Source organism: Poecile atricapillus, chromosome 8 (genome assembly GCF_030490865.1).
Source record: "Poecile atricapillus isolate bPoeAtr1 chromosome 8, bPoeAtr1.hap1, whole genome shotgun sequence".
NCBI classification, from domain to species: Eukaryota; Metazoa; Chordata; class Aves; order Passeriformes; family Paridae; genus Poecile; species Poecile atricapillus.
In genome coordinates, this window is record NC_081256.1 from 14,657,407 (window position 1) to 14,875,850 (window position 218,444).

A 218,444-nucleotide genomic window follows, 5' to 3' on the forward strand; every position below is an offset into this window, starting at 1 on the left:
GAATTTGAAGCAGGAAAGGACATTGCGCTAGCAGGTAAGCTGCTAGTGCAGAGACACTGAAAGAAAACATGGAGAGGAAGCAAAAGTTCAAGAAGTCACATTGCTTCAAACTCTAGCATCACTTTCAAAAAACATGGAAATTTCACATGCAAAAATTTATTGATGACCTCTTTTCAAATTAACCACCACAAGCACATGAAACTCCATGTGAACACAAGAAAATACCTTTTTATCACAGATGCCCAAAAACCAGAACAGGTTGCCCAGAAATGTGGAGTCTCTCTCCTTGGAGACATTCAAAACTTGGCTGGACAAGGCCCTGGGCAACCTGTTTTGTGTTATCCTCTTAATGTCTGCCTGGCACAGGGCAGCCAAGGACTGAGATGAACAATTTCAGCTTTTCCTGTTTGATTTATACTGCTCCTTTAATCAGATAAATAAAAAGGGAACATTCTGTTTTCTTGATTAAGAATCACATCAAAAAGTTGCCATCTTTCTCATGTTAAGCTATTGTTTAGTCAAATGCATTCAAACAGCCAATTCATTTCAGTGTTCCCAAACTGAAAAGGGATTAAGACCTGATGAAGTACTTTAAAGACAATGTACTGTCCCTCTGCCAGGTCTCCCAGGAGTGATATTGGAGATACCAGACCACTCACAGAGGAAATGTCCCTTCAGCACAGATCACAGCTGCAAAGGCCCTTAACAAGGGCAACACTTACAAATTCTTGATTCTTTAACACATAAAAAGGTAACACACACAAAAATGAATGAAATGCAGTTAAGTCCCAGCAGTTGTGTGCAAGTTAAACATGAGCTTCTGGGGAAGGTATTTCCAAGTTGGATCAAAGTTGTCAAGCAACTGCTGACACATAATGGTAATTCAGAGAATGCAACTTTTGCTCTTAATGATCCAGACACAACTGCCTCAAAAACTGCTAGAAATTAAACCTGTCCTTACAGTGCAGCCTGCTCTGAACTCTGCTTTGCTGACATATGGCCTCAGCATGCTTCCTGTCACTTTGAATTCTTCCAAGCACAGATGTGGGCTGTGCATTGAAGCAGGTTGTCTCTGTGTTCCCTGCTGCAGTCAGAACAGCTGCATTACAGCTGCATACAACATTTACTACAGGAGAAGAGGAAACAGCCAAATGCTTTTGAGAACGGCACTGGGTCCCTATCTTTTACAGGAAGAATGCCAGGCTACTTGTGGTAAACTTTGCAACCACAGAAAACCGAAAATTTGCTATCAATAATATATACAGCTTAGCCAAGAAATAAGGAAATAGGGAATTCAACAGTTGGCAAGCACTAAATTTTTTTCTTTTAGTATTTAGCAGAAGACCTAAGATGCTTAACTGGAATTCTTCGAGGAAAGTATGAATCACACTGCTTTAATAAAAAAATCAACTTGCAATTTCCTGCCTTCTTGGGGAAAAATCAAATATTCAGGTTTCTTCTTAATACACTGATATATATATACTTAGGGCATAATGGGAAAAAAAAAAAAAAAAGATAGAATAATAACATTGCAGAAATAATGGCTGTCACCCCCAATGATCCCTGTGTTGCAGCTGCTGACATGAGTGAAGCCAGTAAGTACAGCTCCATATCACAGTGACCCACCAGTTCATGTCCCAAAGTGATACAGCTCAGAGCATCTCTGTTCCTATCAGAGTTAGCCTAGGACCTACAAAGCCTTCCAAAAAATCAAGAGATGCTAGTGAATTTTATAAATGGCAAACAGAACTCAAAAGTCAAATATGTTATTATGCAGCACAGCAATGATGTCATTGCTGGCATGTATGTTGCATCAGCACTCATCAATATGGTTCCTTTTTTTCCACTGGAAAGTTGTACTGCAAATACAGCAGAAGATGCAAAAACCTTTTCACTTCTAGGTTTATGTCCCTGTTCATAGGATGTGTTTTGTTTCTAAAGAAAACAACCTCACATATGCGAAGCTTCAGAAGTTCGAGTGCTCAGCACACTTAGCAAAAATATTCTATGCCACTCAAATCTAGAAACTGAGAATCCTTTTCTCTTAAAAACTGTCCCCCATATGGCAGCAAAAATTCTGTCCCCTATTCTCTTCCCTGGCCTATAACTAGTAATGCATGAAGGTCTCTGAATTAATTCTTCACATAACCTAAAGAAAATCAAAGGAAAAGTGGGTCCTCCTTTTGGTATATTCAACTAAGAAGTTTAGGCCCACTGAAATCAACAGTTATTTCACTCAAAAACTAAGCTGTGAATACTCTAAGAAACACTGGAATTTCACAGAGGGGGCTTTATGTAATTCCACACATAGCTTTGATTAATTCTTCAATGATTTTTTAAATGTCCACAGAAACTGAATGAATAAAGGGTTCAAAAGGAGCATTCATTTTGTACAGACTTTTGGGAAACTATTCTGACATTTTTCTCAACAAATTGAAATACTGTTCATGACCTGAGGGCTTTTTTTAAGGATCACAAATAGAACATTTCCTATTTGAATGGTACTAGAATTCCTAATGACATAATGATGTTTTATACCTTCCCTCTTTCAATACTCATCTTTGAGACGTGTCTGAAAAGCAACAATGTAATCCTTACAAATGCAGAACACCTTTCCTCCATTTAAAAGGAAGGACGAATAGAAATTGATGCTTTACCTCTAGTTTTTGTCACCATTATTCCTTTTCAATTTCAGTCTCTCACATCTCTACTGTAAGTTACACTGTCACTGATAGAAGTTCTGGCAACAATATATTCAGCAATAAAAAATGTTTAAAAAATAATGAATTATTTTAAAATGTTAACACAAAATACATTTTTATTATATGCTTTCTAAACTAGAAAATCAATTACACCTTAGAATTTTAAAAATAAATTAAAATTTACTTTTAAAAAAAGCCTTATTACACTCTACTTACACTTGACTTTGTTCAGGTATTGTGTATTTGCAAATCACAAAGAAGATAATTTTCTAGGATTGTGAGCAGCTAAGAGAGGAGAACTTGTTAAATTGCATAGCCCAGTATAAGATCCTGGCTAATACTGAAAAAGCAATTTTTCACACTGAGAGGCAATTCTGCATTTTATGTGTACTAACATATTCAATTAAAACCTATTAAATATAAAATATCAAAAACCTGAAATACAGATTCCAGTACTCTCATATTAAGTTCAATCCAGACTAAACTTTGTATGGACAGATCTGTAAACATCCAGTGCAAACCAGCTCTCTGCAGTGCTGCCCAGTCAACTCCACTGTCAGGGCCCATCACAGCCCTGAGCACCTGAAAGCTTTGGCACTTGCAGCATTCAGCTTTGCGTATGTTTTCGCCTCTCTCAGGACAACTCTGTGTCTGGGAATCATTAATTACCTTCAGATTTGTCTGAAGTTGGAGCCCTGGCTCATTCTTTCATTCTCAGTTCCCCCTTGTCACCAAGGAGTGTTTGCCACTGCTCAGAGAGAACTCCAGCCTGCCCAGCACTTGGCCCAGCCAGGACAATTTGCAGAGCACGAGGAACAGCACCACTCCTTCACAGACATCAAAGCGACTTGTTTTCTAACAGGGAATGAGTCACGTCTAAGTTCAATTAAACATCTTTAGGGGAAAACTTATGATTAAACACAGAATCAACACCGTATCCAGGGACTGTTGATGGACACCACATATTTATTCAGGCTTCTGGGACTCTTTTAATGTTTAATTTTGCCTTGATCACCATTTTGTGTCTAGAACGTGAATTACTGACAAATTAGCTGGAATCTTCCCTCACTTTTCATATCCTTACAGGTTTCTGCACTTTCCTGAAGCAATGTCTTTCCTGTCAAACTCTGTAAACAAAGTAATATTTGCTGGCCATCGTGGCCTTGGATTCTGAGAAAAATTCTTTCCTGCACATGATTATGGACAATTATCCTGAGGAACTTCTGGAATCTCTTTCAAAATGCTCTAATTACTTTTTGTGACACTGTTTTGCTCAGATTTCCTAACTCACTTTGTCATACAACTCAGGAGTCAGTGCTGCTGCAAAAGGCCTTTCAAGAATTCTCCTGGCATGCCACCATATTACATGTTTCATTTATGGAGAAATAAGTAGACAAAGTTCATTTAAAAACATTTAGTACTTGAGCACTATGCACACAAATCTCACTGAACTCCATGAACAACATAAAATTATGTTCCTGCCAGGACAGCATCCTATAAAACAATTCATCAAAACAACCACCATGACTCGCAGAGTAAATGTGAGAGAGATCTGAGTAACTTTAAAAAAAATCTCTGCTGAATCTCCCCCTGGCAAGCTCAGACACCAGCACACACCTCCTCCGTGCAGGATGGAGCTTTGTAAGATTGCTGCTTGAAGGCTTTTCACATTAATATGTAGATTCCAAACAGCAAATTCAGCTGGGAATTTATAGCAGAAGCAAAGCTCTTTCCAGTTCATGGAAACATATTCCTCTTCTTACTGGAATAAATTCAGAAAGGGGAAAAAAACCCTATAAAACCCAAACCACAAGCCAGTCCTTTGCCAGGCTGCACAATCTTGCAGTTCTACAGTGCTTGGTGCTGGAGGCATCCTACACATCAGCAACCTTAAGGCACTCCTAACTCTACTGCTTCAAGCCACGTAGAAGACTGCTTAATCAGTCACCAGACACTTTTGTTTCAAGCAGAATTCTAACATGCAAGAGTTTCTTCAAGAAACACAGACACTGCCCTAGCTGTACAGTGAAATGAGGCACTTTCAGAACACATCGTTCCTTCCAGAACAGCTCCTCAGCTGACTGAGAATCCTGGCAGCCCCCACTCATCCTGGAGCCAGACACGGCTTCTCACGACATCTTGTGGCAGCAGGACCAGCTGACAGGACTTTTATCTTCAAAAAAGTAATTTAAGATGTGCAACAATGATATTGCAGAAGACCAAACACAAAACAAAAAGCACCAACTTATAATCAATTAATCTGAACAGAGTACCAACAATTTTCAAAACAGGAAAATTCCCCATAAAAATGAAGACACAAAGTATAAAATAATAGGAGCATTATTTTAAAGTAATGAAGTCAGAAAATTGAAACAATCTAATGAAATTTGATGCAAAATAGTGAAGTGTATATGAGCTTCAGATGTACAACTATAATAATACAAGTATATATTATTAACATTCAACATATTCTAACTAGAAGATTAGAATTTTCTTTGCACTTTGTTGCTTCCAGGAAGAGAGTGGTAGAGAAGGGAAAAGCTTCATTGTCCAGAAACACAAGGACAAGCTGACTCAGTTAGGCTAATTCATTCTGATATTTATCTTGCATGCAACTGGATAAACAGCAAAATAGCTTCTTACTTCCTTTTGTTTTCAAATTATGTTTTGAGAAAATATGTCTTTTAATTACACCTCAAAAAATAAAAATTATGGTTCAATACTATTCTACTGCAAACACATCAGTCCCAGAAGGATGAATAGATGGCCCACCTTGAAAAGGAAGTCAGAAATAGCTCTAATTAAATAAATTAAACCAAACAAAATTATTTAATATATAGTCTTGTTTTCACAAATATCCTCATCAAGGCACAGAAAAAGATGTTCTCAAGTCATTAACTGAGTTTTTTGATGGAATGTTTTGATGGAGTGTTTTCTGATGCACCTGAAATCCTGACTCATACAGCTTCTGGAACAGCGGCAATTTTTCTTGTCGGGGCAGAAATAATTAGCTTTGCCTAGACTAGGGCCAGGGACACCTCACCTGTGCTGCCCCTCGGGTGCTCCACACTCGAACTTCATCAACTTCATCCTCCTGCTGAAGGAAACATCACCACATCTGAACTCACCAGTTTGGCTCGGTATGTATGTATGTATGTATGTATGTATGTATGTATGTATCTATCTATCTATCTATCTATCTATCTATCTATCTATCTATCTATCTATCCATCTTTCTGTGAAGAACCCAAATAGACACTCAAATGGCCTCCAGGTGGAAAGGTGGAAGCTAAAGTAATCTTGGAGAATAATATTACCTCAGTGAAGTGAAGCACATCTTTGTCTCAGAAAACAGATTGGGAAGCAGAGTGGCAGGAAGGTCATCCTCAAAAATTGTGGAACCCTGACACAATAACTGATCTCTCCTGCTTTCTCAAGAAAAGGAGTTTCTCAAGATCAGCAAACTTTCTTGTCATGTAACTCTGTCCTCCACTGGCAGGGGTGCAATATACTTCATATCTTTGTGCAGTTACACAGTTTTAATGTACAAATACTATCATTTCATGGATTCAAAAACACAATGTTTTGAAGCCCAGGACACTTCTCCACCAACTTTTTGAAAAACACCACCTACAGCAGTAAGGCCTGAGACTTACCTGAAAGTACCAAACTTACCTGAAAGCTTCAGCTAGGAGCAGAAACCTGAGAGCGCAAAGAAAAATGCATACCCTAATTTGTCTTTATTTATATGCTCTGGCATAAGGTACAACCTGTGCTTTACAAACTCAAATAGACAAGAGCTTATGAGCAGGTTAGTCCCTGTGGACTGCATTACTTTGACTAAGATTGTCTTTCCTTTAGAGATGAAACCATGTACAAACCATGTCAATTTTAGTAGTTCTCAATTTTTTCCTTCAAATGAAGCCTAATGTGATAAGATGCGGAAGATGAGGTGCTGGATATTATCTTAAACAGTTTCAGGATTTTTTTATTTAATTGTCTGTGTAGAAAGGATCATTAACATCAACAGTAGTTGTGCCTGCACCAACCTGAGCAGGAACTTGTTTGCTGCACGGGGCAGTGAAGTAGCCTAACACACAGACCACCTTGGAATGAGCCTGCAGTGAGACACTGCTAACAGGATTATTCTTTCAGTCACTGAAAACAAATGTCTCTAATGCTTTTACACTCCATTTATTTACCCTGCAATACCAAGACTCAAATACTGTGAATACAAATCTTATTTGCAGCCATTGCTGCCTAAGAGTGGCATGTAAATCTGCACCAGTCAGAGAGACTGAAGTTGTCACTGCTTTAATTTCTAACAGCCTCCCTTCCATCAAGGCATATCTAAGTTTCCACTCATATTTTTTGCTGCTGGATTTTTTTTTTCTGAATACAATTCCATAAAAGTAGCTAATTACGATGAACAAGTGTGGATGCTAGCTTTGGAGCAAGCTGCAGGCCCCATGGCCTGCCAGGCCTGCCTGAGAAGCTAGCCTGGGAAATTCATAGGAGGATTTCAAAACAATCCTCAGAGACAGAAAACAACTGCCAGGTGCTGTTTGTCTGTTCTTGTGTTTTCCTCGCAGGAGAAAGTCAGGGGGGTGGTGAACCCCACTGACCAATGATGGTAATGTAGCACTTTATTAAACAATAAGAGTTTCTTTTCTGTACTTTCCACGAACTAGTCTATATAACATAGCTGAAGCAATAAACTAGAGATTCTCTCCTGTTCTGACTCCTTTGAGAGTCTTGTCATTCTTTCCTGCCGTTCCCAATTAGAACGACAAACAAGTACTTAGAAACGCTAACACAGAGCTTGAACTTTCATGGAAGTGTTTATAATTGTAATGAAGTAGCTTGTCCAAGAAGCATGCAAAATTCTGTCTTCTCAAGACAACCTAATCACAATGCACCAGCATGTCAGAAAGCTGAAGAAGTCTCCAGAGTACTTTCAAAGACTTGATTCAGCTCCTTTCACCAAGCACTAGGTTCAGCAGATCCAATTTCAATCGGGAAGGCAACAATCAAACTACATTCAACTTCCTTTATACGAACTTTTGAGATTCTAAGAGTTCACATGATGTATCTTGTTTTTAAATCCCACTGTGACTGGTACCTCTCAAAACAGAAAATCTCACTTTAAAACATACTCTTTACAGACCTATTCATATAAGCAGCAAAGAACAGTGATTGTTGTGACAATACTATTACCACCTTCATCTCACTTGAGAATGACTTTTTGAGAAGTACTGACAGTACTTACAATAAAAAAATCATTTTAAACCTCATTTTTATAAGGAAGGTCACCTTGAAGATCACTTCTTACACATTGAAGACTTTCACATTTGCTTCACTATCAATAAACAATTTCTGTCCTGTAATCCAAAGAAATTCACACCAGAATAAAGAGCATTAACCAAACACCTTTCAGAATCCAGGTAAGAACAGAACAAGACTGAAAATCCAGTCAAAGGGAAAGAATATTCATTCCTTTCATCTTAAAAGAGACCAAAACAAAGGACGTGACCAAGAGTCTGAATACAGCAACAAACCATTTTCATATTGCCGCTTTATTTAAAAGAAAGTGACTTTAGAGTTCTTGGTAACATTTTTTATACAAAATTGATACAATGAAAAATAACTTCAGCAGTGTTCTAGAGCAGATTACAGACTGTAAACTCATCATCAAATGTACTATATTGGAAAACGTAACTTTGTTCAAAGCTTATTTGCAGACCAGCAAGAAGTGATTCCAAAAGTCTAGTTTTACTCTACATGCCAAAAAACCTCAAACCCACACTTCCTAAGGAGTTGCTCAATCTCACTTGTCTTCCAATTTACAGAAACAGTTGTGATTAACTGTATGCAAGAAAACAATTCAAAATTTCCTACAATTTCCTACTTCAGTGAGTAAAAATCAACTTTTGCACACCTTTGAAAGTCTGTAAGGAGTCATGGACTACAAGGTATTTACACAAAACCTTAGAAATTGCCACTTGCATGGAACTCTGAAGTCTATGAAGAAATTCCAAAGCCCTGTAACAGTTCTTTTTAAATTATTTTGTTTCAGCAGGTCAATCTCATTGATCTTGGGATCACATTTTTTTAAACCAACGTCTGCAGTACATCAAAATTCCATCACATCAACAAGCAGTATGAACAGGATCCAGTGGGGAAGGAGAAAAACCAAAACACAACAAGCTACACAATCCTGAAATTCTTTTACTATTCTTATCACATGCTCGGTAGAAAGCAAGGCTCCTCCCAAAACTCTTCTGTTTCTATTTTTAAGTTGTCTGAAATCAAATTTCTCAAATACAAAACCTATTTTGGGAAGAAACTTTCTCATTATAAATTCAGTTCCTCAAACAGCTTTTGGGGATAACTTGGCTTCATGCAACTCTTACAGGCACAGGGAAGATACTGCCCTCAAATATTAAGGCTGTAGAGAGCTACCAGATGGGATAAAATACTAATACTCAAACTGTGAGATAATTGTACTGTAATTCTTGTATTTGCTCTTCTCTTGTCATGCAATTACAATTATCCTTCATAGAAGATAGCAGAGGTCTGCGTTGGGCTCTCTGCTCGGCTGCTTCTCACTTCATGATTCCTGAACTCAATCTGATTTGTTTCATTATGGCTGTTCATGTAAATGTTCTAGGAACAGCACCAGCAAAAAAGGATGCTAGCCCAGTAACCCCAGAAAATCTGCAACTTAAAAGTTTTCCCTAGAAATTGAAAAATTTCCCTGAACATTCCACTTTCTTTTCAGGCTCTTTGCCTTTTGCCTTTATCTGTGAAACATCCATGAATCATCCTTTATCACTGCTCACCACCCTGTGATACCAATGTAAACAAAACCCAGTAGAATAATCAAGTTTTGTCAGAGAAAAAAAAAGCACCATAACGTTACATTTTTGCTCATTTCAGTAAGTTATAGCAGCATTTTGAGACCAAAGCCTCAGCTTTCTAATGCTTAAAGCCTTGCTCCCAGGTTCTCTGCAATGCTTTGGATCCTGGTATTAAAACAGAAGAGGTATTGAACATAGGATGTGCTCACAGGAACGTGGATAGGAGTTTCTGTGGGTTGTGTGCAACAGACCTGCTTTGTGCCTGGGGACATTTACAATGCAGATTTGGCTCTCTTGTGAAGCTGAGGAGTCACTGGCACTGAACAGTTTTGCCATAGCCACCTCTTCCAGCATCATAGTCTTGCCGATACTCATCTCGGACCTAACGAAGGAGGGAGAAAGGGAAGCCCAGAAAAGACAAGGAAAAACAATTTCTCAAAAATTGTTACGCCATCAGAATACAGTCATACTGACATCACAACACTAAGTGGCCACATGGAGCTGACTGACCAACCAGAAGGTGAAGTGCATCATGCAGAAACCCAAACCAGCATAAACCAACCTCCTCTTTCCTTGTGTCTGGGGCCTCTCTAATCAACGCAGCACAAGCAAGGATGGCCAGCCTTGTGCTTTGGCAATACAAGCCACTGCCACCTGCTCCACTTGGGGTAAACCTCCTGCTGTCCTGTGTGCTCCTGACAGCCCCTTACATTTTCTGGGATTACTTAAAAGCATTATCTCCCCAAGCAGCCAAGAGCTGTTTCTGCAAGTACTTTTAGTGAAATTTATGGAAGAGTTATTTATTTCTAGTGGATTATACTGCCATTGGTCTTCCATTGTTACCTTCAACAATGACTCCTAAGCTGCTATTTTTGAAATTGTTCTGTGCTCATTCAAAACCAAGAAATTTGGCAAAGTCACCATTCCCTTAAAATCCCAGGCTGTATGACAACCTACCTGTCCCCCTGATCTTCCACGGCCATACTGCCTACCCTCCTTAAATCCTGCATCCCAGTCTGTCCTTATGATCCTGTCATCAAGTCTGGTCCCATTGATGTATCGCATTGCATTTTCAGCATCTCCTCTGGCATAATACCTTAGGAATAAGTTAATGAAAAAATGGACTTCTATTTTCACCACATGGGAAAAAGAACAATATCAAATGGGCTACAAAACCAAGTCTTTGCTTGAACCACCTTTATGAAGCTACACTTGCTAAGAAAACTGCCAGTAAAAGGGAGGAACATGCAGCAATTCAGCATTAAAAATACAGACATTGAATTAAGTTTGTCAATCATGCTGACATGTAACAGAACAAAGCTCTACTACTACCAAGTGGGAAGCCCCAGGTATGCTCCGTTCTTGTTGCAAACTTTCACCTTTCTGGTGAGTTTACTGAAACCAGTAACAGAATGATCCTCAGAAATGTGCACATAATGAAGTCACACGTTAGGCATGAAAGAAGCCAACAGAAACTTTACATGTGTATTTGTATGAAAGGAGAGACCTTTTTTTTCTCGGTATGGTGCACACGAATTTACTGCAGATGTCAAATACCTAAAAGATATCTGGGTTAAAGTATCAAAATGAAAGCAATCTGCTAGCCCTGGTCGACATGAAATGTATACTATAGAATCATGGTTGGAAAAGACCTGTAAGATCAAGTCCAACCGTGAGCCCAGCATTGCTCTCTCTCGCCACGGTCTCCCACAGACGCTTCAGCAAAGGATTACTTTTATCCTCGGAGAACCTCCCCATGACTCAGAGCCCGCAATACAGAGCAGTTCACCCACACCCTGACCGCTCCTGTCGCCTCGCACAAGGATACTCCACGAAGCAGAAGCCGCAGGCGGTTTTCTTCACTTTGTCCAGCCCCATGATGACCTTCTTGATGTCGCCGCTTTTGCCGAAGAGCTCGTGGATCTGCTCCTCCGTGGTGTAGAAGGAGAGGTTCCCCACGTACAGTGTGCAGCTCTTCCGCAGCAGCCGCTCCTGGTCGTACCGCGTCCCCTGGGCCGCAAGGACACAGCGTTACCTCACGGCCCGGCCCGGCCCGGCCCGGCCGGACTGCGCGGCGCCCGCCCCCGGCTCACCCGGAAATGCTGGTCCCGGTACTGGCTGAGTTCGGCGTAGGAATCGCTGCGCAGGATGCTTAGCGTCCCGCCGGAGCTCATGGCGGCGCTGCGCGGCCCGGCCGAGGCCGGCACGGCAATACAAGGCAAGGCACGGCAAAGCACGGCACGGCACAGGACGATCGGCCACTACCCGACCCAACCGCGCCTCAGCGCCTTCCCGCGCCCCGCGCACGCGCCCCGCGGCCGCCGGGCGCGCAGCCAATGGCGAGCCGGTACGCGGCTCTCGCGAGCGCGGCGGAAGTGGGGGGGGGTGTGTGCAGCACCTCTCGCGAGAGCCGCGGGGCACCCTGCGTGTGGGGGCGCTCTGGCGCGTGGTCTCGCGAGAGCGGCGGCCATGGCGCTGCTGCGGGCTCTGCGGCTGCTGCTCTCCAGCCCGCGGCTCGTGGAGCGGCTGTCGGAGTCGCGGCCCATCCGCGCCGCCGCCCGGCTCACCGCCACCGCCCTCACCCGCGGCCAGCGCGACCTGGCCCCGCGCCTGCTTCGCCTGCGCGACGCCTTCCTCGCCGAGCTCAAGGACGGCGCCCGCGCGCGGGGCTGGCCGTGGCCGCGCGGGCCGGGCCGCGGCGGCCGCCCCGGATCAGCGCCGTGATCGCAGCTTGGAGCGGGAGGCAGCTGCGGACAGCGCCTGGGAGGAGACGGGAACCGCCGCCGCTTCCCTGCGCCGAGCGCACGGAGCGCGTTGGAACCGGCGGGTGAAGGACCCCGGGCGGTGCCCGGGCTGATGGCGAGCTGCGGACTGGACGGTGCGTTTCATATCGCATGGCCTGGAGCGACTCCTCGGGAAAGCATGAACACGGGAAGCTGCTCCTCATCGGTTTCATGGATTTCCATTTCAGAGACAGTATACACGTTCCATGGGTCTCAGGAACAAGCAGACTCACTTTATAATCACCTACAATGCTGTGAAGGTTGTCACTATAAATGCTCAATAAGAAACTTGAAATAAAATCACAGTTCTCACGGAAGTACCTGTAACAATATCTGTGTATACAAGTGTAATACTCTATATTTGATACAGTTTTGTTACAAAAAGGGTTTTAAGTGTTGACGATGGACAGGATAATGGATATCTTACAGGAGGCAAAAGGGATTCAGTAGCTATCCTAAAAGCACACCTGAAGTCTGTTGTAGCAAGAAGGGTTTACAGGGAAAAAAACGACCAATAGAACCACCCTACATATAAATGGAAATACAGCTATATAATGGAAAAGGATGCATCCATCATGTGTAATGCATTGGGCAGGTTTGCTTAAGATGCTGTATCTGATGACATCTACAACGCAACAGCAATTAACCTTCCTTCAGAGCATGTTTCACTGTTTGGTCCAGCTGAGTAGAGGCTCAGTTAACGGGAGGGTCATTTCCATTCTTTGTATCATCATAGTTGAGAAGAACATTGCATTTTGATACAGCTTCCTGCATTGCTGGTAAAATTATACCTCCAGCAACAAAGGTGTGCATGGATGGAGAAACTGCGTCTACAGTGTAAATTCAAAAGTCTGGCTGGAAAGACAAAAGCAGTATATTGTTAATCTGAGCTGGTATTTGTAGTCCAGGTTCTCTTGCTGGCTCTCTGCAGGTTACCTGTGCAGTGGTAGAGAAGTCATCATCCCATGGGAGTGGTGCTCCGTTACATCCCCAAAGAATTTCAAAATGTACCCCACTCAGACTGCCAGAATTCATAAGTTTTATGAAAGTCAAGATTTAAGTTAAGCAAGCTGAAAATGGGAAACAGGATATGGAGTACCAGCTGTGGCACATGGTTGTGTCATCCCAGTGTAAGAGACCAAGAAGAAAAATAACTTGGAAAATACATTTGCTGTCATGATGCTTTCACAACTACTTACACTACTTTGTGAGTCATCAGTACGCACAGGCACGTTCTCTCTCTCCCTGCCTCCCCCCAGACACACACCTTTAATTTACAGACAGGCCAGCAGTGAGGAATGAAGGATGTGGGGATGAACATACAGAGAACACATGGCAAAATTCTTTACAAGAGAACAAGAGCTATGTTCCCTAAACATCCAGGCCATACATATTTTCCTATAGTTTGGAAAAGACAGGCAAATTCACACATTCATTTTTCCTAGTTTATGCCTTAGAGCCTGGCATCAATCTGTATTATCCTTGTCACTGTTGAAAACCTGGCTCTTAAGACCTTATGTAAGGTTCTGTGGGTGAAGAACTGCCAAAAGCATTACCACCTTTGTGAGCAGAAATAATTCAAGTGTCAGATTTGTTTCAGAGAGAGGCAACTCTCTACTCTCAACTGATCTACAACGCATGTGCAAGTCAGGATGTTTTGGATCCAGAAGTTCATGTAGGGAAAACCAAAAATTGTAGGTCATGCTGTGCTGTTGAGCATATACATCATTGTCAGCTGAAGCCCAGTTGTTGGTCTGGTTTGAAAAGAGACTGCTCTCCAGCAGAAAACCAGGATAAGAGCTGTCATTCCCACTGAGCTGATTTAATGGGGAGCAGTTAGTGCACTAGGAGGGGGCACAGGGGATGCTGCTCCTCCCTCGAGGCTGCCTTCCCTGCGCAGCAGCAGAACTGTAGAGGGCTTTGCTGAGCCCATTCAGAGATGCTTCTGGTCCAGTGGCACAAAGGATTGAATGCCTCCCAGTTACCTGCTTTGTCTGCACAGGTCCTCGATCCAGCTCCCACAGGACCTGCCGTGTGCTCTGCTGGGGTGACAGTCATGACAGAGCAGCAACAGCTACGAGACGAGTGGCAGGAGCGCACAAGGGAAGGAGTGCCCGAGCTGCAGCCGCAGAACACCGCACGCGCTTAATGCCATCACAGTGCTGCCCTCCCGAGCTGCCCGGGGCGGTACGTGAGTAGCACATTCACGAGGATGGAACTGTGGCAAGGAAGGCTAAAGAGGCAAAGCTTGGATTTTAGGATTTAGCACAAGTACTTAGGCTGAAGCATCCTCCATGTTCTAAATCAGAATTCTGCCAGATCAGTGCTGGGGATTTTTCAAGACAGACCCACCCAAGGCAGTGGTACAGTACTGTGACTGCCATCTGGTCTAATGAATTTTTAAGAACATAAAATAAAAGATTACTGAGTCAAATGAGCTTTTGTCTAACCCTGTAACCTCTCTTCAGCAGCTGAATTAATGCCTATTATCAGTAAATGCCCCACAGTCCCCAAACCCTGTCAGAGATTAAAAGAGCTTTCAAAAATAAATCTCAGGGAAACAGCTAAGCTTCAATCACAGTTTTGGTGGGCTCTGATTTCATCCTCTCTCATCAGGAGAATTACAAAAGTTCATATAAAACACCACAGGGCTGAGTAAGTCCAATTTTAAGCAGGTTCTATCCAGAACTGGCTACCCTAAGAGCATGAGGAATGGGAATAAAGAGATGCTGGAAAGCTCCCAGCACCACTGCTGGTGCTGAAAGGTGGGTGTATGAAAGAGGAACGTCTCACGCCACCATCAGACAGCACCCAAATGAGGTAAAAGACTAAAACTTTGTTCTCCTAAAATCTAAAGGGTCTGATGATCTCTGTTTAGCTCAAGGATGTAAAGTCCTAACTGACTCCTCCAATTTCCACTGGATAGGACAGGTATTTGTGGTGGGTCTTCCATTGATAAGTGAGGAAATATCAAAGTCTCGTTCTTGAATGAGACACCACATTTTGTAATTGTGGCTCTGACTGTACCAGGGATTACAATAAAGATGTGACAGTTGCTGCAGGTAGAATTGCTTGCTCGCTGCTCTACTGTCTGGCAAAGGGTTTCTTCTCCAGCCCCAGCCATGTCAATGATTTCCACATGCATATCTGTCTGCTTGATATTGAGCAGAGACCTTGGAGGCATGTAGGTGTGCGCAAAGAGCAGAGTGTAGTGCTGCGGATGGCTTGAGGACGCTGGAGAATGGATGAGCTGCTCCAAGTGAAACAAACAGGGAATGAGCCCTCCCTGGTGTAAACATCCAAAGAGAAGTGCCCCCAGAAGGTTGAACAGAACAATGAGGAGTTTCCATTTTACGGCTCTGTTTGGTGACGCGCTGAGCAGGACCAATGGCAGGATGAGAGGGATGAGAAACCGAGGCTCCTGGTGACTGAACAGAGAGAGAAATGCCAAAGGCACAAAATAAAACAGCAGCAATGTTGGACTGCCCTCGGAATACAACAACCCAGGAGGCCCATGGTAACACCATCTGACCAGCATTAACTGATGGACGTATTTCTTTAGCATTTTAAAGCCCGCACCAATGGCCAGAATATGTAAGATCCCAAAGAGCATTACTCCGTTGACTGTAAAATGTGTAACTCGCGGGTGAGTTCCATGCAGTGCAAGATTATGAGGATTAAGATTATAGCTGAGAAAATTGAAGGGGGTTACTACCATTTTGTCATGTAATTGAACTATTACATCAAATAGGCTGCTCTTGTTAGTGCTGTAGAGGTTGTCTAAGCTCACGGAGGTAAAATAGAAGGTGTCAGCGGTTATGAAAACAAAAGCGGTAAAACATGCACATAGGATAAACTTCAAAAAGTGATTTATGAGAGTTTTAATGCTCTTCTGAGAGTCAACAATTAAACCGGCCCAGTAAAGCAGGGGCATTAGAGCAAATGCCAGAAAGGTTGGCCTGTTGAAAAACCCAGCAGTTGTTATGACCCCTATGAGAGAGGTGCTTGTAGGCTCTGCTGAGCTGCCACTAGGCTTCTTTGAAGAAACCAGTACCATGAGAAGAGCAAAGAGAAGTCCTTCGAGTGTGTTGGTAAACGTTCTTGTATAAAACACCAGCGTGACATATGATCCAGCGAGAAGTACCAGCGCTTTCCACGGATCTGCTCCCCAGAAAGAGGCCAATCGATAAACACTATAGTCGAGTATGAAAGAAAAGATTGTAAAGAGCAGGCGAGGAGATACAAGGAGAGTGTAGCTGTTGATGCAACTTGAACATATGTCCAATTGCTGCAAAGACTTGATCAGCCAGTACGTAATTCCTGATGTCATTAATGGGAAAACAACTGTTCTGCAAGGAGAGCTGGAAAGGAACTCCCAAGGATAATAGACCTGTAGGTTTAAAATATCTCCTACAAAGGAAGAGAAAAATACATACATAGATAATATATTTTATTAAGTAATTCAGCATCAGGGATACTACTTAGTATAAGAGGTATCACACTACAGAGCAGCTCCTAAACTTTTGAAACTGGTGTCAACCTTGACATTTTTAGGAGCGTACCATTCATTTTTACAAAGCATCGAGAAGCCTGTCACAGTGATGTGGTTCGAGGCGCCACTCGCAGTGGACAGCACAGAGCAGGAACCCATCCACCCGACCAGCCCTGCTGCTCCTCTCGTGCCCAGCTTGCGGGACTCGCTGTGTGACAGAGCGGGATCCCTCGGGTACATCCGCCTGGCCGGCGATGCGGGACACGGCGGTCGTGGCCGCGCCGCTGCGCATCCCCTCGAGCCCGTGCGGGGCCACCCCGTCCCGGGCGCACGCCTTACCTGCCATGACCTCGGGTGCCTGGAAGAATTCGTCGGGGTGCAGGTACCCGCTCTGCGGCAGGAGGCACCAGCCCGCCCGCAGCGCCGCCAGCAGCGCCCACAGCGCCCGCGCCACCATGGCGGCCCCGGCCCCTCACGCCGCACCAGCAGGGGGCGCGCGGCGCGCGGACGAGGCGCCGCAGCGGGAGCCCGGCGCGCATGCGCAGCGCCCGCCCCGCGCCGGCTGAAACTGACGGGATCCCGGCATCAATGAGGCTGGAAATGGCTCCGGGATCACCGAGTCCAGCCGCGGCCCAACACCACCGTGTCAGCCACACCACGGCACGGAGCGCCACGTCCAGGCTTTCCTCAAATACTTCCAGGGACGGTGACTCCAGCACCTCCCGGGCAATCCCTTCCAGTGTCTAATCACCCTTTCTGTGAATTCCTCCTGCTGTCCATCCTGAACTCCCCTGGCACAGTTTGAGAGTATGAGTTCTATCAGTACGTTCTCTCGTCCTGTCACGGCCTGGGAGAAAAGCCCGACGCGCACCAGGTTTCAGCCTCCTGACAGGGAGTTGTAGAGCGGGAAAAGGTCACCCTGGAGTCTCCTCCAGGCCAAACACCCCCAGCCCCCTCAGCCGCTCCTCATGGGACTTGTGCTCCAGACCCTTCTGTGGGTACATCCCAGCACTTCAGTGTCCTTCCTGAGGGGCCCAGAAGTGGACACAGCACTCAAGGCGTGGCCTCACCAGTGCCAAGTGCAGGGGACAATCACTGCCCTGATCCTGCTGGCCACACTATTCCTGATACAGGCCAGACAGGCTGCTACTGGCCCTCCTGGCCACCTGGGTGCATGCCAGATCCTCTTCAGCTGCTGTTTCATAATTGACCAAAAGCACAAGGAGAAGAAACACAGGAGAGGCCACAGCTGGGCACAGCTTGGCAGTAGTCAAGGGTTTGAGGGCTGGGCACGGCGTCACTGCTCCCTGCACAGCCACACTCACCCCATTGAGCACAGCCGGTGGGATCACTCTGTGTCCTGCTCCAGCGATTGGCAGCAACAGAACAGTGGGCAGCAAAAGGGAAAAGCAAATAAATGTTCATGTCCCAGAAAAGCAGTAGTTTAGCTACCAGGCTGGTTACAGTGTGATTACTTCTCATGTTTATTTGTTATTTTCACTTATTTACATGATTACTATCTGGCTTTACCAGGTTTTTATTACACCAAATATCTGTTCATCCCAGGATCATGAGGTGGTCCCTACAGTCAGGAGGACAGTGCCTGCCAGCAGCACAGCAATATCTGTGGTTAGTGCAGCTATGGATAAAAATAAAACCTGAATGCTACAGCCAGTAGAAATGGCTATTCAGAAATAAGGACTTTGTTTCATCTACAGCAAATACAAGTTTCACGCACAAGGCACTCAGGATTGCCCCATATAGAAGGAGGACAGTCATGACGTTCTTGATGAAGGCTGCATCAAACTGAAGATCACAGGACATCTCTGGCCAGCCATGAGAACACTGGGTGTGGAAAGTCAATAAGTTCAGTGGATGCTCACATTTGGCTTTGTTCTTTTCTCAAAGGGTAGTCCCCCTTCCAGTCTCTCTGGGCTTCTTTTTCAGCCTTTGGAAATTTCCCCTACTTTCTTCTGCTGGAAGATAGACGACTTTGTCCATGGCAGAAGCTGGACTGGTCACTGTTCACAGCCTGTCCATTCTCTGTGCACTTACCTCTGTGGCAGCACAGCTCAGGAGAAACAGGGTAGGATGGGTAAAGCAGGGGTGTGGAGTCTGAACATAAGCAGCCAGGAGGCCACTAGAGAACTCACTAGACAAGAGTTTTGATATTGCCTTTCAAGAAATTCTTCTAAAGGTCAGAAACCCAGTATCCATCTAACAGTTCTTGGGAATTGTGGGTGGTTCAATATCAGCAACAATGGCAGAGATGCTCCAGTCTTAGACTGATCTTGTAAACCATGTTGATACTGTATTGCTGGTTTCTGCCCCAAATTCCACCCCATCCACACAGACAGGGGCAGCTTCCAGCCCTACCCTACTCCCTGATGAGCATGTGTTGTTGGCACTTGCCCTGCAAAGAGGCAGGAAGAGGCATTCACATGGTAGCACAGCATGTTATCCAGACAGCAGCTTTTTTGAAGAGAAGGTGGCAGGGCAGAGGTGGCCTGGAAGTTCCTACTTGGACTGTGCTAGTCCAAGCCTTGTATCTGACATAAAACAAGCAGGGGAAGGACAATAGCCATGAGTGAGTACTGTGTTATCTTTTTACCTGCCCCAGAGCACTGGGGTGTTCGCATCCCTTCAAGGGAGTCAATATATTCACTGCCCAGCCATTCTGTGTATGTTCTCCTCTCTTCTACTGGCACAATCTGAACAGCAGAATCCTTAAAAATCAAGTCTTTTCCCTGAAAAGTTGAAGAATCAAACATTTTGAATCCATTTCCATTGCTGCTATTTCCAAAGTAGACCTGAAAATAATGAAAAATTCTCAGCATTTTGCAAAATGAAGCACCACATTCCTGTCATACAACATGAAAGATGACAGGAACCATTTTGTAGATGAAAAATTTATACACAGTTGCAGAATCTCTCTTACGCGTTTGATTTTAGACGCTCCAGTAGATCAGATACAGAATTCTGCCACTGGCAATTACAAGAGCAGCATTTGTGATTTTGTGTTTTTAGTTACTATGCAGAAAAAGAGCTGTAGCTTTTAAAAAATTCTCCTGCCTCAATATTGTTATGCAATATAGGATTTGGCTGCCCAGGAGTTACAGACATGACTGAAGCCTAGCATGAAGATATTGCTCAGTCTTGATTTTGAACTAATTAACTTCAGGATGGAGAAGGAGGAACCTTGCTGTGGCAGCCAGGCACACTATGCCTGCATGGTTTACCATGTACAAGGCTGCAGCATAAACAAATCCAGCAGAGTTCTATTGCATTCCAAGGAAAATTCCAGAATGGAAAAGCGTTAGCATGTACTCTGTTTCTTGTACAACTCAAAGTAACACAGAAACAGGGGAAAGACATGGGAAAACACCTTAGGCTTCAAGGAAATTACTGCTGCAACCAGTGGCTGGGCAAAAAGTTGAAATCTCTTGTGCACCAGGGTGGTTTTACTGGGTGAGTTACATGGGTTGTACTTTACCTTCTCTGTCACACTCCCAACAGGGCTGTGCACTGTGCACATGCTGCCAGTGCCATGAGGCAGGACACAGCAGTATGGTCCTGTTGTCTTTATTCTTGGACTGTGTAAAACTACATATAACTTCCCCAAAAATAAATGGATTATTAGTACCTGGGCTCTGTCCAGTAGTCCATATAGAGCAAAAACATTGACATCTGGGTGAACCATAACAGCCTGAGCTGGCACCTGAGCCAGGTGACAATTGGCAAACTGGGTGACTTCAGCACGGGCACCATTTGGACACAGTAACTGGAAATCACTGGACTTCAACTTTTGGGCCCAACTAGCAGTGTTTCTACCTGAAAAAAAAAAAAAAGAAACTGGTCATTGTCAAGCAATGAATGCTTTAGAACAAGAAAAAAATAATTGAATTATGATAAAGAGACATGTAAAACTAAGTACCATCTGTGTTCTCAAACACTGTTGAGTGCTTCACAAAGGCCACATCCCCAGAATCCTCTACCAGGCACCTGAAGAAGTCAAAGATAAAAGTGCTTTCAATTCAAAGCATCTTTATGTGAACCATATTTTTTTAATAAATCATAGGTTTAGAATGCAGTTTTTTTACAATCATTCCTGCAAACAAATGTACTGGACTCAAAGTTAGTAAGAAAAAACAGAGAAATTTAGCATCTTGGGTGGAAAGAAAAGCAACAAAATACAAAAAAAAATTCTGAATTAAAATTTCAAAAGTAGACTAGAATAGAAAAATATTATTAAATTCATGTGAAAAACAACAAAAAAGACCAGTATTAGATGACTAAAGAAATAGAAGATCTATTATGTGGTATTCAGTGCAGCAATTTGCAGCCCTCTACATTGGAGATCTCTAGTTAATCTAATTTCTAATTTCTAAGGGTATTGTTCCAGAAATAAGTCCAGTTTCTTCTAATTTTCTGAAGCAGAAATAACCCAACATACTAAGGGACCCTAAAGCCACTTGCTCTCCTATGTAGCTTATTCTACAAGTGTTTTCAAGAAGCATTTCCTAAAACAAAATAATAAAACCAATGAAATAGATGGAAAGCTGTAACTGTGCCTAGATTATGCAGTAAAAAATACAAGGGAAAGTTATTACTGGTAACAATTACCGAAAATACATATATTCAATTGCACCTAGTTTAACAACAACAGTTCTAATCAAAGGTGCTAAGTCATGATGTGGCTGATACTGTCACACAGAGAACAAGGACTCAGTGGGGCTCTTTAGTGCATTTTCCCATCAGAAAAAGCTTTCCTGATAGATTTTTCACTACTCTGTGCAGTTTAATTTGCCCCAGGCAATGGGATATACACAAACTGAATGGCATCTCACACCTCTATCAAATTAGTCTGAAGTCAGCCAGTGTTGAAGAAATCTAGAAATCTGAATTTTAAGTCCATCTCAATCACATTCTTTCAGAAGGGTTCACCTAAGTGTCACAGATAGCCCTACCTCTACCTTGTCGAAGACTGCAATCCTCCATTTTTTCACCTAAATTCTACTCTTTTAAATACTTAAAACTTCTCACATTCACTCAATGAATTAAGCACCTTCCCTTTTTTTTTAAAAAAAAAGTGCTCTCCACATGTTTGACTGTATGGGCACTATTATCAAATGTACAATCTTAGAATTATGAGCAAGGCTCATGCAGACTGCAACAGCATTTGTTGCTCATTCATCTGGTGATTGGGAGCTGGCTCTATTAATCCATGAAGTACAGCAGAGGATCTGGAGTTTGGCTGCAAGGCATGTACCCAGCTGAGCAGCTGGACTCAACTAAATAGATTTGCAAAAAGCAGTTATCCAAACCTAACACTTCCTTATTTACCAGGCAGCTGCTGTTGAAGTCTCCTGCCCTGAAGGAAAAAGGCGGCTTTCTGCCAGCTCTTATGTGCACCATTACCTTCCAAGGTGAAGGTCAGGAAAAGGAAGTGCTCATTCCATATCTAAGAGTTTCACAGATTTTGGGTATGGCCTCATCTGTATATGTACACTGTTGCACAAAGTATTTGTTCCATTTTATATTATTTTCCCTGCTCTATTTTTAACATACTTCATTTTGAAGAGGATTTGGTAATTAAATATTGGCCATAGCTATTTGTGCTGTACAGAAATTGACCTTCAGCTACAGCCAGCAATGAATCAGTCGTGAAGACACACTCCAGGCTCTCTGTCACAAGCCTGTCACTCTCTGCAGGGACTTACAGCAACCAGATCTCAGCTACTGGGTGCCTGCTTCCCTGCTGGAGCTCCCTGTGGATGACCTGCCCATCCAGAGTGGCAGACTCCCTGTCCCACTAGATTAAAGCAAGACTGGAGGCCAACAACAATCTGCTTGGTCCTCACAAGGTGGGTACTCTGTGCACATAGGGGCTGGGTTGTTGGCCACCAAGCTGTCTGCAGGGAAGCTGGCAAAGGCTGTGACGTGAGCCAGAGTAATGCCTTACACCATACCTGCTCTGGTGAGGACATCTGGGGACACATTTCCCACCTCATTTATGGCACCTGCTGCAGCAACAATAACCTGTCTGCTGACTGGGAGGGAAACCAGGTGCTCCTTGCATTTTGGCAGGCTGACACAGTAAATCACAACCGTAGGTATCAGTTACCTGAAGGCTCCACTGTAGCTGTAATAACGTTCTTGGCTACTTGCACTGCATTTGTTGTTTCCACTCTCATCTCCAATACAGAGCTGACAGAGCTTTGCTGGGTAATTGTCCTGCTCAGCTGAGGGCACACAGCTGGCAGAGAAAAACTCGCTCACAGCTGAGGAAAGACATAACCAATATAAGGAATGAAAAGCTCTTCACAAAAAAAAAGGCAAATACAACATCATGAAGTTATAACCGATGCAGGTTTCAGTAGAACACTAGAAACACGAGTTACAGCTGCCTTACTGGAATTCACAAACTAGACCTTCTAAAATATTTTCAGAGCACTATTTAGCTGACTGCGTAATGAAACCAAAGAGCTTTCTGGGAGATAGATAAGAAGTAGACAAGCAAAATTAGAATCTGGAGTTCCATGTTCATAAATCCTTTTCATATTGTGCTATACTGTTTCATTATCTAATGCAGTTTGAAAGTAAATGCAATAAAATCCTGGACAGGTGGATAGGCATGAATCATCAGTGCTTAGGATAATGGGGTGTGCTGGGGGAGCAGTCAGAGAAGTGAAAGTTATCCTCTGACAGCTGTGGCAAGCTCTGAGCTTTTCTAGACATTTCTAGAGGAAATACAGTGGAAGGACAGTAGGATGCTCAGAGGGCTGAAGCACAGCTTGCACTTACCAGGCTGAGAGCTGGACTTGGTTAGCCTGGAGATAAGACAACTAACAGCGTACTGCTATCTTAATCTACCTAGTGGGTTTTTCAGGAACACAGAACCAGATCTGACAGACCCAGACAGTGGGATGCAGAGTGAAAGGATGAGAAGCAACAGACCAAAGAGAAGGAAAATTCTGATTAGATATAAGAAAAGAGATACTTTGTATCCAGGATGGTCAAGTAGTTGGACAGGGTCCAGAGAGGTTGTGTGTCATGTCTGTCCTAGGATTTACCCAAAACCTGCCTGGACACAGGCCTGAGCAATATGAACTACTAGACCTTTAAGCAGTCAGTTGGACTAGACAACCTCAAACTGTCCCTTCCAAACTAAATGAGCCAATTATTTTGTGATAAAGGAAAGGAATACTTTCATGTTAGATGTAACATTCTCAGACCCCTCCACTAGTCCACACTGTTAAAATTTCAAATCATTGTATTAAAAACACAATATGCCTTCACAAACAGATATGATTAATATAGAGCTATGAAATACCAAAATCACTTCCCTAATTAAAGTTTATCATTAGACTACTACTATCTTTTTGATATGTAATACTCTTGTCTTACCTTGAGGAATATTACAGTCTCTGTTCTTAATAATTCCCCTCTTAATTAGTATACCAATGGGAATATTCCATCCAGCATTTCTCCCCAATCCTGTGTGGCAGGACTTCTTCCCTCTCAGGTCACTGATGGTGAATGCATTGGACGGATTTCGTTTCACTAACACCACAGCATAGTATGCATTGCTGCTGTCATTAGCTTGTGAAATAAAAAACACAACACATTACAGCTTCCTTTATGCATTCCTACAGCTTAGTGATCATCTCTGCATCCATTACACTTGTGTGGTGGCAACTTCAATTGCACCAACAATCTGCTAGTCAGGCAGCATGGATGTACATGGAATTACTCTTCTACTGCCACACACTGCTGCATTCACCTCTGGTCTGTAAGCTGGTACTGCTACACACCTGAGCTGAATAATCTACAGACAAGATGATGAAAGTGTTCTTGTTCCCCACAGCTCTTATAAGTACATCCCTCTGAAAAACAATGTTTGAGGCATGAGTAACTCAGCAAATCTGCTTCAAAAAGTTATTTTTATGTGAAAACATCTAACCTGCATTAAAATTTCTGAGTTTTTCAGCAATTTAAACTCTGCTTTAGTGACACTGTAGACACAAGCCCTCTTTTAATCAGTGACTCTGAAGCAGCCACATTGACAGGAAGAATTTGATTCTAACTAGAATCTACTGTGCAATTTCTGTATTTTTGCTTCTCTTAAAAAACATTTTGACCCTGTGAATACTAATTTTTTCCACTGATTTTTTTTTTTTTTCCAGAATTCAAAAAACAAATGAGATACAAGACTCAAAATTGCCAAAGACTCAGCCTGGTCCTGCAGCAGGACAGATGAAAGTAGCTTCACTGTAGAAGCTCATCTCATGTCCTCCTCTATCCATGAAGGTAAAAATTCTTATTTCCTTTGAAAACAGCTTTCCCAGCTGGCCTGGGGACAAAGGACTGTGCTTTTAGTGCTGTTTTCAAACAACCTGGAAAAATGAAGTAAATATTTATGTTTCTGTATCTTCTTACCAGAGTAACTTTCTCCAGCAGCTGGTACAAGGCCGTATGTCTTCCCAGCTGTGTAAATATCAGCTCCACCTAGAACAACAGCATCACTTTCCCTTTTCTGAAAAATAAAATATAGGATTTCTGTGAAAAATCCCAGCACATACTTTCCCTGCTACAATGATGACACCTTTATGGTCATACCTGTGGCACCTTGAAGGGCAAGGCTTACAGCAAAAGAGCATCACACTGCTAAAGAAAACCTCTCAAACGTGCATAAAGCATCATCAGTGAAACAGGGACAGGAGATTGCATACACAGGTTTGAGTTAGATAGGAAATAGTGCCCTCATCACAGCCAAAGATGAGCAGGGTTCAGGCTCATCCAGACCATCTGAGCTACAGACCATCTCCTTGAAATCCAGTGTTCCTACTTGTCATCAAAGTGAGTGCACATACCTAACCCCACCTACCCAGCAGAGAGCAGCTTCTCTTCATTTGGTTTATGGCACAAGGATTGTAGCAGCCTACCTGGATCAGCTCCATGCACTCTTCCTTTGTCTTGGCTGAAATACACTGAATTGCTGGTTTCAAATTCTTTTTTCTAAAGGCAACAGCCATTTCACCACATTTCCAAATCTCCTCAGTGGATACAACGCACCAGTTGAGGCTTTCTGGCATTGCTGCACAAAATTGAAAAGCAAATGCTACATTCACTTTCGTTGCAATAGACAATGAGAATTCACACTGCCCATTGTCACATCTGTCCCATACATTTATTGAAAATGTTTGCTTCTGTGTTGCTCCCCATCCCTCCAGCTCAGATTCACACCTAACCAGGAACCAGGGCACTCCCTGATGAGCAATTATGTCCACACTGCAAAACTCTCCACAGCAAAGGAACAACAATTCCTACAATTACTGACCATTAAGCCCAGCTATAATATGTTAGTTGAATGCAGCAAAAAGCCACCCTGAAGACAAGCTTCCTCACATCTGGCAGTCACAGAGCAACGCCCAGAAGAGACAAATCAGGAAGGTGAGGGGCTTTGCCACAGTACAGATCAAATCTGGGAGCCCCAGTTGCCAGGATTTTGAAGCTTCTTAAGGCAAAGATTCTTGCAACATGTGTTTCTGACTTTCCCATAATGTGCATCAAGTAATTTCTACTTTCTTCTGATAGCAGAAAAGATCACAATGCTTCAATAAAGAGCAACTGAGGGTTTCCTACAGCTTATGGAGGAAATCCTTTGCTAGGAATCCATTCATCCAATTTTATAGACTACCTGGGGATTTGTGCAGCAACATATTATTATTTCCCCTTGTCAGCAGGCAAGAAATGAAGTACCAGGGAGCAGATTAATGACTCTCATACACCAAGAAAGGGTAGAAAGTGCCTGCATCTTACAACAAAGTTGGCCAATTTGCACAGGAAAATGTTTTGCAATACAGTATTGTTTCCAGGTCAAAAAGTGACCTCTGCCCATGCTCAAAGATCAGACTGACATTTTGCCATAACACTCCAAGAGTGAGAAGAAAATAAAGCAGAATCAAGATGATCTGTGTTATCAGCTATCTTTACTTACTGTTGGGGTTGCAGCTCAGAGCTTGAATGGCACGAAGATACTCATCACCGAGCCATGCCTGGTAATTCTGAGCTGTGATTGCAACAAGCTCTGTGGTGGCATCTCGGAACAGAAGATTTTGGGCACCGTAGACTGCAGAGTCAAACATCTGAAACTTGGCGCCCACCCCATTAAATCTTTGCTGTAATGTTAAAGAAGAAAGAAGCACCTGTCACACATTGCTCTATCTGGGATGTGTGACACCCCATACCCCTTCAAACCCCGCAGAGCCGAAGGTGCTCGGATATCCTGTTTTCAGTTTGACTAGACAGCTGGGAGAACCCTTCTAAAACATAAAGGAGCAATGAAGAAATGGCCTCCTACTTGTCCCTGGTTTAGGAGCTGGAAGAGAACTGTCCCGTCTGTGTCAGGCCGCACAACCACGGCCTGAGCGGGGACTCGGGCCAGGTGGCAGCTTCTCCACTCTGTGACATCGGCTCTTCTGCCATCACGGCACAGCAGCTGGAAGTCCTGGGAGCGGAGCCGCCGGGCCCAGGAAGAAAGGCTTCTCCCTGCAATCAGACAGGATGTGCTTAAGGAACAGACATCAGGTGGGGCTGATGCTTCTGGCTCCAAGCCTGCTCTATGCCTCACTTGCACATGGGGAGCAGAACACACATCTCCTGAGCATCTCTATTTCTGACTGCACAGCATATCCTGTACATCTTTGTGGTCCTTCAGTCCTGTAACATTTGTGAGTCTGGACTGTGCTGTACTGGGGTCTGCAGCAATATCAAGAGCATTCCTAGTATAGCATCACCTGCAGCATTTTTTGGTTTTTTTTTTCCCTGGGTCAGGAAGGTCCATTATATTAAAGCAATGTTATGCTCAAGGTAGTTTTCTCATAGTGCCAGATAGGGCAGGTTAACTCTCTCCTAGTCTCCACTGAATCCCTTGGCAGACTGGAGCAACGTAACAGCCCAGGTCTATATAAAAAGAGTTTTCTGCTGTTCAAGGTGTCCTCTTTCCAGGACTAGCTTAAGATTACACCTTTCACCTTATGCAGAGACTGTCAAGCATTTTAAAAAATCTGTATCTCCTGGCACACACCTCAGAGGTACATCTGTTTTCACTATTACAGCATTTTTTTGCTGATTCCTCAATTCAAAATACATCAAAGATTTGATATTATACTGTCATTACAAATACCGTATTTCAGACCTTGTAGCCCTTATTCAAGAAGCTTCAGAATTACTCACCATCTGTATATTCAGACACTGTGCTGTGCTTCACAAAAGCGACCTCTCCAGCATTTTCAGCCAAACACCTAATAAACATAAATCCAACCACAAAGATGCATCATAAAACCCCTGTGCTCTGGCCACTGCTGGCTGACAGCCCGAGGGCTCTGTGCTCCGTTCCATCAGCCACAGACACTGACCTATTTCCTTGTGCTGAGAGTTTTGCTCAAGGCAGAGACTAGCGGCTGTTAGAGCATGAAGTAAACTGTCATTGTCATTTGGTGAGTATGAACAACATGTTCAGTGCTGCCTGGGACGAACACTGTGACCTTCTTTGTCCAGCACAGCTCTGTGTCTAAGACAGTCACACAATCCTTTGGGGAATACGCAGGGAGGAGCAAGTGTTTCTCATAAGCAAATTCTGCCCTTGTTAATGCCATGACTTGGGGACTGGGAGCTGCAACACAGCACACAGATGGGAAGGAGGAAAATATATGTTCTAAATATCCATTTGGTTTTAATATTCAGGTATTAATACCTGAAATAGTGGGTTAAGAATTACTTTTGATCAGTCAGGTTAAAAGCATGGCTATCCTAACAAAACTATAAATTTTCTAACCAGATCAACTGGAAGCTCTGTAGCTTCAGTTTTCTGTCAGTGGTCAGTGAGGCCTGAACACGGTGACTATGAAGAGGGTACAGAAGTAAAAAAATTGACAGACATTATTTTTACCTGAAAGCCCCACTGTAGTCATAGTATTGCTCTTGCGAATTCCGTTCACATTTGTTCTGTCCTTCTGAGTCCCCTTTGCAGAGCTGACAGAGGGATTTGGGATAGTTCACACCATTTGCTCCAGGAATACAACTTGCATTGAAATACTCACTTACAGCTAAATGCAAAATTAGAATGAGGCATTTTTAGCAATGAATAAACAAGATCAATTTCATTTTAACACATCCACACAGTACATCTCTAAAAAGACCCATAAGGCACAAGCTATTTTCTTCTTAAAAGACAGTTTCCAAGTTTAAAAAAAATCACATCCCTGCATCTTCATCAGACCCACATTATGATCATACAAGGAGCATCAAAGTCAAAGAACAAAATAGCAGCTGAGTCACACATTTCTATGCAAACACAGAGGGTCCCAAGACCATTGGGAGAGCATTGCAGAAGAGATCTTTGCCCTGTAACTCTTGCCTTTTGGAAGGTCACATCCCATTGCTGCCAGGTGCCCAGTGTCAGTGAGGTAACCCACTGGCACATCCCAGCCCGCAGTCCTGTTGATGCCGGTGTGACAGGAGCGCACACCCTTCAGGCTGTTGATGGTGATGTTGGAGCTCTTCTTTACCACAGCCACAGCATAATAAGCAGTTCCAATCTCTGCAGCACAGGAAGAAAGAGGAGCAACCTAAGTAGCCCCAAAGCAGCACTACAGTGACATACACTGAATTTTGGACTCTTGTGCCTGCCCTACCGACAGGGCAGTCACTGTGTTCACATCCTTGCTGACTGTGAATCAGTGTATCCCATAATTTTTGCAATGTAAATTGTCTTAGTCCACAGGCAATCTGGTCTAACTTTGGAGGTCACTATCTTTGAAAGTGAGGTTCCTTTTAGGGAGAAGTTTTCTATGACACTAAATATATTTGGATTGAATTGAAACCAATATAATTTACTCCCCAGTTGATCTTAATTTTCAGAGCCAACTGATGTCTCTGATTTCATTCTCTTTGTTTTACAGTTTAATATAACTCAGTGTCAAGATCTGAGGGTTTAAAGTGATCATAAGGTCATTCAATCTGACTTTATTTAGATCAGAAATCATTAAATTTCTTCCACTTTTCTCTGATATAAGCTCATAACCTGACTAATGGAGGTAGTCAGCCTCTGGATCCTGAGGCCCATTTGGTTTTGAGAAGCCAAAGTACAGCTCCCTCCCCAGAGTCATGATGTGTTTAATGGGCTGGGGGGCTGCTGCAGATGATCCAAGATCCCATGGACTGACCCCAGCAGCCACTTCTGAGGATGCCTTTGGCCAGGTAACACTAAGGCCCAGCTACAAAACAAATTCAGCTCCATCTCACAAGAGAGTGATGGGACATCACTGCCAGCAAACTGCTTCCAGGGCTCTCCCTTCCCTTGCATCTTAGGGAGGGCATCATCCAGCTCTGAACTACACAAACATGTTGATACTGAGCCCTTACTCAGGGTCACAAGTCACCACTGAATTATTGTCTCTGCCTTGAAAGGAGCTCAAAGCTTAAGGTCACCCAGACAAGAAGCAGAATATAGTACTTCCTTTCTTCCAGCAGGTAAATCATTAGTAAAAACAAAATCTAATTATTCTAATGTATAGGACTGAGAGACAAACCTAGTGATTTATGCTTAGCAATTCAATAATCTGAAAAATATGGAATAGGGAACACAGAAAGCAGACAGGCAGTAAAAGAACAAATAAAAATAACCCAAAAAATGTATTACAGGAACAGCTGCTCTGACCCAAATGCTTCAGGACAGACTCAGCCACTGCTCTGTGTCTCCTGTTTCCCCAAAGAGTCTGTTACAGGCAGGAGCAACCAAGAGGGAACCTGACCACTACCCACTGTTTAGAGTCTTCAAGAAGACTCCAAATAAAATGCAAACAGTAAATATAAGCTTTTTCTTATGCATTTTAAGTAATCTAAAAGGTATTTAGTCAGAATATACCTTGATCATATACTTCCCCAACCACAGGTTTCAGACCATGCTCCCTTCCAGCCTGGAAAATCAAACGGCCATCCAGGGTCACTGCATCTGCCAAGTCATCCTGTGCAGACACAAGGGCAGAATACAGGTTAAAGCTTTAATTACCAGTAGTTATCAACAACCTGAGTACCCATGCATTTAGAAGAGGCCCTTAGTTAATATGCATTTGTGTTTTCTATTTTCCAGTTATTTTAAGGGCACACAAATTTCTGAACAACTCTTACCAAGAGAGATTTTAGACCTTCAAAACTGCCTTCCTTGTAAAAGTAATGTGGAAACCAGCCCTGCCCAATGACGGCTTCACTAATCTTAATAGTTCAAAGGAACCTTAGAAATTGATGCTGCAACTCTCTGCAGAATCTTAAAGCCCAGCAATCTGAAGTTTCACTCATGTCTGTAGCTAGTCCCCCAAAGCTTGAAGATTTAAATGAAGTAGATACATTTTTAAATGATACACAGACAGTTCAAATAATACTGTTTGGGGCTACAAAATCTGAATGCCAAAGTGCACTCCAAAGCACCCTGAAAACCTGCTGCCTTATAGCTCAGCACAATCCAGACATGCATTTTGTGAGCGGGGGAGCAGGTGGCAGTGGGTTCCTGAGAAGGAGGAAGGTATCTAAAAAGACTGTTCCAACTGGAGAATACAAATCTGAGGTATCCACTTTGTGGAAGGTGTCCAACACCACCACATATTTTCTGGTGACTATAACACCAAGCTTGCTGGGATCCTTCTACAGCAGCAGGATTGCTCTGGATAGCACAGGAGGGGGTTCCCCCAGCAGCAAGGCCAGGAGAACTGCTGTACACACCCCTGGCAGCAGAATCAGCTCCCACTGTGTACCGAACCTATGGGAGCCAGGAGAGGGCTTTTCATACAGAGATACCGCCGAGAAAAAAAAATCAGCACTGTGACATTTTGCGTTTCTAAGCTGATTCCAATTTCTTATCAGTTTGCTTAACCTCTGGTTTGGCCCTGGAGGGGGTCATTTAGTTTCTTCATCCCTTGGGAGCTTGCAAAGCACTGGTCAGGGCAGGGCTGGGACTGCCTAGCACACCACAGCAACTTCCCACAGGCTGAACCACATAAAAGAGCTTGAAGGTTTTTTAAGGGATCATGTGAGAGCACAGGTAATATGTCAATGTTGACATCTAAACCAGATTTGAAGCTGACATGTAGTTTGAAATATTTCACTTGTTTGGCTTGAAGGAGAAAAAAGATGGTTTTCATTAATTAGCTGAAACAACAGATGTCCTGAGAATTGCTTCTTATGAATGAGCTGAACAAATCCAAGGGAACCTGTAGTGGACTTGGGGCTGGGAGATATTTGCATCTTAAAGAACAGACACAATCTTTCTGCATAACAAGATGTGATATTCCACTGGTGAGGGCCGGAGCACAGGACAGTGTAGGAATCAAATACAACCTGTAGCTTAAGAGGAGACAGGGAGAGGAGAGGAGGTGGGAGTTAGAAGGCTCTAACCCTCAGAGAGAATAAAGTGAGCTTCTAGAATTGGTGAACGGAAAGTAGAGCAGATAAAATGGAAAGGGGTGGCCACAGAAACCATGAGGTACATTACACGGCCAGACTTTCATAGAAAACAGCACTTTTCTGACTGAAAAGCTGAACCTTTGAACTCTGTTCAGACTCAGCGCCTCTGATAAATAGCTGTTGTAAAAATAGCACAAGACAAAAAAGGTCTGTTGTTGTATTTAACATGAATTAGTTTTCAGGCTACAGATCTCTCCTTTAAATAACACACAATTGTTGCTGAGGTGACATATCAACAGTAGTGTGGACATTTTATTTTTTTTTCCCAGCAAGCATTTGCCAATAAATTTAGCAAAAGCATGGGACTCACCTACAGTTTTTTAGTATACATGTGATGGTAATACTCTCTTCATAATTTTCAGAGGAAGTTTATTTCTGTGTGCCACAACATTTGAGAATTTCCTACATAAGCATTTTAAAGGCCTGCTGAAAATCAGCTCTGGTCACATTAAATATTGTCATGTTCCCTAGTTAAATATTTAGGTCTTTCTTAATTTTTACACACCTTCAATCAAAAAGGTTTTTCCTTTATCCATGTGCTAACACATTCACAGGTCTAAGTCCAAGTTAAACAGTGTTACAAAACAGCATCTGCCTCTTCAGCCACTATGTCTTGCTCCCTTCTTGGCCTCAAAGATCAGAGTTCAGTGCAGATGCCAACTCAGAGGTTCTACACAGTCCTACACAGAGTAAGCCAGCTTGAATATTTAGTAGATTATTAGCACAAGGGGGAAGAAAACAAAGGAGATCTAAAGGTCAAAGTCTTCTCTGAAGCCTTACAGTGAAAATTCATTTGATCAGAAAGCAACTTATTCATGCTGTCTGCCTGCCTGCTATTTCCAATGGCTTGCAAATGCAATTCTGTGAGCTCTGTATTTCAGAAGCACACCCTCATCAGCCCTTTATATAATCTGCATTGCAGAGTCTAACAGGTCCCTCTGTGTAATGCAGCAATCAGCCAAGTGGTTTGGGGAAGATCTGACATTAGAATGTCCTGTCTAACCCCAAGGTAAGATCCACATCTGTATCGGTATCTGCTCTCAGCATTCTTCAATACAGTCTTGACACCCTTGCTCAAGAACAGTATTTATCAAAAGGCAATGAGGTAGTCTTAGGAGTCAGACAACCATTCTACTTCATTGACAAAAATTACAAGATATCAGTTTGTGAAATCTGTTTTTTTTTTCTCAACACACAATCATCTGTCTCATCTCCCTTCAAGCTATTCTTTCAGATCTCCTTTCCTTGCTCTGAACCTCTTGTCCTTGACAGGCTGCATCTCCAGAAAAACCTGGTTCTTGGGCAGATCTACAAAGAACATTATTTATTAACACAGCCAGCAGTCTTCCCTTCCCCCACACTCTGCCAGTGATGACAACCATGATTACCTGCCTCCACACTTCTTCCAACATCCACTTTTTAGCTCCTACCTCCTCCAAAAGAGGTAATTATTTTGCATACATCATTTTGTAAATTCCCATGTTCACAGTCTTTAAAACCTTCCCAGAAGCACGCTCTTTTTGGAAGCTGAGCAGACTCTGGGCAGCTGAATTAATACAGCTTAATACAGAGGTTTGCCCTTTTCTCACCCCACTTGCTGCTTTGCCTCTCTTGTACCCAGTACTGGGAGATTTGATTTGATTACAGTCAGCTCATCTGTTTATACAGCAATTTCCATAACATGAGCCTGAAATGGAAGTTTGATCCAGATTTTATTGAAATACTACTTAGAGGCTAAGCAGCACAACTTTAACTACGGTCTGCATCTTGTAGCTCCATCCCTTCTTAAATATCTGCTAAATAAATCTGACACAATTCCCGAATCAAAGATTACTATTTGGGTGGAAATGTTTAAGACCTTAGCTGTGTTCCTTATGACTGGCCATATGTGAGCAGCCAAACAGATGACACGGGGCCATTCTGCCGTTCAAGTTCATATGTATACTTCTGGGCCTTTTTTAAAAAAGATATGCCTTGATTTGTCAGAGCCACAAATGCCAGGAATCAGAGGGTCAGCTGCCTGGATGGCCACACACTCACCACAGAACTGTGCACCTTGCCAGGGGATTACTATTAGGCACATGGAGAAATTAAACTAATGACACTGGTGTGACTCCCAGCTCACCTTGATCATCTGGGTACAGTTAGCAGCTGATCCCCCTGCTGCACACTCCAGAGGGGGAAGGATGCCAGCCTCACTAAAGGCCTTGCTCATGCCATTACACTTGGAAAGTTCTTGCTCAGACACTGTGCACCACCGGATACGCTCCAGGGCGAGAGCTGCAAACACAATACCAAGAGAAAATATTGCAAAACACATCAGAGCTTTTGTAACAGAACTTACTGTTTAGAGAAAACTTTCATTCTGCTTCTCCCCCCAAACAGAAAAAAATCAGGGCTCACTTCACTGTGAGTCCTTAGAAAGGATGCCCACTTTCATTCCAATTCACATGAATACTGAAGTTTTTTTGGACTGACCACAAGATCACACTCAGATACTGAAATCCGATGGCATTTGTTTCTGACATAAGAAATACAGCCACCATGGAATATGTCAGGGAATCCAGACTCTTCTAAACACCTTGCAAAATACATCATCTTAATCAAATTAAAAGCATGCAAAATTATTATTTAAATTATATGCTACAAAACCAAAGAGACTGTCCAAAGACAAATCTTGTCTTGAGTATTGCTGGTTAGTATCTGGAGTCATGAACCAGCCCTTATTGGTCTGAATTAAAAAAGCAACCTTAGGTGCTCAAAAGCCTTGCCACTAGGCTTATTATGAAAACTAGAAAAGTAAACTTGGCTCTTCAAAACAGTCTTTCATAAGAGATCATAACCACAGTCAGGAAAAGGGGAGGGCAGTGCCATGAATGAAAAGACTCAAGTTGAGTAGTGGAGATTTCCATCAATTAGCAAAGAAAGGTGCCTTTCAGTGGCCCCAAACGTCACCCTCCTAAGTGCCAAAGCTGCAAACACTTGGTTGTTTTGTAGGGAGATGTCATCGTGCGCAGACAGTGCGGTGAAATGGAAACGCAAGCGTGGGTTACGCTGACAAACAGGCACGGTCATCTTCCTAAGCAGGGACAAAACATTCCACTGCTTGTCTACAATTTCCATTTTTAAGCTGGAGTGTGCTGTAAACCATTTATCATGTGGTTTTCTAAGACCTCTAACTGGCCCTCTACTTCCCCCCCAGTGCCATGCAGCTGAGATGCCACATGTGACTGTGCAAGTTAAAAATGACTCCGCCGGTGCCTGATAGTGCTCCGTGCACATCTTCTGACTTAGTGGCTGCAGACTAAACAAGCCTGTTGATGCCAAAAGATCCAATATTGAAACAGTGGGTTTGGCTTGCTGCTCCTCTGTGACACAGAGCCAACTCTACTGCTGTCAACAAATATTAAGTCAGACTTGGAAAGCTTACAGGAAGCTTTCATGGCAGCATATGCCAGTAGAGGGAGAAACAACTGCCCACCTCTGAGTTGCAGGAATTCTAAGAACCAAGAGGGTTGGGAGAAAGGCACAACAGGTTGTGGCAAAAATGCACCTCACAGAAACTTAATGTTTGTACTACTGCATCTGTCAGGCTGAAATTTTCACCATTAATTCCTTGGGACTGGAAGAAAAATCCCGTTTTTTATTTTGGGGTTTACCTTTTATAAACATAAGCAAATAGAAATTAAACTTGGGAGTCAGCATCTCAGTGTGTATATATGGCAAGTGCCATTTTTCAGCCTCAGCATTCTGATTTTAGATATAGACATACAGGGGGTAAAGCATGAACTGCATGAAAAAATCATTAGGTGTACACCTGAAACAAAGTTCATTTAGCTCTGTATTTTAGCCAAAATAGTGAAACAGCATGAATCTGTTGGTTTTTCCCTCACTCATCAAAACCAAGTCTTTATTGGTCCCTTTCCAAATTGCTGAATTTTGTTGTTAGAGCAAAGTCAGATCTGGGCATTATCCTGGCTCCTTCCTTACAAGGTAGCCCATCTGAAATGGGCCTGAGCACAGACAAGGACTGCAGTTAGCTTCTCTCCCTGCTGCCAGGGAAAAACAGCTTAAAACATCAGGTTAGCGTCTGAACCCAAGGTTACTCTCAATTTTGGCCCTTCTTTATATCAGTAGATAGATATATAAAGCTTGAAATGGCAGAAGCTGGCAACTTCCATTTGAAATATGGTCAGAGTCCTAACACCCTAAACTATCACTAACATCCCAATAACTCCTTAAAGTAATGGCACCACAGTGTGTAACATTAAATGGCTATTTATACAGCTACTACTACAGTATCAAGGACTTTCATCAGAAAAAAAATGGGGGAAAAAAAGAAAATAATTTACTAGGACCATTTATTTTCTGAAGCACTGAAGAGTGCTTCAGAAACAGCACCTACACCTCTGGTGAAATTAAAAGCACTCACCAATACAATTTGGGAGTGACAGGAGAAAGCAAACATGTTGCATAGAGTATGAGAAATGAAATACAGCAATTATATCTATTTTTACAAATTAAGTGTCATAAAACTGTTCACTGTTGTGAAAAACAGACACAACTGAACCAGAAATTGATTCAGTGCTGAGGAAATACAGCATTTGACACCAATGAGTTAAGATACATACCTGGTGTTCAATACAGCCTTTTCTACTGCTTTTCTATTACCTCATTCTGTTTATTTTCCTGGCAATATGAGCTCTGAAGTGGCTCTCATTTCCTTCTGCTCTCTCATATCACACAGAGTTCCCATGCCACAGCAAAAGTTTTTGGAGGACACTTACCAGCATGAAAGAAGAGAAGGCAGAAAACATTTCTGGAGCTCTTCATGGTGAAAATGTTGGAATCTGATTTTTTTTCGACCTTCAGAACTCCCAGAGATCAAGGTCCCTGCAAGAGTGCTCTCTCCAGCCTGGTCTTAGGTGAAAAACAGTTGCATTCAATTGCCGAGGAACGTTTTTCAGCAATCTACCCTGCTTACCTCGGCACACGCCACCTCATGACTACTGCAAAAGAAAGTGTGTCTCTCTTCACTCTGCCTCTACACTTGGAAAAAAACATCAGACCTGGAAATTGCAAAATATCTGAGGCACCAATGAGGTCGCTACTGCCTTGGCACCACCCACAGACTTCATTCAACAAACTGCTACACACGGGCACACAAGGGTGGGGCAGGGCTGTGGAACCACATCCTCACTCTCAGATCTATGTATTCCCCATATGGGGCTCAGGAAGCAGAAGGAGATTCAAGGTAAGCAGTTTATCTGGTAGAGTGGATAGTCACTTGATGCCACATTCTCAGCATTGTCACAAATTGCATAAAGCCATCATCAGAAGCCCAGGCTCTTCCAACAGTAAAGTCTGTACACTCTACAGGTGGTACAGCACATGCTAAGTGCACGTTTCCTGAAATTTAATAGCAATTGCTATAAAAGAGCTATATCATTCTGACTTATTTTAAGATTTAAAAGAAGGCCCAGGAAGGATTCTCTCCCAGAAAGAATCAAAACTGCTGACAGGAGCTCTGTTAAAAGCTGCTGTGAATTTTAGTGTAACTTTCACAGAGCAACCCTCATTTGTGCTGGGCTTTTATTCATTTCTTATTAGTCAATGAACTGCAGCTGCCTGTAACACTTTGTTTAGATAAAAGCCATTGAGTCCTGCTCAGAAACAGAAGGGCTGTGTTGTGTGAGTCCTCACACCCAGAGAGCATGAGCCACACAGCATTGTGCATCCCCCAAGAGCCTGTAGGGCCGGGAGTGCGGCAGGATGCCTCCAGCACTCATCAGCTGCCTCACTGCCGTTTGGCAGGATGATAGCTCTAACCCTGACTAGCACCTGTAAGGCAACAGCTGAGTCAATTAATTGCTATTTCAGGTTTAGAATTACAGAAAATAGGGAATGATCCCTCTGTATCTTCTTCCCCAAAAAAACTTTATGGCTGAACTCTGATTCTTGGCTCCCTAAACCATTAGAATTAATTGCCCCTTTGTTGTCTTAGGTGTTAAAGAATAACCTGGCATCGCTGGAGTATTTCCAAGTGTTTTCAAGGACCCACTGCTAAGATCCTTCCTGTGCCCCTCCTACTGGCTAGATTAACATCTGAAGCCCTCTCTCCCTCATGTTTGCAGAAGGGCTTACATTCATATACAGATGACAAGACTGACAGTCCTAGCACCAGTTGCTTCAGAAGGCAGAGGAGCAGCCTTTTGGTACAGATCTATTCCAAACACAACACCCTCTAAACAATCACACAAGCAGAGTTTGTGAGAATTTAGATAATTTTCCTATTTCATTCTTATCTCTATGAGTGTCTGTGCTTTAAGGAAATATTAAATTTCTTAACCTAGTTTTCAGCACAATTTAGCAAAAATGCCAACAAGGAAATAATATAACTTACAATAATAATAGAGGGTAACAAGTACTTTATAAAGCATGTGTCTGTATAGCAATTACAAATAGTTGGGTTCTTAGGCAAGAAGAAACCCACAATGCCTTCACTGGGCCAGCAAGAGTGGTAATGCATCAGTACGATGCCATTTGGATTTCCTAATTACTCTAGTTGTTAAATTAGAAGTCTTTAGCAAAGTACATGTATTGTAAAACGTAATTCTAAAATACAGAAAAGTGTACCCAAGAATCAAAGATATATCAGCACCTGATGCTGGAAAAATGAGACACAGAGAAACACTAAGTAATGTAAAACCCTGCCAATTACACAAAATAAGACAACAAGGAGCATCAGGGCTCTCAGAATCAACTTTTCTGCCAGTGCTCAAAGGTAACATGGGAAACAAACAAAATTAAAAATGCAAAGCAAATACTCCAGAGTCCTTTGGGTTTTCTTGATCTTGACTTGTTTTCACTCCTGCATGACAACTGTGCAAGGTAACTGCTGTGTGAGTGGAGTGTTTGGTGATACCTGGCTACTATACAACAAGTGCCTGGGGGCAAAGTTCAGTGACTCAGACACTCCAACATATGAAAGAGCAATTCCTCACAGACCTACTCAGCTGAACAGGGCTCTTTCTGACAAGTTAAAAAAAGAGGTAAAAAGAAGTGTATACAATACAGAGATCTCAGATGTGTTTGGAGATCTGATAGAAAATCATATCCTTCTATTTTTTTTAGAGTTGCTCTTTTAAGATGTTTCACAAGACACCTCAAACAGTCCCTTTCAAAGAGGGAGAAAACAGTATATTTCTAGCTGCCTTAAAAATTTATGACATTATTTATCAAAAGCTGCATCAATCCAGTACACCATGCACTTTCAAGGGCAGGAATTCTCAGAAAGGCAGCACACATGATTTCCCAGATCTTGAAAACCAGAAACTCTTTTGAGGCATGCACCAGCAACCTTAAATTCCTCTAAGTGGCATTAACATCCCATGTAACAACAGCAATAATTGTGTCACAAGTTTAAACCTGCTTTTAATGCAGCAACTTCAGTAGCCCCAATGTGGCCACCAGTGTTTCTCTAACACCTGATTTTCATTTACAGTCTCAGTCAATTATTTTAAAGTGCTACAACAGCTGTATTTATCATAATTAAAAACACACTTGACAAATATATTGTACAATAAAGTTTATTAGCTGTTCTCCTCTTTCTAACAAATGGAATGGATAATTGTGTTGATAATTCTTTACAAACCAAAGCTGATTTGGCTGTGTGACTGCCCCATGACTGCTGTAAGTACATCCCTCTCAAAAACAATCAGTTGCAAACAAGCAATGGCAGGTACCAAATAATACGGGAATTAGAGAATTTCGTTATTGAAGATTTTGGTACAACGTATTCATAACATTCAGCACAGAAGTTTGTGCATTGCAAATGGAAGATCTTGTGCCTGTGCAATCCAAGACGAACACATACAGAAAAAAAAATATATTGTTGACTCCGAATTCTCCCTTTGGTTAAGACATGCATATTACAAAGGGGACAGGGGAAGACAAACATCCAGAATTGCGTAGAAAAGAGGAGAACCTGCATGTGTTTTTTTCTTGTACTAATATTCCCTGGACTTCATGCCCAGCCATCACAGCCCATTTGATTTTTCCATGATTAAGGAAGGTAAATTCTAATTTGGTTTCTTATTTTTATTCAAAACAAAAAGCTAGGAGTAGGTGGTAAAAGAAAAATATATATTTTTTATATATATATTTATACGTGTGCGCAACTATGTAAAGAAAATAATTCCCATAGTTACAGAGTTTAGTTAAAGAAAGTTTAATATATATATATTTATTATAACAAAATAGGCAGTTATTGTGGGTAAAATATTCATTAAAATCTGACCCCTAAGAACACACACATTTTTAGGCTATGAATCATTCTCTCACTGCCCTAATGACCATCTCTGCAGCTGTTTTCTGAATTACTGCCAATGGAAATTTGGCATTCCTCTGAAAAATACAAGGTTTCCTAGCACCTAAACATATTTTTAGGCTCAAAAAGTGTGATGACCATTATCTATAAAGAATTTCTGTAACACACTATAAATAGTGTTTCATGAGGAAGATTAAAAACATTACACATCTTTGTCCCTAGCAATTTTATTGGCAAAAAATGAAAAAATAGATTATAAGAATATCCGTATGAAATTATGAAAATGAGTATCCCTTTAGGAGTAGTAATGGGACTTAATGAAAATGCTAACTCAAAATTGGAAAGTTTCTTTCTAACTGCCTGGAAAGAAAAAAAGATACCGTGACAATAGGACTGAACTCAGAAAATAAAACCTGAAATTGATTGCCCTGACCAAACCATGCTATTAAAGTTAAGCGTGCAAAGTTACTCATAATTTACAACTTCCTTGAATACAACTTTTCTTTCAATTGTTATGAAATTTTAAAAGAATGTCTATAAAGCTTTTTTTTTTGAAAAATCTTTGAATGTTACTTTCCCTTAAACATTAAGGAATTTTTACCAAGCAATTCCCTCCCACCCCCACCCTAAACTAATAGCTGGTCAGGCCATTCCACTGTTATGGTTGAAAAATGGCAAACCAACAACACACAATAATACAAATTATTTAAACTAAGAGAGACATCAAATGTAAAGCATTATGGGAACTGCAGAATGTGATGGTTAGGGTATGAACCACGCTGGAAAGAACTAGAGGCAGGCTCCACTGGAAGGGCTTAAGAGTCGTCAGATGTCGTAGGTGATGTCAGTTAGAAAATGAAAAATAAAAATCTGTTTTCATAATTTTTCCTTTGCTGGAACCCAGATGTAAGGACCAGACTGTTCCTCTATGATCTGTTTCACTTGGTTGTAGATTTCTTCCAGAGTGTCTCCCTGGACAATAGCTGCAAAACAAAATGTGGCAATCAGCAATCATCCCTCCTCATTCCGTGCAGAAACCAGGCTGCTCCACACAAAGCTGCTCCTTCTCCTCAGAGTGGCAGGAGGATTTGTGATTGCTGAAGGAACAGACACCTGTGTACACCCCTGGTTTCTGTGCTGCTACTGCAGGACACACAAAGCACTTCCTTGGGAGCAGGAAGTGGCTTCCACTGTCCTACCAAGTATTTACATACAACTGATGAGTTTTTTAACCTTTTCCTAGCCACATGTTCCAATTTGCCTGAGTCAATTCACATCCTCCAGTATTCTTTTTGGCCCAACTTTCATTTGTGTTTCCAGCACAAAGCAAGACAGGGCTGTGTCCTCACAGGCTGGTGAACTCCTCAGCTTGATCCTGAAGCTGCACAGCAAGGCTGGCTGACCTTGACAGGTTACCTAGCTCTACCTTTGCTTTTGGCTAAAAACTCATGGAGGTTTTGTCCAGACAACAGATTCAAGTTTTATAGACAAGAGGCTTCCTTATACAGTTAAAAGTGCAATTGATACTCATTCCTATCATGTTAGCTGAGGTATTTTTGCCAAGGCTAGAAATTAATTAGAAATGAGCCAATATGGATGTGTTCTGACATATCAGAATAAAGTATGGTCTGGTGAAAATGAAGATGAAGTTTGAGCTGTTCTTACCAACACTTCAGCCTGGAAGAGCAATCACTGAGACAGCAACTTCTTTTTAATTAGTGTCACAATCTCAGTGTCAATAATCCAAGAAGTAAAATTTAGCATGAAAGACAGTTTTGGGGGCAGGTCAGACTCACTCTTCTGTGCATTAATAGAGTACTGCTACTTCTGGGCTTGGCTTTTATGCAAATTAGTTCCCTTTTATTCCTACCATTCCATTCTTATCTCTTAAAACCCTTCTCCCCATCTGCAGCCCAAAGCTGCACTGTCTGTGGAAGGAGGCTGCTCCATTGTTATAGGCCAGGTATAATGTTCACAGCACAAAAGTGCATAAGAAAGAATTAGAAATGTCTTTGCAAGGCAAATAGGCCATGAGCTTCAGCATCTTCTCTCCAGCTAAGTTAAACCACACCTCTTCCAAACCTCAGTAACCTCAAAGCTGAAGAAGGATGTGCTTTTCATGTGCTTCAGTGTAAAGTTAAAGTCTGTGGAAGCAGAACCTGCTGATGAAGTTGGTTTCAGTTACCACACATGATGTGGTATTTTCCAACAGAGTAGAGAGCACTCACACTTTCTGTTTTACCACCTAACTCACATGGGTGGCAGCCTCCAAACTCTAACTGGGATCTGTAATGGCTTCAAGTATCTTAAACAGATTCAGAAAAGAATTTCTGGCTTGAATGAGATTATCAAGGAGAGAAGTCTGACCATTTTCCTTTGTCAACAAGTCTTATACTCTGGAAAAAAATCATGGACCTAAACACTTGAGTGCTCACAAAGTCTTTTACGTTTTTGAAACATCATAATTTATGTCCCTTAATTTCTTGGGAAAGTGTCCTATGTAATGCCCTGAGACAGCCTGCGGGAATACCAGCTCCTAACTAATAATTGATAATGATTAAAATAAACTCATTCATTTTCTGAACAACAAACTGGACACATTTGTAAGCCTTTTGGTAAGGGATTTATAATAGGAGGAATTTTCAAGATATGTTGACAGTCCCATGACTTCCTGGGTGCAGACAAGATAGAGAGCTATAGGAAGAGTAAGGTCCAGTCTTGGGATAAACTGAAAACTGTGCAGCACAAAATGCAGGGAACAAGGCAGCAGGAAGACTGGGCAGGGAATTTACTGGTTCCTCTATCTTCCTCCTCTGTGAAGGCACCATGCCATCCTGTGCCTCTGCCCAGCTGGAGCAGACGGCTGCATCCACAGCTCTACCCTCATAAATATGGGAGAAGAACTGGGCAAAAGTCATGTCATAGAAAACAAGTGAATGGGGCAGCAAACACAGAAACACTGCAAAAGGGAAAGGAGCAATTGTCTGTCAGGTTAGGAATAGGGTGGGTTCAATTCCAAGCTCCTGAAGGTCATGACTTCAACCTCCCCATGTTAGAAGCCACAACACAAAGAATGAGCACAGTTTGAGTGACTGCAGTCCATCCCTTGCTGTTACAGTGAGGCCCATGGCATGCACAAATTTGATTCCCTAAGTAAGGAATATGTATATGTGTATGTTCAATTTTCTGAGGTCTCATTTACCATCATGCTTGATCATTTGCCCAATAAAAAAAAAAAAAGGTAATTAACAATTTCCTACAAGCAGCTTTGCTGAGCAATTTCCAGTCTGCAAATAATGTAAATGTAGAAGACACCAACAAAGCAAACATCTGCATTTCAATACCAAGAAAAATGATAGAAAGTCTTAGAATTTTTAAAACCTAAATTAAGCTCACAGTAAATGTCTGTATATTTTTTATATTAAATTAATTGATCAAAATTAAATCAGTGTAGAGATACTAAGATGGCTCTATACCTCAAAGTAATCACAGATCATCTGAAAAACAAAGCTCACTATCTCAGTGGTTAGGCAAATACTATTTTTACAGCAAGCAATAAAATTTTAACTCCAGGAACTGAGCAGTGACAAGCAAAACACACCTGTGAAGTGTTCAGTAAATTCTTGCTCCAGTTTCATGGCTCTCTCAAATGTCTTCCTGGCTTGCTCTTCTGTTAAGCGTTTATTCATTTCCCTGAAAGTGAAAACATTATACATATTTTAAACCTCTATCAAATACTTGGAGTCTTTAAAGTTTTAAACTGTTGAGTATTAATCCTAATAAAAGAGTTAAGCCCTAAAGACAGCAAACAAAGACTAGCGGAAATGAGCTGTTCTGGCATTATGTTGGATTGAATTTAACACAATGACATTAATTTTCAAGCACTTTAATTTGGATTAGAAGCCCCATCTTAAAGTCCCTAAAAATTAAACTCAGGGAATTAAATATTATTTAAAATGCAAACATTACAATTGTCTGCATATAACCTGCGGTAGGCTTTTCAAATACAACAAGTCTCAAACAATTTAGCCTGAGGTACTTTACTTTTACTCACATGATATTTTCCACTGTTTTGGGTTTAATAAAAATGGAGATGGGGTACAGCTGGGCAATCTGCAACCTTTTGATCGCATTACCAGAAACATCAAGAATGCAATGTTTACCCTAAAAAGTGAGAGAGAAGGGAAAATGGCACTAAGCAAAGTTTAAGGCACAAGTAGCATAATATAATTTAGAAGAGAAAACAAGAGTATTTGCATCAATTACACTGTTACTTCACCACTTTGGCACAAACCCCCAATTTCCTCTGCTGGATCACACAGCATTTGAGATGTTCTTGACCCTTCTTCCTTCCTTCCTTTCTTCATCACAGGTTGCAGCCTGTGCAGCAATGCAGAACTGTGTAGTGGAACAGCTGGACTTCAACCATACCACCAACATTTTTTATTTTGCTTCGTTTTGGTACTAATTTGAGGGTGGTTTAGGAACGTGGCCATGTCAGATGCAGTTTACAGAGTAGCCAGATGACTTAACTGGCATACCTGAGGCTTTGCCCACCTCTCCTGGCAGGAAAATACGCCACCATATTCAGGTGGAACTCCACTCAAGCCCTCTCCCTCCCCCAGGTACCAGCCAGTAGAAAAACCATACTGGAGATGGTGAATGCAATTTATTTGTGTTACTTTATCGTTCATCTCTTGAGAAACAAATAGAACTTGACTGTTCTCTGAGCAGCTGGAAGACAGTGTGGTAAGGCTGTTTTCCTCCCCCTCTCTATTCTCGCAGTATAAAGAATTTTTCAGCTTCATCTCAAAGGCTCCTCATGTTCTCAGCTCCTTTCATCTCAGATATGCTCATTTCCACCTCACACATTTTTATTTCTTTCCTTTTTGAGCAGCATAGGATTCATTTTGCATACTGTCCTTCTAGAAGGGTACAGGGGAAGAGGAACAGAAAACCACTCTCAGGTGACTACTTTAAGAAAAGCTTTGTCTTTAGCAAGAGACCAATGTGAATTGCAGAAATCCGTGAGCCAAAAATCCGTGAGCCCATAAGTACCATATAACCAAAGGTTACTGATACCATACAACACCATTCCTGAACTGCTGGGACATCATTCCTGAAGGAATGTCTGAAATTACTGACATGCTTCTGCTTCCTCGCAGAAGAAGTAACTAGGATCATTTACATTTTATCTCTTTCCCAACAAAATCAGAATTTTATTTCAGGAATTTTTAAAGCTAAGTGCTTTTCCTGCATGAACAATATATATGTCTGATGATAGCTGATTTCCAGATCCAGTCCATGGGTCTGGATGCCAGCTGGTAACATTTAAAAAAGGCGTCTGTATGTCCGAGCAGAGAATTTTACATGTGTTGATCTGTCCGCATCTTTAAATGTGGCACATGCTACAAAAACTGAGAATTAAGAGCATTACTATTTTTCAAATGAAACATTATTTGCTGTGTTTGGCCCAACAACTTATGCCAGGAGCCAAAGGGTGGAGGGCTGGATACAGCCAGTTCTTGTGCTGGACCTTATGGGATATAACCATGACAGTTTATTCCAAATCAACAATGATGTGCATTAAGAGACTGTGGCCTTGAGACACAGGGATTTGCAAACTGCTGACAATTCCAAAGGAAAAAGGATATGAAAATTCTTTTTAAGTGAAGATTTGAAAGACAAGGAAAAAAACCACAAGTACATTGTGACATATTTTCATCCAGGGAAGCTATTTTGCTTTTTGCACGGTGCATTTAGAATAGTTATTTTATATATTTTAGTTCTATACTTGCACTGCTTCTGATTGAGAAGCCCTGCACAGCAGCCAGTGCCTTCTGTAACTGAACAACAACATCAGAAAGCATCTTTAGCTGTGTCCATTGTGGGTAAGGAAATGAGAGAGACAGGGATCAGCTGGAAGCATGGGCAAATGAACACAACTGAAGGCTATTTTAAGAATACTGTGTCTGGTTCTTTTGGGGTAACAGCAGTCACTTCTGTTCTGTCTTCTCCTAAACTGATTATAGAAAATGTGGAAATCATCTTCTGCATCCCAGCAATAAAACCCATTGAAAAGACTCATCTTTTCAGCAAAATGGAAAAGAATACAAGGTCACAAGAATCCAGATCAACCAGTTGGCAGCCCTGTCATGATTCTGAAGTAAAGTTCTGAAGGACAGTCCATTGTTTCCCAGAAAAATAATGTTAGCTGCAACTGAGAAAATGCTGCATCTACCCAAAGTCCCATGGTGCCTGTGCAAGAGATTTAACTGCATGGAGACATCTGGTAATACTTTGTTCTTCATGTCCATTTATGAAAGATTCATAGCAATTTTGTACCTTACTGATCCCAACAGATGGACAAAAGGACAGAGCCAATTTCAGGTCCAGGATGGAACTGAAGGATTGCATTTGTGCTACCAAGTAAAGCAACTGCTAATAGATTTATAATGTTTAAGCTGTACAATAATTTCATCATTTAACCACATATGATAGTTTCACAGCTTTGTTCAGCCTCCCATGCAAAGCACTGTTCATCTACTTGAACAATTCTGTAATTAATATTCTTTCCTTCCCTTTTCTCACTGTATCCAATGGGGCCAGATTCCATCCCTATGGTGGCAATGACATGAGAAGAAAACTTGACCCACAGAATCTCACCGTGTTTGCCCTGGTTTTGCTTCCAGTAAATTCAGTTGCCAGAAATAGCAATACTCACCCATTTGGTCAAAATGGTCTACAGAGTTTTCCAGAGGACTAAACTACAGCCCTGTGGCACATGGATTACTAGCCACACTTACCCTCTGCATGTCCAGACTGACAGTGCCCCCACTTGTGAGTTCCCACCTAGAAAACAGCTGGTCCTTCTCTCACAGAGATCAGATAACATTGGCTACTGTAAATGCACTGGATTTGTAAGCAGCAGAACAACACTCATGAACTCAACATGGAACATTTGCAAAAAATTTTCACCAAAAGATTTTCTTTAAGACAAACACCTTACTTTAGCTCAGAAATACACTTTCTTTTTCCCACCTTCTTTTTTCCTGACAGATCAACTCAACTTCAGTAAGACTTTAGAAATAATTAGAATTTGCAAGAAAGAGTTAATTCAAATTGCTTTGGGATAAAAACAGTAAGGTCAATCCTCAAAATGTATGGGTAGTTATGGAAAAAATACTTTTAAAATTGAATTCTTTACATTTACTGTCTTCCCTTTGTTAGCTAAAACCACGAGACACACAAAGAATAACATTTTTGCAAGTTTTCTTCTGCACAGGTCTATGTCAAAAGGATCATCATAATAATTAACTCCACCAGCACTACTCTTAATTAGTTCATGATCTGTGTATGTGAGCTAGGCTAATTAGCCTATAATTCCAATTATTCTATATTCTCTTTAAATGAGAGGGCACATTATGGTTGCTCTTTTCCCACAATTTAATCATGATGCTTTCATTATTCCAAAGCTTCATTATTTCCCTAAATGCATCTATGACAATATACTTTTTTTCCAGTTTTATACAAATTCCTTTAAAAGTCAGAATGCTCCTAATGGCTTCTTGCTGTTCTTCTCTTTTTCTCTGTCAGCACAGGCATATAATCAGCTCAGTAAATGAATGTAAGTGGCACTGATTTACCTTTTCTGCTACTTCTCGCACTGATTGGACACTTGTTCCATAAAGATGATTATTGTACTGGCCAGCTTCAATGAATTTGTGATCCTGAATATCCTTCTCCATTTGCTCTCGAGAAGTGACAAAATGGTAATCACGTCCATCCACCTCATAATCTCGTTTTGGTCTAGTAGTATCTTTAAATATAAACCAATAGTTTTTAAAGCAAAACAAAAACCAGTGACTTTTTCCCCTGCAATATCCAAAAAGTCTCCCATTTATATTGCAAAATTTTCACAAGGAGATTGATAATATTAAGATAGGTCTATAAAGTTTAAACAATATATGAACTTTTAACCCAACAGAGGATGGCTATAAAAAAAATTAAAAAAATATAATCTAACATTGCTAATAGTATTTGCTGAGACTTACGTGGAACACATGAGCCAAATTTGTCTGGAAATTCTGAAATCAGGTCATCATTTATTCTGTCTTTCATGGGTCCCAAAACAATCACAGGTCGAGTGTAACTGACTAATAAACATAAAGAAATAATGTCAGTTATATCTCATATGATTGTTAGCTTCTAAGAGTTCATCAGAATAAGCTTACATAGCAATGGTTTTAATACTTAAAATAATATGTACTGCTAAAGAGAATAAAAATATATTGAAGAACATCAATCAGTTAATACCGTAGTCATAGTAAGATGTTAGACCTTCACTCCCAAATCACCATTCTCAGTGATTGAAAAGGAGCCTTAAATTTTGAAGCCTTTGGGAAAAATAAACCTTTTCACAAACATCCTAAATTCTAATGGAAAAAGGAAATGGGAGAGGTTTGAAAATCTGTTCAATCCAGAGAGGCACCTAAGCAGCAGCAGCACAGTTCATAAAATTCTGTGTCTGTGTTGGGAGAAGTTCCTTTTCCTCTAAGACCACAATTAAGCACTCACATACAAAACAACTCAAATAGAAATAGTTTCTATTTGTTTTATATTTTATATTTTATATTGTTTATATTTATAATTGTTTTATATTATTTATATTTTATATTGTTTCTATTTGTAATAGTTTCTATTTGTAACTATTAACACCCTAACAAAATTAAGTGTAATACCTCTTAAAAGTAGTTTAATTATCTATAATAAAGGGGTTTTTGGTGAAAATTAAGTTTAAGCAGATCATTTTTCATCACACTGTAAGAACCATTAAGACAATAATGCCTAAGTATGTTGCCATGATCATATAACTTCAGCAGTACAAATTTTGATTTTAGGTTCAATCTGTCTGCATAAGTAAGTACCAATTAATTAAAGTCTGGCCTATTAAATATATTTTCATTTGATTCAGAGCTATTTCCTTTCCACCATATTACTATATTCATAAGAGGAATGTCTTGAATCCAATATCTATTAACTTATTAATTAAGTAACAAACATCTCTGCTGCTTGTGCCTTTGTGAGCCCCTTGGTGAGGGGGCAGACACAGACCAGCAGCTGTTCCTGAGGGTGACATAACTCCAGTTTCCCTAATCCATATCTCACAGCAAGAAATGATTAAGTGCACTGGTGAATTTAGCCAGTGCTAAATCCACCACAAGGCACAAATTACTTTACATCAAAGGGGACTACCAATTCCCAGTTACTAGTAGGGTCTATTAATATCTTAATATTTCAAATTATATTATATAAATAATGCAGTCTCTATTAGCCTTGTATAACAATTTTTACTACTTCTGGAAGATTCCTCATAAACTGGGGCCTTTATGCCATGATTATCAAGTCAGAGTGGAAAGTCTATACAGGTGAATGTGCCACAGTGCTATTAAAAACAACTAGGCCATGCCACTCACTGCAGAAACCGGACATGGAATCTTGGCACTCAAAATTCCTGTTAATGCATGATGTGTATGTACTTTGACTGACACCCTATTTGATAGGTAACAGATAAGTATTCCCAAAGGACATTCCTTTCATCAGAATAATTTATGAGTGAGCTATGTATCAAATAATGTAATTCAACTGTTAGCACCTGTGCTAGTGATCTGGAACACTAAAAATTCTGTGTCTATATTCACACAGTGAATCACAATCAAGGTGAAAAGACAAAACCATTCCACTGAAAATAAGTAAAAAGCAATTTTTTAAATGCAAGCATAAGAAAATATTTTCTCCTATTGATTGCCATTTTATTAAATTTTACTTTTTTCTAGAAAGAATCCCTTGGCAATTATTAAACAAATTAGCCATATCAGAAAACCATACAGAAATGGGAGACTGTTTAGAGACATTTCAGTTGAAGTTGGTAAATAGACAAATGATCTATTCACACATTTTTTGCTGTGAGAAATAGTGCTGTGAGAATGCTATAGCAATATGAAACAAAAGAAAACTGTAATTTATGAGGTTCTCACTGACGAAACTGTTAGGCATACTGTATTTTCTTTCTGCCATATAAGCCACACAAGAAATTATTGAAGTAGCACACCTTTGGATTCTGCACTAAATAATTTAGAGATTTTTATTTAATAATTTATGCCTTTATGATTTATTCATTTGAATAACAGTAAGTTACAAGTTAAAAAGGGTGAAGAAGTTTATCACGGTGCTTAGTACATAGGGGCATGGGAAGCATTCTAACAATTCAGATTATTTTATACTGAGCGAGATCTACAAACCTTCTTGTTGATTGACTGGTTCGTATGACAACACATATTCCTCCTGGCCACCTAAAATGTAAAGGCAAAGACATATCAATGTATTTTTTTCCTAAAGCAACGTATTTCAACTGAGTAATTCATGGACTATGATGTTACAGACACTGCTCAGCAATATGCATTACAATGATACTGATGAGGGACATCTTTTGAGAGCGATGAATTATAAAAATCACAAAGCTAAGCCAAACACTGAGCTTTAAAGCATAAGACACATATAGTAGAAATAAGTTCCTGGTGTATGCTGGCATGTCAAGCTGACATCAAGCACAAGAAGAATTTTCAAGCATTGCTGAAGTGCTGTTCCCCACGTGTCCTGGATGCAATGCATGCATGCTGTCATTCACTGCTAGAGCAACGCCACCCGCTTTGGGAACGTTCTCCGTACTCTGAAGCCAGCATTTACAATGCCATTTTATCCATATTTAGACATGGCTGGCAACCATGTATGTCAGGGTGTACAGATCTTCCAATAACTTGATTGTGAATTGGTATTTATATAAATATCTTCAGCCACTCTAATTCTACCAAAAAAGCTATAACTGTATATACTAAACAACTGTTATTTCATCAATTATTTTTTAAAGACAAAGTTGAAAGCAAAGAATGTTTCAGGTTGCTCTCAGCTCCAGGAAGCACATTAGCAGTGAATGAAACTAAAATAACTGAATCTTGAATTTTGACAGCTGTAGGCTTTTTAAATGTTAGTGAAAGCATTTGAAATATACCTCAGTTGCCATCTCTCTAAAAGATTACTTCTAGTCTAACATGATATCTAAGAGTAAAATTTCTTTCAATGAAATAACTAAAAATTAACTGTGACAGCAGAGAATTTATAATTCTGAAGACACAAGCTCAAATTACATGACATTGCTTTGAACTGAAGAAAATACAGTCCTCCAGTATTTCACTTGTCTAATTGTAGAACATTCTTTGATGTTCATAAGCCATACTTAAAACAGGCAAAGGAACATACCAAGGCTACACCATAGTTTATGTAGAAACAGAAGATGAATGCTTTTATAAATGCATATAGTGCTTCTATATATCTGTTCTCTATTTCAAAGCAAATGCCACTGATATTTTAAATCTAAACGTTACCATTTCATTAACAGAAATATTGTTCTTATTTCGCAATAGATTTGCATTCAAACTGTCCTGCAGCAATACACAAAGGAAGACTTTAATTTCCTAAATTGTTGCAAGTGAGGAATACCTTAAGACAGACACAAAACCATGCAAACTGTACATTTTAATATCTCAAAAAGTTACTCATGCAAATGGATTTTAGAAGGACAGTATATACTTTCAGAACCCTTTTTAGGCTAGAGAGAGGAACAGAGAATCACCAACTATCAACTCATCTATGGAAGACCCAGCTCATACAGAATTGGATACTGCTTTGGAGAAGTCACATTGCTATATGGTCAAAGAGTAGTTATGCAAACTACTAAAGAAATAAGAACAAGCAAAAAGCATCCCCTGGACTGAGGGCAAAAAGTATATATTGTCACTGCTTTTCAATTCTTTGGAGAAATTAGTATTAACAGAATGAACCTTTTGAACAACCGTACTCATCTGTAATCAAGATAACTTTCATATTAGACAGCGGTAAGAAGAAATTAAAAGAATATTTTAATAAAAAGTGCTCAGAATTACACATTGAGGTAAACAAATCCATGACATTCATAATAAAATCATGGCTTCTCAAGTATCAATAAAGTAAAAAACTAACTAGTTGTACCACTAACGAGCTTTAAATATAAGTAAAGCAAGCTCTCAGAAAAACCTTGGAAGTGAGGGAAGCAGCAAATTTATGAGGAAACAGACACTGTTAGATAGTTTTAATGGTGTGTCATTAAAAATGATTAAAATTTCTGTTTGTCAAAGGCAACTTCCATATGTGCTCAATACTGTGTCATTCTCAGGGAACACAGATGCCTCCCTCAATTGGTTTCTTTTCAATTACAGTCTGCAACACTACCAGTATTTTGTATACATGTATATACATTCTCTCCTTCAGTGTCATCATCTGGAAGAAAATATGTGGCTCATCACCTCTGAAAAGATCTGCAGCCAAATAAATGTATCTGTTAATGAACCACCTTCCTTATTATCCTGACATAAATTATGTATTTCTGCAGTGCCCATTCCACAGCAGGCAGCGAGGAGCTGAGCAGAAAACCACTGCATGACTTTGACTGCTCCTTCTTTTCATGTTTATCTTCAAATCCTCCATTTTCCTATTGTCCTGCTCTGGTCTATCATGGCTTCTAGATCTAGACTGCAACCTTACTGGGAAGCTGTTCACTGGAAATGAATAGTGGGATTCAAGTTCTTGCCCTGGTTTAAGACATGTCAAAGCAGAGTAGAGCAGCACCATGCAGCCTATTACCCACCCAGAGCGTGGAGTGCTACTGCAGCTGGGGTAATAGGAAACACTACTGAACTTATGCAGAGTGTGGTATTCAGAAGACACTATGTCTTCAGAGAGAGAGAACTAACATGCTGATTTATCAAAACTGACTCCAGCACTGAAAGTGTGTCGTATGCTTTGAAGACAGTTCATACTAAGCACCCACACTTGACAAAATAAATGAGCTGAAAGCAAGGGTAAATACATGTTTGCTTATCTGTAATTTCATTGAAGTATATACATATTAAATCTGAGTGTCAGTTGTGAAAAGCTTTAGATAGCTACAGCATTATTTAACAGATTACACAGTTTGGTTACACTTCCAGCATTAAGTATTATTCCAGCTCAGCTACATACAATTATATTTGTCAGCATTAAATTTACATTTAAATTTAACAGGTCTAGCTAGCTTGTGTAATTTAAAAATAAAAATAAAAATAGGAGTAGATTCAAATTAAGCTGAACTAAAAAAATCACAGACAACAATAAAAATATCCATAAAGGAGGTTTGCAGTGATTCTATGGAGTTTTTTAAAAACAAAGACATGGAACGATTTGCGGTACTCCACCAAATACACAAATACAGATTTCACCTGAAGCTGACTGGAAAGTTCTACTTAACATGTAAATACCCAGAAAAGACAGACAAACAAAACCAAAGAAAGAGCTACAAAACAAAGGTTCTGAATAAACAAAGAACTTAAAGACACTTACGGTAACTACTTTCACTATCGCTGGCATTAGAGGTTACATGCTCTGAAATTGCAACACAATGGGAAAAAATAAGGAACATACACCAATGGCATGAGTCAAACAGAAAGAAAACCGACAAAAAATAATCCAGATGAAAGACAATACTCATATCAAAGTGCTGAAATCAATACATACTGCATATAAAACTTTTAACGTACTTCTCATAGCTCTCAGGATCAAGCTTAATTTCATATGAAAGGAATTGATGTTAATAAAAAGAAAAACATTAAATAGCACATAAAATAAGATTACAAAAAGTACACTAATTCATAATTCACAAGTAACCCTGCAATTTTTCAGTTTTCACTTCAGGAGGAATTTTGTTGTATAAAAACCTTGGGATTATCCATTTCAACTTTTATGCAGGCAATTTATTGATTACATTTAGTCTCTTTCTCTCAGTAGAGAAAATACTGGATTATATTAGAGGAAATACAGTGTAGCATGTATCACAACTTGCATCAGGTGCTGTAAGGCAGTTTTAAAAAGTCTGTGCTGAAAAACAGACAAGAAACCAATTGTTTATAGAACAGAATCACCTAGAGATATTTCTGGACCATGTTACAAACTTTAAACTAGGTATGATCATAAGGCCATAAAAGGCAGCTTATGATCCTATGTTCTAAACCATAAGTCCATAAAGGTTGCTAAAGTCTTCTGGTCTAGACCAAGAATTCCTTTGAAAGTAGCCATTTCAGAAATGAAAAATCAATGTTACAGCTACTAGAATTTCCACTTCATGACTGAGGACAGGGACAGAAGTACACTGACCCTTACAAGTAATTTCACAAAAACTGTGCCTTACAGTTATGCCTTGGGAAGAAATGCTATGCTTAGTGACCCTTAGCCACATCCCTTTAGAGATTACTTTTCCTATTGCATAAGTGCCTAACAGTGTATGTATTTAATATCTGTGAAAGCAAGGTCTAGGCTTTTTTTATGTCATTTTAATACATTTTGTGGTGGGGTCTGTACACACAAATAGATCTGCTAAGAGTATGCAGCAACCTTTGAATCTTATTAGATTCAAATAGAAATACAATAAATGCGTCAAGTTACTCCTACCAGCCCTCCAGCTGGTCTAAAAGCATCCTAAGTGTTCAAGTCAGACAGAAAAACTCTCATGGCATTTGTTAAGGAAAAGTTTTGTTTGCTTTAAGTAGCTGTAAACATCAGTTGCCTAGAGAGAGGAGTGAAAACTGTTACTAGTTAAAGTAGCACAGCAATGCTTGTACTATTACTGTAAAAAGCCAAAATGTTATTTTTAAATAAATAAAAATACAAGGACAAGATATAAGTAACATTAAAAAATAATCACCAAATTAAAAACACAGTACTGTTGAGGACAAACAAGAAAGCACTGGTAAGCTTCTGAAAACAACAACAAAAAAAAAAATCTAATGTGACAGTCACATAAACTTTACATGTTCCTGAAAGCAAAAACTCCAAAAGATGACAAGCTAGGAAAAGCTTATGAACCAGTTTTAGTCAACCTCCTTATGCCAGTAGAGCACCAATCTCAAAGAGATCTGTCAAAAAAACCAAAAAAGTAGTAATTTTTTCAGATGGAGGTTAAAATAACTTGGGAGGATTTTGATCACTTACTCAGGCCTTTTGATCCCATGTCGTCAGGGACCTCCTGCAGAGTAGTCCCCAGAGGGCAAGCAATAAAAAGACAATCACAAAAAAAATAATTGTCAGTAATATATAAAACTGGCGCTACGACAGGAGACAGTTCCTAGAACATCACAGGGAAAAATAAGTCTATAGAATTTGACTTGACTGGCACATGAAGTGCAATCAGTAATGCAAATGGCAGAGAACACAGTCTGTTTTGAACCTGGTCTGAATTAGAAAATTTATGCAAGTACATTTTGAGAATATACTTTTTTTTAGTGCTGGCAAGAACAATGAAAATCAGAGTAAACTCTCTTCATTAGGAAAATCAAATTAGAATGAATGACTTTGAAAAACTAGTCTAAAGGGACTGATTTGAGAAACTGGTAAGCTCCATTATACTTTCATCAATACTGTGCCTTCTTCTCCAAGTCAGAAACAGGGAAGCATCACTGACAGCACTGGTAGGCCATTATCTCCTCCAGTTAGTCAACAGTATTGCCCATTTTATTCCAATCTGGGATACTCTTGTGTTAAGTTTTATTTTAACAACAAACAAAGGTTTGCACTGGTTTTGTAGACTGGTTTGCCACTTGCACCATGAGCTCCTCAGCCTGTTGCAGCTCATGAAACTGTCTCCATGGTAACACCCTAGTGCAGTCTAGCAGGCCCTTCTACTGTGCTTTGCTCTCCATCGAATGCCACATACTTACGGTCAATATCACTGGTTTCCTGCTCACTCTGGTCCTTGTTCTTGTAGAAGGGAAATTTTCGGGAAAAGAGGTTCTTTTTACGCTTGTCATTGAATGACTGCTGAAGAAGAGAAGGAGGGGCAAAACAAAGGATGTCTAATGTCTGTGTGAACAAAGGCCCAGACCAGCAGCTTTGTGGAAGCTGACTCCTACAACCACATTATGCAGTGCATATCTCAGTTAACACTCATCTTCTCAGCTCATTAGAAATAGAGACTGGGATCATGACTTTGCTCATATCCTCCATGTTTCACATGCTTGGTATTGAGAAAGCTGGTTCATCCTTTACAGCCTCACCGGTGTTTCACAAATTTAGGCTTGCTATGAGTGTTAAAAGAAAGTGGAAAACTAGGCTGCTGTAAGATGGCCAAACCATAATGACTCCAAGTCAATTAAATCACTGATAGTATCTCATTTAGGGGTTTTAAAAAAACAAAGTATTTAAAAAAACAAAAAGTGCTGAGGCTTTTGTAAACAGCTGATATTATAACACAACATCAGAAGTATTGGGTGGTGTTACCAACCAACTGAAAAAAATAGCTTCAAAACTTGTATCAGTGTTTTACTATTGCAATTCATTGCAAGTTCACGGAAAGGAATTGCTCTCTTCTGTGTAAGTCTGCATACTAATACCAAGATTAACTTTCAAAAGACACAAACCAATTTCATCGGTTTATTGTGGCAATTATGTTTTTCAAGAGTGCACTTATAATTACCACATGAAAAACCCTGTATATCAAGGATCATGTTCAGCAACTTTTGACATTAACTGCTTGTGTTGCTGAAGAATTTCTGCATCTCAGTTGCTACAAACATTTCTAGAGTTACATACACAGACATTTACATCCATGTGAGTATAAACTATTATTGCTCTCCTTGTCCAAGTGATGGAGTGCACCCGTGCACTTTCATTTCTATATAGGCATGTTCTTTGGTAATTAGCCCAGATTTTAGTAATATCTGCCATGTCTTCTGCTGAAGACATTGTGTTTCTACAGCACCTTTAATTTGATGTTCCAAATCAATAAAAAACCTTAAAGTATAAATAAAACAGTAGTGCTTTAATCATAATTGTGCCCAGTACTAGACCTAATACAGCTAACTTCAAGTTAGCATAAATTGCCTTCCATCTTTAAGCATGAGTGATTCATCTGACCAGTTTTGCAAAGACATAAAATTTGCCATATTTTTGTCATTTGGTTTGCAGAAAAAACTACAATAGAAAGGATGGCAAAATAGGAAAACACCCAACTGGGTCTTGAGGCCCTGTGCTGTAGGGGACTATTTATTTCTGAGCTAGGCAGAGCCTATGTGCAGCAGGAAGTAAGAAAAGCACCACAGAAACATCTTTTAAAAGGTATTGTAAAAAAAAATAAAAAATCCTTCATTCAAGGCTCTATTACAAACTGTTTCTAAAATTTGAAGCATATTAGCTTTCAAATAATTGTCTTTCCTCAGCCAAAGTGAGCTCATGTTTCTCTATTATATGCAATAAAGTTGCAAAAAGGCATATCCTTTCTTCCAGCATTAAGTATGGAATGAATTACAGTAATAAACTAGGGGTCAAACAGGACAAAGCTTTTTCAAATGATAGGCCACATTTTTTGGTACAATTGAAAACTAGCACTTGGCCTTCCTAAAGAGAATGTCTATAGTTATGTTCCTTTCCTACAGTGCAACACAAAAGCTGCTTCCTGCTGCAGGACTAACAATCCTTCTGGTCATCTGTTTTAATACAGATGTGCTTGGCAATAGCAGATACTTAAACATCCAGTGATATTTTCATTATCAAAACTTTTTAATAAATTACTTAAAATTACAGGGTGTTAAAGAGGCACATGGTACCATGGGAGCACAATCAGTGACATTGAGCTCTGGAAATAACAATACTGTGCTAAGAAGGAAATCCATAAAACCTTTAATTGCCTTGCATCTGTGTTCGACTGAACTGTTGTTCCACTGTAAAAATTGGTAAATTATCAACCTGACACATAGACAAAAGATGAAGTTTCAATCCAATCATATGCCTGCAGGAACCATACTTGGCACAGGCAAATTTTTATGTTATGGTCCTCCTGACCTTCTCTAACAAAAGTCAAGTCATTGCAAATGATTTCTGACAACCAGGAAGGGTAATGTAATCTAGAGAATAAGGACAACAAAGAAATATGTCCAAAGAAGATCCTTGCTAGTGTACTGAAAAATACTGTAACAAATTCAAAAAGTAATACTCATATCTATAATTATTATATTTTGGCAAGTCCGTCTATTTGGTAAAAGGAGACAAATGCAATAAAACTAAAATAGTTCAGTTTAGCTGAGGTAGTGAGAATGTGCAATTTGTACTGTTAAAATAAAATAAGTAGCTGATTTATTGTACTTCATAAAAGATAATCAAGATCTCCGTTATAGTTTTAAAAATATTTCATAATAATTATTTTAACTTTCTGTAAACTAAGTCTTCCTGAACTAATAAGAAACTTTATATACTGCATGTATAATGGTCAGAGTCAGTTCCATTGCCAAAAAAAAAGAGAAAATAAAAGTAATATTATATTGATTTTGCATAAAAGATTAGCCAAAAGATTACTTTTAAAAGATACCATGATTATAAAAAGCTAGAAGGATTTGCTTATTAGTTGAAAATGCATAGTAATTGCATTAAATTTTTCATAAGCCCACTGGCAATCATTCACAGGCATCATAAGCAGGAATATATTAAATCAGAAGCAGCACAGAAAATGAGATAAATGTGTATATGAAAGGAACAAACAAGAATAAAATGTAACCATTTTTGCTTCAGATTTTTTAGTTTTCCTTGCAATGAAAGGAACATGGATTTTAAAGTTAGCCATTACTAGGGTTATTCTTCAAGGTCTTAATGTAGAAATTTTCAAAAACCTGTATAAAATTGGTATTTCATCCTGTTTATAGAGTATTAGCACACAGACACAGGAAGGCACATGTCCCATGAGGATATGTATGGTGCAATCCACTTACTGGGAAAAGTATCATCGTGACAAATACAGGAGGAATACTTTAAGGAGAAACTCTGATGTTAAAACATTTACAGCTGAAGCAAAAGACTGTGAACAGTGTAAGTGTTTGCAAAATGAAATGTTACTAAAGAAAGAGAACTGCAGTTCTACATCAATGGCAAGCGTAGTTGCTTTTCCACTCAGTATTCCATGCATTTCTTTGGTGCTCTGTTAGTACACAGGGACTGTGCACCAACTCTGCTTTTGTAAAAATGCTACTTCAAACACATCAGTAATTAACTATTTGTAGTTTATTGATAGACACACTCTAAAACCATGCAATTATCTTTCAAAGAACATGGTAACATTTGAAAAATTACTTAATGTAATGAAAAGAATCTGAAGTATTTCAGCCTCTCTTTTATATGACTTCTAAAAAGCAAACTCAAATTACCATATCAGTTGATAACGTTTTGTTCCAATACCAAACTATGAATGCACCAAAACAGAAAAACACTGCAAATAATCCAGTGAATCTCCAGGGCATCAAAATTGTAAATCAGAAAGTAGTTAGAGATACTGATTTCCTTTTAAGCAAATATTTATAGGCAAAAAACATGACATTTCATTAATAACTGAAACCTTTGCCATGTAGCAGTGGGATGTATATATGAATTTGAGAGTCTTTATACTTTGCAGTCCTACACTATCAGGAAATAATACTGAAGATTTAATATTTTATGTATGTGATTTCTAAAGTTATGAAAACATTGTAACTGAAAAAAATTACTAAAAAGCATTTGTGGGATTTATAATAACAACTAACAAATGCTACAGAATTAGTGCAATTAGCATTATAATCACTATTTAAGAAATAGCTTCCTCAGGAGCTTAAAGCACATTTCAGATTTTTTAAAGTGGCAATATAGTATTACTTTAGAAGACTCTTATATCTAAAATGCATGTGCCTAATTCTTGAAATTACTACTCACATACTACTGGTAGAAATGGTGAGGTTGTGGAATTTTTTCTCAAATTTCAGAACAGGTAAAACATTGCAAAAAAGCCTTACCCTCAAAACAATAAAAGAATTTTGCTGCTGTGCCATTATGAAATTGCTATAATTTTGGCTACAAACATTCCTATTACTACTTAAGTAGCCTCATTGCTTTCTCACCACTCATTCCCATCACATGTTCTGAGACAGGAATCACATATGGTGCAGAGCTGTTAGAAATGGTACTGTTCAATACTAGGTTAGGATATACAGCTCCTACTACATTACAGTATTAAGAAGCATATATATCTCTATGCTAATTCTTTAAACAATTTACAGTGTTTTGGCAATTAAAGTCTGCTTTGGTGCTCAGAATTATTTCATTTCTATTTGACACAAACTAGTCTTTTCACTCAAATCCGAAAGTGATTCTCCACACACAAAACCATTGAAAAAATGTTACCATTCACAATGCCAGGTGTAATTAGCACTTCATTAACTCACCCCTTTATCTCCTCTTGTTTTGGAATTGAATTTCACTGTCTTCAAACGGGCTCGTTCTTTTTTCTCAACTCTACCAAAAAAAACACACAAAAATGTCAGAATCAGCAAAACCCCAGAACTTCAAGTTACCACTTGTTACAACAGAAGTATATTGGCGTCCATACATTTTATTGCTTATGACACATTCAGAAAATGGAAGCCTGCTAATAGAAAACTGTTATTTCTCAAGGGATGAGCTGTGAAGAATTTTGGGACTATTTTGTGGCTATACATGTCCACCAAATCCAGACAGCACAAAGAGGAAACACGACACAGTAAGTGAACAGCCTCAATCATCAGTCAATAGCAGATATTAAGATTCAGAGCACCTAAACTCTTATTTGAGTCTCCAGTATGCCAACAAAAACTTCATCTCCATTGGCTCTGGCTACCAAAGAATGATTTTCCAGTTTTCCAGGTTCTGGGTAGAAAAAATTCATGATAATGTCATGACTTGAATAAAATTAATTCATACTTTGCACCTTTTCATACATCAATGGTTATTAAACTGATATTAAACCCACATGTAATGTTATTAAACCACAACTTACTTACAGTGAGAACAGAGAAGGTGGATGTGGACCATCTTTATTAACCTCTCTGATCACACATCTCCTAAGGCTACATAGGGTTTTAATAAACTTCTCAATGAGTAAATGAGAATACCACTACAGATTACTTTGGCTGATGTGGTACAGAATTAACAACAAAGATATATATATATATATATATATATATATATAATATGAATTAATCAGATCAGATATTTAATAGCAGACATCTGTATGGCATACCTTCGTTTGCTTGGGATAACTCCAATTTCATCACTTTCTCCATCTGGAGTTACCTGCCGTGCTTGCCACCATTCATCATCAGAAGCATTAATGACATGGAGAATATCGCCAAATTTGAAGTTCAATCCTTGACTTGGAAGGCCACTATCTTTAGTCTTGTCATAATCAAAAAGAGCTCTACATTGAAAAGAAAAAATTAAACATAGAAAAAAAGCAAGAAAAAACCAGGAGAGTATGAATAGTACAGAATATGAAGCAAGCTGCCTGTGCTATTCATAAATGATTGCATCATTCTGACAGGTACTTACAAGAAGGCTGAATACACTTTCTCATACACACACAGAATATGTAGTACAGTGCCCCCACACATTTCTAAGCTTTAATGAATGAGAAAAAACTTCATCCAGAGCAAACCTCTAGTGCTTTACAAAAGCTCTACAGAAGACACCTCCTGCAATTCAATAAGTACTTTGCACAGAGCAAGTTACATACCAGCCTAGGATAAAAAGACAAGCAAGTATTTAAAGCATACAGCACTGTCAAAAGTTCTGTAAAGTACACTGTTTCATATCAAGTTATAAATTGAAATTATTTAGTAATTTAGTACAGTTTAGTACTGTTTTTAAAATAAAAGTCACTATTCTGCTCACAGGAAAAAAAAAAAAACAATGTAGAAATATGATCTGTTCACCACTTTGCTACTGTAGTACCTAAAAGCAGAGAACCTTATGCACATTCTTTTAGGAAATTCCTGACCATTTCAAGAGAACCTTGTCCTTTTTCCTAAGGTAAGCCTGTTGTCAAATAATAGGCACTCACAATACCTGAACAGCAGCTGCATGACTACAGTTTTATTAACAGTCCCTCTGGCAAGATTGGTTTATGCAACTGACTCCTGTTCCCTTTTTTGCTTAAGAAAGCACTGTAGTCTGGAAAGGCACATGGTCCACCACACTATGGAACTGATTTGGTTTACAAGTCATATATTTTCTGCTTTTTGGATCATTTTATACCTGGACAAGTTCCCTGAGGAAATGAAGATATCTGCAGAATGTTTCTGCCTGGCACAGCTGAAGGTTTAATGAGGATGTGGAAATGAAAGATGACAGGAGTCTCTCAGCAAAAGGCAAGAGATACTGCTGAGGTTCTGCCTTCTGAAGGACTCTTATATTTGAAAATAGTTCTTGAACCTCACCTATGTGAAATAAGTGCTTGTATGACACAGTCAAAAAAAAATCCTCAACATTATTTAATCTGCCAGCTCATGTGTTGTCAGTGCTTTACTTTCTGAACAATACCTGAATAAAACTTACTCAATACCAAACCAAAGTAGTACCAATAGATTGCAATATGATGATTTTAAAGGGTGTCCTTTTCCTTGTCCAAATTCAGCTTGTTTCTTCATTCCAAACACTGGTCTTGCATACCTTTTTCTGCTAGATTTTTAATACCACAGAAATTTTTAACCCACGTAAGTCAAAACCTGTTTGCGCCAAAATGTACTTCAGTTTTTCAGTGAATTTTGCCTTCCTGAAGCACTGAGTGAATTATATTTGTTCATAACCAATAACAAATTGTTTACAGGGAAAAAATTCATAATATTCTGTCAGACAAATTCACATTCAGCATCTATTGCAAAACCAGTTGTTTGAGACACCATGCCTTCCTTGGGCTATAAAACATTAAAAAAATTCCTAAAGGATTAAAGGTTTTAATAAGGACTTTTAGAATGTCTAAAAAAAGGCAGAAATTTTAAAATGGCTTCAAAATATTTGCTCTCCTGATACAAAGAGCTTTAAATTAAAGGTATTGCAGATTTAAGTTTATAACCAAAAATAGACTTTAAATTTTGAAATAGCTTGGAGGTTGAAATACCACTTTCCTTAGCAGTGCAACCTTCATAATAAGATCTTTTGGGTTAATTCCACAGCATGCTTAAGATACATTAATTATTTTTTTAAAAAATCAGAACCATTTTTTTCTTTTAAATAGCCAAAATATTGCAGGTAAGGAAACGATACAGATAGGAAGTAGTTATTCCTCCACATTTATTCTGCATGTTTGTTCAAGAAACACCCTGGACAAATATCATTTCATATCTCAAAATAATCCGCACATAATCCAGTATGTACTTTCAATGCAGATTCAAGCTGTATACATTTTCACTGAATTAATTACATGCATCGTGAAATTTATTTCCTGAGATTTCTTCTTAGCATTCACGCAATGATTTCTACCAGCTCCACTTTTAACTTCTATTTTTGAGTTTGCATATAAATTTATAAAAGCTGTGAGCTTGGCCTAACAGCATTAACATATATGTTGACTGCATGAGAAAAAAATGCTCAGGAATCAAATGGAAGGAGAAATGGATGAAGTCATTATTACCAATGTGTTTTTCCAACTAGATAAATGGTTACACAGAGCAGGTTTTGCACAATGAAAGACAGTTTTATCAAAGACATTTCTTCTGGTGAAGCTAATTAAAGAAAAATAATTTTATTGGGCAAAAAAGCTGATGAAGATAGTTTTATAAAAGATCATTTAGAGCATCACACAAGTGTCAAAACTGTGCAGCTAACATTTGTAGGAATACCAGAAACTGCTAATGACCTCAAAAGCAAACAGAATTAACAAAAATTTCTTTTTATTCAAAGTGATTAACATGGTTTTTCCTGTATGCCTGGCACGTCATCAACCAAGAACTCACTTCACACCTCAGATGATGCATTTATCTAAGCTGGAATATAAAAAATACTGCTTCTATTAACTCCCTGTTTGAAGACTTTTATTACAGATTAAAAAGGCCATGTTACAATTTACTTATTGTAAGTTATAAACACAACTTGAAAATAAATTTAGCAATCCTGATCAACTACTGCTTTGAATGCAGACCCACGATATTTATTGTGAAGTTTTATTTAAATTTAAACGGGAAGTCCTAAACATTATTTTCTAGAGAAAGGACCAAGTCCTCCCCTTTTATTTCACTTTGTATCATTCAAGAATTAAAGATCACTAAAAAGGTAACTCAGCTTCATCCACAAGTCTAGAGAAACTGAAACTAGGTTGCATATTTAAATGAGTGTTTATGCTTCAAAGCAAAAGCGTAATGGCTGTGTAACAGTGCTAAACTCTCCAGAATATCTTTTTACCTGCCACACTTGTGCTCAGTATCATAGCCCATTGACCAAGTTTTACTGAAGCATTTCTTCAACCCACAAAGCAACCAGGCATTCCTGCAGCAAAAGCATCTCTGTGTTTCATTTCATTTCATTAAATTACATTAAATTAAATTTCATTTCATTAAATATGAATTAATTTTACCACTTCACAAATAAAGGTCAGCTTGTAAAGGAGGTTCTCTTTTTCTGAGTTTTTGGGACAGCTGTTTGAGACATAGTGCTTGAACACTGAGAACAACATAGGCATGGCCCAATTAAAGTGCAGGCAAGTACACTTAGCCTGCTGCTAATAGTAGATCTTATTTTTCCAAAGGAGTTAGTTAAAATTTCTTAGCCATTTTAAAACTGTTACATTTCTTCAACTTGGAGACATAACCATTTTTTGCACTGATTCAAGCACAAATCAGCACCATTATTTGAATGCATTGTGCTGGTCAGAAAAATGCACAAAGGTAAAAGTAACTTTTGATTTTGAATGCTACACACATTGCAGACTGAGACTTGCCACAGAAGACGAGATTAAATATGGAACAGATTTACTCTCTCCATGAATTATCACACAAAGCTGATACCATGAAGGTATCTCACAAGTGCTTTTTGACTCTCTAGATGAGCACATATATCTGTATATATATATATATAGATACAGATTATATGCAAACCCAGAAACATTATTATGAGAGAATCTGTCTCAGAACAAAAGCCAGAAGAAATATAAAGCAAAATAAGAGAAGAGACATCAGCAGATCTGAATTAGCTGGGGACAGGGGGAGTGGTGTGGGGGGACAGTAGGATGTGCAAATGGAGAGTCAGCTGCTGCTGAATTGCTGTATTTGTATTGCCCTCCAAGGGCTGCTTCCTAAATTGCTGTGCATCATTTTTTGATATACATACAATTACAAAGAAAAATCTGCCATTTTACTCCAAATTGTATTTTCGGGCAAACACAATTGCCTTTTCCTTAATATTACATAATACCTAAAAATGCTGCTTACAGGCAGACTAGTCTTAAAGATATCATGTTTACAGGGATACAATGATGTGTCTGATTTTATTTCCTAATTTGTTGCCATGATTTTGAGAAAGCAGCAGAAATGATTTTCAGAGTATTTTTATTTAATATCTTCTCTGCAATTGTGATTGAATGCCTATAAACATTTTACTGTTGGATTCACCATTCAATTCAGGATTTCGTTACATAATTGGAGTGCTTTAAGGCATATCCAAAACCCAGCACTAGTGAAAAAATATATCTGAAGTTATTAAAAATGGCTTTGAATTGATATAATTAAAAGTACAGTATGACTATACCAGACTTATTATAATGAATAAAGTGGGTAATTAACATGTTCTGTCAGTATCTAGAAATATGTGAAAACAGTCATAAAAGTTATTTCAATAGGGTCAAAATTTCATCAGAAACCAGGCAGAACAGATGTGAACCCTTTCTGTGCATTCAAAGTAGCCTCCCAGTCCTTGGCAACTTTTGGTGTGATGACACAAACAGATCCCAAAAGCTGTAGCAGCACCCTCTGTAAAGAGATCTGGGTAGAAAAGTTCTTTTGCTGTGGAATCTTTGTATTTTAGATATTTGTACAGACTTTGTAGTGACGAGCACTGATTAATGAGCTTCAGAAACCTTCAATGAAACCAGTCCCCACAGGGCTTCTGCCAACAGCCTCGAGAAGGCTGCAAGTTCTGCAGCAGCTGGCCAAGTCAAAAGCTCAACAACTTCCATGAGAAGAATAAAAGCTACATAAAGATAAAATGCTTGTCAAAATATCAGATGTGTGAACATGAGCATAAGCGGTTTAGAACCTAATCAGGCTACAGCTAACCAAGCAAAATAAAAGCATTTAGAATTGTTTAGGCTTAGTTATATGATGAAAGCTAAAGCTATAAATCTTGGGATTATGGAAATAAAGATCTTGGCACAATATCCATATGTGGAATATGGAACCTACCTGCCTGCGAAAATTCAAAGATACAGATAACTGTGGTACCAAGCACTTACCCTTAGTATTTAAGACATTTATTTTCAGAGATATAAATTTTGACCCCCAAAGTATTTAAGGCAAATAGAAGTAGAAAAAACAAGTAGGCTCAGATCCAAGAAAACAGAATCCACCTACTGAAACAATAGTTCAAAACATAGAAACTACCTGTTAGAGTCAAGGTAAGCAGAAGCCCTACGAGTATTTAGCTACATTTGTGTCAAGCATTCAGAAATAGTTACAAAGGACCGTGACTTTCCTCAGCATCAATTACTCAAGGAACTGCTTTGTGTATGACTTGCTTCCTTCCCATAGTACACAGAACACACCGTGAACAGAACACTACCTGCTTTGGATGGGAAAGTCAATAGCACCTGAGCCTGTTCACCTTTAGGAAGTAAACCAGGGAGGTCCTACAACATTTTAAATTATGTTTAACCCAAACACCAGAACTACTTGAAGGCTTACCTGCCCTACTGAAACATTCTGGCCCCTACAAAGAAGCTACTGCTCACCCTGATTCAATCCAGAGATGAGCTGATTTGGGGAACTCAAAAACCAATTAATTTTTTAAAAATTCAATCCTTTTGCCCATGTTCCATACTGGAAATGTTATGCTTTATCAGTACATGATAACCAGTGTGGGAGTTGAGTGACACATGAAAAAGCTGCACCCTGCCATCATTTCCCCATCACACCACCTTCTCATCTGCTTCATGCTCTTCTGTTCCACTTTCTTTCATCCTCTTTTACGTTTAACTTGATATGAATAAATTAATGAGGCATACTCTGTTCATTTGCTTTGCATTTTCTCTCTTGGTTACTATGGGAAAATATTCCATAACAAAATTAAATTGGATAGAGAAATAAGATTCTTTAATGAAACTGAGAAAACAACTAAAGTAAGCTGAAGGAAACAAGATGGAAATCTGTCAAACCTTAAGAAAGAGAAGACTATAAATTTGAATTCAAGTACTGAACAAGGGAGAATATGAAGGCTACTGTCACAAAACAAACTGAACTAAGCAAGTTCTTAAGACTTAACATACACTGTCTTAAAGAAGAAATATATGTTTTTGCTGAAGGATTATCATTTCTCTCAAATCAAAGGACTAAAAGCAAATATAATAGCACCACTCTTCAAAGTTCATATAGGGTTCTCCGGGATATTACTTCTTTTTCAGCTATATTACAATAATCAGTCTAAATAAAGCTTTACTTTTATTATATTTCCATATGAGTATCCCTTTATTAATACTTAGTAAATAGTTGTATGAAAATTGTATGAAAATACTAAGTCTACAGGAAAGCAGAAAAACACCATATCAATGCCATGAAAAAGATGATTACCTGACATAGAGGGATCTCTTCTGGCTGGTTCGCAAAGATCCTGATCCTGAACTAATGCTACTGTTCATCATCTGCTCCCGTAAATCATGGATTTTAGCTTCAAAACGACTGTATTCTGGAACAAAGACATGCACAGCAATTAATTTCCTGCCAAACTTCAGCAATTAAACTGAAAGAGAATCTGAAATAATTTTGATTAGACAAAGACAATACACAAGAATATTGTACTTCAAAATTCTGTGATTGTAATCTATAGTTCATAGTAACTATTTTTTTCAAATTAAGACAAACATTTCTGCTAATAATTATCAATTTCATAGTAATAAAAAGACAGAAACATAAATTTTAACCCATAACAGAAACTTCAGAACACACATCTGAAATACATGTTTATAATCAAGAACTACATATTTTAAATTTAAAATGTTAAGAAATGGAAATGAAAAATGTCTGTACTTCAAAATTACTGGATTTGACTGAGATAAAGAATTTAACACTACAAGGTGGGAAATATGCAAAACATCTTCTGAAATAAGACCATGTTCCTCTGGGAGCTCAGGAAAGGAAAAAATATCCAGAATTCTCTCATGAATTTCAATCCACTTGTAAACGGCATTAGAGATTCAAATTGCCCCCACAGAATTATGTACCATGTTAATCCTGGAAAAACGGATTGTGTTCTTAAGCAGTACCGTCTACTAATAAAACTATGCTAAATGCATTTGATTTCAGCTACAAAGGCAGGCAGGAAAATAGTAATTGCTTCTTCAGGGCAAACATCTCCTGAAGTGAGATACTTACATGCCATCAGCATAAAATATGAACTCAGAGCAAGTAAGTTTTTCCTTCAGCTGAGTAGTTTCAGGATCAAGAGATTCACTTGTAAACCCTTCCTAGTCAAAGGAAATGTTGTGCAGCCACCACCTTCCCCAGGAGACCATGTGATGCCAGATTATAACAAGTCAACACTGGGAGAGCCAGGGCGTGTGTGCTGCAAGCAGCTGCTGGACCGGCCAACGAGCTGCTCTCCTGAGCTGCGCCCTCACTCCCTGCGGGCACCGTGGTTATTCAGGAAGTGCAAAACTGACAAAGGGCTCTACAATAAAAAAATCTTGAGAAAGGTTCCTTCAACAGCCATCTAAAAACTGTGAATGTTTTATCATTTTATGTGCTGTAGCCCTTTCTCCTCATACACTCATCATACAATGAGCACCAATAGCATCTATAATTAACCCTATCCAGATTATGACAATATGAACAGTCTCTTCAATAACCCTAACTTTTGTCCTTTAGTTTTTAAAATAGCACCAAGTGCCTTTTTACAAATTAAGTCCAGATGAAACACTTTACTGGCACTAAATCAAACCAGTTGTTTGATAAGAGAATCAAAACCATTACTTGCACCACTACTGATGCTACCACTAATAACAAAAGAATGTAAGACAACAGGACAGTAACCAAAGAGGAATGTGAGAAAACGACATTTTTTAGAAAGCAACATTCCTTAGGGGAAGGGCTCAGATGCAGTGAGAGAACAGCCCACATTCCTGCTGTGCTACTGGTGCCCTGCAGGGCCTTGGATAAGTCACCTCATTTTCATCATTTATACCCAAGAAACAATAAAGCTAAAAGATTTTTGCATGCCCCTGTGTGAAAGGAAAGTAAGCATGGGAAAAATCAGATAATCCCAGCACTTTCTTGTCCTACAGCCTGTTCAATACTAAAAATATCTGCAGCTCTTTGCAATAGCTACTGGAAAAAATATAAATTTCTGTATCACGTGTCATTTTATTGAAGAATCAGACTTCCTCCTCTACAGCACACAGATGTAAGAGAGGCTAGGGAGGCTATTTCCCAGTATTGCTTAACTTTATCCTATATTTCATCCTCAGGTTGCTGGTCTTGCAGTTTCCCAAACTAATTTAATTTTTCTCATCAGAACTCCTGGGAAGTAAGTGCTGAATGAGTGACAGGGACATCTGTAGGAGTAAAGAGGAGATAATTTCACCACAGAGGCTTCTGCCATATGAATAAAGCAAAAAAAGGAAACTAATGGGCTGGGACTGAGAAGGCTTTATGTTCAAAAAGAAGTGCCAAGAAATTTCATATTTAGGAGAAGCTTAAGCACTGTGCAGTCAGAATCTGGTGAGCTCCTTTGATGTAGAGCTAGCTAAAATTTGAGTTATACCCCTCTTAACAGAAGGTTTTGGGAGGAACAGGATGCATAGAATTCTCACCATCATTGGATTTGGAGCTGAAAAGTACACAGGATTTTTGGGTTTTAAAGAAAGAAACCTTAGTATTAGGTATAATGGTACTGAAACTAATGCTGGAGACAGAAAATAAGACAGCAGCAGGACTCTTGATAGCACCAGAATAGCAGAAAAGGATCAGCACCTGTGCCCTGTTGACAAAGTAAGGTTTGTCCAATATCAGCTTTATGAAGCAAAGTGTGAGTTCTGCTAATTTATCTAGAAGAGGTTGTAATTTGTCTAGGACAGATTATATTTCTATCTCTGTGATTAAGAAGAGTTGGATATCAAGTGTCTTTTGCATCTTCAATCTCTTACTTTCCTTCAGCTTATCATCCCTAGATTCTCACAAATGTTAGAGAACTATTTTCTTTACAATTTCTTTCTTTCCTATGTTATGCATAATAGGCACATATATATGACAAATTTGATATTTGTTCCCTTAAATCACAGTGAATGGCACAACAAACTTCCAGTTGGCTGTGACAAAGTTACACAATGCACATATAAATATGTAACTTTTAAAAAAAAGCTTTGTCACGTCAACATTCCAGAAATTTAGAGCTGGAACAGGCACAGCGAACAAGATGAAAAGGACACTGCTTTCTTGGTCAACAGGAAATTAAGAGTTTGGCAGGGAAGGAATGTGTTTGATTCCTGGTGTAGTGTTATCAGAGTAACAAAACAGAAAGGGCATAAGCTATTTAAATGAAAAAGTTAATTCAAATGAAGCAGGCTGGTCATTGGAACTCCAAGTTCAAATACACTTCCAATTTCCACAGCCACCAAAACACTGAGATTCTGAAATACTGTTTTAATAACAACTACGGTGGTACAAGAAACACAGACACCCACCCAAAAAGAAATTCAAAACCAAAAGAAAACCACACAATCCAATCTCCCAATCCTTTCAGTAAGAATTTTGTCAGGCTCTATAACTGGATGGATATACAACATCTGTGAATGAAACTTCACTCAGAATCAACTTTTAAGGTCTGAATTTTAGGAAAGCTGCTGATGATATACATCATCAAAACAAATATACATCCAAATAAAGGATAACAGGCAGCAAAACTACCATGAAATGCAATAAAATAAGAACATTTGAATAAAGGAATCTTTTCTTGACTAGAATTTTCTCGAAGTTTCCAAGAAGGTTAGAGGCAGGGAGGGAATAATATCTACTGTCACGACAGTAAGACTGAGGAAACACAAGCACCTCCTGCTTCAACTCATGGCATTTATCCAACAGAACCCCACCATCACCAAAGCAAAAAACCCAAAGCCTACTCAGGTTTACACATAATCAGTTGTTAAGAACAGAGGATGAATACATCTGGGCTCAAGTTTAAACTTTAAAATTATACTGGATAAGCAGATGGTGCAAAACTAGACTAAATCTGCTCTATTTCATGTCTGCATGTATTCCACAACAAGAAAAAGGAGGGAAGATTAGAAAATCCTGGAAGATTACTCTGATTCCGAGCTGCTAAAGTGATTTTACCTAGAAATCTGTAATGTTTCAATATTAATATTTACTTGAACAGAAAACCAGAACTCCAGAAAGTATCTGATCACTGAAACTCTCCTGGACTGCCCATCTGCTGGGCAACAAAACACAGATACACAGAAAAGTGGTGAATTGTCTGCAGGCAGGAGAAGGGGAAAACGAGGCTGCAATGAAAATGCATCTGGTCTGGAACACATATTCTAGCAAACCAGGCAGGAGAGCAGAAGGCTACGCAAGGGATGGGAAATTCAGCAAACAGCACAGAAGGAACAGCGACTCGAGGAAGCCGGGATGTGCGTACAGGGAACAGATGGCAGCGCAGCGCTGAGAAGCAGAGATTCTTACTTATATTGAACCCACGTAGAGCTGAAAAAGTTGACTTTAATTAAAAAAGTATGCCCCTTGCTTCCCTCTTCCCATCTGTCTATAGAAAGCCCTCTTTAGCAGGACCCATTGGATCTGTCTAAGCAGGACTCTTTTGCTGACAATTTTATATAACTACTGATTTATATTCTTTTCTCAACTCTCAGAATATTCAATTTTCCTTTTCATGGTGCCTCCAAAGAGAGAAATGGAGTCTGGTAGTTAGAGTGGCCACCATCATACTGACCCAGTATTGATCTTCCATTTTTCTTTTAAAATGCATGGACCACCATACAAACATCATAAATCATTTTTGAGGAGATATTACTTTGCTGCATTGTTTGTAATTTGATATTAATATTGCCTGGGACAGACCACAATGAATTCCACATGTCGTTGGTGACTTTCATGGGCTCTAATGTTTGATGAGCTTGTATCTCATTTATCACTTGAAAGACTTTGCCAAGGAATTTCAAAAGATTAGAAAAACTGCATTTGTATTTAGTTAAGAACACCTCCCACAGACCCTGGAAAACTCAGAAAGAGACTAGGTCCAGTCACTGCTGAGATGAATCCACTAAAAATGTTGCTGAAGGCTTAGCAAGCATTCACAAGCAATTTTATTTAGTATATTAAAGAGTAGGAGTGAGGTTTTAAAGGATTAAAACATGTGTAAGCCGCCTTATAGTGTCTATCAGGGCTATATATAGCAAAACCCTTTTTCTAATCTTAATGGGTCCAGTTTTGAAGATGTTCTAATTGACTAATCTAGATTATTTGCAAATGAGTAGAACCAGGAACAAAACAAGCAAGAACAGAAGCCTGGAAAACCAGGGACCACATACCCAAAAACAGGGCAAACTTTTCTTGAAGTATATTTTATAAGAATTTTTCATTTTATGAAATTGGGATGCACTGATCTTTTGAACCACCTTTAAGAAAATCCATGTCCTCATCTAGAAAGCAAGGGAAGCTCAAGCCTTGATTAAAAAAGTTACTGTAAACTACGTTTTTTTACAGCATTATTGGGTTCATGCTACCCCAGCTGGACTTTTGCAGAAAGAAGTTTTAAAATATATTTCAAGACTAATGCTTAGAAAACAATCTTAGCTTAAACATATGAAAATTATACCATTTCCCAGAGCTTAGTTTTCTCTTGAATTCCACTAGAAAACAGTACATAGATGCAGCATTGTAAACAGAAAAATCAGCCACACACTGGCCATTGAGCAGAGAGCTCTAACAAAACTTTTGTGTTTCCTCTTTTTTTTTTTTTTTGCATCATTTGTTTTAAAGACAAGAGGGAATGAAAAATACAGTTTCCATTAACAAAACTGAAAGAATGTGTGTTAACTACCTATATGAACAATTTAGGTTCAGAAGCAGATGCTTTATAAAAATACTTTGAAATCTTCTCTTCATGTTTTGGTTCCACCTTCTCCTAATCTTACACTGATCCAGCAGATCACCTAAGAACATGAAGCTAATCTGATCACTTAAACATCTTACTACTCTTTCAGAAAAGAATTTATAATTTTATTTTTGGAATGTCAGGTGAATCCTTGGGAAACAGAAAGGGTTGGTTCCCTTTTCTGTCAAGAAAAACTTATCTGAATTTTGCCTTGCTTTGTAGAAAGATGAGGTGACCAGTGAATGACTGCTGATGCCAACAGACTTGGCCTGCTGCCTTCTTCAAGGCCCTGCAAGAGCAGGCTTCACATATTATGTAACTGCAGTTAATGTTATCCACATCCTTAATACAGCTCAGTTCTGATCTAGCACAGTATAACTACAATAGAAAGCTTAACCCACTAAATTATTTTCTATCCAATTTCAATTAAATAGATTTCCATATTTTTAATATACTTGTTCGGCTATTCTATTATTTTTAAACACCTAAATGCACTCAAACTATAATACAGTTATGGTAGTCCACTGGCACCTCATACCTTTTTGGAATGGCAAAATCAAACCTTACAGAAATTCTGAATTTTGAGACAACATTATTATTATATTTCAGACCTTTTAATTTGAATGAATGCAACAATGGATGTCAATGTGAAACACAAAGCCGTCCAAGAACTGTAAGCCTCTGCAGTCCTATGCTTCCCCCTTGCTGCTCCTCTCCTCACTACATTCCCTTCAAGCACTCAAGTTCCTGTATCCCTGCTATGCAGCACGATCATAATTCTGACCATTCTGAATCCCAACTCCCAGGAGCTATACATATATCCAAATTGTTTTGTGCTTCCTCTCATTCCTCTGCACCAATATTACAGTTCTTCTTTGCCATCCTACCTCTGCAGGAAACCCAGACACAGTCGTGTGGCGCTGAGATGTCTGCAGAGCCAGGGAGCAAGATGAAAATTAAATGGATCAGAAACCACTACAAATTAAAATGGCTTATCAAAACATTTTGTGTACTGAAGCAGCATCTCCTGCTTTGAAACTGCTCCAGGTCACAGTATTTCTTTTCCAGTTGAATTCACAGTAAAGCAAAAGCCCTTTTTATTCATGAGTGATGTCTTGAAAGGAGGTAGAAATCTGTAGTACAAGTAGGGGAATAAGGAAAAAGCTTCCAAATAAAGGTGAAAATGAGAACATCCTGACTTCCCAACCACATTTTTAGAGGATAATTCCTGTTTCATAAGCTCTTGCTCATCTCCTGCTATAGATCCCTCTATAGCATCCAGCCCCAACAGATCTGTGCAGCTAGGGAGACTCTGTATGACACTCATGGCATGTATGTACCACAGAGAAATGTACCAGTACAACCCAATAGGTGACCAGTGTGCAACATCAGCTCATGGCAAGTTGCAAGATAAAGCCTGGAGCGGAGAAGGAGAAAGCCTGAGGTCAACTGAGTACAGTTGTGGCGGTGCCTGATGCATGAGCCACTTCTGTAAACAGCAGAACACACTCACATTGCATGTTTGGCTTTTACAGCCAAAGTAGGCTGGCAAGTTGATGAAATTTAATTCAGTGGAGCAGAAAAACTTTGTAAGGCATCCCTCAAATTTACTGAGCATTCCTGGAAACTAAAGGAATGGCCAGAAGGACATTTTAAAGAATGCAATTACATCTGTTTTCACCCAATTCCATAACCAAGGAATATTGTGGAGATTTAAGGGAAAGAAAAGTCAGCGGTTACATAATTTGAGTCCAAATTCAATAAAATCAATTTCATTCAGCCATAATAGCCTACTCCAAACCCAGTAATTAGAGTTTATTTACCATGGATTTGAAGAGAAAGATATGGAAAATTCAAGCCTTTGCATGAGAAGACTTTTCCAGTGATTCATTTCTCTATAGCCTAACTTAGGCTTTCCTATGAGAGAACTGCTTGCAAAAATCCTCTTTTCCCAAAAATAGGAGGAGAAAAACAAATGGGAAATTTATGATGGGAAAATAGGAAATGTGATAGGATGTAAAAACATAAATTAGCATTCCTCACCACATCTATGAATACACAAACTGTCATATGCAATTACAGGGAGTGAAATGAACCAGTCCCAAGTGTCTCCCAAATGCTCCTATCATACTGAATCTCTTTACTCAGTTATAATGAACCCTGATGGATGTCTAGAATCTCCTTGATCTGTCCTAGCTGTCAGCATCTTTTACAAAATCCTGCTGGATTCATAAATATAAATAAAATACATATGCAATACAAGCAGTTATAACTGATGCTCTCCATCTCTATGGAGACATCTGAGAAACACCAATAATGAACAACAATTTTATGAATATTTTAATACTTGTTAACCCATTTCCAAATGGCAGAAACAGAAAATGAGGATGATTACAAGAACACACACACATAGATACATAAAAAGTTTACCATTTAAATTAATCTACTGAGGAGAAAAAACTACTGTGCGAAGCTATCATTTAGGAAATATGAAGATGACCAAAGAACACATACGCTTTTATCAAGTGCACTCAATCACATGGATGGTATTTTCTATTTGGAAAGTCAAACCACAGACTGCTTTCCTATGCTAACAAACAGTAACATTTAAGGAAATATTCCCTTTACTAATCTCTACGATATAAACAATGAGTATCTGATTCAATTTACCTCCCACACCAGACCTGATGAAGCTGATAGCTGGACTTCCATCCAAACTTGTTTTGTGGGAAGTAAAAATAAGGCAGAGATGCCAGACACCAGTAACTGCAGCCCTCTGAGGTAGGCTGGCCATGAGTCAATTCATGCTTTTTCTCCAAAGTACAATGGCTCTCAGTTTTCTAGTTACACTTTTCCCTCAAGGCATACCTCAAAAGGGTACAGTGAGCCCTAATGTGATTCTAACATTTTCATTCTAAATAGAGATTTTAAGCATTGTTCAGAAGAAAAGATGCTCAGTGCAGACCAAGTTTCTTGAGGGGAGGGGGAATCAATCCATTCTTTGATTAATTTGCCAGATGTCTGCCCATAATCTCAGGTAATTTGAGTAACTTCACCCTCACGCATCCTCTCAAATGGGCCATATAAACCTTTGAGAACTGAATTCTCAGTACAACTCAGCTGCACAGTCTTGTCCAGAATGCTTCAGTAGCCATGAAGGAATAAGTACAGTTCTAGCCTTGAAACCTACAAGTGACAGTCACTGAGTAATTTCTAAGAGGCAGTGTATGGGCAAATTTTGCTCTGGGCAAATCTCTGGGAAATGACTCAAAATCTCAGCAGTCAGTCAAGTACCTCAATACACATTGCAAGAAAATAAATTATCTACTTGGACAAATGGTAATGAAGAATGCTGTTATTTCCAATTCAGAAAGAGCAGAAACTGTCCAAAATGTTTAATTCTCTTCTTCTAAAAGGTTCTGACTTTCAAAGTATGAAAGGATTCTTTGCATCTTAAAGCCTGAATCCTAGAAAGAAAGGACTGAAAAACAGCTGATTTTGTATGAAGCCTGCATATATCCTTGAGCAAGGGAAACAAATGAGTCCTGGAAGCCCATATTCTACACCAGAGAAACATTTGCTCTTCTTCTAAGAGCCACACCTCACCATCCCCTCCTGGCAGAAAAAACAGTGACCATAAATGCCCTCTTTGAACAAAAAAAGTGGTCAGGTGCTCAAAAGGGCAACTCAGAGAAAAATAAAAGCATATATTTTATTTCTCAATAAGGTGAGAGGCCCCTACTCAGGATGCAAGAAGGTGCAACAATTTGAACCACCCATGACAACACTGAAGAGCCAAGCAGAGGACAGACCAAATGTGTATCAACAGAAATATTTGACAATTCTGACACCAAGGCAAAGCAAATATTTCAGAACCAATGCTGACCTTATCGTTCTTTTAAAAAGGCAGCCTCAGAATGAGCACTCTTAGAAAATTAATCCTGGAACACAGCAATGTACAGATGGAACATGTGACCAAGATGCAGCCTCCTGAGACAATACAGGATTGGCAACACAGGCTGGCTGCAGGGATTTGACCGGGAAGCAGACAAACCAATCATTTGGCCTTATCATGAACTGAGTTCCTGGGTCAGGGGAGAGACGTGATGCTGATGCAGGTGATGGGGTTGGGGAATGTGAAAGCTAATGCTTCAAACATTTGAGGTCAGGATAGAAGAAACATGACAGAAAAGAAGAAATAAAGAACAACTAGAAGCGTGCTGCTATCAGCCACCTAACAGGCGAAGGCAGCAGTCCTGCTCCATGTCCAGTCCTGCTGGACACCTACACTCACCCCTTGACAGTACTGCTAAAGGAAAGTTTCAAACAGACAAGTCTGTGCAAGGAAGACCCAGTGCTGGGCCAACCAATTTAGCAAAATTGGAGAAAATTGCTGATCATCACAGTTCATAAAACAACAAAAATGTCTTAGCATATATAACACCAATAATAGATGACTTTACAGACTCAAGCATTTAATTTTAGACTACTAATTTTTTAAAGTTTCAAATAGACAGAGCCATTTGAAATGCTGCAGAAATACAAGACAAATATGTGTATTGATGATGTAGTGTTCTGCACAACACACAAAGATGGTTAATCAGCATCAGCTGTAGTTTAATCTGGACCAGAAGAAACAGCTGGATAAATAGAAATAACAGTTCAGTGTGAAACCAAGGAATGAAAACCTGATGGCCTCCTTAGATAATCTGAATCAACACAAAAAATAGGAAATTAGTCTTCTATCTTCCTACTATTAAAGCATATAAAACCACCACATTAAAGGACAAAGAGAATTGGAAATACAAAAGAACAATAGGGTATTTCTATAAAGTTCTAGATTTACTGGATTAATTTTAATTTTATGACACTGGTAACATTTACTGAAGAAACAGAAATTCTGCAATGGCAAAAACAAAAAATGTGGCAAAGCCTTGGCAGCAACACTTACAGATATTCCAACCTGGTTACTTGCAATTATGCTAACATGTGTGACAACATCCATTACATTAATTGTTTCAGAAGAGGTGTTTGATGGAAGAACACTGTAGATTATCCTTCTCTGAGTTTCAGACTGTACAAGAGAACTTGAATGTATAAAGCAACCCTTACCTTCTGGACGGTACTGAGCCACAATAGTCACTGCTTGGCCTGCATTCTTCAGGGCTGCTGCTGCCTGTTCGTGGGTTGCTGCCTTTAGATCTACTCCATTTACCTACAAGTAATAGCAAAAAGCTCTTTATCAAAATTAATGTTTGTGTTTATCACCACAGAACACACACCTGTGGAAAAAATTTAACTGGATACAAACTAGTTCCCATGCCATATGTATTTTCCCTGTTCCCAATATTGTTCCTGAAATCAAGTCAATAAAATCCTCTCACCCATCTTAAGAATTACTGACACTATCATAGTCTATCACTCAGTGAATGATCGAGTTTCTTCTTGTTTAAGAGTGCTTGCTTTCTTTTTAAGAAGGCACTGAGAATGTTATTTTTTGTGATGGTTCAGGCACCTTCTTAGCCAAATAATGCCTACAGATGTCGCCACATCCAATAACAGACAGCACCCTGTGTGAATCTGGCATTGTTTTCAATGCAGCAGATTTAAAAATAGCATCACAAAAAAACTGAAGCAGAAATGTGCATTCCACATTTTACACCAAAAGTAGTTTTCACAGTTCAAACTAAAATAAATATGTGCTTTAATATCAGTTTTGCTAACAGCTGTTAAAAGGACATAATTCCTCTTAAATAACTTCCAAACTGCAATATAATTATCCAAATAATTGACTCTCTATAAACTAAGTAATTTCACAGAGAAACACATAACATATTTATGACCTTCAATACTAATACAGTAAAAGCCCTTAGAGAGGTATGAGTCGGAAGTTCAGCAGTTACTCCAGGAACTAATGACCCAGTTTTAGACACTGATGCCAAGGGTCTCCACCTCATTAGAAGGTTTATTTCTGAAACCTGTATTCTTCCAATTTAGACACACACAGCTTCAGCTATCAGACAAAGATAAGTTAATGTCTTCACTGAACATCTCAGAGAGGGAAGTGCTATTTTAATCACTTTATAAATGAGAAACCGAGGCAGACTGAAGTCCTCAAAGATGCTTTGGAAATATATTAGCATCTATTCCATTACCTCAAATTTAGCTCAATTAATAACATTCTTTGTATATCATTAATTTGCATTAATACAAAGGGACAGGGAAACTTTTATTGCTGTTTAAATAAAAGAAGCAAGGAATCCTACAGAAATTATCCGATCTCCTTTCCTAAGTTCTCCACTCAGGTCAGCTGGCCCTCCTGCAAGGATGAAAGAGATGAAAATTCCTTCTCCATCTTCTCCTCCAACAATGTTAAAACCAAGACCTGTTGATCCTCGATGTAGGACGACCTTTCTAGGCTCCCTGAAGGAAAAGAAAGGAATATGAAATCTTGGTTACTAGATAAGAGTAAAAGTAAAATAAAAAATTAGGAAAGTTTCTAGATGCAAAACAAAATCCCCTTCCTGTTGTTAGGTGAACTGAACAAATCCGTATGTATGTATGTATAAGTAAATAAATTCCTATTATGCTACAATACTATCCAGCACTAAATGTCATTACTTAATATTTTCCACATTATTCAAGAACATCAGTGTAGGTCATGACATTCTCAAATACATTTTCAATTGCAGCAAAGCAACTGCAATTGAAGAAGTTAAACTAAACCAAGTGGTTGTACTTTTTCATAGGATCTTCTCACTTGAATGAGGGGAAGAAAGAAGAAATATTGAAAAGACCAGTCAAATTCTGATGCAGAATGACTCCTCCCAAAAATCTATTATCTGCTACTCAATTTAATACAAGTAAAACATAAATGATCTCAGAAAAAGACATTTCTAATAAAGCAGAGAAACTGTGCACTGCATTTCAAAAATCACTAGAGAGCACTAAAGAACAATTAATGGACATTAAGTATTTGGAGGCATTAATTATTAATTTACAGGATAAAGAAAGAAGCTGCTTTTTTTCCAAAACAAAAAGTATCATCTAGTCCAATCTTTAAAAATCACTCAATTTTTGCACTAGCTATTAAGTCATCTTAAGGGCAAATTCTTAAATTTCACCTCCATTAACTATTATATTCATTTTTTCAGAGTACTATTCTATTAGAAATAAATGACATTTTGAAAATCTCTATACACATGGCTCTGGATCAGAGCAATACATTAACAAAAACAGAAGAGAGAACAGAAAGATGCAGTATCTTTTAAAATAATACTCAAAATTTATAAAGCTCTTTTTGGAATGGAGAGATTGTAATATGAGAAGGTAATTTAAAGAAAACCTAAATATTTTCTGAACAGCCCTTGCATTTCAAAAGAAATCTAAAAACAGCCTTTTACAATAATTTTAAAGGAAAGCAATAAAAATGTAATTATATCAAGAGGACAAAATCATTTTGGTTTATATGTCTAACTAACCCTAAGTTAAAAATCAGTACAAAGACATATCCTACCTTCCACTACACTAAAATCAATTCTCCAGTTTATTATGCCACTTAGGTTTCAATCCTGGGTGGACCCTGCCTTGGAATCTGAGTGACATTATCCATATCAGGTGATGGTATGATGGTGACAGAATTCAGCAGCAGCATACTGAAAGTGCAGTATAACATCCCTATACTTGCAGAACAGAAGGGCAACAAAATTACAAGAGCTTCCCTTTATCAGCAATGATGAACAAAAGATTAATGCAATCTACTGAATCAGTGAAGGAATGAAAGGTCTGTTAATGGGAAAGGATTAAGAGCACTCCAGTGTTTCTGGATTTAGAATCCATCAAAACAAACCCTTGTCTGTGGGGGCAGGGAGGACTCAAACATTGCTTGCTTTAATAAAAGAAATAATCTCTGGTCTGTTCATACTACCAACCTCTTGCCAATGCCTGCAGCATTCCCAGGGCTTTCTGATTTTAAAAGCTGTTCCTGGACTGATAAATAGTGTGTGTGTGTATAAATACATAAAATATACCTAATTTTCTCCTTACATCAATGTTTACAAGAGTTAAAAAAATTATTTCTTGAAAAGAAATACAGCATTCACTAGTATTTTGCCGGCTAACATATCTTGGAGCTTCCCTGGTCAATCAATTTGACACTTAGCTTTGATTATTCATTACCTGGTAATCTCATCATCTCCAAGCATTCCCTTGGGAACTGGTGAATACCTCCCTGGTGATGCTGGAGGCAGGGACTGTCCCAGGTAGGCAGATGGAGTGATATGGTTATCCACTGGCTGAGAATAAGCTTCACAGAGGGGGAAGGAAAACAATAGAAGACATTAGGCTAATACCAAAAAAGAGCTGAAGGAACTGAAACAAAGAAGTGACTTCTTTTAAAACAAACTATAGCAGTTTAAATGATATATTATAAATATCATGGCTCTAATATAGTGTGTTAAATCTGTACACTCCCCAATCTCCTCATTATGTCAGTAAGCAAATTTTTCAGTTGCATTGTGTCTCAAAACTTTTTTAGAAACAGTTACTGTGGATAGTTGAACCCCATGGGAACAGTCTGGAAATTTATCTGGTTTAAAGCCATTTTTAACTTGACCGAAGCAAAGTTTTAACTGAACCACAACACATATACCAGAAGAAATGTAGCATCTTAATGATTACAGTTGATGGAAAATATTCTACAACACCAAGAGAATTATTATAATAAATAATTAAGAAGGTGCATGATATTTCCAAGTTAGGCACATCAATTTTAAGTGCTCATTAAGGCACAGTCATACCCACTGTTGCTATTACAAAGTATGCTCTTCAGTGGGAAATGTTTTTTTTTTCCCTGGTGTATGTGATTCGAACTTTGAGGCTTAAACATGAAGGGCGGGGACTTTTCACAGATTCAGAATTATTGAAGTTGCCAGAGCCTTTGTCCTTACTTGCTGTATCTGATGGGGTAGCTAACCTTCAAGGATTTACATTAAACCCAAAGCTCTTTAGCTGAACATGACACAGACTTCTGAAGTAATCTGTATATTCTGCTTTTGTTTTTTTTCTTTTTATACATCCCACTTCCTTCTGTCTGTCCCAGTACAATACATCGTTTCTGTGTAATGCTAAGAGATTTGGACACCTAACTTTCAATTTTCAAAACTTAGGTTTTTTTAGTCACACTGGAATTTTAGCAGCAGATTTTCACAATGATTACCAAACCATATTGCAATTTTTGCATTTCAATTTTAAAAAAAAAGGTTTTAATGCAACATTATTATTGCCATGTCATTGTATGCATTTTTTGCTTAAAACAAAACCACACATAAATACAGTTATTTTGTCTTTTCTCAGAAAGTTTTAAAGTTAAAGCACAAAAAATTAAATGCAAGACATTATGAGCTCTTTTCCAACTACAGGAAAATGGGTGTTGATTAAAAAACCTGAACAACTGTTGCACAGTATAGCAGCTCTGTACATTCTGTTCCTGCACTAAATTATCTCGTTCCACAAAATGAATTTGAAATTTCTTTTAACAAGCCAATGGTAGTCATAATGATGCATATTTTATAGGAAGTAATTAGATACAAATTCTATATTCATTGACTTGCAGTACTTCTCATTTGATTGTTTTTCATGTTCCTGAAGCTTTTAACTGCACTGTGTGTTCAGAAACATACACACCATATATTACATGACCTTATTTTTAAATTTTTTTATCCTTTCACCACGCAACTAAAAGTCAGCCATCAATCAATATAACAGTTTCATTTCGTTTACTTCAGACCTGTGTACTGCTCCACAATATCACTGGCTGCATCCTTTGCAAAGTTTTACATATACTACATACTTGGAACAGTCTGGGCCTTTCTCAAGGCTGGTGTTCTCAGTGCTACAAAAAGAAACCTATACAAGGCACAAAGAGGCTGCTCTCTGGGGAGCTCCTGCACAAACCCATGCACCTTTCCTGAAACTGTTTCAGATGGAAATTGTACCTGAAGCATCTCCGTGAGGAATATGACAGAAATAAAAGGCAAGCCATCACTTTTTGAATCCTAAATGAGGTCTAAACTTCTATTTCCAGGTAAATATTATTACTGATGGAACTGATAAAGAAACTGTCTTTTGGATGAACAGAAAATTGCATGCATAAAATCAACTTGCTTTGACAGGAAAAGTCAGACTCTTAAGAAGAAATTCCATTTCCAAATCCACCCTCTCTTTTACATAATACAGTCCTAGACAAAAAGAAAAAATGGAAGACTTCCTATTATCTATAAACTGAGGACACCAATCAGAAGTACAATCTCTAAAATGGGCAATAAAATTAAAACTTTATTGTCTTTTACAGTTATTACATATTCTTCTCTTCCTGTACTTAGGGCCTTTAGAAATAATAAGGCATCCATGTCTAGTGAAGAAACTGATTATTCCCTACCTTCCACTATTTCATTTCTCAATGCAGGGTGGAAATACTGTACCAAGGCACAAACAAACCAAAAAACAAAACAAAACAGAAAAAATACTTTGAAATTATTTAGGAGTCAAAAATGCATCACTGATAATATCTTCAAAGGAGGCCTGTATTGGCAGCGAGTCCTCTCTCTCCAAAACCATTTAGCCACGTTTTTGACTCTGATATTCTACTACTATGCACTTCACAGGTAATGTTGGTGTTTTAAACAGCAAGTACTACACCTTCTTAGTAATATTTCAACTGAATAACTTTAAAAGCATTTATATGAACAAATTACTGGATATGTGTTCCAGGAACCAACTAATGACCACCATTTATGTACAGATGAGGGAAGCAGTTTACTCTTACTGACACATGACCCCTCCCGCAGGCTAACAGCTGTGATTATCACACACACATCAGCTGAGCCCCAATGCTCTGCCACAGAACCATCCCACCCACAGTGCTGTTGTTCCTCTGCACACAATAAACAAGGGGGGAACTTCTGCTGCATTTCCATATTTTCCATACTGGAAGTTCTCATTTTTCAGCCTGACAGAGTGGAGAACAGCACTCAGAGGGCAATGTGCTCAGAAAGAACAATCCTTCCTAATTGCATTTTTCTTGAGTCAGAAAATGCAGGGCACTGTAAAGCAACTGCTTACCCTGGCAATCCACACCTCAAGAGCTAAAAGATAAATCTCAAAGAAGCAATAGAAACAGGCATAGCAATCAACTATTCCAGGTCTATGGCCAAGCCTTCATCGCCCATGCACATCCCAGTCTCTAGAGCAACAGCACACAATCTTAAGCTTTTTTTTTCCACATTCATTCCCTTCTGAATCTCTGGTCTCAAACAGCTCCAAATCTTCTCTAACAAGACTTTGAACGGTAACTTCCCCCACAGGCACCTGGAAAGCCATTCATTCACTCTGATAAATATCAAAAGACAGAGGTCAATTTTCAGCCCCAGGTGCACAATGTTGGCACAACATCTGTACTCTTCTCAATAAATACTTCTAAAAATACTTCTACTTACTTTTCTAAAAAATTAGAATCTCAGAAACCTCTTGATCAAGTATTCCTTGTTTCTAAGGCACTAACCCCAAGGAAATATAAAACTATTTAATTATCTATATGGATACTAACTTATTTGGGCCTTTCATTTGAGCCATCAGACCACCTGACAAGGCCACACTATTGTGTAGCTGATACTCTTACTACAGGAGTTCTAAAAGAAATCAGATTTTGCACAAAACCTAGATAGTGAAAATTGTTCTCAAACGGTTCTTCAGTATCCTTAGCTCTGCATTTTAAATCCTCATCACCAGGGCAAGTGAGGCAGCCCTATAACTAAAGAAGTTCCAGAGGGAAAATCTTAAAGACAAACCAAATTCTGAATTTGGACTTTTGAAACTACCATGTCCACACAAGTTAGCACAGTGAGCAATCTACTGCATGTTCTGCACAGTACCAAGTACTGTGCTCTGTGCTTTTAGATATTTCTGACAAAATGAGAATTTAAAAAAAAAAACCAAAAAAGAAAACACACAGAAATGAAATAAAATAAGCAAACAAAAAGCCCTCCCAAGGGGGTTGTATAATTTAGCAGTTCACATATAAACTCAAGTAGTAAAGTTTCTACCTTAACATCATTTGTAATAGCCACGTACACAGAGAGCTTCTATGCACATCTTACTTCTCCTTTATGGTAGGACTGAATTCCTAAGAACCTGGCTAAAAGGATTCTCATGGACAGAAATAGGAAGGAGGACTGCAAATGCATGTCTCAAAATAAGCTGCAGATGAGCAGGTGAAGAAAGAAGCCTGGTAACTGTTTCAATACTGACTGACAATCCAGGTGATCGTAGAAAATACCTTTTTAATATCTGCCATCTGGTAAAAGCACTTCAGAGTCCCCAATCTAAAGCTCTTTAGCCCTGTACTGCTCTGCAAAATGCAGTATAAAAGACTACGTACAGGTGCACCATTTTTTGGTAAGAGATCTATCTAACTGAGCAGCTTCTTGCAGAAAGCAGAGGCTTTCTGGTTGCAAAGTTATTGTATCATTTATAAAGCAGAATCAGCCTTTGAGGAGATTGATGTCTCCCTTTGAGATTTCCTTTGTAAATGTGCAAAAGCTGAGAGGTACTGGAAAAGCTTTTGCTCTGCCCTGTATTAGAAAAATAGCATTTAGCAGCTCAGATACATGCAGTTGTTTTTCATAAGTGAAAGACTGAGATTAAATTGATTTCCTAGAATTAAGTCATTAAACACCTCAGCAAGACCTTTAGGTCTGATTTGGGTTCAAAATTCCGGCAGTAAGTTCAGTCTCTGCATCAGCTGCAGTAACAGCCCCCTGCACTTTGATCAACAGAGACACAAGCCCATGAAGCCTTGGGTAGAAAAGGCTTTCCTGCTGTAACAAGAAGAAACAGACTAAAGTTTCATCAAAGAACCCAGCACTTTGCAGAGAAATCTTCTGTGGTCTACCAGAAACAGTGAAAAACAGAGTATCCTCAGATAGAGAACTCAAGGGAAGTGTAGCTAAATGAAATAAAACTCAGAAAATCTACACAAAAGCACAGACATTCCACAAACCTTGTCAAGGGCCGCTAAAGGACAAAGACAAAAAAGATGCCTAGAATCTGAGAAAAACTTCCATGACTTTTTTCAGAATGCTTGACTAGGAGGAGAAAGGTTCCCAGAAGCAGCTGCTGGAGCCTGAGGTATATGACAAGGAGACTGGCTTTTCACTTCTCAGCAAAAGGATAGAAGTGACACTTCCCACAAAGAATAGGATACTGGGCTGCACAGAATGCCACCATCTCTCAAATCACCCTTGGAGAGCAAACAGAGGGAAACTCTGGAGGGAGGATGGCAATGGGACAAAAGGAGCCTACACATGTGACCAGGCCATTCATCTCCAGTAATGGATGTGACATGAAGTCATACTTACTGAGAAATTAAGGACAACAACCAACAGCCACTTTTGCCAGTGTCACTGATTTATTAGCACTGGGCAAATTACCAGGAATCAGCTCCTTCTCTACCTCCTTCCCCTCAAACCAGTTTCACCTTTATTCTCACAAAAGGTTAACAAAGTAAATATTCCAATGATTGAGTCAAGGTGGAGTAGTAAGAGATGAGATACCTCAATGTTTGTCACATTCCAATCTACAGCAGTGTAACTGCATTACTGCAACATTACCAGGAACACTCTAAAAAATCAGATTTCTCAGTTCCAAAGCATATGAATTCCAAGTGAAATATATGAAAAGATGAGTTATACGGAGAGAGAACAGGAAGTCTACTTTCCAAGGAAACTGGGAAAGTTTAGTGAACAAACTAGATAGAGTAAGGGAAAATAGCTGCTCTCTTACCATAATATATATGAGTAGAAAACTAGGGAACAGTCAGTGGAGGCTGAAAATTAGATATGTCAAACAAAAGAACCTTCAAGAGCATCCTTATAATAATACAGCGGAGATAAAACCTAATTAGTGTCAAACTGTAATTCAATAAGCTTACAAGTAGATTTTAAGATACTATAGGCTATTGCCAATAAATGATGGGCTTATAAGGTATTTCACTCTCTGCTGTGCTGCACTTTTGTTTGTTGGTCTTTGCATACTGTTTTCAATTACATCTTTCAGTCCTCAGCTCCTTTTTCTCATATGAAGTAGTACCTAAACAGAGCAGTGCTACATATCAATTGCACATATCTAATGGCAGGAAACAAAGCAATACCTAAAATAACTTTCCCCTAGAACCATTTCATGTGATGACATGAGTATAACTGGTCATCCAGAAAAGTCAGTCTATTCAGTCTTGGAAAGATACAGTTATATCATTCTCTTCCCTTTCTCCAGCTACTAAATGATTATAACCCTCTTGAAGTATACTCAACTCAAATATTTCTTTACATTGTAGTTCAACTCTGAACTTTCTGGATTTGTGTTTGACTTTGAAAAAAATACCTGGAGCCCCACTGCTGCTGTCTTTTCAGTATACAAGCTACAGGATGTTGTTCTGTATAGTATACAGTTTTCCTCATTAATCAACTTATATCAGATTTTTGCCTCTTATAATTTCTAAAGGCTTGCAACAGTTCAAATACTAAGCCTTAAAGGGAAAGCTAATTAAATCAGAAAGATAAGATGAACTTACAGTTTGTGATGTCAGGAGGGGCATAACTGTCATTCATGAACATGCTGGTGGGTTTTGCAACCTTCAGATAAACAAAGTCAGATGTGTTTTTTAAGGCAGTCACTGCTTCTTCATGAGTAACTTCTTCTAAGCAAACACTGTTGACCTGAAGAGAAAAATAAATATTGTCAACCCAGAAAAATGTACTGTTTTCATAGGACACTCACTGATGGCTGTTGGAACACTGTCATTGAGAGTATTTATTAGGATTCACATGCCATAAATGGTTACATAAATTTATATAAGAGATGCTTTGTTAAGTATGAGAAAGACAAGTATTCCTATGAAAGATTATAATCAACTGTATTGACCACAACATTGTAAAGAAGGCACACATGACTTTGGGGGGGCTAAGCTTTTTAAAAAATAAGAATGCCATTCAAAAGCATTACAAACACTGAAATGCAATATAAGCAGCAGTTGCACTAGCTAAAGGCTGGGCAGCCACCTTGGCTGGAACGAGGAGTTCCATTCCATTCTTCTCTTTTGAGAAGAGAAGCAATCCTATTAATATGTTTGTTTACAATTCTGTCACTCAGATCCCAGAAAAATAATAGCAGGCATCAGAAATAAACATGCTGATTTATACAGGTTTTGCATGGAACATTGGGCTGAGGAATAGATTTCAGATTTCCTGATGAAATGGTGTTGAATGATGCAGATTTAATTTTACCACTGATTTCCAGGCAGCTTAACCACAAATTGAATCATGTCCCTGTTTGAGCCTAAAAGTGAATGACCATTAGGAAAATGCAGCTCTTACTTACTGCTAAAAGTTTGTCTCCAATCTGAAGTTTGCCATCTTTATGCGCTGCCCCACCTTCAATGATTTTTGTTACATAAATGCTGTTGTCCCCAGGTATATGCTGATTTCCTACACCACCAGCAATACTGAAGCCAAGACCTGCTTAAAGATAAAGACATTACTCAAGAAACCTTTTTTGCACTCATTGGATTTAAATTCTTACATAAATAATAACACTCCTTGTATGACACAAATATATATAATATCAGGGTCTGGCTGAAGTAATTCTGATGCTTTTTCAAGTGAACTCCATAATTTTCTAGAAAATAAAGATCTAGAAAAGATGTAACATGTACACAAGTTCTGAAAACCAAAAGCTAGATCATTTACTTCATGCTTTGTGAAGTATGAGAACAGCAGAGCTGTAAGTATTACCATGGTATAGCATCTATGTATTTATAGACATACTGTCCAGTAATTACTTGCCCTAAATTATCTCTCAAGCATCCATACTAGGTAATCCAATTAAGTATTTTACTCCAACTTTAATGCACTTAAAAATTACTAGATACAATCAGAAACATTGTCATCATTTAAAAGAAAACTTTGCATTCTACGAGTACAATTACAAATCTATCCTTCTTATGAAACACAAACTTCATATTTCCAACGTACCTTTGGGGCCTTTCACAAGTTTGATTTCCACTATTTTTTCTGTGACTGGTTTTCTTCTTTTAACATACAATCTTACAATTGATCCCGCTTCTTTCAATGCTTCCACTGCTTTGCTGTGTGTCACATCCCGAACATCCACCTCATTTACTCGTAGGATACAATCGTTAACCCTGGAGACAGCAACAATCATGCTCAGCTGCTGTTTTACAGCAGAGTGCACACATTAGGAGCCTAATATTTTATCTATAATACATTAACATACATGTTAAGACATTACAATACGGAGATTTATCTCCAAAATTCTACTGATTCACGACAATACCCTAAAATTAATTGTTAGTGCTTAAAAATAAATGAAGGATCACTAGAAAACATTTAAGAGGAATATTTAATTCACAGCTGAAGAAGGCACCTTATTATATGTGCCTCATTTTGAGGGTGTTTTGAACTGATGTTTGTAAAAATTACCTTTTGTTTACAGCTATAAAAAAGAATTAAAAAAATCAAAACCTAGAAGGCACACAATGAAAACACACTAAGTTTTAAGCCATGCTATGAACAAGTCAATCTTGCTTTTCACAAGCAGTTTAAGTGCTGGCCTTCCAGTCCATTTAACATTTTGCTGCAACAACACTGAGCCCTCATTACATGAAGGGCAAAGCCAGGCCCACCTGTCACCGTGTCCTGCCAGATGTACCTCTGACAACGGCCAACAAGCTAAAATGAAGCCTTGAAATAAGCTCATTAGGACTAAAACCCATAATACATCAAGTATTTGCACATGAAATGATGGGGAAAGTTTTTGGAAGAAAAAAAAAAAATAGTTCTACAATCACTGTGGATGGGTATCTTTGAAAAATTAAGACACTGAATTATTACCAAGCATAAAAAAAAGGTTGTTAATAAATTCAACTACAATGTGGATCAGAAAATCCACACGTGGATAACCAAGAGTTACCTATCTTGTCTATGCTTTTTCTTAAACTAAGGACTATGAAACATATGGCATAATAAATTTATACCACAGAACAGAAAAAGTTCACTTAATTTTCCTAAACTGCAGATATTAGTTTGGGACACACATATTGATCCACTCAAACATTCTTCATTATTTACAAAACACTTCTGTAAGGAAAACCTATTTAACATTTAATGTGGGAGGATAAAACTATTAAAAGTAACAGAAAATTTTCTATCTACTTTTTGAAATACAGTAACAGCACTTCGTAACCCAACACAGAAATTCACCCTACCGTAATCTTCCATCCTGTGCAGCTGCACCACCAGCTATAATTTTTGTAATGAAAATACTTGCATCATCCCCAATATGTGGGTTGTCTGTACCACCAGCAATGCTAAAGCCAAGTCCTGAATTTCCCTAAAGATAGAGGGGGAAAAAATTTACACATTTATTTTTTGAGGAAAAGGTATTCTGGTGTATTTGATACACTATAGAACCAAATCTACATAATTTTCAATGGTAACAAAAATATTCAGAGACAGTTTAAGCAGTATGCTACATATATCTTCTATGAAAATGAGTAAAATTATATCTTACATACAAGTAAGAACGTAAGTCACTATGTAACTGTAACAGAGAGTTCCAGTCCCACAGCTTTCTCATTCAATTTGATAAACTACATAAATTCTTCTCTCTCTAGTGTGCTAGATATTTCAGATTATTCATACAAATATTTGCTCCTCATTAAATTATTAGTGACACATTATTTTTCCCAGAGGAAACCCTTTAAACAGCTTGTGTCCCACCTCTAATATATTCCCACAGATGCAGAGATTCAGACTGACATTTTTCTCTTCAAGGATGTCTTGCCCCTACCATCAACTGCAAGACCTCTTCACCCTCTCAGTAACCACCAGAACTGCATAGGTATTGGATACAATAATTTCTTCCTGTCTTATTGTTAACAGTACACCTCAAGTGAAACAAGCTAGAGCTCAATGTAGAAAACCTAACAAAGAAATGCATGTGACATAGTGCCACTTGTAATCTCAATATAAAACTTAATGGTATATAATAAAAGCCTATGGAAAAAACAGCAATACAGGAGATTAAATAAGAATCTGTATTGTTAGTCTCTACAAGTCTAAGTAGCAACATTAAAAGCAGGATGTCTTAGAGGAGATCATTCCCCCATTTTACTCTCAATGGTCAAGGATATTAATAAAACTTTCAATTCCTGCTTAGCAACTGAATATATGGTTTTTTTCATTAGGTTAAATAATCTCCCTAAAATAAAAAAAGAGTAAGAATTGGTTTGGATTGCTATTTTTCATATTAAAGTGTCATAAATCCCATTTCAAACAGAGTATAGAGGACATTTAGCATGTTACCCTTTCAAGAGTAATTTCTTCATACTCATAATCTGCATCCGTGCCATTGACCTATAAAAAAAAGAGAAGTGAGGCTTACAGAGAATACTACACTTAACACAACCCAGTTTGCTTGGCTGGCAGTTCACTGCCATCAAATCTCAGCTGATCCACAGTGACCACTGGGCTCAGAGGGCACACATGATTTTCACACCACTCTGTATTTATGAATCAGACAATCTTTAAAAGTTGCCTGTTCAGAGAGCAGACTGCTCTACACAACTAGTGTCAGGCACAGGCCTTCTGTTTCTGATTGGCAGAAAGAAAAAATGCACTTGAGATTCTCAGATGTTCCTCAGGCTATACAGCAACATGAAACTGAGAAAAAAGAAAGAGGATGTGGAGTAAAGAATTGTAAGGAAGAACAGAGCAGCATTTTCCTATTGTTCCACACTGAGCAGAGAAAAATCAAAGACTGATGCCTTATATCACCTTCTGATAAGAAATGGGTAAGACCCTTCTAAAGTAACATTTAACAGCTGTTTATGCTACTATTTATCATGTTACATACATACATACGAAGTTCAGCATTTTAAGATAGGGACAAAAAGAGAAGAAGAGTTTAGAAGAACACTTTATAAAGCTTGATAAAAAATTGAAATCCTAGAAAGAAGCCTTGTCGTCCTCTGGTTAAAAGGATATCCACATTCTTTGCTACCTACAGAACTAGAATCAAGGAAAGAATCAAATACCAGAAGCAAAAAATATCAGAATTAAGCAAAATTAATTAAATAAGGAATTCTTATTCAAATTTAATATTCAAGCGTAAGCTTTTTTACAAGATATCTTGGGACTCAAATTCTTTCCTCCACAGTTACCTACAGTAGCTACAGACAACTCCCTATTTCTAGCCTTTTAGGATGAAATATTTAACAAGGTAAGAAATGACATTTATACTATTATTTTACAAAGGACTTTGTCTATTCTTAAGATACAGAATATCTGATAAGACTTCTGTAGTCTTAACACACTAAAGATAAAAAACATGTATAGAAAAAAGCATTTTAAAATCTGACCATTTTCTAGCAGAGAATTTAAAAAGGGAGTTTAATTCACCACAAATAAAATTAAGATCAAGCTACTTCCTTCCTCCTATGTTCATTTAATGTATTTAAATGCTCCAGAAGCTGGCAATGCCATTACTTTTACAGGCTGTCTAATATCAAGCTCTTTTATCCCTCACTCTCTAATTATATCTCCCCTTAATATAATAGAAGCCATATCCATTCCACACATAACAGATGATCATCTTTGAAAAGTACCTCAAAAATGATTATGTCCTTAGCAGTTTGTTCAGTGGAAAAGATATGGTGGTTTTAACACATGATATTTCTCTTTTAAAAAGGGATGAGGTCCTGACCTTCTGAATACTTGAAACTGGATCTATTGCTACACCAACACAAAAGAAGCCACTGTGATGAGGAAGTTTTTATGGTAGCTTAGTCCTTGGGCTGTTATCTACAGGAATGACAATACGTGCTAATTGAAGCAGTCACCCAGCATTACAGTACCTGCAAAAGGTTCATGATGATTGATCAGTGTGCAGCACTCTTTTCTTTTTTATTAAATAAATAACAAAGTTGATTAATCATTTCCCTATTCACTGCCATTACACAAAACAAAGCTGATCCTAATATATTTAAGCAGTCTCTTATTTCAATGTACAAAGCCCTGTAATCCAATTTAAAATATCATCTAGATAAACAGGAGCAAACAAAAACCTCCATAATTTTTATCTTCTCCTTTAGCTCAGTTCTACACTCTCTCTCTGTTTTTGAAAAATTACCTTTGAATTTATTCATCTAACAAACCAAACATTAGCAGAGACAAGGATATATTGCATGATAAAAATCACTGACGTAGTCTATCTTTTCCAAGCTTTAAAGGGATCTCAGACCCATGAAGCTAAGCTTTATTTGCAGTCCTGGATGAAGGACTTTCTATATAAAAGTTGTAATTATGCCTGACAAATTAAAATCTCAGCCTCTGTATAACTACACTTAGTACCTTAATGCTTCAAACAGAACCAACTCCTTTTCATGAACGTTTAGAGCCCTAAAACCTTAAGTAAAGCCACTGTAAGAAAAACTGCTTTTATGAGAAGTACAACGGAAATGGCACATTAAATATTAAAGTATCTGCCTGCACAGTTGAAGAAACAGATTGTTCTCTGAACACTGAACCTCTGGAACCTCAATTGTGTTTTGCACTGTCACACACTGGTACACAGCAAAATTCCCACCTGCAATCTGCAACATTTGTTTTCATGAAACAGTTAAGGAGTTTAAATAACCATCATGAGAGCTGATGAAATCAAGTACCATCAGAGAGATAAAATAGGTCTTCTTAAACAGCAACAACAGGCATACACAGCTACATCCATAAAACACGATTTAAAGTTATAATCGAAAGCAAATGTGGACTTACATATGTTGAAGTCTCCAAAGAATCTGTATTCACCAGCACTGGAGGGGGATTTGCCTTTAAAAATGAAGGAAAAAAAATTACACAGCATAAGAAAATGCTATTAATCATAATTTTACAGCATTTAGCTTTCTCAAAGTTCTGTTAAAAGGTAGCTTGACCTTGAGAATCTCAAAACTGACCTTCTGAAACACTTGCTACTGTACTGGACAAACTGCTTCCCTGACATAAAACCATACCATTAGGGAAGTCTGAGATCATATTTAATATCTAAGTTTTGACATTTATTACTTTGTTTTTCAAAAGAAAACCTGAGTCATGCTAGCATTTGGCATGATACCCCAGTACTTGTGGTATGATATGCAGAGGTTGTACCACCACTCAGTATCTCAAAACCAGTTTTTGGTGGATTCGATATCCCTTTCTTCCCATCAGGAGCAGCCACTACCCCCCCTCCACAAACTGAAAAATGGAAACCCGCAGAAATGCATTTTAAGCAAGAAAGGACCTATAAAACTGACTTGAAAAAGCAAACCCACAGCAAGCATTCATTTACCATAAAGCAGTGCATGCTTCCATCATAAAATTGTTAAGGATTAACAAGCAGCAGTCAGAGATTATTGCCATAGAAAGCTAAAATAATATTATTAGCATTTTTACAAGCCAGGAACCAGTAGAGTAAGTTTACACTTTTAGTCTCATACTACTGGAATTTTTCTTTGAAAAATGTGGTTTCAACTGAAAGCAAATCCATAGGAATTGATGGCATTTCTCAGAAATATTTCTAAATAAACAGATTTCCTATTTATCCATCAACTATCTGCCTTTAAAATAGGCAGCTTCTAGTCTGCTCTAGGAACATAAGCAAAACAAACAAAGAGTGTCCAGATATATTCCAGACTCCAATTACTGCTAATTATTAAGTTCAGTGGCGCTAAACAAAGTTAATCTCCTTATTGCTTTAATGAATCTGAGGGGGCTTTTAATACGTATAAAAATTATCTTTAAAATTAAGACATTCCTTTTTTAATCTCCTAGGTATGTGTGTGTGTGGAAATAAATTTAGGGATAATTTAATAGGCTGCAAAAAAAAAAGTATTAAACTCATGCAAAGATAAAGTTAAGAGCTGCAAAAACATGACAATTGCATTAACCTATTCATATTCTTGCATTTTTGTTTCTGAAAAATTTATGATTTTAAAAGCTCCCAAACCTAGGAAGTGATGACTCAGAAGTGCCTTTCAAAAGACTGAGATGAATAATCTCCCACCATTAGACAGGAGACATCAATCTGCTATCAAGTGTCAGAAATTAAGCCTGTGTCATTTAATAAGTACTAAAATCAGGTGGGACCTACACACATTAACAGAGCAGACAATTAAAAGTAAGAGGAAACAAAAAGGATGACACATATGACTGTCAAAATGCCATCAAAAGCCTTTCTCACCCAGCAATTCTCTCAGTAGAAGCATAGGCACACTTCATGCAGTAAAGACATTAAGCACTAGTTATTAATGTTAAGTTAATAAAAACCTCTGTCAAAACAACACTATCCCTCACAACCATCTTCTGCCACTATGTTAAATTTCCTTTTCTGCTTCTTATTCAAGTGCAGGTTCTATTAAAATACATGTAAATTAAAAATAAGATCCTATACTAAAAATCCCAATCTATTATTCATCATCATCATTTATTGTTAAGGTTACAGTAAATATAGTTAAACCATATGTTTTTATGGTGTTGCTCAGAAGAAAGAAAGGTTGAATTCCTCAGTCATGTTCTTCTCACTATATTTTGGAATGTATTTTTATTTAATATTAGGATTTTGCAGCATCCAATTATATTCAACATACACAGTGCCTACGAAAGCTGGTTCCCCATGATTTTTATTTCTGAGGCAGACAAGTGTTCTTCCTTTCACGTTAAAAAAAACAACAACAAACTAAAACCAAAATTGCTGTTAGTAGGTGAGGTTTGTTGAACAGGATGTTTGAGATACGAATCAGCCAACCAGTGCAAAGCCCCTTCTGTAAGTTAAATGGTTGTTCCTAACACTCCTACATTCATCCAAACTCTCCATCAAGAAGCAGCAATTTACCATCTTTTTCAAAGATGAATGAGAAAAACTGTGCCAGGCATTCCAAAGGTACTATCTGGACATGGTTGCACAGGCCTGTCCACCTCAAATCTTGATGTGGGCAGAATCCCCCTATTAGAAGGGAGTATTTCTAAAACTAATCAAATTTCTGGTTTTCCTAATGGAAGAAGTACAGGTGACAGATTAAAATAAACACACATCTACTGGAAATTGCACTATAAAACAGGCAACTGCAAAAATTTTTGCTAATTATGGATTATGCAAAAATCAAAAACTCAGCAAAGACAAAGATTTTCACTTTCTGCAGTTTAGTCAAGTAGCCTGAAAGTAAAAATTAAAAAGAAAAAATACTGACGTCCATACTGCAAAAATTTTCAAGTAATATTATGGATAGCTTCATTTCCTTTTAAAGCTCATAAATATCTGTCACTAAGCAATTCAAAAAATTGACCCATCTTTTCAGAAGGTGTGCACTCATCATTTCAGAGTTCTGCTCTGAAACTTACAGTAAAGTTACAAAAAAATAAAGGTAGAATGATAATCTATTTGCAAGAATGTAACTGCTGTCTGTCCTAGACTGTTCCATAGCTTGCCATGCTACAGTCACATATTCCAAAATACATGGGAGATACTAACATTAACTCATGTTACTGACTTCACTTCTGTTGACAGGGTTTGATTTTGTTTTGTGGGGCATGTGGACATTACGGGACCTAAAGCATGAAGACTCAGAACGGAAACACATTTTATGAGTCAAATATGTTAGGAATGGAGTCAAAAAGATATCTTTTGTATTCTAAATGCCCCCCAAAACATTAATACCAACAAATGGGTGGAGCACATGAGAAACACCATGCAAGTGCAACCAAAGAAAGACACGTATTAAGTATTTATAGATGAGAAAACATTTTCTTTATAAATCAAGCAATAACGCTTTAGTAAGGGTGAAATGGCTCTAAAGTTATTATGTGAACACAAAATATCATATTGGTTCTATCATTTTGGTTATTTTTATCTTAAGTCACTTCTATATGAAAATATAAATATTTAAATGTACTGAAAGCTGTCACAAAATGAACAAAAGATACAGTGAAATTCTAATGTATTTAACAGTTCACCTCAAACCTGAGTGTGGAGTAGCAAAAGGCGTATTTCAACAAAACAACAAAATAAAATAAAGAAATAAAAGTTGAAAAAGTTTAATAAAACAGAACAGAATAAAAACCTGTGGTATGGTGGATGGGATGGTCTCAGCAGGGACTGGTGGGACAGGGATCACAGGGACAATGGGAGAAGAGGAAGGAACAGCTTCTGTGGGCTAAAAATCACCAACAAAAAGTCAAAAATAAGGAAAACTAGAAAAACAGTTTTAAACAAACGAGACTCAAATTTAATAGCTTAAACAACTATGAACTAGCACATGGATTTGGAGACTTAACTTCAACACAGACACTCCCCTTGACCCACACTGTTCATGGCAGCACATTGGCAGCACTGCCCTGATGGCAAGGAACCCAAAGTAGCTGGAAATGCCCATGTGGGTTATTCACACCAAGGCACTCCCCCTCGCAGCACTGAGACTTTGGGGTCAAACAAAAAACCTGCTCAGGTCAACGGACAGACTCAGGCTTTTTGTGGGCTGGTTTCACAACAGAATCCAGAAGCAGGGGCTGAAGTTAACAGCACTCAAAGCTAATATTCCTCTTTGATAAAGAGGAAAAATCAGAAGTACCTCATGGTTTCTAAACCTAGCAAAAATCAAAGAAAACCTTTTAGTCGAATGCATGGAAGGTCCTAAACCAGATTCAATTTACTTCTCAAAGATCTTCACATAGGTTTAGGAAACATCTGCAGACTAGGAGAATTTTGGTCTTAGGAATCTTCATTAAAATAATAACCAGGAAACCTACTGACATTTAAGCTGCAAGGGAATAAGATTCCATACAGCATTTTGAGCAAAACATTGACTCAAATATTTTTGAGATGTTCACATACTGGTTGTCAACAAGCTGTCAGCAACACAAACTGCTGGCAACTATCAACAGCATTACAAGCTGAACAGCAGATCAAAGCTCTTGCAATTTAATTGTTCCAAGACATTCTTGTGATTTTGAAAAATAATGAAGCATAATGACTAAAGAAAATATTATACCCCAAAAGTGAACAAAAACCCCAGAATATAACAGTATTAACTTTTAAAAAGTTCGAGGTATCTTAAAATTCAAAGCAGCATACATCAACACCAGCCAAATTAAAGAGTAATAGGAAATAATACTATTTGCATTAGCAGTCCAAGAACAGCAAGACATATTAAATGTACATATGGTATTTCAACAGTTTTTTCAGCTCAAAGTCAATCTACTCAAAATAAAAGCTGGTGAAAAACATTGCAATTACAGAAAGATGCAAGAACAAAATATATTTGGTATCTTGAGAGGTGCTTTTAATGACATGCTAATGTCATTAAAGCATTCTTACATCTACAGACTAAAGCACAATATTTCAAGTGTTTAAAAAGAGGAAGGTGAGGAGAATCTAAATTGGTCTAGAAAAATATTAATATGCCTTTTGAAAAGGATGCAGGAAATGCTCGGTGCAATAAACCTGTGGGTACTTAAAAGAACAACACAGCCTTTAGGTGACAGATCAAAGTAAACAGCTCAAGCAACCACTTAGCCCTACACATGCCAAAAAATGAGGCACATCTTTAAGTCTGCCTTGTTCCAAAGTAAGTAGCTTTCAATGTAGGTACACACTAAAAATCCTATAAGCCAAAATTTCAGATATACTACATACCAAAATACAACACAACACTATGGCTGAACAGCTAAGCATTAGCTTTACAGTTACACTACTGCAGTAAGAGAAGGTTAAAACTCAATGGAACATGTTCTGAGATCCTGACCGTTCACTTCCCTGACCTTCCATCTGGCAAAAAAAAATGACCACTGTTGCAATGGACTTATGGGATAAACAACCTGCCCCCCTCTCTTTGCACCAAATGTCAGCTTTATTTTCCTGCTTCCTTTTTTTCTCCAATTCCTAACTCTCTCCTGTCTATGTGTTTCTCATCCCCAAGTGCTTCAAAAACCCTCCTGACCAGTTTTAAATTTCAGCCTCATTATTTTAAAACTGACTTTGTTCATGGTACTGTAATTCTTCCAGGGTCCAGTCTCATAAGTTATTCATACTATCATTGTATTTTCCCTTTGTGCTATTGGTTTAGGATCCAGTGAACCTTAAAAGCTCCCTGCTCCTCCAAGCATCCTGGCAGTGTTCCTGTAGAGCCACCTCCACTACCATGTGGACGAGGAAAGAGACAACACTGGCAACCACTCTCACAGCATATGCAAATCCAAGTGAAGGCAAGACTGCCTTCACTCGAATGTTTCATAGAATACATTGAACTGATGCAGGCACTGTGGCAATCACAATGAAGGACAATGCAGAAAATTAAAATATTTTCAATCATTAGATAAAGAAGGCCTAGAACTTCCTTATAACAGAAGAACCATGATTCTATTTTATTAAGATACACAATCAGCCTGCAAATGATTATATGCTACAGGTACCTGCGACAGCACCTGAATAAGATCCCAGAGTACCATCTCAGCACTCTGCTTTCCAGGAATCTTCAAGAAACATTTGCAATTTTAGGAATTCTCCTAACATACATTGAGGTATTCTGACAAATAAAAGCTTATTCCCAAAATAACTTTCAATAAAGATATCTGACTAAAGCATTTAATGATTGCGGTTTAAACAGATACAAACCAATATAAAACAGAAAGAAAGTAGCAGGCCAATTAAAAGCCATCTTTTGAATACATATGGAATTACAGCACACAATTAGGATACATTATTATATGTAGGAATGCATGACTTGAACTATAACTCACTTGAACAGATCTGCCAGCCTAAATAAATGTGCTAAAACTTACAATGAAAAGTTATTCTGCTACAATAGTAAAAAAAAATATACGTGATATTTATCAAAGTATAATGATGGACTTTAAACCTTATATTTAAAAAAATCATCTAAGTGGTATGTTTATGAAAGCCAAGATAACAATGCCTTTAAGTGATCAACTGAGTACCCACAAATCTAACAACATCCAGATGTTGTGAAAAGTAAGAACACATACATTTTCTTGTGTTTAACTCACACACAGCAAGTCCTTCAGCAAGGAAATACCAACTACTGTGCAGGTATATCAGAGCACCATAGGCATCCTCAAGGAGACCACCTAAACCAAATTCTATAACACTGTTAGTAAACAACCAAAAGATACACTCTGGAAAACAAAAATCAAGCAAACTAAACTTCCCTCACTTTCAAGAAATTACTGTAAAGCCCCATATTATATAAAGTGCAGCAACTTTCAGTGGAAAACATGAGAACAAGTATTCCTTTGCCAATCTGATTTCAGTAATTGCTACTTTGATTGCTAGCAATAAAATACAAAAGAAAATTAAGTAAGGAAATCATTAGAAACAGCAGGGATAAAACTACAGAAAGAAAAAAATGCAACATACTTTCTACAGTTTGCACAAAAATGCACATCTCCAAACACACAGTGCAACACCTACCTTTCCTAAAGAGCAATTAGAGCATGAGCCATCAGACACCCAACCACTAGCAGCTTTTACTTTTGCTGTGCTTTTTGTAGGGCTCTTTTTTACACTGTCCCGTAGGTTTACAAATTTCCCTCTGTGTTTGGCAGACACCGGCAGCGTGGAGGAGCTGAAAGGTGCCCGGGTGCTCGATGCCCACTGCGGGTGCCGGAGCTGCTGCCTTGGCTGGATATGAGGATTTGGATGTATTTCCATTCTTGGGCTCCTCATTAAATCAGAGCGCTTGAGTGTTCCCATCTCACCACCACGAGTAGTCATCAAAGTTGCAATACTAAGAGTCGTTTTTGCAAAAAAACAAACAAACAAACAAACAAACAAACCCCAAAAAAACCCAAACACCCAAAAAACACCCCTAATGAAAAAAGAAAACCTAACCAAACACCCAACCAAACTGTTAAGGGAAGGTAAATGAAAATATTTCTTCCTGAGGAATTTAAAAATATGTTTTCTAGATTATGGTCATAGGAAGAAACCCTACATGCTCTGCATTAGCTAGGTCTGCATGTTGTGTGCTCTCTCACTCTATTTAAAGAGCACCATTGAACCACCACACAACAGTCAATTTGCTGGGCATATATAATCAATGCAATGCACAAATTATTGAATAGAGGTCAAAAGTCATCTGACTATTATAAAGAAGCTACAAAAGGTTATTTCTTCCTTAAACTCCTACAATCCCTTAATTTTTCTCCATTTTACTGGCTCAAAATTTCTCCAAGGCTTAGATCTAGAATTTTTTTTAATTCTTCTGCTTTTCTGAATGCTTCATGGGGGAAGGAAATTAATGAATTTACAAGAAGTTTATGGTGAAAAGTAAATGAATTGTGAATGGGCAGATACATTGTACAAGATTTCAACATTAAAACATCAAAGAAAATAAATTTCTTAATACCATAATAATAACAAGAATTACTTTGTGTTAATAATTTTAAGTGCTGTATTTCCCTGAAATGCAGCAGCACCAGGAAACCACAACTTTCAGGCACACACTGTTTAAAAGTCAGGGGTTTTTTAATCTTGGATATTTAAATGAACATGAGTTTTTTTATTATTCATTCAATTTTTAATGCTAAGGATGCATGATCTTTGTATTACATTTTTATTCCAATAATCAAAATAAAAAAACCTCCAAAATCAATCCTTCCCCCATTCCCCCAAAGAAGTACAAAAAGAGGAACTAGCTTGATTTAATCACAATGTTGAATATATAACTTTACCAGCCTATTTTAAATTCTAGAAAAAAAGAATAGTCAAAGGTCATTTCCCAACATCTATATGAAAATTGACAGCTAAATACACCTATAGTCCCAGCCTTTCAGAGGAAAGAAGTGGCCACAGAGTCTTCTCAGCAGGAGCACACAACCAGCATCTGCACAGTGTGCACCACCTGCCTCTTGCACAGGGGGTCTGTTCTAGGAATATGCTGTGGATCTCAATTTCTGGTGCTGGGTATGATGAGAATGAAGGACACCAGCCCACAGGAAACACAACTTGATTCAGTCAGCTGCACTGTATTTAGATAACATGGAGAGATTTCATCACTTCACAGCATTAAAATATAGTTATTCTTCATTTTACATTACACCTTCCTACAGCAAATGTGAATATTTAAATTGTGAGTCAGCAGAATTTTTATACACAGAATGGAATACAGACCTAAGCACAAACATTTCCAGTCATTTATAGCATGAATATTAAGAGATAAATAGGTACTGACAGATGCTCCTCTAATCACCAAGAGCTGCCATGTCTCATCTTCTATCCAGAAGGGATGTGATCAAAAGCTGCAGAACATATCATTAAGGCAATATTCATAACACAAAGACAGAAATGTTTCTGGCCAGTGACAGAAAGCAGAAATATGTTGGCCACACCAACATCCTCAGACTTGTGCAGGCACATGGCAGGAATGTCTTTGGCTTGTGAAGCATTTGGGAGCTGGAGGACTGGGTCCCTCCAATACATGTGGGCAGGTACACCCAAGCTGGTCTGTTCCAGAGAGCCCAGGAACCTCTAGATTTTGATACTGAAGGCAAAGGCAGAGATGAAGATAAGCATGTTGTGAATGTGCATGAAGGCAAATAGTTCAAAACCAGCACATCATAACTTTTTCTCCTTTGAGGAACGTTCACAGATGCATTAATACTGAACAGCTCTGAGGCACGTTCTCCAGCCTGCAGGGATTACTTGGACAGAGCTGTCTTGTGTTGAAGCTCCTGTATCAGTATCCTCTTTGGCAACAGCATGCTAAATGGCAGCTTTTGTAGACCACAAATATTTCTTTTCCAGAGACATTCAAGACTTCTTGAGGTTTAGCAGGATGCATTTATGCCATTCATTTTACTTCAATATCAGTACCCACCATGACATTGTCTAATTAATAAAATGTAGAAAAGAAGCAGAAGAGAGGCTTGGGGTATAAGGCTTTTCTCTTGCATACATAATAAATCCCAAAATACATGACGTTCCAGATTCAAAAGGAACATTTTGTTCCTGGAGGCATCAACTTTGTTGAAAATACATAGACCAAGTAGTGTGTTGATTAAAACAAAATTAAATTAGCTTTTAAGAGTGCTAAGTAAGAAAACTGAGGGCAAGGGGAAGAGATGCTGAATATCACATTCTTGGAAACTCAGCTGTCTGGCTTCCTATATTCTCTTCCAAACAGAAAAGGGGAAGACACAATGCAAAAGATGGGGCAAAGGAATTCACATATCTGCAGTGTGTTTCCAGACCTTTCGACTTCAGTGGCAAAAGAACGAACATGATGCAGCAGAAGACTGCTAAGAGCATGATTTTGTTTTTTGGTTTTTTTTGGCAGTCATCATGCCTTTGGTCCCTGAGATGATATCAATAAGATATCAACAATTAAAAGAAAACAAAACCTTGAAGGTAACTGTAGTTCCAAAAGCAACAGTCCAAGCACCAAAACACAGTCAAGGAACAAGAAATATAGGCAAAATACTTAATCCATGCAGGGCTGCTACTGTGCCTTGAGACTGTCTCGCAAAGAAGCTCAGGCTGAATTGCAATTTCAGTCGTATGCCAGTACAGAAAGTGACTACAGCATAATCAAAGTGTAGTAATGCTTATATAGAATAACCATGGCGTAAACAAAATGAAAACATAACAAAAACAAACAAAAAAAAACCCACAAAAAACACAAAAAAAGGAAGATAAGAATGTTATTAAAAGTGATTAATCAGATATTTGAGAGGCATGGGGATCAGTCTGCCCACTTATATTCACATGTAAGGTAAGGCAAAGTCTGCCTTGGAACCACACTGGTAGAATAAAAAAACTCTTGCAAAGCAGTGGGACACACACACACAACCCAAAGCTAGAAAACATTTGTGTAAGCTGAAGCTGCACAGGTTTGGCAGATCATCTCTTGACTGCAGAAAGCAAGTGTTCTCTGCAGACTGTTTTAATTACTAGCATGAGCTGCTCTGCTCTAATATCAAGTGCTAAGTGATTTTTTATAACCAGAGGGGGTTCAGGATCAGGTTGTGCTTTCATATTAAATACCAACTCTGAACCATTTGTTGCTAACACAAAGCTGAATCATCAATATTTTATTCTCTAAATTACTGCATCAAATACACAGTGCACACTTTGCAGCAATCTGTTAAAGTACCAGCAATCTTCTATAAGTAGTTTTTCTTCAAGAATCATTTTCTATCCACATTCTCTACCACCCACTCAACAGCTGAATAACAACAATACTCGTAGAAAGAGAAAAAAGTACTAATATTTCACCAGCAATGTCTTCTGCAAAGGTCTTTTTTAAAGCTTTGATGACCAACTTTTATGACTTCAAAAAGCAATTCTAATAGCCAGAAGAATACTCCAAAAATAGTTGTGCCTCACCTTTCCCACTGCCTTTGAGCAGATACTACAAAATCAGAAACTTCTGTTAATATTACTTCACTTGATGAAAACAAGTCCATATTCTTCACCTCTTTTTGAAAGTAGGAAACAAAATATCTTCTAAAGTGCACAAAAGTTTAGAAGTGGTAAGAAACTCTTTTGATCCAATACCCACTGACAAAGCTGAATTTAAAAGGCATAGATTCTTTCTAGAGACATTTAGTTTAAGGTCTGGCAGTGTAGTTTTGTATCTTTTCTCTGAACAACATCCTAGGATGCCACAGGACATGTCACTAGTGAAGTGTGCTATTTTAAGAACTTTGCATCCATCCTCCTCAAGATCACAAAAGTCAATACTCATCTAAAAACACCTCCAGGGATTTACAGACTGTTTCATGGAGTCTGACAGTGACAAGAATAAAGCACAACTGCCTTTTCATTCCCAATCCATGCTATCCAAGTGTGCTGCCCAGAGGATCTAACTGAACACACAGCTAGCACTGAACTCATGCACCATCTCTGTCCTATTCCTCCCTAAGTCAGTGCCAGCCTGTGGCCTTGGCAGGTCCTTAGTACCACAGTGTGACTTGTGCTGTTAAGACATAAAGACATGCATGTTTTTCCTGAGTGTACTTCTGAACTACTTTAAACAAAATGAAGCGTCAAGAGCATTTGAAAACGAAACACAACACAAGTACTTTCCTACAGCCCCAACTTGCCAGTCCCAAAGAAATCAAATAAAAAATTACTAAGTTTCACAAGCACTGAAACCATGTAGAACTATCTGAACATAAACAATCACATTTCAAGCCAAGTACTGAAGAATGTATCTGAATTTTGAGAAGTGCACAGACACAAGCCCTAATTCAGGCCAGGCAGGAGTCCTATCATTGTTGGTAAGCCAGTAGAGAGCAAAATATGCTGAATATACAGAACAAGAAGCAGAACCACCAAACAAGACAATACCATTAACAGAAGAACAATTCACCATTACCTGACATGGGGAAATGGTAAGCTTAATCAGGATAGCCTCAATCCATGGGTGGTTAGGATTAACCCTCCTAACATTCTGCACTGATGCAAAGATAACTTTGGGTTTCTGATTTGTGTTTCTGACTCCTTACTCTTTCAAGGGCCCTTGCTGTACCTTGCCATGATAGAGCAGAGACTGATTACCATGGTGTCCCAAGGACAAAGGAATAAAAACCCCTAGATCTCCACCTGGATGATACCCAGCTCTCTCCAAAGAGAGTTTGGACAGAAAGCACAGCAACAAAGCTGAGTCTGAAGACTGTCAGGGTCTGTCTACATAAGGAGGGGTAAGTTAGTACACAACAGCTTAACAATGAGATTTTGAGGACAGGCAAGTCCATCTTGGAACATCAGTACTGTAACAAAGATATGAAAGTTTCTTTGGATCCCTAGAATGAAAAGACATACCCATCCAGACACTGTGGATTAAAAGCACTAGTCTGAATGCCTGTGACTTTACTTTAGCTCTCACCTTTTTCCGAGTGAAACACGGCTCTTGAAAATCTTATCTATGTGAGCAGACTATTTTAAAGATGGCATTAGCATGCTAGATATTCTAAACTGTAGGGGTTATCTGCTTGCTTGATTTTGTGTTGTTGGGTTTTTTTTAACTCAGTCAACAAATTGATTCTCTAACCTAGTTTCCTCCTCAAACCCCACAGCATTTTACAATGAACTCAAATGAACTTAAAACTCCGAACTTAATATATAAATAAATAGCTTTGAAGGGGAAAACAAAGACAGCAGAATATCAGCAAAATCACAGATGGAGAGGATGACCTGAACTGATTTGAAGACAAACACATTGTGTATTTACTCTTTCAATTCTTCATTGCAATCTTTATCTACAAAAACAGCCTAGTGAGGAACAATTTGCACCACAGTTACCCTAGCCAAAGTAAAGCAGCAAAGGCAGTGAGAGACTCTTACTTGCTGAGGTAGACTGTAGCAGAACTAGGGTTTTGTGTATGACACAAATGAACAAGGCAGAAATTGGCAACCTGGAACTACAAAGCTATCATCAATGCTACTACACAGTATCGTGTGGCTGTTCAATGAGTAAAATTTTCAGGTGCCAAGAATCTCATGCAAATACAGTCTCAATAGAATGGAAGTTTCAGCAACCAACCTGTTCTCTCTTAAGATCAAAAACTGGACTCTTGAAGACTTGCCTTTTTATTGAGCATTCAGAAAGACTTTGCGCAAAATAATTTATCCTGTCACATCTCTCAGGGACTGAGTTTAATCTCAGTCATAGTCCAGATCCATAACATAAAAAATGTATGCAAACTTAATATTATTTTTAATAAAACTAACTTGTGGCTTTTGTTTTTCAAATACTAAGCGAAAGTCCAGTACTGAACCCTTTGCAGCAGATTAATTAAAATACAGTCATCTGTATTCACCAAGCAACTCAGCACTCTAAGCTCAAAGCAGAATTACAAGGCTCCTCATTATGTTCATAAGTGCTACTGAGAATGAATTTAATGCATTTAATTTGCAACTTAAAGCAAGGCCTAGAAAGCTCTTTTTAAATAACATCAGCCTTAAGAATAGTAGCTTTTATTATAATGCTAATGTGTCCACAAAGAAGCCCAACTAAGGTTTTAGCATCAGAAAGCACTAAGACAAAGAAAAAAACATATTCTAAGACTTTACTATAGAAAAATAATGCAGCTCTCAGGTGTCAATATTTTAGTTTTTGACATTCACAGTAGAAAGGGTATGCTGTGCTAGGAAATTGAGATATTATTAAATCAAAATATAACACTAAGGGTTGGGTACTTTTTACATGTTTCTCAGAACATATAATTTGCAATAATTTTTCAATTATTCAGGAAATAAATAAACCTAGACAGAATGCCCATTCTGTTATTTATAGTTCATTTAAATATCAGAGAAGTCCTATACCTATCTAGCTCTGATACTGAAAAATGATGTCACTCAATACTACAAACATGTCAATTAATTGTCAAAACCATCTCACTACTTTTCTCCAAAAGTTATTTTGTTTGGTTTTTTTTAGTAAATCTTCAAGAACCATTATTCAAAACATATGAAAACTTTGCATCTGAATGTCATCTTGTCTAAAGTACAATTAGGATAAGAAACATTCAGGTTCACTTATGTATAGCACCCCACTGCCCTTGAACTACTTAAAGGACAGTCTTAAAGAAGGAGTACTGAAGTCATCTGAAGCAAGTCAGTGAATCTTAGTTTACCATTTTAAGGTAAGTATTCATTATTTTATTGAAAGCTGTATTAATCTATGAACAATCTATTAGCTAAAAATATTTTTATAAAATAAATAAACCTGTCCTAGAACACTAAGCATGAGCAGAGCATCATTTACCTCACATTAATGAACAGAAAACAGAAAAACAAATCAGGGAAGTCATTGATAACAACTCATTAATTGAAATCCATTAGTTTTCGGGATAGAAGTGTCAGGAAAAAAAGGAAAATTAATTACTTGATTTACACTTAAACTGGCTTTATACCAAAGCCAGTCCTTCATTTACAAAAGACTTTGCACATATCACTGCCAGTAACATTTTATCTTGACACCAGCTGAATTCTTCACAAGCATACCCTGCTACTTTCACTGCAGTCCTGGTGGCTTCTCGTTGCTACCCACAACTGCCAGCTCAGTACCTCAGCTGATTTCATTCATTCTTACACCATGGAGATCCTGCAAGCTGGGATGACAAACTCAGCGTTCTGTGATCATATCAAACTGACCAAAATATCCATTTTGCATAGCACTTCCTTGACTTATTTACTCTTTTTAACTATACTGACCTGAAAAAAAGTGGGTAACAATAAATATTACAAGTAGCAGCTTAAGTTTCTCAGACTGTTATAAAATATATAAAACAATGCAAGCTTTTCATGAGTTGACTTCACTTCCATTAAGTTTTGGTCTAATTGTGACAGGATACTAGCTTACCCAATCATTTCTGCCTATTTCCATTTAGTTAAGGTAAATAAAGTGCCTAATCGATATGTTTGAAATTTCAAATTTTTCATTACAAAAGAAGTCTGTAGAAAGGAATAAGACAAGGGTTTTGACTTCTGAATTTATGATTCAGAAAAACAGGATTAATCATACCTTCAAGAGACCCAACTATTGCAAGAAAATTCTGCAGTTTTCTTTTTTATAATCTCTATGACCAACACCACCACACAACACATTTCTACTAATGTTTCAAGTCCTTAAACATTGAGAACCTAAGAGATATCAATTAAATCTTTCAACAGTTCACAGGAAAAAAAGAGAAGCGAGGTTATGGCTTGCATTTATTTACCTCCCCACCACAATTACTGAAAAAGCACTTTGCTCTATCTTCAGAACAACAAGATACCAACCTTTAGCCACACTGTTACAACATTGGTGAGGCCATGAGTGGAGTTCTGACTTTCAGGCTGACCTTGACAAGTGAGGTTCCAAAGTTTCCACTCTCAGGCCACTGTCCAAGTTGCTCCTTTCCCAGACTGCTCTAACCTAGCCTAGTCCCCATCTGCATCCATGGAGTAATGAACTAAAATAAATCCATCAACAAGAGACCAGAAAAGACAAATCTGACTCTTCAGCCCAAGGGAAAGCTATTCCCTTAAAAAATACACTTAATTCTCTTTCTGACACTGTCTTGCATTTACAAAAACTTTGAACAAAATGCAAAAGAACAAGAACAGGTCCCATAGCCCCAACTCTCATCCCCTTCATTAGCAGAAGCTGCTCTGTGACTGTTGAGTCCTTGCCACTGAAAGAATGCTGTCCAAGTTCATGAAAACTCATGGATTCAGCATTATTAAACACACAATCTCATCCCCAGCTCTTGGAATCCCTGTACTGGAATAGTCAGTAATCTCTGAAAGCCCTCAGAGGAAGTATCACAGCTCTTTGGCCTGGGTTTATACTCTTCCCTAACCCTCTGCTCTGGCTGCTGCTGAAACCAGGGCACCAGCTTGACAGACATGCCAGTAGTTTACTTCTGCAGTTTTTCTTTTCCAATGAGCAAAAAAGCAAGTAGAAAATTGTATTTTACAGTACCTTCTACTTCAACTTATTATGGCTGCTGAAGTTGAAGGACAAAAGTTGATAAAAATTGGGCACTGAAACAAAGGTAAAAATGAGCAGGTGAAGAAATAGGGTGAAACAAGAGAAAAATTAACACTGAAAAATATGAAAGAAGAAAGTGGACTAACAGATACACAGAAACAAATTAAGTAGTCATGCTATAAACATATAACTACTTACTTGCTTTAAATTTCAATAATTTCAAGAACCAGAAAACAAAATATATCTTTTTGTGCTAGTTTCTGAGGCCCTAAGACAAATTAGCAATTGTCAATTAAGTTTTTCAAGTCCTTCATTACTTGAATTTAATTGACAGCAGTAACGTATGGTAGAAAAATTAACACCAGACAAAACTCAACCTGCCAGCACTCCTGCCATTTCTCAACTGCACCAGAACACAAGATGAACCATCTGTGGTTCCAGGATAGGCAGCATTGTATCTATTGTACTTAGGAGATGGTATAGCAAGAAAAAAACAAGAATATTTTTAATTCAGAAATGCCTTTGGGCAGCAGCTGGGAATTCACCTGTTACTTGTATCATTAATCACATTCTCTGAGACGTTTAATTTAACCACTAGTCCTTTCCAGATTTCAAGATTAATTCCTGCCACTCTGATCATCTCATGACTGACACATCACTCAGGGGATGAAATCTATCAGATCACATTTCCTTATGAGACTTGGAGATTCCTAGGTCAGGTGATCACGATTGAAGGCCAGAAACTGAGATTCTACTCCCTGCATTTAACTTGCACTCTTGCCAGGCTTCCAAACATCCTCTAGACATTCTCGTTCTCTTTTCTCCTAGTGAAATTTATTCAAAAACATCAAATAACACAGCGCACTACAGAGAGAGATAAATTGTTCTGATAGTTCATGTCCCTCTCCACTGGAAGAAACAGCACTCCACACAACCAGTAAAAGTTGCTATACTGGATGAGAGCAAAGGCCCAACTGGTCAAGAGTCTCACCAGCAGTAAGAGCTGGCAGATGGGCAAGTAGGAATTAGACATATGCCCAGTAATTTTCCCAGATCACCATCTCAGAACCTGAAAGTCATGGTCTTCCTGAACCACTGTCTGTAACAGCTTTGTGCCACCTGCTCTTTGCAAATCCATTTAACTCTGCTTTTAAGTAATTCTTTTTGAGCCTTCGAAAACAGCATTTTGTCCACAGTATTTTGTGTCAGTGCCTTTAACAACTTTAGAAGAAATTTTACAGGATAGATTTAGAATTTGGCATCTATTGCAGACTTGAGAACTCTCTTCATTTTATGTCTTTATCATATTTTCCCATTTTTTTATAATTAGGTTTATTTTTTTCTGGTTTATTTTTAAGTTATCTGTCCTTACAGATAACTAGATTGTTCCTCTTGATGCTTTGTTTCACTTTTCCTTTTTACTTATGCTACATCCTTCCTAAGACAAGGAATACAGAACCCCCTTAAAATTAGAATTGTACACAATAAATATACTCAGATCATGTTCTGTGTTATTTGCCACTATTTCTTTAGTAATACCCAACATTTTGTTTACCCTTTTCACTACCGCATGGTACTAAGGTGACATTTTCATACACTCATCAGTGACAACTGCAAAGTCTCTTTCTGGAATTGAAATACTTCATTTGTAGCTTATCATATCCCTTTTTTCTCACAGCACCATTAATTTTAACAGACTTTGATGCAAGAATCATAGTTCTGCAGATTCCTGTAATTACAACAATAACAAGAACAACATTCTGATGACCACATGTTCCCATGTAGACTTTGATCTACATGGTCTCTGTTTTCAAAGATGTTTGGATGATCTGGAAGTCCTTATTTTTCCATTAGAAAAAGAAACTAACTTATCTTAAGAATACCTGTTTATCCCTCTACCTGTTAATTATTTTGTAATAATGAAGAATTTCCTAAAATTCATACAATCAGGAAATCAGACCTGCTTAGGTGAAGTCTCAGAAAGCTTTGCTCCTTTTTAAAAGGGCATCATATGTGTCTCTTCAAAATTTTTGTCTTAGGAATACCAAGACAGTTTAAACAAAAGGGTCACACACAACATAACTGAACAGACAGTTCAGCCATATTAAATGCAAGTTTCATAAGAAATCTTGAATAAATCTCCTATTGATCATGTGTGCCTCTTAACATAATCTAAGTTACACTGGCGCCTGAATCTTATTATTTTTCGTACAGTAAAATGAGTAGTAAGAAATACTCAGCTCAAAGCTGGGACTGCCCTAGCTAGTTTTGGAGATAGGCATCTACTTTGGCATTCCACACCTATCTGGGAATGTAGTTTTAGATCCATACTATCACCACCTTCATCAGCAGTATTTCACGGTCACTTTGCATAGCGCTCGATTTAGCATCTAACTACTCACGAGCTGCTCTGTAATGAGGCTTAATATGCTCCAAGTCTAAAAAGCTGTACACAGAATTTTCCCAGCATTCATCTTTTTAAATTACAGAGTTAAAAGAGAAATTAAAAGCAGTAGCAAACAAGTTCAATAAAAAGAGGAATTTTTTAAAAAATATAAATTGTTTTCCAGCAGTTTACAACTTTCAAAGAGGAGTTTAAAGCCATGATATTAGATGATGAATCAGAGATTGTAATGTATTTTGACATTCTCAAATAGAATCTTTATTTGTCATTGTACTTCTTCCATAGGAAATACTAATTTATTATCCTGATTTGGCAACTACATCATGTCCCACTAAGCTTCCAAAATGCTTATTATATTAGCATCAATCTTTAGAATTAACTTTTCTATCTGACTTGGAATACAGATGCCTTTTTCTTCTAAATAAACAAGCTTTCTAGTTTCTGAAATATATCCCTACATATTTATAGTCTGTGACCACATCATCTCTTAACTTTCCTTCAGATGAACTAAGCAGAGGTTCTTAAGTTTTCATTATAAAGCAGGTGTTCCTGAGTATCATCTACACTTATAGAACACTTTTCTGAACACTCCAATCAGTTAGCATGATTTCAGACTGATTACCCTACATGCTACGGAGAGAATCCAGAGTTCCTTCTCTCTCCAATGGGAAACCTGACTCCCTTCTCACCTCCTACATCACACTGGGTATTCAGATATAGTTAGTTACCTAAGAAAAACAAGTACAATTTACTTAGTAAATTAAATTTGCTTTGAAGTAGAACTGTACCCCAGAAGCACAAGCAATCTTTACTCCCCTCCCTACTTTGCTATGAAAGGCAAACACTACTACTTGGGAGCAACGGAACACAGGCTCCTCAACTGACTTCTGCAGGCATCAGTCTTAGAGAAACAATTTTAAATAAGCAAATACACACACTGTGAGGCAGCAGTGATAAAGAGAATAAAAGAAGAGAAGCCATTAGACCCATCCAAAACATTCCCACGGTACAGCAGTTTCCAGGAAGCATCACACAAAGGAGCGGGAAGAAAGTGAAGATTCCATCATCAATGAAAAATCCTGTATTATACCATGCATTCTGCATCCCATAAAATATCTGAAGTCCTATTTAGAATACTGATACAGCTGCACAGATACTAGTGTCCCATAACAACGGTACTAACTTCCATACAGATTAAAAAATGTGGGCAACTTACAAAACCCAAAATTTAAGCTGATTAAAAGGACACGAAAAAATATTAATCAGCAATTCTATTTTACCAGTGTACTGCTATACCTTAAACTATTTTGCCTGACCTTTTTCTTTTTTTTTTATGAAAAGTATGTATAAAGTGATCTGATTGTGTGGAAATCATTGCTTCAATGTATCATTTCCAAAAAGACTGTTGCAAGGCACAAGAATATACAAAGGAAACACTGCAGTAGAGCAATAGACTGAAAATTCATAAATGCCAGGATCAGCTTACAAGAGACAAAATGAGTCATATAAAGGTCTGTTATCTGTCTGGAGAACACGTCAGCTCAACTACATCCTAATGTGCAGTTAAACACCAACAAAAAGAGAAGGGCAGCAAATGCACAACAGAAACAAGCTGTAGAGCAAGGCTGATGTATTAGACAAGTGGGTTATAGGCAACGAGATGAAATTCAATACTGACAACAAGTCACATGGAATAGCAATAAACAGCACAGAGACACCCTGAGGAATACCAAACCGGAAAACAAGTCCAGAAGTGCTTTGGTTGGTGGCAAAGGGTTTTTTAAATTATACAAGACAGACAGCAGGGAATCCTTGCTCTACTTTCAGAGGATTTTTTCAGTCCCTTCAAGTGTGGTCTTTTGATATTGAACTTTGTGTGTGCAGCCACAAAAACCTGGTATGGCCTGGAAGGGCTCCTTAAGTCTTTCAAAAGGCAAGTGACAGAACAGCACCAGTTTGGGCATTTTTGCCAGTTTCCTAGGAAATGAACCATCCCATGGTCAGATGGCCATGCTGGTCAAGTGGGGATTAGAACTTTAACAACTTGAGCACCTACTGTAGCAGCAGTTTCCCGTAGGTAATGCTGGCATACCTTAATGAGGCACAAGAAAACTTCCGTGGCTCAGGAGAGTCAGGAAGTGCTACTGGTTTATCTTGGAGTCCAAACAGCTCCTGGAAGAAACTCAAACAGTGGCAAGAGGAGACCACTTAATAGGGCAGTGGATGATCCCAAGTAAACAAAGGTATAGTTTAAAAGATATTGCAGCTGAGTATATCAAAGATTAGGTAATATTTTTTCTCTTTTTTGCCATGACAAACTACTTTCAGGGAGAACACTGACATAATTAATTTTGACCTGTATAGAATTGACTGTTGCTAATGCTATTTTGGGAAAGACCAGAAAAAGCAGATCCTCAAAAGGATTCAGGGACCATTTGCTAGGTGGTGTGGTATTAACAAGTCGTCAAGTCTCAGTACTAAATCTGGCCTCTGTATTACATTTTCTGAGCTTCCACAACAGATGGCACAAGGTTATCAGCCTTTGTTGTGAAAGAGGAATGCTCCTATCCATTCTGTAAGGAATAAAATGGAGGAACAGTGCCAACTAATCAGAAGGATTTCTCCCAAATTCTAGCTGAAGAAACCTGTAGAGCATTCTTGAAATCATCTATAGAGCTATGCAATCTTCACTTGAATCAAATTTGGAAAGACATATTAGAAACAGCTTTAAAGGAAGCATCCTTCCTCAAGGGAGGAATGCATCCACAGGGACCCCTCTGCTACAGAGCCATTACATGATAAGCAAAATGTGAATTATGTGGTTATACCAATAAACAAGAATGAGACACTTCATTTCAATTGCACATGAGAAACATAACATGAGGAGGTTGATGTTTTCCTTGCATTGTCATCTTTTGTGGATCTGTCAAAATAATTCAAAATTGAACTGTACTGGGAATGCTTCACAGTAGGATTATGCTTGGAGTTTAGCAATCAGCAGCATGTTGAAATTAGTTTTGAATTTTCTCCAAGGGACAGGAGTGATGGATACATTCTTCACTCAGGCTATCATGCCCATCTCAAAAAAAAAAAAGGAAAAAATAAGGGAGTTCAAGAGCCTAAATGCTACACTGAAAATTTTAAAAAGTAATTTTTATTTATCAGGAGACATTTAAGTTCCTTCTTTGATTTGGAATACAGATAAAAGCAGTGGCCCCAGCAGAGGTTCTAGGAGAAAGAACCAAAAACTTCTCAAAAGATACTGCATAGCTGGTGTGCACATAAAGATTTCAATTTCTCTTGTTTAACAAAACAATTTCTCTCTTTGAGTTACTATAAATCCCAGAAAGGCTGTGGACACAAAGTTTACCAGGACTCTGAGCTGGGTCTAAACTAGAAGTCTTAAACTGCACAGCAGGACACCATGTCAGCTCCCAAACATGGATGCACAGATCATTGTAAAAGACAAGGTCTTTTAGAACTTTTCTATAAAGATCTAAGAAGCTTCTGTTGAACTAAAGTCTTCAAAGTAAAGTAAATATCCTGCCCGTTCTGAACTATAATTGAGAGTGCTCTTGATACTGAGGACCAAAATAGAAGAACAGGAAGAAGACGATTTTCACTTTAGGTTCAGTGGTTCTGTCAGACAGTAATTTAGTTATAATTGTATTAACTGAAACATGTACAGCAGCTTTGGCAGCAAAACAGATATGCTATACTACAGGAGCCATGCTAGAGCTGTCCAGTATACAGACAGCTGGTGAAAGACAGATTGGCCTGCATTTGACTTTCAAAACACTTTGTCAATCAATACAAGCCTCAACTATGAGGGCAACTATCACAATATAAAATAAATTAGGAAAGTTATATAACAGCCCTAAAGTGTCCTACCTTTTTCACAGGCTTCCATGCACTGGGCTTCATACAGCAAGAACTTGTTAGTCCACCTGAGATATCAGCTGAGGACAATGGATTAAGAGGGGATCCAGTGTCTGCCTTGCCTGAAGATTCAGACTCTTGGGCACAGTGCAGACAGAAAGCCCCAGTAGTAGCAGCAGCAGAACTCCAAAAGCAAAAAATTCTGTGTCTCCTTCTTTGTTTGCCAGATTTCTGACTCATTCTGGAAAAAGTAATTTTCTTGAGATACAATGCAATAGAAATATGAAGAAATTATGTTACCAAATCTGAGTGAGACAGAGCTGTGAGAGAACAGGAAAGAGAACGTGGAACCTAAACCCCTCTGGCAGGAAGCGGTGCCTGCAGGTAGCTGGAGCAGCGGGTCAGTTATCACCACTCCCTTAGCTCTTATCAGGCACTGCCTGCTGCAGGTGATTAGCTGAGGTAACAACCTGCACATGCCAGCACTGCAGTCACACACAGGGCTTGGAAGGAGGCAACACAGCCCCATCACTGCACAGGCCTGAGCTCAGCAGAGGGGGACCACTGCCCACAGCAGGGAACCGGTAGGATGCTCACAAAGTCTACATGGCATTACATGAGTCATGCCAGATATTCCTAAAATTTATTGAGACTATTATGATTTTTAAATTACTTGTCTCTAAAATGTCAAGTAAATTTCACAGTCTTGAGAAGTTTTCATCTCTACTGTACACAGAAAATGTTTACAAAATGAACTGAAGGTTCCAAAGAAAGTCCTATAATGCTTTGGTTAAACTACCAAGAATTTCCTGCTTTTCAGCCTATTGATTGGAACACATATTAATGCATTCCTTTTACAGAATAAATTCATACCGCTTCTATCACTGCTACAATGCCATCTTCCAAAAAATTCAACCAGTGGCAGAAACAATTTGCAAAATGAACTCACGCTTTTACAAATGTGTGATTTTATATAGCTAAAAATCAGAAATAAGAAGGAAACTTAGTACAATAAAATTCATGTTGCAGTGTCACAGGGTGCAATGTTATAGAGAAAATCATCCAAAGCACATACTATTTAAAGCTGCTTTCTCCTGCATTCATCACAATATTAGCAGCAACAATATATAAATACTTCAATACCTATCAAAATACAGGAAGGATAATAAATATTGCCATAAGAAATCAGTTTTTCAAAATGTTCACTAAAAGAGGGATTAGGATAGAAACCTGACATTTTTTTAATCATCTTTTTAACACACCTTACAACACCTCTATGTTGTGTGATTAGACATAGCATTTTGTACATGCTAGAATTATGTCCATAATATTCCAATGGCTCTGAGAGTAATAGTCTAGGACTAATGACACAGTAAAACTTTTATCAAGATCTTAAAAGGAAGTACACAAAGTCAAGAAATGACTGAGCTCAAACAACTCACAAAAGCAGTTGATAAGCTCTGAATTATCTTAAAATAAGATTTTTGAAATGGTTAAGAGGATTTAGAATTATTTTTCTGCCCTGATCCTTTTCATCTTTCCTAAAATACGTCCTGGAAAACAGAAGTAAAAATGAGCACAGGATATTCAAGGAGCTAAACAATTTTTCAGTATCAAATGCTGCACGTGTATGCTCAGTTACATGCCAAGAACAGCCTCAGCGCATTACTGTTAGAACCAGTTTAATGGCATGTGGGGTTCAGACAAATCAGTTTCTTCATTTATAGCATACCACAGGCCAAATACCAACAGTTAAAATGCTTTCTGAGACATGATAGCTAGATTCACTGGCAAGAGTAGGGGCTCCTCAGAGCTCTGGAAACACTTCAGGGAAAAGCAGTGCTCTTGATACAGCTATCATCCTTTATGCACTGCACACATCTCTTGTTAGGACAGCATTTTACCCAGTATTTGTCATTTGCATAATGGTATATTTACTAAGCTCATGTCATAGTTATTCACCCTTGTGACAGTATAAATTTGTCGTCTGCTTGGTTTTATGATTATTTTTCATTTTATACCACAGATTTGGGTTTTATTAAAGAAATTTTTAAAACGGCTGACAAAAATTGATATATCAGCTCCTAATCAAATTCCTTAATTCTTCTATTTGAGTGACTAAAACCACATCACAGAGAATGGGAAGAAAGAAACAATAAAAGCCTCAAATTCCTGAGCATGTTAAATCTGCTCCCAAGACTCATAAGGAAGTCTGCTGTGGTTAGCTGGGCACCATGCACTTGGGCATAAATCAATAGATAACTACAGCAAAAAGCAGTGCTACCATATCCATCATCAACTTCAGCCTTGCTTCTTTAGGATACAAGACCCTACCCAAAATTACCCTACCTCAAAATCCAAATCCTCTTACCACCTTGCTGGGGCGAGGGTGACCCAAGCAGGTCCCAGAGGAGGACAGGCATGTGCTGCCCCATCTCCAGGAGTCATTTCCCTCTCACTGAAGATGGAGGGAACAAAGCAAGTACGACCACTTCATCCCATCCAAGAAAGCCAAGCAAATGTAAGGACAGCTAAAACAGGGGGCTTTGTAGCAGATTCACAGGGAAAGCAGGAGAAAACTACTTTAAAAATCATCAAATGATTTTGTATTTGTTAAAAATCATGATATCACAACTATAAGACTCGACAAAGCCCACAATCACACGTAGAATTTCTACAGGCCAGGTTAGAAAAGTACATCTAATTACTTATTTGGATTCTGCAAATGTGATTACATTCAAATGATGGGGATGTATCTTACATGAATAAATAAAAGACATCAAAAATGTTCAGAATACTACAAGACAGAACACAAACAGAACTGAAAAATAAAACTGCTCAGTACACAACCTCCAAATGCCTTTTTCTCTCCTAAGGCTAGAACAGCTGCAATGGGTGGATAAGGTGAGAGCACAGTACAGCATCCTTCCAGAGGAAGCTCTCATGTTTTTAATGAGTGACTTCTGAATATGCTCATTAAGGTTTTTTTAACAACCACTTCAAAATATTTTGTTTTTTCCCCTCCTTCTGGCCATGAACATTTACAAGCAGTTCTTTTTAATGTAGAAGTGTCAGACCTATGAAAAAAATTGGCAGCCTTTCCCAGAGGTAAGAAATCTTTTTCATAGCAGAAAAATAGAACAAATAGTGAGATATTCACAGAATAATGGCTTTGGTTTGAAGGGATCTTAGGAACTTTACCTGGTCCAACCCTCACTCAAAGCAGAGGTTATTCCATATTTTATTTATGAGCAAATTTCTAGGCCTGACTAGTTAGTCCAATTGCAAGCTTCACGCATTTCAATATTACTTCCTCAAGCTTTAAACAAATAAGAGTAACTACAATTTTTATTCAAAATGTTAATATTTTATATTTTTACTTTAAAAACCCACAGTATTTAAAAGCTTTTATGTCTACTTAAAGCATCACTTGGAGTTGTATAATGACCCATTAGAGAAACTACAGGATCCATCTTCCACATCATGTACAAGATGCAAGAAGAAAGTCAAAATTCTCTTCTAAGCTCTCCTATCCATTGTTTACTCCAAATTCATAAGCAAAAAAAGACAGATAACAACAAGCAGACTTCAGAAGAAGTGACAGTTTACCATCTTTGAATCAACTACTAACAGACAGAAATTATCCTGATAAAATTACAGTGCTTGAGGGTAACAAATGTTTCCTTTTTTTATAAGTTTTTGTAGTATTTCAGGTTAAATCATTCAAGACATCTTGACTAATGATGAATTTCACTTGACAGTAGCAAAACAAACCTAATCTCCCATGTTTAAATAATTCTGACATTTCAGCATTGTTCCATAGGTCTTAGTCATATTTTCCAAAAAGATACTAATTTTCTAATGCAAATAAATTTAAACTTCTCTCACGGTCAACCTTATGAAGTCATTCAAAAACCACACAATTAAAATTTAGCTTGCTTGCTTTTACCTGACTTTGGATGATGATTAACACAAACATATAGAGCAGATGGACAGTGAAGTTGAAAAATGTCATGTTTTTCTTACAGGCTGCACTATCGAATGTACACCCTGTATGTAAGGGAGACATTCCCTCATCTGTGTATTATCAGTAGCCAAAAAACCTAGAAAGCTGTTACAGAATTGAATTTGTTGTGTTACCTAGAGTTAAGGTTTTCAATTATTTAATTCTTTAGATAAAATTCCTTAACCATTAAATACACAGTCTGTTTAATCTGACATCTTACTAGAGCTAAGGAATTAATATTTCTTAACTACGGTATTGCCCTCCAGAGCTAGGCAGCAGAATGCAAACTACATTTCAATATTTCACTATTTCATTAGGATATCTCATATTTAAAATTGCTGGAGGCTCATCTTGCAAAATAAATAAAAATCAGATCTCATTTAGTGTTTCCATTTTCATGCTTTAATGCTAGAAATTATACAGAGCTCTTTAAAATATGAAAATGAAAGCAGACAGAAAACGCCATTCATAAATAAGAGATTATCTGAAATCATGCACATATAAATAACTGCTCCTTCTGACTAGCAAGGAACCAGAAAACATGCAGACACAATCACTTTAACATGTGGCATATTACCTGGGTGGAGCTGGCAGCAACAGAAATGCAGTCAATGAACCCATGTCTCCGAGTGAAAAATGCCACTATCTGCTGCCACCGGGAAGGCTCAGTCCGTAACTCATCTGTTGAGCCTTTCTTTGCCCACTGCTTCTGTTTGGGGCCTACAGAGCTGTGGCTGGAGCCAGTGTTGCTTCGACTGGCGCGAGAATACAGGAGTGTGTTATTTCCGAAAATGTAATTCATCTCTGCAGCTCTGCAGGTGGTTGCCAGGCAGTCTTAATTCCCTACCAGCTGCTGAGTGGTGAATGAGCAGGAAAAAAAAAAAATGCAGATAGAATTACAGCAGCATCGTTTACAAACCAGGAAAACAAAATTCTTGCTAGTTGATGCTGTTTTTCTTCAAAGACTTTCCACCTCTGACATTCCCTCTCTACCTGTGATTACAATGATGAGTAAAATCTTGAGCAATTTAAAAAAACAAAAAAAAAAAACCCCAAAAAAAAACCAACCAGCAAGCAAAGGTTTTCCTTATTTTTCCTTTTCAGAACGCTCAGGATGAAAATCCTGCTTTCTCTTCCTAGCTGCCAACAGATATTTAAGAGAAACTGGGTAGCAGGTACAGTACGTTACAAATTCACAGCTATGAGGATGGTGGTGGATGGTAACAGCTACTGGGTGGAGAAAGCACAGATCAAAAATAACCAAGTTTCAATCACTGCCTGTAGAAATATCCAATAGCATCTTTTCACTTCCTTGCTTGCATAAATTATGAACCTGAAGCAAACAAAACAGGGAATATAGAGCAGAGCTGCACTTTTCACTGATTCTGTCTTTATGAAAACATTCCACAGAGCAAAATGACTTTAACACCGTATTTAAAACAAGTATCTAAGAAACAACTGTTTGCTGATTTCTTCTTGGTTTTCCCTGTTCTTTTGTGCATAAAACAAATGAAAAGGGAGTGAATCACAGTGTCACAAAACAATCATTTTGTACTGTGTATCAGAGGATGCCTGGTGAAGTTGTTCTGTGGTTTGGGGTTTTTTTTAATCCTCAAGAAAATCAGAGACTAAGATTAAACACTCTGAGTCCACACTCTGTTATTCTGTGAATAACATGTTATGTTCATAACACCTATGCCCAAATTTCTGTGACTACTGTAAACAAATTATGAAAAAAATAAATACATACATATATATTTCTGACTCAACATTACTTCTCAAAAGTACAATAATTCAAAACCAAAAAACTCTTACTATTCACTAATGACTTTTCAATAAGATTGTTTTGATCTCCCATGCACATGACAAGTATTATAGGTTTTCTCTGCTCTCTTCATAGCAAAATAGAATTCAGAATAATTGTCTGAAAGATTATGTTAAACTCAAGTTACCTTACAGAACTCACCATTCAAATTTTTATAGCCAATTTATTTATTCTTAAAAAAATCCTCCAACTCACATCAGAGGGATAATTTTGGAAATCAGTTAAATGTCAAGCTTTCAATACCAGCTCATCTCCGGAAAGCCAAGAGTTATCAAAACCATTTGTGGTATATTTCTATATTTCATGATCAGGGCAAACATTTTTAAAAAGCAGAGAACTCTCCATACAATAAACAAAGGCAGAAAAATTCCTTCCAACACAGCCACAACTTACAGCCACATAATTCTAAAAATCCACTGATTCATGATGTGCATTTTAGTGGCGTTACCAAATTCCTTCACATACTTTTTGAGGTGCAACATAATATGCTGTTTAACAAGTTCTTACTGACAGCTATTCTATTCTGAGTAACAGGTTTTTTTCCTGCTGGCTTCTATTACAAGTACAAATAAGAAGTACATTAATTGAAATCTGTTGTGTCGAGATCAATGCACCATTTACTTCTAGTCTAGACCAGTCCAGTCAGCTCAATAACATACCACATGCCAATAATCTGAGCACACCTTTCAGACAGACTTTATTAATATTTATAAAATACAATGGCTTATCACTGTAAGTCATATGAAACTGGGTCTGACTTGTGCAGTGTCCTTAAAGCTATGAGCATAAGATAGATAATGGAGGTTGGAAATGCCTGAGACACAGTAGATACAATGACCCTTTCAAATGGACAAGCTTTTCATAATGGAATTTTTTCACAGGAAGACTGCAGCACTTCCTGAGTCCTACTTTTTTCCAGACACAAAAAACATAACCATAGCCTGAAAAATGCTATGAATTTATTACCAGAGAAATTGATTAATCCCTAGCTATGACTGAAGGTGTTTGGAACAAGGGACAAATTATATGCTTTCAGTTCTAAGTCTTTTTATGAAGAGTCAAGGTGAAAATATTTTTTATCTTTTTCTACATATGACCTTGAATGTCAACACTGCTATAGAGTTTATTAAATATTTTAGAGCACAAGAATCTGTCTAACATTCAAAGAACCTCAAGAATTAATTTTTCTGTTTCTCACCATAGGCTCCAAACAAGTCACACGGAAGAATATAGTGCAAAATTCTGGAAGAAAACACCACAATACACGGACAAGAAATGTACCTACTGAAATGTAGGTATTTTTTTTACTGTTATATCAATTTGTCTGAAGATAAGAGAGTTTTGCTGTGTTTTAAGGCAGTTTCATTCAAGGATGATTCCCACACAGCTAACAATCCACTATGACATCTATTACAAAGTGATTTTAGAAAACAGCACTTCAGGAAAGCATCACATGGAAAAAAACCTTCCTGAAAATGAAGCAATGATGATTTAATTTCAATTGAGAGAGAAATCCAGAAAAGTACTTAAGGAATAGGTTATGCAATCCCGCTGGTGATGCAAGGCAGCAATCTGTGTCACCTACACTCCATATGGATGTAATGATATCAAGCAAGATTTGCTGACGCCTAAGCAGATACAGTAGCGGTTATTTGTAGAAGGCACCGGTACTGTGGTGATGAGACAAACCCTGATTTTTACATGTTACAAAGCAACCTGAAGATAAAGGCAAAGCATAGCTCTAGAGATGACAGAAAAACAGTATAGCACAAAGGAGTCCAGATTAGAAGAATGGTTACTTGTAGAGTTGAAAAAACAGTGGGAGGTTGTAAAAACAAGGGCTCAGTCCAGTCAAAGAGCATTTCAACAGAGGGTCAAACACCTACAAGTCGAAACTGGAAAAAGTTCTATTTGCACAGAAAAGGCAATATCCAGAGATAAGAAAATCATCCACACAGACGTCACAGCTGGAATTGCATCTGTGAATGATTGCCTCCAGAGTCAGGAGGCAGAACAGGGAGGCTCATCAGGGAACTGCAGGAAGTCCTAAAAGGAGTACAGAGCTTCCATCGCCCCCTTTTTCATATTCAGGATATTGAACTGATGGGGCTAAAATTAAAGACAAAGCAAACGAAAAGAACCACACACTAAAACACAATGAAAACCACTATTAACTATTAGGCAAGAACTGAGAATTTGCAGATTTGACAAGATTCCCACCCCAAATCAAAATGGCACATAATTAAGATTTCTACATCAGTACATATATCTCTACAGGTTAATAAATTTACTGCAAGATTCATCTGCATTTGTAGAGGCTGCAGAGTAACATTATTTGTTCTGTGGCCAATTAGCAAGATACAGTAATCACAGTGGTTACTAAATGTAATAACCAACATCAAATACTTAGACTAGAATTCCTCTGACTTTTTATCCAAACAAATTGCAATTATCAGCTTGCTGAGACAAGTCAAAACATGACATAATGCTGTATTTTAATCTCTCAGATAAAGGTTTCCTAGGCATAACTTTACAAGCAGAATGCACACCTAAAATTAAAAAGGCACAGCAACAAAATCTGTTTGTGAACAGAACCAGCAATTATATCTCAATTACCCCTTCTAAACAAAAACCAACAGTCCCCCTGAAGCATTTGAAAAGTGTCTTATATTAGTTTCACTACCATTCAGCTAAATAATCATTGGCTAAAATAAGCACAGACCCTAAAGGGAAAAAAAAACCTGACTGTCTTAACAGAGAAAATTCAAGAATCACCTAAAACAATGTCAGGGACTTACTTTATTTTCAATATCAGTTAGGTTTTGACCAAAAACAGAGGCAAAATAAATGTTCAGAACTTGGATATTTAAACAGTAGACTATGCAACCTAAACTCTTCAGGCATGGGAACAAAAACAATACTGAAAATGTAGATACAAACTCATGTTTCTTTCTTATACTTTTCAGAATTCTTGATTTAACTTTTACTGGCATAAGTCTAAGTCTCATAAACACTATATGCAGTATTCTAAGCCAAAGCCAGGAGTTCAGGACTCAAACACTGTGGAAAAAAAAATTGTTAACCCTTTTGCTAAGAGATGCTATAAAGTCTATGTTAACTTTTAGTTCAGATAGGACTAAAGGATAGCTCTTGACCAAGTGTCATTTACATGATCAATAAGTACATATCTTACTGCTAAAACCAACTTATAAGTAAACATCCCAGCACAATTATTCTATAATAATCTATTTTAGTATAAATGTTTAATATAAAAGATCATTACCTTATTACTCACAATACACCTCAGACAACCTACCAATCTGGGCAGATTAAACTGCCTGGTCTTCCGCACCCTGCTCATGAACCTCCTGCCCATCTTTTTGGCACGCCAGACTGACAAAAACATCTTGTGTTTAATGCAAGTCTCTTTATGCTTGCTTCAGTCACCAAAATGAACCCAACTGCACCAAGAGCTCAGGGAAAATCCCGGGTAAAAACAGCGCAACCCCTTTCTAGGACAACTTGATGTTGATTACTGTATATTAGGTTGTTCTAATGTTTGGATTAATCCACAGTCCATCTGTTACAGTTTTTATTTCTTGTCCCTGTTGTCAAGAATTCAATGAGCATATCCTTATGGAGAACTGGGCAGATTTGGTCAACTGCTTCTTACTATAAAACACAAACTGACACTTTTGCATGTATTTCCACATTCTTCAGTTACAGGAGTTTAAAATCAGTAACCTATCAAGAACTTGGGCAATGCATTTTAATTAAAAACTGCATAACAGCTCCTCTCAAGTGTGACCACCAAAGTACAATATTAGTCTAAAAATAAATGTGCCTGAGAATATCCATGTTTTCCTTTATGACTCCCAGTATTCTATGTATGTTCCTAACACCAAAAGCACTGCCTTTCTGCTGAAGATGGCAAAGCTTTACAAAGTTCTTAATTTAGAAAAAAGTAACAGATTGCAACCTTCTCACAATCATAGCCCAACTTGCAAATTACATGTCAATTGATCTTTGATTTCTGTTTGGAAACAGTATCTTCATCTTCAGGTTAACCTCACCTACCTGCTCAGACTGGAGCAGGACAAGAAAATCCACTGGGGCAAAGAGGAAATTAAAATTACTTTGACTGCTGGCTAACCTTGAAGCCACAGGGTTCAAATCATAAAGACCATTAGCCTTCCTGAGAGCAAAAAAACTCTCCCAGTTAACAGAGAAGGCTGTTTTAACAGCAGCTCCACAAGCTCTGAAACACTTCCAGGGAAGCACTTGAGAAAACAGAGAGGATTGGAAAGAAGACACACCAGAAGATAAAAAGAAGAGAACCTATTAGTATTACCAGCACAAGATTTGGCTTCACATGGAAAGGAGTTTGTTAGCATTGAAGGAAGGATGTGTAAAAATGCACAATTATGTAACAGTTATTTCCATAGAGCTTAATGCAAAGGAGTTAAGTAAAGGTCCTTGTTTGCAGTTGAAGAAACAAGCAATGTATGCTGTAATACCTTGGTTGGTATAGCCAGAAACCAAAAGACCACCAGTAGTTGAAAGATTATTTCAGTCAGAGCCTGACTGTAGATCACTGTGTTGATGGGCTATAAAACAATTATCACCTGCTAATCTGTAGTTCTGAATATAAAATTTAATTTCTGAAATAACTATTCCCTAGTAATTTTCATCATTTTAGAGGCTCAGCATTACTAACTGGAGTTTCATTGGTATCTCCTGAGTCAACTCTTTACCAAACAGAGGGGTCAAACTAGTTCATCCTTCATTTGACAGTAGCTGCCCTCTGTCTCTGACCATTCTTGTTCTTCTTTGAGTATCTAAATTTGCCTTCTTAATCAAGTTAATGAAAGGTGCAGATTTCTGGAGTGATAAGATAATGCAGTTTTATTCCCATTTGCTTCGCTGATTATTCCTTGTATTCCATTTGCCTTTCTGACTGTTAATTTAGTACTGAGATGATTATTCCATTAATCTTTATAACCCTGAGTTCTTATTCTTCTTAGATAATGCAATGAGAACACAAGTTCTTCCAAGATCCTTCTGGTAACCTCTATCCATGATTACTAATCTTCTTCCTTACCCTTTACTTTCCTTTTGTTGTTGGTTTGGTTTTGGTGGGGCATTTCTGTTTGCTTTGTTTTCTTTTAACAACTAAATCCCAAAATTTTTTTCTTATTTCATGATAGCTTAAGTTTCTCCATAGTCTTTTTTGAGTGTGCCTATTGTGTGCATCTAATAAAACCTAAAAACCTACATCAACAAGATGTTCTTTATGCTTTAAGGGATTTATGCTGCAGAAATTCTCTTTGCAATGCATTCATTGCTTTCTCATCTCTCATTTCTCCACATGCTCATTGATTCTGCTCTTTAGAACAGTTTCACTGTGCTTTGCCAGTACCGAAATGAGAGCAAGTTCCAATTTCTCCTCTCCCTTCTGGAAGCTATTTTAAGAACAAGTACCACCTTGCCATCTCTCATTCCTGTGATACCACAGTCAGGATAAGCGGGCTATTACACAGCACTGCAGCACTAATAGATAACAAATTGGGGTAATTTAAAACCATTAAGCTTAAATACCATTAGGTCCTGTAAATACTTTTCCAAAGATGACTAAACATGTGGAAAAAAAGCACAAAAAAAGCAGACATACACTGAGTGGGCACAAGATATTTATTTCACAGACAGTGCATGGAGTCAGCAGAAGTGCTATGCTAGGATTACAAAACCTGTCTCGACAAAGGTTTGGGTACTGCTGATGCACTATTAGATTTTTTTTTTTTTTGAAACTATGTGTCCACAAAGGATTGAGGGCAGGAAACCACCAGCTGCTGTTTCTAAGCAAGAGGAAAGGAAAGGCTGAAGGACATACTTCTCACCCTACAGGCACTCACAGCACTAGGTCAAATAAAATGGCCAACTAACCTACTGCCTCTCTCAGCAGTGAATAGCGAAGGTGTAGAGTGATCCTTCCCTGCTCAATACACAATCACAAGCTCCAACAGAGGTTCAGAGTCAAAGAAGGTAAACTCTGTCTTACTGCTTTTATTCTAATAAAAGACTACTTGCACTCTAATGCAAACTGAGCCTGAATATTTTCTCCCATATCTGACACTGCAAGGGATAAGCAGAGATAAAGCACAGGGGCACTGGCATTGGGCATAGGCACTGCTTCAAAGGTATTCCCTGGGTGCTTCAGCTGGGCAAAAAGATTCCTTTGATTAGAATCTGGGGGTAAAACTTCAATCTTTTATTCAGTGAGGAGCAGTATTTCACCCCAGTTTGAAGCATTTCTTTGTTCAGAGACAGGAAAACAGGAACCCATTTGCATTTAATGTCATAATATTATGAAATCACATCCACATGTTTCCTTTGGTAAAGGGAAGTGGGGATTTTTACTGTATCACCTGAAGCACAAGTTCTGTAGCAGAATACAACAGCCCCAGCCAAATGACAGGTCTGTGCAGGAGATTGAACAGGCAGACAGCAATGGGAATGCTAATCCCTGCATTGCCTGTCCCCAGCGCCCCCTGCTCAGAGATGACCATTCCTGGGAACATGTGAGGACAGGAAAGCAGCCCAACTGTGTGGCACAAAATACAGAAAATAGTCCATGATTACAGAACTACAAGTTAAAGACTTCACTCACCAACCCAAACCTACTTCTCACAATTCCTAGAGTGTTCTGCTACTCCACTGATGATTGCACAAAGCTGTTCTAGAGATACCATTCAACCAGTAGAATGTCTTTAGCTCCTTATAGATGCACAACTTAGAAATTAAAATTTTAATGTACAGCATGAATAAGCAATTTTAGGCCCCTTACTAGACTAATAAAGCCAGTACAATGTTTCAACTAAAACATTTCTGTTCAGCTGTTCACTTCTGTGACACATGAAAGGAACAAACCAGGTGCAGGCATTTTCCTTGCACCCTCTGAAGATTGGTGCTATGGTGAAAATCTCCAGAGATAGATCATTGAAAAATATTTGATTAAAGAAAGGAGAATGGCAGAGACTTTTCTCAAGCAGTAAGTCTAGCTTTCTGTTACCACATGCAGCCACATGATAATATAATTTATAAAGTTATCAACTACTTTGAAAAGTTTTTAAGAACTTGTGCAAGTTTCATATAGAGAATTACGGATTTAATGGAAATGCACTGAATATTGTAATATTAAGAATTTATTTCAAAGCAAGGTAAAGATTAATCATGCTATTCATGGTATGTTTTTCCAGTACAAGATATATTTAGTAGCTTACAAATTATTACATGTTTCCTTTACAGTTTCTGCAATAACAGGGGAATATTAGCCCCAAATACCAACACACAATACACAAATATGTTACAGAAATATATGGAAGCCCGTATCAGGTTCTACACTTAAAAACTGAATTGCCATGCTACATCATGTATATGATAAATAATCTGTCATGCCCAGTTTGCTCTAAATAAAGATTACTTTGTGGTTTGTTTTTTGTTTTTTTGGTTTTTTTTTTGTCTTATTGCACCACGACCCACTATTTTATGGCCTTGTAATCATCTGTTATTCAAAGCTTTTTTTCCTTGACAGAAAATCTCAGCTTTCACTCCAGTTTAAAAGCTTTCTTGGTACCATATCACATCTGTGACAGATCTCACTTGACTGGAGCTGTTTAATAGCACCCTATTTTAACTCAAAGCCGTCACTCAGAAGGGGCTGTGATCTACAGGATCTGTAGATCAGGATGCGTCCCACAGCGCTGAATTCAGCGCTGCATTGAAGCAAACCCTGTTGTAGCATCGCCATCTCGCGGCCAAGCTGCAGAGCAGAGCATCTCAGAACTCCCGGGACCTCACTCTGGAACCACGCGTTTCCAGGTGGAATTTGGAAACCCCCTACTGAAGAAATTCTGGTATTAGCTGCCTAACTACCTGAAAATATTCTTCAAAACTTCGGGGCAGAATATTTGTGAGGGATTTGAAGTTTGACCATTTTCACTATTCCTTCATGATTCTCTACCATTAAATAATTTTTAAAAGCTGTTTTATACCATTAGCATTCCATTTTACACAGTATCAGAGAACAGAGGACACATATCCTGGGCCAACTTTACTTCTTTGTTACTTGAGACACAGGAAGTAAACACTTCTTCTTTAGTTAACAAAGCTCCACTCTAACAAGACAAAACCTGTAAGTCTTAAACTTTAAATCAGTACAGCTAGTCTCTTATTTTATGCTTATTGCAAATATGCAATGTTTTAACCCAATAGGTAGCACATGCCCCGTCAAGAAAATAAAGCAACTTCATTTACTACAGTACTTGACATCTGATAAATAGCAACCACATACTCATCATCAAAAATTTGGGATACAAATTTGTATTTTTGGCCATTGAAAACTACTCTTTGAAATAAGATCCACCTGTCCAAGCAAGTTATAAAAGTTGTTTTAAGTCCTAGAGTATTTGAAAGCTTCTCTCAAGAACAAAATGCAAACTAGTCAGAACCAGGCATCTCCCTTCTCTTCTGTTCTATATTATTGCTCCACACTGCAGAGAGCTTGCTATAACAGAAGGTATTCCTCAAAATCCAATTCTACTGGCCTCTGCAGCACTGAGCAACAAATAATCGTAAGACCACTGACTTCTTCAAACTAACAACTCCGTATTTGAAAATTTAAGTCCATTTAACATTTATATTTAAAACAAAAAACAAACTCCTTATGTTATTCATTCATAAACAACATTCTCTATTACATTTAGTTTCCTTAAGCAATGAACTATTGAAGAAAGCTGATCAAGATTTTGTCTATCAGCCAAGACTTGGTCCTTGCACAGTGCACCAAGCCAACCTACCAAATAAATCACACAAAGCACTCTTTAAATCAGAGCTGTTGCTGCTAAATTAATCTTCAGCACAAGCTATGCCAAAACCATGAACACCTTGCATCATCAGACCAAAAGGGGAGCAGACCAGCTATGCTAATAATACAACAGCAGCCTTGGGTTTTTATTTAGGAGAGAAGCAAGCCAGCAGCCAATTAGCATCAGAATTCAAAATTACACAAAACGCTGGTAAAAACTGAAACCTGCAACACCCATCCCAGTTTTCAGATGAACAAAGCTTTGAACAATTTCAATTTACCATACATTGCTTTGAAACCAATAGAGAGGAATCATCTGAAAAAATCAAATATATGCTGAAAATGGTAATACAAATTGAGTGATAATACTCCCCTTATGAACATTCTTCCCTATTGAGTGATGACTTCCCAGCATTTACCAGTGTGAGACAGATAATAACAATCCTTCTCAGAGACCTACAACACAGTATTTTGAAAAGGCCTCACCATATATTGCAACTATACTTAATTCTTAATTTTGATTAATTCTATTTTGAAAATAGTTTCCTTTTTTCCTGACAGTTTTACAGCTCCCTTCTTTGACTTTTTGATCCCTTTATGCTTTCTAAAAGGCAAAACTAACTGCTCTAGGAATTAGGAAAAGCTTGTGAATAAAGAGTTGACCTTAAGTCCCTTAAAGACCTTAAGAGGATTTTTTCTATTTTTAATGGTTGCACATAAAAGGTGTTTCATTACTTTCCAAACATCAGTAAATTCAGGGAATTAGACATGTGAAAGTGTGTTATTATGAGTCTAACTTCATAAGCAAGAAAAGTTTGAAGTCCTAGCAATTCCCAAAAATGAAAGCTTTGTCACATGAGTATTCTCAGAAGGCTCTTCAGAGGGCAATATAGCCCACTTATAAAAGGTTATTCATTAGGGTTTAAAGAATTCAGCTTGTCTAGCTGAAGACTATGGAAAAATACAGGGAGTTCATTATGGAGATATAAATAAAAATCACTGGTTCAATATCATCATATACATTTTAAAACTTTCAGAAAAGCTGGAAAACAATTACTAAATGCACTCACACTATAATTGGTTCTTCTACAGAATCCTTAAGTCAATGATAAAGACGTGCTATATTGAACAACATTTTTCTTCATAATTGAAAAAATGGAAACATAAGTAGGTTCAAAACATTTTTTTCTTAAAATATCATAGAATTATTTGGGTTGGAAAGGGCCTTAAAGATCATCTAAATCAAATCAATCCCTGCCTGCAGGCTCGAAGACCCTGCCCTAGACCAGGTTGCTCAAAGGCCCAGCCAACCTGGCCTTGAACACTTCCAGGGATGGGGCAGCCACCCCCTCTCTGGGCAGCCTGTGCCAGGGCTTTATCACTCAATGAGAAAGAATTTCTTACTAATATCTAAACTAAATCTACCCTCTTTCAGCAGTTTAAAGCCCTTCCCTATCTTGTCCTATCACTACATGACCTTGCAAAAATTCCCTATACAGCTTTCTTAGAGCCACTTTATGTACTGAAAGGGGCTCTAAGGTCCTGCAGGATGAGCAGCCCCACCTCAGTGGGTCTCCACAGGAGAGGTTCTCCAGCCCTCTGATGATCATAGTGCCTTCCTCCAGGCCTGCTCCAACAGATTCATGTCCATCTTTAGTGGGGGACCCCAGAGCTGGATGCAGCACTGCAAGTGGGGTCTCAGCAGAGCAGCACAGAGGGGCAGAATCCCCTCCCTCCCCACATTGCTTTGGATTGCAGCCCAGAACATGTTTGGCTTTCTAGGCTATGAGTGCACATTGTTGGGTCACATTCAGCCTCTCATCCAGCAGCACCCTCAAGTCCTTCTCCCCAGGGCTGTTCCCAGTGCAACAGCATTTGTTCTTTGCAGTTACAAAGGAGACTATCACACACAAACAATTCATGCTAAAAGTACCAAGACTACCTAAATGTAAGCCTATCTCATCACTCTAAGGCCCAAATATTCCCCAGTATCAAATAATTTCTCCACTTTTCCCTCAAAGCCAGCCATAAAGACTCAGAGATGTTATAGAAAACAGCATTTAGTCTGACACACAAAAGCACTGTGCTATTCAAAATATGATTGAGCTACATCCATCTACTAACACAGTAAATAAAACTGCCTGTTATTAACTCCTCCCAAACTTCACACTCAGTTTGTTGTCTAAATCTTTAACTCTGTCTTCAAGTTACTGAAGCAATCCTGAAAATAACAATGCTGCATGCTGAAAATATCCAGAGAAATATATTGCACTTGGATTATTACATATTGCACATAGATCCTCAATTAAAATAATGACTAAAAGCAAACTCAGAATTGACTCTACAGGTTTCTGACCAAAAGTCCAAAATTAAACCAACAGCGTGAACTACAGTGCCCCTCAAAAGTACAACCAAAATCTCCAGTTACCTATAGTAATAGGTACAGAGTAGTTGTTTTCTGGGCATTTTACTACCATGCATGTCTAGAATGTGTGGAACTAAATCAATGCTTAAATGCCTACAAAGTAAATTTCACAAATAAACAGTTCCATAAAACAAAACAGAAAGAGATATTTTGCATGCTTTTTTTTGCCCTACAAAATTAAATTCCTGGGGAGCATACCAAAACAGTCCAGTCTTTAACTTTAAAAATGCTTACCTTTACTGGTGAAATATGAGAGTGGGAAACAAACCCATGGACATTCTCGATCTGTGACAGATTCTTCTCTGATACATGAACCAGCTCTGGACCTGTCACCTCATTGGCAATGTGTGGAGAGCTGTGCTCCTGTGGGGGTGTATCTTCATCTTGATAGCGGTATTTCTGAAAAAAAAAATAAAATATATATATAGAAAAAGATCAGGCCACCACAGAAATGAGAAAAGATTATCCAGATAACCTAAGTCAGACAGAAATAGTTGTTCTTCTGACCTTGCTGACTTCAAGGCAATAAAACCTATAAATAAAAATGTTAATTAGCATTTTTAGTTTAAAGACTGGTCCTATCCAAGAATGTGCCAGCCCTTTTAGTCCCACCTGGGATTACTATAAAGCTACCTAAACCCCAGCAGGGTCTACTATGTCCATAAGAAATATCCCAACATTTTCCAAGCACATTCACACACTACTACTATAATCCCAAGTATATAAATAGTTGATAATAGTGATAGGGAAAGCATGTCATGTTATTAAATGTACAGAAAAACCTTCTAAACACATAGTCATTTTAATCTTGGGAAAAGTTATTCCTGTTATTGAAGCATATTTAGGATAGAAAATATTTCCTTAGGGTTTCTTTTAAGCAGAATGTCAAGATCTACATACAACAGCTTAAGTCAAAACCAGACACTTTCCTGGTAATTATTTTATATATTATAACCCAGTAGGTAACTGGAAGTAACCCACTTGTCTGTAAGCACAGAACACTACACCACAGCAGTATCTGACAAACAGTGCATAACTTCTAACCCTCTCAACAGTTACATGCACTTTCTATTTCAGGTTAACACAAAGATCTATTCCCTTCACCAAAAACACCTACAACATTACAAGTTAAGATCTAGGGTAAACGACCAACAAAAGTGCTTAAAATGATCTATCAGTTATCAGCTCCTGTAATGCTTAACACATTCTTAACCCAACTGTAAAGTAGAAGCAATTCAAACGTTTCTCTAAAAATACTAATTAGCAAAGAAGCAGAAGACTCTCTTCTTCCAGCGTAAGAAATAACTCCTGAAAGCAAGTGTATTACAACTTCTATTACCACAAGAACCCAACTCCAAACATTTCCAGACCTTCTCCTCAGCTGCATGTACCAAAGGAGAGATGGTGAAGTCTGACAGTTATGAAAACTCACAGTGGTTACTCAAAAAGCCCTAATTTTTCAAATTTTTAGCAGAGAGGTTTCATGACATAATCAACTTAATAGCTCACTACTACCAGAAGATAAAATTTATTTTTCTTTCCTTTCCCTGCAGCAGTGAGATGCTGGATTGCTCAGCCTCAGACTGCTGCCATTCATCTTTTTTCTGAGATTGACTTGTTTTTCACTTATCAAAATAAAACGCTGAAAGGAGTTGACATTAGCTCTCTAGAGCAGCCATATTAAACATTGGGAACAGAGAAGAATTATAATTTAAATGAAGTGTTAGCCAAAAATACAAGGATACGTTACCAGAGTATAAATTAGACCACATTGGCAATTAGAGAAAGTAAACATTGGAGCTCCAAGAAGCAGAGAAAATGTCTTGCAGCATCAGAGAATGTAGGCATTCTGTGAGTTTAAAGCAGCCTGCTCCACTGACGAAGGCTGTATTTGGCTATACTTATGATCCCAAATGTCCCTAGCAGATCTTAAGCTTTGATTTCATCACGAAATACAGGAAAATTGTTTGAAAGTGGACTTAGTTTCCAGACCATCTCAGACAAGATCCTGTAGAAGCTAGAAGTGGATTATTCCAGTTTTACTGTGAGGGCCAGGGTGCACACAACATCCACACAAAAAAAACCTCTGAACACTCTAATTAGTCAAATAGTCACAGGTCAATCAAAACTAATTTCCATTACAGAACGGTTAATATCTTTAGACAAAACACAGAATTACCTTGCTTTTTTTCCTGAAACCAGATATATTTCTTGAAAACAGGTACTTTATTAGAAAAAGATTCTTGAACATGACTGAATGCAAACAGGCTCTGGATTTCAGATCTAGATATATGTTTACATTATAGAGTGCATCAATGCTTATAATATATTAAGTTCTAATAGCTCAGTATTTCATTATTTTGACTTAAAATGAAAAAATGTTGCGATAAAGAATTCTCCCCTAAAAGGCAGTGACAGCCTACAGTCTTCTCAAAAAAAATTTAAAAGTGAACTGTTGATTAGATTTTGATGCAGTATTTGAGACTGACCTTACTATTTGATATGAAGTTGTTTATGACTTAGTGCCACTTGCCAGTTGACAAGGTGGTGTTAGGTCATAGGTTTGACTTGAGGATCTCAAATCTATTTTCCAACCTTGTTGATTCTGTGATTCTATGAAGTGCATGAAAACATAATATCCATGCTACAACCTATTCTGAAAGGTATCCCAGTCCTTCACAAAAAGTACTTCTGAGGAAAGTGCTTTAAGTAAAGCAAACTACTGTATCTTGTAACAGCTACTTCTCCACAGAAGTGTTACTACAGAGCACCACCCCTGAATACAGTGTGTCTCTTGTCTGAGGCAGCAGGTTCAAGTGAGCTGGTTGGTCAAACAGCCACCACTCACCACTGCCCCTTCCCTTGCTCTCCCAGGAGCTGCCAGTGCCCGAACAAGAACTCAGTCCACAGTTCCAGTCATGCCAAGTTAATTGTGCTGCTGCATCCAAAGCAAGTTCCCCTCCATAGGGGTCTAAAGACACAATTTCACAGTACAGCCCAGCTCTCTCCAAGGGCAGCCAGGGTCTGAAGAAGCATAACCCATTCACTTGCTCTTGGTCAGGCTGAACAATTTCATCTCCCTGCCCCTTGCTGGGAGCACACAGCTGACTTCAGACAGTGAGCAAACAAATCCAGCAAAATGCTTTTTCCCCTCTCCCAGCAGTAACAAATTTTCTGTAATTCCTGAAGTGGCTCATGACAAGCTGAGGCACACAGCAATGCTGGCAGAACAAGGAGCAGAGCAGGTAAAGAGTAAGGCCAACCCACCCCCAGTGGCTAGGAGCAGGTCTTTACTCCACTTACAAGTAAGAGAATGCAATCCCAAACCCAAATCCAGGCTCCAAGGAGATCCTAATTTACAAGAGACAGCCTAGCAAGGGACACATCAAAGGAAGTGAAAAGATGTGGCAAAGCAGCTCTGAACTTGCAGACAGTCTCAGCTGCACACCTTCGAGTACTCAGTTAGGTAGTGGCCAAGTAATTTAACTCCTCAAGGAACTTTATGGACTGCTTTACAATTTATAACCATAATTTTAAGTCCAAAGCAACCAAGTACTAAACATTTAACACATACTTCTGACAGAGACACTGCCCCAAACGATTCTGTTGCATAATACAGGTGTGTCAAAACTAATTTAAAACATTTCAGATGCAACATAGTTAACAGGATATCTTCAGGCTAAATTATACCGATATTAAGTTTTGAAATGTCACCAAACTCTATGGTCACTACTACTACTACTGAAAAATCCATTTACTTTAATAAACCAGTGCTAGTTTGCATGAGATGAAACTCAAAAATGAACCCAATTCACCACAGTGAAACCATTTTTCAGGCCCACAACTTCAACTCTCAGGCCTAGCTAAGTTAGAAATAAGAACTAACAAAGTATCTGCAACAATTTGCAGTCAAAATTTTTCTGGACATTTTATAGCACCATTTTTCATAACAGAGATCACCTGTTCACAGCAAAAGCACGGAAAAGTTTTAGGAAACTCATTCTAAGAAGTTCACTTTAGTCTTCTTAATCTCTTATCTTTATTTTAAAAAGAAGATATTTCAAATTCCCTTCCTTCTCCAGACTTTAGCCCTCCCCACCCACCAGACATACAACTCCCAAGTTACTGCTCACTTCCAACAACTAAAGCAAGAAATTCCAGGAAAGCACAGCCTGACTTACAGTCTGTCCCTGGGTAAAGTTTACATTTTCAGTGTACAGGTCCAACCATGATTAGAAAGAGGTTAACAATAAAATAAGACTTAAGTAAGTGAATCTAATAATTTGAATCTGATAAATATACTAAAGCTCACAGGGCCAGACCCTTTCTGAAGCAGTATGAACAGGCAGTGTGATGAAACCAAGCAGTATTAGATCATTAGTACACAATTCCTCGAGTTTAAATACTTGTCCTTTTTTAAATTTCTCCACTTTACCAGTTAAACTAAATCTTTTAGGACCCTTCCAAAGATCATTCCAGCAACTGAAGTTATTGTGAAGCACTGTTTGACATGCAACACTTCCACTCCTGCATAAAATTACCTGGAAGCAATGTCAAAAACAAATGGCTAGAGAAGACTAAATAGCTTTCACATCTCCCCAGCTTTCACAACTCTGACACCCTTCAGCAGAAAATAACTTCCAACAACTCTAATAACAAAAGCAACAATACAGAAAATTTTGCATACCTTGCTAAAACAAAACTAACCAAAAACTAGTAATATATTAAAGATGCTACTGCATTTCGTACAAATCTTTCCTGTAGTCTAGTGCTAAACTAGAAACAAGTGCTTAGGACAGTAACAGTGCCTTCCACACAAAGGAAAAAAAGGACACAAAACTAAAGGTACGCTCTATTGCAGAACTGAAGTCAACTTGAAAATGTAGTTGTAAAAAAACAAGAAGATTATGAAACTGAAATAAAATCTCTTTGCAGGTAAACAGCAATTCATACTGATAAGTTTAAAGGCTGTGAATAACAAAGAAACTTAAGTAATATAAGGAAAGATGATAGTGTCTGAATCTTTTTAGAACTTCTTCACTGATCATGGAAGAGGACATTCAGTATTATTTTCAGCTTAGGCATCAACATACGATAAACTGAATGATTTGCAATATTGGAAGAGAGGTTTTGATCTTTTTGTTTGTTTGTTTTTTGCTTTTTTAAACCCAAGTTCAGTACTTTGAGTAACTAGCTGCTTCATTCTCAAATGAAAGCACTAAGTTTTCTCTAATAACTGTGATAAAGACATAGGGCATTTCACCCTTCTTGAACAGTTTCAATTTGACATTGTATCTTGAATATGACTGCTTATAACATGGTTATTTAGGTCACAGTGTTCCATCATATGTCAAAATGCACAGCTAATGTTAAACTTATTTATGTAATGATTCATGTCATGGACATCCACAAACAATAAAAGAATTGAAGATAAGTACATACATTTACAACAATTCCAGAAATATTTGTAATAAAGTTCACCTGTTCCAGAAGGCCAAGGAAAAAAGAATAAAGAAAGAACATTCAGATTGTGAATAGTTTCACATGATCTAAATAAGGAAAATTGAAAACACTGTTTTGTGTGATTACTTGCATGAGATTAATTGTTTCATTACATGAAGGACTGGTACAGGTACCCTGTATTACTGTTTGACATTGCCATGTAAATATTTACTCAGCATTCAAATGCTGTATCTTCTCAGAGGACAAGAGCGTTTTATTTTTAGTACTATCCAGCCCTACAACTTTTATTCAAAAATTGACAAGTGCCTGGTGCAGAAGGTGCTGCACTGCCAGAAAGTCACTGTTTGAACAGAAATCCCGTCCGTCCGGGATGCGGGCAGTCGAGAGGCACAGAGCAGGCAGCATGGAGCACGCACTCGGGGTTAACAGGCGCGCGTGTTTATCCGCAGATGAACACTCCAGCCTGTGCACAATCAGCCCGAACCATGCTAAGGACGCTCCCGGCGAGTGATCCCCGCTCGGGAGGCTGCGGCTGCCCAGTGCCCGATGCCCCGTGCCCGATGCCGGGCGTGCGGCCCAAGGACGCCATGAAGGCGAACGAGGCGCGGGAGCCCCGCCTGCAGCGCCCCCCGGCGGCCGCCCCGCGCCCGGGCAGCTGCGGGACCGCGGCCGCGCTCGGGCCGCGCAGGGACCGCGCAGGGACCGCGCTGAGATCGCGCTCGGGCCGCGCAGGGACCGCGCAGGGACCGCGCAGGGGCCGCCGCCATCGCTCAGCCCCGCCACAACATGCCCAAAGTGCAGCCTGCGTGCTGGATGGATATTTTTAGTTTGCTCTTAAAGTGAACGGCATCCCTGCTCTGCAGCTCAACACAGCCCGAGAGTATTTTCATCCCACGGCTTTCTTACCAAGTTCATTGTTTAAACATGAGCATATCTTATAAAAAAGGAGTGTGCAGTTCCACAAAAAAAAAAAAAAAAAAAAAAAAAAAAATCTTAGTGTTATATCAATGGCATCAATAAATAGGTACATATTTCCAACTGAAAAATGCTTTGGACACAGGAAGCATAAGAAGACTTGAAACAAGGCAAAGTCTTCCTCCTGGAAATAAAGCATTCAGCTTTAAGTTTTATAATATTTATGCTATCAAAAGAGCCATAAAAATTCAGATTCCTCCCTCCCAACATAGGTGACATTTATTCACCATCAAGGTTTTGTCATACATACATATATATATATATATATACACAAATGCATCACACATGCATATACGTGAGTATGTATGTACACACAAGTGATCCCACTTTATAAAATAAAATCTAGTTTAAATATTTTTTTGTTAAAAATAACAAACATGACTTGGAAACCCTGAATGTATAAAGAAAGTTTTAGAGAGAATGATGTCCTAATTTCTGCCTCAAAAGTAACTTCATACACATATCCCTTTAATCTCAAAGTGGCTTTCCAGTACTTAACATTCTCCTCATATTCTTGACATTGCGTGTTAATTTTACTGAAAAGAAATTTTAAAACATTTTTGGCACAACACTGAATAGATTGTTTATTCTGTATATTCTATTCAAATTATATATGTTTTATTCCTCTGAAACCTAAACAGCTGATGTAGTCCTAAAATGACTAAATGCCCGAGGGCACTGTTAAACCCAAACCTGCCACTAACAATTGCTTCCATCAAAATGATGTCAGGAGGCATTTCCAGCCCTGTATCTCAGTGCAAGTCTCCTGTGTATTTAATTCTCTACAGCTGAAGAAAATGAAAGCCAAGTGCAATAAACTGATTACATGATGATTAATGCTGATTAATGAAGAATGACGACATTTTACATGCGGCATTCAGTAAATTCAAAATGTTGTTCAAAGGGATCTTTAAACAGTTGGCATGATAATTCATTACTTCTGACACCATCACTAAGAGCTCGGATAACTGAGTAAGGCATGGAACAAAACACACACTTATTTAACCAGAAATTTAAGGAACAGTCACATTAGACACAAAGACAATCATTCATTAAATGCAGCTTACATTTCCAGGAAAGTCCTTTTATAGACCCACCTTACATCCAAACATTAAAGATATTGTGTTGTTGGTACATGCTACTTTACAGTGGCATAGCATCGGAGAAAAACAATCCAAGTTTTTTATGCTAGGAGACATTTTTTCAGACCCTGTGCACTTCAATCGATCCGTGACTGAGATTCCAGAAAAATGCCTCTGTAAGCGCTGCTTGCTGCCTGTCTTTGACATTTAATCTAGGTCCATAGTGTTCAAAAATAAGCCTTTATATAAATAGGTTGAATCCTTCAGGAAAAATGTTGCTTCACGTTAGAAACCAGATCTTATAAAAACAGCAAAGAAAAAATCCTGTGTCCATTTTTAAAATTTTTGAGTCAGCTTTATATTTAATTACATTAGCGCCAGCTTGAAGTGACAACTGTCTCACGGCCCAAAGTAATAGTCAGATGCTCTCAGCCAGAAGCCCGGGTTAGATCCAAGGCAGCTCCACCTGCTGCAGTGCAAGGACCGCTATCTCCTCCATGAAAACAGAAGCAACTCCAGCAGAGCCACTGCTCAGTGTGTGCTGCTTGCTTAGGGGAGGGGCGAGATGTTGCAGCAAGGGACTCGTTACACGGCCCGATAGAGATAAACCCGACGCTTCCTGCAAGGTGCTTTCGCACTGCACCAATGAGCATGTGAAAACCCATTTTAAAATCAGCTGTGTGTAATTATAAAACCAGGGACGTTGTAAGCTTAACAGCAGGGAATTTGCTGATCTGCAATTTACACTAGCTTTTTCAAGGAAGTGTCAGCAGACCACAAAATGAATGGCTCTGGGATATTTAATCCTCATTTTCAAACATTAAAAATTCAAGGTTATCTGACACGCCAAAAAAATGGTCTTTAATTGCTGAGTAAAATTCCTAATGATCTACCAGAAGTAATAAAGAAACAGTACAGAAATACATGAATACTCTCCAACTTCAACACAAAATCAGAAACTGCTTTTTCCCTGTTAACACTATGAAATCATGAACAATCTGGACTATGTATTGATTTGATTATGAAGAGTTCTTGGTAAAGCATTTCAAACAACTGTACATGTGAACACTTAAAAAGAGTTAGAGAAATAAAGCTTTTTTCCTTAGAATAGAGGTAAATACTGTCATAGTCTCCTTAGAATTTGTTGTTCTTTCCTGCATGCTAGCAAGTCTAAGATGCAAAATTTTTAAATCATTTGTTTGGGGTTTGTTTTTTAAGCAAGCCCTATGAAAGTCAAACTTTATTTCCTTTTTTGCAAGTCCAAGGGTCTCTACAGGATTTTGATCTATTCATGTATTTTAATAAATTGCATTACAGAAATTGAAGAAATTGATCCAAAACATGCCCTCTGCAATTACTCTGCTCTTGTACCATAAGCTAACTTGCCTTTGTGAAAAACTTCAATAATATAACAGTAGCCATCATTTCTATTTTTTATTGCATTAAGTGGTATTGTAAAGAACTCTCTTTAGGACATAACTGTTCACTTAAGTTTACACCTGTAGCAGCCTTTTGTCGTCTCCCTTTCACTTTGTTTGGTTTACCTGATAAGCACCCCCTGAGGTAGCAAGTTTAGTGTAGTGTAAAATTGCATCCACACTGGCAGCCCAGAAACTAGTAACTTCATGAATTATACTGAGACCGTCATCTTTATATAAATGTGCAGATTGATGAAACCAAAACTAAGGCAAGATGTCTGGAGAAAAATGTGTAACTCAGCCCACAGTAAACCTCAAAATAAACTTCATTTGCATGAGGACCTCGTTCTTGGTAGACTCTCCAAGGATTACTGATGACAGTATTTCCATATTAATAAGCATAGTTTTCTTTCCACCACGTGCTGTGACCTACAATTTTTCACTAAATAGCCTTGGACATGATTTCTTACAGTAGATCATCTTCTGCATGAGAGTGCAGCAATATGGGCAGGACCAAAGGAAAAAATCTAACTCTGAACTTAATTGTCACAAAACAAGAAAAAAAATAGTGTAAAGAAACCAAAAATGCACCTTCTTTGTCTAGCTAAGTTAGAATATGTTTTTCTTGCAAGAATATCCAAGGGTAAGCAAGGGAAGTAGAAAGGCTGAAAGAGGAATCTAAAACCCCTTTCTGTTCCTTCTGCTGGATGGGGGTCCCAGTAAGCTGACTCCTGACTGAAGAAACAGGGCAGAGCACATACTCGAACACCACACATGGAACACGGCACGAGGGGAAGCAACACAGGCACACAGCGCTGTCTTGCCAAATACAACAACGTTCCTATCCCACATAACAACCTTTTCTGTGCACTATGGATCGACAATCCATCTTACTTCCACACCTCTAATCGTATTGTAATAACATAATTTCTCACTGAAATAACACACAGTCAAATGCATGGCAATTTCATGACAACAAATAAATTCAAAGAGCCAAAAGCAGTTCTTGAATGTTGCAGAAATAGCTTTTTGTGATGCAGAAAATATAAGCTCTAATGTGCCATGGGCATAGAAGAATCAATAAGAGGAAGATAGAGTCTACACATCCACAAAGGATTCCATCAGTAAGATACAATAAGGAAGAGAAAGCTTAAGTAACTTCAGGCAATTACATCTACATTGTTGATGAAGACCACATAAAACATCTGAATCTTTCAGCCATACATTTGCAGCTGTAGATAAATAAATTGGTTACACTACAAAATCATCTTGACCTTCATACAAAGATGAAACTTTTTACACATTTCCCTGCCCACAACCTTAAAAATACAAGGTTGTGTAAGTTTAATTGCTTAAACTTATAAAATTAAAATATATTCTTATGTATTTTGCTAACTGGATCCTGAGATTTAACTGTAATAGTTTCACTTGTTTAAAACAATTATTGGTGCTCAAAAGCTCTTTAAAACAAAAAAGCTGTTAACATAAATATTTCTGAAATATGAACATATAGTATTTTCTGTATAGAGAAACAAATGAAACAGAAGATTTCCAACTCTACTTTTGAGCTCTACAGAAACATATTCACACTTAATTATTGCTCTGATTCAAACTGAAGGGTGAATTAACATTTCAAAACACAAAAAATGATGTATTAACACAATGACTAAGCTGTTAATTAGAAGAATATGGCTTTAACTACCTATCACTTCTCATTGCCAATTTATTAGTCTGTATTTTGTATTATCACATAAAAGCTCCTACAGTCAGAGCTCACCATTTCCATGTTTCCTCAAAAGTGTTCTGAGTGAAAATAACAGGTTTCATCCTTACAAAAGCACTACCTAAAATGAATGGTCTTTATTTTCAGGCTTTGTTTGAATGTTTACTTGGCAATAACCCATCTTTATGTATGGCTCCCGCATGCACAATAAAAATACCCACATCGTTATGATCTTCAATTAGTGAGCAAGACTAATTCTGTTGTCTTAAAATAAGAAAGCTCCTACTTCGAAGTCTCCCTGAGCACTAAGAATATTGGGTAGAGAGAAACAAAGCTATATAGCATCAAAAAAACCACACTAAGACTTTCATAAAAACTCAGTGCTTCACTTCAGCACTTGCCAACTCTTCTTGATGGAACGTAAGTAGTACTGATTTCATCGATCCATGTGTTCCATCTGTATCCTCAATACAGTACAGGTTAGGAAACAGCAATCTCATAAGCAGCAAGACCTGGAGCTTTTAATTAAATGAGCAGTGAAGGTCTTACTTGACAAATGTACCAACTGTCAAACCAAAGGTGAAAAGGCTTCAAAATTCTTCAGACAGAGCATGTCGCTTAGGTGCCACTGCAGGCACCTGTCAAGCTGGTGGGTGTCGTAGGTTAGGTTCACCTTTAAAACTGAGTTAAAAAAAAAGGGAAGTTGAAGCTACTGGTGACTGATGGGAGTTTTTCTTCCTGACCAATTATCAGCCATTTTCAAGAATTGACAGCAAATCTGACCATTAAAAAGTGAATTCAACTTGTAAACACTCCCTTAAGAAGTACACTCAGAGCTGTCTCGTTCTCTTTTTGTTTCCGGCTCTGGAGAGGTAACAAGCTCCGTCTTGGCTTTCCCCCCCCCCCCCTCCTAGGCCCGGGACAAGGCCGCAGGGAGGGGGGGGAGGAGAGAAAAGCAGTTTAGCAGTTTTGTTTAGTTTTCAAAGTCTGTTGCTAGACTGAAACCGGACACTATGAACTTTTGTAGCTTTCTTCTTTTAACTCCTTTATTACCTAGATAAACAACAGATTACTCCTTTTTCTTAGAACAGACAGAGAAAAGAGAGACAATTAACATGTAAGACATCATAAACCTACCAGAAACAGTGAAGAAAAGAGTTAAGTTTAAATAAGAAAGAGAGAAAAAGAAGATGCTTGTTGCTGAAAAGTCTTTCTGTTGCAGCTGTGGAGATGGACAGTAGTTTAAAGACTCCTTTAATTCATGGCTAGAGTATGGGAGGAATAGAGTATTCAAAGTGTGGACTTTAAAGAAAAGAAAATGATTATGATCCTGTGAGTTGCTGGAACTTGCGAGTGAAGTGAAGATTTTAAAGCCTTAAAGGAGCCAGGGAGATGGCTGTTTTCCAGGAGGGCTCACAGGGACAACTGAAAAAGATTTCTGCTTTGAATCACTTATCCTTAAAAATAGCATCCCTAGATTCAATTTGACCCATTGCACACCTCAGAGTGGTGTGAGATGGGAGGAGTGGACTCTAGAAACTCCATGGATTGGCAGAAAGAGACTTCTGTTTCTCTACGGGGACTGATGAAAAGACTCTAAAATTGAAACTGTTTTTGACCACCAAGATTGTAAAACTTTTTTTGTCTCTATGTTGTTATGTGTACAAAGAAATGATCAAGTAGTGAAAGGTAAAAGGGTTCTCTGAAAGTTTATTTTGGTATTTTTATTCTAGTAGTTTGTTAATAAACTGTCTTTATTCCTTTAAGTTTTAAGCCTGTTTTGCTCTTATTTTAATCCATATCTCTAGCAAAAAATAAATAAGTTTCTATTACTAGCTTGAAACCACGACATTTAATTGGTGCGTTGGCCGGGAAAGCGAAAATTAGCAAATCTAGACCACTAATAGTGTTACTGTGAGATAAAAGATTAATTAAGAGCAAAGCAAGATTGTCTTAAGTTTATATAGCAGTAATAAAAAAATCTAGGGGTGGAAAGTAGAAAATATTTGTTTCTTCTTTTCTGTCAATTTATTAGTTTTATTGTTTTAAGTTGTATATTGAATATAATTAATAATTTTAGAGTAAGTGTTTACAAGTTGAAGGGGTGGAATGTCGTAGGTTAGGTTCACCTTTAAAACTGAGTTAAAAAAAAAGGGAAGTTGAAGCTACTGGTGACTGATGGGAGTTTTTCTTCCTGACCAATTATCAGCCATTTTCAAGAATTGACAGCAAATCTGACCATTAAAAAGTGAATTCAACTTGTAAACACTCCCTTAAGAAGTACACTCAGAGCTGTCTCGTTCTCTTTTTGTTTCCGGCTCTGGAGAGGTAACAAGCTCCGTCTTGGCTTTCCCCCCCCCCCCCTCCTAGGCCCGGGACAAGGCCGCAGGGAGGGGGGGGAGGAGAGAAAAGCAGTTTAGCAGTTTTGTTTAGTTTTCAAAGTCTGTTGCTAGACTGAAACCGGACACTATGAACTTTTGTAGCTTTCTTCTTTTAACTCCTTTATTACCTAGATAAACAACAGATTACTCCTTTTTCTTAGAACAGACAGAGAAAAGAGAGACAATTAACATGTAAGACATCATAAACCTACCAGAAACAGTGAAGAAAAGAGTTAAGTTTAAATAAGAAAGAGAGAAAAAGAAGATGCTTGTTGCTGAAAAGTCTTTCTGTTGCAGCTGTGGAGATGGACAGTAGTTTAAAGACTCCTTTAATTCATGGCTAGAGTATGGGAGGAATAGAGTATTCAAAGTGTGGACTTTAAAGAAAAGAAAATGATTATGATCCTGTGAGTTGCTGGAACTTGCGAGTGAAGTGAAGATTTTAAAGCCTTAAAGGAGCCAGGGAGATGGCTGTTTTCCAGGAGGGCTCACAGGGACAACTGAAAAAGATTTCTGCTTTGAATCACTTATCCTTAAAAATAGCATCCCTAGATTCAATTTGACCCATTGCACACCTCAGAGTGGTGTGAGATGGGAGGAGTGGACTCTAGAAACTCCATGGATTGGCAGAAAGAGACTTCTGTTTCTCTACGGGGACTGATGAAAAGACTCTAAAATTGAAACTGTTTTTGACCACCAAGATTGTAAAACTTTTTTTGTCTCTATGTTGTTATGTGTACAAAGAAATGATCAAGTAGTGAAAGGTAAAAGGGTTCTCTGAAAGTTTATTTTGGTATTTTTATTCTAGTAGTTTGTTAATAAACTGTCTTTATTCCTTTAAGTTTTAAGCCTGTTTTGCTCTTATTTTAATCCATATCTCTAGCAAAAAATAAATAAGTTTCTATTACTAGCTTGAAACCACGACAGTGGGACTCAAGCTTAGGTGCCCCTTCCCCAGAAGCCTGAGTTGGTACACTTCTGGGGTATGTAATAAAATCCAATTTTTTACAAAATACACTGAATTACTTAAATCTAGTAAACTTATTTTATCCTCTTTTCTGCATAATTGTAGTCTGTAAGGTCTTCAAAGAGTACACAGAATTCGAAAATTATAAAGAGCTCTACAAAACAGCTTGGATGCTGGTTTAAGATTACCCCATACTAGCACAGAACTCTAATGTAATGTCTGCCATGATTTCTTACTCAAGGAGTAGTAATTTTATAAGCAATTTCTATAAGGCAAATGAAATTTGAACACTAGTTTGAGAACAACTGATGTCTGGTGCAAACTGCATCCATCAGCACCCAGGAAGATCTCTGGCTCTGCAGTTTTACTCCCTGAAGTATCAGATGACCATCCAAGCCAATTTTGAGAGAGTAGCCAAAAAACGTACTGCTTGTTCCTGCATGCTTCTAAACTGCCAAAAAATCATTTGCACGGTTCTTTCAGGCAAAGAGGTTTATAAACTCAAAACACTGAAGTGAGCTGAAATTCCTCCTCTAAAGGGCATCTTTAGCAGGCCTCCATACTTTAGAAACATGGTTTTGTGAGCCTGGCAGATAAATATGTTTGCAGGAGTTAAACCAGCAGCCACTGCAGCATGTCCAGTTCAGAATTCTGATGTACATATATCCTTTTCAAGAAGCTTAATATTCTCATATAAAAAAATTGCAGAATATAGCTGTCTGTGTCTTAAGTTTCCAAAACCCTGAAGAATTCCACAGCCTTATTAACTTCAGAAGGAATGTGAAATATTACTTCGGAAAGAGGAAGCTGATTAATATTTGCCTTTTTTGTTTTCTAAACTTGCCCTGCAATGGCATTTAAGACCAGAACAGGTCCTATGAATAGAAACTTTTCAGTGGGTGTTTGTGATTTTTCTCCCAGTTTATTCCAAGTCTTAAATTGTTACATATAAGACAGATCTGGGACATCACTCCAATGAGGTCCTTTGTAAGCCTTGATAAGTCAAGCCAAAAAAACAGATAACACTGTCTCCCTTCCCAGCTGAGTGACCATCACTGTGGACATTTGTATAAGCTTGCTTTAGGAGTTTTTCAGTCCAAAACAGAGGAGGAAAACATAATGCCATATTGGAGAAAGAATGCAGAGGTACATTATCATGTCCTCTATATTCAAAAATAATCAGGCTTCAAAATATGTGGTGACAGACTGAAGAGTGTTCAGAAGCAAAACTTCATGAAAAACAGACTTTCCTGACAATTACCACTGAATAGAGGTCCTACACATTCCAAGTGTGATTTCAAAGATATTCAGTCATATCATTCATCTGTCAGTTCCTGCCTCTTAGTAATTCTAACACTACAGTTTAACTTCGGCCAATCTGACTGGAGGAATAGAGGTCTCTGAGGATAACAATCGTGAGCCAGTTTCTCATAAGTAGGTAGCAAGCATAGAATAAACACCAAAAAAATCCCCACCACAGGAAGGGGAAACAAGTGAGAAGGAAAGGCTACCTAAGCAACAACAAGCAGAATTTATATAATGAGAAAGTGATTAAGAATATCAAAGAGGGAAAGTCTAGCAAAATGTTAAATAGGCACTGATACTAAAACAGAAGCATACCTTGACAAAGTTACAGGTAGTCATGTTCTGTAAGGCAGGCATAAAGCCATTGCATGTTTTGGAATTAAAAATGTCCTAAATGAAGTATCTTCCTTTTCTTCTGATGTTTTGAAAGTATTTTAAAACTACTGGAGCATGCTTTACTTCTCTAGTTTTTAACACTAAGTTCCTGAGAATGAAAGAGGTCACAGAATTGGCTAGTGTGACTACTATGAAAGCCAAAACTCAAGTTCTTCCTAGCTGTAAACCACCAGAGTCAGGAGAACACCTTCATTGAAGACTAGGAAATGACTGAAAATAAATGGTTCCTTTCGCAATAATTGAAGTTTAATCCAATAAAGACATTGTACATGCAGGCGATAGGTGTCTATCTGACCTTCTGTTAAATTCACTGCAGAAGATTATTTCATTATAGTAGCAACATCTCAATGAGAAAAAAAAAATGCTGTATTTTGAATAGACTGTGATTAGAATAGAACTCAACCAGAAAGTTCCTAAAGTCTGTAAAGAATGTAGTACATTGCTTCAAACATGTTTAACATGTCCAGAAACAGTCCATGGTAGGTTGAGGCTGGATGACAGCTAAGCATCTAACCAGCCACTCACTCACTTCTCCCAGAGGGAGGAGGGAGAGAATCAGAAAATCAAAAGGAAGAAAAATCAAGGGGAGAAACTTCATAGGTCAAGATAAATAAGTGAAAGGTGAAATAATAAATAAATAAATAAATAAATAAATAAAACCACACACAGAAGCAAGGCAAGCCAAATCACTAACCACCAGCAGATCAATGACCAGCCTCAGCAACAGCCACTTCCTCCTAAATTACTGCTGAGCAAGATATTAAAAATATATGGAGTATCTTTTCAGTCACTTTGGGTCAGAGGTTCCAGTTGTATCACCTCAAAACCTCTTGCCTGCCCCGAGCCTACTTGCCAGGGCAGCAGAATGAGTAAGAGGCCCTGACACAGTGTGAGTGCTATTCAGCAATAGCTAAAACACTGGCATGTTCATCAGCAGTTTGTCACAATCCAAAACACAGCACCATATGGACTGCTGAGAGGAAAATTAACTCCATCTCAGCCAAACCTGCTACCAGTCTGACCTGAGAAGTCCTTTAGTATTAAAAACTATGAGATCTTTGCATTCAAAAAACATTATTGAAATAATTCAGAGTAAAAGTATGTGATTAATCTAAAGCAGCCTTTGATGTGTTGGTTCCATCTGTCCATACAGGAGGAAAAAAGGTATTCAGAAACTGCCCTAAATTGTTCTACTGAACTCTCAAAAAAGATTTCTACTGAACAACAGACACTGAATCACAAAGATAAAATTGCTAAGCTATAAAAGCCCTCCTGAAAGACCCAAAAGCTTTACAGCCTTGTCTCATCCCTTCCACACACCTTCCATGAAGATTTCACCCGGTCTATATTTGATGTGGACGGACTCTAATCTCAAGTGGTAATTATCAGCCAAGTCAGGTTATATTCTCAAGTCTATACTCAGTGGGAAAGATTAAATCCAGCAGGGTGTGATTACCTGGAACTGCTCTCCAGTGTCAAAACCAGGCTGGAGCAAGAATGTAATTTCACTCTGGATTGTTCCCTGTAGGACCCAGGCTGACTAGGCTAAGCATATCCTCCGAAACATGATTTTCCTTATGCACCTATTGGGTTTTAACAGAAGGCTAGTTTGACTAAGATTGTCATGCAGGAACTGTTGGAGGGGGAGCGTGATGGGAGGAAAGAGGGACAACACCTTTGAGGTTTACTGAAGTATGGGTAACATATGAAGGTACTTCAGTTATTGTAGAATTGCTCAGAATCTGATCCATCCCATCCCATCTTTTTGTAAGAGCCCCTTCAGAAGAAGCAGTTTTCAGCAGTGGAATACCTTCTAAATGGTCCATGCAAAGTAGCCACAAAAAGTAGATCTGCTGCTGAATAATTCACGAAGAATTAATAAAGCATCGGTGCCTCCCCTGAAAAAATAAGGGCAGGCTGGTAAAAAAACAAGTGAAAATGAGTGCAAGAAAATATATTAATAATACACGTCTTTTATCTGGTGAAGCCTCAAACTACTCCAGATTCATCTCAATTGCTGTTCATGCTTGCTTAACACCACATCAAGAAGAGACTGCAATTTGACATATTTGGTGCTACATCAAAGCAGCAGAGCAGAAAAAAGTTGAGGCTAACAACCTCTCATAGGCAGGCAATGAAGTGCTTGCACAATACTAATAACGATGGGGGTTTTTCCCCGCCTGCAGACTGTGAGAAGGTTGTTCCCAGAGACAAACACAACTCAGTCTTTCAGTCCTGCTGTTTTAAAAACAGTGAAAACTGATCACATCTCAAATATAAAATAATCTGCTGAGATCAGGATAGAATCTCAACAGCAATGCTGTTCTGTAGGTGCTCAAATACTCGCCATGCATTTCTGAATACAGAGAGGACTGTCACTAGGTTCTATAGCAATTGGTTTTGAAAAGACTTTTTCATACAAAAAAGTTGGTACAATGCTTAAAGCCAAAATGCCAATAGTTTATTTCTTATATCATTCTAATGAATCTAAACATTTCAAAACCAGAGATGACACCTTCCTCTAAATGAGAAAAGATTCATAATGCTACTTTTTGACTCCAATCAATAAATGTATTTGCTAGCCTACAGTTTTAATTCACTGCAACTTCATCACTTCCCCCATCTTAAAACGCAAAAATAGGCAAGGACTACAAATGCCATCTCTATCCCATCCAGGTGCTAAGGGTGCTGGTGATTTACACTTTGTTGTTAACTGAGAACAGGTAAGGAAGGCTGTTATTGCCTGCAAGTCATTGACTCATCTGCCACTTCTGGGAAACTAAAAAGTAAAGGGGAGAGCTGAGGGGAGGCCATAAGCAGTTCAGAGTAGCACTGACACTGCTAATAAGTTAGTATCACTTCTCTCCAGTTTTTAAAAAGCATTTTTCAAAGTATTTCTGGTGCTTTTAGCAGATTCATTCTGCTACATAGTGCTCACTAAAACGGTCACCAGTGCAGTAACAGTTTCAGAATTTGCAAATAAGGAGGAAATACTTTTCATTAACAAGCTGAAAAATAGGGTTGGGGGGTGAAGATTATAACTTTAAAAACTGAAACCACAAATTACAACTGAATCACCATGACAGAAGCAGCTTATGCAAGAAGTGTGGGGACTGCTACTTGATCTGAACTTGAGCTCCACAAAGGAATCTCAAATCACATTTTCTTAAAGCAGGTTGAATTATCCAAATGCTCATTAACATAAAATACTTATTCTTACACTGAAAATTACTGTCAAATTAGAGCCAAATTTTGCTAGAAATTCAAGCAATGATGCATTAAATACTTTATTACTACCAAGTGCGATTTCCCTGACCACAAGCAAACTTTCCAAATACTGATCCTGGATTCAATGTTACTTATCAACCCCAGAGCTTCTGCATATTAATACAAGTTTCTAAACCACAGCAGGAATTTCAGCAGGAATCTAGGGCAACAGTCCTGGCAGGCACCAGTCCTTAAGAAACATCAGCAGCTGTTGGCAAACTAATTGAACAACTGTTCAAAACAGAATATTTCTTCTTAGTATGCTTTAGCAAGATGCTACAGAAAATAACACCCTACTTCAGCTTTGAAATTACTTCAGCTGGGACCCAAATACCTGAGTGAATGTGACAGCATGCTATAGCTAATGTAGGTCATTCTCCACTTCGTCCTCCCCTCTGTTGCCTTTAAAACACCTAGAAAATAGAACCTCAACTAAAATTATAGAGAGGTTTTAAACCACCAAGAACAAAACTACTAGCTCAGAAAAAAACAAAACCAGAAAGTATTACTTTTCTGTATAGTTTTGAGAGAAACATAAATCTTGCCTATTGGAAACATTTCTGATCATCTCATCTGATAAAAGCCACAAAAAAAAAAAATAAAAAATTACAGGGAATAACATCAAGGATAAAGATACTCAGTGGCTTCTATTTGAGAAGCTTAAGTGACAGAGCTCTTCATCTTATAAAAAGCAAGCAGCTGAGTTGGGAATATGACACTCAATCTTTGAAAAGATGAATGGCATAGAAAAGGCATATAAAAAGCAACTGCTAACTATTTAAGACAACACAGGCATTAGCAGACAATTAAATTACCAAGCAGATGTTTGAAAGCAAAGAAAAGAAAGTACTGCAGAACTCATTGCCAAAAATAGAAAATCAAAAAGGAACAGAGCAAATCAACAAACCAGGGTCTAAAAAAATGTGTAATCACCATCTCAGGAGTGGGACAGCAACTGAGGTGGCCACTTGTCCTTCATTTACAATCATCAGATAGAATCACTAGGGCTGCAAAAGTACTCAAAGTTGATCAGGTCCAACCATTAGCCAGGGCCTACCATGCTCACCACCATAGCCCCAAGTGCAGCATCCATGTGCCTTTTGAACACTTCCAGGGGTGGGGATTTCACCACTTCCCTGGACTCTCTATTCCAATGCCCAACTGTCCTTTCAATGAAGAATCTTTCCCTAATATCTACCCTGAGCCTCATCTTAAGATGAATTACCAGTCATAGTCGGAAAGGTTCCACAAAGCTTACCCACAAGTCCAACTCCATTTTTAAGGAGTACCTATACTGTGAAGAATTCAATTGGCATCGCCTACTACCAGAGCATCAGAGATTCAGATCAACTCAAGGCTTCCCCTGGGCATCTTAACTATTGGTTAAAGAAAGGCTGATATATCAACAAACAGAAAGGGGAAAGGCAAAGGGAACGAAAATTATAAAAAGCTTGATGCATTTGTGCACTGCAGTGCTGGGCAGTGTCCAACAAAGCCATACAACACAGAATGCAGGCAAGAAAGTTCTCGCATTCCTTGTATGTTTATTTGATGCTCTAAGGGAAGGCATCACACAGAGCTGAAGTCATTTTCATAGCACTTGGATTGCTGAGGACATACAAGTTTAAATTAAGAAAGGAAGAGATACAAACAAAACTTGTCAGTTTTCAATAGTCCTTTAAGACATTTCATAAAAAAGAACAGAGATCATCAAAACAAAAATGGTTGTGTCGCCCATTCTCATATTATAGAAAATCATTAACTAGGCTAATGAAGGCTGGGATAATCCAACTGTAAAGAAAATTATGATATGAATATATTTGTATGAGGGATGTGGATGAATATTAACTATATAAAGGAATTTCCAAAATAATATAGTAATATCAAAAAAAAAGTAATATCAACAAGATTTTACAGCTTCATGATCAGAAAGTCAACAAATTAACATCAGCTCTTTAGCCTGTAGTTAACACTTCATTTATTTCTACCGTTCAAAAGAACATCCTCACATACTTCAAATGTCAGAGGGATAAGGAAGCTTTGCAAATTCTGGTTAGCAGATCCCACACTGTCCCGGTTTGTTAAGCTGAGTAAAGCACACTGAACACAGCAGAGGGCAGCAGTTCTCCACGACCACTCCACAGCATTTCCCTGCTTACAACAGCAGCCTTTAAAGGGAAGAATGCAAACCACTAAAGACGAGAACATATTCCTGCTTCCAAAGTCTGCCTTTTACAGAAGCACACTTCACTCTCTACAAAGACAAAAAAGAAATCATTATGATACACAAGCATCAGATCTGAACTGAAAACAAAACCAGGGAAGAAACAAGTTGATTCTATCAGAAAGGTTTTCATTTCCTTCATTACATACACAATCTGGTGCCCAGTTTGTTTCAATGTGCTGTTTATAAATTGCAGAACACTGGTGAGCTGATGCACAGAACCAAAACTTTATTTGGGTCCCTGAATGAACATATGAAGAAACATTTTAATTAGTGGTAGAAAAAGTAGATGTTTTCAGATTTCCAGTTAGTAGTCACAGAGTTGAAACAATCCTATTCTGAAATTAACTTTCCTATTTAGATTTATCAGATATGTACTTTTATAATCCCTGTGACTGTAGAGATACATTAGAATATGCCAAAAATGGTGCTTAAGGGATTTGAGATGACTAAAAAGCCTTATTTTTGGATGCAACCCAATCTGATTATTTTTGTTCAAAATGCAAAGAGACAGATTTTCCTGCTAGCTCTCTCACACTAACTAAACATATAATAAACAACTTAATATGATCTTTAAAATCATCTAGCTGCATCATAATGAGTTTGCGTTATCTACATTATTGTTATAAAAGTCTTGTATTAACTAATTACTTTAGCAGCAAGGATCCTTTTGATTTCCAGCTTTAATTTATTTTGGCTTAATTCTTATTGTTCCCATTTCAGCATCATCTCATTTGAAAAGTCACTACCATCTTTTGCATTTGGAAACATATTCCCTAAGCCATCAATACAAACTCTTCCAGCCTTTTTTTTTTTTTTTCCTGCCTCTCCTTCCCAGACATCACTTCCCTCACCACTCTAATAATACTTCCAGATGTGTACGTGCAATTTGCAGTGGCCCTTACATAGCACACTGTAAAATAGAACTTTTCCATCTCCTCAGAATACTCTGATATCCTCCAAAGAGTATTTCAATCAATCAAAATAAGATCAGGAACTGAGTTAAAAAGACCATGCTGCTTCTAGCCCCACTACAGACTCCTTTCCAGTCACCTGAATTATAGCTCATGGCCTAAAACCTCCTGTGTACATCAGATCCTGTAAACAAGCTATTAGGAATTTAGGAAATAAAGAAATTGATCCATTTCTCACCATACAAGTGACATTTATTTCCAGGAAATTTTCTACAAACACCTTTTAAGATGCATTTATTAATAACAGGTCTCTAAGTTAAATTAACTACTTCGTTAAATCACTAAGTTAAGTAAGCATTCCCTCACCATTGCCTTAGCCTGAAGAAAGATGAAACCTGGCAGGTAAGAAAGATTTAATGTAATAAAATAGTCCTCCTTTTGCCTTTTTTTATAACTATTGCTATAGAATTTAATTACAAATAGCAGAAGAAAGGTGATTTGGAGGGGATTCTTTTTAAAATGATCTGCAACAGCATCACTTCAGACTGCAGAATTATGACAGAAATTTCTTCTTCATTTTGAGTCTGGAGTTCTTTTGAGGGGAACTGTAGCTGAATTAACTAAACTAAAGATAAAGCAACCGAAGCAGTAGATTTTTCAGACTCAGTCACATGATAAATACTTGCATTTTATCACATATGAATGGCTTGGGTTTTGGTTTTCATTCCAGATAGAAAACAAGCAGACTGAAGAATCAGAAACATCAGTTCTGGGTAAAGCATTTACAATAACATACAGGAATACTCTACAAGTCAAATGTGTATTTGACTTGTTTTGAATTGCTACATATTTTCAAAAAAGTAATGAGCATACTAAAGTGAAAGGCCATCTTTTAATTGCAGGAGAAAAATGGATCAAGTTCATAATTATAACACTCTAACTACAGAGTCTTATCTATTGTACAGATAAAGTCCAAGAATCTTGCAAGAATTCAAGAAGTGACTGTTCCGTTCTGGATCCAGTACTATTATGTTTGGCCAACCCACCAGCCCAGCAGCTGGAAAGCCCAAATCAGAAGAGCCTTTGGATTCTGCTTAAGACAAAAATCTCTGGGGCCTGAGATACAAGATGTGCAAGTGGTGTGTCACCTGCACAACATGCAAACAAAGCACTCCTCAGCAGTGGTGTCTTTGCCAGGTAATAAAGGCACCCCAAATGCAGGGGGCTAAATGCAACTATCACACAGTTTTTACAACAGGCAAGAAGGAACAGACAGGGGAGTGAGAATTCTGTGCAGTAGTTCTCCATCTCAATGGCACATTTGAGAGAATTGTGAATGAAGGCTGGCACATGCAGCCCCAAGATAAGAGCAAAAAATGTCCTCAACAAATCTTATTTGTGGCACAAGTAAACTCACTGTTAGAGCACAAAGACTGAAAGAAGGAAGTAATTATTGTTCTAATGGTTTCACAGCATGGAGGGTAGGGAATCATTCTTCCGGGCAGTACGGGTTTGTCACTAAAACACTCTAAGGCCTGTTCATTCTTCGTTGGGCATTTAGATGAATTCAGAAAATGCTGATGATTCCTGCCCACACTGACCTTTAAGAGAGCAGCTCTCAGTTATACTTTAAGTATGCATTAGAATTTCATTAAAGAATGTCCTTTCCTCCTCCAAACCAAGATATGGCAGTGTATGGCCTTCAAAGAAACATATCTTACAAACACACAAACCTAACAAGGTTAAATATCCCTTAAATAGTGATGGTCTTCACCTGAATATGTTTTCAAAGTTTTACTTTTTTTTGTCTGGTAAATACCAGTCCTAGGAATGAGATTCAAGTAATGTTATTCCCACTTATGAAAGTATGAGTAATACTTCCTGACAAAACATCAGGGTATGATTAAGCCTCAAATAAAGTGTAAAAACACCCCTCATGTTAACAAAGCCCTGGTGCAATGCACTGCATTGACAAAAGAAGTGAGTGATCAAGCACAGTGCTGGCTAGTAAAACAAATCTGACTAGCAGCATACCAGATAATCAGCCAGTGAGCTCAGCCATCCTGAAATCTCACTTCAAATAAAGAGAGGAAGCCTTTTGGGGTTTTTGCCATCAAGAAATCTAAATAGCTCTGTCTACTGAAGGAATCGTGTTGGAGACCATATGCCCAACTATGAACAACCCTACATTTATTCACCCACTGTTTTCTCCCACTGTTTTCATTACAACAGGAAACTATGCCAAAGTTGTTCACTCAGAGGGTCCAGTTCCATGAGCAGCAGCCACACTGAGCAAACAGTTTGATTCTGCTCCAGAGAGAATCACTGCTCTTCTCACCTTCTCCTTCCTAAAGTGTTGAGCTGTTAAGTCTTGCCATCTTACCTGCCTTTTCACAGGCATCTGAATCACTTTAACTGCTCAACAGTCAACAACTCTCCATCCCAGCAGCTATCTTTCAATAGCTCTAGTGCTTGTTTGACTTTTCCATGAGCTGTTTTCACTCAGACTGCAGAAAAACATACAGAGATCCTAGCAGGTGAGCAGTGAACAAAAAGGGATAGAAGCATTCTAAGCAGCACCAGCAGGATTTCACAGTCACTCATGAAGCCATAGATTGAATTCTTTTCCCAAAGTAAATGAGGTCAGCAAAGCAAAAATCAGGAATGAATGCTTCACTCTGCTTCCATTAATACCTGGAAAATTGCTCAGGTTATGATCATCAGCTCCTCTGAAATAAATCCACACAGTTCCAGGCAGGCAAATGGAGTTACAAAAATGGTTTGAAGGACTATTTGTAGGATTGATTTCAGAAGGTAATTCTCCTTTTTTACTACTGTATTCAGCATCTCCAGTCTAAGCAAGTTCCACACCATGTTCTCAGAGTCAGTCTGTCTCCCTGGTGCAATAACTAAATATAACCCATTTGGCACTTATTTCTAGTATTAATTAGCAGCTTTTTGCTTTAAAGCAGAAGGAGAAATAAGTACAAACACACACAATAACACAAGACCTTCATGTAAAATTTATCAGCTTCATATAAACATCTTGGATGCCTGGTATCCAGTTTCTTGGAGCACACAAACTCAAACAAATACCAACATCATTGAATGCCAGCATGAATAACTACACAATCCTCTTAACTTCTGGGTTATCAATTAAACATCCCTGTATACCTGCAGCCATTTAGAGAGAGCAAGCAAACACAAGTAAACAAAGATTAACTTAGAAGAAGCTCTGTGTAAGAGGCAAACACCACAGATTTATACCTTTGTTTTCTATTCTATGTGCATTTTTATGAGAGTAGATAATCCATGTAAGGGAAAGCCAAAGAATACTACACAGCAAGTGCCTCTGGCTCAGGAAGTTCTTGAGTCTTAAACTGCTGTTAGTTGGGAGAATATCAAATAACATATTAACAGAAAGAGAACTCTGAAATCCAGAGAACTCCCTTAAAAAGAAATTAAATGCAGAAAGCTTATTATATCCTGTAATCAATACACAGTAAGAATGTAAACTTCTACTAATGATTTGACTTAAGTTAGTCTAAGTTATCTCATACTTCATCATACAGCTTTTCAGATTTTGCATGAGGTCCCTTCATCATTTCCTCCATCATCACTCTTAGCCACCTGCATCACTCCTGGAGTCATCAGTAATCACCTTGAAACATTCATCTTCAAAACTCTGAGAAACCACTTTCAGTTCCATAGAATCCAAAACATGGTATTTCTTAATTTCTTTAGCTACAACCTCTAGAATTAATCACCAGCTATCTGATGTTGCACTGGGCTTCTTTATTTGCCCTGAAGAGATTAGAAGCATGATCCTCTGCCTAAGTTTATCCTGTATATTAAAAACTTTTTAAAGGGCTATTCACAACCATAAATATAGGCAGTTGGACATCATTTCTCCTGGCATGACCACAAGGTCGGTATTCTCAACACGTATTCCTCACTGATTTTGTCAAATATCCTTTAAACCAAATATGGCAAACATTCCTCACACACTTGGTCTCCTATTCCACAGGAAAGTTGGCCAATCCTTTAGATTGCAGACAACCATCCTCGATTTTGACACTTCCCAACTATCTAGTAGGCAGCTGCTTCTTTGGCATTGCATTATACATCAAACTTACAAGCAAGAGCAGTATCATACCATCTGTGGATGCTGCCAACATTAGAGTTGCACCATTTTTTTACTTCCCAAAGCTTTTATGACTAATTCTGCACCCTTTTCTTCAACACTGTAACCAGATGACATAGCAAAGTCAAATGACTTACTATTAGTATTATTCAACTGGCTCACCAGATGACTATGATTTATCCAATCAAATATGTTTGGAAAGCAATTTTCTTTTTAGTGAGGACATGGAATGTTGGCAAAATGAAGTCCTTGGCCAAAACCCATTATGACACATCATTCACATGTGCCAACTTGGAAGAGCTGTTGTGTACTATTAAGTACTGAAAGTATTTCTTAAGCTTTCAGTGTAAAAATTGCCCATATAACTCATTTACATCTCATCTACAATTTTAAAATCAGAATTCTGTATTTTGTTCTTCCACTTAAGAATGCGAATTCCTCTGGGCCCACCAAATAACTTCTCCATCAAGTTTACACATAAAAGCTTAGTTTTTCACTGTTTCTATTTTCACACAATTGCCTCTTACATTTTATTTTCTACCAACATTAAAGCTTTCAGGTTTTATGCACACAGTACATAATATCAAAGGTTAAAACTTGCATTGAATCCTCACTTTATGTTTCTTCAAACACTTGTTAGACCTGGAATATAGGATCAAATATAGGTGAAAAACCACCAAGATGGTCACTTGGCTGAAGCACAGTGAAGAAAGGTTCAGGGAACTGGGCTTGTTCACCCAGAGAAAGGCACTGGGAGCTGATATCAGCCTTCTCATGTCTAACAGGAGACATTAAGAAAACAAAACTGTGCTCCTGTTGTGCACAACAGGAGGAGAGACTGCTTTAACTGAGACAGGCTGAGGGGGCTTACAATACCAAATCAAAGCCCTAAGTGACCTGATCTAAGTTGATGCTGCCCCTTCTTTAAGCAGATGGTTGGACAAGATCACTTTCAGTGCAAATTCAATTATGCACAATTCATTTAAGCTGAGGCATATGCCAAAAACTGACTATAACAACAATGGGACTCTGAACTACAGTGGAAGGCACAGCCCAGAGAGGAAAGCTGCAGGAATCACACCAACCCAGTGTCACCTTCCCCACTCCAGCCACACTGCTCTAACTGTGCTCCTGTGGTCAGGCACCTTGCAGCCACATCATGAGCTCAGACACAGAATTTATGAGATCTCACAGCTTAAGTTTTACAACTTAGGAAAAAACCCTTCACCTTTCTCCCTTAGTAGCAGATTGATGCATTATATATTTCTCCTCTCCTGAAATACTGGAGTTTGGCTACTGTCAGAAACAAGGACTGCACCACACTGATACTGCTCTAGAGCAGTCCAAGCAGGATGCTTCTTAGTATTTTGAAATAAAAATGGTACCAATCAGTTGTTTTTTCATACTTGTCAGGCTAAATATATTATTTAAAGCTATTCTAGATCACTGTCATTTTAAATTCAACTGCTTTACTGGAAGTATGCTATGGAACAAAGTTAAGAATGACTGCTAAAAATTGTTTTTTCTGGAAAAATCAAGGACTTTTCATATTCTGTATTTTTAAGTGCCATGAACTCATTTAAAACTGTGACTTAAATAAAAATCATTACTGTAAGCTCAGCCCACGTGCCTGCTCTTAATAGTATCCATGGTTGCAGTGATGCAAATTTGCCTACCTACATCCAACCAATGTGCCCACATAGGGAGGAAAAAATACTGTATTAATCAGTGTTCTTTGCACTAGATTTGGGCAAAGTAAACCACTTAGAACCTCTGAAGACAGGACAGAAATTAGTTTAAGGACCTGTTCATCTATTGTGACTAGATCTGAATTCTCAATTAAGCAAAACAGAAATATCAGAGCAAATTACAAAAGACTTCTCAAATCCACTAGAAAATTCATCTCACTGGCCAAATTCTTCTCCTCCCAAGTCAGAAATAAAGAGTAACAATGAATTCTTTCAAATATGCCTCCACTCAAGGTAGAGAAAAGGGAAGCATTTAACATTTTAACTAATCCTATCATACATTACTGATGATTTCAAAACTGCCTTATTATTTTTCTTGAGATTTGAAATATAGGTTTATGCACAAAACCAAGGAATGTATTTTTCATTAGGCTACAATTTCCAAGTAAATAGGTACACCCAGGTACACAGGGAAGCAAACAGTTCTTTTCTAAGCCCCACTTTAAATAAACAGCTTCAGCTGATGCTACAAGGAACTACAGCAGCGTTTAGTTAAATGAGGCCAAAACTTCACAAGAAGCAGGCAGGAAGGGTGAAGTGCTGATAACTCCAGGTGGAAATGCACCATCAGTCTAACCCCATGTAAGTCTGCGCTGTGCAGAGATGATCTCTCCCTCTCCTGTGCAACATTCCTGTGAGCATTTCTGTGAGCAGTCTTACTTTCTTAGCACCCACAGACCTAGGCAATCATATTAAAAAACAACTTTTTTTTCACAGAATGTTTTCTATTGGCTTAACTTTCCATATAAACTGTCTTTCTACTCTTAGACAAGTAGATATGTGAATGTGAACAAATGCACATAATAAACTAAAGTTAAGCACTTGAGTTATAAAAATGACAGCTCTGCCTCTGCCTTTGTTTAAGTAAGTAAAATAAAATTAAGGTACATATCAATATAACTGAAGTGAAGCAATCAAGATCCAATCCCAATCTCTGTACAAACAAAATATTCTAAAATAAATAAAGCCGAAACACCACAAATTAATACCACTCCAACATGATTTAAAAGGGTATATTTAATTTTCAAAAGAACTGTGGCAGTTCAGATGCCAGAAAGACTCCTTTGCTAACAAGAGACAAGGTAATTTCATTCATTCCAGTCAGCCTTTGCTTCCTTGTGTCAAAATACCTGGAAAGCATATTTTCTTTTATAAAAGCTATCATTAAATTCACTTAATATTCTCAAAGATAGTCAATTTTATTCTACTTATTTAGAAGGAAAAGTTTGTATAAGCAAGTTTTATGGTTTCAAATTATCCAGAAGAATGCTAGAAGTTAAATCAGTTTGCCAAAAAAAAAAAAAAAAAATTTAAACTAGCAACTATCTCAACATCCAGGGAAAGGGGAGCAATACTGAATAATTTTATTACTTGAAGGAAAACAAAAAGCCTCCAAGAAACCAAACTCACAAAGTCAGTGTTTCACAAGCATAGTACTAATGCACTATGTTTATAAATCAGATTTTATCTTTAGCAGTTACAAGTGGACCGCATTAAAAACAAACTTACATAAAACTTTATCCTAGCACACAAGTAATGACACTAAGGGTGTCTTCATCTCAAAGCAGCAAGATGTCAAAATAATAAAGCATCTTGAAATATATCCATCCCTAACACGACTTGCCAGATTAATCTTCTTCTCTTTGATGATTATTTTAAACATGTCCTGATAAACGTTATGTAAAACATCATTCGGTATTTCTTATTCTGGAATAAAAAGCAAAGTACTATTTTAACACATTTAAAGAGAGTGAATTTTTACAAAAGATTGCCTTACTGCAGAATGAGAGGGGGGGGAAAAAATCATTCTACTACACTTTTCAATATGTGCATAATTAGCTCTTCAAAGCATTAACATCTATGATTGTTCTTAGCAACAACTACGGAATTTATTTTGACGATCTGTGCCATTTAAAGTTTAAAAAAGATCAACACTAGAAAACCATCAAGGTATTTTCATACAGGTAAAAACTGAAAGAAAGATTCAACAAGAACTTCAAAAATTGTAGGCATTAATCAAAAGCTTTATCGTCTTACCTTTGTTGTTACAATGCATAAGCAATCCATCGTTTCAGCACAGCAGGTATATTTCCAAACATTTAAAAGGTTTATTTTCAGTCACAGCTAAACACCATCTCAACAGAATGAGAAAAAGCACACTTATTTAATAGTCAAAACAGTTGAGTGAGTGCCAGGTTTCCCTTTGGATTCATTCAGAGGTAGAAACACCGTAGAGAAAAAGCAGCAGGCTAATATACAAAAGCTTTAAGTTTCATGAAAAATTCTTAGCCTATTTTGGTTATCTATGTCTGAAAAACTTAAATGTATTCTTGCAAATATTCTACAAAAGATGTCAAATCCTGTTCCATACCAGTTAAGTACCTCTTCGTATTCTATTTCATATACTCCTCTGTCAGGATTACCTAACACATGAGCATCACAGGGAATCATTTGATGAAATGCAATACAAAATTATTTTACAGCAAAAAATCTCAATTCAGCTTTTCTTAGCTGGCTACAATTTCTAAAATGAAGCGTATGTTCAAAAATAGTTTTGGTTGCAAACAAGTATTTCTCCCCTAACGTCATTTCAGCATTTGCAGACTGCAAAATATCTGATTTCCTAAGCAGTAATGAATGGAATATTCCATGTAGATCAGGGAGAGAAGAAAGTGGCAAGGAAAGAGTAATGCATATTGCTAGAGAAATGCTATTTTGAGCCTTGAATTAACCTAGAATTTCATTTCCTTTTGTAAGGCTGTAATGCAGTGACAAGGCAAAGTTTGAATGCACAGGCATTGTCTTCTCAGCCTAATTAGCACGGCTGGGAAAAATCTAACACCTGGGCACAAAACAACCTCCTGTGTACTCTGAAACACCAACCTGACAGTTCCATACATTGGTAAGAACCTTCTAACATTAATTTCCCACAAGAGGCGTTGAAAGTAGCTCATAACTCAGTTCCCACTATCTTGTCCTATTAGGTCCCCCACTAACACCTTTGCTGCAAACACAATGAAATATATTGAAAAAATTCAATGAGTAATTTCAAGCTATTCAATCTTATCTGCATCATTTTGCTTTTACCCCAAAACATACAACTGACTGTATTTTGCATCAAAACAACTCTAGAATATACTGTGTATCTAGAGCACTCCCTTTAAACTTTCTGCAACTTTGCTCCCAGCTCTTCCATATATACTGGGAGAAGTGGTGGGGTGTGGAAGGGCACTGCTAGGGGGGGAAAGGGGTGACCTGGCATATAAGGAAACTAATCTTTGCAAAATCACACATTCTTTTTTGTGGGCAGGTGATATTTTTATAGGACAAACTTGAATGGAATTTAAAGATAAATCTTACACCATTCAACCACTAAGACAATGATTTTTACCTTGTATGTCCAAGTCAAGCTAGAGATATTTTTCATTTTCACACTGTCTATAAAATCTGTGAAGAATTTCTGCTGTGACTACCTAGGTGAAGTTCTCACTGCTGCAAAGCATCAGTGGGAAATATACACATCTTTCGGACTGCTGAAACTGGCTGAACCCAGACAGAAGGCTAAAAGTTCTAACTTTGAAAAAAAACAAAAAAAAAAACAAACCCAAAAAATTAAGCTGATGAAACATTCCTGTGTCAGAAAAGGGAGGGAGGGATTACTTTCATAGCTGAATGCACACAAGGTATCTCACAAAGAAATTCTTGCATTTCCCAAGTATTCTTTTGGGATGACTGTAAGGTTCAGAGAAATTAACTAACTGCAAGTATCCAAAGAGTTAAGGAAAACTAAAGAAATGCATTTTTAGGTAACTTGGCACATGTCCAGTGTGTAGGCCAGAAACATCTTCAATGACTAATACAAGACATGCAGTCAGTCAAAATGTACATTTCTTGCACAAACAGCTCTAGGAACCCCAATAACACATAGAACTTGGCTTCTCCCTCATGCTCTGTCCATGAAGGGCAAAAGATTACCAATCCTGCTCATCACTGAAATTTGTCTCGGCTGCCTTGGTACAAGATTAAGCTTCTGTAGATTAATCCTGGCTACAATTAACTTATGTTTAGAATCCATCACTTTTATTCTCAATTTTTTGTTCTCTTGCCTTCTTTGGAACCCTTTTAGAACTGAGGATCATTAACACATCATTTTTCTCCTCTCCCACTTGCCACCACCCTTCCAACAAGACCCAAGACCCATTAGTCCTGTCATAGCAAGCATGTAACTTCCTTCAAATTGCCAGTGCAGACTGAGATGTACAAGAGACCTACCCAAAGAGGTGAGGAAAAGGCATTTCTTTGCTGAGGATTTGTGAATCAGGCTGCTCATCATGAACAAGCACCCTAAACACTTCAGAGCAGACAGAAAGTCACTTCTGAACCAGTGTGCTTGAAATGCAGTAACGCATGCTGCACAAATGGGAGCAAGATGCACAACCAAGGTACATTAGAGCCCTTTACCAAGCACTGCACCACTACAATGGTTTTTAAGTCCTTCAGGTAACTCTACATGGTTCTCTCAAGACCCATCTCCAGCTAACAGTGTCCACACACAGGGGAAAAAATCCCATACCAGTAGACCAAAAGATTTCGTGGCAAACACCAATATACATTTCCATAAATATAGTGTACAGAGAGATAAGCACCCAAAGATAAGAGCACTATGCATAAAAAAAGTATTTCCTAGCCCAAAAGCAGTTTCTGCAGCCTTTTCACTGGAAATACTATATATATAGAAGAAATAAACACTCAAAAAATATTGACCAAGACTCAAACATTCTGGAGGTTTAGCATTTTTATAAGAAAAAATAATACAGTATTTTGAAAACAAATCATAAAACTCCTTGAATGAGAAAATATGTGTTAAATTTTGGAGATCAGAAGAAAGCTTTTCAAAATGAGAAATAGGTAAAAAATCTAGAAGTAAAACTACTGTAATTGAACAATTTAATAAAATAATTTTAAGCCCTCTTTCCTTTTAATTGTGTTGTGAGAAGGAACAGAAAGATATTAAAGAACACACCAAAACTTGAATCATAATCATGAAATGCATGAAAAGTCATCCCTTCATGCACGGAAGAGTAAGATGTTTTCACATAGTGCTGTTAGTCATTAATATAGCTATTATTCTACTGAATTTGTGAGAAACATTGTGATTTCTTCAATGTCATTCATTCTTATTAAAAATAAATCTTTCTGTCCTGTCAGCTCCAAGTGATCTCCATAACAACCAATAAAAACTATTCTATACAGCTTGGCCAGAAGGAAAAAAATGCACTTCCATTCACCACTATTCATGGCATTAAAATTAAAAAAAACAAAAGATGATTCTCATGTGAGAAACACAAAGATAAGAGATGGGGTTTTTTCCTTGAATTATTTATGAATTCTTTCAGGTTACGTTTGGCAGTCACTTTTTGTATCTTCACAGGCTCATTCTTTTTCCAGTGTGGCAGATTCTATCTACAAAGCTACCACATAACTAAATACAGGAAAATTCATGCACAGATAAACTATGCACAGAAATAAATCACGCAAATTAAAACAATGCTTTGGAAAATACTGATTTTGCAGATAAATAATTTCTTCATCTATCCACAAATATAAAAGTGCATGTGGTTATTTAAATGCTAATTTGCTCTTAGATTCTATGAGAACAGCCACACAGCACAGAGCTGTCACAGGTGTAACCAGAGAAGCAGGCTCAGCTCAGCCTCACAAGGCAATGTCAAATGCCCAACCTCAGCATATTTGAGAAGACATATCAAAGACTCAGTAAAGATCAAGTACTATCATATCTGCAAGCATTTTCCCAGCTACTTTAGTAAAGAAAGTAAAAGTGTAAGATGTCATCATTTATATAGCTACCTTTGAATCTGGCTGCAAGATGTAATTATTGCAAGTTTATTTTAAAAAATTAGATTTTTTTTTTAAGTGAATTTGTCTATTTACTTTGAAATTTAGAAAATTAGAAATAGCAGGATTTTACTGCTTGTGTATACATCCTGAACTTAGCATGGGGATTTTGTTTATTTGCTTTTGAATTCACTTTGACCAGAAGCCTATCTCTGGAAGGCTTTTTCAGCTTTGGTTCAAGAATTACATTCTTTTCTTTGTACAAACAGCCTGGATTTCAAGTATTGAAGACAAAATACATAGCAAGCCAAATACCATTTCCTCACTGTAAAGTTTATACACAGTAAGCAATGAAGGTCCTGAGTAACCCAGGACTATACTAGCTGCTAAAATCAAACAAGCACATCATGTGTGCAGAGAAGGAGTCGATGTAAATAACGGGCAATACACACATACAGATACGGACATAAAGGATCAGTACAATAACAAGGAACACAACAATCAGACATAGCATATCATCAAGCTAACCAGTACTGAATCTTTATAAATATTAAGGCAAAGAAGGTATTTGAACATAGTACAATATGCCAGGGATTTTCACCAGAACAGCTTATTAATACAACAGGTAAGAATGACTTTAGAAAGTGAGGGTGAAGATATTGGAGTTAAAATTCAGAAAAACAGAACTAGAGCATCCTGTACTTTAATAATGTGCTCTACATATGCAGGTATCTCCTCACAAGACTTCCACTAAGATCCTGATTAACTGCTTCATGTACCATTACATTCTGGATACAAACTGCTACTGATTAAACACAGATTTTTTCATTGCACTAGGAACCAGACATCCAAAATGCTTTCCTGCTGGTGGCCGGTTCTGGAGGTCTGTCTGACCCCAGCACCGCCACCGACTATCCTGGATGGGGTCCCACAAGGAACAGCTGTTCAGGGGTCTCCAGGCAGTTTCCAGCCGGGGGTAACCTTTATGAGCTCAGTCTGAGGCTTCAAGTGATCAGCTCTTTTCGAAGTGATTTCAGCTCTGTGATCAGCCCAGCTCCACTCAGGTGTTACCCCAACCAACGTGTAGACGAGAGATGGGAGGCCATGTAGCATTCTGCAGAGTCCTTTAATGCAGGCTTCTGTGAAGGGGGCCAGTAATGGACTTCCCCTGAACTGAGCAAAAGCTGGGGTTTTATAGGGAAGGGGAGAATTGGGAAAAGGACCAGTGGTTTAAGACCAGGGTAAAATGACCAATAGTTAACAGGGCGATAACATGGGGTCCCAAAGAAGGAAGGTGTCCACGGCTTAGTCACCATAACTAAGTAGTTTTGTCTTATCTTAGGGGACAGATCTGCAAGGAGGAAGCCTGTCAAAGGACTGTCCTCCCTCCACACTTTGCTCCAGACTACATGAGCTTATCTTACTAAGAAGTTACACAAAACTATCAAAAATTTAAATAGGTTAAGGAGACATTATTGGTTGCTTTGTAAACAAAGATAATTCCCATATTGCAGGTGAAAATTAGGTTAGTTTAACTTTATCCCTTTTCAAAATATTCATGTTGACAGATCCTGAGCAAAGCGAACACAAGCCTGCAGCAGGCCTTAACAGCAAAGAAGGCAAACAGGAGCTGCACTAACAGAAACACAGCCAGTAGTAACATAAAACTATTATTCCCCTTTGCTTGACACTTCAGTAGGGCATCTGGAGCACCACACTCTATTTTGGGACCCCAATACAAGGATTTTGATAACCTGGAGCAAGTTCTGCAGAGGGCCACTGAGACGGTTGAGAGGATTTTTGGAAGCCTTGACCCTTAGAGGATGAGGGTACAGGGCTTGTTTAAGCTTGGATAAAAAGTTCAGAATTTGAAATCACCGTCCAGTACCTACAGTGGGGCTAGCCAGAAGACTGAGCCAAGTCCATGTTGCATGATGAAAAAACCCTAGAAACTACAAATAAATTGAAATAGAAATTTCAATTAAAAATAGGGTGAAGCTTTTGCACCATGAGGATAGTCAAGTATTGTAATAGATTGACCAGAAAAGTTTTGCATTTCCAGTTCTTGAGATTTTCAAGACTTAGCTGGTTAAAATCCTTCACAATATAATTGACCTCATAGGTGATACTGAGCTATTTTATAATTGCAAGATGTTTAGCAAGTTTCCTTTCCACTCTGCCTTGGCGTCAAATTTTCGTTGAAATTGCAGACCTATCAGCTGTTTCCTTACTTCCTCTTTTGCTTTCTTTGTATGAGAAAATAATTTGGCAAAAGGCCCTAGAAGAGAGTGAGCTAGCCAGTCTCTACATGCCAGACACTAAACACATGGGCATGTGCAGATAGTTGGGAAAACCACAGATCAGACCAAAGTCCTTCAGACACCATTACCCACTAAATACAAAGGTGTCCTCATCCAACTGTAAGAGACTCCAGATTGAGTTCCATGTCCTAAAGCAAAAAATTTCCTCTGAGGCATTGTTCAGTGGGGTTTTTTTCAACACCTAAAATCAAATTATTGTGGCTGCTTTTAAATTCAAGTTAAACAGTAAGCATCTTAACTTCTCTAGTTTAAAACAATTAAAATACTAAAACATATCCTACAGATTTAAAGATAAAAAGGAATGCCACAAGACTATTTCCTTAGCAATACACTACTCAATTAGGTCAGAGATTTCTTCCAGTGATTGGAGTTTCACCGCCTATTTGTCAAACACCAAGTGTCGCACCTACAGATGGCAGCACAGATCACAGAAGCTGCTCCGAGGCGCTCTGCTCTCACACAGAGCCCAGATCCTCTTTCACATTTGCTCGCTTTGCCAGGCACACTAGAGCTCAGTATTTAATGTACACAAGGAGAGGTATGAACCGTTCGTCTTTTTCAGATTGCATACATTTGTTTTTTTAAACTAGTTCCTAGTACTGAAAGGATTAACATTCCTTTCCTGCTTTATCACTGTCTTGAATCACTCCCTCTTTTTTAGTGGTTTTTTCCCCCCCCCATCATTTTGTACTGGAGATTGAAACAAATAAAACTGTATTTCCTGGAACATTATTTAACAGAGCGTGGAAAATAAAACAGATTGCTGTGAGCAGGAAAACTTGCAATCTGTATCTCTTTCTCTAATACACAACCTATGGGGATTTCAAACTCCAGTCTTTGGATTCAGGAGCAGGAAGGAAAAAACAGAAATAGGCTACGTGTCATGAGAAGTCCTCAGGCAACCTAAGCTTGTATACCGCTATTCTATGTACACACACAAGCACACATTGCTAAAAAGTCATTCCCAAAGTCAGCTGTGTAGAAAGTTCTTGTAACTCAATCCTTAATCTCTTTAGGGGAGCATTCTATTCCCATTCTCAAGCAACTCTCACATATACCATCAAAGTGTCAGCTGGAAGAATATTCATTTGGCTCACAGTAACTACCAGCAAATACCAGCAAGGTAAAAGAAACAGGCTGAAATACATTATTTCAAAGGCTAACAATATCCAAGCATGAAAAAAAACATTCCATCCGTATCACCTGCGGACTCACCAGCCTGGCAAGACACAGAATAGAGTTAAAATAATTTCAAAGTGCATACAGCATGCCAATCTGCTTGTGTCTGGTTAATGAACTAACACTGAACTGGACAGCAGCCTTGAAAGTCAGAAAAGTGAAAATTTATTTTTAAAAAGCTAGCTATGAACAAAATCAGATATACTAAACCCAAGTCCTCCCCAGTCTCTAGTAAATTTCAGCAAGCAAAACAAATCATTCGATTAAACACATGCTGTACTGGAATTATTATGCCCTTGGGATAATTAAAACCAAATATAAAATAATTTTTTTAATATCCTAAGTAGTTAAAAAAAAAGTATTACTGGAACCAAAAAGCATTAAGCATTAAAATATAAATTTTCACATACTATACACAGCAAGTATGTGGAATATAAACTGTGAATACATGAGAATTTCTCCTTGTAACTTTTATTAAATTTTAAAATATTGAGGGAAAAGTTTTGCCTAGCAGTTATATAAAGAAAAAAAACCAAACTCTAGTCACTGAAGAAAAAAGAATCAAGGCAAATAAAAATGTACAAGATTATTTGTTTACATAACAATTTTCATATATGTTTGAAAGCTAAACTAAGACATTCAGGTATACTGAAACCAACACCAAACTACCATTTTTCACCTTCCAACTTAACATGGAAACAGTGTTCTAACTAATGAAATTCAAGATAACATTTCCTGTAAGTGATAGAGACTGGAGAAAAGCTTGCTTTCAGTTTCACATGAACTGGGATCAACACCAATATATGAAGCTATGTTTTTGAATACTGGAAGTAAATCCAAAACCTGATCTTCATTTACTGAAGGTCAAACAATCGTGACTTTCACATGATACGCAAGACAAAAAACATGAAGGAAGACAGGTAGCTCTGTCATAAATGTTCAAATCCAGGCCACTTAGAAAAATACCAAAGTAAACCACACCATATCAGGTTCTGTTAGGTAACACTAGCATGGCCACCAGGCTGTACTGGTGAAGCAAACAGTGCAGCTGAGAACAGACACATCTCTGGTGAGCTCTCCCAAATCAGGCAATTCTTCCTTTCAATGCATTCATGACCTTGCCATGATAATGTTGTCACTGTGCAGTGTCAAGGACAGGGCCTTTTTATTCCTGGTAGTTCAATTGCACATGAGAAAAAAAACTAAAGATGCAACTTTGTAATTAAGTCACACCTTCATCTACAACATAGAAAAATACAAGGACAGCACTACACTTGTATAGCGCTAGAAACAGTTGCTGCAGGGGGGCTGGGAGAGAATAATAAAGCACACAAAAATAACACAAAGCCTAGATTTAACATCACACACTATTCCCCACTTCAGACATCCGTTTCTCCTATAGGGGAAGCACAAAACATCCTACAGTGGCAACATTTTAAGACAAATCTCATAGCAGCAAATACGTGCTTCAAGTCCAGGCTGCTAGAATTTGGAATGTATTTACTAATAACAAAATCGTTTGTTAGGGACATGAATCCTCAATTCCATTACACTGTTCCTAGATGCATTACAGGAATGAAAAAAAAAACCCCAAAACATTTAAGGTCTTTAAGACCATTTTGCTGCCTCAACAGACCTTCAGTAAGGGAGACTGGCCATGTACTGTGCTATTCTGGTGCTCAGGAAAATATTTAAAATGCTTTTGTAAGTCTATTTCTATAGTGTAAGTCTAGCACATCTGGTATAAGAGCAAAATATTATCTTTTTCACATTCTATAAATACAGGAAACTTCTCTTTCCCAGTTAAGTGTTCAGTTCTTTCAAGCAGCACCAAATCTTCCTAATCTTCACTTCTTTCCAGACTTCAGATCCTCCATGTCAACCTCTTCTAAGCACTGAAATTAAACATCATCTTCACACCATGGTACCTCAAATTTGACAGTCTCTCCAGCAAAACCTTATGCAGATCAAGCAGAAGAGTTTTACACCATACATATGTCAATAACGTGTTTTTTTCATCTATTACCATGCCATGGTTGACTCACCTGAAGATTCAAAAATTACCTAAACCTTTTCTGAGAAACCAACTGTTAACTATTCAACTTCTATTAGTTTAGTCAAAATGTAGGACTTTAATTACTTGATTAATTACTTCAACTGCCCAAGACTTCATTCTAGTCTTGGGTGGTGAAGCAGCAACATACCTTTCTCTTCCCATGGTTCAATTTCTAATTTAATCAGAATGTTTCTACTAATAACCCAAACCAGGATTTTTTGAGAAACTTTACCTGATATATTATCTCAAAAGACAGCCTGTCAAACTATGCCAAAAGTTCTACTCAAGTCAGAATTTAGCCCATTTATGGTTTCTTCCTACCACAAGAATTATTACCACAGGAGAAAGAAACTGTTTGACAAAATTGTCATCAATAACTATGTCAGCTATTATTTGGTTTATTTATGACTTTCAAGGAGCTACCAAAAAACTGTAGAATCATTCCCTGTACCAATGAAATCTAAATCCCCCCTCTCTTGTCTCTTATGTATTCTGTTAAAAAGTTCCCGAGCTTCCCTACAGGCTGCAGCACCAGTCCTTTGGCTGATCTCTCCCAGTGCTCCTCTTGAGCTCTACAATCATTTCATGACAATGGATCAGCAAAGCACACTGCCTTCAGTTACTGAGACATTCAGACACTTTCTCCAGTTTCCACGGCACACTTTGAATTAGGTTCACCTCTTTGGGGTCAAATAAAAGCTCTGATGTGAAAATATTCAAGCAACATTTTAAGTTTAAAATGAGCAGGGAGATTTTGTTCTAGTGAAAAATATACATCAATGTGCATTTTCCTGATCAGTTTTCTCACCATTCACCAGTGACAACTGGCTGCATATAGTTTTCAAAGACAAGTCCTTACAGAGCATAGAGAAGTAGCAGAGAATTTCTTATGATCAGACTGAAAAGCTTACTAGCCAGAAAGACACAGCCTCAAATTACCCAAATAATTAATGAAGTAATGACTCAAGAGTCACAAGTATGGATGAGTGTAAAGCATACTAAACCTGTCAGTGAGGTTCCAAAATCAAAGCATAAATCCAATTTAATGGTCACTTAATGGTACATTTGACAAACAAGTTTATAAATTTTTGACTAAGCAAAATGCATACATGTTATTAAACATTTCAATAATTAAATGCCCTATGACTATTGATTTTAATAATGTACATTTTCTTTGAAAATTAATATTTTATAAAATGAAGGAAACTTCAAGAACAATGTCGAACTAATAGTCTCAACAAGAAAAATAGAACAGATTTCTTTATCATACCTCTCCACTGGGGCTAAGGCTGCTTGGCAATGTTTCTGATGTCACTGTTGTGCTTGGAAGGCTGGAGAAGTCCCAGGTATTCACAGGCTGTATTGGTTCAGATGGCTGAGAGTGATCAATGCATTTTGGATTGTCCAATAAGGTCACTTCATAAAATTCTTGAATATCTAAACATGTAAAAAAATTGAGGTTAGGCTCGCTAGTTACTCTACCATTCTCATTTTGACTACATCTTCTCCTGCAAAACAAATTAGGTAAGTCTTCATCTGTCGTGGGTAAATTTGTAGGGATCTCCACAGTCATATGAACCTCCCCCAGAGCACACACAGCTCACGCTCTGTATCACAGAGTCTCTGTGTCCCCACTCACTCTGGGCTTCTGCCACCACCTCCAGGAGCCCAAGCTGCAGCAGGAACAGCTTCTGCACATGAAAAAACTTCAGTGGAATAGTAGAAGGGATGGGTGTCTATGTTTCAAGTTCTGGTATACATTATTTCAACTAATGGAGCCTTTGGTTAGCTGAAATCTACTGCTCAAGGGCAGTATTAGAAGGTCTATTTTGCACATGTTTCAATTAAATTACCATGGAAATAGAAGTATACTGATGAAATCAGCAAGAGAGAGAGAGAAGCTGCAACAAGCTAGGAAAGGGAAAATTGATTAGGATAGGCCATCATCTGCTTTTTCAGTCTAAGTACCAGAAATAGGATGAAACTTAACAGTATGAATTACGAGTCATAGTTATGAACTAATTAACAGATTTTTCTATAACCCTGAACACTAAGCTGGAAACTTCTGGGAAACAAAAATTTGGCTATATTACATTATTTATTGACATCCTACTCACTCCATGAAGCATCAATAAAAATAACAATACAAAGAAGCACCAAAGATGTTCCTATGAAGTACAGGTGTGTCCAACTGGCTACCACAACTGCAATCATATCCATAAACACACACATTTAAAAAAAAAAATTTAAAAAAAATCAGAAATGGTATAGGCTAAGGGAAGGGCGAACAAATGAAGAAGTTGTCATGTAAAGCTTTTAGTCTCTTATTCAAAGTAAGAAATCTGCTAAACAGATTTGCAAACTCTCAATTTTTAATTGCACCAACTTCATAGAAGATAAACATACAGGCACAGTAAGCCATAGGAAATAGGAGCCAGCCATGAGTAAGGAGTCTAAGCTGCAGTTTTGTAGCTTTCCAGCAACAGTCCAGAATAACCAACTCCTTTACAGAGTGCTCCCACTAAAGACCACACAACTAAGAGTTGCAACTACTGTTGCTGGCATGCCAATCTTATGTGTTCTTTTAGACATTGCACTTCTGCTCTCTACCAGTTCAGAAAACTGAAATTCTCAAATTCCATTTGTATCTTTCCTCTGAGCAAGAGTCAGATTCCTACCAACAGCTTACATTAATTTTTAAAGTTATACTTGCTCTTAGTGCTGCTGATTGGAAGAAATAGCAGTGAGGGTTGCAGAAGACGTTAAGTGACCTAGATATAGAGGAGCAAAGCAGCCTAAGAGATACAAATTGCCTTTAAATCTATCTTTCACATTAGCTCCCTCAGTTGCAAATTTGTCTTGTAGCTGCATTAACATCAATACATCAATCAAGCACACCCAGTAAATTTTTCCCCCCCCAAAAGAGAGTACTTTGTGTATTAAAATAGACAGTGGTTTAAGTTGATTCTATAGCTGCAATCCATAGCAACCAAGCCAGGAAGATCACTACATTATTTATGGGAAGGGGTTATTTGTGCAACTGTTTTGCAGCAGAAATCTAGGACACTGATTTTCAATTCTGCTACTATTCTTTTAAGTCTCTGCCAGCGGAGGTAGCCATTTATTCCTCCTGCAGAACTCTCATTCCAAAAAGCACAGCATTTCCCATATCTCACCTCCACTTCTCTATGGAGGACACCACAATAGACTCACTATTGAAAGATGGCAAGACAAGGGATTAGTTTCTGTTTATCCTGGACTTGCTCCAAATCCACAAAGTTTCTAGAAACTTGGTGTCTATAAGATCATATCTACCTTCTAAAAAAAAACAGTTTCCATTTTTACTACTCAGAATGCAAACATTAAGTATGTACAAGTATAGGCAAGCCACCTAGGAACCCCAAGCACATTAGGTCCACAAGAATAAAAGTTGACAATTACACTTCCATAAATCCAGAAATCTAGACCATACTAAATTAAACTAAAATTTCCTTCTTCTTGTCTAAAGCTATAGTATCAGCTCACAAAAATATTTCAACACATTAACACACTTGAACGTGTACTGAACACATGTTAATGATGTGAGGATGCATTAGCATATGAAAAGTTTTAACATTTTCCTAATTATTACAAATAGCAGGTAGTAAAACACTGTTTTAGATGTATTTATGGTCAGATTCCCTCTTCAAACTATGATGTGCTATTTTCATATTATAGCATTTTTCTCACATATTAATTCAAAAGAGAGATTCTATCTCAAACTAAGTTACAGAAAACTGATTCAGAGCAGGTATCACACAACACTAAAAGAAAACACGGATGGGGAACATTCAGAAACTAGAGGGGAACATTAAAAGAACAGCTGAAACTAGAAGAATAGGAGCACAGAGTTTTAGGAATCCAAAGTGACAAAAAGTGATGAATGGTAGGCAACAAAGAAAACCATCCTGGAATTTGGTCTGCCTACAAGTAAAACCACATTAAGTGGGCAAATCAGAAATATGTTTGACAGCACAAAGAATAAAAGTCTATACAAAGCAAGTGACACACCACCAGTTCTGCAATGGAGGACTTCTATGAAAATTTTATTTCTTAGCCTATTAGTAGTGTGAAAAGCTAAGGAATGGTGACAAACTGGGACTTTTTACTCTAAAAGAAATTTGCTGTTGTATTGTTCACCCCTTCTCATATTCTCCACTCATCTCAGTTTTGTTCTTTGAACAGACTTGTTCACCAGTAACTTGATACGCCAGAAGCTAAAACTGCTCACTTTTAAAGCAAACAAGTTATCTGCCAAATACAAACTGAAACCTAAATCCACTTTACAAGGGAGATCCAGCTTCACTAAAAACCACAACACAGTAATTAAAAGAACAGCAGAACTGTAGAAACAAATTCTTTTATTTTCTGAAGTATATTTGAGGGCACTTCCAGAGACTACATCAATTCTGTCTGAAGAATCTGTCTCCAGGGACAAGGATTCCAGCAACACGACACCACCCTTTAAGATCAATTTCTTCCCTGCTCCTTAGAAATCAAACATAAAGCCTCTGCTTATCATTTGTACTGGTATGTGCAGTGCCTGATACTTTTTGCTATTTATTCAGTGGGGAGTACTTGTAATCAGGATAACTTAAGATCAGTGTATGTTCTAAAAAATTCCATTGTGTTCATTTATACATGAACATTTCAATAACTGTAACTTAGCAAGTGAAAGATGGGATAGCTAAAACAGCATTTTTTTAAGGGAATGGTATAACCCCACATACAAGGTGTTGGCATTACTCATAACAGGCCATGGGTCTTGTGTTAAGTGAATTACCAGGCCTCTGCACTTGTCCTGGCCTGCCCAGAGCTTTGTTTTAGCTTGTCCAACTCTACCACCAACTATCTAAAGACCAGGTGACTCATCTAACTCACACAGCTTTTACTTAGCTTCAGACAACTGTGTGACCTAACACCTATTTCTATAATATTTTTGTATATAACACACAGAAATATTTGCTATATATACTCTGTAAGTAGTATACGCAAATATATGTGAAATCATTCAGTGTTACATCACACAACTGTCCAAAGCTAACTAAAAGCTGTACATAAATAGAAGTACACACACAGACTGAATTACAAATTTACAGTTGTGTGTAACAGCTAATATATACCAACAAAACAGGTTATTCTCTAGGGAATGGATTACCTATGACCCCAGAATAAAAAGCTGCATAAAAGAGCAAAAGCATAGCATGACAAGAGAGGCCTTGAAAACAAAGACACAGGATGGCATCAGAGGCCTGAAGTCTACAAACTCAGCAACTGCTAATTACTGGTTAAAGGAAGCCAACCTTGAGAACTGGGCAAAAAAAGTTCAGGGGTAACAGAAAAAAGAACATCCAGCATATATAAAATATACAGTACATACATGAAATTCAAATGCAACTGCAAAGTAGAGAAAGAAGAGTGAAGCATAGACTATGTCAGCAAACAATAACCTCAATAAAACGTAACCATGAGGAGAAAGAAACAGTCAACACTGCACACCTCCATGAGAAAGATTCCCTTTACTCAGTCTCCCATGCCCTATTCTTTTCTGACCATCTTTCAAATATGTCCTGGTTTTCAAACAAGCATCAATCAACTCCATGAAATTTTTTACATGATGTTGGTTTCAGACTTCTGACACTGAACCTTTTTATTATGGTATAGAGGGAACCAATTAAATTTCCTTGGCATTTACTATTTACCTGGAACAAGGTTGCAGTTAAGGTGAGTGTTCATCTCAAAGCAACAAGAACTAGGACAAGAGGAAATAACCTCAGCCATGTCAGGGGAGGTGTAGATTGGAAATGATGGAAAATTTCTTCTCTGAAAGGGTTTTCAAGCATTGGACAGGCTGTCCAGGAGAATCGTTGAGTCCCAAGAGGTGTTTAAAAGACCTGTAGGTGTGGTGCTTAGGGATATGGTTTAATGGTGGACTTGGCAGTTCTGTGTTAAAGGTTGGACTCAATGATCATAAAGGTCCTTTGCAATATAAATGATTCTGTGGTTTATTCTTTTTTAAATTGAATGCATTCCTCCAATGATCACAGAAACCCACTGGTTTTGGGCTTTGCATTTTTGCACTTTAAGTATCTTGACCATTTGTGGGTTATAGATGGTTTTTCTTAAATAAATGCCAGGAAATTCCACACAAGCTTAGCATTTCATGAACTTAAACAGTAACACATTTACTACAACAGACTGCTTTGGACACTGTCCATGTAAACCAGTGAACTGTCGTCCTTACATCACACACTGTACAAAGGTATAAACTGCTTCCACAATATATGTGAATTTTTGTGTATGCTGTATTAATTGTATCCCCATCTGAAGGTTTTCAGTTTTAATGTAGTTAACAGCTTTGCATACGAGCAAGAATTAATTAAAGAAGTTCATGTTTCTTTTGTTTGTTCATGATTTTCTAAAATCTAAATTCATGCTTTGCATTCTAAAATGCAAAGGGGGAGGGTTTACCTGCTGGCAATTCTAATGTTGGCTGTCTAATGCAGCCCAGGAGACTGTTCACCACCTTTGCCCCAAGGCATACTGAAAGTTCATGGTCAAGTTTTTGTCACCAGGACCCCCACATCTCTTCTTGAAGCACTGCTTTCCACCTGGATGACACACAGTATGTATTGGTACATAGGATTGTTCCTCCTCAGGTGCTGGACTCTACATTTCTACCTGTTGAACCCCATAAGGTTCCTGTCAGCCCATCTCCTCATCTTGTCAAGATCCTTCTGCGTGGCAGCACGGCCAGGATTTACACGCTTCAGCTACTTAGTTAATCCTGCACTCAACAGGTGCTCCTTTTCTGACAGATCTTCAACAGCAGAACAAACCAATTTCAGACAAAGCCACCAAGGCAGCAAAACACCAGATAACTTTGCATCACCATAGAGACTTTACCACACAAAGCTCTTCAATACCAGCTTTGTTCAGGAGAACCTCTCAGAGCCACCACCCTCCCTCAGACCTGCAAGCAACCAAGGAGCTTATGAATTCCATCAGAAATTGACCTATTTCAGTTTAGTCCATGTAAGCAATTCCTTTGTCATCTCTCATTGGTCTGCCTCTTCTCAGACATTTGTTCATCTAAATGGAGCACATGCAAATGTCTGTTTTTATCATGTTACCCATATTTGAAAAAACAGGTTTGTTAAGAATTTGACTGCCTGTGGGCTGTCCAGGAAAAGGCCATCCCATTATAAATTAAGTACTTCTCTAAATCAAGGAGGGGAGGGAAAGACATCTTTATTTCTTAGGGCTTCCTGCCAAATCACTTAAAAATTTAAGTCTTAAAACTACTAGAAAGAAAACAAAGGTCAACACGCTATTTCAGTTCAGAGCAATTTGAGATAAATGGTATCTGCCAAATTTTTAACAGCCCAACACAATGAATGTATAGACAAAACAGAGCCATGATCACTGTCAGAACAGGCAAAAGAGTCTGCCAACACTACAGATTTCCATTCTTCAGTCATAAAGCAACTCCTACTAACTCCAAGGAAGACTCAATCATGCATGCTTACTACATCTGCTATGTCAAGCTAAGAATATCCATTTAATACAAGTAAAGCACAACTCAAAAAGTGCATGATTAGTGATCAGCAAAAAAATACAAAGACGAAGAAAAGCTTCATGTCTGTTTACCATGCCAATGACCACAGTTAAGTAAGCATTCTCTTTGTGTATTTAATGGTTGTGTTGTCATGGTGTATGTGTGTGCCTGATCAAAAATAAATGTTTGCATTTGTACTATGAGAAGTGAAAACCAGCCTCATCACAACTCCTGTAAAGCCCCTTTCAGGGCTGGCTGTTTGGGGATCTATTTCTTCTTTAAAACTGCTGCACACAATAAAGACTGCTGAAAAATTTAAGAAGCAACTCATGGTGCAGCTTTCTGACTACACGTTCTGTTCTACAAGATCCTTTGCCGCAAGCTACAGCATCCAGCTACTGATCCCCAGCTCCTGCACCAGCTTCAGTAACTGTGTCCTACCCTTTGAACATCCTTTCCGCACACACTTCTTTGCTTAACTCAAATTCCAGGAGATGTTATTTTCTACTTTTTACTTCCAGTTCTCATTAATTGGTGCTTAATCTAATTGGGTTTTTTTATTCCTCCAGCTGCTTTTTACACTCAGACAAATCCAACTCCTTACCAGCCAGACCATTTACACTTTCCAAACTATTCATTCATATTTTTGTCTTTGCTTACTAATCCGTCCTTCACCATATCTTCACAGAATCAATTAGGTTGGTAAAAAGAACTCTGAGATCAAGTCCAATCTATGACCTAACACCAGCATGTCAACTATACCATGTGTCACATCCAGTTTTCCCTTAAAAAACGTTTCACATTGTATCTATCTAATTTTCCTTCAGAAACCCACAGGGTCTTCTATGTCCAGAATGAAGGTACGAAAAAACTGTCACACACAGATGAAAATCGATGCAATATTCTGCTGTCTAAACTTTCTGATTTATTATTGCCTCATGCACACTTAGTCATCAGCCTAAGCCTAAAAAACCCCCCCAAGAACTTCCCAACCCCCCCCAAACAACAACAAGCCTCCAAACTAAAAATGAACTCCCACCTATCCACCCTCCCCAAATATCTTAACACCAGTAGCAAGCCTGCAGCCACTACAACAATGTAGTTGTAGAGTAATGTTTTCTTAAAAGGATGCATTTACTACTGTCTTCAGTGGCAACAAAAACCTTACTATTAAGTCTTATTTGTAGTATATCCCCTAGATAATGTCAGTATACAGGACTGATGATGTTTCTCACCAGACAAACGCATTCAAAAAATCAAACCAGTTTTGGGATGAGCTCACTTAACCCTCCAAGTTGAGCTTCCATATAGGTGCATAGCTTTGCTTAGATGAGACAGCACAAGCATTAGTTTTTTCTACCTACAGGAAGCTCAGGCTCCAAAGTAATTATGTGGCAGCGATGGCAGCACAAGGCCAGGTGTGACACAGAGTAGCATCTCCTCCAGCACTAACACCTGTGTGTCTCCTGCAGCCAAATTTTAACACAAGTTTCTGAAAACCTCCAAAAGTTGCAGTGTTTTTACTATTTGCTAACACTCTCTCCTTGCTGCTTCTCTGTCTTAGGCTGACTTTTTCATTTCAAGCCAAAATAAGTCAGCTGTTTTGAGGGCATGGCTGGGAAGATACACATGACAAGACTCCTATAAAAGCTTTACCAAAGAGCTTTATAGCCTCCCCTAACTTGGGGAAAGAGCATGAAGCTAAGGAGGTTATTCTAGTGTCAGCCCTACACCTTCTGCAGTCTCTTAACAATCTTGCAAATTCGGCCTAGTTATAATTCAGGAAACCATCTGTGCCAGGAGACTCCTAGTCAGCTGCTACAGTTCAGTTTCTTTGAAGACTCCTTCCCCCTGCATCAAAACAAGCTCTCAAAATACAGGGAAACCAGATGCACAGGGGGCACATGGCATTCCAGCTGCAGAGCTGAAGTAGATGATCTGCCCTTGCTGCTAGGACCACCATGGAAGCAGGACTAAGATCAGTAAAAATATCCTCTCATGCTTTTCCCCTTCCTCTACATTGTACCCAGCACTGAAGTAAATGTTGAGGGAGATTAGGAGCAAATCCAGGAACACAGACAAAACCATGGGAGGATATAGGCAGCACACCTAGGCAAAAGAGGTGAAAGAACTTGGGAAATAAAGCAAGGACAGGCCAGAGGGCAAACTTTCCCAGAACCTGGAAACTACACCAATTATTCAAAATTTCTACTGTCTTTTTAGCCCCTGAATGAATAGCAGATTTATTGACAAGGTTTTTTGTCAGCAGATCCCTTTCAATGGTAACCCTGGGAAGAGAATACTGCAATTGATATATCCTACAGTGCAGCTATTCAATACTGAATACACAGTCACTGAAATACCACAAGGATAAACTTTTGCCACAATACTATTTATCTGCATACCAGTAGCTACTCAACTTACTACTTACTTGCTATTTTAGGCTACCAAAAGCAGCACCTAATCCCAAAAATTCAATACATTGCCCTGTCATATACACAATACAGGGTGGAAAACACTTCAAAAAGCAAGCTAGATATCAAACTGCATTGCATACAAAATAGTAAGTAATTATAAAATAAATAAAAAAGGAGGAGCAATGAGATTATTTCACTTATTATTAGGTTCCTTAAAGAGTAAGACATGAAGTTCTTCCAAAGACTGGGACATTCAGACAAACTGCACAGCAGAAACATACTAACGACTGAATTAACATTCCAATCATCTGGACACCAACTAAAATATTTATCCTCCCTCCATCTGGATGAAAGTAATCAAGTACTTAACTACCTTTGTAAACACAACCCTAAGTCAAATTTCTGTAAAAACGACCAATTTTTTTGTATTCAAAGGAGACCAAAGCAAGCACAACCATACTTTAAGCCTTAGGAAACTTGTCCAGAAGTCATTGAACACCTCCAATTTGCAAGGATTATACTGTATGGATATTTCAGGCTCAAATATGAGTAAAGATGTTGTCTCACAGAAGCTGCAGTCTGGGGGAAAACTCACAAAAACGAAGCAAGGATAAGATTTCAATGTGCAAATAACCTATTTAGCACATGCAAAACAATTTCAGTACTATGTAGTGTTACAGAAGATCCAATTCCCCCTAAACCCTCCTCTAATAAAAATATAATAATAATAAACCCCAGCAATATTGGCTGACTATGTAACAAGATCCTCAACTTACTGTCAAGAATTTCTGGATTCTTAAGGTAAATCTTATTCAGCAGAGTCTGAAAGGCACTAAGGCTTCAGTAACCTTTGAAAATGGGATGGCCCGAGCAGATTTGCAGAGTTAACTGTGTCATCGTGGCCCATGCTCTATTAACTATACTGCTGAAATAAAAGTTCTATCTGAGGTTTCCCCAAGAGCAAGTACTTTTTGTTTCAATTCAGAAGAGGAGCTTGTGTTTAACTGTGCTTGATTGCCAGTTAGCCAGCAAGTATAGGAAATATTCCCAAGGCAGCTAAGTGAGGAGTGAGAAGGACTGAGAAGCTCCAGTTGCCACATGCAGCTGAGTTGAGACACGGCAGGCAGCAGGAATGTGGTCAGTCCACTCCAAAGCAGACCAGCTTTGAGGAGTACTGACCCAATCCAATCTATTTCAGTCTAAAATCTAGGGTTGTTTTCCTAATTTAGTTCAGAAAGCCAATATGGACAGAGATGAGAAATCTGCAGACTAAGTTTTATATTCCTAGAATTTTCAGTCCAAATCACACTGCTGAGAAACCTAAACAAAGAACTTATTTTATGCAATCATCAGCTTTTTTCAAAATTTCCAGAGACAGGACTTACTTTTCTGGGATGAAAAAATGTATTTAACAGCATTTGCAATATGTTTTGTTCAATTAATAAGGCTCATCCAAACTATGGTTAAAAGCACCTTCATGTTTACTTTGGTTTGAAACCACTACATTTTTTTATTCAAAATTTCCTACACTGGTTGTTTAGTGCTAGGAAGAACCAGTGCATAAGCACAATTTTCAAGGCAGGTCTTCATGTGAAAGGACTTTAAGTAACAACTGAGACTGCTTATACAATGAAATTCAACACATTGAACCTTCCCTAGTCAGACTGGCCATTTTACACTAAAAAGCCTGTATATGCATAGCTACAAAATTAGATAGACAGATAGACAGACAGACAGGCAGACTGACCGACCCTGCTTTAGACAAGAAGCCACCACAACAGCCAACTGCATTGCCAGTGTAGGTAGAGACTCTCCAGAATTCCCTTTTTCTGGCACCAGTGCACATGGAGTCAGTTCTTGTCAGGAAAATTAATGCTTCTGAAGTAGCAAACTACCTTATGTCTCTAGCTATAGCTGTAATATTTTTAATTTTAGAAGTCTATTTTCATATGGTAAACCTCAACATAACACCCATTAGAAGCAGATCTTAATTAAACAAAAATGGGTATAAACAGAAGTCTGCATCATATGTTTTTTCTCTCAGAAGCATTACTTTTGCATGCTAGTGTTTTTCTTCCTATATTTTCAAAAAGATAAATATAGCCATACCTTTTCAAGAACCTGTAGCTTCTGAAAAGGTAAAAGAGTGCCTAAGCTGAGAACAGAACTCACCTGCAGAATTAGTACCTCGCTATTTGACGATAAATATCAAATACCTTACCAAAGTGAAATAAGTCTACCCCATGGTTCTATATATGGATATTTTGATTTGGTCTCTTAATAAACTGGCTCATCAATGATCAGAATATTGGGAACACACCATTTTAAAGGAAAACAAGAAATCAAGAACTAGAAAAAATACCATACATTTCTGAGCCTGTACAAAAGGAAATTGATTTAAAACTGACACTATTCTCAAGTTCATTTTAATTATGGGCCCTTGGTACTAATTTAATTAAAGTTCTAGACATTATTACACGTAGCTGGTTGAAGCAGCAATGGAAAATACCACATTACGGAAGACAGAAAATGTAAAATGGGCTTTTTCAGAGACTGTTTTAAGGAGGTCACATGTGGTTACAACTCTTGTTACAGATTCAAAGTTCTTACAGTTACATCACTTAAAATGTAACACTTGCAATGTTGCTCTGGTGCCACTGGCGGTTCACACTGACTAGTTATTGGTCTAATTCAAACCACTTAAAGCTGCAATTCAAGAACAAGGTCAAGCTTGCAGATTGCTGAACTAAAATTTTATTGAGAGGATTAAAAGAGAGAACATAAAAAAGGTTCAAATGAAAAATTAATGTTACTTATTCTTCAGCATCCAAATGGACATTACAAAAAAATACCCTTTCAATTTCTAAAACCTTAGTTCAGAACCTTTCAATATCTAAAAACATGAAACACTTAAAATCTGTAGTTTTAGGAATATTTAATTTCCTCCATTATAAACCCAAAGATGTATTTCTGTGCATAATGCTATTTATTGCTTGAAAGAACAGCATTTGATTGCCAAGTCAAAAATTACACTAAAAAAGATACATGAAATTGACAGCAGATCCTGACTACAACCTTCACAAACCTACCTACTATGGGCAAACAAGTCTTGGATATAGTGCAGTAACTTGGCAGAAAAAGCAGAAAATAAATGTCTGAAGTTTGGTGGGGATTTTTTTAGTTTTTTATTTAAAAAAGAAAAAAAAACCACCCAAACCAGAAACTTGAAGTATCACACTTTCTGGAAGAAGTATCTATAAGTGCAATAACTTGGTATAGCTTAGCCTGAAACTTGCTGTCAGAACAGCATTGGCTATTTCAGTTGGAAGGCCTCACAACTTCTATAAAATGCACACCTCAAATTCAGCCATAAAGCAATGACCAGTGGAGAATTCCAGTTAAGTCTAGCCCCCAGCACAACTGAATACTTCATCCGACCTGCTCCCAGATCTTCGTGGAAGCAAGACAAGCAGCAGTCAGCTAAAGGTCTTGCCAGTAACTGCAGCCATCCTCTAGAACACATCCTTTCCAAGGAGTCTCCCCACTCTTTACCCCCATCATGCAGTAATCACACCATAAAAGAAGGTGTTTCCAGGAAAACAACAACCAGGAGCAGCCAGCCCGGAACAAGGACTCTCCTAACATATTTCCATGGAAAGCAGCAGGTTAAAGGAGAAAGACCCAAGCTGACAGCATAAATTGCTTGGCAAGTACCAGCCTTCTGCCAGATGGTTTGGGAACATATGTATGCAATCTAATAAACAATCATACAGGGACCCAGGAAATGCAAAGTTAATGCAACATGCCCAAGAAGCACCTGCTGTGCATGAACAGATGAACTGAACTCAACAAGAACTAGGGTCCTGTGGCTGCAATGTGAAGCCTCTTACAAGTCAAGAAAATAGGACACACAGCCCACCCAGGCAAAAACACATTCCTCCTTTCTGCTCTTGCAGAACAAAGCCGGCTGACATGAGGTTGCCTGCTCTTTCAAGTCCACTACTACTGCTACTAAATGTAGAGTTATAAACAATGCAGACTCATACATGGATATGAGAAGAAACTACACCTTGCAGTTAGAATATTCGAGGCTAACAGACTGGTACCTTTTCAGTGAAAGGGATAAAACAGAGTACTGCATGAACCTTGAAGAGTTTTATTTTAAAAACCCTCACACATACACAGAAAAGAATAGAGAATAGAATAGAACAGGGAAAAGAATGGCAGTCAACATTGAAATTTTACAGGTGAAAATAAAAAGTGCTGCTGTACATTAAATATTTGACATGAGATTTCAACATTCTGATCTGCCAATGAGTGAATCCATTCACACGTGTCCCACAAGGATTATGTTTAGCTCTTCATCATGGAGTTGATTAGCATCAGCTATGTAGTAAAAAGAAATGAAGAGTTCCTATAAGGAAAAGATTCTTTTAACTGACCTATTTTCATAACTACCCTTCATTAAGTTACATGATAAGGGAAAAAACCAGCACAATTACTGTCTTCTGAAAATCTACACAAGATTAAATAAAGGCTCCAAAAGAAAGCATTCAGCAGCAATGCATGTTTATGTTTTGCCTGCCCAGGTGCTTTCACCACAACACAGGTTTGAAGAAGCTGCAACCCTGTGAAGGAAGGATGGGCACCCTAGGATAGTAACCATGTAGTAAGTCAAGGAACAAATACAGCTACAATGTTTGCCATTAGTCCAATTCAGACACTGGTTACTATTAAAAGACAAGGATGTGGAACAAATTTTATTCTTGAGGGTAAGCTAACATTAGCTATCATAAAGATAGTGACAGTCCATCAAGAAGAAACCACTTCTCACTGTTTCCCTGCAGAAGTTTCCAAATAAAGACAGAAGTCTGCAAGTTCTGTTTATGCTCAGGGTTTTTTTTTCCAAATAGACCAGCAGGAAATTCAAAATTACATGCAAATGCTTCTAAGAACTTATGGGAACACATTAAGCACTATAAGGACTGTAAACTGAGAATTAATAGTGTTTTCACTATACTTTAGTATGCAACAAAGGAGAAGAGATGACTGTAGTACTCCCTGAAGCATTAGGGATTTCTTCTCATTTACTTTAGGTTAAATTCCCACTTCAGTTATACACTTTGTGATTTTTTAGAGACTCTTCAACAGGAATTGTCTGATTCATTAGACTAAAAACATTTCAATTCATTCGCTAACTTGCAACATACAGGCAGAAAAAAGCCTCGCCCTCACTAGAAATTTACCAGGTGAACACAGATGCATGGAGAAACAATCTAAAGAAATCTAGGATAGCATGTCACAGAACTAAAAGCTATTCCACAGTTTTAAGCAGTTTGGACCAGTTAAAAGCCCGAAACAAAGAAAGTACGTGTAACAAGTGAACTGTTGATCTGTAACAACACGTGTGTTACTATGCAAAACAAAAACACAACGACAAGAAGCACATGGCTTCTAACTTACGGCTAAAACACCTTTTGCTCTTAACACCACAAGTGACAGCATTAGCAAGAACCGACCGGCTTGCGCACAAACTGAAAGAAGCCAACCTTTACCTATCAAAGCCTGGAAAAGGTTACTTTGGAAGATGCTGATGACACGCTCGATGGAGTTCCGCAGCTGCCGATCCTCCGCCTGGCTCAGCTTGGAGCGGTATTCCTCCAGGAGGCGCAGGGCTCGCTGGGTATCTGCAAGCAGAGACCAGACACACGACTGACCGGGTCGGACCGGGCAGGAGCACCGGGGATGCAACAAGCCCCCGCGGCCGGGACCGCCCCGGCTCGGCGCGGCGGCTCCTTTGTTCGCAGCCGGGAGAGCGCGGCCGGGACGGTGCCCTCGGCGCGCTCGCAACGCCCGAAGCCCCGCGGCTCCCGCCGGCCGCCCCCCCGCCCGTCCCGGCGCGGCAGCGGCTGTCAGCCGGCGGCTCCGGCGGCCGCGGCCCGGGTGCGCGGCGCTCACCTTGCTTCCTGACGGGCATCGCGCCCCGCGCCCCCCGCCCGGGGCTGCCCCGGGGCTCCGCCGCGCGCGCTTGGAGCGCGGCCCGGGGCGGCGCGGGGGGCGGCGCCCCCTGCCGGCCGGGCGCGGGGGGCCGGCGCCCGCCCCGCCTGACCGACCCCGCCGCCCGGCGAGCGAGCGGCTCCGCGCGGGGCTCCCGCCGGCGCCGCCGCGGCGCCTCGGCGCGACGCGGGGGGAGCCGGGCCGAGCCGCGCCGGGCCGGGCCGGGCCGGGCGGGACGGCGCGGTGCAGGCGGCGGGCCGGGACGGGCAGGGCTGGGGCGCTCCCGCCGCCTCCCGCCCGCACTGCTCGGAAATTCCAAACTTTCCAGCCAAAATGGCGGCCTGGAGGCTGGGGGAGCGCGCCCCCCCCACGTGACCGGGCCCGGCGGGCGCCCAATCAGGGCCCGGCGCGGGGCCGGTACCTTGGCGGCGGGCGGGGGAGGAGGCAGGTGAGCGCTCCCCCGCCTTAAAGGGGCCGCCCCGCCCCGCCCCGCCGCGCCCGGCCCGCGGGAGCCCGCAGCAGCGCCCGGCGCCGCGGGACGGACACCGGGAACGCAGAGACAACGCCACGGGAGCCGGCCCCCGGCGGAATCCGCCCCCGGCGGAACCCGCCCCGAGCGTCCCCGCGGCTGATCGCCGCCGCCGTCCCCGGGGCGCAGCTGGTGGTGCCCGGCTTGGGCTGCGGGAGGGCGGGACAACTCCAGGTGTGCGCCGGGTACCTGCGGCATCGCTCGTCCCCGCTCAGCTGCGGGACGGTCTGGGCAGCGCGCACCAAAGAACTGTGATGGTGCTGGGGAGTGCCGGGCACGGAGCGGCTCCGGGAGCACAGGCAGAGCCCAGCAGGCTGCGGAGAGCCCGGAGCCGGGTTACGTGCCGGGAGGCCAAGGGACAGACAGCAGGACAAAGATATCTCACAGAACTTGCCGGCCTCCACAATAAGTAATACACGGAGCACTGGCACCCACCTGTTGCTGTGTTCTTTTCCTTCAGTCATCCTGGTGAAGACCAGGATGAGGAGGAAGGACTCTAATAAAGATAAAGAAATAGCTTTGCTGCAGTTAACAGAGCACATAAGGTCGGCATAAAGACATCACGGGGGAAAACATGAAAAACCTTGCATCCTGGAAAGTTTAAGAAATGGGTTGTATAGGCTGACATCGGGGACTGGTCAGAATTATGATAGTTACTTTCTCAAAACTGGCATGGAAATGGTAAGGAGTTACCTTCAAAGGCAAAACAGCTTCCTTTTTTGCAAGATGGCAAAGAGGTGACAGAGTACAGAAATGGGTGCCTCAGATAAAAATGTGTGACCTAAATGGTCTTTGCAGCATATTCTATATACCCATTAAAAGGAAATGTATATTAAAGCTGGTGGACACAGGGGTAACTCTTGTTCTGGGAGGGAATACAGACATCTCTCAATCAGATGAAGTCAGCCAGAGTCTCTGATCTGATACACTTCAAACCCTGTATGTATACACATATGAAAGGCAGAAAGACACTTGAAAGTTCAAGGCAAATACTGCTGATGTGACTTTTTTATAATCCAAGCTCACATTTCCCTTTACACTTTTTAGATTTAAGCACAACTTAAAATGTTCAAGAACTTATCCAAAGAACCCAAAAAGAGCCTCCTGGGCAACTCTCACAGATCTGAAATCTAAAAATCAGAACTAGATTACTCTTTGGCAAAGACCTAATCTTAAGGAAACATGCTGTGACAGATCTAACCCAGATCTAGAAAAGGCCTCTCTCTTTTGCCTCCCCAAATGTTTTGTTCTTCCCTCTTCCTATGTTTTGTTTCTTTGATTTGTGCCAGGATTTTCTCCTCCTCCCGTAGCTACATACTGTGAAAGTGTTCACACATCTCATTGAAGCAAGCAGAACATACATTTAGTGCTGACACACACTGCCCATTTTCTTCCTTTCTAGTTGAATTTTCATATCTCAGAATTTTGGCACCAGCTGCTACCAGTTCAGATATTTTGAAATGAAAGCAGGCTAAGAAGGGACATTGGCAGAAACCTCCATCATCTGGTCTCATCAGTTTTAAGTGTTTACAACAGCAATAAATGTGCTATAAAGGGGCAATAGCCTTCTTGATGTCAGAGGAATATGTATATAGGAGAGGAAGAACAATCTAAATTTAGTGAGCAAAAAGGAGACATCTGCAGCATTTAGGCTAGTTTTGCTGACTGATATAAATGTATTATTACAAAACAAAAAAAAAAAGGATTTTTTTTCCTTTTACAATTAAAGGAACCACCATAAAGTAACTACTTTTTCATACACAGTATTTGATGTTTCCAAGTCTTTTTTATTTTAAATAAGAGATAATCCCATTACATACGGTCACTGTGCTGGGGATAGAGAAATAATCCCATATATAACACCCTGAAACAGCATTTCTCACTTGTTACTAATGCTCTAGGGGAAAAAAAAAAAAAAAGAAAACATCAAAGAAGGGGTCAGGATGATGGATCAGCAAGTCAGGAAGCAATTAGGTGAGCCTTATTGTACCTCAGAGAACGATGTTGGTTCCTGGCACTTCTGTTTTTGTTCTAGGAGTGTATTTGCTGATTGAAAGCAGTTGAACAAGAAAGCACAATATTAAACTTCAGTATGAAAAGTGGGCTTGAAATTCCAGCACATATAGAAAAAATCCCATGAATAGCAAATGACATTTTTACTAGCAACATTGCAGCTAGAGCCAGTGTTGCAAAACTGTCCTGTATCACACATCATCTTTTTCAGGCTCCAGCTTTCAGGAAATTGTGTAGGTCCCTTGGAGGAGGGGAAAACTGAGTGTGAACCAGAGCATCATTTGTGCCACAACTTAAACAATATCATTTAAATCAAACCACTATGGTCAGCATACAGAAAAGCTTGTACTTAAGTTGTGACTGGAGTGGTCAGTAGAGAAGTCAGCATTATGCTGTGCTTAACATGCTCTGGCTGTGCTCCAAAATGACCCTTGGCACAGGAACTCCAGTACAATTATACAACGCAGCAGCCCACTGCCACTGTAGTCCTCAGATGCATCTGAGAATGTGACCACTGGCCTTTTCTCGCTGCCCTCAGATTTCCCCTTTAAAAACCCTTCTTTTGCAGCTGCTGCCAGGAGCGTGTGTGGGATGTTCTGCCTGGGACAGTCCCTGGCAGGGACGGGCAGCTTGCTACAGCACACGTACTGCCTGGGGAGGGGGGGTGTGATACAGGACCAGGCAGCTTTTGGCAGCAGGGAGGCCAGCGCAGCACAAGCCTTTTTCCCTGGAAAACCTTCTGTAACAGCCACCTGATCCTAGCCCGTGCCATTTGTACATGGGGAAAAGGCAGCCCTGTGTCAGAGCCTAATAGCCCCAGATTCATAAACTGTAGTGAAACAGAGATGTTTTCCCACTTTGTGAAACTATGCCAGAGCTTGATGGCAGCTGCCTGCTCTGGCAAGTGATCACAGTAGTGAGCCCTGCCACAGATTTGTACCTGATCCTACACCAGCTCCTACTCCTCAAAGCAGTCCAGCTGCCACTTCAAAAATGGCTCTTTCTGCTTTAGAAACATCACCTGGTCAGCTGGCACCACGCCACAGGGAACACGAATGCTGTCAGGCTTCTTATGTTTTGAGGCAGTCACACTTTGGCCACAGGCAGGGCAGCAGGACGTGCTACCATGCCAGCTACCTGGTGAACCCCTTAAGTCCCACTGGAACCAGCTGACAATGTAGACTTCTCAGACTTGGAATGGCAGTGGATGTGCTGCAGCTGGTGTCCCACACAGTAACTGGAGAGGTATAATGAACTCAGAACAGGAGACTTCAAAAATATTCCCTAGTTCCACACATAATGTCAATCAACACAAGAACACCAAGGAAAAAGGGACTGCAGACATCATCACGTGGCAAGAATTTACAGTTATTAGTACAGTCAGAAAAATATAGTAGTTACAAGCTGAGACAAACTCCATTACAACAGAAGGTGGGACAGATTAAATAAATACAGGTACATCTGTTCATAATTAAAGATGGACACTGGTGTGTAAGGTGGAATATTTCTAGAATAATACAATTATAATATTAATTTCAGTAAAAAGAAATGCTGACAGTTGAAGAATAATGAGTAAAACTCAAGACTTTTTTAATGTTGTGTTTACTAATGAAAGAAAACATAAGAGCAATAAAATTGGTGCTCTCTTAATTGTCAGATTTAGTGTCCAAAATCATCATATAGTACTAGCAGTCACCATACAAAGCAGATGATTTACCTTATTCATTCAGAACTGGGAGTTGATGCTCAGGAAAGGATCTCTCACAGCTGCAGAAAAGCTTTCACTTCCCTGCAGACTCCTTGCAATGCTTCACAGCTAACTGGGGGAGCAATGAAACTAATGAAGCCTCATTTCCCCTGCCTAACAAGGAATGATGCCTGAGTGAAGTTAGTGCGTTCATTAAGCCTCCATTCATCTGGATTCTCTGATGTCTGATAAGTTTGGACTGTGTGCCACAGCCTTACCTTCCAGGAGCCGTCTTTTCAGAAGAGCACCTTTTCGTTACCATCTGTAATTTTGTGGGTTATAAGAGATGCAAACAACTTCTTGTAGAAGCATTCTACTTGAATCAAAACATGGAATGGTAACGAGTCTTGTTTTCCCTCTAAAAGCTATTATACATGGAAAATTTCTATGAGGCCACTAAAGACTAAAGGTACTCTTTCCAACACAGTCTGCAGTTACTCTGTCACACAACCGAATGAGTCACGTGCCTGTCATAGATACTGCAAACAGCTGAAATACCAGCTCACTTTTTTCTATCATCTTCACTCTTGTGGGTAAAATAAGTTGCTGCCTATTACATGGGGAAGGATCTGATCTTCAGTTGTTAAAATCAAAGTTTTATTTTAAAAAACCACAGTTCAGCAAATTTAATTAAGCCTGCTTAATGAAATTCTTATGGGATCCTCTTACACATCTCTGCTTATTTAATTTAATTTTATTTTTTTTTAATACAGAGAAGATGGTTTCCCCAGTAATACAATCTTCATAATTTTAATTTGTGAACTATGTATCCAGTTTGTCCTCATAACTGAAACTTCTCTTAGGTTAATTGGATCTCCATCAGAATACAAGGATGTCTTTATTCTTAGCATTAGAGAGTCCAGCTGGGCATGACTAGTAGATGAACATGTTCCTGTTCACAGGGAGAGTAAGAGAAAACTGGACTTATTTTTGTCTAAAATACTTTTTTTTTTTCCCTGTCATTGTGCAGTTTGTGTGTGCTGAAGCTGTTTGAGTTCTTGTTCAATTAGGGATTTTATGCCATGTGTATATAGCAAACTCGTCTCTTTTTTTGTTGTAATAAGATTTATCTATTGGGTTTGGGACAGTTCCCAGTCCTACAAAAGAGTTTTACTACTCCAGCAACCTCAGGAACTAGAGCTTTATAAGAAATATGAGACTTCTACTGCCTTATTTAGAATGATTTATTTAAATATATGTACCTAATGTATGGAAGAGTGCAATTACAATTTTTATAAACAATAAAAATTCAGTGCTAATGCTCCAGCATCTTCTGGAAGGCTGAAAAACATCAAAAACAAAAGCATACAACACAATGCTAATTATAATTGTTAACAATTACTGCCAATATGACAGGCATAAACCTAGACCATCTTCCTCCACACTTTCTATAATCAGGGCTGTGTTATATAATATCAGCTTAACAGCTTCTTAGTTGACTTCCTGATGTAAAGATAAACATCATTATATAACCTGCCTATTTTAACTTTCCCAGTCAAATTAAGCAGAGAGGTTGGTGTGTTGTATGAAGTGAGTTTGTATGTGTGAAAACCTGATGCAAGAAATAAACCTTCAAAGAGCACATTAGAGGCTCTTGAGCAGTGTTTTCCTGTGAGGAAGGCAGCAGTCGCTGTGGGGTTTGCCTGACCAAATGCTAAGGAGAGTGTTTAGAAAGGAAATTTGTGGATTTTTGTATGATCACATTACCCAATTAAAACAACAACTACTAAAAATAAGTTAAACTTTTCATATCGTATCAAAATGTAACAAATCCCCCCAAAATAGCAAGGGACTCTAGTTCAGACAAAGCACAAGAAAACCTCACTGTGGGATTCAGACACAGGCTATGTAAAGCCTAAGCACCTTCTCCCAGAAAGGGCAGAAGCCACTCTTACTCTGCGGAAATACAGTAAATAACATGGAAGTGCTGTTTCTTTTATTTCTGTGGCACAGTCTCCAGCATGTCTTGAAACAGTGCTACTGTCCATGGCTTGGATTACTCTGCTCATTTTTACCAGCCCTGGAGAACAGAAACTGGGGTGCCTGAACCACGGGATTCAGCAGCACAGCAAAATGACATCACAGCATATCACATCAAGACACTTTTGTTTTCCTAACCCAAACAATGTAGTATTTGTAGCAAAAGCATGGGGTTGTGCCCAGCCTTATGCCTCTTGCACAAGGGTGAGAGATACATGCTCTGTTACCACCACATTGTCTATCTTGTACACCTGAAAAGACAAAAAGTCTTTGTCTTTTTGGAATTACAGACACGTGTACCTAGATTAGGTGAGTGGGAAAAACAGAAAGGGAGTTTGGCAGTGACTTTTTTAGGAATCAAAATTATACTTGTCATAAGGTACCTAGTTTCAAAGCTGAGTCACTCTCCAAATAAACTGTTTTGTTGCAATGTATTAAGACATTCTACTTCACACCAAACACTGAGTGTTTCTGAACATTGTAGAAACACATAAGAGCATGTGGAGCTCTTACTGTAGACCCTCTCTCTCCTGAAATGTCAGCTAAACTTGTTTAAAATTCCTTCTTCCTATGCTAACACCTACCATTTAAGGTCACCCCATAGCTGGGGAAAGACACATTTGAGGACAATTAGCAGACTGCTGGCTTGTCCTTCACAAAACGTGTCTCCAGCTGTAGTGCTGTTCCTGTTACTGCCTACGAGCTGGGCTATGGGTACACAGGGCCCAAGCTTCCCTTCTCCTGCCCTGCCATACTCCCTGCTCCTTGAGATTGTGGAAATTTTCTGCAGAGACCACTTGAGAGGAGGAGCTACTGGAGTCAGCATAACTTGGCCCTCCTGGCTCACTGGTGGTGAGCAGGTAATTGAATTATCAGGCACACCTTCCCTTTAATGGGTTTTTTTCCTCCTTGTTTGTGTAGAAGATTTGGGAGGATAAAAGCAGGTATGTACCACAGATATGTGAAAGAAAAGAGGGGTGTTAAAATGGAATGCAGCTGGATAATTCAAGAAAAAAAATAGTCTTCTTTAGAATTTTATGAATAATTAAAGGGAGAGGCTGCCAGTGACTCAAGGTGAGGGGTGAGTCCTCCAGTGTCCCACAGAACAGCTGCAGAGCTGAAACAGTGAAGAAACTGCCAAACTGTGTGACTTGCAGGGATCTACTGATAAAGAGGACCTAGGGGCTGCAGGAATTGCCCACAGTTAGTACATCCTGCCCTTCACTCCAGGGGTGAGCATTTAGTGGTGCTGAGATCCTGCAGTGTCCACACAGCTTTTCTGTTATATGTTGATATGTGTTTAGGTGCAGAAAATCCTTGCAAGCCTGCCCATTTTTTCACAAAAGGCCGCAACAGAGGGCCTTTATGTGGGTTTTGTAAAAACCACTCTTTAAATCCTAGTGGTATTGTGCCTACTCTTAGTGACTTTAAAAGAAGTTATCAAAGTCCTGCTACTGACTCACAAGCAGATTCTTGTTTGTCCTTTCTGTAAATCCTCTGTTATAGATAACTCATTTATGCTTTGTTGCTTCTGTATCGCTTATCTTGCCCCAATTTCTTGATCAAACACTGTTGCAAGTTGAAATCAATGAAAATTTTAACATTTCTGGTTGTAAGTTCCCAAAGAGCTTATACTAGATTCCCAGAATCAGAACTACTTCTGAATACACTGACCTAAGCATTCTGCTGCTGTTGGCAAAGCTGCATGGACAGTTACTTTCTCCAGATGGGTCCAGCTAGATGCTGCAGAAAGCTACAGGGAAGCTGGCTGCAATAATCAAACATGTACACTCAGAGAAAACATGTAAGCCTACTTACTATTGATATTCCAGTGCTTCTATTCCTTTCATTTGCTTTTGGTCCTCAAAATACAGCATTTCTGGAAGTAATCCATCAACCTTCCTTATTTCTGGATTCTCATTGCTGTGGGAAAAAAATCTTCCACTTACCACAACTGTGATTTTTGCAAGGTAAAAAGTGATATCACTAGAGGCTGTGCCACATTCCTTCTCAGAACTGTGCTACTGCAACAGAAGAGAGCATTGAGTAACGAGTTTGTCCGATACCAAGACTGACTCATAAGGACAAGAAAAGTTGGAAGACAGGTGTATGCTTGCAATTCTTGTCCCATTTTCCTGGTTATTTGGAAATGTGGCCAAATAAAACATTAACATGGTGGTGTGCAGGCCTCTGTCCTGGAATGGTTTGCATTTCTGTATTTGCTTAATGCTGAAATTGGCAAAGTAGAATTCTTTAATGGATGCAGAGACTATGTAGACTAAGAGGTAAAATATTTTCCTTTTTTTTTTTATCAGCAAATATTTTATACTTCACAGAGACAAGTTTATAGAGGAAGCATGGGGTGACATGAAAAGCTACAACAAAAAGAAATGCTGTGAAGTTGGAATAGTGTAGAGATCAAAGTCATACCAGGCAGGAGAGAGAGGAAAGAAACAAAAACAGTCAACAAAGGGTGACTGTGAGCCCTTCTAAGGCCTTGAAAGGGGAAGATAATTGACAGGGGCCTCAGGAGCAAGATTTACAGCAGGTAGGGTTATACTAATGGTCCTGCACAAAACACTAGTGAGACCTCACCTAGAGTTTTACATAACCGTGGCCATCTGTGTTCACCTAAGGTGAATTTGCAGTAGAAGGTGGCAGAGCAGGAAATCTGGGATTTCCAGAGTGGATGAACTCACAGGGTACCCTCAGGTCAGTAAGGCTATTGAGCAAAAAAGAGCAGAGGTCCTCCAGAAAGCTTCCTGGGACAGGAGCAGTGAGGTTTGGAGCTGCTTCCAACTAGAAAAGTGAAGACAAGTCACTGAGCTGATTTCAAGGTGAGACTTGATGCAGTCACACAACACTATAGACTGAACACAGTAAAATGTTCCTCTCTAAGCACATGGTGTCCTTTCATTTCCATCTCCTGGAGGCCTGGTGCCTTTTACCTCAGGTACTCACAGACTGAACCATGTATTTTAATAGAAAAGTAGATTTCACAACCAGATTTGGGCTGCACACATTGAAATTTTTCTGTATTGAAGAAAAACGATGTACAAAGATTTAGATTTTGGGTTTGCTTCATTGCAGCACATTTTTTTTCATACAGAGTTTCTCTTGGGCCTTTATTCTTGACACCTGGGGTCCTCTGGTAGGTGGTTTGGACAGTGTTATAGCGTACAGCAGCTTCAAGAAAACTTGTTGAAAGTCAGGGGTCTGATTCTGATTGCTGAGGAAATCTCCAGCATAGTAAAACACTAGATAAGCTCCTCCAAGGTGAGTGGGAGGGGACAAGCCTCTGATAGGTTTGGGTTTGGTTTTTTACTGCTTTATATTTAATCTTATCAAGGATGGAACAGAAATCAGCTGCTGATAGAGAATAGTGTTCTGCTTACCAAAGCTGCACTGAATTTACATTTCTGCTTTAGGATAGCTGAGAAGTTCCAGACCTGTGCACTAAGGGTAGGCTTAAGAGAACTCACTCCACCATCACTGGTCTGGATTCAAGGGCGACTTCTCAGCTTCCTAAACAGAAACAGCTCAGTATTTTCACAGATCTCCTGGCATCATGCAGATGTAGAGCATGCCTCCTATTTCAGAATCTCACTAAGGATTTATTCAATTATTAATTAAAATCTCATTTGGTTATGATTATTACATGCTGCAGGAAACATCCAGTTTCATTGCAAACAGTTCATTTAAACTCTCTGAAGACATTCCATCATGGAAAACAAAACTAGCTGTCCAAAGAAAGAAAACCTTATCATTATGTATGGCACTACATTACAATTCAGAAGGGATTATCTCTGTTTCTACTCCCTAACAATAAGATGAAACATGCTGGCTGTGTTAATTATTGTTTGCTGAGGCTATTTATGCAGGGTACAACTTCAGTGTAGTTCCAGTGAATTTCTGATGCATCTTTTCCTCTGCGGATTTTATTTTTGTCTGCTTCAGCTAAATGTAACTAAAAATGAAAATTTTGTGGCTAGTCTCTGCAGAGCAAGCCACATGCTCATATTTACATCAGAAGCAGCTCGTACTTTCAAGCAATTAGCAACTGAGGTGTGCTAATTTTTCTATCTGTGGCTAGAATTAGCTGCTAGATACCCATTGTGTTTGTTTTATATATAGGCCTACAGAACTGAAACCATCAAAGCAATGTTGCATGAGTATAAAACAACCTCAGCTCACACTTGATTCCTTGTGTGAACTTCTTGGAGGTTCTGCAATTAGTCAGGAAGAGCTCAGTTCTGCTGCTCCCCTGCTCCTCACTGCCCAGACCTCACAGCACTGTGCTGTCCATGCTGGGCTGCAGCAGACCCAGCCCTCAGCCCTTACTGACCCACAGTGCTCCAGAAATGTCACTGCCCAAGCAGGAGAGTAAGAAGCTCTATGGTCTAGCCCCGCAGTAAGTTTAATTTTTCCACACAATACAAGTGCTTGCTGCTTTTTTTACATTTTGCAGCAGGTTATTTCTGTAAACTCTTTGGATGGGTGGAAAGTACTTTTGAAAATGTGGAAAACGTAGCACTCCCCTGCAGATTTTATCATCCCACACATGGACAGACTCTATTTCATTGCTGGTGGCTGCAGGAGAAAGCAGACTTCAGGCCCAGGCAGCCAGAGTCCAATGCCTCACAAAAGTATCTCTGCTAAAGCCAGGAAATCACTCCACAATCACCACAGAGCAAAATCATCAGCCTTGGTCCATGACAGTTTCAGCAGTGAGATATATATATATATATATAAATATATATATATATTGAAAGCAGGATACTGGTTTATTTTCAGACCCCTGAATTGGATCATTTTGCATTTTACAGACCCCTAAAATCTTTTCAATATCTGTGCAGACCTGGGGAGTCATCTCTAGGCTCATTAAACAGTAGGTCTGGTTTCTCAGTGCACTTTTACCGCATAAAAAATTTACAAAAGCAGCACATCCTACAGAGATCCACAGACCATTTGGGAAACACCACTCAGCTAGAAGGAAAGATGAGGAGACATTGGGGAAGTGCAAATGAGTCCCTGCTAGTCTGCTGATGGAGTAGCACAAGCCAGCAGGGATCCAGAGTGCCCAGCCTTATCATTTCTATCTCAAGCTCTCTGCTCCTGGTGGCCTCTTCATCCTGGAAAACTGTAAGGAGACACCACCATTCCCTAGGAGTTACTGAGAGGCTCAGCTGGAGACGAAGCTCCCCTAAATAGCCAAGATCAGTTAAGCTCTCTCGGCCTGAACAAGAGGCAGCTTCAGAAGTGCCCCTGAGGAATGGGAACAGCTGGGGCAGGGCTGCAGGTAGCGATGTGCTGTGTACAGAGAGCTGCTCCCAGGGCTGACAGGGCAGCAGGGGCCCTTGGGATCTGCCAGAGGCTTCCTGGGACGCAGGCATCCACCGCAGCATTCCTTTTGCTGTAAGCAGTAGCAGACTGCCAGAAACAACCTCTAAACTTTCTTCTTCTCACCAAGGAGTACATTACGTGGGCTTAGATCTGTTTTACTGATCCCTCCAGCAGCACTTGTGGAACAAGCCTTCCTAAAAACCACTCAGCTCGTTTCTGTTGCTTGTGCAAAAGCATACATGCAGATAGGAAATTTTACCTCTACTTATTCGACTTCTTATTCCTCCTCCTATTAGCTAGCACGTTGCTGCCAGGATTCCAAGCAGTTCCCTATTTGGTGGTGAGCTTCCATCTGCAGGCAGAGCAGCCCCCCAGCAGTGCTGTGTCAGGGGTTCAGCACCCCAGAACCCTCTGCACTCAAGTGGCTTCCAGTGAAGCCTTCTCTTGAAACTCTCCTGTCCTCTCATGTTCCTTTAGCTCTGCTCTTCACACTCCTGATCTATTGCTATGGAACATACCTTGTACGTTTTGCACACATACACGTGTGTGTGAACATGCTGCATGCACTAAGTACAGTATATCTGTACCTTGTAGCTCACTGAAATAATAATAGTATTTGAATTTAATTTAATAGTATAAAATTTTACCAATATTGTTTGACTGAACACTATACAGCACGTTATCCCGGTTTACTATCACATTTTGAAAATATCATGGGTCTGTTGGTTGGGGTTCTTTTGTTATTCTGCAAAGTGATTTTTTTTAAACAGGACCTAGTCAGGGGTGGGAGGGGTGTAAATCAGCAATGCTTTTGTGTGCTCATTTGCAGATTTCCAGGTCATGCATGCTACTCAACAGTACAGAAACAGTAGGAACGTCCCTGCCTACACTGAGCAGCATTTCGGGTGGGTGAATAAAGCATCATACTCTCTCACAGAGGGTGAGGTACCTAATTGTTTGCTCTAATTAACATTATTGGCAATTTTACTAAGCTAAACTACAACAAGAAGCTGTCTACCAGCTCACACTGCTGCTTCCAGCTGTACAAAACACTCATACATACCTCTGACAATTTTTCTGGCTCTATAAGGCCACAGAATCACTATTTGGTTGCAGAATGCTTATGAGGAGACATAGATGTTTTTAATGCAGTCAGCTCACACACTGTATGGCAGAACAGTCTATCTACACATTCCTTCCCCTTCAACTGCTTGTGAGATTATTCTGTTAAACACCCAGCACTACCTGCATTTGGGGTACAGCTGCAAAAGTAGCTGTTCCTGACAGGCTGGTTACATCATTCCATGTTGCTGCAGCAAACCTCTGCGCTGCCATTTTTAATTTGGGCTATAATGCATCTTCAGTGCTGGCCCATCATAGAGGAAAGAGAAAGAACTTTCTTTTCTCTACCTTTGTCAGCAAAGCAACAGGTAAAGTTTACACATCAGCTGTGTTGTCCTGAGGCAGCAAAATTATCTTGTCATGAGATTGATAAGGGGCAGATAGACTTGTCTGAGGCTGGAGTTCCTGCAGCTGAGGAGCTGAAGGAGCATGAAGACATCTACCCCAAGCCCTGCTGCCCTGGGTCAGACCCCAAAACCCCCTGAATGCTCCATCTGTGCCATTCCTTAGTGCTGTGAAGTCTTGTCAGGGGCTCCCAAAGTACTCACATCCCCCTGAAGGCAGCACTGCAGCTGCCTTTGGACACAGAAACACACCGAGGGTCAGCAGTGATCGGGTGTGGCCCTGCCAGAACAGAAGGAAAGGATGGAAGCCCAAGTGTGTTGGACTTCCTGTTCTTAAAGCTCTTCTTTCAAAAGGGTCTCACTTCTTCATTTTAATCCCATCCCCAGACAGCTGCAGCCAGTGCTCTGCTCTCATCAAGATTCAATTTCCTTCAAAATAAGAAGTGCCAGTGTATTACCACCCATGAAACTAAAAACAGAATAGAAAAAAAAAAGATACATATGTAAATCCTTATACATAACTGTCTAAAGTTCTTAAGAGATTGCATGGAAAGAGACATGGAAATTTCACAGATTTTCAGATGACTCAAGGGGCATCCAAACAGTAAATGTGACTCATGGGCTGCGTAGGCACGTACAGGTATGTGGGTAGGCTTCTGGAAGCCATATGGTTTCCTGCAGGAGCTGAATATCAGCACAAGCAGTGCTGGGGAGAAGAAATGTGACGTTTTATCACATAACAAGCTACTTAGGCACTCTCTGTCCAAGAATTGCTAAAGCAAGGGAGCCTGGTGAGGGCTGGCTCCCACCAGCACTGCAGAATAGCATGGCTCCTTTAAAGAGTGGGATCTGTTTACAGGAAACTCTTTGGAACACAATGAAATTTAAGGAGGTGAGAGGTAATTATATTCCAAAATAATTTGATTTTGTTGAAACTGGTCTTTGAAGACCTCTCTATAGGAGGCCACAATCAAGCAGAAAAGGAACATTATCTGGGACCCTGGCAATATTTAGGCTTTGTGAAGGCAGCTGGAAGCAATTTCATCTGAATTCTAACAATGTTTTAAAATGCACAGCCAAGCTTGGAGCAAGATACCTACCCCACAGAGCCAAGGAACTGTACCTGCTTAGCTGTGTCTAAATGTGCTGTGAAATACTATAATGAAGTATTCAGGTGAACTCCTCCAGCCCAAGAAGGGACGTGCTGCAGCTGTCACTTCATCACTACTCAGTACAGACCCACTGTCTGCTGAGGGTGAGGGAAGTATGAAAAGCAGCTACACCGCCAGTACCCACCTCCCACCTCTCCCAAGAGCCACAAGAATTTACAAGGTTGTTTTCCTTCAGGGGAAAGGAGCAAGGAGGTAAATCAGAGACTTCGTGGATTTTGTGACTTAACACAAGGAGTTTGAGCCAGGGCAGACCCTTGTCAACCAAAAGTGTGAATGTGTTTGTGTAAGAGTGTGTAAGAGAGAGTGTGTCTGAGTGTGTGTAAGAGTGTGTTGTAGTGACAGCTGCAGCCTGTCATTCATTTCCAACAAGGCAAAAGAAAATTGAGGAAAACGAATGGATATTTTCCCTAATATTCTTCCTACAGCAAATTCTTCCGCCACTCTGGAGCCCAAAAAGAAACTGAAAAGGAGGGGTTAAATAGCAGCTACTGTTATGACACTCAAAAGGAGACTATTTTTAGTTAACAGTCAGTATCAATGCAACACAGAATCTGGTGGACACAGTGCATTTGCTCATACTGCTTCAATTTCACCTCTGACATGAGCAGGGGAGAGGTGAGAAAACCGGAATGAACTCATGTTTATTTTGTCAGCAAAAGGTACCTGGGGACAAGGGGCTTGCATCCTGCTTTGGATCTAATGGTATTGAATGCCAGGAGATGGGACATCCTTACTTATGCTCACAGCAAACCTGATCTGCTGCAGACTGGGGTCACACCTTCTCTGCACAGTGCAGGTCCTTGGAGTCCATCTCCAAAGAAAATTCCCACAAAAAATGGGGCCTGTTCTGCCTGACAGTATGAAATGCCCATGTAGTAGTATGCAAATTGCCTTTTGAGATCTGTGCTTAAAGAGATAATCACTCAGTGGCATTTGACCCAGGGCATGTCCATCACTGTGGCTTTCGAAGTAGAAAACCCCTTCTCACCAAAGTGGAGGAAACACAGATAGCACGAAGTTGTACTCTGTTCTGGGGGTGAGAATTTTCCTGGTGAATACTTGTCGAGGATGTGGGTGCTGCTTTTACTTTATAGCAGATTCAGTGAAGTAAAAGAGACAGAGACAACCATCTTGATCTAATAATACATGAGAAAAACTGGAATGACAGAAATAAAACACCAGTCTCTGGGTTGTCAGAATATCTATGCTGATATGGGAACAGGCAGGAAGACAACAGAGGGAGAACAGGCTACAAAAACTGTGATCAACCATGAAAATCTACTTCCAGAAGATATTTGAAAAGTACAGACACTGAATAGTGAGTCCATGTGCAGAAGTTGATTAGGATGCCTATCCACTGTATCTCATTGGTCTCTGCAGGAGCAGCATTCTCTGCTTTGAAATATATTGCTGATACTGCATTAGCTGGAGTCTTTCAGACCATTACTGCTCCATCTTTTAGTTAGTGGATGTAGAGAACATGGATGAGAGGGTCTCTCTTCCAGCTACTTGGACAACTAACTGTGACACCTTAAGACCTTGACATTTCAGGACAATTAAGGTAAAACTGGAGATATTCTCTCTCATTCGAGAAATCTGCTAGATCTGCCTGGATGTGACCTGTCTCCCAGCAGTGGGCAGGGAGGGATGATGGAAATACTCATTGGCAGAAGCCTTTCTGGTGTGCAAGAGATACCATGCCATGTGTTAACCCTTGCCTTGTCCCAAAAAGGAGCTGCCTCCTGAGCACATCACAGATGTCCTTGTCATCCACCATCTGAGCCAGTTTATATCCAGGGCACTTCAGGCACACCAGCAAAAACAAAGCAGCCAATTACCAGCAATGTGTGAAGTGAGTACAAACTCAGGTGCTACATCCAGTTCACTTGTAGTGAATGCATTTATATTTCATTCTTGACTTGGCAAGATCAAGCCTTGTAGAAGCAAGTCAAGCACTACTAAATAGAAATGCCCTGAAAGTCATGTAGCTTTTAGATGTTAATCTTTTCCCAGAATAAGCAATTAATTAATTTTAATTTAACATAGTAAAGATGTCTGTGAAGAGCTTGAACATAACTGATCATGAAATAAATGTAATCTAATTCTATCTCACTGATACTGCAATTATCTGCACAAGCAGCTGGCTGGTCAGCTGGATCCCTGCCTTCACTGGAAGGGCAGAGCACTGAGCTCTGCCCAAGGGATGCCACGTTCCCTAAACAACAACTGGCATGCTCCATCATCCCAGGGGTCAGAAACTTCCTCAGTCCAATGTGGATCTACTGGAGGGGTTTCACTGCAGCAGCACAGCCCAGGAAGGGCAGAAGTGGAGGGTCAGAAGGGATGTCAGGCTTTTTAAAAGAAAATTCAACTGAAGTTTAGTAGGTCCCTGGATGGAGGCTCAGGTGCAGGTGCTCTAGGTGCTTCCAGGTGCTCTTTCCATAGGGAAAAGTGAGAGAAAGGCCAGGTTGGGGTAGAAAGGCAGAGGACATGCTGTGATCCTCCCTGTGGGATCTCAAGCTGCCCTGCACCTCCCTGCTACCAGGAGCAGTCCAGCAGGCACTCACCCTCCAGCTGGTCAGGCTGGCGCGGGGGTCATGCACACACGGATGGCAGGACACCAAGCAGGTTTCTGTGGGACACCAGTAACTCTGGGCTGTCTTCTCCTGCACTCCCCAGTGGTGACTTTGGCTTGGGGGACAGAGCCCCAAGCCCTGTTGCTGCACAGAAAAGAGCTCTGTGTGTTTGTGCAAGACATTGGTACTATGGCTTTGGGTGCTGTGAAAAAGATCAGAGGAGCCTGCAATGTGGGCAAAAGATTTCTCTTGCAGCCTCTGTGGTAAGTTAATTGCTGTTGATTACAAACCCACTGCAATCTTGTTAATTTGCAACACAAGAAAACAGCTATTTAAGAAAGCAGTGCTGCATGCAACTCCTCAAGCACAAAATTCTCACATTATTGAACACCATGGTATGGGGCTGCTTAAGAAACAAACAGGATGCATGGCTGGTAACAGGAGTGTTAGGGAGACAGATAACAGCTACTTGATTAGTTACAGGAGGTGTTACATTCCATCAGATCTTCTGCAGTGGCTTTGCTCCCACAAAGGCCAGGTCCCTGCTGCTCTGGGCAGTGCAGGCAGAAGAGCTGCTGTACAGTGCCCTGCTCTTGGCCCCTGCTGAGGAGCCCATGGTGCAGCTGAACCTCTGAGTCATCTCTCATCCGTACTGCAGGAGCAGTCCTGTGCCTGTGGGCTGGCAGGGCAAGGAGTAGGAAAGAAGTGACCTGAGTGGCAAAGTGACTTGAGCAAGGTCACCCAGCAGGCCAGCAGCAGAGCCAAATGCAAGGCTACCTCGAATGCATGGCCAGGATCTTGACACAGGGCCCCAAGTTTTCTCCAGGGCTGGGATAGTTCATTTGTAGCTGGACACAAGTTTCCAGCCTTTCTGCAAAACAACCTTTCAGGTGACACCCTTGGAAATTCTGGCAGAGCAAGAGAAAGAGCTGCATCTCCTCACTTAGAGCCTTCAATAACTCTGCCAAAAGGACAAAAAAGGGGAATGGGATAAATCCAGGCTGCACCAAAGCAGGGCAGGAGACATACACTGCCTGTGGTTTTGGTGCCCTGGACATATGCTCAGGCAAGCTTGAGAAGTTCTCTTTCACCTCATCTTGTGAGCAAAGACATTTCATATTGCTGAGAGAAGAACCATCACATCTGTACAGGATGTTTGACAGTTCTTTATTCTAGCACCACAGTAAATGATTGCTTTATGTAACACTCATATACTCAAAGGTAGGGTTTGTAGCAAATGAGTTTTACATTATTTTCTTTGATTCTAATGTCATAACATCATATATGCGGCTCTAAAGCATGCCTGCCTTCTCCCTAAGCTTACATTGTCCCTCTCCAGAGGAACAGGAGCAAGGAGAGCTCTACTGAGCTGCAGGTTTCTTTGTGGCTGTCCCTGATGGATGATGGTGACATAAGCTGGCTGTCTTGGGGATTTCACGTAAGCTGAAGCTTGGAAGGCTGAGCTACACAGAAGAAGCATCAAAGTACCCAGGAGCCCAAAATAGGAAGGAGAAGGAGGCGTGTGGACTGAAGTGGCTCAGAAGCACTAGATCTGGACAGCAGATTAAATATAAATTGCCACGAATGTAAGGTTGGTCAAAACCAGCTCGAGCAAGACAGGAATGAGGCATCCTGCAGAATACTGCAGGCACAGAGAGCAGAGTGCTCATAAGTAAAAATACATCCTCTCTTTTCCCTGCAACCAAAGCAAGAAATCCCAAGTCAAAGTCTTGCTCAGTTAAAAGCTATTGGTACTGAAAATATTTTGGAACAATTGGAATAGAAAAGTTTTAAAGCAGTAAGACACAAGGAATAGTGACTAGAAGGGAAAGAAGCCAAGTGAGTAGGAAAGGTTCCTGATGTAGTCTGAAAGCACTGGTTTCTACCTTCTACGCAATCAGGGGGATCTGCAGTGACACGCAGATACAAACAAGGCTTGCACAGGTCCTGTGGGAATTAAAGTACAGTTTCAGCCTGCAGCTGGGAGTGAAGGTATGCAGCTGCAGAACCCCCTGAAGGATGGATCATCAACCTGTGAGGGTTGACATTCAGAAAAAAACCCAGAAATATAAAAAACCAGAACACCTAGATGTGAAAATTCAATGTTTGACTTGTTAATATATTCTCATGGAGTGTGAAGTTGGGACAGCAGCATGCAGGTGTGTTTATGGATGTGTGTGAAAAGGGCAGAGGTGAAATCACTCAGCTGCTCTTGTCAGGTTCAGGGATGACTGGCAGAGTTCAGGAAGAGGAAGTGTTCATCATCCCTGACGAGCTGTATGTGAACAGCAATGAGAAATGCTGTCATTGCAATGCTTAATCCAAAACAACACATTCACCTTTAATCTACTGCATTTTAAAAAGCATTAGTCAGATTGGCACATGACGCTGGTTACCCCAGAAGGAACGGTAAGTAAAGCTTAGAAGCTTCTAAGCAGTTTATAGGCTGTACATTATGTTCGAGTGGCTCCTCTAAGTAAAAACCCACAAAATCCTTCATCTCCAACACCTTCAGCAGCAGAACTGACAAGAATCCACGCAAGGATCTGACGCATGTCACAGGGTCAGCACCCAGCACAGAGGCACTGCCTGGCAGCAGAGCAGATGTCCCTGCCGGGCTGTCCCACCACCAGCACAGGCACTGAGGCACTTTAACACCCCCCTGCTTGCTGACTCTGCTTCTGCATCAACATGTGACACCTCCCAGACCTCCAGGACTATACATCTATCCCTGCTCTACATACCACAGTCACTCTGGACTCTGTGGTTCGCTGCCCCTGAGACCAAGGGAATTGATATCTGTGCGAGATCCTGTGGAAGTAGGAAGAAGTGCACAGTCATAAAAGCATGGTGGAGAAAATAATCCTAGGAGGAACTGGGGGAGACTCCCAGCATGGAACCAGCTCCTGCCTGTCGCCTCTGTTGGGGATGACTGGACACAATTCTCTTTGCAGATCAATGTTATTCATATGTAAATCAAAAGCTGGTTCAAAGGCTTCTGTTGAATTCTTGATTCCCCCTGACTCTGGCTTTCACTTTTTCCTCTTTATGCCAAGAGCTTAGTCAGAAGTCTTTTAAATCCCTGGAAACATCTCAATTATATTATTAGTCAGAATGTGAATATGTGTAAACTGCAACAGGGAAAGGCTTTGGCTGTCCAAGTTTGAGGGTATGGAGGAGGCTTGTGTGCTATTAAATTTTAGCTAAAGCTGACAGAAAGGAGGCTAAAACCAGCTGTGATCCTCTCTGCCAGTTCCTCCAAGGGCACTACAGCCACGAAGGTTGCATTGTGCCCACATAATCAAAGGCACCACATGTCTGTGTGGGGAGGTTGAATTCCTTCTGTTAAGGGAAGGAATTGCACAGGAGGTGGGTTTTGCATCCTTAGAGGCAACTTGGCAAGCCCCAAAAATGCTTTGTTCCGCAGGCGAGGCTTTGTAGGAGTGCCCCATCACCTGATCCGCATGAATAGGCCTTTTCCTCCTTAAGCTTCACTCCCAGCTGGTGGACCATGAACTGCTGAGCCCTGGCTGAAAGGGCAGGGCTGATGAAGGCAGGAGGCCGAGGAGTCACCAGCCAGCAAACAGGAGAGCAGAGATTTATCTGCCTCTGAAGCAGAGACAAAGGTGAGGATGATTACAGAGCAAAGGGACTGCACAGAGAAACAGAGACAGGAGACTGCAGTGCCATGGGAGCCCTTCAGAGAGACACGTGGTGGTGGTGGGTGCTCCAGCATATACCAGCAGAGCTTGTGAAAAGGCAGTGATAACAATAAATGATTTTCGATTGAGCGCATACTAATTTACAACAAACCTCTAGAAAACGTGATCCCAAATTCCCAATTCCAAAGGGCAAATTGATAATCTCTAGAAAATGAGAAATCATCTAAGTTGAGGAATTCAAGAAAAAGTGGAAGAAAAGCTATTAAGCTGCTGTGGTACTTGTTTCTCATGCAAGAGAGGTAAAGGGTCTGAAGCAGCACAGCAGCCAAAGGCACATTTAACCACCTTTGGAGAGTAGTTGGAGCCTGCAGAAATTCCCAATGAAATGGAATAGGGAATAAGAGCAAAGGCACCAATACACACTGGGTCAAAAGCATCTGGTTATCACCTCCGGCTATCCTCAGACCAAATGACACCTCACAGGAGGTATTACACAAACAGACAAGTTTAGTCAGCTACATGAGAAAAAGTAGATCAAAGGAAGGAGAAGGGAGGGTCTTTCTACAGAGAAAATTGGGTAAATGCTAATCTCAGGATGGCCCCAAGCCAAGTTAACCCTTTGCATTACTTTTCAATATAAAACAAATAATGTGGGATCTGATGCAAGAAGCAAGATAGAGAATGTGATAAACACTAATTCACCATTTTCCTGCCCATTTTCCAGGAGGAAAAAACATAGTTTTGCATACTGGAGTGGACCGAAATAAAAGGCTGCAGAAATAGCAGGGTTTGAGCACATCTGGAACATTAGGATGTGACTAGGGAAATGCAAAACAATATCTGTTCTTAAGAAGTGAGAAGTGATAAGGAAAGGTTGAGGCTCAGTAGTTTAACTGCAGTAAAGAGCCAGATTCTAAAACAAATTTTACAATAGTACACGATAATGAAGAATACAGTAACAATAAGTGTGAATTTTGCAAAGAGAAATTTTGTCAGACTTCGTTCCTTCTTCCTTTGAAAGTCAAATGAAGACTTGGATCTCATCCCTTTGGACTTCAGAGAAGCAGCTGACACGCCATCAAAGGGGGATTAACAAACTGAAGATGCTTCTGCTAAAAGACAAGGAACAAAAAGGAACTGGCTACAAGGGAGAAAACAGAAACAAGTGTTGAGAGAGGCAGGATGTGCCTGAAGAGGAATCACTATCACAGGTCCATAAGGGTCTGCCATCAAGTCTGATATGTGGTTTGTCTCTGTGGCACAAGAGAAGTTTGCTCTTGCTGCCCACATTCAGGAGAGCTGGATTAATTTCAACAGACATGAAAGAGCACACCAGCAGGATACCAGCCTGCTCTAGCAAGGACTAACTGACTGGATAGTTCTGCAAAACACAACAAGGAGACCTCATTCCTCCACAGAACACATCAGAGAACAGGCACAAGAGAGGAAACAGTTATTTCAGGCACCAAGAGCAGCAGTGGCCAGGCTGGCTGGAGTGCAGCAGCAGCCCTCCCACCACTGGGACAGCAGAGCAAGAAGCCAAACTCATTTCCAGATCAAAGGGATTCACTTGTGAAGAGCAGCAGACAGGGCAGGATAATGGGTGCAGTTAGAGACACCCACACCAGCAAAGTCCTCCCTTTCCCTGGAAACACCACTCCTCTCTTGCTGCCTGCTTCTCTTCACCTGTGGAGCTTCACTTCAGACTGTGCCAAAGTGCTTGTAGGGCCACTGTACCTGCAGCACTGCCAGGAAGAGTTGAGAGCCAGCAGAGGTGCTCTGGTGCTGCCAGGACAGACCCCTTGGTGACAGCAGGTGCTCCAGGAGCAGCAGCTTACGAGTAATTCAGGAGCATTTCTAGCAGCATTAGTCACCACCCTTGTCCTGACACATTCTGGCTGTCTGGCCAAGTTAATGACACAGACATTGCTTCATGGTGGTCAAATCTCTTGGCTCATAAAATAGTAGCTGGAGAGTTGGAGTTTCCTGCCTTTCATAAAAGCCAGGAGCCCTTCACTCTCCAGCTCATTCATGAGAGATAAAAATCTCTTGGCACAAACTCTTGCCTCACTTGGAGGGTAATTACATTGTTCAGGCTCTGCAGAGCAGTTAATACATCTCTGCCTGTTAATCTCCAGCAAAGACTGACTGATGTGGCTGAGTACCAGCCAGGCACCACCAGTCAAGGTGTAGAGGAGGCTCTTTACCCACAGCCATCCCATCTCCACAGCCAGCAACACGCTGTGAGATTGCGCAAACCCAGCCAGTCATTCTGCCCCTTGCATCTCTAACCTGTCTCCTCACCATGGAGACATGTCCAGAGTTCTGCAGCACCGAGGCTGTCCATGACTTCTTCAGCAAGAGTGGGAAAAGCAATGGGACCCAAAGGTGCCTTGGATGGGTGCAGAAGGTGAAATGACCATGCACCAGGGAAATATTCCCAGAAACACCACATGCCTGTAAGCACTAAAAGTGCCTGGATCTCCTGGTTTTCCTTAGGGACTGCACACAGCAATGGTGAGAGCCAGCCAGCATCAGGTGTGTCCTTCTGTTCTGTGGGATAATGGCACCATGCCACTAGAGTCAGTACAGTTCAAAGAAATTAAGCAGCACAATTTTAATTAAAATTGTAAACTAATAAACTAATGTTCCTAAGGGACATGGTAAAATATCTGTTGCTGAGGCTTCACAGCAAGGCTAATTGCATAGCCAGAAAGTTAAAAATCCTTGTTTTGAAACAACTATGGGAACTGTGCAGTTCTGTCTCCTTCAGAGACCAGACTTACCAACAGGCTTACCCAGCTAGTCCTTTTCCCTCACAGCTTGCTGCAGATATTCACCAGCCATTTCCCCATCATTATTTAACTAATGTAGTCACACAGACTGTCCATCCCACATCCTAAATCCCTTTGGAGCCATCATCTTGTCCCAGTGAGTCTGCAGAGCTCATTTAAAGCTGCTGCTGCCTGCTAGTGGTGCAGTGCTTTGTGTCAGGCCAACAGCAGAAAAGACTTTTACTATCACAATATTTAGAAGTGTAGTCAGTCATGACTGTGCCTTTGCAATTCAGAATGACAGAACTGAGCAGAAAAGCACAGTTCTACAAAAAACAGTACCCAGAAAGGGATTTGATCTAAGCAGGGCCATTCTGGGTGTCCCCACATGGTCCTACACCCATCCCAGCAGTGCCAATGTGAGAGCAGGAGCACTACTAATCCCTCGGGTTTTTGCTCCACCAACACTAGTCCTTTTAGAGTCCTTTTAGAGGCTGAACACTATAATTCACTACTAATAATAACAATGGAAAAAAATCAGCACCTCTCCTCTATTAGACAGCTGCACAGACACCAAGCACTGCTCAGACAGTGTGGTTTTTGTCAAGGTAGCAAAGAGCTCTTGCACTGCTCCTACAACGATGAGTTCTCAGTGTCTGCTGCTCAGCAAGCTCTCAGCAAGCCTGGGTAGCAATACTGGCACCACTGCCATGCTCAGGAAGGAGAACTGAGCTTTCCCCATCCTTCCCTTGTGCTGCCCACACCAGGTTTCTTCAGCTCTTGATGGCACAGGACATAAATGGAGAGGCTGCATTCAGTTCATGAAGCTGATGAGAAATTATCCACAGTGTCTGAGCACCAGGACATTTTGCCATTGCAGTGGGGCAGCTCACCAGAGGAAGCTCTGGTCACCTCCTGTATGTGCCTGTAGGACCCTCAGTTATTCCATGCCTTCGAGCCCTTCAGTTCAAGCAACAGCCCCAAGCTGTGTCCCCCAAAGCTCTCCACATCTGCCAGAGCTACCCACGCCCGTGATACCACTCAACTTCAGCTCTCCCAGCCAAAAGAAGGAAGTCACAGTGAAATCCATAAATGAAAGCTGTTCACAGTCTATAAAACCAGCAATCTGGCACAACTTTTCTACCTCCCAAATTCTGTCTCTTGGTAATGCCACAGTTCCTGCAGGTTAGCAGTCTCCATCCTTCATGGCCGCAGTGAAACTGCCAAACAGCTGGGGAAACAACAGTTTTGGTATGGTTGCAGCAGTGATCAGAAGAACCCAACAGGGACACTACAACTGGTGTTGATAAAGTAGTAGCTGAACAGCCAGGGACATATCAGAGGAGAGACACCCCTGTCCCACCCATTACTGCAGAGCAGCACCCACCCTCCAGGAGCATTCCTTGGATTTAAAGGTAGAGGGGAGCTCAGGCCTGCCAAAAGGCTTCCACAGTGAAAAAAAATACACACTATCTGCATTTCTATGGTGTGCTTGTTGCTGCCTGTCATGGATCAAAGGTTGGAGGGTCCCACCTGCTCCATCTGGACTCCCTGGGGACAGGACTGGAGGAGGGGAAAATGAGTATTATTGCAGCAACAGCCAGAAACCAAAGCAGTCTGGTCCCCTACTCCCCAAACAGGCCTGAACCTTTCTCACAGAAGGCTAGGGCAGGGGGAAACTGGAAATGACAATTTTGGTTCTAAATCCATGATGAGATTTCTTTCACTTAGAGCAGCAATTACACCAACACTTCTCAGAAGAGAGTAATTTGCTGTTCTTTTGAGGAGCCAATAGGGAGATGCACGTGCAGCATTTGGGGCAGAGCAAGCCTTTGTCCCGGGTCATCATCCTCCCCTGCAAGCACCACAACATTTCTCTGTTCTGCTGCCCATTAATTCCCTACATCACTTGCCTTGCACTCAGCAAGAATGACCTCAACAGAGACCTCTGGAAACATCTGGGTAGCAAAATGGTACATGCTTGTTCTTTTTTGTAAAAGAACAATCTTAAGAAATAATAAACACTCACTTTAATAGAGAAGTTTAGTTTTATATTCATGTCTCCTCTAGCAACTGTGTTCACAGAATTGCATATTTCAAAGAATGTCTCTTCTATTTCCCTTCTTGTGCACTTACTTCAACAATGGTTATAACCCACTGCAATGCCAGCTGAATTAACAACAAAATATTTGCACAGTGTCAAAATAGCAAGCCTCCTGGAGAACCAGAAAAATATTCAAATAGGTAATTTTTTCATGTGACCTATTTCTCTAGTGAGAAATTTTTGTGATGTGGAAAGTTATCAAAAACAAGTTTTCATATGTAAATTCACATTAATAACTTCAAGTTGCACCCCCAATTCCCTTTTTAATTTTTGTCTGAAGCAGCAATTCCTTGGCATAATCAGTACAACTTGATTCTGGTCTGTCGTCTACATGAGAAGGGAACAGGTAAAGAAACAGCTTTGAGTTGAATCACCAAAAGCTTCCTGATTTACCACCTACCAGGAATACAGAGCAAAACAAGGACTTCAGGAGCACATGCATTAACTGTTCTATCAGCTGACTTTAAAAAACACAACAGGATCATACTGGTTCAGTAGGACAGATCTTAAAAGTAACACCTAGAAAATACCCTTTAAGTACATGCTAATAATACCTGAAACATGAGTCAATGTACCAAGCAGTAAAAAAACCCCCTCAAAACTACTACCTTTAAAGCCAACAGGAGCTGAGGGGTTTATCATCTCTGAAGATGGATGCTTTATGAGACCACCAAGTGGGTATACAAAGCAAGCTGGGGACCCAGGTTAGGAGATGGTGCCAATTGGCACAATCTCCAACCAGATAAATCTGAGCCACGACTTTGCTTCATCCCATAGTCAGCATAACCTAATCTTTTTTCACACTAAAAGATCTCCCCCATCCAGCCTTGGCTCTTCGGGGCCAGCAGCAGCAGCACATTGTACACCTGCACTCCTACAGCAGCATCATTGTATGTTTACTGCCCACCTCAGCCCCCTTCCCATCTGACTTACAGATTAGAAGGGTTTCTTCTAAAAAGTCAGAGCACCTGAACAAGGGTTTCCTTTATAATAAATCCATAAGTATCACATCACTTTTCAGGAAGCAAAGAGGTGGGGACCGATCTTTCCAACAAAATGTCCTGGTACAAGACCATCAGCATTCCTGCTCCTGGGATTTGGTCTCGTGATCCTGTGTCTTAAAACTGTTTTCCAGACAACATGCATTTGCTGAACTGCTTTATATTGCGGGCAAAACAGGTTTACTCAGCTGTTCTGAGTACAGAAATTATCTGTAGAGTTATCTCTTAGAAATCTCTGACATGGTTTCTTCATGGAAAATGAGTTTTTGCAATCCACAGTGAGGGCTTTTTTTCTGGCCACAGGCCACAGTATAACTCCCTGGCTGAAAAATAACATCAGCAAGAATTCACATATACAATATTATCTTATTCTTACTCATATTGAAATTTGTTTGCTGCTGTACCTGTGCATATTTATGCAGAAACCAACATATTCCTCCAGGTATGAACACACAGAGGAACAACTGAGGTGCTGTAAAGAATTTTCACAAAAGCGAGTCTCTGTTGGAGTCAGATGGGTTTTCCAGGGTTAAGTTTGAATAGAATCTTTCAGAATGCAGGACAGTTACTTTTATTTTTCACCTGTCTGTGGTCATACAGTTGTGCTGCCTGCAGAACACTCAGCAATGCCCTGGGCACAGCAGCAATTCTGTGCTGATGGAAGGGCAGATCTTGCTGCTATCAGTGCCTCTGGTCATGCAGCAGCTCAGGACAGCCCCTGGATTATGGGATGCTCTCCCCAGGTGCCCAGCAGGACAGGACTGCCTCCAACAGCTGTGGCAGGAGACTGATGTCAGTATTCTGAGCCTGGCACCATGAATGGGGGTAATAACCGAGTATCATCACGCAGGAACTAGAAGTAGGTAGAAAGAGAAGCTTTGTGTGGGTGGTGAGAGAGAAAAGAGGCTGATTAAGGAGACAAGGATCAGAATCTGCAAATCACGCAAAACCAGTTCTGTGTCAAGCAGGGAATAATTAACTTGCTCTCTTTTTACTCCAGACAAGCAGCACTGATGTTGATTTAGAAACTCCCTTTCCAACACCAGGTGAAACTGGACACCCTTCAGGATGCTTTGCTTTGAATTTTCAGTGCTATTAATGCATAGTTTTGCCATTCACTGTGTATTAATATGGCACTGTAGAGGGATGGTAGGGGCTGCCTCCATTGCAAATCCAAACCTGCTGGCAAGGACATAAGGCCTTGGAGAGGGTCAGTGCCTGGGGACATGGCTCAGGACAGTTCTAGAGAAAGGCACTGGCCTCAAAGACATCCAGGGTTGTTCTGTGAGTTTAGAAGTGCACAGGAGTTACTCCCAAGAAAATCTTTCATATAAGGATTTAGTGGAATTCTTGCTGCCTTGTTAATTCCTTGGATTTTTCTTGAACGCAAGCCTTTTGAACTATTATATCTGTGCAACTTTGAGCTGGGATCCAGGAACCAGACATGAGGGAGGGAAATATCAGGAGCAAATACCTGCCATGGCAAAGCACAAACTAAACCCATCCTGTTGGCAGGTGAGCTCACCTTAATTGGATCAATACAGACCTGTTATTTCTGCATTACTGCCTGGGGCTCTTGGTAGGATGAGGCATTTTCTGAAGCTGCAGTTACACCCCCCAAGAACACTGTCAGGGGGAACTGGAGTGTTGTGCAAATCATACCTGCCCTTTAAGAGCTTGGGCCCCACCAGGCCATGGCCAGGCTGCATCCATCTCTGTTCTGCTGGCTCGGGCACTGAGAAAGAGAGCTAGCTCTGTTGATCAAGTTGTAAAATAAAACTCAGGAGGCAGAAGTCCCAGGCCTACACCTTACAGTGCACATTGCCAGCATCAGATCTGAACGCTCCACTTGGCTGCTGGAGCAGCCCCATGCTGCCTGGGCACTGCGCCTGCTCCCACTCCACCACCACAAGAAAGCAGCAGCTGTTCGCTCTCTGTACCTGCAGCACAGGACCCCCAGTTTCTGCAGGGCTGCTTTTCAGGACATGAGGAAAGTAGGTAAGTGTCTCAAGCATAAATAGGCACAAAAAAGGACTAGAGGACTTGGTTATGTAATCTCTGCAGAAGTCAAAATCCAGGAGCCTTTCCACCCTGCCCTGCATGCTAGGAGTGGAGGTGGAATGACTCTTCGCATGTTTTCACACACCAGAGAGGACAGAATCATCCTGCATTTAGAAAAGGCAAAGACAGAGCTGTTTTGAGAAAGAAATTGCTCCAAATCAGGGGAGGGATGGAAAAAAAAAAAGCCAAACCAGAAAAACCCCACAGGCAGCCATTATTCTGTCTGCACAGGACTTATTTAATAATGCAGTGTCTGCAAACCATAAGTTGAAAATTTTCCCTGTCATACAGCATGCCAGACCACAGCTGCATAAAACAGAGAAAACCTGTTATAAGTGACCGGAGACATTGGAAAACTGTGGAAATATTGCCTCAGGCTGCAAGGCCCTTTCCTGTGGAAAGAATATTTTGCAATTGTCTGTTTCTTGATGACAACTAGCACTCATACATTCTGTGTTTCATCAAAAAGGCTGTTCAAAACTCTGAATTACAAGTAGAGAAAATTTTCTTGCTCATTATTCTGATTTATTCATCTCTCCCCCTTCTTTCCTACATCACACATCAGATACTGAAGGGAATGAAAATTCAAAAGCATGGGAAAAAATGAATGTGCAGGAACAGGATGCCACATGTCACAGAGGCA

At 39.2% G+C, this 218,444-nt stretch overlaps 5 protein-coding genes across 18 annotated transcripts; 1 reads left to right on the top strand and 4 right to left on the bottom strand.

Annotated features, from left to right (window-relative positions):
* Window positions 1-8,259: 8,259 nt before the first annotated feature.
* On the bottom strand, window positions 8,260-11,874 carry NCBP2 (nuclear cap binding protein subunit 2). 3 transcript variants are annotated; one of them, XM_058844089.1, is made up of 4 exons: window positions 11,656-11,874; window positions 11,391-11,536; window positions 10,520-10,658; window positions 8,260-9,944 (listed from the first exon to the last, which is right to left on the bottom strand). In XM_058844089.1, the coding sequence occupies exons 1-4, from the start codon at window positions 11,734-11,736 to the stop codon at window positions 9,873-9,875; spliced, it is 438 nt and encodes a 145-aa protein (XP_058700072.1). In that variant the 5' UTR covers window positions 11,737-11,874; the 3' UTR covers window positions 8,260-9,872. The 3 variants fall into 3 exon arrangements, with proteins under 3 accessions (XP_058700072.1, XP_058700071.1, XP_058700070.1); XM_058844088.1 differs by having other exon boundaries at window positions 11,391-11,572; XM_058844087.1 differs by lacking the exon at window positions 8,260-9,944 and having other exon boundaries at window positions 9,951-10,658; window positions 11,391-11,572.
* A 112-nt stretch (window positions 11,875-11,986) lies between these two features.
* Window positions 11,987-12,662, top strand: NCBP2AS2 (NCBP2 antisense 2 (head to head)). Its single transcript, XM_058844086.1, has one exon. It carries the CDS (start codon window positions 12,032-12,034, stop codon window positions 12,284-12,286), a length of 255 nt encoding a protein of 84 aa, XP_058700069.1. The 5' UTR covers window positions 11,987-12,031; the 3' UTR covers window positions 12,287-12,662.
* Window positions 12,663-13,976: 1,314 nt separating this feature from the next.
* Window positions 13,977-17,575, bottom strand: PIGZ (phosphatidylinositol glycan anchor biosynthesis class Z). Its single transcript, XM_058844091.1, has 3 exons — window positions 17,177-17,575; window positions 16,114-16,755; window positions 13,977-16,056 (listed from the first exon to the last, which is right to left on the bottom strand). The coding sequence occupies exons 1-3, from the start codon at window positions 17,292-17,294 to the stop codon at window positions 15,197-15,199; spliced, it is 1,620 nt and encodes a 539-aa protein (XP_058700074.1). The 5' UTR covers window positions 17,295-17,575; the 3' UTR covers window positions 13,977-15,196.
* Window positions 17,576-18,297: 722 nt separating this feature from the next.
* MELTF (melanotransferrin) lies at window positions 18,298-37,425 on the bottom strand. The gene is made up of 15 exons (XM_058844454.1): window positions 37,147-37,425; window positions 34,485-34,639; window positions 30,768-30,867; window positions 29,259-29,441; window positions 28,791-28,947; window positions 28,076-28,143; window positions 27,201-27,388; window positions 26,838-27,018; window positions 25,783-25,934; window positions 25,277-25,373; window positions 24,245-24,439; window positions 22,962-23,118; window positions 20,772-20,839; window positions 20,481-20,668; window positions 18,298-19,647 (listed from the first exon to the last, which is right to left on the bottom strand). The coding sequence occupies exons 1-15, from the start codon at window positions 37,190-37,192 to the stop codon at window positions 19,369-19,371; spliced, it is 2,214 nt and encodes a 737-aa protein (XP_058700437.1). The 5' UTR covers window positions 37,193-37,425; the 3' UTR covers window positions 18,298-19,368.
* Window positions 37,426-39,934: 2,509 nt separating this feature from the next.
* Window positions 39,935-189,462, bottom strand: DLG1 (discs large MAGUK scaffold protein 1). Of its 12 annotated transcripts, none has more exons than XM_058843754.1 (25): window positions 189,335-189,462; window positions 188,932-189,063; window positions 174,633-174,799; window positions 134,178-134,342; window positions 98,167-98,259; window positions 94,847-94,900; window positions 92,381-92,431; window positions 91,282-91,406; window positions 90,029-90,198; window positions 89,376-89,512; window positions 88,570-88,714; window positions 82,122-82,248; window positions 80,210-80,366; window positions 79,056-79,158; window positions 68,408-68,522; window positions 61,879-62,055; window positions 61,046-61,115; window positions 55,803-55,836; window positions 54,159-54,200; window positions 50,990-51,040; window positions 48,743-48,844; window positions 48,335-48,507; window positions 44,743-44,852; window positions 44,290-44,381; window positions 39,935-41,671 (listed from the first exon to the last, which is right to left on the bottom strand). In XM_058843754.1, exons 1-25 carry the CDS (start codon window positions 189,351-189,353, stop codon window positions 41,565-41,567), a joined length of 2,718 nt encoding a protein of 905 aa, XP_058699737.1. In that variant the 5' UTR covers window positions 189,354-189,462; the 3' UTR covers window positions 39,935-41,564. The 12 variants fall into 12 exon arrangements, with proteins under 12 accessions (XP_058699737.1, XP_058699734.1, XP_058699733.1 ...); XM_058843751.1 differs by lacking the exon at window positions 55,803-55,836 and adding an exon at window positions 56,528-56,624; XM_058843750.1 differs by lacking the exon at window positions 55,803-55,836 and adding an exon at window positions 56,528-56,627.
* Between the last annotated feature and the right edge of the window lie 28,982 nt (window positions 189,463-218,444).

Excerpts from the sequence above, each read along its gene's own strand:
- MELTF (XM_058844454.1), bottom strand. The coding sequence starts at position 37,192 with ATGAAGAGCTCCAGAAATGTTTTCTGCCTTCTCTTCTTTCATGCTG. Across the intron at positions 29,442-30,767 it reads TGGGGAAGTATATGATCAAG|AGATTGGAACTGCTTATTAT; the intron begins GTATATTCTGAC and ends CCTGTGCTGCAG. Across the intron at positions 27,389-28,075 it reads AGTGTCTGAATATACAGATG|GGAGAAGCCTTTCTTCCTGG; the intron begins GTGAGTAATTCT and ends GTCTGATTGCAG.
- DLG1 (XM_058843750.1), bottom strand. Across the intron at positions 94,901-98,166 it reads TCCCATCCACCATACCACAG|GCAAATCCCCCTCCAGTGCT; the intron begins GTTTTTATTCTG and ends TCATTTTTAAAG. Across the intron at positions 79,159-80,209 it reads AAGGAGATCGGATAATTTCT|GTAAATGGAGTAGATCTAAA; the intron begins GTAGGATTCCTT and ends TATTACTTGTAG.
- NCBP2 (XM_058844087.1), bottom strand. The coding sequence starts at position 11,736 with ATGAGCTCCGGCGGGACGCTAAGCATCCTGCGCAGCGATTCCTACGCC. Across the intron at positions 11,573-11,655 it reads ACCGGGACCAGCATTTCCGG|GGGACGCGGTACGACCAGGA; the intron begins GTGAGCCGGGGG and ends CTTGCGGCCCAG. Across the intron at positions 10,659-11,390 it reads TGCGGCTTCTGCTTCGTGGA|GTATTATGCCAGAGGAGATG; the intron begins GTATCCTTGTGC and ends CTTATTCCTAAG.
- NCBP2AS2 (XM_058844086.1), top strand. The coding sequence starts at position 12,032 with ATGGCGCTGCTGCGGGCTCTGCGGCTGCTGCTCTCCAGCCCGCGGCTC.
- PIGZ (XM_058844091.1), bottom strand. The coding sequence starts at position 17,294 with ATGGTGGCGCGGGCGCTGTGGGCGCTGCTGGCGGCGCTGCGGGCGGGC. Across the intron at positions 16,756-17,176 it reads GGCACCCGAGGTCATGGCAG|GAGATATTTTAAACCTACAG; the intron begins GTAAGGCGTGCG and ends CTTCCTTTGTAG. Across the intron at positions 16,057-16,113 it reads GAGCTTAGACAACCTCTACA|TAACCCCCTTCAATTTTCTC; the intron begins GCACTAACAAGA and ends ACAAAATGGTAG.